The sequence below is a fragment of the Nesoenas mayeri genome, assembly GCF_963082525.1.
Source record: "Nesoenas mayeri genome assembly, chromosome: 8".
Classification (NCBI taxonomy): Eukaryota; Metazoa; Chordata; class Aves; order Columbiformes; family Columbidae; genus Nesoenas; species Nesoenas mayeri.
Window position 1 is genome coordinate 10,412,827 of NC_137554.1, and position 230,043 is coordinate 10,642,869.

General features: G+C 41.2%; 5 protein-coding genes across 12 annotated transcripts; 3 read left to right on the plus strand and 2 right to left on the minus strand.

The window, feature by feature from the left end:
- Positions 1–19,632: 19,632 nt before the first annotated feature.
- PKN2 (protein kinase N2) lies at positions 19,633–74,455 on the plus strand. Of its 3 annotated transcripts, XR_013922456.1 has the most exons (23): positions 19,633–19,989; positions 43,912–44,212; positions 51,534–51,685; positions 57,228–57,345; positions 58,847–58,992; positions 59,085–59,298; positions 61,355–61,540; positions 61,819–61,928; positions 63,702–63,845; positions 63,984–64,059; positions 64,373–64,547; positions 64,821–64,950; positions 65,389–65,525; positions 65,622–65,697; positions 65,785–65,876; positions 66,556–66,732; positions 67,203–67,265; positions 67,368–67,444; positions 68,827–68,969; positions 70,318–70,425; positions 71,946–72,026; positions 72,107–72,850; positions 73,685–74,455. XR_013922456.1 is itself a non-coding variant. In XM_080349278.1 (22 exons), the coding sequence occupies exons 1-22, from the start codon at positions 19,942–19,944 to the stop codon at positions 72,308–72,310; spliced, it is 2,958 nt and encodes a 985-aa protein (XP_080205404.1). In that variant the 5' UTR covers positions 19,633–19,941; the 3' UTR covers positions 72,311–74,455. The 3 variants fall into 3 exon arrangements, 2 of the variants coding, with proteins under 2 accessions (XP_080205404.1, XP_080205405.1); XM_080349278.1 differs by having other exon boundaries at positions 72,107–74,455; XM_080349279.1 differs by lacking the exons at positions 19,633–19,989; positions 43,912–44,212 and adding an exon at positions 45,024–45,183 and having other exon boundaries at positions 72,107–74,455.
- Positions 74,456–77,197: 2,742 nt separating this feature from the next.
- Positions 77,198–98,389, minus strand: GTF2B (general transcription factor IIB). 3 transcript variants are annotated; one of them, XM_080348933.1, is made up of 8 exons: positions 98,350–98,382; positions 96,277–97,601; positions 95,772–95,878; positions 85,274–85,407; positions 80,551–80,697; positions 80,285–80,414; positions 79,396–79,677; positions 77,198–77,859 (listed from the first exon to the last, which is right to left on the minus strand). In XM_080348933.1, the coding sequence occupies exons 3-8, from the start codon at positions 95,800–95,802 to the stop codon at positions 77,726–77,728; spliced, it is 858 nt and encodes a 285-aa protein (XP_080205059.1). In that variant the 5' UTR covers positions 95,803–95,878; positions 96,277–97,601; positions 98,350–98,382; the 3' UTR covers positions 77,198–77,725. The 3 variants fall into 3 exon arrangements, with proteins under 3 accessions (XP_080205059.1, XP_080205057.1, XP_080205058.1); XM_080348931.1 differs by lacking the exon at positions 96,277–97,601 and having other exon boundaries at positions 98,350–98,389; XM_080348932.1 differs by lacking the exon at positions 98,350–98,382 and having other exon boundaries at positions 96,277–97,955.
- A 3,463-nt stretch (positions 98,390–101,852) lies between these two features.
- On the minus strand, positions 101,853–122,687 carry KYAT3 (kynurenine aminotransferase 3; the record flags this gene model as incomplete). Its single annotated transcript, XM_080349201.1, is given in 15 exon segments — positions 101,853–101,938; positions 103,295–103,381; positions 103,808–103,881; positions 104,865–105,051; positions 105,672–105,761; positions 106,622–106,698; positions 111,169–111,289; positions 111,377–111,499; positions 113,010–113,096; positions 114,288–114,437; positions 117,250–117,394; positions 118,643–118,701; positions 122,531–122,632; positions 122,637–122,672; positions 122,676–122,687. Coding segments are annotated over 15 exon segments (1,413 nt in total). The 3' UTR covers positions 101,853–101,875.
- Positions 122,688–137,138: 14,451 nt separating this feature from the next.
- Positions 137,139–160,839, plus strand: LRRC8B (leucine rich repeat containing 8 VRAC subunit B). 4 transcript variants are annotated; one of them, XM_080348860.1, is made up of 5 exons: positions 137,139–137,276; positions 152,448–152,501; positions 153,835–153,934; positions 154,584–156,745; positions 157,802–160,839. In XM_080348860.1, the coding sequence occupies exons 4-5, from the start codon at positions 154,610–154,612 to the stop codon at positions 158,072–158,074; spliced, it is 2,409 nt and encodes an 802-aa protein (XP_080204986.1). In that variant the 5' UTR covers positions 137,139–137,276; positions 152,448–152,501; positions 153,835–153,934; positions 154,584–154,609; the 3' UTR covers positions 158,075–160,839. The 4 variants fall into 4 exon arrangements, with proteins under 4 accessions (XP_080204986.1, XP_080204987.1, XP_080204989.1 ...); XM_080348861.1 differs by having other exon boundaries at positions 152,451–152,501; XM_080348862.1 differs by lacking the exon at positions 137,139–137,276 and adding an exon at positions 137,758–137,921.
- LRRC8C (leucine rich repeat containing 8 VRAC subunit C) lies at positions 137,264–196,683 on the plus strand. Its single transcript, XM_080348867.1, has 3 exons — positions 137,264–137,276; positions 192,064–192,205; positions 194,404–196,683. Exons 2-3 carry the CDS (start codon positions 192,068–192,070, stop codon positions 196,672–196,674), a joined length of 2,409 nt encoding a protein of 802 aa, XP_080204993.1. The 5' UTR covers positions 137,264–137,276; positions 192,064–192,067; the 3' UTR covers positions 196,675–196,683.
- The last annotated feature ends 33,360 nt before the right edge of the window (positions 196,684–230,043 follow it).

Consider the following 230,043-nt stretch of genomic DNA (forward strand, 5'->3'; position numbering starts at 1 on the left):
TAAGAATATGATCTATAGACACTTTGTGCTGGCATTCCACATTTTCATGCACTCTCACATGCAAAGAAAGCACTAAACCAACAAAAACTCATTTAATAATATCAGGAAAGGTAGTCTCTAATCTTCAATACCTTGACTTTTGCAACTATCAGGCTAATCTAAGTGTGATAATGCTACTTCAACCTCAAACACCCTGTTCTATAATGTGTAAGCAGTGATGTCAGCCTTGCAAGGGAAGGGCTGTATGGCCATTTTAGCTAGAAAGCAGGTGGTAGGATCATTGTGTCACTTTTTCAATGCTCATAGAAACTCGCACAGCAGAGCCTGTGCAAAACTCAGTAACAATCACCTGATACATTTAACTTTGTATAGCTTTGGACTTTTTAAAACTTACCACGTATTCCATTCTAACATGAAATTAAAATTAGGCTTATGGATAGAGAATATGGGCAATAGGAACCGTCCACCTGTTGGATACAAAAAAACTTTTGCTGGATGTGTATAGGGGTGGCAGAGACTGAGAAATTCCTGTGGACCAATCTACTCTGAGTAATCTGATCAAGGAAGGGGCAGAATCTATACCATTGTGTATATATAATAACATAAAGTCTTAACTACAGGGAAAGAGGTTTTCCTTCTTTCCCAATATTGAAATGTCCAGTTTGATGAAGATAAAACCAATGCTCCTGGCTTATTCCAAGATCAGTCAGTAGTACTAATAGAAAAGCAGAGTTCTCTTGCTTTGAGAAGTGTCTGTGCAATATGACACCAGAAAAAGCATAGAGCAAAATTATAGTTGCACTTGTAGGATCCCTTAACTTGGCTCTGAAACATGAATGCATTTATATCTTTGTAATCTAGTTTTCGGATGAGTTGTGCAAGATAACTGTACATACAGCCTCATATTTCTGAATGTTGTACCAACCTAATTAAAAGGAACAGAAGACTGAGATTGCTTCCTTAATGCGAGATACTTTTCTAAAAGGATCGGTATATGAACATAAAGGTATCCATATAGATACACAGATATCCAAACGTAAATATCATTAGAGGAACTGCCTGGCTGAGCTGAAACCAACAAACAAGGAACTCTGAACGTGGGATTCCCCATCCGTATACCAGAATCCTCTGGAAACCTTTGTCTTGCATATGTTCAGACAACTATTTCGGCTAGGGGGCGTCCAACTAACAGTCTTTACATGGCTGCACTTGGGACATTAACCTGTTAACAGCAGATGTAAAAGAAGCCTCCTCATGAGAACTACAAGAGAAAAACCCTAATATTCTGTGCTGATTTTAAATTTCTCCATTACTCTGTATTCAAGGGCCTCAAACTTCACTGTGAAGTTGTAGCAACAGAAGTAAATAAGTATTGGTATCTCATACAGAAATGTGCCTGCCATTTGTTCGTGCTACAGCCATGCTACAAGCACTCTAATCCAGGAATACCCCCCAAAGGTCTCCTATCTTGAAGGTGACAGTGATGTGCAATACATCAATACAACAAAGCCATAATCCACAGAACAGATTACAGCAGCAAAAATTTTGCCAATATAACTTAGTGTATACAAAACTTCTACTGGCATAAAACAGAGACCACACCTCACGTTACCCTAGCGTTCCTAATCATTGCAAGTGACAGCAGTAGCATAACTATAACCTTAAATATTTACCAATGCAACTATTTTAATTTGAGATATTACATTGGTGGTATTTACAAGGGCAAAAGCTTAATATCAGTTAAAGCTCGGCTTCCCTAACCACGTCTCGCATGTGTTTCCACGGCACCAGCACCTCCATCTTGCTGCTTAAGTTTTGTTGGTGGAAGGAAGTCAGAGGCAGTTTCACCCTGTGTCCAACCAGCAGGCTCTGCAAGAACAGAATGTTTATTCCTGCCTCTTCAACACAGGAAAGATGGATGCATCAGCGCCTTTTAACTGGCTGAAATAAGGGACCTAGAGTTCATCATATGTATAACCTGGCAAGTATGTTCTAAGCAGGTATAAACTGGAAAACCAACAAACAAGACAAATATAGGTTTATAAGCTTAGGCTAGATAAGGGTAGTTAGGCACTGAGGTAAGGCTACTTAAACACTGAAATTTGCCTGCAGAAACTGTAAATTCTTCAGTACTGATAATTCTCTGTCTGGCATGTCATAAGCTTAGCTGACTCCATGCTGGGGCATGTGGTCTGGTTAAGAGAATGCTATGATACCCCTTTAGTCCATATTGCAGAAGATTTCTTCTGTTGCCACCTCCCCCTCTGCAGATAAAGAACACAGGAAAATACACAATGCAGCAGGTGACTCATTACACTAGCAGACAACCTATATTAAATTTCATTTATGAGAATTTCCATAATTTCATGGGCAGCACTTTAAGAAACAAAATACACTGAACTTTCATTGTGCTGTGGGAAGCAAAGCTGAACCGCACATCAGCAGTTATGGTACTACATATGGAGTTTTGCTTCCTCCTGGGAGTTGTTTTCCTTAGAAACAAAGCTGATTCCTATTTTCCACTTTGCTGATAGCTCTGTTCCTGCATAGTTTGTACTATGGTAGGAACAATTGTGCACCCTTCCCTCTCCCTCCCACCCCTACATACCCACACACTTCCTCTTTTCCAGAACAAAAGCCTTTTCCAATTATTTAAGGAATTTCAAAATTATTTCATAATTTTTATCATTATATAAAAATATGGAATATAATTAGTTGCACAACTTACTTTCAATAGAGAAAGTATAATTGTTACCTGGGAGCTACGTTCCTACCAACTTAGTATTTAATCTTAAAACAGTCATGAGAGAAAAGCTTTTGGAAAAGATGGGCTCCCATACCCAGCAAGGAGTCTGGAATCAAAACTTACTGTAAACGCTGGTTGCCTTCAGATACTCCCTGTCTTATGGAACCAGCATTTGGGTTTTAGTTCACAGTCAGCAAGCAGTAATGATACAAAATCAAGACAGGCCAAGTTGCTACAGTTTAGCTAACAGACTCCTTAAAAATATACTCTATAACCTTTCTAAAAACAAGCTTCCAATAAACACAAGAAGCAGGTTCCAGTCTATGACTAAGAACTCTCTTATCTCTTAACCCTGGTTCACAGGCTAATGAGATTTCTTTGAGAAAACTGTCTTTAATTGTCTCCACTTTATCCTTTCCAGAATTCTGCAAGCTACATGGCTTGTTACATGTTTCTCTTAATACTGACTAGTCCCTGTCATAATCTGTCTTCTTGCTGCCTATGTGGAGGAACTCCTCTCATCAAACTAAATGGCCAAAAGCACAGGGCATTTAAAGAAGGACAAGGAGGTGGCAAAGCTCACTGACTCTACAGGGATTAACTGTTACACTTGAAGGCAAGTATTTCATCTACTCAGGAAGCCTGGAGGATGGACTTCCTGGGAAAAGGTGGTTCAGTGCTGATAGAGGTGTAGTATAAACTGTATAGAAGACTGCTGTTATAATTTTTAATTTAAGAGATACATGGCAAATCTTCCAGACAGTCATCTCTCCCAAAGTCAGTATTTTATTGTTTTTAAAGCTTTGCATTGACACAGCGCCAACCAAAGGCAAACACGACAAAACACAAGCACAGACCCAGCATGCCAATTTGCACAACAAAAACAGAACAGGGAAGAAGTGCTACAATGCCATGTAAAACATTTCCAGGCCAAATTAAAAAAGCAAAAATAAGGCAATTTTAGAGTATTCAGACTTAAGCACTGGAAGAAAAATGGTGCACCACATTACCACATGAAAAATAAAACAAAACCAAACTTAGCTAAACTCCACAGCATTCTGTAAATGAAGATTGAATGAACAATTGCAAGCCTCTGAACACTGAAAATTACTATCTTTTGTCACAGCCCATAAGAAAACAGCACCTGAAACTGGAGGCAGAATTGTTTTGGAACAGAAGTATTACCTTTTTGAAGACTAAGTTTCCAAACAGCATAGTGGAGCTTAATCATTGCTCTGTGTAAGCCTAGTTCAGCCCTCAGTGAATTAAAGAAAAGGATTCTCCTTTTACAATAATGGAGCTGTAGTAGGCGTCACTGGGCCAAGTTTACAGAGAGTACATCCCTGTAAATGTAGTCAAGTTGAAAACAATGTCACAGCGCATACAAGTAATGACAATTTTGTGCAAGTAATGCTCATAGGAAGGAAGGTGTTCAGGATACAGCCCTGTTGATAGCTTTTGTGGCACAAAGTCACCTCGGCAAAAAAAGAGCAAGGCTGCATACTGAAGTTTAAAAAAGAGGAAAATATACTTTGCTATATAACAGACAAAACTAGAGTGTCTTTGGATACTTCCTTATCACACAAACCCCAGAATATCACGGAAAAATTCACACAGTAGTAGCAATCATCCATCCAGCAAGAAAATAAGTGTTATTCATTTCTTAATAATTTGTAATGGTTCTGAAACAATAAAGAAAACACGCAAATTACACTGATACAATAAAGGCTTGATTATGGAACTTTGCCTATTTCACTACAGAAACAAGTGAGCAAATAGAGACCGAATGGAACATAATTTAGCAATCTGATACTGCAAAAGAATATTCACTGGTGTTACTAGTTCAGCTACTTAAAATAAAGAAATTTGGTTAATCGTTATCATTAAAGCAACTTATTTAATGCATTTTCACAAGTTACATCACAATGATGCCAAGACTAGTTTCATTGTGTCTGTGCTCCACTTCCATATTTTCAAGACAGAATTGTTTTGCTCTCAAAAGATGGCAGAATACTTTCTACAAAACATGTTCATTGAATCTTTAACGGGTCAGCATTCCATTTTTCAGAATTAGTATTTTGAAATAATCTTTCCTAAGTACTTTCTAAGTGACCATATTAGCATTTACAAGTATCTTTTAACTTCATTAGAGCAAAGGGAAGTTAAGTACAGACTTAAATTGGGTTTTCTTCCCTGCATCAGGATATTCTGTTGTATTTTAGATCAAGAATAAGACAGAAGAATGATAATAATTATACTTCAGGCAGCTTTCAAAGTGCAAATAAAGATATTCTATACAAAGCATGGCAATGTAACATGCAAATAAACTCAGTTATTTCTTGTTTCCTGCTGTGGCAAGAAAAGATATTAATAACACTGGTTATGAGGGTGAGTGGAGTAAGAAGGTACCTTCTATTCAGCTACATGAAAATTTAATTTAAGAGAAGGTTTCTCTTCCCTGGTTCCTCCTCCTCAGAGCCATGGACATTCCCACAACACTGCGGGTGAGAATCCATATTTAAAATTTGATTCATTAATGCTGCTTGAAACACCATTAACTCATCCTTCCTGCCCTATGAGCTGCGTCAGAAGGGGTCACAGAGTCCTGGTGCTGGCCAGCAGCCAGGGACAGTGTGGCGAGCAGCCAGCCATTCTGCTACGGACTGGAGGGGGTTTCTGAGAGAATTTCGGAGTTCTTCCCTATTCCCACCTCTATTAGAGCCCAAGATCTCCTGCAGAGCTGGCATGTACAGCCTACGGATACAAAAAGCTATGCTCCTCTTCTGATATTTTTATGCTGTTGACTAATGGTTATCTGTTAACTGAATGCTTTCATAAAGTAACCAAATCAGCAGCAAGGTGTTTGTACAGTTTCAAGCAGCTTAAGTGCATGAACTTCTTTTGGCCAAATCTTATCCAGACATGACTTCGTAGAATTGATATTTTAACGTAATTCCTGCTTTCCTTGCAGGCTGAGAAAAACAAATATATGAATTAATGATTCTGTCTTGTCCAAGTTCCCTTTTTAGGAGAAAAATAATCTTCTTTGTTACAGTTTCCTGTGCTTTAGCATTCTTACCAATGAATTACCGGATTTGGTCCTGAAGCATTCTGTAGTAAGATTTGGAAAATTTGTACATGCATTATGAAATGAAACCAAGTTACACAGGGCTTCCAAGAAAATAAATTAATTGGAGCTTGTATGTAAGAGAACTAGGCAGTATGGGTTACGGACAAAAAAAAAAAAAATAATGCATTTTGGCATGGTACAAGAGAAGTAAGCAATATCACCTATACATCATTCTCTCATGCATATTTCTAAAGAGCCATATGTTAAAGCTCCCACCCACAAATGCACAACACACAAAAATGCATAGCTCTTTGGGAAATGGACTTGGTATAATCTGATAGAAAAACTTCACTGCGGCATACTTGAAAAAAAGATTGAAAGTTATTGCCCCACTTTGAACATTTCCTGAAATGGACTGTAATATCAGTACAAAGCTGACAGCATCAATCAGGAATCTTCAGAGATGCTTCATTTGATTTTTGAGAGAGATGAGAAAGCAACAAAGTGACTGGAGCAAGCAATTCCAGATACTTACAGCACATTAATCAATTTGAAATGAACTCTTTTTGTCTGCAGCTGTAATGGTTTGGAAGACATTTCCTAAACAAATAGATAGTATTTTCCTTTCTATTACAACTGATCAAACTCTGAAACTTATATAAGAATTTTTAAAAATCCACCAAACAATAATAGTATGTTTTTTATTAAAGAGCATACTTACAAATGTGAAATCATGGTTACAGAAGTTCAAATAAAGCTTATTTTTTAAATTCTATCTGACCTTGGATTTGACAAAACTGTATATGGGTCAAGATTATGAAAGGGCTTCCATTACTTGAAGTTATCTAAGTATTGTTCAGGAAGAAATACTAGCTGAAGTTTGTATTTACTTCATGCGCAATCACTTTAACCTTGCTATTTTCACAGAAGATGTCTTCTTCACAAGAATACAGAAGCTATTGACTATAAGTCTTGATAAGATAAGCTGTTCATTCCTTGTTTGTCAGAGCGCTCTAAAAAGTCGCATAAAAAAACAATTACTGAACTGAGGCAAATACTAAATGCTGATCCTAGAGTTCTTTCAGGGAGTTCAATAGGACTTCTGCCCAAGTAAAAACAGCAGAATTAGCACCATTGTAAGAAAATCATTATACAGAATTCAATTCACTTGTGAAATTCAATTCATATGAATGCCAAAACTGCAGTTACAATTTATTCTAATCGGCACCATTTCTGAAATCTCAATATTTAAAAAGAAGATGAAATGAGCATGGTAATTCTGCTACCTCCTTTATCCATCTAACCATTCAGTCATCAGTGACACAATGTATGGCTAAAGCAGGAGTGAAAAAAATTGTATTCCCCACCCTGTGGGGGAAGAGAGTGGCCACAACTGCCAACTCAATAGTTCAAATTAACAAAGGACTTAGTGCTTTCCACTATCTCTGGAAATAGTTTTGGAAAGCAGGTTCCAGTAACCTTTCTGCTTTACTGAGTTGATTAAGGAAGTTTGTTACACACTAAATCAACACAAGAAGGATTGAGGGCTCAGATCTCCTTTTAAGAACAGGAAGGTATGAAAAATACAAAGCTGAAGGTATTTTAGACATGTGTGTCTTCACAATAATGGTTAAAAAAACCTAGATGAGGTGGACTACCCCACAGAGATGGGAAGATGGTTCTTTTATTTGGAGAGTTATTAATGTGCTCAGGGCAAAGATTCTAACTGATCCAAAAAGAGTTTGGCATTTTTTTATTTAAATTTGCTGCCTTCAGAGAACTCGCTATAAGGAAAAAAGTCTTATCTTCTTAACCTCTGCTCACAGGCTGAAACAGAAAAGCAGCACTCCAGTTATTTCAGTTGTCTTCTACAAATAAACTTTCTAGAAATACAAACCTGATTCTACATTTATCAGTACTTATGTGACACTAATGAGCTGCTCCTGAACTTCTTGAAGTTGATAAGGAGTCAGGCTATTTTCTAGGGCAAAACTGACTTTCTGTGGGATAGTAATTCTCTAATGCTAAGCATCAAAAGATGTATTGTGATTGAAGTTCTTTTTTACAAAATTCCAATCTTTAGCTTTCAAAATTCTACAGCGTTTAGACATCTGGGAATCTCAGAACAAACAGAAAATTAACTGCAACCCTACCTTAAAGGAAGACTTAATGGATAAAATAACCAAATAATTGGCCAATCACACAAGAATGCCATATGATAGTACCTCATTTAAAGCATATGTACATAGGGACAAGCCTCAAAACCCAATATTAGAATTACTATATATATGCTGTTCAGATAATCTGTGCATATTCAGTCAAATAAACTGGATTTACTCAATCCATACAGGGGATTCTGCACTGTCAAGACTACAGTCACCATTTGCATGCTGCAGTTCAGTCTCCTTTGCCTCCATGCTCTTGTCAAAGGCTTCCAAAAAGCAGAGATTCCCCAATACACTTTCTGAATTAAAAGACACAGAAGTTACAGAAGTATGCAATCTCTACTACATCCCCTTTAATACTTAATTAGCTATCCACTCAAAGAGTGAAACCAAGCAAGATGATATAACTGATTGAACTGATGCACTTGGATTGTTATGTATCACATTGTTCTTCTCCAAGTGACCACAGAGACTTAATACAACAAAGAGAGCTATTCTTCGGTTTCTTTGAATCAAAGTTTCACAGATCTGCTGGTGATTTTCCCAGCTTCCTCTCTCAGCCTTCCCAATGTTCTTTTCAGCAAACTAATTCCCATTTATTTTTCACAAGTCTTCAAGTTTTTACTAAGTCAGAAAAGCAGGCTGTATCTATATTCAGAGACCTCAGAGTTCCTCATATGAGTGGTAGACCCTGCTATCTGAGCATCATGGCCCCAAGCGTTCTTTCACGATTGCCGCACACAGTAAAGTAATTGTTTTGAGGCCATTTCAAAGTCACCTGTTGTATGGAAGAGCTGAGGTCAAAATGCATGCTGCAAAGAAACTTTAGTTAGCAGGTAGGGAAGTTATGCAATTGTGATATTTAATGGGTTCATTTGCCTGGGAAAGGAAGATAGGAACAGTGATCTGCAATTATAAGTGACCAACCTAATTGGGGAGAGGAAGTCTGGAAAAGTGCACTACAAGGCTTATGTTCCATTATTCAACTGAATAACAACAACAACAGCAATAAAATGCAATTCCTCTAGAGTTATAGAGCAGTTTCCTAATATAAAAGGAGTATTCAGACATGGACTGAGAAGAAGTAAGATTTAATCTACCAGGAAATTAAAGGTATATAAATTACCTATGTAGCAGATTAACAAAAACTGAAAAAAATGAATGACAAAAGTAAAAGATGGAGAGTCAGCAAGTTCAGTGCATCTGTTACATTCTCAAGACCAGCCAACTTTTTTTTTTTTTAAACTAATACTTCAAATTTGGTTTTAAACTATTTTAGTTCTTTTCCTTTCATTTGTCTTTCATTTGTAAGTATTTTTGGTTTTCTGTAAGACTTCAGCTGCTGACTGCACAGTTTTGGGCTGCATTCAGAAAAAAAAAAAACAATAGCACGCAACCACCCTGAAACTGATTAATTATTCTATGATCTTGCTTTCTTAAGCGCCTGAGTTCCCTTTAAAGCCAGCTGCACAAGGGATCACAGCAGCAGGCAGAGGGAAATACGCAAACCTTCTGAAGAGTTCCCTTCTTTTTTGTCAGAATGTGTCTTTTCAAAGTGTGCAAAGAAAGAAGACAGAGATGTCTGGATTAAACCTCTCCTTGAACTTTTGAATTTTCTCCCTATTTTCATATGACTGTGAAACACAGGGGTTTTTGCCTTGATTGGCATAGGAATTCCAATTTCTTACTAAGTATATTGACATTAACAAATCATTCCATTAATTAATTATTACTATGAAAAGTACAGCCTCAATGCCAGTTAAGGTTTGAATTAACAATCTGCAACAGAAATTTATCTTATGTCAGAACACAAGATGCATCCCAGTCTGCTGTACTCAGTACATGATACACTCTTTGCCAAAGAATCAGAAACTTCATTTTCATTTTATTAATTAGTTATGCAATCCAGCTTCTCCATTTTCCCTCCCAGCCCGAAGGAGAACTTAAACCAAAGGTATTAAGGCACTAAGACCAAGTTCTTTAAAGCAGTTCAGACATTTGGACACATCAGGTTTGCTTCCATTGAAGTAAACAATAAATATCCTCAGAACAAACTGGGAGGAAAATCAAGGCTTGTACCTTGCCACATGTGGAGGTCTCTTGGCAGAGGACTTCCCATGGTTAAGAAGAATTCAGTCTTAAATTTTTGAAAGGAATAATCATTACTAACTGATAATAATCATTAAAGAAAAATTATCAGTTTTAGCACTTTGCCACTAGATGGAGCAATTTAATATTAAAATTTCCATTTACAGCGAAAATCCTCTTGAAGTTTCAGATCTTTCACTAATACATCTTTCCCACTAACAATTTATTTTTTTCCTTTTTATGCTAAGGACACGTAGAAATACTGTGTCCTTGCAGATTATATAAGTAAGAAGAAAGCTGCATCTTAATAAACATAAATGTTTCTAAAACTTACCTGTACTACAGCAAAGACTGGAAACGGGGTGAAGTAAACTGCAATTCTAAAGCAGTTCAGATAAACTATTAATTTCATTTATCCACCAATCCACACCACATAATCTTCAGAAACATTAAGTATTAAGAAATATTAAGCAGTTTATCAGAACATTATGCTATCTGTTCACCACAGACACCAGAAGAACTTTTTGCCAGCAAAGATTATTCCAAACTAGAAGCCTTAAGCCTACCCTGAACCTTAGCCTAACTATTACATATTTAGAATTCTTCTATATTTTAATATAAAAACTGAGAATTAAGAAGATTTTGTAGTGGCACATGAGAAAAAGTTACTCGACCTCATTAGCCTGAGTCCCAATTTACATCAGCTGGACCTAAGATCCCTGTAGAACTACAGTGTCTTCTGTCAGTGCAAGACCAAAAGTAGAACCTTTGTCTACCTAGATTTCAAATACTAATTTCAAGCAATTTACAGTTTTTCCTATCCAAAATACTTCCTGCTAATATCCATCTGTACTTTGTAAAGGCGAGGTGTATATTTAAAACAAATAAAACAACAGCGTTGTTGCTGAAAGCAGCTCTGAGGCACCAAAGGAAGTAAATCCTCAATGATTACATGGGTCTTACAATCCTTCTTAAATACTGGATTTGCTGGGAAAAGAGGAAGCAATAAACAGAGTTAAGGACAGCCCGCAAATGGCAATCCCCAACTGACCTCAGCTTCACCTTTTTCGTTTGAATGACTTCTGTTGTATTATACTTATGAAATATTTATATTTTTGAAGTTAGACTTGATAATCCAAATGTTACAAAACGCAAGTCATAATATACTGTCTGCTGTATCTGAAGTCTGCACGACTTATAATACAGTATTCAACTTTATAACCCTGCCTATTATTGTACTTTTCTAATGTTAAATCAATTTCTACCTCCATAGCAGGTGTAAATAACAACTGGATTCACTGCTGTGTTTAGGTCCATGGTAAAAATGTCTAGATGTGGCTCTTTCTTCAAATAATTGTTACTATTATCCATCAAGATTAATAAAAGAACAAACACTAGGCTGTTTATGCAACTCTTAAAGGTAATTATGTACTTCTATCCTACAGAATTCAGCCATGGTTCCAAAGATACTGAGGACGTATCAATGATATGTCTCCATCATGATTATTAACACATTCAGCTCAAGTCCAATTAAGCTAAACTCTCCTACCTCAATCAAATAGTCTTTAAGGACACTGCAATTCAAGACTGGTCTCCTAGATGGATCTCAGGATGGACAGGAAGAATATAGGACAGGAGAAGGGTAAACCTTATTATTGTATTTTTAGATTATTACACTTCGTTTTCATGCTCTGCTCCATCACTGCACTACTTCCAGTAACAGAGAGTGGAGTGTGTGGTGTGCATAAGGAACAGACAGAAGAAAACAAGGAACAGGTGAAGAGGGAAAGAATGAGAGCACACTAAATAAGGCAGTCCATTAGTTAGAGACAATTCTACACTTGTGCAAAAGCTGCCTTCATTAAAGCTAACATGTCAACATTGCAGCAAGCAGAGGCAAACGAATGTAAAGCAAATCCAGGTTATCACGTTTCAAATATCAACTCATGGCACTTCAGCCTTCTATTCCATTACCTCCAAGTAGCATTTTCCTCTGGCTGGCTACTGCTTGACCACATAGATACAGAAAACAGATCAAGGCTCAAAACCATTTTTCCCTGTGTTCTTCAGCAGTTTCTAGCTTCGTTTTTCTTACAAAGAAGGAACAAGCCCACTAACTGCAAACTACCTGCTAGGCAGTAAACCAACTTGAAAGTGTTTTACATTTCTGCATTACGTTACGATAATAAATGGTTCAAATCTGAGGCCATACTGACAGTGAAGAATTTCAGCAAATGCATTTCAATATATTTTGAAGCTACCTAACCCAAATTGATACAGCTTAGTCCTTTAGACATCCCAGTGTTTGCTCTAGAACATAAAAACAGGCTGAACCGTAACATTAACTGTTTACAAGAAAATGCATTACACCATTAAAAAAAAAAAATCACTAGCATCTATGTATTTAAGCAAATTAAGATAAGCACAAGAATGTAATTTTTGTTGCCTTTCAGATATCTAATAATTCCACTTTTCAGTGAGAAGAGCCAGGCCACAATTAACTTTTCAACTAGTCTCCGGTATAGAAATCTCATCTAAGCCTTTCTACATTGAGTGTATTCACAGGCAACATGAGAATGCCAGCGGAGTTATTCATACAAGAGAAAATACCTTTCAACATCCTGAAGGTGCATGAAAGTTTCAGTTACAGCTAGTTAAAAAAGCATCCCAAATTGAGTGTGTGTGATTAACTTCCCTGCTCTCCCCTATTACAACCATCCCACCCTGGGAAGCAGGAGAAGAGAAAAAAAGAGAGAGAAATACTATTCTTACTTCCTCACTTATGCTTAAGCAACAGTATGTTAAGTGAAATACACTGTAACAAGCCATCACTGAAACACAGGGTTCAAAAGCAGTGGAACATGAACCAAAGCAGTGTGAAGCTGCACTAAATTACACAAGAGCAAGTTTGTTTGCTGTAGCACGAAAATAGAAGAACTGGGGGTGGTTTAAGACAGAGAGTGAGGAGGAAGAAGACAGAAGGGGAAGTAGGAATGTATGTGGTATCAGCACTAACATTTTTTTAATGTGTCTTTCTCCTGATGTTGTTGGATGCAATCGTCATTTTTTCTGCAAGTTCTTAAGCTCTCTTCTTTCCTGGGGATGTCAGTCCCAGCCACGCTAGGAGAATGCAATTAGAGCCTAGCTATAAACCTGCCCGGTAACTCTCTTGTTTTAAGTGTTCTTAGATGAAGATAGATCTGCCCTTTTAATTCTGAGACATTGCATACTAAGTACAAGTTAATAACTACTTAGGACTTCAGTCCCTGACAGAGTTACACATGCAGGCCACTGTCTGTGAGAGGAGATAACAACATAGACAGAAAAGACAGCACTCAAGTTAATCATGACCAAAAATCATTACCACCTAAGACTGAGTGTCTGATGAACTCTATTTATGGCATAGTTGTTTATAATGTCCACAAACATATTAGAACTAAAGAAAACTTTGATGTATCGACACTATACCAACAGACATGGCACTGCAACTGTACACATTTTCAGGCAACAGACTTAGTTCCTGTTTCTGGCAGTCTTTGCTGTACATTTCAAAACAGTAAATAAAAATTGGTTGAGGACAACCAAAAGTTCATGAGTCACATGCAACTTCCACAACACGGGGTGAGACAAGTCTGTCAGTATCATGATGCAGAAGCAAATGGACACAAATTTCCGCCTTTTGCACACCCTGCTGAGAGCTGCAGCAAATCTGCAGTCTAGTGTTGCTGGCAGCAACAGATTTTCCAAAGGCAGGTCAAATCTGACCTTGGAAGCACCCAACAGAGACAATCCTGCAGCAGCCTCTCAAGCACAGTTCTACTTAGCAAAGATTTCTCTGGGGACATCCGTGTCTGACTCATCCTTTGCAACACATTTCCCTTCCCTCCAAATGTGGACTAAGTCTTCAGCAATGTTGTGACTTTCAAACTCTTTGTTTTACCTTTGCAAAGCCTTTTGTAGAAATTTGATTTTCCTAGAAACACAGAAAGTTGCACACCCTAAAGCTGCATGTGAAAATGCTCCAATTATCTCCAGAACTCTAATTTTCTAATGCAACTTTAGGTCACAGCCACCTACATTTCTTCAGAAAGTCCATCTTCTTCGTAACAGGATAACATATTTTGAATCATTCTTGAATGCGCCCTGCCTTTTTTTTTTTTTTTTTTTGCAATGAACTAAGGTACTTTAGATCAGCCACCATTTGAATCAATGTGCTTGCAATCAACTGAAATAAAGCAGTGAGACCAGGAACTATCCAAAGGTATAGTTACCTTACTTGTACTGATCTCATCTACATTCTTAGAAAATAAGGCCTTAATGTTACCAACACTGCACCAAGCCCTACTCCAGTGGATTCAATGAAACCACAAGAGCCCATCTGTGCAGAGCTCATTGCAGAAACACCACCAAGTATGTTAAGCTTGATCCTATAATCAATTTTAATTAGAATCACTGGGACTTAGTATAGGTGTAAAGATCCATCATGTTGATCCACTTGTAGGATCATAGCCTTAATGTAAAGACATACAGCATTTTGTTATTACTTTAAATAATCCAAGTTGATCTCCTTTAAAGAAATGAGGTCTGATCTTACAGCTGGTTCTGCACAGGTAGGGCGCTTCCTCTCCACAGAGTTCCACTGACATTAACTGCAGATTTTCCCTCATAAGAGAAGGAAGGAAAAGAAGAACAAGAGGCAATAAGAGGAATGAACCTCCTTTCCCTGGAGCACTCTCTTCTCACAGATTGCAAGTCTTCCCAGAGTCCAGAATTAATAAAACAGATAGACAGATAAGGTTTGTTGCACTCCACACCTCATAGCATCTTCCTGCTTGGCTAGGTGATAGTATGCCTACACCTAGCCCTGGGTAATGTAAGCACAGAAGCTAGGAAGTGTGCAGCAATTTCTAGCAGGGTTATGATTACATCACAGTAATGCACTCAAAAGTTGTAAGATTAGCTGTGTAATTAAAAGACTAATAAAGGAACAGTTTAAGAGCATGTAAAATTTGCAAGCACAACCATGGCTAAATAAACTTACATAGTCATTTTAGTCTTTTACTTATGATGAGTCATCATCTTGTCCTCTTCATTGTCAGGGGTACATCAGTAAGAGCCTCAGAGAGCTCTCATGCTCTCTCAGGGGCCTTTTCTCACATGGAATTCACTTTAAGAAATCTGACCAAAACGTGTGTAATGCTAAGAAATACTATGGAAGAAGTGTGAGCTTTCAAGAAAGGAAACAACATTCTCAAGCTAAAAACACTGAAATTATCAACACCTTTGATTTTTTTTTTTTTTTTTGCTCCTGTTTGGCATTTTCTTTAATAAATACCAGCAAGTTGCTGGTTTAAAAAAATGTTATGATATTAATTTATTTTTTTATCTCAAAGTTTAACCTGATATAGACACATTTCTTTCTAAATCTTATAGGACTTATTAGAAGCTCTTTAAAGCAAAGCTTTCTCTTAGTCCCACAATGATTGGAGAAGCAAAACAGGAAGATTAAAATACTATTTTTCATTAACATACTATTTTTTCAACATCTCCAGGCTGAAGTAAACAAACAAAGAAGGCAAACACGTATACATTCTCCCATCTCCTTTTTCCTGTGCCTTATATTTCTGGGATTTCATAAGGTTTTTAGAGAATCCAACCTAGAAGGATAACTATGGGAATATAAGAGTAACACTGCTGCATCAGGAAGTCAAGAAGAATAAATGGTTACGTTATTAAAAATCTGTTGTGGCTTTTTTGTTTGTTTCTTAACTAAACTTGGAACTACATTTATTTTACATAGTTGTTTTTATTTTTAAGTGAAAGAACTTAAAGAAAATGCTATCTTAAAGTTGACTTGAGCTATGAATGTAGACTTAAACTATGAACTTTAGCATTCCCACTTTAGGGGGCAGAGGGGAGAGGTGGGGGCAGAGAAGGATTTCCTTTAACAGGTATCAATATTACTTGCAAAATTAACTATTCTTTATCCCATTCCATCAAAAATGTTACTAATTCCTAGAGGTTGTTATGTACCTAAAAAGGTGGTGGCTGGCCTACTATTGCTCTGTCCCTACTCACCTCCTAACACAGTGCATGTAGAATGGAATCTAATTTCTTCCTTCCCAAGAGTTTCATTTAGCTGTACATACCTGTAGCCAAGCATGTCTCTACATTGTTGTCCCTCTAGAATTTAAACAAGCAAAATTAACCAGAAGCTTACATAAAAACTTGCTTTTTTCCTGGTAGAGTCTTGCTGATAGTAAGTATAATAATACAATTAACACCTGTCTGATGTTCTTCACATGTCCTCAATCCTCATTTCTATATGCACCACCAAGTGAAGGCAAGCTTTTCCTTAGATGATACAGAGGACTAGTCAGACCTATTCTAAAAAATAGCCTAGAATTTGCTTATAGGATCCTGGATATTTTTCTGAAGAGTTCTATACCATGCTCAAGGGTTTCCAAGGTGTTCTTTGCACTACCTGGAACACTGGAAGTCTCAAATATTTACTTTTATAGGTCTTTGGGACAAAGACTTTAATAATACAACCTGAAGAAATAAAATAATTGAAGGCATTAGCCCACAGTACTGACATCCCCTCCATTCAGTTTGCTTTTCTAGCATTTTAATTGAGTGTAGGGAATGAGCTAACAGAGCAATGGCTGAAGAAATAGCATTCAGATGTTTTAAGGCATGGGCTGAACTCAGGATTTCACATAATGCTAAATTCTTGGACTTACGTACTTAACTGCCTTCTATTTTGGGACTCACTTGGAATGTTCTCTCTTGCTCAGTAATTCACTGTCGCAGTACTTAAATACACGGCTACAGCTGTCCAGCACTGCCTTGCATTTTCCAGACTCTGCAGGAAGAATGTTTAAGTATCAGACATTTAGCTAACAAAATGTTTTTTCAAACCAGTTTCTCTTTTCATTCCTGTAGCACTACTTCTATCAAAGAATCTAGAACTTTGTCCTTCCAAGTTGTGTAAATAACATTGGAAATATGAAAAAGCTTATAGGCCCTGTCTTGACAGGGATAACAATATGGTTTAGGCTACACTCAATAGGCAGGCTAGGTTAAGCATTAACTAAAGTCAGCCACCCATTGTAGACAGAATCTCAAAGCTTCACTAATGTTGTTGACATCCACTCATATATCTACAAATTTTCTTTGGGACACAATCTGTGTTTCCTTCTGACTCCATCTTGCAAGACATATGTGCTAGCACATGAACTTCTCCTTTGCAACAGGAACAGGCTGGCAGGTAAGCTGCATTAACGAGCCACATAACATACTGACAAGTATATGAAGTCACTAAAACACAGTATTCCACCCATTTCTGATTATTTCTATATAGCCTTAAACATCTGTTCTCAAAACAAGTTCAAATGAATTTCAAATACAGTTTGGCATCATTATATCATGCTCAAAATGATAAATTTTTGTATAAATGTCTTTCTTCACCCCTTCCACCCCCACATTTTTCCATGGTGTGCCCAAAATTGCACTATGCAATTGTAAAGCAAATTCATGCCTTTTGACATATGACTCCTGAACTAAGACTACTTCATACAAATGACAGCAAAGCTGTGCTAGCACAAATCGTACTGGATAATGTGAAACTTCGGCTTTGGGGAAATATTGAGCCAGAAAGTCTGGTGAAGAGTAACTAGGATTCCCACACACAGCCTTTTTCGCAGTTGAGTGATATGAATGATTCCTGAAATTCTCCTTCTTTATAGCTGTCTAAGGTATGAGTTATATACCTGATGGCTCTTGATCACATAAGGATGTCAACCCGGTGCCCAGACTCAGAAACGTGATCTATATGACCTCTCACGTTAGCATTCTTCAGGTGGTTTAAAATTGCACAGTAGGTAAAAAAAAAAAAAAAAAAATTCGAGAACCCAAAATGCATTTGAGGAATTTACATTCACTACAGAAGGTGTATGCCTCAAAAAATTTTATCCCAGCATTATAAACCGGTTCCCAATACAATTTAACACAATTTACAATTTAGCCTCAGATGCTGTACATCCCTTTGTGATATCCGTTTTCCTCACTAGCTGCTGTTATATACCAACACAGAAGTGACAGGTAAAGATAAAACAGAGGAGAAATTAAGCCATTGGCTTCAACTGGACTGAGTCTATAAGTAGATTTGTGTATTTGCACGATTATGAACTATATCAACGCAGCTACTTAGATGGAAGTCAGTGAAAAACTCTAATTTCTGTAAAGATGTGCATTGCTACCGTAGAACTATCTTGATATTCCTTTTACGTGAAATTAACTGTGTGAATATGTCCATAAACTTCTTTTGTACTGCATAATAGACAGAACTTCGGATTGTTTGGTGCTCAACAGTGGAAGTATGAGAGTACTTAAAGTGTTTCAAATTTTCTAGCAATAGTAGTGGTAATTCAATGTTTACTTTTCCCATTCCCTTTTTTCTTAAAATAACCCTAAACCAAACCAAACAAACAAAACCAAAAAACACCCAACATACCCTCTGAAATTTAATTTTTCATTTTAGAGCAAATAGATAACTACTGGCCAGTAGCCATTCAGATATGTACTAGTGTAAACACAACAAATGCTAAAACTTGCATGAAGACAAATCTATCAAAAATGCCTCAGCTTATAAGAGTTTGATGTGAACTACACAAATAAAAAAAAGTTTTAATTGCTTCTACACAGTGTTTTGGATGAACTCAATTAGCCCAATATAACATCCAACATTAAGGTGGAATGAGAATGTGTGTATAGACTAGCAAACAGAAAGTTTGTGTTTATGTACAGGTGAAAAACAACCAGCGCAGGCAGGAAACTGAGAATAAATGGTTGTGCCACATGCGGCCAAGAGGGAAGGGAAACCGCTTCCTCCCAAACAAACTGACTTTGAAGCCCTCAGCAGCTTATTATTCTGCAGAATAACTGAACAGTGCCAACACCCCCCAAAACTCACCAAGCACCCCACGTACGTATGTTTAGCCCTTTAAACTAATAAGAACGACATTTACAGCCCCCACTCACCACAACCTCCTGGGCCAGTGCTCCAGGTCCCCAGGGTGGCAGGTGGCTTGAGACAAGCGTGACCTCTCCTTCCTGAGCTAGCTGCTTGTGCTAAAAAACGTCCCATAAGGTACTCCCTGCCTGCTAGGCCTGGCGGGGCCGAGCCCCAGCGACCCCCAACACCCGGGATGTGCCACACGTCCCCTCTCCCCGCCACCACAGGGGGAAACGACAGGACTGCCAGCGCCGGAGCTTTACAGAAGGGAGAAGCGCTGCCGCGGGAGGGCAGGCGACGCGGGAGGAGGGCGCTGAGGGGACCGAGGAGCTGCAGGGAATGAGGAGATGAGGACTGAGGAGACTGAGGGGACTGAGGGGACCGAGGCGCGCGCCCTCGCGTCGTCCCGCGCTCCGCGCCTCGCGCCGCCGCCCGCCCTCAGGGAGCCCGCTCTTCCTCCGCAGACACACCGTCACGTGCTTCAGGAGCCGCAAAGCAGCGACGCTTTTGCGACAGGGTGACAGCCAAATGGTGCGACATCCGCGGCGGCCGCAGGAGCAGCAGCCGCGGCGGCCGAGCGCTGCCAGGGCCGAGCGCCGCGCCTCGGCGGGGGAGCGGGAGCGCACCGCGGCCCGGCGGGCACCGCACCGCGCCACAGCGCCCGGCGCGACCCCCATGAGAGGAGGAGGGGGGGCGGCGGCAGCCCCTCCCGCGTCCCCCTGCCTGCCCGAGCACGGAGCGCTCCCCCCGCCCCCGATGCGCCCTTAGTCCCGGCCCCGGACCCGCCTCCCGCGCTCCCCTCCCCGCCGGCGGCGGCGGCAGCAGCGTCCAGGTGCGGACTTCAAACCCCAGCGCAATGGCGTCCAACGCGGCCGAGAGGGAGATCCTCTTCACCGAGCTCCAGGTAAGCGGCGGTGTCCCTCCGGGCGCCGCCCCAGCCCCGCTCCGCTTCCCTCGCGGGGAGGATGGAGGCGCCGCCGCGCCCCGCCGCCCCCTGCCCGCCGCTCGGCGCGGGGCGCCCACCCCACCCCGCGGCCGGGGAGGCGGCGGAAGCCCGTGCCCACCCCAGGCCTCTTCCCGCTGCTCTCCCCCGGGACCGGAGGCGCCGACGCTCGGTCACGGCCCCACCCCGCTGCCGGCCGCGACCCGCTTTTGTCTGCGCCCGGCTCCCTCCTTCCCCGCGCCGAGCGGCCGCGTCCCTCCGGCACGGCCTGCCCCGGGCCGCGCCCCCCGCCCCGGCCAAGGCCCCGCCGGCTGCGGAGCGCCCTCCGCCCCCACCGAGCTGCCCGCTCCCGCCGGCGCGGCGGGGCCGCTGCGCTGCCTGGTCGCTCTCGCCTCCCCCCGCCGCCCCGGGCACGGCGCTCGCCAGGGCCCCGGCCGGAGGGGCTCCGGGAGCCACCCGAGCGCCGGCGTCGGGGTCAGGGAAAGAGCTCTTCCTCTGTAAACTGCACCGCGCAGGAGTCGGAGCCGCTTCCTTTATGTAGGCCTTGAACTCTGAGCCTGTGGAGAGGAGAAAATGGTCCGACCGACGGCATTTGTCACACGGCAAGGGGTCTTGTCACTCCAGAAAATAACCCCAAACCACCCCCCGACACTGGTCCTGAAACTTCAGGGGTTGGCTGTTTCCGGCTCTGTAGTTTTGGTTGCCTGTGCAACTGTTACTTTTCTGCTCGTCAGCTGCGGGGTTCTATGCAATTCGGGAGCTTCGCTTTTGTGGTCTGATCTTTAATGTCAGCTCAACCTGCTAGCTCTTCCGCTTCCTTCTCTGAAAGAAACCTTGCTCTTTTTTTTTTCCCCCTTTTTTTTTGTAATATTCATCATTAAATCTATGCAAGCTTGTATGGTTAACCAAGCAAAGAATGTGTCTCTGAATTTATTAGATGGACAATTAGCCTAAGTAAGAAGTCCATAAATGGAAAGCAGGGAATTTAATGTTCAAATGGAAATTAGAAAAGCATGCTTTAAATAGGAGAAATGTTATTTCCTAAATGCTGTTAAATTTTCCTGTTATTTTAAATGTTAACTATGTGCTCACTTGTTAACAAAGGAAAAGGCGGCACAGGAGAGATGTAGCAGTCTACTTGATATTGTAGCACATGAGATGGCTGAAGGCTAAGAATCCATCTAAAATGCTGAACTTTAATCAGTGGCTCATAAGTGTCTAGGAAGAATCACTATGTTAATACAAACTTGATACGATGATATATAAGCTGGTAAACCTGTTTGAAGTGGTGAGCTGTGTGAATAAGTAACTATGGTAGTGTTACAGGTAAGCTAAATGGGAAGCAGAATTTCTGTAGAAGTACTGAGAGCGGGGTTCAGATTAATTTAAACAGAAATGAGTGGGCTTGTCTGAGGGGGACTTTGTTACTGGGAAAGCTTGGTTGGTTGTTTTTCTTGGAAGATGACACTGACAATGATGCTAATTTTAAAAAGAAAAAAAAAAATCAAAACAAAACAATAAAACCACCAGCCAGGATGGATTAAATCCTTTAGTTGTACTGTCTCTTCCATTATAGGTAGCATTTTCTGTATTGCTAAATACAATTCTTTGGGAAAGACAGAAAGGTTACCAAGTTAACGTGGCCATCCCAGTAGTGTTTAAGCTTTGTGAACTGCTAACTTTTAGGTATTTTTAAGTGCAACATCTATATCAGGAAGAACCACTGTAAAGGTGGTGTTTTGTTTGCAGTGGCATATATTAGCAGTGGAATGTGAAGGCATCGGTGTTATTTTTCTTAGAAATTCTTCAAAACAAAGTACTCTTCATATACCTACACATAAAATCTAGCTTAGTGGTATGTTCCTAAAATAAAGGGAACTAGAGTGAAGTGCGAGATACGCCATTTCACTGGTGTTTCTTTGAAAGGAAACTTCCTCAATCTGAAGAACTGTAACTTAAAAAGTGCTTATATGTAAAATGGGCTTTTATGTGCATATTGCAACCTTGAGCAGAAAGATGAGGAAGTTGTAGAATGCGTGGCTACATAAAGGTTGAAGGGGTCACGTAGTTGGGTTGTTCTGGACCAGGGGTGTCAAACTCATTTTCACTGGGGGCCACGTCAGCCTCACACTTGCCTTCAGAGGACTGAGTGTAATTTTAGGACTGTATAAATGTAGGATTAGTTACTTTTAGGTTTAGGTGTTTTGCTAATACTCATGAAAACCTACTGAAAACAGTCTAAACCCAGTGTTAATCCCAAGACCGATCCTGGCACAGAATCTGAAGTATCAGTCAGTGATCAATATACATTGCTTATTGATCTCATATGTTCTGCAGGCACTTGGTTATGATAGCCCTGTGTACTGCAGCGTGCTGTAAGTAGTTAACTGTTAGGTTTGGATAAAGTTAGTAAAAATGCATCAGTTGTCATGAATCAATTGAACTGTCCCGATATAAAGATTGGCAAACTTTCACAAGTACTGACTAACAAGATATGTAGTGGGTTCTGAGAAAAATATGAAAAATGAAAGGGCAAAAAAATAACTAACTGAAGAAAGTGGCAAAATATAGATGTGGTGTATGCAATTGTTTCAAATTGTGCTGGATTTAGTTAAATAGGCCTTAGATTGCACTTCTCACAGTGACACTTTTGTATTTTAAAAAGTGACTGCCTATCTGATAGAGCAGTTTCTTAAAAACCTCTGCTAGCAAATATCCACTGGATATTTCTGTCTTGCTTTTTCTACAAAACATTTTCTCCATTCTTCTATGTGTTACTTTAGGCATTTTGCGGGCAGTTAATAGGTTGTGGAAAGTATATCTTGCTGCTATATAAGCTTTCACAGAAGCTTGTTCAAGGTGAAAAATGCAACACTCATTTCTCAGTAGTTAGCAAATGCCTAGTACAAAATAAACTGGGCAGCAAACAAATCCTCTTTTTCATTTGTTCTGTTTAGTAGCTTCACCAGCAAAATTACCTGATTACCAAAGACTGAAAGATTACATAAAGCCAGCTTACCTTTTTACCTCCTTTTATCTCCAGTACAGGTCCTTTTGTAGGAGGAGAAAGGTGCTTGGGTGAGAACCAGTATTGGTCATGTCTTCCCTTCCAAATTTCTGCTGTCCTTAGCTGGGCTTGCATCCTTTTAGAACTTTGTCCAGCAGGTAAACTAGCCTCCCCAGTGCTTACTTTCAGGTTAATGGCCCAGCCTTTAACTCTTTGCTTCCTGGTGGAAGTGGCAATTCTGTTTCCTCATAAAATTAAACTTTAACTTACGATGCTGCAGGCAGTTAAATAAGGCATCCATGGAATATTTATTTTTGTTTGTTTGTTTGTTTGTTTTAAAAAGGTATTTTTTTTTAATTAATCATTTTTAGTCATTATTAAAAAAAAAAAGGGGGGGGGGGGGGTGCAGATAGTGTGTATTGTGTATTTCCAAAGATATATGCTCTCTTTGTAGCGATGGTAGATGTCAGCGTAGTAGGTTGATATGGCAGGTAACAGAAATTATTATTTGGAGTATTTAAATTAAGCTAGTGTGTATGCAAAGTAATTGCACTTTTGTGCTTCTAGGTGTTTTCTACCACTTCTTTTCTAGACAGTAAGCTTTAGACTTTTCTCATTAATGTTACAGGGTTTAGTTTAAGAAAATGTTTTGGTTCCTCAAAATTGTGCTTACAAACAATACCTGCTTAATAACAGAAAAAAGAAAAAGAACAGGAAAAAAAATAACACAACACACCGCACCACTACAATACTTGGTTTTACTTGCTTAAATGCAATTCTTTGGTCAAGATAGAGAACTTGGGCTATGCCCTAAAGTAAATAAGCTTGTAACAGACCCTCATTTGCTTCAAATGGAAATATTAATTACTCTACTTGGAATGAGTTTTTCAAACTCAGCCATAATACATATTCCTAAAATTACAAAACATTGGCAAAAATGTCTTTATTTCTGTATTGGTTGGAATAAATTGATTTTTTTTAATAAGTATTTTGTTTTAATGGAAGCCCTGGTAATCTAATTTCCTAAGATGCTATACTCTGAGATCTTGAAGCATAAGTTTCATGACAGAATTGTGTTTAAAGGTTGTTGGTAACATTTTTTTCCTGTTTTTGAAGTAATGATGAACAGTACGAGAACTGAAATATATGTAAATTATGCTTACACGATGGCACATCCTGTATAGGCTTTAGTTAATTTTATTTTTCTGTTTTGCTAGTCTACATGATATAAATTGAATGGTTGAGTCTTAGATTACACAACCATGTTTTGTATAGAAAAGCAGGCACTTGTACCTTGCTGTGTTGGGTTAAACTACTGGACAGGACTCTGAAGACCTATATTTCGTTCCTGGTGCTCTGCTCCACATCAGGCAGATGACTTTGCTTACTCACATCTCAGTTTCCTCATTTTTAGAATAGAGGTAATGGTGCTTGCTTTTATAGAGATAAAAAGTACTGCATATTTATTATTAGCTGTGGTCAAGTGCCTAAGGACACCTTAAAAAGGTACAAGTAACCTAATTAATCTGTTTTGAACAGACGTTGTAATTAGGCTGAACACTCAGCGGTAAGACTGCCTTCAAATACTGCTCAGCTAGGACAGATTAGCCTCAAATAATTTTGAATTATTCTTGTTTCTTCAGAACAAGAAAATGTCACATTCAAGTGAAAATATCCTGAACAAGTCTACTGCAATTTAGACATGAAAATGTGTGTAGAGCTGCTTGGGACTTCTCAGGCCCCTATAAACGCTTCCAGAACTGGTGGATTTAGGGAAGCACTTCAGGTTTTTTCCATTTGTGGATATATATTACTCTTTAAACAGTACTCTGTTCAAAACTTGTATTAGTAAAATATACATCCTGTTCTCAGTGGAACATAAACAATCCTTAAAATACCTTTAGGTAGGTGCATGGGTGGGGGCTTTTGTTTTGTTTTGGTTTGAGTTTCTTCCCATATTCTGAATTGTCAGTCTGCCTCTTAACGTAGGAGCTTGTATATGATGTAGACTTGTATACATTTGACTGAATTTTCTTTATCAGAGCCGATGGCTGGCTTGCTAAAACCCAGATCTGTTATTTTAACTCAAGATAAATTATTAGGGATGGCTAGTAGAAAAGTGTATTTAGTTACAGTACGTGTAGTAGCTCTGCTGGAACAGTTTTATACATTGTGAATGGTCATTCATTACAATGTAACCTAAAATCTATAGTAGAATAACTAGATAAACATGTCCTTTACATTGGGAAACAGTGGTTTAAGGGCTTAATGATGGGATTAAGAATCTCTTCATCAATGTCTCTGTGCTTTGCTGAATTAGAGACTAAGACATTACATGGCCTCTACTTAGGTTCAGAGTTAACAAAGCCTTATGGTGCACTATATACAGCGTGAAGGTCTCAGTCTGCTTTTTGGTTTTCCTTTTTCTAGAATTCACTTGTATAATGGGTACAAAGTGGTTAACGGTAGGCTTTTTGTTTGTTTGTTTGTTTTCTCTTTGTGGGTCCAGTAAGTGAATGGCTTCAGGAACCACTGAGCTGAAGCATCTCTCAGGAGACATTGCTCTGTAGCATGGGCAAGGCATTTGTATGGTACTTTGAAGCTTTACTTTTTAATGCTTGATCTGCAATTCCTGGCACAAGCAAAATAGCTTTTTTGCTACTTTGTGGAGGAGGGAATGTTTTAAAGAAATGAGATTTAAGTTGTAGGGTCCGACCCATGACTTCTGTACTGCATTGAAACTGAAACTAGAAGTGCCACTGGTTAACAAAATGCTTTAGGCCTCTCCTTACAGTAACATTCTATCTGATTAGTTTGTTTATTTGAACTGCAGCAATATAATTATGTCACACTGACACAAGTCCACACCATTTTTGTTACTGCCATTTTACAGTTACTGATTACTTGCTGTTTGATAGCTCACCCGTGAGCTGAACTACTTGCCTGGCACTCTGTGTGTGCATCCTTTGGAGCAAAGTTCTGCTCTGTGGGGTTTCAGTGGTGCTCTGTGGGGTGCTTTCCTGCATCTTCAGGGATTCTGATTGTGTGTCAAGCCAATGCAGTTTTTTGGCATCCATCGTCTTTGCCAATATTGGCAGCTGGTGAGGAGGATATGGCTGAGTTGTGTGGTGAGCAGACACTAACATGAACAGGGCAATAGTGTACAGTTACAGGCTTATGTTCAGCTAAATGGACCGGCTCTGCTGGGAATTCTGCTGCTGTGGGTAATAGAAGAGGCTGAAATGAAGCTATTCGGGCCAATGGATTTAACTTCGCAAATAGAATGAGTTGTGAGAGTTGATGTGATCAGTTACTATGGCTCTGTTGTGGGACCACTGACTGTGGGTAGTGGTGATCTGATTGGTTTTTAAGAGTAGGCCACACCTGTTTTTCTTGATGTTCAGTGTAGATGCAGTTTCCTGTACTGTGCCTCAACACCATGCCCGCCTTGGCTGTAGTTCCTGTTTGCTGCTGCAGCGATGTACAGAGCACTCTGAGCGGGTGCACCGTGATAGCAAAACTGGGCTCTCATCAGTTAGTTTGTTGCTTCTGCAGGACAACCATGGGGAAAAAAAAAAGGAGTATAAGCATAAATGTATTTTGCTAGGACAGCTGTATCTATACTAAAGGCCTTTGTTATTTTATTATAGATATCACGTACCAAATAAGAAATGATTGACTGGAAAGGGTTGGGCTGGGCTGTGAAATATAATAAATGCAGATTTTTCATGGGTTTTTTGGTGCCATAAAGAAAGGTTGATATGTGGCAGGACCCACAGTGGATTTGCTCTGGCCTTTTATGCAAATCAGGAAAACTGGGCTATGTTTGTCAAAACCTCAATGTGGACATGACTAAATTAGTTAGCTTTTTTTTGCCTCCAGTTCCTGTGGATTTCTTTAAGCCTTATTTTCTTCACTGGAGATGCCCTAGTTTTTAAATGACAGAGACTTTCTTACTTGTTCTCTAAATAAGTACAGATCAGAGCGCTTGAATTAAAAGCTTATATTATCTGTTTCACATTTGTGGTATTATGTCCGGTGCTGAACCAAACTCTTTTTTTCTGTTGAAGTTTTTCCAAACACTTGCTATCCTGCAATGTGGTAGCAGGACTTATAGATTTTGAGTTTCCATTAAACACAAGAACATGTTAACCTGAAAATGAAAGTAGCAGAACCAGTGCTAGTTCTGTTAAGGAGAACCAGGGGGACAGCTTTCCACTAAGTTTCCACAGTTGTTATTAGCGTGCCACAAAATACAATAGGTGCCAGATCTATAGCCAGGAGAAGGCATAATTAAGTCTGCAATACCAAGGTGCTAATAGATTGTATCAAAGTTTTGAGATAAATCACAGGAATAATGTGAGGCTCTGTCTGTTAGTGTGATGCAAATATTTGCAAGCAGATCAGGTCATAAAGGTGAACTTCTCATGCGGATTACTACAACAATAGTAGTTTTCTGAATTAGTGTTGGGCCTTAAACCCAGAGAAAATTGCTCAACTCTTGGAATGTAAGGCCCAATATACCTTTTTTGTTAGCTCATGAAAGTCAATACTCAAAGCACTTAAAGATTACTATAGTGTACAGTTTCTTCCATGAAATTTAGAAATCAAATACATGTACAGGAACTTCAGAAGTACAGGTGTAACATCCTCTTGTGTACTTACTTTGTTAGACTATCAAAATAAATAGGTTACTAAAAGGAATAAGAGCTAATAGTAAATGGAGTTGTTACTTACCTGATTTAGAATTAGTCCTTGCAAATAATTGTGATGCATAGCTGCTCTGAAATTATTTTTCTATCTGTGTGTATGTATATAATTTTTTCATATATAAACTTCATGTAACTTTTGAGGACAAATTAAGACTTGATGATTGAAAGAAGCAGAAAAAAGTTTGGTTTTTTTTTTTTTTTTTAGTCCAAAACACATACTGGCTAATTAAACAGGAAATTGTGTTAGTGATCCGGTTTAGTATATCACTGGTGCTATAGTTTGCTTGTGAACTTAGGAACCTTAGCATATTTGCTTTCAAAAACTGTCAAAAGGAGTATTCAGTTTGAGTTCTTGTTGAGATCACTAAGACTCATGGTAGGTCTGTGATGTAAATTTAGGATGGAAAAGTGCTAGTTGGTTCATTGACCACACCATGTACTGGAACTGGAATCTTTGCCCATACAGACTTGAGACTGTTGTTCAAAGAAAGTGTCAGACTTTGTCAGCTGCTACTGCTGCTAAGAATGAGTGTGTGCCATGTTGTGTTGCTTTATATTTACACAGGCAGCTATATACTGAACAGATTTTGTTGTTAGTTTTGTTTTGGTGGGTTTTCCCTCCCTCCAAATTAGTTTTCAGCCAGATCATCTTCACAATCTGGTTCCCTGTGTGACCATATAAAGGTTTGTACTGGCATACATCAGTGAATGGTCTGGGACAGGAACAAATTGTTAGGGAGGATAGCACTGCTGGTTCTTTAGGCTGCCTTTTTTTTTTTTTTGCTTGTAATGCTGGTTTATCCAGTAAAACGTTTATCAGATTACAGGCTGAGATTTACTCTCCTGTATGTGGATTTGAGGTAGGGACTGTGAAGAGAGCCCAATTCTGCTGCAGATGAATATACAGATAACAAGCAGTCCATGCACTGGCTGTGGCAATAGCTTCACCTTCTACAAGCAGAAGATCTCACAATATGCGGCATGTGACAGTAAACACCTGTTTGTCTGAAAAAGCATTGAGAATAGAATTGTTTTGGACATCATGTGTGGATGGAAGATGTAGTTTCATTTAGTTTGATGTTGAAGGTTGAGAACAGTGTTAAGGTTTTGTAGCAGTATGCCAGAAAAATGTGGGAGTATGGCTACAGCTTTATTTGCTGGCTTTGAGAAGTTATTGAGTTTTATACACTCGAGACAAGGAGTAGTTTTGAAAATCGTTGGGTCTTTTTGTTATTTCTCTAACTTAAGTGAAATAAAAAATAAGTATGCAATTGAAACAGATGGGATCGAATTCTGGAGTGAAGACAACTTAGTGTGCAAATAATACTATAAAATTACTGTCCATAAAGATACTGAAGAGTGTGAGGTATTAGTTTGGTAATGAATACATTTGTCCTTTATTGAATAGTTCAATAACTATGAGCTCTTTGAATATTTAGTAGGATAAAACCCCCAAACAATGATAATTTGAACATCTGCAAGGACAGAATAGCTCTTAATGGTCACATGAGCATCAATTAAAGCACGACATAGATAACTTTGAACTACAATGCACAAGACTGATGCTGTGTTTCAGAGGTCTAGCCAAATTTGGGGCAAAAGCCTCCAAAACTAATGTTGAAAATTTAGGAGGAATGCAAATTCACTGTGTGGCCTGTTGCTTTTTGCAAACATAATATGTAAAACCACACAATGCTTTTCTACTTCATGTGTTTATTTATATAGGAAGACTTTGCAAAACAGTTAGGTGGAATGTGTGTGAAGAGGATGTTCACTTTATAGACAGATCTGCATATGACGGGACAAGATTACTTCTTCCCTAATTCTCAAATCATGTAGGCTAAAAGTGTAAGACAAATGATGACAAAGAAGTGTCAGCTTCTAGATTAACCTCTGAAGTTGTAAGGATGTATGCTGCTGACAGCCTGTCCGGAGCACATGGGCAACTGCATGGGTGTAATGGGGTGGGGAGACAGGATACAGTAAATTAGATTCTAGCAAAAGATTAGAGATGACAAGAGTCAGACTGAAGGCAGGGTTTCAAAGACTTGTATTGAAAAGTACCAAAATAAGCATACTACAGATCGACAGAACATTTTAAAAGCAGCAAGTGCTTTTTGTAGAACATGTTCTAAACTTAGTGGCAGCGGTAGAAAAGTAAAAGTACTGTAAATCGTACATGCCTGACTAGTAGTGTAGCATTCTTGAACTGCTGCCCGTTTAGGACTCGGCAATCTCCTTTAATGGAAACATGTTTTCTTCAATATTTGAGTTTGTTTGTTTCTTGTTTATAAGCTCATATGAAACCGATGTTTTACGTTGCAAGTGACTAGATGTTAAAAGTTATCATTTGCAAATTATAATATCTGTATAATTAGAGATCTTCAGGAAGATTATTTAAATTTTGTTCTTGAATCTCAACCCATTATTTCATGATTTTTCTTCAAGTTGCTAGGATTTGTCATTCAGCCTCTTCTCGCCTGAAGAGATGGTAATGTGACATTTTGAAATTTAAAATAGATAGAACTTTAACATTAGAACAAAAGAATTTATTTCAGAGGGGGTTTTAATTGTTGTTCTCTACTTCATACAAGTTAGTATGAGTCAAACTAAGTATTCATCTGTTAGGAGAAAAATGTAATCAGTTTTAACTATCAGTCCTTATCAAGTTGGTTCAAATATGTTTCCACATCACATGAGCCATTTCACAAAGTAATAACTAAATCTGACTTTCTTTCCTTTCATTTTGTATGTGTACTTTTCAAATAAAATGAGTGTCTATGGCAAAGTACATGGCATTCATCAGCAGTTATTTTTTTTGTTTTGGAAGCAAACTATTTCCTGAATTTTGCCTTTTGTTATAACATACTGCAAAATGTGGGAATAATTTATGATCGTTAATTTAAATGCTTTAGAAACTGATGTCCACCTCTCTTAGGATTCTGTATGAGAGAGTGAGTGAATGTATTCTCAATCTTTAATTAAACTGATTCTAACAGGAAAAAAAAAATCCTTAGAAGTTCCTTAAGCACAGGAGGCAAAAGAACATTGGTCTGCTGTTGAGTATTATTCAGTATCATCTTCTGTTTTTCAGGTTAGCAGCCAGCACTAATATTAAAGTGTTCTTTTTGAAGTGTTTCTTTTTGATGGGAGTATCTCAGTGACACAGTCAGGGCAGCAGCTGCCATGCACATGGGAGTTGGTTTCTTTATCTCCAATTTGATTCTTGAACCAGGTAACCTTGGGTATGAAAGAAAGGTGAGGGAGATGCAAGTTCAGCAAGTGGTCTCCCATTTTTGTAACTCTTTCATTTCTATAGTACACAATACTGTTTTATGGACTCAAAAGTAATATTTAATTTCTTTACCATTTGTGTACCTTCCCATCTCTTGCATTTACTTGAATTATTTTATTGTCAATTCAAGATTTATACAGTACTTCAAGTAAACAGATTTTTAAAACTTAACTAATTCTGAATTTATTCATAAACATTTTCTAAACTATGCAGTTGAATTGTTTTCTTCTTGATTTCCATCAAGCACATAATATTTTCTGCAGATTTCCTTCACTAATTTTTGTCTTGCACTTTGCTAGCCATGTATGTTGAAAATGTCAGATGTTTCTAATTACTTTTATGAATTTTTCCACTGCTATAAAATAAGCCATCTACTGTCCTGAAGTATTTAAGTGCTTCTTTATCGCAATGAATATAGTTGAAGCTTAGTACATAGTCGAGTATATGTACTGGGAATTCCTGCAAATCTGAGTTCAGGCAGGAACGAGCATATTGGTGGTACATACTGGGATCAGAGACGCCACTTCCTCAGGCTCAGCGAAAGGAGGAGGGAAGGGCCGGCTGCGGTTCTAGCACCTCCAGAAAACGGGGAGAACCTGCATCTAGGCAAAAGCATTGGCTGTACCCCAGAGTGTTTATAGTAATGCCCGCTCATTGCATCCCAGCTAGGTGAAACAGTGGGACGGGTGTGAAAAATAAACCAGTCATGCTCTGGGAGGTCAGAGAAGGGTACAGTTGAGAGGATGCTAGCCTGAGCTAAATATAGTATCTTATTTTGGAAGATTAAAACTGTACTTTATTTTTGTGTAGTTTAATTTCTTTTTTCATTATAGAAGCTGCTTTTTTATTTTTCTCCTGTGACTCTTAACATCTCTAATTGAATGCCTGAGAGAGCCTCAAAACACAAACCCACCCCCTCACACACCCTCCACCCACAAACCACCCCGTCTCCTTTCAAATACAGCTAGGAAATAGCCACAACCTCCAAAAATTTAAGCTTCTGTCAGAATATGCTGGTCTCTTTGATCAGGTAGAAGTCTTCTTGCTGGTATTTTTCAGTCAAAAGTTAGTTTGTATATTTTTGTCTCCTGAAGATGACATGCTTTAGATTAGATAGCTCATTATAGAGGAACACATAGTAGATACTCTTGGGAATGCAACAGGTTAAACTTCAACCATAAATAGCTTCTGGCTGCAGTAATTTCTTTCTTTAGCTTAAAGGACTTCTTCATGAAGGTTTTGCTGAATGTCATATCTAGAGTAATTTTGTAGCTCTTGGTTATTAATAAAGCAGAATATTCTATTTCTGTTTAAAATACTTTTCATGCTACAGTTTCGATTACTAACTCAAGATTCTTCTCAGGCTGCTAACTAAAATGCTTCTGAGCTGAAATGAGGTAGCACACTTGGCCTTGAAGAAAAATGTCTCGAAAGCTCCGAATATATAAAAATCAGTTACACTGGAATATTGGCAACAAATATTCCTAGAACATTTTTTAAAATTTTGTGTGTGAAAACTTTTGTGTATATATGCTCTGTAAAATAGGGCGAGGCTTTTAATATTAGAACATGGGTCAATTTAGGATAAACAGAGATTAAATATTGTGTTCAGGATTCCATTCATGTGATTGGTGCTGGAAAACAAATAGAATGCATGTGTAGTCTTACCCACTCTGGAAAAGGAAGAGCATTGAAATCACTAGCAGTATAAGAAGCAACATATAATTCACCTAGTTTAGTGCAGATATAAGGTAAGAACTTTTTGCAGTTTTAATGTAAACTTGGCTTTATAGCATATCCTTGAAGATTTATTTTTGGAGGCACATCTATACACGATACATTGAAAAGCCATTGGTTTATGCTGCTTTATTTCTGTTATGTTACAGGTCTCATTGGTGTGTTGGTTATTTGGAAACTGATGTGTCCCATTTTCAGTTTATGTGATATAGAAACTGTGCTGGTAACAACAGCTAGGCAGATGAGAGTCCTACACAAGTATATATGCAAAATGATAAAAAGCTTATTTGGGAGACAGTACTGACACTGAACATAAAGAGTAAAAGTTGTTAGATGAGCATTAAGAAATCCTTCAACTGAAATCTTAGAGTTTTATTCAACACTTCTCACTGTCACCTTCATTTAAATCTCAGAGGTTCATTCCGGGTCGTGAGAAGGTAGATATGGATTACTGTACTGTGGGTCAGTGGAGGATCAGGGCTCTTAAAAACTAAGAAAATGTAGGAAGTTTTTAAAACCAGAACTTTAAGCAGATTTGTATTTTGGAATGTAAATGTATTAAGAATTTTTTTGTAGTCCGCATAGTCAGTAAGTGAAATCACCTGCCTCTTTCTTTGCTGTTGCATATAAAACAGTTAGGTCAGGAAATTTTCTTTTTGCTTATGTTATAGATTAAGACAGGCTTCTGTTTCTTCATGACTTCTGTAATACCTAGTGAGTTCTTAAATAGAAAATGGACATTAAGAGCCAGTGAGAAATTTCCTACCATATTTTAAGGGCCAGAGAAAGGAGGCTTGCAAAAACACTATTCAAATGTGTCACAGCATACACCAGTGCTCTGTAAAAGTCTCAAACAAATGGGGGTGTGAAGTAATGCTTCTATTAATAACTCTGTGTTCATCCATAAACTTTTACTGGAAAGGCATGGAATGAGATGCCTGTGTCTCTTCAAGTGGAATTTTTGGGTGTGGCAACACTTATCCCTGATAGAGAAAAGTGATCTTTTCTACTGACCACCTGGAAAGATGAGGAAAGTATTTCAGGAGGCTCTTCCATCTTCCTACAGCTGGAGATGAAAACAGGAGCAGCCTTTCCAGCTGGTTGGAGTGTAGAGTGTGAACTTAGGTAGCTTTGGATACAATAGCCAAAACTACTGTGAAAGAGGTCTCAATCCTAGAGTAAAAAGACGTAGTTCCTTGGTAAAAAATATGAACATGCATTCATTTCCTGTCCTAGCAGATTCAGCTACCAAGCTGGAGAACCCATAAGCTGTGGTGAAGGCACTGTTGCACGGTCCTAGAAAGCAAAAAAATCTGGTTCCTTCCCCAAGATCTAGTATTTAGCCACTTGGCATGTTGCCTCATAAAACAGATGTTAGTATTATCTCTGATATGTATTGCTGCATTTGTAATGTACAAAATAGTTGGCTGCTAAAGACGATGTCTTAATTAGAGTGGAATGTAGACTCTCAGCTCTTCCATTACTTTTGCAATGGCTAAAAATAACTCCTGTAAAATACAGTAAAGTTAAATGGACTAACAAAGCAGTTGTCTGTGCTGGAAGCTGGAATTCCCAGAAACAAAAGAGATTTTTTTTTTAATCATAATTGTCCATCTCAGAAATAGAGATTCTCGTACATGGATCACTTTGTTGTGCTTTTCAGATTAAATAAATTAGTATATTTTCTTTTAACAGTGCCCTGACACTTGTGTGTGTTATTGAGAAATTCCTGTTTACTAGCTGATAATGTCTTTTACATCATTTCAATGATTTAAGATTTTTTAACTTGCACAGAGAGAAGGAAGTCCCACATAGTACTGACTTGTTTTTGTAGTAAGCATTTTAGCATTCTTCTCCTGTAGTTTAGTTAGAATGTGTAACACTTTAAATTCCACCACTTACAGATGTGGCAATAGCTGATACAGTAATTTGTGGATGAGCAGAATGGTCCAGCTGTTGCATAATCTGAGACAGGTAATAATACCTTTTAATTAGGTAATAGTAGCTATTATCTCATTAGTTTTTATCATAATAGAAGAAAACCACCTCACAAATGGGAGTGGACCTGTTTGTCATTAAGTATTAATAACTGGGGTTTGGATTCCTTGGGATTTTTTTCTGACATTTCTGTGTAGTGATTAAAATTTCTTCATAACCAGAAATTTAACCACACATTTATCTTAATGTTAGTATTACAGCCCTTGAAAATCTGTAGTTGCAATGTTAACTTTATGTTAAGGTAAGTATATTTTTTGGATTCACGCCCAACAAACTGTCACCTTTGTACAGTGTGCGTTGTGTTTGAGGAGGAGTTATTGAAGTCATAAGGCGTGATTGTGACTCATGTCTGTTGCCTGACCTTTTTACCTTTGAAAATCTCTTCTGCCAGATTAAATATTATATCCTGTAGCTTGGACAATACAATAGTATTCCTTTTTCCAGCATCTTGAGCTATATGTGTATTATTTTTCTGAGTGTTAGGCAAAATTAGGGAAATATTTTATATGAAAAAACAGTATGTTTATATTGGGATGACAGAACAAAATCATGCTAACTTGCTGTAGCAGCAGAAATGCTTTATTTTAGGTGTTTGCTTTAACATACACTTCAACAGATACCTGACGTGTTATGTTTGATTTGGGGAAGGGGAAGTGTGTTTATCTCTTGTGCACAGATTACTGGTTTCTACATTACTAGTACTTAGTGGCAAATTCTCCACACACCATTTGCATGACCTTAGCTTTATCTTAAATAGTTATTTTCTTCAGTAAGGTAGGTTGGAATTCAAGCATTTCAGAGCAGTAAAACAACTGCTTGCACCAAACTTGAGCTTAATGTAACTCCAGAGAAATCAATCAAGTCAAACTGAAAGAAATCCAGTGATAAGAATTTCTGTCAAAAACCCCTTGGTTTAGTCTCTGGCAGTAATTAAAAATACATGTATTAATTTCTAAAAGAAATTTATTCCATGCATACCCTTACGTAATATTTGGTGAGAATATTAAAATATACTCTTTATTTTAAAAGCACATTCTATATATAATGAAGAAGTCATTCTAGGCCATTAGAATGAAGTTGTTTATATATTTACATGCTATAGATGTTCCCCTGAAGAAAACAATAACTGTGTTTATTTGACAGTGCTGAAAATAACAATCAACCACCAAAACCTAAATCCCTTTCCATGCCTATTTTTCCTATAAATTTTAAAATTCAAGGTGTTTTTTTTTCCAAAGCAACCTCGAACTGTCAAACACACCAAAACAGTAATTTCTCTGCTATTTACCAATCTTCACGTTTTTATTTGTGTAGTGGAATCTTAAGTATTTTTTCCCCAAAGTATATATCTGAAAAGAAGACTTTTCCAAATCAAATTTTCCAGATCAAACTTGGAAAGGTCAAAACAAGTTTGTGTGTGGAATTCCTGTGTTGGCAGTAGGAGATACAACACGCATACTTGTCTGTTTCTGCTGCCCAGTCCAGTACATTAAATGTACAGCTCCAGATCAGAATCTGTGACTAAAGCACTTCTTTCCTTAAAGTCTATTGTGCTGCTTTGAACTTGCTTCTCTTTCATTTATTGAACTGTCATTTAATCCACTTGGCTTTCCTCATCTTTCAAAAAGAAGTGCATGGATTTTTCACATTATGAATACGTGCTTTGATAATGTTATAGGAATTAGATGAGAAATTATCATTTCAGTGCTTTTACTGCATGCATATAGGTGAGGCTGCATTTTAGGGGTAATTACTTCAGTCTTCTTGGCACAGTTCTATGATACATCATTATTGGAGATACTTACAGCGTTTAGTATGGTATTAACAGTTCGTGAAATCTTTGTATCTTGAAAGAGCTTGTTTATATTTTGGCATTTAATAGACCTTCTGCTACTGTGTGTGGTCTGCTTGAAACCATATTAATTATGTAAAATGCAGTTTTCTTCACAGTAGGTATTCTGCTTCTTTATCTTGTTTTACTAACTCAGTTGCTATACCACCACTGATAATCATTGGTACTTCACATGCACTAAAAAATGAGAAGCTAAATTAAAACTAAGACGGTGAAGTCTCGTAGAGAATGGAGGAGTGGCATTATTAGAGGCATAATTTCATAGCTGATCTTGTTCCTGGACACATGTAAATAAAAGTTGTGACAGCAGGCCCCCTTCATCATAACAGGGATTTGTGCTGTTTCTTTTGCACGTCTGAAAACAGAGTGGGTTTGTTTCCACTCTGCTGGGCTTGGTTGGGATTTTTTGGCTGGGAGTAGGAACTTGAAGTGACATATAAAAGTTCGGAAGCCATTGCAGCATCTGTACTACGCCTGTTGCCAGAATATCCAGTCACGCTTCTTGGATGCTGTAGCCATCTGCTGATCTCGGATTCAAGCGCTTGTTGTTGTGCTGTGCCATGGCCTCCATCCTGTCCTGATCACGAGAAAGGTGATAGTGGGGATTTTATTTTGATGTCTTATTTCTTTGCAAGCCTCCTCATGGCTCCTTCTCCTGGCCTGAAACCATCAGGAGCTGCTACAATTAGCAGCGGCTGAAGGCAGCATTTCTTAAAATGTCGTCCTCCTTTCCATAGCAAGATGTCTCTCTCTCTCATGCCTCTTTTTGTCATGGATGCTGGCACAGCACTGCATGGACACAACTTCCAGGTCTGTGAGCAAGTCTACGCTGCTGTCAGAGCCCCTTTTGGGGGGTGTATGCCTTGCATTAATGAACGCTGGCCTGGTCAGGGGTTGTTTGTGGCTGAAAGCCTAGATGTTGATGAGCAATTCCCAGGGAATTTAATTACCTGTTCAGGTGCAGTGTTCTGGTTGAGGTGGGCCACACAGCTTTTCATACAGATGCTGTAGGACTGAGTGCTGCAGCCCAGCAGCCATCATGGGATTAAAACCACTCCTCCTGCAGCGTTCATCGAGCCAACAGCTCAAACCAGGAGAAGGAGATGCAGAGGAGACCAGCTAATTGAGTACTGTAGGTTGAATATCCCTATTTTAAGGAACACTTTTGATTTTATTTTTTTTTTAATCTATGTAATTTCTTACAGCCAGGCACTCACTGTTTGCATGCAGGAGTTGAACCTCATTCAATCAGTGTCCTACTTGAATTCATCTACCTATAATGCAGTGCACTATGGATATTTGTGCCTTAAACACCCTCTTGTTACAAAGCAGAGAGCTGTGACTTAGATTAAATTTAAATCCTGATTTGCAACATGTTAGCACAGCAAACTAATGCCCAAATCTATTAAGCCTCCAAGGTTTCTTCTTGTTCTTGATGCTGAGTGAGTGCTGAGATCTTGACCACATTCACGTTTGCTTCTGGGCAGGAGGAAACAGTCCATGTAGTTCCAGTAATCCAGACAAGCTGTTACATCTGGATTTATGAATGACTTCAGGGGGGAAGGAAAGTTTGCAATTTATTAACATTATTCTTAAAATCAAAGACTACTGTAGTTTCAGGAATTACTATAGAGAGCTTCAGGGACCGTGGCAGTTAGCTTAGAAAACCAACTTTTTTCCTTCATGTTTTTTTCCTAAAAGATTATTCAGATAATTATACTAGGAGACCAAGTAGTTCCAAATATCTACTTGCAGCTCTTCAAATGAAATAAAAAATTAATAAACATTTCATCTTTCTGAATTATGGTAATTTTTAGAGTCATACATAAGATGAAAATCCTGGTTTTATGTTTGAAATTTGTACACTTACACTAAATAGCCAAGCATTTTTTTACTGTATTTGTCAACCAGGTTTTCTTATTGCTTAATTGTCTATTATTGTGTATTGAAATGGTTACTAAAATTCAGCAGCATATAAAAATGAATGCTAATAGTTTTAGGAAAAATATATGTAGTTTTACTGTGAACTTTCTGGTCTTTTTTTTCTTTTCTGAAGGCAGGTTGAGTATGTGCTGGTAGCAAGGCAATGTCAAGTGTAAATAATACTGTGCATGAGTACTCATCAGCTGTTAAGTATTCTGTAAGTTAAGGCTCCACTTACCTTTCTATAAGAACTCCTACCAGAAGTTAGCAATCTGAGTTGTTGACCTGTTCAATATTTGCTGTGGTGAGTACATGGTGCAACACAGTGCGGTTGTTCTGTGGTCTTAGGAGCTAGGCTTTGGGAGGTATTTGTGCCCAGGATTTTAGCATTATCTTTGTCTTCTAAGAGATGGCACTTTGAGGATCTCATTTTGAATTGGAAGTCATCCAGTTTACATAACTTAAGCAGATTCTCTGATATTGTTCAGCCTCATGGTACTCTTTTCTATTGAGCAGTACGATTTCCACTGTTCAGCAATTTAGATGTTTTATTCTTAGATGGGATTTTGGCTGATAAATGAGTTTGGCCATGCACCTGCTTCACCATTTATTTGGTTCAGAATTGACCTGATGGAAGAAGTGTGGGGCTCCCCTGGGTTTTCATAAAGGATATTACTACCCTCTTTCACCACATCAGCCAGAATAGACTCTCTGTATTATTAAAAGGCCTGCTCAGACCACTACCCATTATTTTCAGCAATTATATTTAAAACATTTCCTAAGAGTACAGAAATTGAAGGCTGGCCTTTTGAATTCATCTGTGTAAATAGTCTTTGAGCCAGCAATCAGTGAGGCTGAGTCATTAGGTCATTGCAGTAGGAAAGCTATATATATGGGCTCCTTTTTCTTTTATTTTTTTTTTTTAAAGCAGTAGTATCTAATTTGTGGTCCTTGATAGTTTGTTGTAGTAACTATAGCTTCAGTTTCATTACATGCTGAAACCTTTTAGAAATCTATGCTCTGGCTCGTAAACATGTATTTTCCCATTGCAGAGCAGCGTGCATCGCTGCCCCTAATTGCTGTCCCGGCAGCAGGTTCCTGCGGGCCGCCCTGCCCTGCGCTGCCGGAGCAGAAGGATGCTCTGCCCAAAGATCAGCTCCTCTCCTTCAATCAGCAGGCCAAACACCGCCAGAATTAAAAAGAAACTGAGAATCAAGAACTGGCTGCCCATTCTTTTATCTTGGTTTTTAAAGCAGTGAGGCCTGTTCTCTGTTTTGCCTGCAGGAGTGGTTTAGTCATTATTTGCTTCAGGTCATTTCTACTCTTAAGATATTTTATGTTAAATGATTCTGGGAGGGAGAGTAAAGGAAATGGCTGTGCAAAATCCATTGATGGTTTCTTGGCATGGAGAACGTGAACAATTTCATCTGTCTTTGCACCCTGCCTGCCTGAGCAATGTAAAGGAAAGGACTTGGCCCCCACCTCTGAATGTTGTTTCTTTTGACATGCTTCATGTCCAGATTGAGGGGACAGAAAAGCTACATCCTAATGGATGGAAGGCTCAACCTGAGAGGGAGTTTCTCCACTTGGGGAAAATAATTCTTGAAAGAATCTTCAGCTCTAACAAGAGACTTGTAATAGATTGTCATCAAATAAAGAATATTCTGTGTCCTAGGTCACTTTCAGTTTAAAAGTAGAGTTTGAGTTTAGCATTTTGGGAGATTCTCTTCTAAAAGAAAAAAAATCCTACCTCACTTCTCTTATTCAACAATTAGATACTCTGTCCAGTTGTGTCCATCTTGGCATTATCTCACTTTGCAAATGGGACGTTGCTGAGGCTGCTCATGTCCCTGGCATGAGGATCTGTCTCAAACCTTGATTGCAACCCCACAGGAAAACGTGTCAGCACGGGAGCAGAGCAGCTTCACTTGCAGAACGTGTTCTTGCTCTGCATTCACAGTGACCGACAGTGTCACTGAGTGCGCGGTGGCCTCTGTGGAAGACTGTTCCACAGTGACCTTTGTGCCAGGTGACACATCTAACTGGGTGACAGGATACTTTTAGTTCAAAAGTATAAGCTCTGGATAACAAGAGAGACTGAAGGAGTGTTATCTGTGACTTTGGGGGGATTTCAAGATTAATGTTTAAATGCCTGGGCAATGTGAGCAGCTCCCAGTGTTACGGCATCCACGCTGTTGAGCTCTGAGCTGTCTCAGAAGCAGATTGGAGACTTTGTGTCCTGAAACCCTTAAGTCCAGGCACAAAGATGCTGCCGAGACTGCTCAAGCTGAGGAGAAATTTCAACTTAATAACTGGAAATTTGGAATGCAAATTACTAATGACCATGGAGATTTAATTTAATTGAAGTCTTGTTAGAGACTGTGTATCTGGAACAAAGGCTTCACAACCTGTTTATGGAAGAACATAACATTCCTTTAACAGGTGGGATGTAGGGCTTGTAGAGGGATAAAATCCTCCCATGTAACAAAATACATTATTGTTCAATAGATAAACAATTAACTGAAGTCTCTTTGGGAAACTCTAGTCAAGAATATTTCTGAATTATTTATATTTTAATTACATTGTTCTGTTTGAGAAGTGTACATTCTTGGCATAATTTTAGCGTACTTCAGGTGCTCCTGGAATACAGAATGGTGGTTTTCTTTTGGTTTGGGGCTTGTTTGGGTGTTTTTTGTTTATTTTTGTTTGTTTTGTTTTCTTCTCTACATTTACCACGTCTTTCTCCTGTGAAGTTTGGAAAGTGTAATATCACGCTTTGAAGTAGGTAGGTGATGAATTTATTGCTAGGAAACTTGCAGAAAAAGTGCAGAGGATTATGGTTTAAAAAGACACTTTTTTATTTACAAATGCTGGTTTGATCTCTATTTTTAAAGGCTAAATAATAGTATACTAATCTTGAAGGTCTTTTCTTACATACTAGATTTCTATGTGTTAGACAAACAAGGAAATCAAAGATCTGAATCTAATTTGGATATGCTTATTGCTTAAACAAATAGTTTGCTATACAATTGCTGTATGGATTTGTTTTCGGTTCCAATTGTTTCTCCAACGAAAACACTCAACATGTGGTGGTTGGTTTCCTTCGTTATGGATATCAACCTTTGTACTAGTTGCTCATCACTATTGATTATTCTTTGGAAAAAAATAAAGTCGATTCCTTTTAAATGCCTATGTATGGAAACAATGTCATGTATTTCCCAGTACTACTATTAATAACCTCTCTACAAATGCGTAATAAATTATTTATTTTAATCTGCAATAACAGAAATATACTTAGAGGAATCACAAGTGCACTTTAAGTATAAAATTGCAGCATTTTTCCCCTTTTGTTTCTTACGCAGTTTGTCATTTCTGAATTGCTTCTTTGTTGTCTTTTTCACCGATAGACGAATTCTGTGGCGAGATGGTGATTCTGACTACTTTTAATAATTAAGAATTTTTGAGTTACTAACTTTTTGTGCTACGAGTAGCAGCTATGGATAGAATAATAAGGGGGTTTAAAGGGGATTTAGGAAACCTGTAAAATTATAGTAGACGACTAGTAGATTTGATCTTGCTTATAGAAGACAGTATCACTGGAATGAAAGCTGGAGAGGGACTTCTTACAAGAGCATGTAGTGATAGGACAAGGGAAAATGGCTTTAAACTGAAAAAGGGGAGATTTAGATTTAAGGAAGAAATTCTTCCCCATGAGGGTGGTGAAGTGCTGCAACAGGCTGCCCAGAGAAGCTGTGGATGCCCCATCCCTGGCAGTGTTGAAGGCCAGGCTGGAAGGGGCTGTGAGCAACCTGGTCTAGTGGAAGGTGTCCCCGCCCATGGCAGGGGGCTGGAACTAGGTGATCTGTAAGGTCCCTTCCAACCCAAACCAGTCTATGATTCTATGATTGTGCACAGATTGAAATAGTTTCACTAGCATTATCTGTTGACAGGTATGACTGAGGCACAACCTTCATGATCCTCATTTCCCCAGAGTCTTTCGAAAGCAAACAAGTCACTGTAGACTATATCTAGAGATCATGCGTTCTGGGATGTTCTTACAGTTTATTAGCCCATTGCTTTGCTTCTTGAACTCCATCCTGAATGCTTCCTTCTGCTGTTTCCTCTGCTGTATTGTTGGTTTTTCCAACAGCAAATAGTGATGACAACTAATTTTACACCCAAAAGTTTACGACTTTTAATCATCCCCTTTTAATCATCAAATAACTTATTGTCCACTCAAGTATTTCAGAAGTCTAAGCAATTTCTTCATTGTGTATTAAAAAAATTTAGTATAATTTTAGTGTTTTGGGTAGTTACCTACAGATCAGGCCACATATTTACTGAATACCTCCTGAATTATGACTGGACCAGATTCCAAGTTCTGGAGAGCCTTACTGTGATCTTCACTCACTTAGCTCTAGCTAAGACTTCTTGGATAGGACCTAGTGTCTGCTCATCATACAGGGTCCATATACATGACACACAGGAAGTGTTATTACGTATGTAGTTAATTGTATTTGTACTTCATTGGTGTAGGTTCTATAACATTCTCTTTGTACTCTTACTTCTTAATAATACGTCAATATATATTAGGCTGAAGAAATGACCATATCTGTACTGGTGGTCTGAAGACTTTTTCATCCCCTGCTCCCTTACTGCGCCAGTTCCTACTCATCACTGCAGTGTTTGTGGGTTGTGTTTTTTGGTTTTGGTGGGGTTTTTTTAATCACTTCAGCCTAGCTTGCTTACGCAAGAAAGTAAGACTTTTGTAATTATTATTATTATTATTGGTTTTTAATGTTAAAGGCTTTACTTGAGGGTTTTTAATAAAAAGACTCTAGCAAATTTATATTCCAGTAACATGCAAACATCACTAAGGGTTTTTTAACTTTGTTAACAGTCTTTAAAAGGTATATATTCTAATGAATGTATAAAAATTCATCATAGTTAATAGTTGCTAGAAGTTAGTCTTATTTCCTGTATCCATTTGGTCTATTAAAACACACAGTTAAATCTAGAAAATTACAAATGTGAGTCATTAGCTCTGAGGCATAGAACTGCCAGGCAAGCAGCCACGACAAATCCAGAAGTATTTAAATCTCTTGCAGTTAAAAATAGGCATAGTAAAGATGTCACTAAATTTAAAATAAATCTGTTGTAAAATGCAACTCCAGTTAACTTGTAATGTCTTGCGAGGTTGTTGCTTTAGGGTAACGTGAGTGTAGACCCATGGTTAGTAAATGGTCTTACAAAGTATTTAACACACAGAGGCCTAAGGCCTAGTCATTTTAAGTTTGCAGCGTGTGTTGTCAAGAAACAGTGTTTCCTGGTAGTTATACTATTTTATTTTTCTTTCTAGGGGGATGCCAAAAGTCTTCTTGCCTCTGAGAATGTGAGCACTGGCCAAAAGTTGGACTTTTCGGATACAATGGTACAGCAGAAGCTGGATGAAATAAAGGACCAAATCAAGCGGGAAATAAGGAAGGAACTTAAAATCAAGGAGGGAGCAGAGAACCTCAGGAAGGTCACAACGGATAAAAAGAACTTGGCATATGTGGACAACATTTTGAAAAAATCGAATAAGAAGTTAGAAGACTTGCATCATAAGTTACAGGAGTTAAATGCACACATTGTTGTAACGGATCCAGAAGATGTTGCAGGTACCATACGTTATTGTGAAATCAGTTTTTCTTCTTAGCTTAGATAAGCTATATCCCATTTCACATGAAAATATTGCTCTGGGAATGAGCAAATCTGGAGCTGGTGAGTTTGTTACTTATGTATGTCTATTTGTTTTGACTCACAAATAAGTGTCCAGTCCCACTGAGTTTTAAATTGTTTTCTGAGGAGTACTATATTTCATGAACTATTTGATAATGCTCTGAAGACCAACTTAATAGGTACCCATTCTTTGCTTTCAGTTATTACTATATTAAAATATTTTCTCAATCACTGTAATATTTTTAATAGCTTTTCATTGTAGAAGAGCGAGTTTCAGTAGCCCTTGCAGTGATTTTTCTCTGAGTTACACTGCAAGTGTTACCATTAATACACCTTTTTATTCTATGGGGGAAAAGAAAATATACGATTTGTACTTTAAAGTTGTTTGTTTGTTTTTTAAACTTAAATCTAACTTGTAAAAACTTTTTCTGTTGCACCATTTATCTGACTAACTTATTGAACATTTCTTACTGTGGCAATGATTTTCTTAAAGTCTTCAGGATTTTCTACAGTGGAGCTGCCACTTTAAAGACAATTTGAAATTGTTTTCACAGAATCACAGAATGGTTGTAATTAATGGTTTTAATTAGTGTTTTCTGTGGCATGGCAGCCAGTCGGTACTAATTTTGAATGTAATTTTTAAAAACACCAGGCTTGGTATTTTAAGCTGGAATGTTGTGAAAGTAAACAGTCCTTTTTCAGCTTTGTGGAATGACTTGGGAGATACTGCCAGCCTGGTGATGTCACATGGCACAGGCTCTTCTTGGCAAAACGTTCCTAAATGTGCACAAGCCATGGAAGGTGTGTGTGAAGTCAACGCCAAGCCTTAAGAAGCTTGGGCAGTAGAATAAAAGACCACATCATCCTTGTGAAGAATGGTTGGTTACAGGGAGAATTTAGGACAATACTGGTAGGTGATGTCAGCGATTCGCACTGTCTGGCCCTGTGACACACTGCAAAAGTGCCCAAGTATCTGTGGGACCTGCACAGTATTCTCTGGCTTCTCCCCACTTTTTGCTTTTGATCTTTAAGTTGTGAGGGGTGGAGGGGGGGGACAGCTGGAACGAGTAAGGAAAAGTAGTTGCTGCAGCATGAAATGAGAATTAATACAATAATGTATGATAGCTGTTGGGTTTTTACTAGGATGAAGCATTCTGTTCCATAACAGTTAAGGTTTATGAAAATCCTCATCAGTGTTGACAGTAGTGTGGCTTTTACAAGAACAGGAAGAGTGGAACAGAAAGAAGATTGTATACAAACTGTGTGTAAATCGAGTGTAAAAATCTGTGTGGACATCAAGTTTATCTAGTAGAAGAATGAGCACAAAATGCTGTTGTTGGAGTGCCCGCCCTTCCAGTGTAGTGTTTAAAAACTCCATCACAATGAATTAAGAAGCAATATTGTCCTTGTGCGTGACTCAGGAAATGCAGTAGACCCTAAGAGAGCATGAACTAGTTCTAAAGACATGGTTTGGGTACAAAGATCTAAATAAAGTTGTTCAGTTCCTTAGTACACTTCCAAAAAGGCCAGCAGTGCCCATTGCTATTGTGAATAACTGTTAGCAGCCAGGCTCATCTCGCCTTGTGTTCAGATACCACAGACTTCATGAAAGGCTCAAGGGATAAAAGATCAAGGCTGATAAACTTCTGTGCTTCTACCTGCTTTTGATGCATGCTAAACTTCTTAGTACTATGTTTTTAACTTTCATTCAATTCAAAGTGTCATTGGTAGATAGCTTCTACAGTTTTACTTAATTATTGAAATACACAAGAATACTGGTTCTGTTGCGATCTTCGTATTCTCTGTATAGTATCACATTAAATATTCCTATATAAGACCTATTTTTATAGAACATATTGCATAGCCTTCTAAAAAAAAAAAGGTCTTTAATTCTTGTAATAGAATCAAAGATCTACATGCACCCACTGTCAAAGATAGAAAAGCTTGAGATTTTTATACTGTTTGCCTTGTAATTTAATCGCCTGTGTCCTTCCTCATTCGTGGTCACTAGTTCATGGGTGGGGAGTGCTATCGGTAAACATTCTGTCTGTCTTGAGACTAAGGGGTACAAGTCATCTGGGTGATATTCTGACTTTTTAAACTGAAGTCTTCTGTTTGTCTTAAGGTATTAGTGAGCTTGGCTTTTACAAAATAAGGTTGGTAATATAAAATTTATGCCAAGTGTGTGGGTATTTGTGTGTGTGTGCATATATAAGTATACACATACCATTCAGCAGATACATATAGCCCTAAAGATCTGGCAGTGGACACATCTGTGGAGAGGTCACAGGTATCTCAATTTGGGAATTCTTGCTTTTGCTTGGGATCGACAGTGAATTTAATAAGCATTTACTGATGAAGATGGGAGCTCTCTGGAAAAGTACATTGTTTCCAGGGATTAGCTTTATTCTAAGTTACAGCTTTTCACTTTAGCTCATGTTTGACCTTTTTCTGGTCAGTTAGTGACAAATGACTTAAAAGACAGAAGGAAATATCTGGGAGGTTTTTAGACTGTGAAGAGTATGAACGCTGAAAATAAGGTGAAGAGAGTTCAAGAGCTGTAAGAGTGAAGGTCTGCTTTCTCTTTATATACTTTAATATTTGGGGGGGAGCCCAATATTTTCCTTGTCTTCTAGAGTATATTGTGTAGGGTTTTGCAGGTTCTAAGTAGCGAAGTCAGGACTGAGATCCGTTGAGAAGTAACACTGAGAGAATCATTGTCTATAAGATGATCATCCCTTTGACATGTCAGGCCTGAACTCTGAAGATTTTTGCACTGTTTCTGTTGATTGGGTGAAAGGTTGTTGTGGTAACTTGGAAAAGTAATTTAATCTTTCCTTGTTCCTCTATCTGAAAAGTGGGTGTGAACATACATTTGTAAAGTGCTCCAAATTTAGAGCTGAAAAGTGCCCTGCAAGCCACTGTGACTGTTGCTTGTGATCCCAACCAGGACCGTACGTTACTTTTTTAACAAACCACAGATTTGTAGTGTTACTTCTTTGTAACCACCACAGTGTAATTGATACATGTGAAAAACATTAAACGTAGTGTTAATTAATCTACTGTAGAAAAACATGTTGTAGTAAAATTCCATTTCAAGCAAATTAAGATATTTTGATTGTAGTTTGCCTAGAGCTGAAATCTTCCCACATCCTAATGCCATAGTAAATGATTTTCACAACTATTCAAAGAATTGGTATTAAACCTTGTATAGTGCAGTTTGCCAAAAAGGTAGGTTACTGAATGTGGGGCTAGGTTTGGCACTGGATGTAGGATTCAGAAACAACTTTTAGCAGAACGGGTTTACTTTACGTTATAGGGTTAGTGGTGAATCTAGATTTGTTTTAGAAGTGAGACTTTGTACCCAGGTCTGCCCTTATCATGTACTGTATTAGTCATACTAGGATGTGGAGGTTTAAAATTTGTAGGTCAGCACTAAGAACTGAAGCAGAATGCAGCAATACAAAATGAGTAGGAAAAGCCTAGTGACCATTGCTGCTGAAAATCAGAGAGATTTGTTTTAATGTGTAACATGGTGAAGATTATTTCAGTCTTAGAACAGAAGAAATTTTGTGTCTTAAAAATGTACTTCTACACAGTAGCACAGATTAAATTTTCTTTTCATGTGTCTAAAAAGTAGCAGTAGAGATTGTGGGTTTTAATATGCCTCAGTGAGGTCTAAGATCGAAATAGCTTACCTACAGCAATTCACTGATTTAATTAGGCATGTATTTGATACGTAGGATATATATAAATTGGGAAATTAATCTGCTTCGTAGAAGTGAAGTAAAGGTGGATAGGGAGGTGAGATGATAGAAGAACCTTTGAGGGAATTGAGAAGATCAAATAAAACCTGGGGAACATAAAATCAGAAAGGCTGAAGTTCGTGCCTCTTCTTCCATTGTCCTATCTAGCTCCTAAGCTATCCACTTTTACATCAAATTTGATTTAGGGGTCACAAAGAAAGTAAAAGATTTTGTTTAAGAATATGACTAGCTCCACAGGAGACTGAGAGACACTTCTGGGTTGGTGGTCTTTTTTGTCCCTGCAAGTGACTGGGTTAAACTGTCAAACACCAAAGTGTCCATATAAGACCAGTTACTGGAAACTGGTAGAAGTAGTGACCAGGTTAGTAGAGGTAGTGACTTTATAGACTCTACCTACAAGGCTCATATTGCAGGTGCTGGGGAAGCAGCCCGGCAGCTCTTCCAGCAGCCTGCGTGTGTGCTAACAAGCCACACACACCTTTCTAGTGTTAACCAAAAATATTCATAGTTGTTCAGTAAAAATAACATGCTGGTTATTTGAAATGAAGTCAAGTTCACTTACAAATACATCTTGTTACTTCACTTGATATTCACTGTCAATAAGAAAATGCCCAAGGGTGCTGATCCATGCCCCAGGAAAGCTCTTGCTGTCCTATGCAAACCTGGACTTGAATGCATCCAATATGGCAAGTCTTGTACTGTCCTTATTGACCAACAGATGTGGCAAATGGGAGAATCTCTTCCCCAATCCCTAATTACCTTGAGTGAAGTATCAGTTTGGTATGAGTACTTAACTCTTGTTTTACTTTAGGCATATACATAAATCCCATTGATTGCAATTATATGGATAAATTTATTACTTATTTATTTGTATTATGACAATGACTAAACGTCTCCAGATGAGTTTTGAGCCCCTCTGTATAGCACTTTACACAAACAGATCAGAGATAACTAGCCCTACCAAAGTGATTACAACCTCAGTAGACATTACAAAGAGAAACAGCTAATACTATGTAGCTCATAGTGCTGCTGTGAAAATTGTCAACGCTTTCCATAATAGGACCAGTTTGGCTGGCTGACTTAAAATTTTAATCTGAATCCTTCTATAAGAAGCTGCCTCAGGCTGCTTACTGAATTGTAATGGGGTCGGGGCGGGGAGGAGGAGTCACTTGGAAGCCAGTTCTGAAAAGCTGTTTGTAAACATTTTTGTTTTCTTTAAAAAATAAAAACTTTGTTAAGAAGCTATATTGTTCCATATTTGGAAGTTTAGTGAGCAGCTATTGTGCCCGAAAGCAAAAAATGATTTCTACCTAGCATTTAGTCCATACTGCAGAAAAGTCTCCTTTGCTGCTGGTTGCTACCAAAGCGGATAGTAGAACCAGTTAAACTAAATAAATGGTGGAGGGGAGTTTAGGTCCACAAGTGCAGACCAGCTCTGGAGATGACCCAGTTAAGTGATGTGGTTACACCTTCACAGTGCAGACACGTAAAGGGAGATAATAACAGCTGCCTGGGCAACCTGAACCGTGGTATCTCTAATTAGTCCTTCATTTGCAACCTGAGTGTTGTTTTAATGCAAAAGGAGACAGCTTGTGTACATCTTTAAAAGCCATGAAAACAGACTTCAGCAGCACCACGGTCTTCCCAGGGATCGTCAGAGGGCTAGGATCCTTAAGGGGTAGAGACCTGCGTCATAAATCTAAAGTTGGTAAATATTCATTTTTTATGATTAATCTACTTTACAAGAAGAATTGACACTGTGACTTTCAAGTTTCACATTTAATCTCATTTTGAATAGATTACTAGGTGAAGATGAGTGGAATGTGAAGACGCAAGTGAGAGGAAAGCATGTTGTTAATCTTTGTTTTATTAATAACAGATTTAAGGTAAAGCTGTTCAAGTGCGATGTTTCACAGAGAAACCAAGCCAGAACATTGAGGAGAGGATGAAAGACAAAACACATGAGGAATGGCATAGATTTTTTTTTTAACATCTGGTATTTTCTCTGCTACCTTTAAGTAGTAAGCATGCAGTAAGAGTCGTAAAGTAGCTTGAAATGAGGAGTGAATTAGCAGCAGAGGTTATTAAAACTTCTCCTTACATGAAATCTGTATGTAGCCTCAGCAAAGATCACTATTTAGGAGGAAATTAGACAGCAAACTTCTAAGTAAAATGTCTTAAATCTCCAAAACTAGTTATCAGAAGCTTCTGTGGAAGAAATATGAAGTGGCAGATAAGACACCTCCTCCCCATGACACCTCGTAATTAATAATTTGTAAGTTACTAGTGCAATGCCTGTGTTTCTAATATGTAAGGATTTCAAGAACTTGATCCATCATCCTACTTTTAATTCAAGGAAAATTACTTAAAATGGAAGAAAAGACTGTACTGTTGGTATCAGGTGAATATGATGTTCTAGGAGACCAACTAATGTCATTTGCGCGTAGAGAAGGTATTCTCTCCGTTCTTAGGGTAAAAGAAATCAGCAACAAAAAAACATTATTACAGTGGACATAATTTATCCTCTTACAAAAACTTTGAAAGAGAAGCCGTTGGGGCTGTTAGGGAACATAATGAGCTGAAAGGGCAGTCGTGTTGGAAATAGTTAAGCACAGGGAAATGGTCCGGTGGCCACTTACTTTTAGTTTGCTTACAGCTCTTGTTGCAGAAGCTGAAATATGAACCAGTGGTTAATAGACTTTTCTGGAGGAAGATAGAAAAGTTAAGGAGTTTGGCTGTATAATTTGATTGATAAAACTAACTTACATTCCATTAAATTCATCCAGCAAGATGGAGATATAAACACACTAATATTGTCAAACGAAAAAGCCTTATCCTTCCCACAGATCACAGTTGTTCAATAACCTGTCTACCTATATATCCAATTATCCCAGGATTCTGTTGAGATTCTACAGTAAAAATCATTCACCTTGATAACTAAGGAAGAGGCTCATTTTATCTACTCTTAATTTTGACACAAGCAGCATTCACACTAGAATTTATGAGGATCTACTTAATATCTCTATTTAGAGCATGCTCATTAGTATTGAACATTCTTGTCCGTGTTAGTTTGTTTTAAAAACACTTAGATTTAAAATCAGGACTGTAAGAAAGCTTAATAGAAACTGCATTCTGAATTGACTCAGGACATCTCAGAAGAAATAAATCTCCTTTGAAACTAAAATAGACCTAGCTGTGAACCTGCCTGTTTTACCACTCCCGCCAGTGATTCATGGGAATTAGGGCATGTGTGGGAGTCACTGGGCTTTCGTGAGGCTTTTCATGTTAAGGCGCATTTGCAGTGCTGTTGCAAAGCAGCTCTGGACAGAAGGGTCAGTCTTAATACTTAAGTATGATGTTCCAGCTTTGTTTAATCTATAACTTAATAGAATAGAAAACTTCAGCGTATTTAGGGGGGAGTAGCTTGTTTTTTGTGGTATCTTGGGTTTTTTTGTTTTCCCTGCACACATTACATCTTAACTTTAATTCACAGATTGTCCTAGGACTCCTGATACTCCAAACAGCGATCCTCGTTTTCCTACTAATAACAGATTGATGGCCTTAAAGAAACAATTGGATATAGAACTGAAGGTAAAACAGGGAGCAGAAAATATGATACAGATGTACTCCAATGGATCTTCAAAGGTAAGGCTCTGGAATGCTTAAAGAACATGAAATTATTGTGGATTTTCTTATTCCTATAGTGTGAAAGTACAAGATATAAACTATGCAATTTCAGTGGTTTTTGTTTGGGGTATATTTTGGTTAAGCAGCCATGTCAAATCTGCAATGAATTTACTGTACCATTTTTTACTGTGGTTTAATACCCACTCAAGTGATTGTTTTATCAATTTGTCCACATGCAGTTCAACCTAAATGACAAATCCGGCTTACTAAATTTAGTACATCTAGTAATCTTTGATCATGTGTGGTTCACTTAGCAGCAAAGCTCAGTATGATACTGACTGATGTCCGATGCTTTTCCTAGCTCCACTTAAAAAAAAAAAATCCGTTAGTTTAAAGTTGTAATGTGCATGATAATTACATAAAAGCTAGCATTGCCAAATATGCGTTTGAAATGGTCATCTAGTTTTAGTTGGCAGTAAAAAGATTTGTACCAAATATTTACTTTAATAAGATGTATATAGTATTCTGATAGAGTTGTTATAATCTGTATTAGTACATATGCACATAAAATACACATAAAAATACTGTTCTTTTTTTAGCAGAAGGGTGGTATTCTAGAGGTAGCAGCTCATAGCATCAAGCTGAAATTAAAAATAAAGCCACGTCTATTTCTAGATCTGATTTTTAAACACTTACTCACTTGCCTTTGCTCTTGGTAGTACCAAGGAGCGAGAGTACGAGTGTTTGCTAACCCCTAAATGCGTTTGACTTACTACACAATCTTAAGTATCTAATAAAATGCATCATACACTAAAAATTCGTTATCTCAACTGAAAGACAAGCTAAACCTTTTAAATGGGGGTGGGAGAAGAGTATAAGGGACCTATAGTTGTCAAATGAGAAAATGGAGAGGGGGGGGTTCCTCTATTTACCTGCCCCTTCATTAGTTACTTATTACCTGTTCTTTCCATGTACTTTTACGAAATCATTAAGTAGATGAATTTTCAAACTAAGGGGAAACACAATCATAGAGCACAGAAATAGTATGTAGCAGCTTGGTTAGATATTCCTGTGTCCAGACAACAGTAAATAAAATTTAAGTCCTTGAAGTTCTTAACTGACTGACCCAACAGCTAGCTAGGTCAGTACACTCACTAAAAAACAGTATTTGCCTTGAACAGTAGACATCTGGGAATTGTGTTGCTACCCCTTATCATGGAATCATAGAACAGTTTGGGTGGGAAGGGACCTTCAAAGCTCATCCAGTCCAAACCCCCTGCAACGAGCAGAGACATCTTCACCCAGATCAGGTTGCTCAGAGCCCCATCCAGCCTGGCCTTGAATGTCTCCAGGGATGGGGCATCCACCACCTCTCTGGACAACCTGGGCCAGTGTTTCACCACCCTCATTGTAGAAAATTCCTTCCTTATGTCTAGTCTGAATCTCCCCTCCTTAATTTAAAACCATTACCCCTGGTTCTATCACATCAAGCCCTGCTAAAAAGTCTGTCCCCATCTTTCTTATAAGAAAAATGTCCTCTTTTAAGTACTGAGAGGCCACAATCAGGTCTCCCCGGAGCCTTCTCTTCTCCAGGCTGAACACCCCAACTCTCTCAGCCTGTCCTCACAGCAGAGCTGTTCCAGCCCTCTGATCATCATGTTGGCCTCCTCTGGCCCCTCTCCAACAGATCCTTGTCTTTCTGTACTGAGGGCTCTGGAGCTGGATGCAGGACTCCAGGTGGGGTCTCCCCAGAGCAGAGGGGCAGAATCACCTCCCTCGACCTGCTGGCCACGTTCAGGGTACGACTGGCCTTCTGGGCTACCAGCGCACGTTGCCAGCTCATGTCCTGTCTTTGATTCACCAGTACCTCCAAGTCCTTCTCAGCAGGGATGCTCTCAATCCCTTCATCCCCTAGTCTGTTTTGATATTGAGGGTTGCCCTGACCCAGGTGCAGGACCTTGCACTTGGCCTTGTTGAACCTCATGAGGGTCACATGAGCTCACTTCTTGAGCTTGTCCAGGTTCCTCTGGATGGCATCCTGTCCCTCAGGCATGTCACCTGCACCAGTCAGCTTGGTGTCGTCTGCAAACATGCTGAGGGTGCACTCCATCCCACTAGGTCATTGATGAAGATATTAAACAGTACTGGTCCCAGTATGGACCCTCGAGGGACAGCACTTGTTACTGGTGTCCATCCAGACATTGTGCCATTGAGCACTACTCTCTGGGTGCGACCTTCCAGCCAGTTCCTCACGCACCAAACAGTCCATACCTCTCTAGTTGATGCTAACCAGAAAGTGTTGGAAAGGAACTCCATGTTTCTGAGTGAATCTCTGCTAGGCACTCTGAGTCAATTCTGCAGAGTATCTGCCTGCTGTATGACTTTCTTGTACCTCACAAAAATGACAGCGAATGCTGATCACTCCCTGAAAAATGAGTTCAGACTGAGGAACTGTAGGTGCCATCAAGCTCATTCTGTCCCAGCAGCAACTTTGTTGATCCAGCTAGTGTTTTGGTAGCCTTGTCTGAAGTGCCCTGTAACCTGCCAGCCTGGGGCAGATGGAAGAAATATCTGGAGTGCACCTTGTGACTAAGGGCCTGGGAATGCTGCCCATGCACCTCAGCCTGGAAACCCTGGAGTCTGCATGCTCTGGGGCCATGTACTTAACATCAGGTACACTTAACAATAATAATCAGCTGCCCCAAATGGATCAAAAGATGTACATATGAATTATGTTCCTAATAAACTCTCAGTAAGTAACTATATAACAGCCTGTAAAAACTTTACTAAACACTCAAGCTTTAATATTAAACATAGTTAGCAGGCTTTGATCAGACTAGGTAGAGAGGTTAAATTCTGGCTTGCATTATGATTGAGGCGTGTAATTAAAATTGATGATTGAATCTTGTATTTGTAATCGGTAAATGCTTAAATAAGCCTACCAGCTTGGCTGTATATAGTAACTGGTCTGGGGAGAGCCAGCTGGAAAACACGAAAAGCATTGCCAGCTGCTTCAACAAACAGGATGGAAATGGTGCGTATTCACTCTCATGTTCTTAATACTCAGTAGGGAGTTGATTTTGCAGGTTTAAACTGTAGGCTTCAGCATGGTGACTACATTTTAAAAAGCAGAGCTTGAAACAACTCAAGTGTCTGGATGAGGTGGGCAAAAGGGGTAGAAAATTGCCAGTTTGAATCCAAACCCAGTAATCCAGTAGTTCTTTACAAAGTAGTCACAGTACTCTCTAAAACATGTTAAACTCTTCCATGAGCTTGATTCAAGTGTACTATATGATCTCATTTCATATTTGTTGTATTATTTTCAGACCTAAATTTAATGAAGGGAGATCATAATTTGTTTCTTACAAATCAAAAAGCAGTTTGTTAATAGTAATAAACCCATCATCATGTGGGAAGGTTTCCCTCTTTGTACTTTCTCTACTTGCTTCAGTAACATTCAGCTCAACCTATTTGGAGTTAAGTGTTTCTGAGATATTGATCGTCTTTCCTTGGACTTGTGTGGATTCTCTGAGATCCCATGACAGCTTCGCAGATCAGTTTTACAGGCACTGTCAGTTCTTCTGTACTCGGGAGGAGCCTTGAAATACTTTGTATTCAGCCTTCAATACTAAAAATGCTGCTGAGTATAACATACCCATTTTGATTCTGAAGATGGGGTTTTCTGTCTCTTGAAAACATAAGGATATCTCTATAATCCTGAATTACTGCTATTTTATACGTTGAAGGGCTGATGTTGCTGCTGAGCAAGTAAATCCATTGCAGTAAGAAGATATGAGGGACAATCAAGCAGCAAGATCAAAGATAAGATAAAGGTGAAGATACAGACAAAGGAACAACGTATTTATACATCAGAACGATGCATGGCTAAGGTTCAGTACAGGATTCTAGAGTTGCTTGTAAACTGCACTTAGATCCTGTGCTCTGCTGTAGATGGTGGTTATTTCGGAAGCTGACATTCATATTTGAGACGGCATTCATTTAGGAAATTCAGTGTACTCATTAAATAGTTGCATAGCTAAAATGGCATCTTAAAATATGAAAACTAGTGGTATCTCCCTGAAATGTTGATTAAAATTAGAACCAAGAGTTCCGAGACTCTGGTACACAGCGTGGGCAGTTTCTCCCCATGTAGTCAAAGCCTTTTCATGTGTATATCTTGGTGTATGTACCCCGCAGAACACAGGACAGCATTAAAATATCTGAGTAATATGTTAGACACAAGCTCATAGTGGAGCTCTACGAGGGTAAATCTCTCTCAGCGTGCTGATTTTTCTCACAGTATACTTCGTGGTGCCAGTATTTCTAGCTCTAGGTATCTGTGCTGCACAGCAGTTCTTTGTCTTGGTTGTGGTAAGGGCAAGAATTTAATTTCTTCAACTTCTTAAATAATCTATAACTTCATTATAAAATTAAAAATATAAGTATAAGCCATGTCCATGGGAAAGTGACTTATTAATGAGGTTATGGAGTGGCTACAAAATGAGTTAACTAAAATAACCTTTGGGCTATAACAAGTGTGATACCAGTCTGTGCTGACTGCTGTTAATTATGTTGATTGATTGGCTCTGGAAGAATAGACTGCCTTGAATTTTCTCATACCCCTTTTCTTTTGTTCTTACTGCAAGTCAGATGACCTTTAAGTTATCTGGTAATTCGTGTTATCTGGTAATTCCAATTAGAGAGAGCCGTGCAGCAGCTCCACATCCAAGAACCATTTGAGAATCCACCTTAAGTCAGATCTCCAGTAGCTGGAGGACAGAGGATGGTGTAGCGGAGACGGGTGGCCGGCTGGCTGCGCTCCTGACAATGACCTGGCATTACAGTTAGTTTGAAAGTTCACCTTCAGGAGTGTTCTCTGCCGAACTGCTTCTCGTGTTACTGCTTTTGAAAACAAAAATTGGTTAGCTTGGTTTAGTTACATGCAAAGAACTGTACTTCAAGTTGCTGATGAAATAGCTGATGAAGCAACCCTCGTATATTATGTATTAATGCAAAAAAATCTTCAGCTTTGTTTTGTTCAGAAAAACATACTTCAGGCTTTTTTATAAAGTGCTATGTGAGCTAACTTTGTACCTCTAATTTCAAGGTTGAAAATCAGCTCAAGTGAATTGGTACAATGTTTTTTATATGGATTTAGTTTAGCAATTTGTCTATTAGAAAAGTTCTCATCATACTTGCAGTAAATTTGAGTCATTCTACGTAGGGCAGAGGGATTTTGCACTTAATGACTTGTCCTTTCTTTAGTACCAGCGTACAAAACATTAATCTACACATGTAACGTTGCTAGATCATGCCTCCTTTATTTAGCTTTAAACAGATACAGTTTCCATGGGAGTAGCTTGTGGCTTTAATCATCCACACTATGTTTCTGTCCTAACCACATTAGGATATCAGTGGAAATTAAGTTAGTAGAATTGGTCTGCTGTAGTAAATGAACTATGTAGATTTAATTCTTGTTCTTAAAGTATGTGGGTTTTGAAGTTTCCAATGTGTTTTGTTCCATAAAGAGTTTACAATTTTAACTTTTTTGTTTGAATAGGATCGAAAACTTCTTGCCACAGCTCAGCAGATGCTCCAGGACAGCAAGACAAAAATTGAAGTTATAAGGATGCAGATTCTTCAGGCAGTCCAGACCAATGAATTGGCTTTTGATAATGGTGATGAAGTAGAAAGGAAATAAGAAGCATTAATGTCAGAATGCCTTGTAGATATGTACCCATATGCACACAGACTTGTCATGAATTTCTTGTAGGGATGTGAGACAAAACTTACATGAACTGAAAATAATCAGAGACTGGCGTAGCATTGCATGTGTTAGGATGCCAAATGCATCTGAGTTGAAGCAAAATACCTTAAGATTAATGAAGAGAAATATACTCTTCATCATTCTTTTCATACCTAATGCAGTCCATTTTTGCATTGTGGTCTTCATTCTCCCTTCATGCATGGTTTCTTTTGTCATGACAATAACTTGTAATTGTCTTTAAAGCATATAATCTTTTCACTATCTGACACAGGTACAAAGCCTACTTGTCAGAGTTAAATAGATTGACCTTATTATTACTAATGGGAGCAAAAATGGAGGTGAATTATTCCTGTCTTTACAGGTATTTGGGCTAGATTGTATAGTAAACAATTATTTTAAAAACAAAACAAAATCAGTGTTTTTAAAATGACCTGACTTGAAAGGTCATCCTGCATTTCAGAAGTAGCTTTAAACTTGCATTTCTTTGAAATCCTTTAAATAATCATTAAAAAATTACCCCTGAGCTATAATAGCATGAACGTACTACAAAATTGTGAGCATATCGGTACATCTCTAATTCTTGAACATTATTCATGCATTTCTGGGTATTGAAGTTGTATGATGGTGCTCATAATCAGAGCCTGGATGTATCCTAGATAATGAAAAATATGTATGTGTGTTTTGTTCCATGTTGTGCGGGGGGTTGGTCTTGTGTTGGTTTCTACACATGACACTTCTGGCATTTTGTAACACCCCATCTTAGCACATGGATTATGTATGTTAGCTGTTCAAAAGAAAAAGAAAAGTGTTCAAGACAGAAAGGGCTTTCAAATGCCTTTTCCTGTTCCTTCTGCTCTTAGAGCTTTAGATGGAAAACAATACATCCAGAAAACTCTCCAGTTCTGTTTAGGAAATCTAAACACTGTAAGAAAAGGACATGAGAATGTTTAACCCAACCATTTGGGGAAGGCAGCGTGTGGGACCTCGCATAGTCTCTCTGCTGGCAGAGGCCATATTCCCTGGGATTATTCGCTGGGATTTTGCGTAAAGCAGGAGAATTATCAGAAACTGATCTGGGATCCCTTAGCTACAGAGCGGTTTGAAAGATAAAACCTCAGAGCATGGTTCAGAAATGAGCCAGTCTCAAAATGTCCTTATTGACAGCCGAGTGATGTTTGGGGGACTGGGTTTTTGTCCTGTAACTCCCCTGAGACATGTTTTTTCTTGCATCCTCTAGCAATTAGAGCTCTTCAAGGAGTAGTACTTGTTCATGGGATTGGGACCCTAGTCAATTATTTCTTCCTTCAAGTGCAGATACTTAAAATTTCACTGTTGCTTTTGTGACATACTTTTTATGATGAAGCTTTTTTTTTGGTCTTCATTGAAGTTTATTTGTTTGTATCTCCTTGCAGCAAAACCTGTGATAAGCCCTCTTGAACTCCGAATGGAAGAATTACGGCATCATTTTAGGATAGAGTATGCTGTAGCAGAAGGTGCAAAAAATGTGATGAAATTACTTGGATCTGGGAAAGTCACCGACAGAAAGGCACTTTCAGAAGTAATTTACGTTATTACGATTTCTGGTACTTTATTTTAAATGTTCTTTCAAGAAAAGAAAGTTAAATACTTCCCTTTTTTTATTTAAAAAAGGCGCAAGCAAGATTTAATGAATCAAGCCAGAAGTTGGACCTCTTGAAGTATTCACTGGAACAGAGATTGAATGAACTTCCTAAAAACCATCCCAAAAGCAGTATTATTATAGAGGAGCTTTCGTTGGTCTCTTCACCCACATTAAGTCCTCGTCAAAGCGTAATATCTACTCAAAACCAGTATAGTACACTGTCCAAACCAGCAGCTTTAACAGGTATGGGTTATAGAGATTTTCCTTTTATTTTATTTTATGTTTTAAAACAATTATTTAATGCCAACTTTATTTCTCTGGCACTATTTCTATGGCACTATTGAAGCCGCTGTTTGTTGGTGTGAATTGTTTTCCTTGCAGTTAAACATGTATATATATATATACAATTTTTTTTAGAGACTTAGCCTACTATGGGAGTACAGTACATCTATATATAAATATAGACTTAGGAATTTCCCATAGTTTGACTTCACCTGGAATTATTGTCCTTCATTGGAAGTGAACTGTTGGAAAAGATGAGCCAGCCATGCTTTAGCAAAGCTCTTAAATACTTTTGACTACTTGAGGATATGTTGCTTTACTAAATTTATTTAATAAGTGGTCCTATAAGCTTTACAGAGTAAGTTTATTATAAAAACAACCTGTAATTCAAATGTTACCTTGGTTATATGTGTATAACTGAAACCAGAATTTAGTTTTGAAGTACTGTGGGGTTATATTTTAGAACAAAAAGAGGAACTCTTCTGCCGTGCTGCAATAATAATAAAATGGAGCGAGTCTACTTGTCTTCCATTTTGGTTCAGTAAGACACGTAGCAAAGGGTAAAAAGCATCAGGACCTCAGCCAAGAGGCCCTGTGAGGTCACACAGTGGTGCGGGGAACTTCTTTTATCATGTGGACTCTCAAATGATCGGTGACCGTGGGCAGGAAGTAACGTGTCTTGCTTTTAAAAACAGCTTTTTTTTGTTTTCCTTTTTAAAAATTATTTTCCTGTAATACATAATCGTGGGTCAGATTCTTTACAGTGACATAATTCCTCTCTAATTGTGATTTTCTGATACGTATGAATAGTTTCTAATAGAAATTGTCAAAACAGAGCTACATGCTTGTGAAGTTCTTAGTAGTTTCACTTTCGTATTAGCTACACAAAGAACGTTTGTACTGAACTGCATTTCGATGAACAGTGTCTTTGTGTTTTGCCTCTAACACTTTGTGAAAAATAGATCAGTGGTACTGTTATACTTTTTAAAATACATCAACAGAACGTCCTGATATGCATCCAGTCCTAATAAAAGATTGTAGCCTTTCTCATTTTTTTTTTTTCCCCAAGCAGAGTTTGGGAATGAGGTATTATTCTACCTTTTAACCTGTTTCAGGATCCAATAGCATCTCTTTGTTTCATGGCATAATACTGACCTGTCACTTAGAGCTGTTAGTTCCCTACAGGATGGGTTTTCTTCTCAGACTGGTTTCTTTTGTCTGCTCTGTGGGCTTATAATGTTGCCAGACCATTTTAAGGCCAAGTCTGACTTCAGTTTCTGTTACAGAAGAGTACTTCTGAGTTTCAGAGTTAAGTACATTTGCTGTCAAAAGACCACTGCATTTAGGGACTGCGTTTCTAGCTGATAGTATGGTTATGAACTGGCTGATTTTGCCACTTCTATTAGTTGGGTTTGTTGGTATCAGCAGTGTCACAGTTTTACAGATGCTATCATGCAGGATGAGGTAAGCCTACCCTGCTTGTAACCATCTGTGGTATTCAGATGTTTCTGTGCTGCTGGAGGAAACTCCTAAATTAGAACAGCAGCCTCCATGCCTCATTTGGTTAAACATGTCGAAGGTTTTGAAGAGTAGCTTCTTGTTTCAGCTTTTGTAAATCTAAATTCAGTCCAGTTGGAACAATGCAATGATTTTAAAGTATGTACTAACTCAAATTAGACTTCAGCATGCAGCAGGCAAATGTGATTTTTGAATGTCTCAAACAAATTTGTAGTCTCAATAGTCAATGTGTTCATTTTAATTACTGAAGCGATCTATCCAATATTAATTGGTTGTAATTTTTATTGTCCTATCTTCAAGACCCATCTTTCTAATAACAAACTTAAGATTTGTCATCTTAAAGTATGCCATTAAATCTGACTCTTGATTTCATGTGATATTTCTGTCATACTCTGTGGGGTTCAGAATATGAGCTATTGCCACAGATCAATCATTGCTCACTCACTTCATTTACTTAAGAACATAAATGTTTGATAGATCATTGTCTGTCTTGTTCCAGGTACCCTGGAAGTCAGGCTAATGGGCTGCCAAGATATTTTGGAAAATGTCCCTGGTCGATCAAAAGCCACATCGATTACTCTACCTGGTTGGAGTCCAAATGAAGCCAGATCATCTTTCATGAGCAGAACCAGCAAAAGTAAAAGTGGGAGTAGTAGAAACCTTCTGAAAACCGATGACTTGTCCAGTTCAGTATACTCTTCTCTTATTTTTATGCATATCTTTTATTTACATGATGTGGTCCGTAATTTAAAACACTAAATCGATTTGAAACTTTAAACTTACCTGTTTCTTCATCTGTCACATAGTTTAAAAAAAAATAAAACCCCCCACAACCACACTATTATGCCCATAAGAACCAATTAAATACGAGATTACATTTTGAAGGGAAGCTTACTGAAGATTTTTTTGTTTGTGGAAAATCCTCTTAAAGATTTAAACTGAGTTTGTGTGCTTTACTTACAGATGAAGTCTGTGCTGTGCTGAAGCTGGATAACACTGTGGTTGGTCAGACCAGCTGGAAACCGATTTCCAATCAGTCATGGGATCAGAAATTTACACTGGAACTAGACAGGGTAAAAATGTGGTGTTACTTTATTAACATCTGTAGTTGATTTTTAATTTCATGTTGCCTTTTTTTTTCCTCTTGTTGTGATTATGTTCAAATTTCATATGTGCAAGTATTCCCATCCTTAACAGAATGAGCTCCCTGGGGTTAAGACATTATGCTGGGCTGGCATTCTAGAAATTTTACATTTTCTGGCCTACAAACTGACATAATGTTTTTATCCAAGATCTAACAGTTAGCATCTTTTTAGCCTGTGATAGATTTTTATGGGGATCATCAACTAATCATTATTTATCAGTAAATTCTAATGTCAGATGGTTTGAATATTTTGGTAAAGCTATGTCATAGAATTTTTACAACTTCTGTACAAGTTTTCTTATGTGAAGCTGATCAGTTCTTTGGTGATAATAAATTAACTAATAGTTCCTTCCTAGAACTTTAAATGTTACTTGGAGGATCCAAGTATCTGAAATGCTGTTTCTTTCCTCACACCTTTGGCAGAGAATTCATGTTATATAGGTTTGATCAAGCATTTTTCTTTTTAGATACCTGATACCCATAGTATTTTAAGATACAAAGATGTTTGGGATTTTTTTTTTTTTCCATCAGTGTTTAAAATAGACTGAAAATTAAACTGTTTTTTAGGACCCTAAATGTCATCTCCAGTATATATTTAAAACAAATGAGGGGAAAAAAGCCACCTTGCTGTGTTAGTCTTCTCCCCTGTCAGCCCACCATGCCAAGCCCCAAAACAGATTCATTCTATCTAGGAAAGCTGCGGGTGGAGAACTTGGGTTCTGGTCAGGAGCAGTGCAGAACAGAACCAGCAGCTGGGAAGTCCTCAAGCCTTAATTATTCTCCGATTAAGTAGTCAAGGTTTAATAGCTGCTCCTATCAGGCTCGTCTGTGGCATGTTCACTATGTAAGAACTCAGTATTGGATGGTTGTTTTGGTGCCAGAGCAGGACTCTGCTTCTGCTGGGCGAGACTGCAAATCCTTCCATATTTGACGTGCACATTCCACGCCCCATCGCGGTTTTAGCTCTTGCTTCTTCCTAACTTTTATTTCTTTTAAAACCTACAGTTATCATACCAAGAAAGTAAATTGATGCATCATGATTGAATTAAACTATGCTAAATGAACTTACAAACATCCAATGCGGCTGTTACTTTAAATTGCAGGATTTTTTCCATGTTTTAACAAGCTTTTGTACCAAGCATCTAAGACACTCTAAGAATATAAATCCCACTGGCAAGATATAGCAGTGGTTCTTGTTAAAGTTTTTGGCCCCTCTTGAAGACCATGTTACAAAAAGTATTTCTAGAGGTGCTGCAACAGGCTTGCATCATTGTGTGCATACAGGTACTGAAACGTCGCTATGCAGCTGTGAAATGCAATTGGTGCTTGTAAATAACTAGTAAAGCTGAGGTTTCTAAACACACGGAAAGATTTGTTATCAGATTTTGAGCTAAAATACCTTGAACTAGCACTGTTGTTAGACTGAATCAAAAAGTCTGGTGACTGTTCACAACTCTCTCCTGCTCTTGGGGGAATTTACACTTATACTTTTATTTGGAGGCAGGAGATCCCACCTGAACTGCAGTGGAACGCTGCGATCATGGCTCGGGGTAGCCGCTTGGCCCTGGCTGCTGCTGCTGCAGCAACAGTTCTGCATCTGCATCTGCATCCTTGAGCTGCTGGATCTCACGATTGTGCAGAGGTGACTCTTGCAGAACAATTACTAACAAGTAATTTCCTGTGTATGTGTTTCCTGCCTTAGTCACGTGAATTAGAAATCTCAGTTTATTGGCGTGACTGGAGATCTCTGTGTGCAGTGAAGTTTCTGAGGCTGGAAGATTTCCTGGACAACCAGCGCCATGGCATGTGTCTCTATCTTGAACCTCAGGGCACACTGTTTGCAGAGGTGAGAATGGTTCTTTGAACCTCCTGAGCATACATCCAAGTATTACATTGCAGAATAGTTTAAGAAGTTTTTCTTAAACTTTTAAGAATGGATTTTATTCTGAAACTTGCATTCTAACACACATTATTTGAACTTCAGGTTACGTTTTTTAATCCAGTTATTGAAAGAAGACCAAAGCTCCAGAGGCAGAAGAAAATTTTTTCAAAACAGCAAGGTAATTGTTTCATATAAACAGGAAAAGCTTAAAAATTGTACAGATCTTTGAGACCTAATGTTTTTCTGAGAATAAAGCTGTTGGTAGTGAAGGATTCGGCATTGCATTTAGAAATGTTTTGGTTTAGAATTCCTTATTATGCGTTAACATTTAATAGCAAATAATTAGGACTTGCTAGAGAATAAGACATATTCCATTTATTCTTCATGAACTATAAACTGATAAATGTGAACTTTCTTTAATTATAGCTTTTGGTAATAAGTAAGGAAATTGCTTGCGCTCTATTTTCTTTCTTTTTTCACAATATCCACAGGCAAAACATTTCTCAGAGCTCCTCAAATGAATATTAATATTGCCACTTGGGGAAGGCTGGTAAGAAGAGCTATTCCTACGGTAAATCACTCTGGCACCTTCAGCCCGCAAGCAGCAGTGCCTGCTGCCGGGCCAGTGGTGGATGCTCACATTCCTGAACTGACCCTGCCAGCCAGGTACACAATAGCTTCATTCTTAAGGTACTTGCAAGACCAAAAGTTACAGCATAATGCTTATGCCCTAATGTATGTTATGTATGTCAAATCTGTTTGTTCTGCAAGGCGGCAGACCTTTCAGTGTTTTAATTTTGGACATCCATTTTACAGGCAGATATACACACACAAGATTTGTTTTAGGAGAAATCTATGTAACATTCAGTTTTAAGTTGGTTTTTGTACTATTAGAACAGTCTCTGCTATACACTGAGGAGTTATTTCTTTTCCTGCCAGTGACTCTCCTGTAGCCAAATTGGACTTTGAACTGGAGCCCGAGCCTCCACCTGCTCCACCCCGAGCATCTTCCCTTGGGGAAATATGTGAATCTTCCTCTGAGATAAAGGCTCCTGATGTGCCATCTCAGGCAAGTAACTTTTGGGCTATACAGTTGAATAAGGTTGCAATATTGGCATCTTTATGATGGATTTCTTCCCTCATATTTCAGCATATGCTCCCTTAACTTACACATACAGAACTGTAATGCTCTGATTACTCTTGATGGCAGTTTCCACAGTTAGTGTGTTTAACAATCCATGGCATTGGTTCCTCCACAGAAAAAAAAGAAGCCCCAAAGCATTAGACTATTCAGGAGAAAATAGTTTTGTTAACAAAGAGCAGGATGACTGCAGCAATAGGTTTCATCAGTCTGCTAAAATCTTGCTTGGCTGTATCATCTTGAAGTACATACCATTTTAGCTTAGATAATTCTTGTCTTGTGGATTTCATATGCTTATAGTAAAATTTCTGCATTCATTTGCCTTTGCAATCAGTTTTACATTTTCAGACTTCTGTTCCTTCACAGGATGAAGTAACAACTTTTGATTTTGAAAATGGCAGAAATAGTATTGTCCCGAAACTCCAGCCTGAAATAATCGGTGAGCCTGATGCTCCCCATTCAGACATCAAATACACCAACACCCGAGAGCCTGAAGATAGAAGGTAAAAATGCAGTGATTTTGCTGTCGATTTGAATAACGTTTCTTAAAGTTAACAAACTAAAAGATATTTGACTGGGTATTTTTTTTATTTACATAGATCACAACAGCGATTTCAGTTCAGTCTCAAGGATTTCAGATGTTGTGCTGTACTGGGCAGAGGACATTTTGGAAAGGTAAATATCAAAAGGCTGTATCAAATGTCAGGGCTATATCCAAAACTGGATATAGCTCTTAAATGAACCACTTCTCTTCTGTTTTAGGTGCTGTTGGCAGAGTATAAAAACACAAATGAGATGTTTGCTATCAAAGCCTTAAAGAAAGGAGATATCGTCGCTCGTGATGAAGTAGACAGGTCAGTTTGTAAAATACAATACATGGATTCCATAAATAAATCATGTTTTCTTCCTGCATGCAACACAATGACCTCCGCTGTGGTCACTTTTTTAATCTTTTTACCCTAAAACTGAGACATTTCATTTGCTTGGATGTGAAGCAGCAGTTACAAAACCATCTAGTTTTAGTGCAAGAAGGTGTTTGTACAGCTGCTTAATAGTAACTATATACTTTGAACTTGCAGGAACAAAGTTAACTGTTATGAATAAGCTACAAGTTAACCAATTGGCTTAAGGAGGAATAATCTGGAATTACTGTAGATGGCTCTCTATAACATTGTTACTGGTTTTCTATATTGTATAGAATTAAAATAAAATGGATTGAAGCTGATGTCACATGATACCGATGTGTACTTAGTGCAAGTCTGACTATTTGGAAGGAAAATTAGCAGGGCACAATATTCATGGACTGCTAGGCTTCCTTTTCCATTTGTGCAAGATAAATGCAACTTGATGGAAACCCTGGCATCAGCTTCATGTGTGTGCAAATATGAAAAGCGCTCTCCTGGAATAAAAAATGTTCTTATCCTGAGGAATAGAGGGAAAAACATAAGGTATAAATTCCCAATAGTGTTTGAGAGTGGAAAAATTGTGGTTTAGAATTGAGCTTTAAATTTTTACTGGTTTTTCTGTTTGCAGCTTGATGTGTGAAAAACGAATATTTGAAACTGTGAATAGTGTCAGACACCCCTTCTTGGTGAACCTTTTTGCTTGTTTCCAAACCAAAGATCACGTTTGCTTTGTAATGGAATATGCTGCTGGTGGGGATCTGATGATGCACATTCATACTGATGTCTTCTCTGAACCAAGAGCAGTGTGAGTATCCGGCCCTTGTTGTGCCATTAAGTGAAGGGCATTTTGTTCAGTGCATCAGAACGAAGATCTTTATCACCACATGCCTCTGCATTATGTCATTTCAGTAAATACTGTTTAAGTTTTTAAAAGGGTCAGAGATTCTAACTGGTTTTGTTAGAAGAAGACGTATGCAGGTTTAATGTGCCTGAATCCACATTGAATTATATATAAATATTTGATTTTTCGATTACTTTTTTTTAAAAAAGATTATATTAAAAAGCTAAATGAAAAGTTAGAATAGTGGACAAGGCTGAACAAGGAAAGAATAAGCCATCTGGCTTTCAAACTATGACCTTGTATAAAACTAATCGGTACCTGAACAAATAACTGGTAATCTTCAGAGGATAGTTAATAAAACAGATTGATAATGATGGATTTCACATTCTGAAAAGCAAGACTAAAATCCATTGAAACTTTAACTTTTTCAACAGATTCTATGCTGCATGTGTGGTTCTTGGACTTCAGTATCTACATGAACACAAGATAGTGTACAGGTAAGCAGTCACCGAGCCATTTCCAGCAGGTGAATTTCAGCTGTTCTGGATAGTACTGAAGAAACATCAGTGATGCAATTTTGTTCTCAAATGTTCATTTAGAGATTTGAAGTTGGATAACTTATTGCTGGACACAGAAGGCTTTGTGAAAATTGCCGACTTTGGTCTTTGCAAAGAAGGTAATGGCCCATGCATTTTCTTTTTAGAGGAATTTCATAGTCTGTCTTACTCTTGACTGTTTCTTGAGACTTTTGGACTGCCAAATGTGTATAGTGTATACTTACCTGGTGTCATTTGAAGGAAAAAATACATCTCTGTGCAAATGTGGAGATAGGAGAAAGTTCCTTAGTAGGGAGATATCAGGAGCATCTGAGCATAGCCCTGTTGTTTTTTTCAGTTGTGAGCATCACCTGTTGTATTTCTTACCTGGTTATATCTCTGCTCATCGGTAAGACATACTGCTGCATTTTACAAGGTAGCAGAAAAAGCATTAGGTGTTTTTCCTCCATTCTAAACATGTTGACAGTGTACGATGAAACCAAGTACCATTATCATCCATACCTCACTCTTACTTTTTTTCTAAATTCATTATCTACTTTTTAAAATCTGAAATAGCCACAACTCTAGGTATATGGAAATCACATGCAAAGTGCTGAAACAGAGAAATTTACCCCAAAAGGGAAGCTTAGATGCTGGGAAGTTACTTTCAAGCATCCCACTACAGGCAACTACTCTTCAAATAAGACATAAAATAGAGGTAGCAGCTGGAATTGTGGTGTCTTTCTCAAACCCCATTGCAGGGGAGGATCGGGAAAGGTCTGTTTCCTTCTCCAGTTTGTATAGCCTGTCCTCCCTGTCTCTTCCTTTTAGCCCAAGAGGGAATTCAGTGAATTCGGTAGGTGTTCAAACATTACTGTTGTCTTTAGTATCCATGGGCAAGTCCTGTGACTTTGACTACAAACACATTCCATAGATGCCAAAAGAAAATGAGGACAAGGAAAGCCCTTTGACTTACTGACTACTACAATAGATGATTTTCTTGAGCTTTTTGCAGCACCTCCACTGGTAGCATCACATCTGTCCTTGCCATGCTGATGTCCCAAACCGTGCCCCTCTTGCAAATAAATAGCCAGGGCTTATTTTGCTCAAAGTTGTTTGATTACACTCCATGTTCTACTTTACTATACATAGTTTTGCCACTACAGAAGCAGCCATAGCAGACATGTTTGACTAAACCAGTGTACCACATTTTCTTCTACTAGCCATTAGAAATACAGCATAGGATTGTATCTTTCCAATCACAGATAACTGGGTGACAGAGGTGTCACTGGAAGCTTCATTTGGCTCATTGCATATAGTTAGGGATAGAAAAACTTACTCCAAAGCCCACGTGGAACAAGAGTGTGGAGGGAAGAATGGGGGAATGTTTTACCTCATGACCTGAGGCTCTGGAACCACAGCATTGGCTGAAGTTGCTCTAGGGGGAGGTTTTACCTGCTGGAGGAATAGTTTGTAGAGGGCAGAATATACTGCTTGCTTTTCATTCACTGTAACTTTTCAGGAATGGGATTTGGAGACAGAACAAGCACGTTCTGCGGCACACCGGAATTTCTGGCTCCAGAGGTGCTGACAGAAACTTCCTACACAAGGGCTGTAGACTGGTGGGGTCTTGGTGTACTTATCTACGAGATGCTAGTGGGGGAGGTAAGTTCTAGGAGGATACAATTGAGTCAGCAAACTAATATATGTTTAAAAGGTGACAAAATTCAAGGTACCAGCCTGTCAACACTTAACATGCCCTGCCTGTCACGGCTGTACCAATGCTTGTATATACAGTATGTGCAGGCATACCCTGTTTTACAGTGAGCATCTCAATGTGTTTCAGCAAGAAAAGGAACTATTAAATACCAAGCAGCTGCCTACCTGATACTAGCGGCTGTAAAGCTGTGGAAGTTGAGGAGTCACATCAGGAGCTTGAATTATCAGCAGCTGTGGAAGTGAATGAGGTGTAGCTGGTCCAAGACTTAACCTCTACATTTTTGTTTTGTTTGGTTTTTAATTACATCGTTATGCCTTAAATCAAATTACAGTAATAGCACATTAATGTCAGTGTCTCTAAGCAAGAACATAGCACATCTGGTTTTGGAGAGCTCTGTTTCCAGCCAACATCTGTTAGTGTCAAATTTGGATGTGTACAGCTATAGCACTCTGCTGCCTTCACATGCTGGTGGAGAGAAGATAAAGTCCTTAACTCCTGTGGCTTGAATGGAAGTGAACTTTAATGCATACAACAGAATAGTAGTGAAGGATTATGCCAAACGCAATGCTGTCTGCCATGTGAATTACACACACCCTGAAACAAAATGCCCCAGTTCCTTGTAAATGAGCTGGTATAAATAAGTTACTATTGAATAGTTATTTACCATTCTGTATATTCCTTTACCTTCCAGTCCATTTTGTTACGGTACCTCCCAGGTAGCCCGACGATGGCTTACATGCTAAAAACCAGAAAAATTGTACATTTGCTCATCATTTTGTTCTTTTTCAAAAAACAAAGATGATCATTCAACTTTCTTTCACTTCCTTTCAGGTAAAAAAGACAGACAAAAAGCTTGTAGGGCGTCACCTGCGTCTGTCAGGCCACTTCAAAACAGTTTGAAAACCCTTAAGCTGTAACATGCTAAAGATATTACAAAAACAATTCAGTCTTGGCTGTGTTGCTTGTGAATGGCAGCGGTCCCAAAGAAAAGCTGACACGTACTTTCCACATTCCCAGTGTATCTTGTGTCAGAGTTCAAAGATGATCCCAGTTTTAGACGTTTCTGCTCTAAAAGCACGTTTTTAAAGCATAGTCCTTCAGTAAGAATTAAGGGATAATACCAACAGGCCTCACTTTTCTCCGTTCCTTATGGAAACCTACAGTATCTGTTTGTGGGAAAAGGAAGACATCATTTCAGACTGTCTGATTCTAAACTGTTAGCTGAATGTATGCCGTTTGCAACTGTGATTTTTAAGCCTGTTTAATAGCATTGTTTTATTACTTTCTTTATAGTCTCCCTTCCCTGGAGATGATGAAGAAGAGGTGTTTGACAGTATTGTAAATGATGAAGTAAGATATCCACGATTTCTGTCTACAGAAGCCATCTCTATAATGAGACGGGTAAGAACATAATAATAATAATAATGTTACAGTATTCCCCTCTTACTGTTTCGTCTCCAGCGTTAAGGAAATTAATTACTTTTGTGAGGAACAAAATACTTTCAGAACCCATGCTTTGTATTATTTTTCTACAACTACATTTCAGACTGGCTCCTTTTATGCTGTGCCATGCTGCCCGTCCCCTTAAATGAAAACTCTAAGTGCCATTCCACTTCATTCAGGAGCAAGTTTTCTTCTTAAAACATAAACCACTATTTTCTGCCTTAACTAAGTTTCCTGGTCGTATCTAAGTAGAGGAGGTCAGCGTTTTCTTCCTAGCAGAACACTGCTGCATTGACCTACTTGGTAGATTAATGTTGTCACATGAGTATTTTAATTCAAAGACTTCTAAATCTTTCTGGTTTCATTCCAGCTGGGGCCAGGAACGTGGTACACATGGCATCTGCAGTCCCATTCTTGGCAAAGAACAACTGATTTTGTTTATGATTGTTATTAGTGCTATTCCTTAGCATAATAGCTCTACTTACCTAAAGAAGCAGCTTGAACCTGAGTTAGAAGCTTATCCCAGTTTCTAGAAAGGCATCCGTGGGAGGTGATTCAAAGCCTTTGGCAGCAGCCTCTTCGCTTAAATGCCTGACACCCAATTCAGCAACGTGCTGTAGCATGGAAGTTAAAGCATGTCACAGTAACTGCTGAGACATAAGTACTTACATAATAGAATACTCTCTAGCTTAAAATCATTGCTTACTCCCAGGGAGTGTTTGTCTAGAGAAAGAAGGAAGAATACAGTTTCAAGGCAATACCTGGGGAGGGTATTTTTACTGTGAAAATTATCCTGCTGCTATCCCTGGGGGCCAGGGGGCAAGTACACTGCACCCAGAATACGGGTACCGTGAGTTTTGTGCTTGCAGTTCACTAGTTGTAGCTCTGTGTGCGCTGTTCCCATCTGACAAATGCTTAGGTAATATAGTGGACGTTATTTGTTGATGGCTGCACCGTGAGTGTTCAGCACCCCTGATGCCGAGTGCTCTGCCCACAAGTGGGAGCATCCAGCTGCTGGTGTCAGCTACCAACTCTTTTATTCGGCTGCGTGTGGAAAGCAGCATTCAGCCCTCTCTTGGTAAATCGACTGCTGTGAAAGAGCTGGGCCGAGCAAGGAATACCGGCTTGTACAAATTCTGTATCCTCACCAGCAAAAAACACTTTTCAGTATCTCTGTGGGGAACATGAGCCACACAAATCACCTCAGGTACCAAGACTTGGTACCACAGATGTGCAGCGAGACAGGCAAACCTGCTCCTGGTGGAACTGTGCCAACCGGTTCGCACATCTCTACAAGTTCCGGACAGCTGGAGGTGTGGCTTTCCCTTGCTTTGAGGACCAAGACTTTTCTGTCAGTCAGGCAGTATGAATTCATCCACCTGGTCTTGGCGTTGGTTCTTACACAACAGCACTCGTCCTGCCCTAGTTTCTCCCTCTACCTCTGAATTTCTGCACTGAAATCTTGCATGTTTTGTCAGCTGCTACGAAGAAATCCTGAGCGGCGTCTTGGAGCTGGAGAGAAAGATGCAGAAGATGTGAAAAAGCATCACTTCTTCAGGGTGAGTACAAACTAGTATTATTTCTAAGGAGACTAAGAAGTAGAGACAGGAAACTAAACACGAGTCGGTTTATTTTACAGCTAATAGATTGGAATGCTTTACTGGCCAAGAAAGTGAAGCCTCCTTTTGTACCCACCATTAGAGGACGAGAAGATGTTAGTAATTTCGATGATGAATTTACCTCTGAAGCACCTATCCTCACTCCACCTCGGGAACCAAGGATACTTTCAGAAGAAGAGCAGGAAATGTTCAGAGATTTTGATTACATTGCTGATTGGTGTTAACTTCTAGACACTGTGAAACCCCAGCTGACTGGCTCACAAAATGCCTCTCTCAGAAGAATACCGACCCTTCAAATGCTCTCTGTGCCACCTGTAGCTTCTGGTTTTTTTTAAATCACATGAAGATCCTTTTAAGTACTGTTTTAACACTCTTGTGAAGAGTGGCCTCTTTGTATATTGTTTTTTATCTGAGCACTGGAAAGCAGGTCTATGGAGTTCTTAAGCCGGGTTGGTGAATCCAGGCTGTATTAAGCTTCCCACACACGGGCGCATGTGGATCTGTACTGTTTCTCTCACGCTTCTACAGCAGATAACATCACTTTTGAAAGTATCTGCTTTAAGTGGGAAAAGCAGCCTTTGAGCTGGGTAATCACTTATCTCTGCTCAGCCACGGCGGAACGGGAGTTTGGGATACTGATGGCACTCAGGCAGAGCACGGTTCTAGCTGCAGAAGGCAAACGATTGCAGTTTAATATTATCTTGTGCAGTCTACAAAACTACACATTTCTATGTACACCTTCATCTTGTCTTCTTAAAATAACGGTATTAAGAACAGATATGCCTTGTTTTGTAAATTTTCTACGGTATTTATTAGGAAAAACGTTAAACGCCTTGCCTTTGAGATAACAACTGTGTAAGTGCTTCCATTACAAACAAAAATCCAGAAACATCCGGAAAGTTTACCAAAGCCACTTGCCAAACAGTTTTGCCTTCAAGCTTTTTAAGCACGGCTTAAAACCTGGGTTGATACAAAGAATGTGACAAGGGTGTTGCTCAGTCTAAGCACAAGGAGCAAAGCGTATGCATTTCCCCAGCCCAGCCACTTCTGTACTCAAACTCACGCCTTTCCCACTCACCGAGTGGACAGATAAGTCACCCCAGTCCCTATCTAACCACCTAGGTCAGCCTGTATCTGCTGTACAATATCATATCACTTTTAGAAAAACGTGAGGATTTTCAATGTTATACATGCTGTGAACATGTATATTTGGAAGTTGTAATGTATTCTTATGTCCAGGCAAGTAATTTAATTCTACCACTTCATTAATTTTGCACAGTGGCCAAGCAAATGAGATAGAACTCTGAATGAAAAAATATTGGTGTAGACATATAGGCCACTGAACTCCAGAACTTCGATTGGCAGTTAGCGAGGGTAAAAGCAATACGTTGTAACAGAATGTATAAATACTTTTTGATAAAAACTGTGTGTATTTTAAAAACCCCTTAACACTAAAAGCTGTACCTCAAAAGCTGAAAAATCATGTAGACCAAACACTGTGCATACTTGTAAAGCAGGACCTGGTTTGGGCACCTGGTGTTCTGTGGGCAAACATGAATTCTTGGAAAACTAATTTCCCACGTGGTCCTTTGCTGTAGCACCACACGGAGCTGATCGCCGGTGTAACCTCACGGGTCCATCCTGGCCAGGAGTTCGCTGTTCACGGGCTGAGACGGTGAGAATCAGCACCCCAATGAATTCAAACCTGGTAGTTTTACTCATTGGAAGGAGAAACGCAAACCCCTTGAGTGTGCAACACTGAGGTGGTTGTTTCCAATCATGATGCTGGGCAGACCTGCAGGGGCAGGCAGAGGAGAGAAGAACAACAGTCCATAGGTCTAAATCAGGCATCCCCCCCCTGGAACGCAGAGGCAGCTTTACCAGCTCTACAAATCACGTTTGGCAGAGTGAGTCAATATTCAGCATCGCTTGTCTCCAGATTCTAATTAATTAAGACACAAATGATGTTCCTGTATCCAGCTGAAACCAATACTTTTGAGGTACAGTCAGCTCACCCTTTTCGGTTCCCAAATATATATATGAGCATCTGACAGGGTGCTTAATACGTATGAAAGTATCCTCAAAAATACCTTTTTGTAACTACATCTTGTACAGAAATCTTTTTTTAATCTAAGTAAATCACTAAAAAAAAATTAAAAAAATTAGAGGGCAGGGTATGTTCACCCAGTTAAGCTGAAAGAAAGCACTAATTTTATCTCTGTAGTTTTTTAAATATTTTTAGGCAGATTAAGATTTTAAACCCTAGATTGTAAATATATTTTGCTATACTTTATCTGTATGTGGCTGCTCAAGCACTTTGTAAGGAATTTAGGATATTTTAGAATGGTACACTATGCATTAAAATGAAATGTGCCTTTAACAAATGTCATTCTAAGTGTTTGCAGTCATTAATATCACAAATTAAAGTTTTAAATAGAGTAATTTGTAAATCGTGTCCCAAACATGATTTTTGTTGCTTCTTGAAGTGACTTGTCATGTTTTCTCCACAGGTAACTTCAGAAAAGAACTCGCGATCAGGAGGGGATTTACAGACACCCAGTCTCTTGGTAGTTCACTGTACTTCCACTCCTGTTTTAAGCAATCAAACTAACTCAGTAACTCAGAGCGTACCTTTTCCAAGCTGAAGGGCAGCAGCCTCCTCTAGGCTGAGCAGGAGCCCACGGCTGTTGAGCTCTGGCCAGCCTGGGTCAGCGTTCTCCCTCCACAGGCTCCTCCAGGGCAGGGGAGACAACACTCCCTCCCCTCCCGGGTATTGCTTCATTATAGGCTCTTTCCTCCCCCTGTTAAACAAAAACCTATACCCAACCCAAAATGAGCTGCTTCCTCAAGCAGAGAATGAAGCTTTCTTTTCTGAATGCATTTAGAAATCTTTTACCAACCACCCAAAATTTCACATGAGAGCATTGCCTGGAGGCACAACTTCAATACTCAACTAAGCAATCACTCCAGAAAGGGCTGGCTCCAGCTGAAGACCGAGTTTTAAATATCTAGTCTAAATTGCAGCTGAATTACCATGGGAAGTGCCTGAAGATAGCAGCGCAGCGCTTTGCTGTGCGTGGGGAACGCATCCTGCAGCGCTGGCGGCTGCTCCCAGGCTGCTGCGGCTCCCAGCAGCGACACACTCGCGCTGGCACAGAACCCAGAACCTGCACACACCTCAACTGCAGCCGCTCTCCTTGCTTGCAATTGAGGCTCCACTTGTCCTTTGCTACCGCTTGGCTTTGGGAACACAATGAGAAAGTAAGTGGCCAAAGCAGGCTGGAAGCTGGTCCCCAGCTCACCGGGGGGATTCTCACCAGTCAGTATCCAGCTGACACCGGCAGGTGACACTTGTGGAGGACAGAGGCAGTGACAACAGCTGCAGGAGGGCAGCAGAGCTGCAACAACCACCTCTCCAGCCCCCCACACCCACCCCTGCACCCTGAGAACTGCTGGTGCACCACGCACACAGCTCCAACACACACAAACGCTCCAGCCACGGACAAAGCGAGCTTGTCTGACTCAAGCTGCTGTCAGAGAAGCCAAGTTCCTTACCTCCATCAAAGCAGCTTACTAAAAGGGTCCTAACTGCCTGAAAATTAATTCAGAGTTATACTTTTTTTCCTGAAATGCTTCACGTTAACCATAGTCTACAGGGAGGAGCAGTAACTGGCTTTCAGAACACATGGCCCCTTGGAGCATCTTCCTCATTCCGCCTCTTTGGGCTGCACAGTTACTGCCATCTCCACAGCAAGGGAGGCACAGGAGCCGCTCGCAGAACAGCAGGAGCAGGCAGGGACAAGCCGAGAGAACATGTCCCTGCCTCCCTCTGCCCCCCACCAGAGATGTGAACACATGTATTTCAATTTCAGTCTAGACAGCTCTTGCCATGTATAACAATTTCAACTGCAAACACTCACCACTCACGTATCAAGTGCTTGTGCATAACACCTGAAAGCATTTAAAGAGCATTATTGTAAAATTAAGTTTCAGCCATTTTTAACTTGCATGTAGTAGATTTAACACACTCATCTATGCCAGAAAGTGCACTCACGGTAAAAGAACTTTGACCTTTGCATTTCCAAACTGTAACAGTACATGAAAGGTCAGGCCCTGCCTATTCAAAGCATCACACCTTCTCCCAGGAGACAGACAAAACAGCTCAGAGCAAGACAGGGAAAGCCCATGTAATAGAAAATGTTCCAACAAAGTTTAAGGAAATGCATTAGACATTAGAATACAATCCCTCCAAACTACCGAGACCTTTAACATCTGCAGCAGAATTTTTCATGACTGCAACCGACAGCTTCAGTGGTGCAGCGGAACTGTACAGCCTTTGTTATTTGTGTACAAAACAAAGTTGAGCTGCCACATTTCAATCGTCTCAATGGGCAGAAGATTAAAACCAGCAAGAAAACAGTGAGGGCTACTGACAAGCGGTGCTGTTAGCACTGGCCACACAGCCCTCCCACTGGATGGCCCCGGGCCAGAGGTGCAGCACACTGACCCCTCAGCTGTTCACGTCAGCAATTCAAATACATTTGCACCTGTGATACAACATGAACTCAGGAAACAGAAAACTCCCACTTCAGTACATTTGTTGCTTTGCACACAAAGGGACAGTTGCCTCCCATCAGGAGGCAACTAGTTCTCAAAGCTGTTGGTTTGGGGAGGGCTGAGTAACTTCTGTCCTTCACTCCTCAGCACCTGGTACATAACTTCAAACAAGCAAGTGCTCACTGAGAGCAGAGCAGTGCCAAAAGCTTCACCGCAGGCCAGCCTGACAGCTGGGCAGGCAGGTCAGAACACTTAAACTTGTACTAGAAATATGTTTTACCTTCCTTTGTGCAGTACAAAGCATCACAAAGTTGTCAGGAGTAAGTCCGAGTCTCTATGTTTTGCTCTGGCTGCTTTGTCATTATGTCGAATGCATAGAAGTGAGAGACATCAGTGAACATCAGGGAGACTGTGCCAAGGATGTGACTCATCCTTTCACAACAGATTTGGAAATCTTCAGCAGCAGTTGTGCAAATACTCTGACTGCTCCTCAGCACCTGCTTGCATTCTGGGTTAAGTCATCCATACTCTGCTGCACAGTTAACTACAAATCCTAAAGGCACACTAGAGATTAAAGTGTCAAGAACGCAAGCAGTGGGGCAGCCTTGTGACCACATCCCTAAGGATGAAGCTAATTCTGCCGCTCTGTGGACTGCAATCCAGTTCTCAGCATGCAAAACAGCGTGTGCACGTCAAGCTGCAGTCATACTCATAATCTGGTGTGTGTTTTTGGAAAACAATTTATTTGGGAATTACATAATATTTTTGATTTTCCAAAATACATCTTACTAGATCCTACAAAAGAAATCTAAATAAGTACAACAATATGAAATTAAGTTTGTTGCAACAGTCATTAAATATTTACTTCCACTAATATATACATACAAAATGCCACACAATGAGCTTGTTTACCCTTGGAATGTGTGCTGCGTTCCAGCAGTTACGCTCCATCTCCTCCAGTTCCACAACATGAAGACTCAATATTAACACTTTGTACATCCTTTATTATAGGCAAAAAGCAAAAGTTTGTTGGTGGTGGTTTTCTTTTTTTTAATAGAAATTAAAAGTAACCCTCTGCAGTTTCACAGCTGTGGTAGTTTGTCTACTGGGGTATCAAACTTGAAGTCTGCTGGGAAGAGATCTGGAGCTCGAGGATAGATCAGCCTGTACGATTGTCTAATCGTAACATCAGCCACACCAGCAATATCACCAATTTCTAAGACAAAAAGTAGACAAGTGATTAGTTTCTACTAAGAAAAAAAAGCAGCAAGCATTATTTACCAATAAGTGCTATATACTTCGCTTAATTCATAACTCTCACAAAAGCCTGGAAAAAATGGTTTTAACCACTGTGACTAATATTTTGCATGTAAGTCAGTCTTTCTTTTCACATGCCACAATTCAACTTATGCTACCAATGATGGAGTAACATCAGTTTCAAATTGACAGAGGGCCAAGAGTGCAAAAGTCATTAAAAACATCTCCTGCAAAGCCTGCATGTGCCCAGCAACATCCTAATAAATCACTATCATCAGGATCTCCTACTTGTGCCTTCATAAAATACAAGCAAAACCATCAGAAAACTTAAGCATAGGCAAAAAGGAATACCTTCAGCTAAACATGAAATACATTTACCCTAAAATACACAGAGCAATAGGTCAGAGGCACAGAGCAAGCGACTGTTTGAAAGAAAAGAAAAACACTTGTTTGAGATGCACAAGACAAAACTATTAGAGATGTAACCAAGTTTGGAATCTAAGCCTTGAACTGCCCGAAGGCCTCCAGCATTGTCTGAGGACACCGAAGGAGCGTGGAGTCGTGTCCGTACCCATGGGAGGCAGCTGTGTTTTGTGTTAACGATCACTCTTAGGAGCCACAGAGCTCGGGGGGGCACAGACGCAGGCACCGCATGGGCGGCCTGGGCTCCAGCTCACTCACGTGCCCAGGCAACTGCCAGCGTGACAGAAGCTCCAGGGGTGCAATAAGCAGTGACTAATGCAGAACAAAGCATCAGAACCTGACAGATAAGGCCATTCTTTACCTAAAAGCAGATCTCCACTAAGAAATGGCCAGGTTTTTTACACTTCTGATCTGAACTGGACTAAACACCTCCACAGAACTCCCACATCCAGCTACAGGCACTTGGATCCATTTGTTGCAGCCAGTTCTAACCGTGGCAGCCTTAAGCCCCCTTCCCTTCCCAGGCCCCACACAGCTCTGAACTCTGCACGGGTACCTGAGGGCTCCCCTGCCAGAGAGTGATGAGCTACCCCAGCCCTGCTCTCCACCGCTCTCCATCTCTGTAACAGCCTCACAAGAAGTGAAGGAACACAGACCAATTTCGGTGATTCCCTGGCTGCCAGAATGATCAGAGACTCCCTGTAATCTCAAATCATGATGCTATTTGTGGCTGCCCCTAATCTGGAGTATTTCAGAGCAGCAGAATGTACATGAGCAAATATTATCATGGGTCAAAAACTGAAATTATGCTCATTTGAATGGACTGGTGTATTGCATTTAAGAATCCAACTCCTAGTGCCAGAACACAGTGAACTCAGCTTACACTGAGCACAGCCCACTACTCAATTTCTATTCTGGAGAGTGGGAAATGCTGGTTTGGTCCTTGGTGTATGCAAGTAGAATGGTGGCTTATCACCACCTGCACAGACCTCATCCAAGTTTTACACTAACACTGAATTCTCTTTCAAGCAGCAAGACATGGGGAGGGGGAAATAAAATAAGGAAGTATTACCTTTTTGTGTCCTTTTGTCTGCAGAAGCTTGTGATGCCATATAAATAGCTGCAGCTGCTACAGAGATAGGGCTTCTGCCAGGAACCAAATCTAATTCCACAGCTTTACGGGCAATATGTGTTGCTGCCATTTGTACTTGTTTGGGAAGACCCAGATTGGAACAGAATCTTGACATGAAGTCTCCAGTTGTAATCAGATCAACGCTGGTTTCAAGAGCTTTCAAAATAAGTTTAAAACACCGGCCTATTTCTTTCTTTGAAATCCTGGACACTGCACATATTTCTAAACAGAGAGTAAAAATTAAACTTCAGGCTTGACAGAATTTGGTCCCTCAAAACAATAAAATTTGATTCTCAACATATTAAGACCCACACAGAAGGCCAATGTCAGGAAGGCCACCATCATTATATAAGCTTTGCACATTTGTGAAACATCCAAATCACTTCAGTCAGTGCACGTTTTTCATAAGGAGCTAATGAATACAGCTTGCTTAGTAAGGGAAATTTCATACTCAATGCCAAACAAGTTATATCCCTGCACATATTTATTTTGCACACATTTATTGCAGAACTATTTGTTCAAATTCAGTTACAACAGTCCACACCATCCTCCGATCCACGCAATACCTTTCACCAACACTCAGAATGACTTTCAAATGCTAATTGTTTTTTAATGCATTGTGACCAAAAATCCCATGCCCGAGAGCCTACTCACTTCACAAATATAACCAATTTCCAGAATCCCCCCTACTCTCCCCCAAAGTTGAGCTCTAGCTCAGAACAACCAATTCAGCAAAGTCCAGGAATGAGAAAACCAACCTCTTCCTACAATAACAGTAACTAGGCCTTTACTTCATAGCAAAATTGAATCTGTATCACTGAAAACTTACCTTTAAATGTTCTTGGAACACCCTCTTGCCTACAGGCGATGTAGAGACAAGCAGAAGCAATAGCATCATTACTCCTTCCCTTCAGGCTCTTCTGCTCATACACTTGCTTGAATAAATTATTTGTTCGATCCTTCAAAGCAAGAAGACTAAATTTAATTAACTCTAGGCCATTTAATTAGCAGCAATATCAAAAATTCATGTGCTCATTATATTATGCTAACTAAGTCAATGTCAGAACAATTTAAGGAAGGCAGACAGGAACTTACAACTATATTTCTAGGGAGGTTGATTCTGTCTGCCATGTTCGTAATTTCTTTAAAAGCATTCATCATTGCACGATCAGAGCTGCTCATAGTTCTACGATTCTGGTACTTGGAATTCCCAAATTCATCAAAACTTGCTGCACCTGTGCCCTGGAAAGAGAAAATTGTATTGTCAATAAAACACAAGCAACTTCCCCCTCATTTAAAGCGCAAACGTCTCCCAGCTCCATACATCTTAACTCAAGGCACTCAGTTCAAAGCATTGTGCGAACAGGCGTCACTGAAGTAAATCATACGATCGAGTACTGTTCCAAACATCAGGTTCTACACTTTGCACAAGTCTCAAATCATTAATTGATTTCCAAGAACCACAGATTACGTAGGAATTTTTCTTTCCTAACATAACAATAATTTAAAGAATGAGTAACACGTAGCCAATGTGCGCATCTCAACGCTCCTGTCACCAATGCTGAGGTCCAAGATCAGATTTTATGCAACCCATATGTCACTTCAGCTGCATCTGCACTGTGGCAGACTGGCAAGTCACAAGGACAACATTTTATGGCCAACTAGAGACTAGTTATTACAGTAACTCAAATACAAAAATGAAGGCATGGGGAAAGAGAACATCCAAACCAATGACCTATTCAAAACCAATTTGATATTGTGTCTGCTAGCAGCTGCAAGCCTTAGTTGTTGCAAAATGTCAAAATCTGTACATTCTGCCTTTACAGGAAAACCAGGGACCTCTTAAAAGAAAAGCCTGGGGTCTTCAGAGAAGTAAGAGCGACCAACTTAACCTGGCAACCTCAAAACAATCTTCCAACATGCATTTTTTTGTACTTACAATGGGTCATACAAGTTGCCTATTTTTGGTAAATGCAAAATAAATTCTGCCCAACTAAGAGGGTCTAAAGTGTTTGAGGTCTTCAATTAGCCATCAGCTTGAAACATGTCTTTAGCAAATAATGCCATGGCAGATTAATGATAGCTCAGGATGACAACATGGCCTGTAAGTTCAGAAGAGCAATGTCTGTAATATACATTGTCTACTTTTGTGTTTGCTGTCACAGCACGTGGGGCCATGAGTTCTCTCAAATGGGAAATGCTTCTTCACAACAATTCCACACCACGGGTAGGGCCCGGGATTCCCTGAATCAGAAAGCATTTATTCCTTGGTGGCACCTTCAAACAAGGTAGCTGGGAAGGGGCATCCAGCCTTCATCACGGACAGAGGTGGCCATTTGAACACACTGAAACAGTGGCCGCTGCAGACACAGCCTACTGCACTGTCCTGTTTGCCAAAACCAGCGAGCACAAAGCAGATCTTGAACTGTGACTGACTGCTAACCAGGCTATTCACAGCCAGCACCTGCACACAGAGGCACAGGACAAGGACCAGGACACAGCAAACGAAGGGCACACACCCAGATATCGCCTTATTTCCCTGGGCTGCCCAGATGGGGTCAGAGATCACTTCTTTCCTGATCCAATTCTATAATCTCTCTGTGGTGCACTTCTGCATTTAATACATGTCCTTTGACTGTCACTAACAACCTCTGGACCATTCACTTACACTGTGCCACTTCCCTGCACTCAGGACTCCAGTTGCATCCCATTTCTGATGAGCTCAGTGAACACCTCTGCTGTTGAGACTCATATCTGCACTGCACACACACTTTAATACTGCTGTGGAGATCCAGGACTCCGGCACAGAACCCTCCCTCACAAGTTTCCCAAAGCCCTTGAACAGGCCCTCTATGGCAGATGCTACGTTCCAAGACTGTTCTTGGCTTCTTTCTACTCCTTCAAACATCCTTTTAGATGAAAGAACCGCCCAGAAACGATGCTGGCACCAACACAACAAAGGGCTGCTCCAAAGGCAATCCTGCTTGTCATCAGATCAACTGCAGCACACAGCCTCTACTTCGAGAGAGATACAGTTCTGTGCCAATATCCTAAAGATCAGCCTAAAGAATGCCAACCACTTCCACCACAGCCAACTATGCTATTCATCCTCATCTTCACAGACAAATTAATCTTTCTTCCAATACAGGCTGTTGCTACCTCAAACAGATGGGTCCCTTAAGTACTAAAACCAATTAGAAATTAATCCCTTTGAATGGGCAAAGCAGCCCCTGCTTTGCTGCTCCAGATACAGACCACATACCCCCAGCAGAAAGGAATCCCCAAGCAGCACCTCCTGGTTTTAAAGAGGAAAGGGTGACAAACCATCTTGTGAAGCGCATCTGCCCCCTCCTTTACTAATTATCAATGTCCTCTTTCTCTTTCTGATTTTCCACAAGACAGGTTGTGTTTTGGGGTGTTTTGGGTGGTGGGGGTGTTTTGCAGGGGTTGTTTTTTGTTGTTTTAAAGATTCTTTATCTGCAGCTCTACCTCAAGCAGAAAGGAATACATACCTCTGTTCCCTGTCCCATGCAAAATGCTAAAGCAACCTCTGGCACACAAATCTGGGGTGCACTCCAGGCCACCCTAGGAACTGTTCTTAACTGAGAAAATACAACTTCATTCTGCTTCATTCCCTGGAATTCGCAAAGGCTTTTCTGTACTCTGTCAGACACTACTTATCTTCCTCATGACTACATCAGTTTCACCCTTGTTCAACCACCGTGCATATCTAGGTCAAGCCTCATCCCAGCCTACTGCTGGCAGGGGCTTCAGAAGACTGCTTGATATATGTACTGCTTCCTTGGGTTAGTTATTTTTGCTGCAAAATTCATGCCCTTTCTGCACTGATAGGAAATTTCTTCAGCATCTTCAGATATAAGCCATTCTCTTCCTTCTAAACGACTGAGGAAAAATGCAGTTCCGGCTACAGAGTTGACATCAATGAGCTGACATCCCAGAGCCCTTGCTCACTGGCAAGACAAACACAGGAACTCTTGTCCAGAACACATCCTGGTTCGTCAAAGAGATTCCCGATTTCCTGTAGAAAATAACGCGTCTCTTCTGTGATTCTCCCCATAAAAATAAAATACCCGCACTAGGACAGGCTGCCCTCCCTACATTCTCCTATATTATCCTGGCAGTTCCAGTATTTGGACAGTTTTACTCACAGTTCTTATAGGTTAAATCACACCACTCTGACAGTCATGCCTATTCTGGGATGTTCTGGTTAACAGTGAAACTGTTTCATTAGTTGAACATCCACCTCTAAAAATTTTTAGTTTTCACTGAAAACCAAACTTTTTCACAGATATTTCTTTACGTCTTTAATTCTCCCACTGAGGCTGCTATCCTTATTCTAAAGGAGGATCTGAACCTCCAGAGAAAATAGGGTTAACAGCACAAGTCACTGTTCACTTGGATGCAAGTTCTTTAGCTGAAATATCTTTTGTCATCTCCAACACAAAAGTTCTAAAAGAACTCTGAAGGTTGTTCCACCTACTGAATGAAACTGAGTTGCCAGAAACAAACCCTGTATTTACACAGTCCCAAAATGAGCCAACGGTGTGAACCTGGAGTTCATTTCTTCATCTGTGTATAAAGGTGTATTTCGGATCTTTCTCATAGCTGACCAAATCAAGGACAGAAATACAAGCCCTGAGAACTATAATCTTTCTGGACCTATAAGATGACATTAAAACTCCAGGGGCTTCTGCAACACTGCTTCACAGAGCTACTTAGCAATGCCAGCTTTTTTAATGGAGCAGCACAGAATTTGTTTGCATCACCATAAGACATCCTAAAATCTGGTGGTTAGTAATGCCTGGAGTTGTCCAAAACACAAGCATCTACTTGGACAATCCTTTGAGCAAGAAAGCTTCTTTTTCACAAACAGAGCTTCAAGATTAGCTGTCCACAGCCGTATTTATTAGTTGTCTTCAACTCTGAAGAATTCTTGGTTGAAAGGTATAGTACACACTCCCCTTACATATCCACATATATTTAGGTATGTCTACTTCTTCCTCGCAACATCACTGGAACGAAAACTGAGAAATCCTGGCGTGCATGTCCCGCAACACACAAAGCAGCAACACATTCTTAATAGTTATTTCTCAGCAACTGGACCACTCTTAATGAAACATTCAAGAAATCCACAAGTACAATACAAAGTACGACAACAAAAACTTACCTGTGTCACAGTTTCATTGAAGGGAATGCATTTGTGCAATTAATCTTGCTTGCTCTCTTATGGCAAAGAGCAGGATACAGCTGTACGACTAAATTTCAGCTCCAATATACACTGAATACTTTCTTCTGGAGCAGTCACACCATGAAGGAATTCTACATTTAGTGCTTTATCATTAACTATAAGAATGTGTAAAATATGCATGTGGATTTCTGGGTCTCCGATATGAATCTGATACAGATTTTATTACAAAAAACAACAAGTTTGTGTTGGGCAGTACTAGCTATTAAGACCTCAAAACTAAGTGTCTATTATTTCAGAATCACCTCAAAAACAAGTGCTAAGTCAGTGTTTCTTTAAAGATTGCAACATCAGCTTTTCTATTTGTTGCTGCATACCAACAAGTGACAAGTAATGCCACAGCACCACACTTTCCTTTTGCTCAAGAGGTCAGCCCTTTCCTGTTACCCCCAGGAAAGAGCCACATTTTACACACCATTGAAATGTAAGAGTTCAATTTAGACAGAATCTCTTTGCAAATACATTCTCTGAAGAGTTTCCCTGTGGACGTACAAACATGTACTTGACATAAAAATGCTCAGACTTAGCAAAATTAAATATTTTAAGTGTTACCTTGCCAATCATTGTACTCAAGTCGCCATCGCTCAACAAAGGATTCTGGGTATCCCCGACTCGAGATGGATCTTTTGTTGCCTTGTCATTGCTGAAAGTTCTCCACTCTGACCCTACATCTATGACCCGGTCACCTGAGTTCACAAAAAGCAACAGTCTGAATTAATGTAATGCTTCATTAACTATTTTAAAATGTTATGTTACACACGAGCTCTCTGTTGTAAGAAGGCAGTCTGTTGGCATTCTCAAACAGATGGTAACTTGCACAACAATGTACCAAAATGTTTAGAATCTACAAGTTCAGTTGAAGGCAATGGAAAAAAACTGCACAGAACAGAACTACAATCGCACAGAAAACATAAATAGCTATAGAGATATGCATCCAGAACACGACAACTTGAAGACCATCATGGGATCTTCAACACACAAAAGGAATCAAGACCTTGATTTCAAGCTGGAGATCATAGTTGCCTATGGATGTTCTCAGAGCTTAAACAAGTAAGTTACTGTAACTTAAGTTCTCTCACACTTGCCACGTGTTCAAAGTGCACACGTGAATAACGCAGAATCACCACGTAGAATCTCATTAACCTGTAGTCTCTTCTGTGCATGAGCTCCAGGTCTCTGGTGCTCTGAAATATGTCAGTATTCGGCAAGGAATAAGCTTGAAATTGAAAGCTGTGAATGAACCAGAAGAAATCACCACAACCAAAAAAAAACCAAAAAAAAGGTTAGAAATTTTGTGACCAGGATTTGCCAGCCATGCTCACAGCTACGCTCCACCTTTATTTACCGCTGTAATGAAAACCATGTGGGGAAAAAAGAAAAACACCCAAAACTATAAGGTTAAGAATATAGCAGAGTAAAAGAAGGCACAGATCTGTTCTTTCTGCTATAAAGCTCTCCCCTAGCTTGCAAGCTTAAATTAGCAGACAGCGTGCTACTCTAGCTCCTGGACTCTCTCTAAATATTTGATTCAGCAATGCTCCTTCTATGGCTTAGCAGCAACTTTGCTTTTAGACAACTACCCAATACTGTTTACAGCATCTAAAAAAAGCAAAATGTACTTAAAATTCTGGCATGGTATAAATAGAACACTGAGTACAGGGCAATGATGTAATATTTTTTCCACACAAGTGGGAATGACCTAAATGACTCGCGCTCAGGGATCTGCCTCTTGTGAGTTACGAACCATTCCTGCTCTAACAAAAAAGTGTTCTATCACTGCCTGCTTTGGCAAACTGGTTACAGAGGACTGACACTACTATTTCAAGTAAGAAAAGTTTAAGTTGAACAAATCACTGAATATAAAGCATTTGTGAAATTAGGATGCGGTTTGCAAAAACCTTTACTTTGCCAAGAAATCTGCTATTGCTGAATAAAAGTTTTTCTGTATACTTTCAGTATTTTATTTAAAATATAGAGGGGTCTTAGGACATGCATTCCACCTTTTAAAAGGCTTCTATAAAAGTGTGTCACAAGCTAGAAATATTGATAAAAATGGAACAAATAGGCCAAAAGGTTTCCATAGATGAAAAATATACCCAGCTACAAGCAGCTAAGTATCCCATTCTACAAAAAAAGAAAGGGGAAAAAAAAGTGTGGCATTCATTATTTGTGATTCTATTATTTGTGACTTCTACCTCTTCAAAACATAAAAACCATTTTGGAACCTTGATGTCAGTACAGATGCAATTAAGTGATTCAAACAAAGCTTTCAAATACTGAAGTCAGCCTTACAAAAAGCATAAAGAATCAGCCTTGAAGACCAGTCCTGAGTTAACTTTTCAAGACCTGAACTGAATTTGCTGGGTCATACACTACTGACTGGCTTTCCTAAAGTATCTGGAAAATGGGTCTGCAGTTAAACATTAAGAGGAAAAAAAGCTCCCAATAAGTACTTTACAAAATTATCTCTGCTTTCTCACATCATTATGATGTTGGGCTTGGCAACAGCATCAACCTATGATAAGTATGGGAGTGGCTGTATATTCCCTTCACTACTTCCTTTTGATGCGGTCCTTTTGAACAAAAATAAGCTTCCCTAGATATGGTTATATTAGACACTCCTTTATTTAATTTCCATCAAATAGATGAGTTCATCTCCTCAGCTTCCCCCTCTGAAGTACATACAAAAATACAGTTTACAGGACCAAGTTTTTGTGGAACCCAACTCCGGTATGATATCCCGAAGCATCTTTCTGAACATACATGAGTTTTTCTCCATTACCCCATTTAATTTCATTTCATAAACCATTCTTCCAGTATTCAGTTACACTTTAAAATACAGTCTTACAGACTAACACACAGGCTCTAATGGAAATACACGCTGCAAAGTTCACTGACTCAGGTTACCCACCATCTGAAAAGCTCATTTAGTGAAATGCAGAACTGTTACTCAGAAAGGAAAACCTCAGACCAAGGTTACTTTTCTTCACAACTGCCAAATGCCAACAGCATGCACTACAGAAACGCAAGAGTAAACTCACGTCAGCATGAAACATTAAAATATTATTTTGAACAGTTTTTAAAAATTAGCTAAAAACATCTACATATCACAAATCATTTATGTTTACTCCTCCCTCTAAAAATAGAAAGCGATTTCTCAAAGGAAAACATTTTAGCTTGATGAGTCCTAAATTTGCAATTACATGTTTACAGAAAGAATACCAGCTATTTTAATGTTGACCTCCACTTACAGTAACTCATCATACGTATGTATTTTATTCTCTTTTTGCATTTTGTATTATCCGTTACATGAAGACAATATAGCTGCAGATTGAAGATGTTTAATCAAAACAAGAAATAGGATGAAATCCAAGCCTCCAGTAAGCAACGTTATGTTCCGTGTCTAATCTTGAAGAAGTTCTGAGAAGGTCTGTTCTTAAGTATTCTTCAGAGTAGCTCTAACGTTAGTTGTACATTGCATCAAGTTCTACATATTATAACTAATATTTTAATCTTAACACAAATATTTTATTAAAATTTAGTTGCACTTTAAAGTACCAAAATAGCAATTGCTTCCACTCAATGTTTCTTTCTTACAGTTAGTTAGGGAATCTGCTGCCATCTAGTGAGCACATTCATTATGCTTCTAATTAAAAGCATTTTACAATGCTTCACAACTTCTATTTACGAGCAGATGCGTTACATTTTACCAAAGAATAAACTCCCAGGGGACAAAAGACAAAAAAAACCAAAACAACAAACCCCATACCACAAACAAAACCACTCACAGTTTTACAGTCATAGCTGCTTCTACAAAATTTCCAGACTCTTTTAAGATAGCAATATATTTTGCAAAAAGTTATCTTGCTTTCAATGAATTGTAAACACCACAAATGCATCATCACCAACAGCAATAGCAGCCTTTTCACAAGACTCAGCTGCAATAGCAAAATGAACCAGGAGCAGGCTCTGAGATGCTTTTTATTTAAGACAAAACACAGGCACCCCCCCAAAAAAACAAAACAAAACAACACAACACACAAAACTGAAATCCACAGAGTGCTGTGGCTAGTTTCCAAGTTTCCAGACACCACCAGCCTCATATCAGTACCAATAGGCAACTAATGGACTGAAATGGACAGTACAGCACTGCAGGCAAGTGACTGTTAAAAGAACAAAGGCTTAGCTGCTCCTGCGTATCAAAATAATGACTGAGCTTCATTTTGGAGGAAACAAATGAGAGCAGAAACGCTGAAACAATCTGGTGGACAAGTCTGATCAGCTGAAGCCTCTCCAAGACTTGTAGCCTTTAAAAGATAAAGAGCTCAAGTATTCATGAAGGATGCTCCAAAACTACAGATTCTCAATGTTGTGCCTGATCTACTCTGTATCACCAAAAAAATAAGAGGCTTTGGACTCTTCTTCCATCACAGGAGTTCAAATCATTTTTAACCCTTATTTGCCCTAAATCACTTTGCCAATCTGACAAAGAAGTAAAAAAAAAAAACCATTCCTTCAATAGGATGATTCAAAATGTTAATGTTATCCCACTAGATAAACCTAGTACTCCAACTAACAGAAGCATTGTTCATAGTGGCTCTCAAACACCTTTGGTTTCCAGCCTAGAAACCACTAACTAGCAAATGTCCAGGAAATATTAATATCGTGCTATGAGCATGGTTTATTACAAAAGCCTGACAAAAGATGCCAACTTTTGCCATCTAAAGTCTAAGTTTTCACTGTTACAAACATTACTGCTGAAACAGCTAGAACCATCAACTTGCCTTTAAAGCAGAACTGCGTTAGACTTAAAACACAGACTATTTGAAATGCTAACTAAAAAAGGCAGCAAATTGATTTCTTCATATTACAAATTCCCTATGTAAATGAAACATCCATGACTGTTCATGCAAAAGTCATCTATTCAGACTTTAAGTACCAGCATCCTTTACAGTCAGCTCTTCTGTGGATGCAAAGAGTTTTATTTGCAAGGACTAACTTTTGTCAGACACTGGCACTGTTAGTGCTCTGGACACCAAGTGCCGAAGCAGTAACCAGATAAAAGCTGCTAATATACATACATATCTAAAGATTTTTGCCTGCCTACTTAAGCAATACTTTAAATTAAGAATTCACATTTTAGTTTTAAATGTTGACAATACTCACAGAAAGAAGTAACCATGAACATGCACCCAAATATGAAAAGATTTTTCACCATCTGGAGATATAAAGATATCATGATAGACATAATTCCATAACTCTACGGGATTCATGGCAGAAGTACTTAAGTACCTTCTCCACTTAAAGGATACTACTAACATCTGAAAAAAAAAGGTTTCTTCTGTTTTCAGAAAACAAGCATCTATGTAGAGATGCAATCAATCTTATCCCTCATGACAGACATCCTGAGTAACTGACTGGCCAGCAGAAAGGCAACCACGAAACCCCTTCCTACCTATTTGTTATATTGTAGGGGAAAAAAAAAAAATACCTGCCATATAGTAACATCTATCTCTTCTTCATAGACTGTACCTGAATTTAAGATGTGCTTTTAAATCTCAAACTCTTCAGAAGCATTAACCAATCAAATATTCTGCTGGAATTTTATAACAGCTTTAGTGCTGACCACAAGCTACCGAATATTCTTCCCCAAAACTCTTCAGCTGAACACCCAGCTATACACAGAACAGGGGATAAACATCTGAATATGGGTCCTCATCTGACTCAAAGCTTTAACAAATTGATACGCATCTAAGGATTCTCATCAGCTGAAGACAGACTTCTGCATTGTTATTTCAGCAGGCTATCCAATAAAACACCATACAAGAGCACTGTTCTTCTTGAAGGCATACCTGCCTACTGAAGCAACAGAGGTAACCTGTTAGAGCACATCACTTACTAAATGCCGAAAATCAACTCTTCACTGCTCCAATTCCTGCACATTAAAACAACATTTAATGAAACTATAGACAAGTTTAAGGAAAGTCTTAGATCAGACAGGTACTCCTACCTAGCTGAGGTGCTGCACAGCTGTACATACCACCAGACTCATTCGTATCCCCATCTGAAATTCAGCTCGCCACCTTACTACATCAAGAAAATTCAGTGCTTTGTATTCCACTTTGATTCTGCTTTCTTCAGCCCCTTCTGGCATATCACCTGACTTCCACCATTTTTTACTGCCGAAAAGGTACCAAGCAAATATTTAACTGTCAAGAAATAAGATCTACTAGCCTTGTGTTCTTGAACAAAATCTTTCTCCTCCCATCAAGTCTGTCTGAAGAATGAGATATGGTCAATGAACACAGAACAAACTACTTCTCCAAACATGAAGAAGTCTGTTTGTGAGTTCTCAAGCCAGCACACAAACAGTTACCGTACCATATATCCTAGAATGTTTTGAGAAAAGTATGTATAATAAGATAGAAGACTTACAACAGTAGATAAGCTTGGACATAGACTTGTAAAGTCTCAGATGCATGTCAATCCAAATTAATATCAAGATTCAGTCATACTGACATTACAAGATTTAATTGTTATAATACTGCACAGCAAAACAGCACAGTTTCTTTAGAACAAGTGAAAAATGCTGAGGGAAGAAAAGGTAGCATACTGGATTTAACTTAAAATTTCAGTCTTATCGAGACACTATGAACACCACCTATGAGTACAAAACAACTCTGATTAAAAATATTTCTAAAGACTCCCTTTAAGAAGCAGTACTTCCAATATACAGCTCTAAAACACAGAAATTTGACTGTTCATTATCCATGCACCAGCTATTGTACCCTATGACGCAGTTTTACACTTAACAAACTCACTTCTTCCACGAATGTGAGACTTTAGTACTTTGCCACAGCAAGCAGGAAAAACATCAAATAGAAATACACTTAGTATGTTAAAAACTCTCTGCTCTGATTTTAGCAAATTGTAATTAAAAACCAAAAAAATTTAAAAAAAAAAATCAGAAGTCACATCACTACATACTTCACAACAGTAAAATAAATGCACATATTCAGGATTTACCACTCTGCCCCATGTACACCAGCAGTGCTCTGCAGACACAATATTTTTAAGTAAATCAGTAACACTTCTTTGGGTACAGAGTATATTGTGTCTTTTGGGGTTTGTAACTCTTCTAATTGATCCCTTTCAGTTATAAAGATCTCAATAACTTTCAGACCACCTCAAAATATAGTCTGAATGGGCCCTATTCACATCAGCTACACATTACAACCTGTGTAAGGCTTTAAATGCAAATACACAACCTGCCTATATAAGAGCAGGAAATGAAATCACTACTCTCTTAAAGGAAAGACGTATAATGGAATCTGCAACAAATACATAAAAGATTTATCATCATTAAACAAAATTTTGTCTTCACTACCTAAAAACATCCCTACTTCACATGCATCTCCAGAAAACAGGCATCAAGAATTGGATCTGGTTTTCTCCTTCTTAAAAGACCAAAAGCGAAAATATTGAATGTTCACACTCCTGTTTGGTTGTGCACTCTTCATCTAACTGGTTTTCCAAACTAGTTGCTAGATATCCCAGCTAATTAATTTGTCATATGGAGAAAAACTAAATTACTGAAGAAAGGCAAGACAGAATGAGAACAATCAGTACAACAGAAGTAAATGTTAAAAGCTTTTAGTGATAAATCCATTGAAAGGCCTACTTAAAAAAAAACACATGCTCAAAGAAAAAACACTTTTGATCCTACCAGTAATGCTCACTGTAAAGGAGACTAAGATAATTTTAAGCACATTTTAGAAATTCAATTTAGCAAAAGTTTGTATTAATACTCTAACAATTCTGCTCATCAAAAATGCTGACAACTTGAACTGAAGAAATTTCCTATGCTGTTGATTCAGAGGAGATCAGTGAGTAAATTTCTAAAGCAAGAATACCTTGTGACTGGGTAACAGAAGGTACATGAAGCGATATTTCTAATAAACTCCAAGTTCCTAAAAAGGAAACGCACCAAGGAAAACCCTTCCCTCTTCTTCTAAAGCCAGCATTATCTTAAAAGTTATTAAATGATCAAAATGGGATTTTCTAAACTTTGGTTCAACTTCTATGGCAGCCACACAAAGAGCTGAACATGGACTAAACTATTTTGAAGCAATAACTTAGAAGCCTATTACCATATTTCAATAGGAAATGTTGCTGTGGACATTTGAATTTTTAACCAGCAAATTTATTATGGTTCATTTACAAGAATTCATGCAGTTTAAACTAGCCCTTCTTTTAATAAAGGAACAATCCTCTCCCTAGCCTTTTCAACGGTTTCATAATTTTAAAAGAAACTATGATGGTTTGCTCTGTACAAACTTCAGCCACATGGGTCACGTGCACTTGACTTCATCTGGATCCTTGGAAAACTGCTTGTTGTTCAGGTCATCATAAATCACCTCCAGCACAGCTACAGAATTTGTTTGTAAAAGTACATCACGCAGATGCACACATACCAAGAGCCAGGCCACTGAAGAACATCAACCAGCAGGTGGATCAGGCTGCTGAGACACCAGTGGCTCAGGTGGATCCAACCGGCAACATAAAAGTTAATTATAGCTCAGTGGGCCCATGATACCTCAAGGTCATCAAGGAAGGGATGCTACATATAGATGGGCCCATGATTGAGGACTGGACATGATCATGGACACAATTGCGCAGGTTATCCACGAATGCGAAACATGCACTGCAATCAAGCAGTAAAAGCCTCTGTGGTATGGAGGCTGATAGCTGAAGCACAAATACGACGCCTGGCAGGTTGATTGTATCACACTCACACAAACCAAACATGAGCTTACAAAGGCAGAAACATCCATCAGATGGCTGGAAACATATCCTGTGGCCCATACCACCACTCAGAACACTATCCCGGGCCTCAAAAAGCAAGTCCTGTGGCAACATGGCACCCCAGGAGGAACAGAGTCAGGCAATGGGACTCACTTCCAAAACAATCTCATAGACTCCTGGGCCAAGGAGTGTGGTATATCACATCCCCTATCATGCACCAGCCTCCAAGAAAAATCAAACGATGCAATGGACTGTTCAAGACTACACTGAGAGCAATGGGTGGTGGGACCTTCCAACACCAGATACACATTTATCAAAAGCCACGTGGTTAGTTAACAGTAGGGGATCTGCCAATTGAGCTGGCTCTGCCCACTCAAAACTTCCACATGCTGTAGAAGGTGATAAAGTCCTCATAGTGCACACAGAGAATGCTTCCGGGAGGACAGTCTGGGTTAGTCCTGCCTCAGGCAAACCCATCGGCAGCACTGCTTTTCCTCAAGGACCTGGGTGCACTTCATGGGTGATGCAGAAGGACAGGGAAGTCCAATGTGTAACTCAAGGGGATTTGATCCTGGGTGAGAATAGCAAACAAATAAAACTGAATAATGTTAACTGCTATATAACCCTGCCACTGTGTGTCATCACTACTACAGTTGCTATATGCCATATCAGTGGTATTACAGTAAGAATCACCCAGATAATTGAAGAGTGAACTTTGATAAAACCAAGCAAAGCACAGCACTGGCTTCGGCAACTGGCATCCAGCAACTTCCTTGAGATTGACACCTTGAACCCACAGACCGTGGCCACAGGCCATGCCAGATACACCAGCTACAAGCTCCGGACACAAGATGCAACACTCCAACACTGCACACCATCTCACCTGCCCTCAAAGACTTATGACAGATGGGGCCCAAAGCCATGGTCTAAGTGAACTCAGTGGACATTTTAGGATGGCCCATAGACCAAGCGAATGATATATGAAAGAGAGGAAAAGTGGTAGAGATTAGCTGGAATGTTATTGGAGAGCCTGTGATCTGGGCATGACATAGATGGCATAAAATAAGGGGTGGATACTGTTCTGGTTTCAGCTGGGATAGAGTTAATTTTCTTCCTAGCAGCTGGTACAGTGCTGTCTTTCAGATTTGGTATGAGAAGAATGCTGATAATACACTGATGTTTTGGTTGTTTGGAAATAATGTTTATACCAAGTCAAGGACTTTTCAGCTTTATGCTAACAACTGTACTAAAATTTTTAATTCAGTGGAAGACAAGAGCCAAAACAAAATCACAAGAGTCTAGGAGGGAGGGATATAAAGCCATCTGAAACACTGAGCACCACTGAATGAAACACCTGAACACCCACCCTCAAAACAGAGGCTTCTCTTCTGGTCATGGCATGTCTAAAAAAATGTAACAGAAATAAATGAGGTTTAAAGAATGATCATAACATGAGTATTAGAAGTTTCCCACACAAAAGGAATAAAGACAACAGGATGAACAATAAGATGCTCATTCTAAACAATAACCATAAAAGTAGGTATGCAGCATGTTCTATGACAATATGGTTCTCTCTCTCTCTTGTTCAAACAGAAACAATGCCTAGAAGGCCTTTCATTGTAAATATTCCATTATACTTAGAAAGGCAGTTTAGCCAGTGGAAGTTGTTGCCATGCGAACACAGTAAAAAAACCTCAGCAAAATTCCAGGGGAAAAACTGGGTATTTACTTGGGATAGTATTAAAAGCCTTAGGAAAAGTAATTAACAAAAACAGGTGCTGGCAAGGCCAGAAAGATAAATACTTCAGGGCAGAAGATAACCTCTAACTAACAGTAAACAGAGATTCATTTTTATTTTTCTTGTAAGCAAGTTACTTGACAAAGACTTTTTTTGCATTTCTTATAATATTCTGCTTAAGACAACAGTCATTATTAAAGACAGAATACTGAAACAGACAGCACAACAGTCTAATCCAATATTACAATATATTTTAAATGACAACATATTTTAAATTTTCAGTCTGAAGAGAGTTTGATTCTTTTCATAATGCAAGAAGTTACTGAAAGACAGACTATTAAAAACAGTAAGCTTTTAACCAACAGCACAGCATAAAAGAAAATATAAAGGCATCAAGAAAAAGCCTTTTAATACTCAAATAACTATATACCACTTCTATTGGAAAATGAATCTACACGCATAATTTAAGTTACATGGTAATTCTCAAAAATATGAACAGCTACTTACCTACTACTAGCCCACACTCAGAACAAATCATATCACCAGCTCTGTAATCCTCTACTAAAATAGAATCTGGATGATTTGGGCAAGTCACTCTTGGAAGTACATCCAAACTAAGAAAAAAAATTAGAAGCATTAATTACTTTTAATCAAGCAGGCTACATATCCAAAAGTATAAGAGTTACCTACTGAAAAGAACAATTTAATAATACAGAATTTACAGTGACTTGAATATTAAACTAAACACCTGAACTTCATCCTTTTAATTGAATACTGTAACACCACATTTGACAATCAAGACTTTTAGTCATCTTAAATTCCAAATTTTTTGTGATATATCTTGTACCAAAACAACTTCAGATTAAAACTTCAACAATCTAAACAACAGGCTTGATTAAGCGTAGGCTAACTCACAGTCTACCACTAAATTAAGTTCCCCAATTAGTTAGTGGCGACCGCTTTGTTCCAAATGAGTGTTCTCACACATTCTAATCAGATCAATATTACTTACCAGGTCCATAATTCAGGAAGTGGTGCATACACTAGATGTATTTTTAGAAAATAGTCAATTCTACCACTGTTTTATTATTTCCAAGTATTTGAAGAAAAAGTCCCATTTTAAATTAAGCAACTTATTAATTGTGAAATGTTAACAAAAACAATCAGCTCATGAAGAGCATTATGTGACATCTGCTTCTGATAACAGGAATCTGCCTCTTTCACATTCAGGCATCTTCAAGAATCACAGCAGATACAAAAAGGCTCCTCTAAAATATTATAGCACTATTTAACAAAACAGCTTTAGTAACTGACTAGAGTAATAACCAGTTGCTTCTAAAACAAGTGTTTTAAAAGTAAATCACTCAATCAAACTACTAGTGACTGTTCAGTAATTCTGTGAGAATTCATAATTTCAAAATTGGAATAATAAATATTTACAATTAGGGTCTGTATAGTCAACAAAGCCGTTTTGCTGAGCTAAAAAGGAGAGGGTACAGAGGTTGATCACAAAAAATTCATCATGAGTATCTACCAACCTAAATCTCACTGCAACAAAAAATAACTCCTAATCCTTTCAATTGTAGAAAATATCCTATTAAAAGTTAAACTAATCTGAGTTCCGCCCTTTCCCACTAGTCCATTATTTCAGCCTAATCTACACATTTTATCTTAACTTTTACTTTTAAAATATTTCCAATGAGTCAAAAGCACATAAAAATAAGCCTAAACATTTTAATCCAGTAACGAAAGTTCTAAGACTTGAAAATAAATTGGAAATCAACATCACTATTAACATTACAGCCTCCAGAAAGAACATGTACACATAAGATCTTCAGATGTAAATTATCTTCAAAATCCTATATAAAAGCTTTTTAAATCATTTTCCTTCTCACTATTCCCAGACAGTAGTTTCACAAGACAAAACTGTTGACAAAGTATGCGCGGTCATCTGATATTTGGCATCACACAAAAGGCTAATGACACACTAAGCAAAAGAAAAACAGAATAAAATCCAGAAGCCTGAAAGAATACGAACAGTATTCTGTTTCAGACTTTAACTTCAAAAAATATTATGAAAATTGGTCTTCCTATCCCAATTTTAACTCCTTTCTCTCAGCACATATGCTGCACTCCTTGTACCATACAGGTTCAACATACTAAGCGAGCTACACTGAAGGAAAACGCATAGTGCGTGTGTCAAGATGCATCTCAGCAAATACCTCCCGGGTTGCAATAAAACTAGCAGCAAGCACTGCCCAGATCCTAGGACAGGTTTAGCAGGAGTAATAAAGAGTCGCTCCACAGCCTGCTCCATAGGCCTGCCTTCGTTCCTGACTTGAAAGAAAACCTCGATACAGCTCCAGGGAAAGAGACTTATTTCGGAGCCCGAGACCCGTCTGGCCGCTGCCAGTACGGGCTGAGGGTGGGAGCCTCAAGGCTGCTGTCGGGCCCCGATCCGCCGCAGGCTGCCCGGCGCCGGGGGCTCCGACACCCACGGGCCGGGCCGGGCCAGGCCGAGGGCGGCCCCGCTCCGCCAGAGCCGCGGTCAGGGCTGCCGGGGCTGAGCGCGGCCCCGCTGGGAAAAGGGCTCGACCGGCAGCGCCGACAACACCGAGCTCACACGAGCGCGGGGTCCCGAATCCCGTCACCGATCCCCACGAAATCCCCCAGGACCTCCCCTGGAGCCCTCCCGACCAACACCGACTCAAAGCAGCGAGGGGTGGCCAACTCAGCCCCGGCGGCCCCTCAGAACCCGCCCGGCCCACACGGAGAAACCCCGGGAGGCCCGTCCCCGCACGGCCCTCCCTGGCCTCCTGCCACCCCGGGAGCTGCGCGCAGGGCGGCCCTAAGACACGGGAAACCGGAGAGCGGCCAGAGGCGCCGCGAACCGACAGAGCCGCGCCGAGCCGGGGACACCGGGGCCTGGCAAAGCCGGCCATGGCCACCGCTTCCTCCTCAGAGGCAGCAGGGGCGACGCGGCCATTTTCTCTCCTGTGCCACGGACACGGGGAGATGGCGGAGCGCCTCCCGCCTCCTCCCCCGCGGCCCTCCTCTGGCACCCAGGCCGGCCGGCCGCCCGTACCGGCTGGTAGACGCCATCTTGACTCGCTCCTGCCGCACCGCCCTGTAGACTCCAGCGGCGTAGCGACGTTCCCCCTTATATAGCGACAGCGCTGGGCGGGGCCTGCCGAGCGCTCGCTACGGGCCGCGCCAAGGGACACACGGACGCGCAGCACCAGGCGCGTGCGGGCAGGCTCCACCTTTCCCCCAGGGCCTGGGTAAAGGGGGCGGCTTTTACTAAAGATTAATTTCCTATTGAACAATACTGTCTTACGACTCTCTCCCTCTCCATTATGGCTCCAGTCTATATGCTTGTGTCACTGGAAATGCACTTGTTTTTCTGAAAGTAGTAGGGGAAACAAACACAATTTAGTTAGGAAATATTCCTTTTGTTCCTCTTGAAATTGAGATGTCGCAACTAATCTTTAGCCATTGCTTCGAAGTAGACACCAAGACCCCCAGCCTGACTCCAGCAGACACACATGGGCTTCCCACCTTACCCTACACCCTCCTGACACCATCAACTGCTCCCCTTCTGTGTCACACACTCACACCCACCGTGGAAGCAAATGTCAGGCCAAGGAGAAACCCACAAACGCTGCTGCAAAACCAAAGCTCTCCAATGCTGGATTCCTGTCCAGACACTAATTCCCCAAGGGGTTATCCATATGCAAAATTAGTCTGCATATTGAGCAGCAACAACAGGTTTTCAAGCCCAACCTGTAAAACAGTGGAAAAAAACCCTGTTCCTTTGGTATGAGCCTCTCCTTGCTGATAAAGGGATTAATAGGACAGGAGAGTCTAGAGATTTTGGAAAGTGCCATTACTTCAGTGCTTTCAAGTGATCAGAACTGAAGTCTGAACAGCTGTAAATTTGTTGTCTATTCATCAGATACAAAGGACTGTTCACACCACTTAAGACCACGTCTCCACTATATAACAAGAGTATTCAAATTTGCTAGCTCAAAGGAAATTCAGTGGGGTTGAGAAGTTCTCTTAATACTTAACTAATATTGAGTAAAATTCATCATTACACAATTTCTAAACACTTTTCTGTTGACTGAACTGCTGTGTGCTGGTTGAAAATGTGCTAGTTTGAACTTGCCAACACATGCCTTAGATTTAAAAAAAATACATAGACCTTTTGGAATAAAAGGAAGCTGGACGATTAGAAGATACAGATGCTAAGAAATAAATTTAAGGCTTCTCTTCTCCAATTTGCAATGACTTTTTTCACAAATGCTCAATAAAGCCAAAAGATAAAATAAGTAATGAAAAATAAAATTACTGTAACTGTCCATGTGAATACAGCATGTTGTATTAAGTTTCCCCATTAGCTCTGAAAAGTCTATGTAGCAGTGTCTGCAACAGATGTGCCACATCAGCAGTCAGTCCCATCAAGCTTTCCAGGTTTGTCCTGGCTTCTCATATAAGCTGCTCTATGAAAAAGATCATCTGCTGGCAGTCACTGCGAACAGCGGGTCCCTCCTGACCCTATCTCATTAACTAGAATCGAAAGAGTTTAATTTCCACCACAGAAGGTCAATAATTTTCAGAACTGTTGCAAAAAATATGATAGATCATATCTCAACTTTTCTTTATTCCCTGTCTGCATCCATTTTTCAAGCGCTTTGTTCACAAGCAGCAGAAAAAAAATGGTGGATATGGCAGATGGGAACACCACTATTAGCAGTCTCTGTCAACAACAGATTATTTTAATAACTTATGGAAAGTTCATCTTGCTGCCCCCAGCTTTATCTGTTCTTTCCCATCACTGTAGTCACAACAATAATCCTATTGTAAAACTTACTTAATTGGTCGTTCTAGAGTTCCTTCAATTTTCACCCAAAGTATCTCATGCTAGCTTTTGTCAGTAATAAAAATGTGTAATTAAATTGCAATTCTTACATCGCTATTACTACCAGCATCATTTCAGCAATAACGCAATGGGATATTCAGATTCCTTTGCAAACACAACAAATAGTACATTAATGAAAACAAGTCACTGGTTCGTACTTGTATGTCTAAAGGTCCTTTGTAATGGTTTGTTGGTTTAGGCAATGGTCATTTTGTTAAAATAGCAGATGTCAGTCAAATGCCTCAAAGAAGCAAAGAAGGAAACTATAAACAGCCAGAGCAGCTGAATTATGCTTGGTATGTTAATTCATCTCTGTGCTGCATCTTATGTGTTCAGACGTTTGATGAAACAAAAAGATTACCACATTACACCACCTGAACAAAATAAGAAAAAAGAAATTTAAACTACTCAAGTCTAATACAATGGGTCCTATAACATGAGGGTTGTGGTTTAACCCCAGCAACCAACTAAGCACTATACAGCACTAAGTAGCTGCTCGCTCACTCCTCCCAAGCCCTGGTGAAAAGTGAGAAAGAAACTCATGGGATGAGATCAAAACAATTTAATAATTAAAAATAAATCATTATAAAATTATAACGAAAAGAGGAAAAAAAATAAAAGAGGAAAACAAAACCCAAGACAGACAAGTGATACAAGTGAAAACAATTGCTCACCACCAACCAACCAATGCCCAGCCAGTCCCCAAGCAGCTGCCTCCTCATCAACCTCACAAGTTTTATTGCTGAGAATGACATCATATGGTATGGAATATCACTGGGGTCCGCTGTCCCAGCTGCGTGTACACCCCCAGCCTGCTCTCTGGCAGGACAGTCTGAGGGGCAGAAAAGGCCTTGACTGTGTGTAAGCACAGCTCCCTTAGTAGTAACAAAGGCATCCCTGTGTTATCATCACTGTTTCCAGCACAAATGCAAACCACAGCCCCATACTGGCTACTGTGAAGAAAATTAACTCCATCCCAGCCAAAACCAACACACCTGAGTAAGGCTCTACACCTATACACAACACAGAGCTTTCTTTAAACATCAGCCACCTGTGTGTCTCAACTCAAAGTTGATGCTTTAGCAGGTGAGTTATTACCATACTAATGAGATATTTGAAACAGTCAAACATAACAATGGAAAAATTATTTTGCTATAGTTTTCTTACTTCCCTCTTCAGCCTTGCATATGCTTTTTCTTTCCTTTGCCAATGAGAGTAATACAAGAGTGTTACATCAAAGCCTTTTGGAAGCAGTGAGGTGCTTTGTTCTTTTAACAGAGCAATGAAAATATCATAAAGAGAGGTGAATGGAAGAACTCTTAATACCTGTACTGTCATGAGCCCACATAACCCAGTTTCATATATGCTCACATGCTAATAACCCAGCTATCTCAGGAAAATCTTAGAGTGTACAAATTGGGTTTTAAAAAACACTTGAGAATTGTGCTTTGTAGCTGAGAGAAGCATGATATTTGAAACTTTTTTTAAAATGAAAAAAGTTATTTTGAAAAAACCTCTTAGTTGCAATAAACATATTTCAGTTAATCATTGTTTTAACTTAGGAAATAGCAGCATGAAGTTACTTACAATGCCATATTAATTTGGTACTGTTTAAGTAACTCATTCTTACAATTGCAATTAAAAAAACCTATTAGATAATTATACCAGATGGAAGAATTAATGAGAAAAATCAGGCAGTCTGCTTATTCCAGTTCTTCAGGATCACTTCAGCTGCATCTAGTGTGCTGTCTTTCTGCAAAACAAGGAATATCACTATTACTGCAAGTATGGAGGTCCTGAAGAGAGAATAGCAGTCATGATCATATCATCCCAAATAAATATTTGGCAGTTTCACTTGCAGCCTGTAAATATCTGTCAGTCAGTTTTTCATTACCAGTTATACCTACAAATGCAGACTACACAAATAATTCATTGCTGATTCCTTGCAAATATTCATTAGTTATATTTAAAATACAACATTTTCTTAGCATTCATTCTATCAAATGTAATGAAAACAATACTTCTACAAATGCCAGGCATTTATGCAGTGATGTACTTCACAGCTCTGTACAGGAGACATGCTAACATCATTTCCTAACCTTTATGTTTACAGCTGGGAATTTTCAGTCTCCACACAACCAAGTTATGCTGTGAACTACTTAAGCATAATCCCTCCACATAAGGGTAACCTATCCACTGCCCAGTTGCATGGTTGGGCTACAACCTGGTGAGTCAAACAGGTTGTCTTTAACTTGACGTAATTAGTGCTGTTCATCCTGGGTAAGCCACATTTACAACTAGCAAGTTTTATCCTGGTTGTTATTGGCTCATAGTCTTTATACTTCATCACAAGAGCTAAGTACCATGAGAAGAAGCTGCGCTTCAGTACGGGTTCAAGGTAAGGCTCCAGCTGTGTGCTAGAGCAGTTAAGGGCTTGCACATGTTCCATCCTGCTGACTCTTGTTACAGAACAATCAGGAAACCACTCAGGACTGTGAGTTCACCAAAGCTTATGTACCTGTCCCCAAAGTCTTTCAGTCTTTTCAAGAACAGGTTCAGCAGAAAGAAGAACATGTGAAAGGAGGTGCTCACAAAAAACAAGTAAGATAATTTCCCATGTCTTTGTTTTCTTTTGTAATTTGGAGCTTCTGTGAGATCCTATGTATTTTCAGGTAAATGAGCTGAAGTTGAAGGTGACCTCTTCACTGTTTTGTTTTTGGAAGCGGAATGGGCATGAGATACACCACTCTGCTATACAATTATTCTCTGCTCTAGATTATAGAAACCACCTTAATTGACAGCATACCTCTGTCATTCCTGGTCAATAATGTTTCTATAAAATCCACAGAGCAAGCTAAAAAAGGCCTAGCCACCCAAGCTGTTTTCTGCCAGTTGCCCTTCTTTGCCATGCCACCCATATTTATCGTTTAAAGTCCCTGAGCAAAAAGACAGCTGAAGCTACTTTGTGCTGAATTTTACACCAAGCTGACTTTCTGTTCCTAAACCCATCCAGCTCAGGAGATCCTGGGCAAAATGTAAGAGGCTCATGCAGATTTCTGTACTGCATTGATATTTAGGAATCTTGTATCTTCCCAGAACACAAATTTACCTTAATGAAGCAGAAACGTATATATTTTTCAAACTGCCTTTTTGTCTCAGGACCACAGAATGCTGAAAGAGGAATTGCTGACAGCTTCTGAAACATCAAACAGAAATATCATTTTATATAAGAAAAATCTATTTTAAGCATGATGATTTTATTATTCAATTTCTAGAACTTTCTCTCCCAACATGAGGCAAGTACAAGGTTTAGTTTTGTATGCACTAGCTAGTCTTAACTAAATTCAAATTGCTTAAGCAAAACATTTCAAATGTACTTTTTCTACAACTAGCATTTAAGCATGCTGAAATAAAAGTGCTGGGACATAACACAAACCTACAGGGTACATTTTCAGCACTTTTAGCAATATTTTAGCCACATAATTATCAGCAGTTACAATAAACACCAAATAATATTTTGAATGGAATACCTCTACTAGGTTATTAAATAAGTACGACTGCACTGCTCTTGCTTTCAATAGAAAAGCATTTACAAAACTAGAGTATGACTAAGACAGCTTACCTTAGATGTTATCATCCATTTGACAAATTTATAATCATAAGGTTGTTTCTCATCTACATCAGAAAGATCCACATCTAAAAAATTAAATTTAAAACATTTTAACATTTCCTAGACTCCATTGGGAAGGCATTCATTAACAGCACTTTATTTTAGTTAATATTTAAGAATAAAAATGTATGCTATTTTAAAATATAATTTAAAATTATACTATAACAATTAAAGCAGGCAAACAGATTGAACCTTTCCATTCCGACCTGAGCACTTGCTTTTCATTCAAAGCAAATTCTGACATGTAGCTTGCAAGAAAGCCATGCAGTGCTTCAAGAAGTCCTCAAGTCTGAGCTGTTGAGGCATCAGGACTGTGGAGGGTATTGATGGGCGTATTAATTGCATGGATAGCAATAATCACTGCAATTTCCCCTCTCATCTGTGAACCAGAGTATCTAAAACTTTGACACATGGTAGCACTGCGAGGTCCATCCGTGTTTAAACATTTAGTGTGTCTGACAAGTGCCACTAGGACCAACCAGTCTGTGAAAAATGTGGAACTAGAAAATGTTCCCCTGTGGGAACTCTTCCTCAATGTTACCATAACCTGAATTTCCAAAAGGTTTTGTAAATGTTGGTAGCATTTTATAATGTTTAGAATCAGAATGCCTCCAAGAGCCTTCAGGTTATGACTTCAGATTAAGAAAAACAAACAAACATACATACAAATGGGTACCAACTCAGGATATAAAACCAGGTGCTTGGCTCTCAAACTTTTTCATAATCGTAGGACTTTTGAAAATATAAATTTTTATCCATCTCTTTTATCCTCTCTAAAACCTTGCCAAAGCTTTGCAAAACATGGACAATAGTTAGGATCACAAAGGCTTTGCTGAAGCTTATAAAAATCTACCTCCCAGGCTAAGGTCAAACAGAAAACTTCAGTCCTACTTAGTACTTCTGACATTATGCAAATATGAAATGAGAGAATAGTTTAAATGAAAGTTGCATTTCCAGTTTAACTATAATATTTGCTTTCCATACCCTTTTTAATAAACTTTATACTAACTTAATGTAGAAACATCAACAATCATGAAGTATCCTCCATCTGGAATGACAGGCTGTAGTCCAGCTCCCTGCAGTAGCTGAGCCATCCGATCACGCTTGCTCTCCAGCTCTCGAGACAGTGAGTAAAAATAGCAGTCTGGGTCATCCATGCGTTTATAGTCTATCCAAAATGCTTGTGCCAAAGCCTCCTGCAAACATAATCAATGTTGAAAGCACTCATGGACACTCACACACTTCCTACTGAAATCACATGGATTTTTATTCTATTCTGGCCCTCATTAAGCAAATTAGCATACACAAATTACACAAATTATATCCAAGAGCGTAATGTGCTGTTTACTTTGTGCTGTGGCAACACCCAAAGCACCCAAACATTTGCTAAGCACTAACCTCATACAGAAGCCACAGTCCTTGACACAAGGGTTTACAGTCTGAATTGAAGCAAAATTTAAACAATTGATAATATTGTATCATAGAATACTAGAAACTAGTAGACAGAGATAATGCTCAGTAGAACAAGACCTTATTGCAACAACTTTTATTTGTATTTGCTAGGAAACCACTAAGATTGTCATTTTTATGCAAGAAGCAGCAGTTTGTAGGTGAAACAAGAAAGAATCTGCAAGGCTGTGATTTTTTTTTTAATGTCTGGTGAGTTGATCCAATTTGTCTCCTCTTCTTGTACCCCAGAATATATATTTTGACCAAAAAAAACCCAACTTCATTGTTGTGACTATTGTTTTATTACAGTGATGCCTACAGTTTTGCTATGCCAAAAAATAACCTCCTCTGCCCCATCTGTACCTACCTGTAATGGAGTTGGACAAGTATACAGTGTATTTTGGTGAACAACTTGCAAATGCTTAATCAGGTTCTGGGGGCCAATAGACCAACCAAGCTAAGGGAAGAAAGCACACTGGTATTATACTTAGAGCAATAACATTACTGAAAATTAAAGAATATTAGTCAATGTCTCAAGTTTTTCTAATTTAAGAATTGGTGATGAATTTGTTCCAATAAAGAATTCAGAAAAGATCTGGTTTACACAAAGATTGCTGAATGATGCCCTTAAATTCTAGATTTGGAGCAACAGCTATAGTTTCACTTAGCCCTGTCTCAGAGTATTGAGCAAAATTTTAACTCTTCATATAACAAAAGTCAGAAATCAAACTGAGCATTTATTAGGAATGTTATTCCTAATTGTTTTAGAAGCTTTCCATCTCATAAGCTCCTGTGTCAAAGGTGGTTTGAGCATAAAAGAAAAGCTCAGTACTGCATCATGCATGTCATGGTTCAGTTTGAACACAGGTGAGGAAAAAATAATGTAGTTGCCAAATGGTTTCATATTTTTGTTTACTTTCTAATAGGTATTTTAAAGCAAAATATTATCATTAAATATTTTACAGCAATATAAGCTATTCCACAGCATACTATTATTACAATCTGAAAAAAATGTCAAGTTAAAATATAATATACACGTTTTCTCCAAGAATCTTGACTGGTTTTGAAAAAATCATACTGTGTTTATTTTCTTAGTCTTGTTTTCTCAGAAGAGCTTATTAATCAAGAGACAAGAATGAAAACATAGGTGTTTCAGGACAGGTAATTGCTCCAGCTGAATGCTGTCTTCATGTTTTGGAGACATGGAGATTTGCCAGAAGTTTTCAAAAGACAGGTCACAAAAACAGAGACATTTTAGTATTATAAATGCATTCTGTTCTTTATAGAGCTGAACTCTTTTATATTGATTCTTCTTACCTTCCAACCAGTCACACTATATGTTTTTCCAGCACTTCCTATCGTTATCGTTCTTTCCCACATACCTGGCAACGTAGCTGTATATAAAATAAAATTAATTTGGTACATGTGTACTCACATATTCCATGCAGCTAGAAAAACCATACTGCCCATAGCTCAGAGCTATATGTTAATATATCATTGCAACATATTAAGTGATGATAATATTCTAAAAATTATAGCAACTGTAACAAATGAGAAAGGATATATGAGCCAATGCTTTTTGGCATGAAAAGAAGGTAATGATTAATGAAAGGAGAAATAAAAGGCAGAAAATCAGAGGCACAGTTTGTGAAAGCTACATGTTAGTTATCCTCAGCTAAAAATGTAGAATTATTCATATGAAAGATATGATCTAATAAGTGGCTACTAATTCATCTCAGTGCCTGATAATAGCACCACATAAAATAATAACTTGGAAACTGCAAGCCATTTTAATAGAGTTGTCCAGCTGTTCAGTGTCACTGGCTGTCTCAGAAATCAGAAAAGAATTACTAAGACTTCTAACCCAGAACTGAATACCAGAAGAACCAGAAAACCAGCAAAGTGAGTAAATGACTTATGTTTTATTATATCATTTGAGTAGGCCTGGGGCTGACCAACAACAGCAGCTAGCTAAGGATGTCTGCAGGGATTAAGGGGTGTGTGGAGGCCTATCACTGTCTCTGTATTTGCATCTGGTAGGAGACCAAGACCCTTGTTTCTTTTCCAAGGAGATGACAGAGCAAAGATCTCTTCCTATAGGTTTGCATATTTTTTTTTCTGTACACTGCTTCAGAGGAGCTCTGTTTGGACTCTAACTTAATTACTTTTCAATGGAAACAAATAAATCGAGACACACTTAAGTATGAGATACGAAGTTAGACAAGGTCATACCACTACTGCAATTGCAGTGGCCAACAACATCCAGCCCCACCTCATTTGTACACTGGAACCACTCACTACCAATGAATCTGTCAATTGCTAAATCCCCTCTCCAGGGGGTCAGTGAACAAAGACTTCCCAAATAAAACCACTGAATTTCATAAGGAAGTTTTTGCAGCAGTTATCTGCATTAGACATGGTATAAGTCTTTACAGTTATTTGAAACGTACTTTTTAAGCATACTTGACAAGAAGAGAAAACAGCAGGAAAGAAACCCACATTCCTATTAGCCCACCCATATTCATTCAAGTGCTTTGTGACCTTTAAAACAAACAGGCAGTTTGAACAGATGCATCTTGTAGGTCGCTAGGTCAAGATCATACTTCATAAAGGCAACCAAACTAACTCTCAGACTGAAAAAAGAATTGAATTTCAAAGCTAATGCCCTCTAGAGTGAGATGGTTTTGCCACACAGTCATAGGAATTCAACCTTGGAGATGGAATGTAACAGCACTTCAAACAACAGCAGCAGCCAAGTGGCACAAGGAAAGAAGCAGATCCATTGCTTTTACAAGCAGCAAGTTTTAAACAGAGAGGGAAATCCCTCTGTGCCATACGGCAAAATCATTATCTGACACCATAGCCAAGCCTGACTAGAATTTAAAAACTAATAAACTGCAAACTAACACAGGTAAGAAGCCTGTTACCTGGGATGGCACTCAGCTTGTTGAGAGGCTTGTTCAGAATCCTCAGTTACAAGATGCAATCTCTAAGTCTGCCAGTGCAACCCTAATCATTACTTAGAGGAGGTCCACGGTTTTACAGAAGTCACATAATGATGAGAAACATGATTAAGTGCTCTACACTACAGAAAACCGCTTAAGTGACAGCACAAAGACCATATTAATTTTATTATCTGTGGCTAGCAACCTCTGTTAAATTGTATTAAGTAACCACCAGCCCCGGTAGACTGATGCAATATCAGTTTCACATCTCTCACAAGAATAGCGTCCCTGTGTTTGATGGAATATGTAGAGGTCAATATGGAAGTTTTAAAATAGTGAAATAACAGATGCATTTTTTCTTGTATTATCTTTTGTAGACTTAAAAAAAACCCAAACAAACAAATAAATTTAAATAAGAGACAATTTTGTTTCTTTTACTGAAATGACATTGTTTACAGTGTTACTCTGACAGTTTTATGGTCATTTCAACACTAAAGTTAAAGACGAGATTGTGGGATCTGTTGAACAATATGTACCCAAACCTAGCTGACAACTGTCTAGGCTTTAACTTGCATTATCATTACATGGTATTTTTACATTTTACGCTAAACTACAGAATGCTTTTTATGGAACTGGAAATGTTTTGGTTTGAAGCATTAAAATTACAATAGTGATGCTAATGAACAATAAGCATCACTGTGTCTTAAGATTTCACCCCCTGTTCACTAAGGCAAAGTGTAGAAGACATCATGAGTGCTTGGACCTGCTGCCACTACAAAAGCAAATGGATCACCTTACACCACCCGCAGGGATTTTGGTTGAAGACAGCTATTTGCATGAACCACCTGCTAAGCCCATGAAGAAGGCTTTAATTTAACTCATTTTACTTTGCAATTGGGACATGATAAGCCACATATGATCAGTTACTGTGGTAACTTGTTAGAATGCAGTGACTCAAATTACTATCACATTAATATACCCAAAATGTTCCCTTTCTCCCACATCTGAAGGTCTTCAAGAAGGCATCACTATCAAGGCACCACAACAGCCATGGAATTAGGCTGCTTTCAAAACAAATTCATAGTCTACACATGGAAAATACAACCCATGTACTGCAGCTGTATAATCAGCAACTGTGCAGCTGAGCTTATAAGTATTTCAAGATCATTTAGATAAAACTTCCTTTTTATTACCTATAAGATTCAGATTTTACAATTACGTAGCCCCCACTAATGGAAAGTTGCTTTTATTGCCACTCTACACATATGGAATTGAGGCATAGAAGCAAAATTATTCAGCATTCAACCAGTGGTAAGGCCAGGGAAAAAGCTAAGCTTTTTCATACCTAAGTTATGTCTCTTGACTTCATTGTTGAATCTCAACTAGATGTCTCTATTGCAGACAACTGAAATGTGCCTTGACTATGACAATAAGTACATCATGGTAGGGAATAGACTGCCTTAGCTTCTTGAATGTTGGGGTATACTGCTTATTACAGAACTTGGCTAGCAGCTGCTTATATAGAATTAGCTTGGCATGACTAAGTTTGTTAGCATAACTTCTGCAAGCTGTGAACCTTTGAACTTTCTGTTTAATTAGGTAAAAAAAGGCCTCAGTTTTCAAGCAAGAAGGTAAGGGGCGCTGCAACCCTGGAGATAAGTAAAGCAACAGAACAGCATCTAAAGAATTTTTTGGCTATTACCAAGAACTTATTTTCTCCAGCTACAGGTGCAAAGTAGCAACTGAAGGTCAGAACTTTAATTGACAGCCTACCTGACAAAAATGAAGAGATCCAATGAAGAATAGAGGGAGACTCCAGACTCTAATTTTGCAATTGGCCCAGAGTGATGTATGGGGGCTGGGGGCTTGCATTGTGAGGGTATAATTGTCCAAGTATTTTTCTCTCTTCAGGAGGCACCCAGCTTGAGCTGCTCTACACTGTACCTTGCAAATTGTTTTAGAAGAATTTCTGGAATCCATGCCTGAGTCTCTGCTACAAGAAACCCAGGAAAAAGAAACTTCCATAACGATCGTAACAGGTAGTTCATGCAAGATCCTGCCATTAGAAACAAAATGTCTGTCATATAAGAAGGAAGTTTTGGGGCTTGCAGATCCAAACCAAGACCACCACACTAGAAACCTTTACATAAATGCTTAGCTGTAGTATTATAGGACTGGGGAAGGAGTTCAGTAACGTGCACTGGATTCACTTGTTCTGAGACTGTGGGAGTGATTCCACCAAATTCAGTGAAACTCAGATCGAGATGTAAAACAAGCGGTACAGGGACATAACATCATATTTGGTTTTCTGGTTTGCTCTTGTAATGGTGCCTGACCCCTGTAGCAATACTGCATGAAGGTTTTAGCATGTTTTCACACTGCCCGGGCAGCAACTTCATGGTATTCAGTGTCCATTACTTAACACTATCTCTGCACTTTGGAGGGACAGTGTTCATGCACTATCTCTGCACTAATTGTGTTCCTCATTATGCACTCACTTGTTATCTCTACACTGTTTTGAGACGGAAGTTGTAATCTCTGTTCCTTCTATTAGTTTTTCAGCAAAACACAGTATACATCCACAAACAGCAGTTATACTTGTCAAGGCCAAAAAAATAACTGAAGAAGGATGGGATATTCAGATGATCCTAACTGATTTATGAGCATCAGTTCCACTGGTTTCTATGGGTATCTGCTCCAAAGTCACTGAAGAGCTTTTGGAAATTCTACTTCAAAATTATTTTAAAAAATATTATTCAGAAAAGGGAGGGGCTGTCTTCCTTATAGTCTCAACACTGTAAAATAGTCAAATCCTGAAGCCACTAGAACAAAGACTCATTGAAGCAACCATTATCTCCAAAAGGCACATTTACAACATAATTTCACAACCGCTTCTAAGACGCCACATAAAATTAGTACCTATTTTAATGTGTTTATGTCCTTTGTAGACCAGCCATTCATACACCTCATCACTGATGCACAGGGTATCATGCTTAATACAGAGATCAGCTATTACCTGGAGCTCTTCTCTTGTAAACACCTGGGATACAAGTAAGGGACAATGCATTAATCATAGTATTTAAGGCATACTCTGAAATGTACAGTAGTGTTAAAGCAGGAATCTTACCTTGCCTATAGGGTTGTGCGGGGTATTCAGAATAATTGCTTTTGTTTTCGAATTAAATTTATTTGCAAGTTCAGCAGGATCTAAGACCCAATCAGAGCTAGATACAGATTTTCCGCCATTTTTCTAAAACACAAGAACAAACAAAAAAATTTATGCATTACTTGAATACAACATGTTAGAGCCTAAACAGAGATACCCAACTTAAAACTCTCAGACACTTTCATAACCATACTTGACAACTTCTCCTAGGACAGATTGGATAAGGGACTTCTAGGAACAGGCAGGGAGGCTAAGGGCAAGGTAAATTATTATGGCAGTGGCTGTCATTTCCTGGCCACTGTCTGTCTTAAAGCCTCCCCAGAAACTGGTTTCCAGGATCTGGTTACACACATGCTGACTATAAGAGTGTGTAATGCAGGAAGCGCAGTCAGATGACAGGAGAGTTTATGGCCTTCCCAGATACTAGAAGGAGTGTGTGCCTGCTCGGCTGGGAAGATTGATCACCACTGCAGGGATTCAAGGTCTTTTCCTCCTCCTTGTCCACTTGAAAATGGTCAAATAGTTAAAAATGTGCACCGCTGAGGCTCTGGATTTGCTATGATATTACACATGGACAACAGAAGTTTGAGCCAGTTGCTGCAGAGAACAAAGAGCATGGCCACACTAACTTTCTGACATCTGCACGTTACTGGGAGAGGGCCAGACCAAAAACAAGGGCATGAAACAGAAAACACTTGGAGGAACTCTGTCATTCCAAACATTTCTAGAGAGAGGGCATCCAGAGGAACAGTCTCACCTATTCCCACTGCAGTCCTGGAGGTTTTGTCACTGTGTGATGTTCTGATTTCATGGTGTTCATGCAACAGCCCTGCCTCAAGAGCCCCTCAGCCCTCCCCACGCAAGGGTGCCCATCACCCTAGGCAACAGTAACAGGATCAACACTTTGCATCCAGAACAATCCTTGCAAGCTGCCAGCATAACACCAGCAGCATCCATTTGAGAATTAGCCCATACCAAAATTATTCCTTTTTACCAATAAAGGAAACAGTAATTCGAGTACATATAGCAAATATGTCTATGGCATGATTGCTCCTTTTTTAATAAGCAGATTTTGGAACATAAGTTATGTCCTGTCACTGTTGGAGTTGCTGAAGGGATCAGAAAACAAGTCTTCTGAAAACTAGTAAACAGAGAAATTGCACTGATTTGTGATCCTCCTTCCCTTAGTTGCACTGAAAGCATTTTCTGATTACATCCAAAAAAGGAATTTTGAACAGCTTTCAGAATGCACAAATTAAAGTAAATGATAAACATTGTACCACCTTTTCCAACATTAATAAAATATTCTGTCTTCTTTGGATTATTATTGTCTCAAACTTACACTATAGCAATCTATCATTTTTATACAATTAGATATTATTAAAAACTACACAGAAAAGCATCATCTAGATTGGGGTGTCAAACTCATTTTCACCAGGGGGCACATCAGCCTTGCGGTTGCCTTCAAAGGGCTGAATGTAATTTTAGGACTAGAAGTAGTTACATTTATATTGACCTGGAAAGTATTCATCAAACTGTATTGAGTGTAGATAAGAAACTTTATATGATAAATGATTTTTTAAAAGCTACTCACATATCTCAGTGGGATAAAAACAGGCTTTGCACCAGCCATCCTTACCATTGGTTCATAACAGTCATAAAACGGTTCTATTATGATTACCTGAAATTACAATCATCAGTATCAGAAACAGAGAATTTATGTGCACAATGCCATCATAATTCCAGATTTACTTTGGTGGTATGACTTGATCATGTCTCTGGCATGCTATCTTGATCTAATGTTGCAGAACATCACATAACAATGCCCTCAGTCTAGGTATGATAAGCAGTGCTCATTTTTGACAGCACACACAGACTGTTCTTCTATAGTTACACATTACAACTATTAAGATATAATATTAGGGATGTTTGGGTCCTGCACAGAGATTTAAAGGTGCAAGGAAAAGATGCAAAGATGGGAGATGGCAACAGCAAATTGCTGAACCATGGCACAGCTGCCCTAATCTTGTCCATGAAATTCCAGGATTCCCAAGTATCTAGAAAACCCTGAAGAATGGCTTAAGTCTTTAAATTTTAAAAGAAGAAAATCTTCAGGCAGAAAGAGAGGACAAATTCAAGGAAAACTGTGTAGAGGCTAGATAATACGAAAACAAAATAAACCAAAAAATCCAAATGCTAATAGCAGAGAACTGTTACAAACAAACAAACAAACAGAGAACTGCATATTAGAGCAACAGAAAAGCATGGAAAGATACAAATGAGAATACATTATACAAATAAAACCAACAAAACACTGAAAACAAAATGCATGACAACACAAAATGTTCTTGTCCACTACAGATATAAACAAATATTCCCTCAAACAAATTTTAGTATCGTCAAAAGGCAGACATCAGTAGTGAAGGGATGAATCATTACAGCTAGTACGGTAAATTAATATGCTGCTACCACACAATGGCCCAAACCAGAACTTGATAGACAGAGGTTATTCAAACACCAACAATACTTTGTGTTACCCTTAGTCTTCTGTTGCAGACAACAGCCCACAAGTTTTCTCAAGTAAGCAACCAGTGTGTATTGTGTACCCTAACAGTAACAGTGATACCTAAACTGCTACAGGTACTGTAAGTATGAAAGAAAGGAATATGTAAGTTGGTGAATGACAGGAAGACATCTAAAGGATAGTCTAATCACAGCTTCTGAAATCATCACATATGCAACTGTAGCAATTCAAATTAATGGAGGCCAGAAAGAAGCCCCAATGTTGACTTACATTTAAAAGTGGATGAATAAAAACCAGGCAAATTCTCATTTCAGTGAGTTCACGTGACTATTTCAAATAAAAACTTACTTCATCTCCCTCTTCAATTAATGCCTGTATTGTACTAAAGAGAGATCCATAAGCTCCCACGGTCACCAGGATATCTGTGAGAGGATCGATCTTTCTTCCACAAACTCTCTCGTACACTTGAGACAAGGCTTTCACCAGTGACGGATGTCCCTGTTTAAAGCAAACAAATGCAACTGATGGGTGTGTTCTTGACAATGTACAGGGTGTTTCAAAAAGACGGACCCAATTTCAAAGCAACTGCAGAACACAATTGGGTCCATCTTTTCAAAACACCCTACAAAGCCTATATTTAGCGGGTTTTCCATACTCCAGCACCAACTCATCCTCACCTCTTAGTCTCTTTCCCACTTGACCACATTTCCATCTGAAGCTCTTTTTGTTGCCTTCCTTATCTTTCAACTAAAAAATATTTGGTGCAAGGGGACTTTTATTCTTTTATATACTGCTGATAAACAGCACCTGTGATCAGAATAATGATTCATACAGTTATATCCCAAATCTCAGAGCACCATGTGCGTTCCCTATGGGGACATGGCAGTTAACCTACACTTCTCAATATGTGCAAAGAACAAGAAAACAAACAAAAGATCATATACAATACAGAAGTAAGAAGGCACAACTCTGTTTACTGAGAAGGACTGCATGTTTCCTGCTGTGAAAATATTTTTTTTGTTTTGGATACTTGGTAGAAATAGAAAACAGGTCCTTGACAAAATGCAACTATGTAACAGAAACCCTTCTCTGAAGTATTGAACATTGTACCTCTATACACAAGGCATAATATCATGAACTCTCCTGTAAACAAGAACATCACCATAAATTAAGGCTTACAAGTCGTTGCTGATTCAAATGAGAGACATTTCTTGCCAGGAGTGTGTCAGCAACGCAGGAATGCTGCACCACCCAAGTCACATTAGGCTGCTCTACAGGCCAGAGCTCCACAGTCATGAGAGGCCTGAGCGCCACTGGGAGCTGAGACAATATCTCAGTTATCAGATGGACGTGTATCATTCACACTCATCCCTCCCGTATTTGCTACCACAAACACTTCTGTTCAAAAACCCTAGAAATGCAGAAATTTGTAGAGGAAGTACAAAGGCTGAAGATGGAAATATTGGTAAAAATTCCTTTTTAATTACAATCTACAGTATATCTGCAAACATTCGTAATTATCATGGGAATTATCAAAGGATTTGGAAATAACAAAGTGACAAGTAAATACTGAATAATTGCATGCATTGGTAAAATTGTATTTATGCTTGATTTGCAAACTGGTTTAGAGAACCAGTTTGTGAATATTCACTGGAAGGTAGACTACAGCCCGTTCCCTCTGTAACTTTTCCCCCTGTGCCAAGGCTCCTCCAAAACCTTGTCTGCCTGGTGTGCAAAGACTTTTCAGGTACCTTATCGTAGGTGAGAAACATACTAATGTTTGATACAGTTCACTAAATCTCAGCCATCTTTTGTGTGTATCCAACACTAAATAATTGCTTTATACTTGTAAGTTTATATATAGCTTTATATATGTGTACATATATATATATCCTATTTGCAGAGACTCTTTACACAGAGCTAGAGGTGATTAAACAAATAGACCCAAATGGTAATGGGTCTATAAATTATAAGGAGACTCCATTCACTGAGGATTTTTTTTCTTTCCTTTCTGTTCTTGTGAGGCCCCTGAGTGTCCTAATACACCTTAATGGTCCAGATCAGCCTCTCCTGGGGCCTCTGCCAAGAGCTGTGCCACTGTTCCAGGGGCTTCATTTAAAGGCTATGCAGTAGGGTTGCTGGTCTGCAATTCAGTTACAGCCACACCTGTACCTGGCCATAGACCCTGCTGATCCCAGCCCCTATCTGTACATTGATTTTGTGGCTTGACCTTGGACCTGCCTCGTCACCCTAGACATGCCCAGTGACGGATGGGTTATGTCTAAGCATGGTCAGCATTGCTGTGCCTGACCAGTGGACTGACTTCTCAGCTGGCCCGCAGGTCCACCTCACCACCACAAGCTTGCGGGGTGATCTGGGCTGACCACAGCCACCATCTCTGGGCCTGCTCAGGTGCTGTGGGCCTGGGCCCTGGCTGGGGAGACCTGCACCGTGCTCGCAGTGATAGCTTGTCCTTTAGGTGGCTGCTCCCAGGCAGCTCTGATGCATGCAGATTCTCAGAGAACAGACAAAAAGTTATGATGGAATACATATAGATATATATAACAGCCAACACAAATGCTGGCCTATCGACCTATACATTGTTTTTCTAACACTGTTGCATAGCATGGTCATCTAGAAAAATATTAGACAGTCTCCTTAGATTCTTGTAGCAATCCTGACATGTGATTCTCAATTGTGTAATACAGTTTATCTTTACCACAAAATAAAAGAAAGACAAACCAAGCAAGGATGTGGTCAGACTCAAACAGTAAGTCTATTTGAATATCCTGCCTTCGACAACAATAAATGCCACACACACTCAGCTCAAGACAAATTCTACAAGCCAACTTACAGAATGGGTAGTGACCATCTTCCAGGGGAAAATATTAGAGTTTTCATCACTTTCTTATCTCCACTGAAATCTACTAAATGTTACGGGTGAATCTTTTCTTGATCCTAGAGGTATTGTCTCAAGTGGTATCAAGTATTTCTCATTCTACCATTATTGTATCTGATTCATGTTTATACTGGACATAAATGTATAATTTACACTCTTTAAACCATGAATTGACTCTTTGAAGATGTTCTGTCCTACATGTGCTCTACCATTTTGCTCTTGCTGAAGGATTCTGCCTTGAAGAAGCTTACACAGAGGATATTCATTAGTAACAGATAAGGCTACTAGATCAACTTAGTTTGGGACATAACCATACAAGCTACATATAAAATCAATTTAAAGCAAAGTCAATTTTTTTCCCTGTGTCATGCTCTGCACTGAACTTGAGTCCTCAACCTCCCCAGTACTTACAAAGCCTCTTGTGTACTGGTTCAGTCTGTCAACTGCTGCTGCCTTTGCGAGCTCTTCTTTAACGTAGCTGGGAGGGGATATGTCAGGAAGGCCTTGACCAAGATTAACAATTGAGGGATCTGCTGCCACCTTTGTAAATTCAACCCTGAGGGAAGAAAACACCTTAAAATTAACATTAGCAGATAAAATTATGTTTTTCTTCATTATCATTAAAAGCAAAAAAAAAAAAAAAAAAATTCACTTTGCCAAATTCATAGCAGTGGAAACAGGTTTAAGTAGGGAGCTCACATGGAGAGATGAGGGCTGGGACAATGGTCACAGGAGTCGGAGGGAACCCAATAAAAGGTGAACTTTCTGCACCCACGGAACAACTTTTCTGCCAGCAGAACTGTGCTCAGATGTGCACATGCACAAACACACAGTAACTCTGGATATGGGCAGAAACTGAACACTACCCTGTTTGTAAAATGAAGTAGATCTAATTAGAACAGACACATTGAATGATTTAAAGGCTAGATTCTGTCAAGTGAAGGTGCCATTTAAAATACCCAGTCACTTCAGAGTGGTTTTTTTGTTGTGGCTTATGTGTGTGTGTGTGTAATTTTATGCAGACTGTTTCACGCTGTTCATTCATTAGCTGTTCCTACTAGCCTGCCAGATATGAACATCAGGATTTTTGAACATCTTTTTTCCCCCCTTCACAGGTAAGCTTTACATTTTACCCTTTCCTCCTCAGTCAAACGTTAACAAGATTTAGGAAAACAAAATACCAAACAAAACCAAAAATACTGATATAATATCACAGTTCTGTTTAAAATTAATACAAATTGCTAAAAATGAGTTTGAGGCTGGGTGATGAAAACACCTTGTGTGTGTGTGTATATATATATACACACATATATATGCATACAACTAATGTAAGCCTTGAACTGTGTTTTTACCAACTTTGACAATATTGCTTTAAGACCAATTTAACACCTAGAAAAAAGTGTATTAAAATAGTGAGCTAAATTATAAAGACACATATAATGGCTTTGAAAAGAAATCTGACTCACTGGGTAAACACAAATCAAGTGTAAATGAAATACATTACTCAACAAAATTAATATTTAAATTTGAAAGTTAGTTATACTACCATGCCCAAGAGTTATACTTGTCTTATGTGGTTTACTAGATGAAGAGAAGCCCAAGTCTAATATTTAAACCTCAAGAATAAGAATTAATTCACACTTTTAACTGAATTTGGTTCGCTGCTTCTAAGCAGGTAGCAAATATATATCAGCAGAGACAGCAAGTGCTATGTACTGTCCTACTGGCAATAATTATCAATTTGGAAAGAAAATGTCAGCCAAAGACTTTTTCTGGAATTCGCAGATACTTTCCTTCTACTTACCAAATATTGCTATCAAGACCTTCAATTCGTCTTGTGTTTTTGTGTCTGAAGGCCATTGTCTGCGGGATCAAAATAACAGACAGAAGGGTTTTGTTAAGAAAGACAAAGTACTTTATTGTTGGATTCTGCATGACTGTGTTGGCTTGACTGAAAACAAGTTAATTTTCTTCATGTAGTTAGAAACCTTCCTTTTTTGTAGCTAGCATGGTAATTGTTTTAATTTAGTTTGAGAACAAGAAATAACACCCTGGCACGGAGTTAATGTTTTTAACTGCTCTGGCCTGAGCCAAGGACATTCTGAGCTCTGCCCACAGGTGTGAAGCAGTGAGGAAGGGGGGTGCGGATGGGACAGAGCTTGCCTAAACACCCAGACTGATCCATAAGAGTATTCTATCCCATTAGCATCATGCTTCATATTTAAAGAGAGCTGGAATCTTCCAGCTTGGTTTCTCGGAGCCAGGACAGAGACAAGTTCAGGGCAGTTCTGTTCGGGACTTTCTTTCAATCGGCCTTTGCCATCCTGCCGTTTGCAGAGGACTCTTGGACCCTTCTCTCTCTTCTCTCTCCGGGATCAGCTCTTCGGGACCAGGTGCTCCTTCCTGCGACTGGCTGCTTGGTGCACACAGAGTTTGTGAGGAACTGTATTTAGTATCTTTTATATTATTTTTCCATTTTATATATATTAGTAGTAGTTATTAGCGTTATTTTATAATTCTATTAAACTGTGTTTATCTCAGTCCACAAGTTTCTCCCTTCCCTTTCAATTCTCTCCTCTATTTGGAGGTGGGAGGTTATATTGCTAGCTTGGGTCTAACCATGACAATGACAAACCCTCCATCATGCTTTCTCAGATATACCATTCATTAAAGCTTCTATAATAGCTTGAATTCAGACTAATAAGAAAATACCCAAAAATGTCCTAAATTCTCATTCATCATTATCTAAAGACACTGAACTTTCAGCAAGGATGGAGCAGGGGCATAATTTAGCTTAATAGCTTTAAAAGATGACCTAAAAAGAAAAAAAAAAAAAAAAGAAAAGGCTACATTCTTTTTCTTTTCTATGATACAGTTAAACAACTTAAAGACTGTTATTTGTAGCCGGGTTCCTGCTCAATCCAGTTTGGAAAGCGTGCATCTTCAATGTAATTTTATTTGTTAAACTCATGGGTAAGAGGAAAACAACAAAGACATTTCCTATTTTCATTCAGACTTCGAAAACTTTAAAGGATTTACTTACAGCACAGAAAAACCACATTAGAACATGTTTTTGCTGTATATTCAGACCTTCAGTTAAGCTCTTGGAAAACTTCTTTAGAACAGACTTTCAATGAGTACTCTCCATAAAGGCAGAGAAAAACATATTGATGGTTGTGGTACTTTTAAGCTAAAAAGAGATAAGTTAGTGGAAAAAAGAGATTTATTTCTATGGGCAAACAAAAGAAGTGCAAGCCCATTTCTGTCTTTGCAAACCAGCTTGATACTAGAAAGAAATTACATAGGAATTATATAGTCTCTCGGTACTCCAGACACTCCTGTTTCTTTGAGTCAGACTACTGATTTTAGTGACTTTTACCACTGATAACTATTGTTATTGTCTGCAAGATTCAAAACCTATACTCTAGCTACCCTAACTCTGAAAATAAAATGTCTGCATTACCATTACGTCCCAAATTTCAAGTTCGAATCAATGGCAATGACTCACAGTGGAAATATTATGCAGGCACATGTTTGCGCTCAACCTGTTCACCGTACCGAAGCTACCACATACATAACAATTTGTAAAGTGGGAAGCTAGAAAATTAACAGACACATCTGTGTTCATATGTCTTCTCTAGAGATCTCATTCTGACCTCATCTATGAGACACAAATACCAGAGGAATCAAGCACAGGACACATTTTATTTGTCCAAAAGAAGAAAACCATTAAGATAACTAGACAGCTAACGTTGCACCTTCTTGACACAGAACATAGAGGGAGTTCTGACTAGGTAATCTATACTGCATCTATTTAAAAACACACATATGGTTGAGAAGATGAATCCAATTTTACAGTGCATGTCTTGGTAAATATGATTAATGTTTGGCAGTACTGTATAACTGTACAAATAACTGTAATACTGTACAAATAACACAGGTACTACTTAGACTGAGCCTCCTACACACATCTTTTCACATGTTAGACTGTTTCTCAGACTACAAGGAATAAGACCTCTCACCTTGAATCTTTCCAGTGAATAATGAGAATTCTGTATTCTGCTACATGTAAATTTGTTCCATTGACCAGCTCCTCTTGAAATTGTTTCAGTTTTCTAAAAGCTAAAGGTTTATCAACTGCATGACTTTCATAATTAACTCTACAATGTAAATTTTAACTGCATTAAGTAACCTTCCCTAGCTAAAAATGTATTAACCAGTAAAATAAGGATCCACCTTGCAGTTCTCATACTATTTTAAGTTTAAATATTCCATTACTTAAGTTTTCCTATTTATTTTTTCTTGTGCCTTGAAACTAGTTTTATAACAGAACAGCTGGACCTGCATTAGTTTTCAGGTTTTCACAGATTCACCTTACAGTGAGATTCAGGTCCACCTTATTAATTTGAGAAAGCCAACCAATTAACTGACATCTTGAAATGATACTTTAAGCAACACTCTTCTTCCACAAGGTCATGAGAATTCTTAAGACTCTTACATTTTAGCACAGTTAAATCATCACTTGATAATCTTCGAGCCATTTCTAGGTGCAAGGCTAGGATTTCCATGAGTTTAAGATCAGCGTTAAGCAGCATCAAGCTCTAACTCTGACCTCCTGCTTTCCATAACACCTTCTGTCAGGGAAAGCACCTGATAGAAAGTCAGCTGCTACTCATATTTATCTTTCTTCCTAATGCAAAGAAACTTGTGATTAAATTTAATGGTAATATGTTTAATAACAACAGAAGCATGGTGCATAATTAAATTGTAGAATTTATATGTCAAAAGCTACAAATGAAGGCAAGATCTTTCGAAAATTTAAAAACAAAACAACCAAGATTAGATTTCAGCATGTTTAGTGAGAATATCCAACTCCATTATATAGAATATAAATACTGACAGCTTATGAACAACTGGCTGAGGCAAATGATGACCTTCAGAAAGTGGCTTGCACATTCAAACTTCTCATATGGGTAAAATGTAACACAACTATCCAGCATAATGTTTTGAACATCTCTTTTGAAGGATCTGACATATGCCTTGGTTGACCTGAGGTGCTGACTAGATAGACATCTGTCCTGACCTGCAAACACAATTTACATTCCAATGTTCTATAAGAAATGCAAAGTGCAACCTACAACAACCTACCATGTTGCAAAGTTCTGCTTTCTCTCAACAAAACCAGAAGACTTAAAATTACGTTAAACAATCTTATAAGTAGTTAAACTGGGAAACAGAGAGGATTCTATATAAAATTAAGTTTAAGATACTTGTATACCCTGTGTTATTGCAATATCAAGAAGCACCACTACTCTTATTTAATTAAATGAAAACTGAGGTGCAAAGAAATTATTTTTTTTCCAAATGTCTGTGATAAAGCTGTCTCCTGTATCTCAAGCTCTATTGCCCTAACTGCTGGGCAATCCTTCTGGTGCAATATGTGCTAACATGAATTTAAAGACTGGAAAGGATACACAAAGCAATAATCAACAAATATGTGTTACACTAGTGTGGTTAAATATTTGACTGATTCAAATATCTTATAATGTTCTTGATATTAAATGCTTGCATCAATGTAACAAAAATAAGGAAAACACAGCTAATGCATATATACTGGCATCATTGCAAAATTAGTGCATCTCAAAACTATTTTGTGCAGTATTTTAATCTATGAAGCTGAAGGAATACTTACTGCAGAGGCTGAAAGCTTCCTGGATCTGGAAAGCAAATTCGTTCCTAGTTGGGATGGTCTAACACCAAGGCAACAGAAGCTTCGTGAAGCAAAAAGCATGCCTGTACAATAGCGACCTGAAAAAACGTACAGATCCCAGGAATTAGTTTCTACACATCACTAAGCAATTCTAAAATATAAGAACCCGTTCTTTTCTCTTCAGTGATTTTGTTTCATTTTCATTGAAATAAATTCTAGTAAATTATTACCTCATCATGTTTGTATGCATCGAGAAGGAAACTTTTACCTGACAGTGCTGGAAAAGGTTTCTGGATGTCCTCTAAAAGGACGGTTTCCTGTATTTGACAGCACTGATCTTCTTTTCCTTGAATGTCAATTAAGAGTGTATGCAATTCAAGGTTCTAAGTCTGTTAGAATTGTTGCAAACATGTGTTTGTGTAATAAAAATTGCTACTACAATTGCAATTTAGACAGCAAGAGAAAGAGCCCAATTTTTAAAAAGTCACACAGCTCTAAAACTGGTTGCCATTTTCAAATGTTTCAAATCAGATATTCTGCAACTGAGATAATTAAGATCACCAGTCATACTGGAGAGGCAGACCTACACACTTTATAGATATGTAAACTATGCTAAGTTTTGCCACAGTGACTTAGCAAACATCAAGTATCTACTATGGCGGGAAACAGTTAGAAAGGATGTTCTGTGTGGAGTAACAAATCATTCACTGGTAACATGTGCCCTGTTAACCAAGAACTATAAAAAAGAGGAGCTGGAACTTCAGGCAACTATTTCAATAATGTGTTTTTAAAACATTGCCAAAATGCCTGAAATGTGTAAGAGAAAACCATAACCCATAGACCTCTGTGAGGAACACAGTAGCCACAGCAGTATAATTATTAACTTTGTTTTCCATTGTTTACTCATTAAAGAACAAATAATCCCTGCTTCTACCCAGACTTTGCCACCTGAAAAGGGCAAGAAAACCAAGAAGAACAAAAACAACTATACTATTTGTGTTAGAAACAAAGGAATACCATTGCCTGCTTTGCTTACAAAAACTAATTATGTAACATACTATCTTAAAATGTGACTATAACAACAGTACTGTTCTCCCAGGCTCAGACTAGAGATAGGCTTACTCTTGCAGCACACTGCAAACACTTGCAGGGACAAACATGCCTAATTTTGCCTGTTTCATTTTCTATTGTGGAATAGCAAAATTAAATTAAGAAATTTGCAAACCTTACATGCAAAACTAACTTGCAACTTTGTAACAAAAATTATTATCAGCTGTGAATATTTCTCGCATTAGAGCCATGCTGCACAGAAAGATGGTGAGGTATTTGACAAGCCATTATTTGACATGAGGCAATCAGGCAAAACCACAACACAGCATGAGGGGCAGCAGACCTGTAGCCACCATGGCACGGTCAGTCCCTGCAAGTACCTGAAATACCTGAAGTAATAAATTAAATCCACCTTTAACACCACAGAAACGTAGCCATTGTGAAAGCTTTATGAGGAACATAGCAGAAACAACACTGGCATGTAACATTTGTCCCACTATATTTCAACCTTTGTGACACTTTTCCAGCAAATGCTGAACACCATTTGTTCAGATTCACAAGCACTCAGAGTTAAGGCTACTGGGCACTAAATGGAAAAGCCTCATGTAAAATACTTGTTTGACTTTTTCTTTCTAAAAATACCTCTTTCCTGCAACACTGAGTACTTCAATTGAAACTACCCTAGGAAGTAAAGGCAAAGGCCTTCTTAATAGAACCAGATATTCTCCCACAATGATCCCAAAAAATAAAAGCAAGACTTACTTTTTTTTTTTTCCAGACACACACACACATTCCTACTATAATTGTATATGGCATGTTAATACATATCACAGGCTCAAAAGACTTATTCACTGTTACTTTTAGGATGAGTGCACACTTAATTATTATCCCTGTATGTGTTTTGGCAATGACCAAGAACATAGAAGACATTAATGAGATGTTTTATAACGCCCTGAAGTACATTTTTCTCATCAAGATAGAAACCCATGCTGTGCTTTATAACCACTCCAGCACAGATACAACCTCTGAGTTACAGGCTGTTCTGCTCCCGTCACAGCTGCCCAGCCTCCTGGTCACACAGTACCCTGACCCTACTCTGGAGGCATTCAAGACCTGCCTGGCCGCCTTCCTGTGTAACATCATCTAGATGTTCCTGCTCCAGCAGGGTGATTGGACTGGATGATCTTTCGAGGTCCCTTCCAATCCCTAACATTCTGTGATTCTGTGATCCCAGATGCTGCTGTACCACCAGGTCATTTTACTAAAAGTAACATGTTTGTAGTGAATTTATTTTTTCCCTTTGAAACTGAAGGCCAAATGCTGCTGTGCCTTCATTTGCGCTTCAGTTACAGCACCTCTGTGAAAATAATGCCTTTGGGCTTGAATGACTCATGGGGAGACCCCTTAAGCTGCTGCATTTTTGCACATCAGTCATCACATTTAACTGTGCAGCCTTAGTGACAAACATTACTAGAAGCACTGCAAGCACATCAGCCACCACAATAACGTAAATACAATACAATAATGTAAATGAAAGACCTTCTCTTCATATGCGTCTAGAGGATGAAAGCTTTAGAGAAAGAAAAGGTGCCACCTTATTGAGGCATCTCTAAAACTTTTTTTTCCCACCATCTAAAAGTAATAAATGACATGTCAAGCCAAGAGAACTGCTGATAAAGCTGCTGGACTCAGGGAAGCCGGGTATTATTATTAAGGGCACTGAACTTCGAAAACACAGTATGTGAAGGATTTGTGATAGCAGACAACATTTTGTCATTTCTTCTTCTATTGGAACTGAGAAAACTTACCATGGAGGAATACTTTTTACAACACAGGCTGAAGAGAGGGATGAGGTTGTGGGGTGTGTTCCTCACTCCTCCCCTGACCCCCAGCAGCTTTGCAATTCAGCCCCTTTGCACTGACGCGGTATCCACGGGCATTTACAGCCCGAAGCACCCCGCCTGTGCAGCGCCGACTCTGCAAGGCCGGACACCGGCAAGCCTCCCCTCACCGACAGGCCCCGCGTTCAGCAGCGGCCGCGGCCGGCCCCGGGCCGCACCTGCCCCGTACCACCCCGCGTCCCCCGGGCCCTCGGCCACTCGGAGGGACAAACGCGGCCCCCGCCACCTCCAGCTCACGCTGGGGACCAGCGAGGCCCAGCCCGCCCCGCGGCCGCTTCGCCCGCAGGCCCTCGGCCGAACCTCGGCTCCCGCCCCACGCACGCCGCCACTCACCGCCCCGTCAGCGCCTCCGCCGGCCGCCGCGCAAGGAGGCGCGGAACCGCCTGGGCGGAACTCGGAGCGCGCCGGGCCCGCCCTGAGGGGCGGGGAGCGCCCGTCTGCCCGCCGCCCGAGAGCGCCCCCGCGCGGCGCCTCGGGGGAAGGGGCGGGAGAGCCCTGAGGGAAACGGCGGCCCCGCGGGTCCCTCCCTCCTCACCCGCCCGGGGCCGCTCACCCACGGGGCCGTAAGCGGCCGAAGAGAGTGTAAAGCTGCGTAGCCCGAGATAGGTGAAGTCTTCCCCCGCACTCGGAGCGGGAGGGTGGGCGGGAGCGGGCTGGCCAAGGCGGGTGTCCCGAGGGAGCCACCGGCAGGTGCCCCAGAGCCGGCGGGGCCGTCAGGAGCGGGGAGCGGGCGATGGCACCGGCGGGCACGGCCTGGAGAACGTGGCGGGAACGCAGCGCCCTGTCCCGGGCGGCCGGGCCGCGCTCCGAGGGGGCAGGTGGTCCCCAAAGTTGACGCCGGTCGCTGTGCCCGGGCAGGCGGCTGAGGTGGCGCCGCGCCGAGCGCTCACCCGTGGGCCGGGCGCTCACCTGTGGGCCAGGCGGTCACCCGTGGGCCGAGCGGCGCCGAGGCTGCTGCTGAGGAGAGTTCTGCGCGCAGAGTGAGGCTCAGCGACCTGACTGAAGGTTTTACCAAGTGTCTCCCGATCTCTGAGTTGAGTTATGTTTTTTATGTTCCTTTCGTGCTCAAATACTTCTCTGATATGGAGCTACACACATATATATGTAGCATCTCCCAAGCAACATAAAAACTGATGCTCCGTTGGGTTAACTGGTAACTAGTCACCTTCCTTGGGCTGTCTTTCTGGAAGGAATAATGTGTCAAAATCGTTAACAATAATCTCATACCCAAGTTAACCCCTGATGAGGAAAAGAATAGGGGTTTCCAGATTTTTTAAGGTATTCCACAAAGTCACAGGATTTGCATTTCTAAGATTCCCCTTAACAACCAGGACAGAGACTTACTCTATTTGTAAATTAAAAATTTCCCTTTAATCAGCACCTCATCATCACTAAATTTGATTATTCAGTTAGAAATATATTTGAAATGTTTTTTGCAAACTGTTTTTGCTACTTTTATGGATCTTTACAAAACTGATGTGCCTTAATATCAATATCACTGTACAGAACTTTAAGAAAGAGGAAAGTTGCACAACCTCGGTTGATTTTGTATGCTGAGTAACACTGTGATCTTAACATGTGGTATCTCGGACTACTGCAAAGCTGAAACAGCTTCACAAATCAGATATTTACAGGGGCCTGTCATGACATTATATGTCAAATGCATTTCTTGTTCTAAAATATCCAGTAATGCAGATAAGTATTTTAAAAAGAACTGTACAAGCCAATAAGAAAACACCATATGTAGCAAGTCTTCATTGTTTTGGGGTTTTTTTTAATGTCGATGCTAGAAAGAAGTCTGGTGTATCAATAATTATCACAAAGAGATGGATTAGCAGGCAGAATGCAGATATTATCAAATGGGATAGATACAGCTACTACTTGGATATCATTACTGCATGTATTGTGTTATATATATAGCCATTATATATATTCATATAAAATGGAAGAGTGAGAGCTGATTGGAGAGAACCAGTTTCGTAGAACAAACTAGAACACCTCTAATTGGATATAGAAATACACTGACAAAAACAGAACGAAATAACAAAATTAAGAAATGAGTCCCAGCTATTGGTTTTGATCCTAACAAGGATGCGCGAATAACTTAACACTTTATTCCTTTTTTTCCGTCATGCTTTTTGACAATTTTCTTGGTCTGAAGCGTGGTGCTCCTGCTGGCAGAGAGGAGCTCTGCAACGATCCACCGGAGGGCAGCAGATCCCAAACCTTGCCGTGTCACAAGGCGCTTCAAAAGGAGGGAAAAAAGGCAAAAAACCAAACCCAAACCGAACGCCAAAAAACTAGAAAACTTAAGCTTTCCGTTTGCTTTGTCACTTTGATGCCCGTATTTTTCACAGAATATCGTATACAAAGCAGACATCATGGGGAAATCCATGCAATGCTATATTTTCTGGACTTCTGTGTGACACCACTGCTCCAGGTCCGTGATATGAATAGCTGAAAAGATGTTGTTAAGATACTGCTGATTCATCCTCAGCTGATGAAACAAGCACTGTTTGAGTCCTTACCCTGTTAAGTGTTGTTCCGTGTTTACCAGATCAGCTGAGACAGTGAAGAATAAAGGCGATTTTAATGTCTTGTCTACCCCAGCTGGCATTTACAAGCACGAGTCAATAGGATCCTCTGCAGTTTAACTAACATGGCAAAGGGAATATTGTCTGTTCTTTTAGTTACAATTCTATAGCATCTGGTGCAACTGTTTTAATTTTATTTCAGTTGAAGTAATATGAAAAAAAGATTAACATGTCTAACTTACGCTACAAAGTCTGTTGTAGTTATGGACCACTATGAAAATTCTCCCCCAAAACTGACAATTTAGTTTATTTAACTTAATGGCATTTCATACTTTAAGCAGGAAAATCTCAGTTTGTGTATCAGACAGAAGGTCTTGAGGAAGCCTGTCTCAACAGTGTTAGAGAAACTGATGGAGCAGACAAGCCTTGCCACACTTGCAGCAATGTGAAGGGCCAAAACTAAGGTTTCAAAGATTGCTAAGTTAAAAGGATTTTCCAAGTTCTGGGACAGCAGGGAAAACAGGAACACTGACATCTGAGCTTATGATTAAATCATCTTTTGAACTCAGCATTCAACACTATTCATAAAATCAAATCAGTCCTTCATTCCAGGACTCAGCTAAAGTCATAAATTTAGGTATGGTGAAGTATTTGCCTTTTCAGATTCATCTTTCATACTTAGAGCTAATATTTATTTCAATATTTAAAGTAAGTAATTTTCCTAGCACCTGCATTAAGCTTTTTTGTCTTTTTTTAAGCACCCCAAGTATTTCACACTAACTTTCAGTTTAGAAGCATCTCACTCATTTTGTAAGTGCATAGTAATGCATCCTGATTTTTTGATACAAGTCTTGCATGGCTGATCTAACTGCTCAACACATTCTCATTCACTAGAAGTAGTAATTAGTACACTTTTTTGGTAATTTGTTTTAATGTCATCCAGCAACATCTTATTTGTAAAATAGCAATGGCAGTCAGGAATCTCTACACTTCAAAACAGATTAGCGAATGCCAGTTCAACTGAAGAGGAGAAAATTACTTGGCAGAACTTGGATGCACAAACCGCATAGCAAATCAGCTGAGTTCAGCTCTGTTTTGTCTGTTGGAGTTTTCTACCCTAGCTGCAGAAGATAAGACCCTAATGAACCTGTATCTTGGTCAAATCAAAGTAGACATGAAAAACATAAAATTTAAATCAGCTTTCCCTTGGGATATAGCCAGTACTTTCCAAAGTGGTATTATGCAAGGCATAAAAATAAAATCTTACTCGTGGCAATTCAAAAAGGCACATGTGTGTTGTAATTTCTTTTTTACTTTAATTTAGGGCCCCGAGGATTTTTGTCAAGAGGGAAAAACGTGGAATTAATGATGGGACATAAAAGTCTTTGACACAGTCTTGTTTACTAACAAGAAATGGATGAAAGCCTGTTTTTTCTGATCCCCAAAGCAACTGGGCAGCAGATGAGAGAATTTCTTTTCTCACAGTTCATCTTCTTAGTACCTTACCTTCTTCTGTTCTTTTTCTTCTTCAGAACTGCACAGCTCTGCTGTGCTAACAGTCCTGCTTTTCCAGCAGAAGCACAAGGCAGACAGGCTGATGCCTGCAGCAGCTCCATGTCCAGTCCCGTACACACGCCTGTGCCGTAGGTCAGGCAGGACACCCACACACCTCTGAGCTGTGGGTAATTCGGAGTCTCTTGGCTAGGAAGTAGAGCCCTTACCCCCAGCCTGTTACCATGCTGATGCCTCTCAGTCTGCCTTGTGGCTGTAAGACCTGTTCAAGGAAAATAGTATGAGTCATGTCTTTTGCAAATATTTATTAAAGAGATGTTCTGAGAAAATAGTGTGCTATCGTAAATACAATGTACAACAGTATAGATGAAGAAATATGAACTAAATATCTTGCAGGCCTACTTTATTCCTAAAGGCCGAGTCCAGCCAGCTTCTAAGTTGGGGCAGAGGATGTGGCTATTTGGCTGCTCCCACACTGAGTGACTAATGCTGGGTTGCATCAGGGGAGTCTAGGAAGCTGGAAATACTTCAGTGAGAATTCCCTATATTACTCACAGTATGTAGTATTAAACAAATGCATTTCAGTCATATGGGGTGAGCTGTATGACTCATGTCTAACTACATTTTTTTATGATTAATATTATTTATTTTGATTCACCTTCAAAAATAATGACTTTTCTTTGCCTCATAGGCTGCACTGTAATGATTTACTTATCAGATAGTAGCTACTGTATATGCTTGGCACTATTTTAAAAAAGGCATCATAGCCAATTAGTTTGATCCTGGAGTTCAGATTATACTGGCTTTATTGCCTCTGAAGATCTAATCTTAGCAGGTGCTGAGAACACTCCAATTTTGAATGACCTCATATACTTTGTAAATCTCAAAGAAAATTGCATGCAACTGCAGAGTGAAGCAGGTGGTGATAACTTTAGCATTTCTTAGCAGTACCCATAAACAAATTAATAATAATTTATTTGGATATCGTTCATACTGCAAAGGCCAATTATAAATTATGTCTCTGTATCTTTGACTTCTTTATAAACCAATATATTTTTATGCTGTGAAGGTTTGTGGACAAAATTGGCTTTTTTTACCTGTGGGATCAAGCCATTAATAACGAAAATGGGTGTGACAATGGAAGTATTTTCTGACAGATTCCAGAGGTGCCTTCTTTGTATTTAAATTTGGGTAGAGATACTTTGGTATAACAGACCTTTTTGTCTTATTTTTCCCATATTCTGTAGTAAACATAAGGCAAATTTCTACTTGGGATGTAGCAGCAGCAAGTTTCATTATGGATTCCTCAAGATACCGGGAAGAGATACAGTGACATTTTTGCTGGCGGGAGCTACAAATAGTACAGAACTGGTGTTTTCACCCTCTGGAGCAATATTGGGAATAAATTTTTCAGATAAATCACTGGCCAACCTCAAACTATACACTAGGAAAGACGACTGAAGAGAATTATAAAAAAAGGTCCAGAATGAAAGTGTTCTGAAAGACAAATACATTGCCTTTGGTCTTTTGATCTAACAACTTCCCTGAGGATCTGAGTCTGCAAGGTGCAGAGCAGTTCCTGCTTTATTGTAGGGGCAAATGAAATGGGAAAAAGCTTATACTGCTTGATCCCAAATTTGGTCTTTCAAAATGATGCAAATTAAAGAAACCCTGTAGCTGAAAGTGTTTAAATCAATCAGGTTAATTTTGGTAGCACAAAACTGAGGAGCGACATCACATATAAACCAGACTGCGGTTCTGAGGGAGCAGCAACTTCTGGTGAAAAAATAGCTGGGGACTATAATCAGCAACAGGAGGTTATTTGAAGGGGATGACCCCCTTGAGCTGTCTCAGTTGAAACCAGGGCTCCACATTCGCCGCCTAACAAATAAAGCAACAGTCAGTGATTATATAAAACAGTACAATGGGTAGTTTCCTACTGGAGGACTTCTGATTTCTAGTGTGTTAACCTCCACAGCAGGCATAAAGTTGTCTCCAGACAAGTGCTGAATTGACTAGAAATGCAAGACTTTACAAGAGTGCTGAGCAAACAGAAGCTGGCATTAATGAAATATTTAATGGGTGCAAAATTCTTTCACCTCTGTGCAAAGTGAGTGAAATGTAAAAAATAAGAGAGCATAAGTGAAAGAAAGACCCAGGACACTTGTGAGAAGCCAGGATCTGCATAATAACACATTGAAGAGTGTTTCTTGTGTTTTCACCAGAAGATTATGTCATACAGAGTTTACAATACTGAATTCTTAATTGCGTTTTTATGACTTGTAATTGCAATACTAGAACTGTGCTGTGCAGTCAGAGCACTTGTAAACAGCAGAACTGAATCGTATTGGGATCCCAAAGCACTACTTTTTTTGCTTGTAGTGTTCTAGCAGATATACATAAACTATTACTAATGCAGTATTAAGTGTCATGTATGAGCTGTTAATGCCTGTAGGGCTACTAGAGCAAACAAATGTTTATTTTGTCTTGAAAGCTCTTAGGAAACAAATACTCATCTTTAGTTGCTCTGTCTACTTGGAGTCCACCTTAGAAGTTTTCTTGGAAAGTCTGAAAGACTTCACACAATTGGTCAGTATGAATAAGATGCAAGGATCACCAGGAGGCAAGAATGCAACACCATCTAAAAGAAGCAGAGAGTAATCCTTATTTTTCAGCATTTAAAAACCTGATAATGACTGGAAAACATCCTGCTTAGAAAAGCATTATTTATTTCACCTTATGCTGGGTGGGTTTTTTTGTTGTTGTTTGTTTTTGTTTTTTCCTATTGCTGTTACACATGATATCTCCTTGATCCTGACATTCTGGTTTCTTCTATATTCGAGCCTTTCATTTCTTCTCCAAACTCTTTGAAAATATTTTTTACATGAGAAATATTTCTTCTATATGATATTTTCTAACTAGATCTTCAGTGTGCTTAGCACAGGCTTTGTTCTGAACGCAAATCAGGAATCACCTACTGTGTATTCACTTGTTTCCTGTCTTCTAATGAAGGTTTATTCAAGTTAGCCTCAGTATAGCTTTCAGCACTGCTACCTGTTCCAACTTTTAACACTGAGTACCGCTTTGATCCAATCTTTTGACAGGTTTTCTGTGGAATGTCTCTATCTCTCTTCTCAAAGTCAATTTCTCTGACTGGGAATATAGGTTTTGGATTGTATCTGTATTTTCTACTCCCCTTCCCCCATCTTTAGCTTACTCGTCATTTTCCTGTGTTTTGAAGTCCACCAAAAGCCGTCATTCAGCAGGGTATGTGAACAGAATCTTTGTCCGGCAAAGTGCTTAATTGTGTTTTTCAGTTGTGTTTGTACAAGTGAGTTAGGAGCACACATAGTACTGCACTGAAACCAGTCCCTGTCTTTGTGGAGAGCAAGAATTAAGCACAATCCTAGTCATTTGTCTCTGCAGTTCTCTTTCACCTTCCTCTTAACACTAACACTCCTTCGGTTGTGGACAGTATTCCAGCAACAGTGTGACTTGAATGCAAGACAGCTGTATCTGAATATGGTAGTTTCCATCAGCCCTCCCTGTAAAATGTCATACTCTGGCTATTGCTGGCATTTTGGAACAGGTGGCCAGATAGGAAGTGTAGCACTCAATTAAAATTCACTGGAGCACTGTTCTTGGTTTCCATTAGTCACAAAAAGTGCAGCCAATGTTTCTTCTTTATTGCTGTGGTGCTCTATATACACACTCTACAAAGAAATGCCTGTTGGTCTGGGTAAACGGTGTTTTTAAATATTGACTTAATTTTGTCTGGCATGAGCTCCAGTAGACACTTAATAGTTGTCAGTTAAAATCGTCATAGGCTGTGTAGAGGAGATCTTTGGAGACAACAGATCTCTGTATATCTTTGTCTGTAAAGTGAGGTTCATGCTAGCAACCCCATATGCCATACATTTCTGATTTTTTTAGGCTTCCTGAACTGTAGTCGGCCAAAAAGCTGATATTAACGTGCTGCTGTCACTTTATCTGCGCTCACTTCCCCACAGGTAGACACAGAGAATAGGTAGCAGCACAGAACAGAGAAAGAAAAAGACCTGTGTTCTGCAGGATGGCCTGTGAATGATGGTGTTCTTGGGATACCTGATGGTCATGACGCTTTTTCACTTAAGTACATCAGGCATGGATGTGTCTCCTTCTCCGAACTGCTGTAGTGCAGCTCAAGAGCTAATGTGTCAGGGGCTTGGAGTGAATATGAAATATCAGACCCTAAGACTCACAATTTTAGCAATATTGTCAACTTTGACATACTCCTGTCTTGAGCAGAAGCTAAATTGATATTCATGTCCAGCTGATGCTGGATTAAACTTTCATGATTATTGTATTAATTGGATAAGTTAAAAAGACCTCTGCTCATTTCTTGCTGTCCAAAGCTGTGTGGAAGGAGCAGGGTCTGGCCTGAGCTGGGGCGGAGGGCGGGCAGGTCCCTTCAGTGCAGGCAGTGCTGTGCCTGCCCACGGCTCCCGCAGCGGGGAGCGTTGGGCTTACACACCCTCGGCAGCAGGGAGAGCCTCAACTGCAACCACATCATTGCACCAGGAAATCCATGATCCAGAGCATATGTAACAGGTAATTTATAAATTCGCAAAAGGGGACAAAGAAGCTTTAGCAAATGACAGAAAAAGCAAGTGTGGTAATAATCAGGTTGTGCCAGGGTCTGAAATTAAATTATATGGAGAACTATGAAGCTTACATGTTGGGTTTTTGTAATTCTCTTTGGAAGAATAAATGGTAGTATGGCATTTTAGAGGCTAAAGGGTTGTGATCTGCTGGTTCGTGCTTCAGCTAGCTGTAAAGCTGTAGCTATTCATATCAAAAGATGGGATCTTGAGAAACAGACGGTCAGAAATGCACTTGGTGATCACAAGGGAGGTTGTCATAGGGTGCTTTGTTCAAAGGACTGGCTCAGCTTCAGATAACTGCTGCCAAAGTGATTGCCAATCAAGATGCTGTTGCTCTTGCAACTCCAAGCACGACTGCAGGGTTAAAAGTCAAGTATTATATCAACTTTCTGATATTAAAAGGATATTCATTATTCATAAATATTCCTCCGCTATGTAGTTTTTACTTTCTTACTGTATCAGTTTTCCCAAAATCACACACATAAAAGGATGGAAGTAGATACTCAGGACACTCGTTAGTCACACTGAGCATAACATTTGAAGCTGTTACTTCTCTGGAGATTCAAAGGTGGTTTCGTAACATCTAAATATCAAGTTAAAAAAGATCAGGGTATGGCATGATGTGTGAAACGAAACTCAGCTTTCCCTGGTTTGTCAAGCTGTTGTTTTGCAGTATCTTATAAGTGACTATGACAAACAATTAGAAAGGGTTTTAGAGCTTGAAAAACATTTTCCAGATAATGTTGCTTGAAGAAGACTGGAAGAAATTAATCCTAAAATAATTGCACTAAGATAACTCCAAAGATGAACTTGATCTGCTAAGTATAGTCAGGAGCTGCAGAGCTAAAAACGGCGTTGTTTTTGAGTAGGCGGTTAACAAAATATTCCCTTCGCTCAGATGTAATCGCTTGGAGATTTGTGGGGTGAGCCTGATGAGTTGCGTGCTCCCGTTGTGCTTCCCCAGGAACTGTTCAGTAGCAGAGCAAATAAGAACCAAACATAGAAAGTTGAGTTGCAATCTTTTGCTCAAGCAATTATGAACCTTATGACCATTAACTTCAGTGTTCCTTCTTAATTCAATGCTCTTCTGTTTATTTTTAGCACAAGTAGTTCTTGATTTTGCAGTTTAGAGCAAATAGATCTTGGTTTTATAATTTAATTAAGCATTAATTTGTCTTCCTAGACTATTACTGAAAAAAAGAAAAATGTGGCAGATCCTGGAGATGGACTTTTTATTTTTGAGTTAGTAGAAAGCAAGCTTTTAGAATAAAGTGTACTTTTACTTCTTTGACTCACAGAAAGGAGAAATGGTTCCCATAAGGTAAAATTGATGAAACCATTCCTTGGGGAAACCCTGACAAAGCAGGAGAATTGTCATGATGATGGAGATTGGGGTACAGTCAACTAAGGAGATGGCAGATCATGAACCAAAAGGGAATTGCTGTCCTGGGGAGGTTGCTGGCGCACTGCCTGCTATTTGTGCCGCCTCGCATGTGGCTCCTGATGCAGTGACTGCAGACATGGCCACGCTGGTGTCATCTTTGTGATGGCCCTTGCACCTTCCCTGAGCCTGGATACTGTCAGAGTACATCACCCTCAGTAAAAACTATCAGCCGAACCAAATATGAAACACATTCTCTGCTGCCTGCCTGCCTGCTAACATGACTGCAAACTAGTGAAACAAACATGCCTTTTTTTTTTTTACAACATACATGTTTGCGTTAGTATTTCTGTGTGTTTGGATTAAAAAGAAAGTTTCACTTCTATTTGTAATTAGTTTCACTTTTGGCTCAACTGCAATGTTTGCATTTCAAAACTGTATTGCAAGAAAGTATGTAATATTTAATGTCTAAGTTGAAACTAATAATAATGCATACTGAATATGATTTGCAAATTGTTATTTTTGCAAAGTTTAGTGTCTATGCTGTTTAAATGAAGAGAGTTTCGGTACAGCTTTGAAGAAAAGGATTTTTGTGTTTTATGAAGAAAAAGCAATATTTTTAAAATATTCCCTTTTTCCACGAAACTGATGACTAGACAAATAACAAACATTACAAGAGCAGAGTGAGTGTAAGGAGGATAATTGTATTGTAAATAGAATTTTGAATACATTTTTGCAATGGAGTTGTTAAGAATGAAAATATGGCGGGATAATTATGTGAGTAGATTGAGCTGGTTTTTATGACTCTGAGGGGGCAGACACAGCCCCTTTGTCCCAGTTATTGGCAGAAGTCTAGGTAAGAATCCAGATTTTCTTTCAGATTGCAGCAGAATCAGCCCCTTCAGACACAAGGAGGGGGGAGAGAGAGGAAGTGAAGCAGGAGAGTCAGATGGATCTATGATTGACTTTAAAAACATTCTGTATATTTGTGAACTTTTTATACTGTTATCAGGTTTTCATTGGAACTGAGGAGCCGCGGAAGGCTCTTTGCCATGCGGTAATACGGACTTTCGTCTGTCCCTTGCAAAAAGGGGGATCGCGTTGGATGTACCTGGCTGCCAGTGTCACCACCTTCGGTGTTTACTTTTTTACGGCCGGCAGTAATTGCGTTCTCATTTCTTCCACCTCGTGCTTTCGAGGGGCCTGAGTTGTTTAAATGCCGGCACCCAGGGAGCGGCTGCTGCCTGCGGGCCACACGGCCACTGCCCCGGCAGCGGGGGGCTCTCAGCCTGACGGGGCTCCCAGCCTGACGGGGCTCCCCCCGCGGACACGGCCGCCGTGCCGGGAGCGACCCCCGGCGCGGGAGGGGCCGTCAGGTGCCGCCGCAGGTGAGCGCCGCGGGGCGGGGCGGGGCGGGGCGGGGCGGGGCGGGGCGGGGCCGGGCGCTTTTGTCCGCCGCAGCCCCCTCCTCCGCCCCGCGGCCTGTCAGCGGTTCCGCCGGCCGCGCCCCATTGGCTGGCGCCGCCGGTAACGTGACAGTGGGGGCGGGGCCGGATCCGAGAAGTGCCGGTTGGAGCCGGTGCCTCGCGCAGCGCTGCCGGCTCCCTCGCGGACAGAGCGCGCGGGCGAAACGCCGTTGGGCGGCGGCGCGTGCGCGCGGGCGGTACCGGTCGCGCGGAGCCGGGCGGGAGGAGGCGGCGCGGCCAGGTAAGCCGGGGTGTCCGCCGCTGACAGGTGTCCGCGCCGCCGGCGTGGGAGGGACGGAGAAGGAGGGGGAGCGGGCGGGGGTAGGACGGAGCGCGGTTTTCCCGAGGGCGGCGCGTCGCTGGCCCTCACCGCCACCGGGAGGCCACCCCCGGTTCTCCCGCCTCTCTGAGGGGCCGCGTGCCTTCTCCCCCTCCGGGAGGGCAGCGGGCTGCCGGCCCGCGGGGCGCCCTGCGCTGCTCGCCCGCCTGCGGGGCGGCCACCCCTTCTGTCGGTGGGGCCGCTCACCTGCCCGCCGGCCGGGGCGAGCGGAGGGATCGGTCGCGGGCGCCGGAGCGAGTCTGTGCCTGCCCCGGGGCCTGGCGGGCGCCCCGCGCCCCTGCGGGTGTGGCTCGGAAGAAAACCGTTTTCTGATTTGCGTAAGCGATATTTACGCGTGTCCTCAAGTGACCCGGGGCGCTGCAGGTCGCCCGGGGCTCCTTCCTCCTCCGGGCTTGGCGCGGCCGGGCGCAGCTGCCACCCTCGGCCCCAGGTGTGGCGGCGGCACCCGCCTGCGGGCGAATGGCAGGTGGGTGTCAAGTCCCACCTTCTCCGGCAGGGAGGGGAGACTTCAACTCCGCGTTGAGGCCTGGCAGTACCGTGTATGAAGTGAGATGTGCCCTCCTTTTTTCCTTTCTTCTGTCTTTCCCTTGTATCTCTCATCCCCACCAAGACAGTGTTCCTGTAGCAAGGGGTTTCTTGCAGGATAGCTTTTACTTGGATCCCAGCTGAGTTGTTGTAGTGACGAAAGGCTTACTTCGTGAGGGTTCTGTGGTGGAAATGAGGTAGCTTCCTGGCTTCAATTAAGAATGTGGTGAATACTGCAATTAACCAGTTCTGTAGGAGAGCAATTAAAGCAGACTTCTTAAAGCTTAGTCTTATATGAGGATTGTCATTAATTACATGGGTCAGGTAAACTGTGTTTGAATTGGCACCTAGAGTGGCCATGTAAAACAATACCACAGAAGTAGTGCTAGAATAAGCTAGGACCTATGTGGTCACTTGCACTTTCAAGTTTTTAAGCTACATGTTTTGCTGACTCCCAGCTTTCCTTGTCTGTTTGCTGAAGTGATAAGGTAAGGCATCAATTATTTCCTGGTGTCTCGGAATTCTTAAGTACCTTCCTAGTGGAGAGGTCAACAACTCAAGGCTTACTGATCTATCTTGTTTGAGTTCTTCAACTTTCAAGTGAGAGGAGGGAGGAAAAGCCCACAAGGCTTAAGTGTTGAAATATTATAGTATATCACTCATATAATTTATTATATATTGTGTAAGTATATTGTGTGTGTTTTCTTTACTCTGTGTAACCCAGCTGACTGTGTGGGGGATAAAAGAGTTATGCTAAGTAGTGCTTTTCTTCAGTATCTGGTGCTGAGAAGGGCAAAGGAAGTGAAATGACAGCAGGAAGGACAATGATGGTAGTAGAGAACCAAGAGTTAGGATAGGGTGCAAGTTTTAAGTGTTTTCTCCAATGTTTAAAATGTTATATTGTAGCTAGAAAACCAAAATATGTATCATAGAGTTTTACATTAGCATAATTTTTACCTTCTACTGAATTTTACATTAGCATAATGTAACTGAGTTTCAATTTCAATAGGTTTCATGTAACTTTTAAAAATTTACAGCATTAACAACGCTTGTTCCCTAGCACTCTTGAGAGAAGAGAGTTGCTGGTCTGACTCTTATTTTTTTCCTTTTTCAGGAAAATAGAGTTCTCATGGGGAGAAAAAGAAAACTGCCTTTTGTTTCTTGCAAGATACTAATACAGCTGCTTTTTGAAGTTGATGAAAGCGTGTTGAAAAAATTTTAGAGAGGGACTAACAATGCTAAAGAAACATCCATCAGTGTTTCAGGGTTGCAAAATGAACTTTGTAGAGCAGTAAGCCACTGCAAAAGCAGTATTTTAATAAGGGATTTCTGGAGGGGAGGTGGAGAGGAAAATCTTGTGTTCCTTTAGCAGCTACTGTCCCTGCTCTGCCTGACATGTGACAGGTTGTGAAAGAGACTGTGGCATTAGTAAAATTACTTTAGCTTACAATACCTACTGCTAAAGCTATAAAGCTTTACTCAGCTAGGATTAGAAATTGATATTTTATGTGGCTAAGGGGATAAGGTGTGGTTTATACTGGTCTCTGCCTATCTAAATGTTTCACGCTGCTGTCTGTATTCTGTGCGCTAAGCTGTGGAATGTGTTTATCACTTCTGGAGGCATCCTTATAGCAGCTGCTCAGCTCTTGTCTTGCAAATAATGTTACTCTGCCAGCTGTTCTTGCAGTGACTTTTTTTAAAGTTAAGTTAGAAGTCTGCCGTGGTCATGATGATATTGGATTCAGATACCATGGGTGGCCATGTAGAAGTACAAGGAATGTGAAGTGGAATTAATAATCTTATATTTAATTATGCTGCTGTTTTAATGTTTAAGTGGTATAGGTTATATTAGTTTAGCAGCACATAATAAATTTGCTAGTAATTAACTAATAAATATGATTTATTCTTCTTAGCTGGTGACAAGCTACAGTATGCCTTGTCTAATACATGTTTTTATCGTGTACCGAGCAAGTTCAGAGGCACACATCACAAACTTGTAGCTAGTGAATGTAGCAGAGAGGCTGTGGCCTGTGTTTTATTAATGCTACCACTACCATGTGGGCAGTCAACCTCATTAATGTCAGAAAGCTTGTGGTTTTAAGTTATTAATAACTAAACTGCTTATTTGTATGAACTATCTGGTGTACACATACTGGTTCTGGTAAAACTCTAATTGTAAACTGGTCTTCAGTTTATTGTAATTATGCTTGGGTTTGGTGATTCTTTTTCCCGAGAGTTGTGTGCTATGAACTGGTTCTGGATTTAATTTCTAGCTAGTTGAAATCAAGTTGTAATTCAATATTGAACTAAAGTTTCATAATACTTATGAATAGTTTCCCTAATTATTTGATTTTAAACTTACTGATATGGAAAGGCTATACCTTCTGGTGTTGTAGTACATTAGAAAGAAGGCAGATGATGCAGCTCTCAAGAAAGCTATTGTTAATGCACTTTAGGGTACAGTGCAGGCACACCCCACTGCGATGTACACCAGAGAGGGTTCTAGAGTCTTTCAACAATCAGAAAGGAATTGTGGAGAAAACTTGTAATGGAGTAGCTTCAATTTAATTCTCATTAGTGCCATTCTGTTTCAGAAGAGTGTCTTCACACATCCTGAATTAAATTATGAGAGTGCATTTCCATCAAAAGTGCTCAACTTCTCAGTATGTTCTGATACTGTAAACCGGAACACAATTTCTTATACTGAAATTGAGAATCTAGTTGATTTTGAGAAACTGAAGGGAATAAACATGGCAGTAAGGGATCCAGTGATACCAACAAAGGATATGGTAGTCATATGATCTGCTAATTGTTAGCAAGCTTAAGATGATGTTATAAACACTGTTTGGAAGATACTAATTTAAGTTGTGGCTTTAGTTTAATATGGGAACAAAGTTTCAGTTTTGTTGCACAGCAGCTACAAAAGTATGGTCACATGGTTTGCTGAGGCTCAATTAAAGTGACATTGACTTCAAAGCTCCCACTTAAAACCCCAGGAAATGTAACCCCAGATTTCTCAGATGTTGTTGCCTCAGTTTTCTGGGGAAAATATTGATACTCTATGAGTAGTTCAGGTTGTTAAATATTTATTCAGATATTTTCTGGTAGCTAAGTTCATCTGCATGCAGATGTAAAGGTCTACTAAGATGGAATTTACAAACTGCAGGTTCAGACTCTAATGCTAAAATATTTACACTTTAAGCTAATTTTTGCATCTGAATGAAAGCAAAATCTTGATGTGCATTTGTTGTGTAATCCAAAACATTTTTTATTAAACATTAGTTTTGTTTAAATACTAACTTTGCAATGACACTCACTCAAAGTCAGGAGAACACCAAAACATTGCTTAATTGAAGTGAGACGGGATATGTCAATACTGAAGTGCTTTACTGAACTGGACTTGTTAAAAGTAGTGTCTGCTTTGATTCAAACCATTATTCAGTTCCTTACAAATATGGGCTGGAGGTTTTTTACTTCAAAGTTCCTAATTGATTTGAGAGATGATAAAACCTCAATTCTTGTTTTTGAAGTTATTAAACTTGGCTTCATACCAAAAAGTGTTTCTTGTAGTACTGCTATCTGAAAAAAAAACTTGCCAGTTGTTAGGTCTCCTCAGACGGTCTACTCAAAAAGGAAACTTTGCATGGTAGAGGACTGTTGCACAGCATACTTAGGCTTGAATGGAAGCGTGAAGTGTGAACATAGGTGTTAAGCTAACTTTGTGTTTGTTCAGGAGACAAAGCTGCGTTACTGAAGGTTTACTGTAGCATTCAAGTCTGATCACTTGTGCATGGTTCTGAAACTTAGTGTTGTTCTTGCAGATGCTTCTGATAAGCATAACACTGCTTCGAGCTCTCGCGATCACCTGCCTGTGTGCATTTCTTGGAAACTGTAGAGTTGTGATTAGGCATTAATACGTAATTTGTACATACATTCTTACACAGTATGTGCAATGTGAAACTTGTCCTTCAGTGCTTTCATTTTATGAAAAGAAAAGATGTAGCTGGGTGCTTTGTTCAATTAATACATAGATAATGAAGAGTGACATGAACAGGAAGATGCTTGAGAGTTTGAGGTGGTTGTACAGACAGCATGGTCTCTGATGGAGAATTAGTAAAACCTATTCCATTTCCATTTCTGGTGAGTTTGTATTTGACTACAGAGTTTCAAAAGTTTGTGGGTTTTTTGTTTGTGTGGTTTGGGTTTGGTTTTTTTTTTGCGGGAGGGTGGGCTGTGTTTGGGGGGGGGGGTTGTTTTGTGTTTGCTTTGTTGTTGTTATTGCTTTTTTTTTTTACTTTGGGGTGGGGAGATTCTTTGAAAAGATAACAAGATGGGTTTCAGGAGAGTTTTCGAAAAAGAGTGCCTGAGTTTGAAGTGGATGTAAACTGGAAACTTATCTATTCTTATTTTATTTTGGATGTTTGGACCAAACATCTAGAATCAAGTATTTCAACTTGTCAGGCTGGCTTTTAAGACAAACCATCTTTCCCTCTCAACAAGATGAGAAGCTGTTGCTTCTGAGAAGAGATATGAGCCAGTGCTGAATATCTGATTCAGCTTTCCGATGCCAGAACTAAGAGTGAAATCAGATGTGTTTCTGTATTGCTACCCTGATAATTATATTTTCCTAGATGAAGTTAAATTATTCTCTGTGGCCTCTGGAAGTAATAATATTCACTTCTGGAAAGTTCTTCATGAAACTTATGCAGCATCAGGAAAACTTAAAACCAAAACACTCAGTTCTGGCTGTTCTTAAATCTTTTAGCTATATTTGTGTGTGGTAATAATTACGTTGCAGAGGCAGAATGTATTTGGTATATATTTTTGATTTGTGACCTCACTTGATGTTTCTGTTCTCAACATCTGTTATCCTGATAGGACACTGTTTGGTCTTGGCCATCTGTAAATATTGAAAAAACATCAGATTCCTTTTTAGGTCCAATGTTGTAATTTTAACTTATTATACTAGATAACTATTCTTATTTTAGAAACATCAAAACAATTATAGCTAGAACAAGGAGTACAAATACAAACTCATATTTCTGAGACTAGGCAAAAGTGATAACTGACTGACCACTCTTAGGAAAAGTAATAGCTCTTGTGCTCTTGGAACCTAACAGAACCTGTACTACAATCCAGAATAGCCTCTCTGATTACCTAGTAAGAAGTTAAGTGTTATGACTGTGTGACATTTCTTCTTTAAATACTTTATGAAGAATAGAAGAATCACTACTATGATTTTACAGTTGAAGAATCTGAGGTAGAGAGAAATAAAGTGACTTCCACAGAGCTATTGAGCTAGTCGGAGGTAAACATCCCTATTAACTTTGTTGGGTGTGGTTACTATATTGAAAAGCAGAGTTTGAGCTAGGAAAATAATGTAGAATGAAGGTTCTGAGTATCTAAAACCATTAGATTTCAGTACTCTGCTCTGTGCAAAGCTAGCAAGACTTCCTATGGTATGAGTAATGTTGGCTTCTCCATCTTCATTTAAATGTAGTGCTGCTTAATTCTTTATAGGACCTTTATCTAGAAGTATCAAATTAAATAAGTACATGCTTTAGTTAACACATCAGTACATATGGTATTACATTACTATATAATTAATTATGTTGGCAGCCTAGTTATAGCAGCATGATATCCCGTGGACTACAAAACTGACCCAAATGCTTACCTGTGTTCTGCTGTGACAGTAGCACACCTGGTGGTACTTGAGAAGTTAATTCAGAGCTAGTTCAGATGTGTGGACACTCTCCAAGGCCCCTCCTTGTGAGAATATTTTCTTATTTCAGACTTGTTTCCAGTGAGGTTACAGGAGTTGTCTTGGTTATTTCAGGGGTCTCTGGCCGCTTATGACTTCATTGGAAAGTACACTGAAAATGAGGAGCATGTATGAGCAATTCCCTGCCTTTTCCGAAGAAAGGATGGTCTTTTGTTAAATCATAACTGTTTCACACTGGGTGTCTTGTACTTTTACTGCTGTTGGAGAGTGAAGATGATAAACTATACTATAATTAAAGAATCTGCCAGCAGAGAAACCCTGTAGTATTTGTGTTGTGAATATTCTCCAGTGTTATTTTCCTCTGCCTTGCTTCCTGATGTCCTGAGCATAGTGGCACAATGAATGAACATCATGAGTATCTGTCTGGCTTCTGGAAACTAAGGGGATAAAAATTAATTTTCTATTGTAGTACTTATCTTGGTATGCAGAATTAAATAGATAGCATTGAAGCTTCCTTTAGAATGCTGGAGGGATACTACTGATACCATTGTCTTATGGTTATGTATTCAAATTTCTCAGTATGAGAAAGACCCAAGAATGTGGTTACAAGAATAAAAAGGCATGAGTGAGCTTGAAAATCCAATTTCATGCAGTTGGAAGGTGTCTGACTGTGTTAGCTATGTTAGTACTGGGATGAAGGATGTGATCTGCTTCAGTAGATCACAGGTTTCTGGGAGAGCTGTAAAACCTTCAGCATGCTACACATACTGGTTCCAGTCTAGACTTCTTGAGGTTGCTTTTGGTGTAATCTTCCTTGCTGAGGAAGGAATATATGAAGAACCAAGGAGACTTTTCATACTTAATGCTTCAAACTTGCTCTAAGATTTCTTTGGAACTTGCAAGTAAATACAGTTTGTAGCATTGGTGTATGATTTCTGTCTTCGGCATTGCTATACTGATTTAAAAAACTAGTTGAGAGGTCAGGAAACAACAAAGGAGATCTGTTCTCTTATGTACTATTTAAGAGTGTAGTCTATGCCACTTCCCTGATACATTCAGCCCAAAAGTGCTACAGAAGATTTGACAGTATGGCATGTCTGCAGTCACCCCTGGATAGGGTTGTCTCCTCCCTTGGTGGTTTGAATGAGCATTAGCGAAGCAGAGATGGACTACGTGCTTCTGTCCTGGGAAGGCAGATGCATTTTGTGTGCTCTTCTTTCCTCTCCCTCCACCTCCAGCATATTCTCATTCCTCTTTTTCTTGTGCTAGAATGTCTACTTCCTTTAGTCTCCTTTCTTAAGGGTCACCATTCCTCTGACCATTGTGAGCCTTGCAGTTCAGATTCTGGTTTTGTTGGCGTCTTCTAAATTGGATGATAATGCTCTTTAGGCATCCAGATTAAGTTTGTGCAGGAATGGCACACCTGCCTGCTACAAGTATTCTCTTAGGAGAATAGTGGAGGACAGCTTTTGCTGATGTTAGGACTACATTGTTGGTGACACATAGCTCCTGCAAAGGATAGTTCAGGCAGGTTTGCTCCTCTTCTTTTGGTTGCTTCCAACAAATAATTCAAAAGTTCAACACTTCAACATTTTTTTTCCACATGTTCCTATTTCTGCAGTCTCTGTAAGTGTTAAATCTTTATCTAGTCTACCTTTTCTTTGTTCAGCACAACCTGTGACCTGTATTTTCTATAAATTGCATGTATTGTGAAATTTCCAGCTTTGTCTTAGCTGATATAGTATGGAGTCACTCTAGAATTTATTTTCTGTAACCTAGATTTGATGTCTTACACTTAGCTTGTTTAGAAAACAGTTTATCAAAGAAATGCACCTACTTGATCTGGCAAGCTCTGTTTCATTCTTTCTTCTATAACTTAAGTGCCATATTTTTTGAAATTATGACTGGACTTATTTGTTTAAATAAACATATCATTGTATGTTGTCTGTGATAGCCTGAGCCCCTCTGGGGCTATTGGAGTACATTGTTGTGAGTAATGTAGTCTAGTATTGGAGTTGTCTCTCAATCCTATTTAATAAAAAAAGGTAGGTTTGTCTACAGTGAGATAAGCAATACATGCTTTGAAAGTGCTTGGTTCTTCAAATTTATTTATTAAAAAAAGTCTCTTGTACTGCTTGGGTGCTTATTCTGCTTGTGTACCTGTGTCTTTTTGAGACTTAACATTAACTGACATTCTATTGCGTTAAATTGTGTACTTCATTATGAGCTGTCTGATGCCAAGCTTAAAAATACATTTCTTTGGGCTCTAAGAAGTGCATAGATACTTTAGTAGTAGTAGGAATGCATGCCTCTCTCCTACATTTTATTCAATACTGAAGTTCTTGTTTACTTGAAACTGTTACGAGGAGAAAAAAAAAATGACACAAGATAGTGCTTCACTTTAAATACTAACATTTTTGTGTTGAAAATGCATTAGATTTTATCAGACTGTATGGTGCCACATAACAGATATGTGACTTGCTTGTTGTTTCTTTTTATTTGGTGGGGAGGAGAGGACTGTATTAATGAGAATTTCAGAAGTGACCTTCTGGAAGACAGTCTATATGGTTTGTGTATTGCACCAAGAACTGCTGGTCTATGATGATCTCAGTAAGAGAGATGCTCAGACTCTGTACAGTATCATTTAAAATGCTTGTTATTGGATTTGACACTATAAAGAAAGAGAATAGTATAGAAAATCTTAAATCCCTTTAGAAGCTGGGAACATGAGTTGTGCAGCATCAAATGAGCTTTCAGTCCTTGTGCAGTGCACTGTACAGACCTTGCCTGTAGAAAGGGTTACCGCATTTTGATGCAACTCCGTGCCTAATTTCTACTGTCAATCAGGAAGTATGTTCACAGGAGAACTTCTTGCTGTACTTCTTGATAAAAGCAAGGACAGGCAGGTGGTGTAATTGCTTGTACCAACTGGGAGCTGCCTGCAGACTCCTGTTATGAGCTGGCTGAATTTATCTGTTGGCCAAGAGATCTGCACAGCACAGGCCTGGGCCTGTTAACTAGCCAGAGAGGATCGTTAACACCTCAATGTACCACAGTCTTCAGTCAGAACTCCTCCAGTTTGTTATGCTCTTTTTAAAAGCATTATCGAACTCTTTCCAGTTATTTTTATTTGTTATTGGGTTTTGCTGTGCTGCTTTAAGAATTGCCAAGCAGATTCATGATAGCAGAGCTATTTTTTTTTTAGTGGGTAATATCAATGTGGACTTTTGGGACCTTTTTCTGTAAGAATTTCCTTTCTAAACAGGAATATGTGAAATGTACAACTGTTTGAAGAAATGCAAATGAAACAAATTTAAAAAAACCCTAAAGAGTACTAGAGTTTCTGATGAGAATATAAATTAAATAAGTTAAATTATTAGTTTAATATTAGAGTGAAACAAAATGTCTCCAAACAAACTTATTATTGGACCAATACAAAGCACACTCTTCTAAATAGGTGTTTGTTTCAATATTCATTTTAATCAATATTTTAATGCTAATGCATCTATTAAGTTAATATATGTATATGTATATTTATGGTTAAATTTGATTAAAGGGGTGAGAACACAAGTTGAAAATAAATCCATGCTCTGGTAAAGCTACTACAGCTTGGCTGCTGGTTTGCTCTAATGTGTCCTCAAGGAAAAAGGAGAGTGAAGCACTGTAACACTTGTCTGTGTAGTTAAAGTCCTTCCTCTGTCATACTTCTGTGTTCACCTGATAGAATTCTTTTTTTTTAAAGTGCATCTCTGAGTTTGGAAATAGTACCAGAGCACTAAAGCTGGACTAGAAATGTTCAGATTTGATTCATCTGGATTCTGCTTGGTTTAATAGGGATTTTAGAAAGCACTATGACTATGAATAAAGTGATATTTACCCGGAATGTAGACAATTTGCATTCAAAGAGATCAGTCACGTTGATGCAATTATGTGCAAAACAAAGCTGGTCTTCCTTTCATTTTACTTCAGTTTCTTTACCATTAGATTGCTTGCCTGTCTAGCTCTGAAACACACTTGTTTAGAAACCTAGGTTTGTACCTACTTATCAGATTTTTCTTCATTTTTATTTGCAGTGATTTTTGCATAAACTGCTTGTCTCATCTACTGTCTGTTTAGTCTTAAACTTGGGTTTAGACTATTTGTCTTGCTAGTACAGCATTTCTAGGAGCACAGGTTGTGACTTTCTGTTTTTACTAGAGCACAATTCTTAGCACCTTGAATTTAAGGAGAAAGTACTTTTACCAGTAGAAGTATGTATGTCTGAAAATGAATTAGTATTTAAAATTGCTTTCCAGGCTAGAGTGGTATGAAATAAAGCACATTTAACATACCTTTAAAATACATACATCGGATTACAACTTCATTGCAGAGTTTAACCCTCAAAATGGTTGACTTGTTTTTTTTTCCTCCCATCTGCTGTTGATAATTAGGCTCAAGTAACTTCATGCACTTGGGCAGACTTCACTGATGTGATTCCTTATCACATGGCCTACAGGCAAGTGATTTTAACTACTTGTGCAACCAGCATGTTTGAAAATGATCCATCTCTCTAGTGAGTGTTTGACATATTTTACTACAAAATATTAATTCTTTACTGGCCTTCCCTAAATAGAAGGAAGACTTAATACTTGCATATTGATGGCATTTAATGGGAAGCTAACTTAGTATGGCTCAAGGAAGACAATGGTACAATGGTATTTTCTGGAGTGCTGCAGGCATAGGTTGGAAATGCATAATGTAGGGTATCTAATCCTTCACAGTCACACTTCATGAATAAGTCTTGTGCTTGTAAAGTAAATAAAATTGGAGTAAAGCTTATTTTCTATTTGGATTAGACTGCATATAAAGTATTTCTCTTGTATTAAGTGTACCAGAGAAAGGAAGTACTAGAATAAAGACAGGTATTCTGAGTTTAGGTGAAGCTGCTTTTAAGATATTTTTTCACCTACTCTAAGGCCTTTTGTGTTGAACGTAGGAATCAAGCTTTTGGGTAGTTGAGGAAACTATTTAAAATACACTTGCTGTGTTGTACTCTCTTTTTCTCAGCTTGATGAAGGTATGATAGTGGTAGAGCTAGGTAGCGGTTACTTAATTTTGCAAGACTTTTTCAGTTTATGTGCTGTGTAGTTAACTCTGAGGCAGTAGCAGAGAACAGCAACCCTTGTAAAGCAAAAATGGAGATGTAGTCTAGTTCACTAAATTTTAAACTAAAAACAAATTTTCCCCCTGACATTATTGGCCTACATAATCTTACGTAAGCAATCTTCTCCAGAGAGCAAGGGCTGCTGCTTAAACAGCGTAAGGCTTTGCTATTACTGCTCCACATCTTATGTTCAGCAGTACTGTCTTGAGAGCTGGAGTGTTTAAGGAAGGCAAGGCCTCTAGTTAATCCAGATACAGATGGCTGAGATTGTCTGTAGTTGTAATTATGGTCTTTGTTTGGAAGGACTTTGTCTTGGATTGTTTGCAAGGTTGTCTTGCAAAAACTTGTAACTTGCAAAACTTGTAACAACTTCAGTGTAGTCTTGAACATCCTGTCCTTGAGGAATATGATGGTTATTGTAGAGTGTGGGAATGTCTTCAAGCTTATTTTAAATACAAAAGGATAATCACTTTTACATGTTTAATTATCACCTGTGACCTTCTTCAGAAGGAAGTGGAAAGAAGCTTTCAATAATCTTGCTTGCATGTTGTTCTGCATTCAGTGGAATACAAACCCAAAAATACAATCCCAATTGAAAAGATCCTACAACTGAATCTGCATGTGCACACAAGTTTGTCAAAGTACAGATTCTGGAATACGATATGTCAAACGTAGAACTTGAATTGAGCAGCCTATTACTTGTCAATAGGAGGCTTAAAAAACAGACAGGGAGTCATCTGAATGCATCTGCTCAGTATGTATGGCTGTGTCATACTTTATGAAGTCTGACATGCCTCAGCACTCTTGCAGTACTTGGTTTTTTGTTGTTTAGGAAATGGTAGTATGCCAATAGGAGTTTTAGCCAGGAAAGATGTGGTTTGGGTGACGAGTGTGTGTGTGGGAGTTAAGTTTACTTTTTTTTTTCCCCTTTGGGAATATTCATGAGGGTTTATTTACAAATGAAGGTTTGGGTTGTGCATGTGAGACCATAAGCCAGTATTAGGAATCCCATAGACCAGGGGTGTCAAACTCATTTTCACCAGGGGCCACATCAGCCTCGTGGTTGCCTTCAAAGTTCCAAATGTCATTTTAGGACTGTATCAATGTAACTACTCCTACATGAGTTTGACAGTCCTGCATAGAAGATCAAAACTGCCTGTTAAGCCAAATTGATTGCATGTTTAGTTTATTACTGAATTTAATTTTGCATCCAAAACTTTGGAAATAAGTGATACATTGAAGCTATTCTGAAGCTAAGTTGGTACTGTATTTCAGGAGTCACTTTTGATAGAAAATTGATACAACAGACACATTTGCTTAGTATGTCAGCATCTCCTTATCTTGGTTGAGAAGCACATGCTGTTGGAATAACAACATGAGTCTGAAGAGATTGTCTGAAAACTTGAGGGCTGTGTTTCTCAGAGGGGAAGTGGAAAAAGGCAAAATAGGGGGCCACTGGGGGTCTAGGTGTGCTTTAGTTGTATCAATCTGTTTCGATTAACTGTGTCAGAAACAGCAGTTGAATACTTTAACAATCAACAAAACCAGTGTAGTCTTCAAAGTAAAACAAAGCCCCCCGTCATGTGCTGGCTTTTCGTACCCCATTATCCTTTGGGGAGGACAAGCAAGGCACTTTTTTTGCTGCAGAGCCATCCCTAACTAAATGTGCCTAAACTTATGTAAGCAGTGACCAAATGACACAATAATGCGGTGTTAAGTAACCTTTTGGCAGCAGGGAAGCAGGGGGTGGGTGTCTGATTATAGATAATAATTTTCAAAATGAGGACCTTTTATTCAAACTCTGGATATGTTTCTATTGATCAGATTTAGAAGTCTTGAAGTAACTTAAAATTGCCTCGATATTAGTGATCTTTATTACTTTATTTTTCTGGCCTGTGTCTCAGTACTGGTCTGTGGTAGCTCTCCTGAAGTCATCACTTAGCCTGGGGCGAAACTTCTGTCTCTCATCTTCTAAGATAGATCGCCAATTGAATTAGGCTGCTTTGAAAAGCTTTTATGGCTTTGTGGGTTGAAAGCTGCTGGAGATGAGATTTATCAAACCTATTACAGTTTAGCATTATTCCATTTGATTAGTCACTCTTGGCATACAGATAGGGTTTGAAAGAAAACTGTCTTTAGCAGAATTATCATTAATAATTCACATGTTTATATTACGCTTGTATATCTGTGTACTCTGATAGGAAGCTTTATTTTGTATACATAAGATTGTAGTGAATACACATGCTTCATTGGAGGGTTTCAAAAAGTAATCATTAACAAGAACAGAGTTCAAGTATTTAAATACTTAATACTGTGACACTTTCTGCTAGAAAATGTTCTAAAACTGCAGCAAGAATGTAGTTGTTGGTTTTGTTGGTTTTTTTTTTTCTGGGTTATGTGATAGGAAATAACTTTCCAGTTCAAGGAAGGGAGGTGACAAAGAGAATTTTATGGAGACTTTGCAAAATTACATGTGTCTGTTTCTCCTTGAGGTCTTAATCTATATAAAAACAAACTACTTTCTGTTTAGGCATTATGGCCTTGCTTGAAGGTGTGTTGAGTTATGCATATTCTCAAGTATACCAATATGTTTTTAATGTAATTGGCTTAAGTTCCATTTTCTGTAACTTTCAGGGAAAAAACCTTATCAAACAGTGTTAAACTGTTTTAATACACTCTTAATTCCATCTCTTATACTCAACAAGAGCCTTGCTTATTCCCCAAAATAGGTCTGCTACCAGGAGAGTCATATTCTTTGTATAAAAGTGCAAAGCACATATGCATTATTAAATTGTTACTTGTAACTTTCTCTAATAAACATTTAGTTATATAAAACATTCTTAAAATGTTAGTATCTGCCCAAGTCCCTGATTTTGTCAGGGAAAGAATTGTTCTCATCCTCATGATAACTAGACGTTTCACATTAACTCTCAGCTGATTTAATGATCTCTGACTTTTCAAATGTTTTTCCTTGTTAAAAAATACGTTGTTTATACCTTTTGCTCTTACTTTGTTGGATCACTCAACAAATTTCTCTCTTAGCTTGTTCTTTAAAACATCAATGAGGGTCCAAAGTTCTTTTATTTCTGTTACAAAGTTCAAGCGAGAAGAATTGTCTGATTTTAAAACTAGGTTGGGTTTTTCTGCCTACATTCAAATCAAGCATGTTTGGCTTGAGTTGAGACATGATCCAGATATTCTTAGCAGAATGACAGCCTTAGTTTGGATGTGTTTAGTACCTTCTTGTGCTTTTGTACCTACAAATTTATATTCAAAGCCACAAGATTCATACAAAAAGAACTAATTTTAAAGATATTTACAGATGTGGTTTTTGCAAGTTGAGCTGGAGTGATTGAAGAAATTGCTATTTCTTAGCTATGGTTAGAGCATCTCAGCTGCAGAACTAGTAACTTTACATAAATGCAGAAACTGTTAAGCTTAAATGTTTTTTAGTGTTCAGCAGTGGGACAATGACAAGGGCTGTTGCTTTATCTCTTCTTTAGAAAAAGCAACTTACAGATGGCGACCAAGTAAATATTTGATGGGGATGGCATCTTAAATTATTCTAAATCTTTTGCTCATTAAATGTTGGATCTTTAAAACGCTGAACTGTTGTTCTAATATTCACAGTTATTGGAGTCCAAATATTTAATGATTTGATGACAATTTATTTTCTCTCCAGTAGTGTATTGTAACCATCCTGTCCTGTTCAGCTGCCTTCCCTTGAGTGGGCCTGGTAAGTTTCTACATTTTATTGCAAGTAGCCTTGTCAATGCAAGACAGGTTAACTTATTTTCAGCCATTTTTCTCCCTTCAAATGTGAATGTGGAGTAAGAATAAGGCTCTGCCTTAGTTCAGCTGTTGTTTGCCTTTTATAACAGCCTGTCAGCTCTGTTTGGAATGGAAGTGTCCAGTAAGAATATATTATGAATATGAGCCAGCACTGTGCCCAGGTGGCTAAGAATGCCAGCAGCATCCTGCCTTGGATCAGAAACAGTGTGGCCAGCATGACCAGGGCAGTGATCATCCCCCTGTACTTGATACTGGTGAGGCTGCACCTCATACTGCCTTCAGTTTTGGGCCCCTCACTTACAAGAAAGACATTGAGGTGCTGGAGCAAGTTCAGAGAAGGGCAACAAAGCTGTTGAAAGGTCTGGAGCACAAATCTGGGGAGTGGCTGAGGGACCTGGGGAAGTTCAGCCTAAAAAAAAAGGAGGTTGAGGGGAGACCTTGTGCTCTCTATGACTACTCGAAAGGAGGTTGTAGTGATATATGTGTTGGTCTCCTCTCCCAAGTAACAGGACAAGAGGAGATGGCCTCAAGTTGCACTTGGGGAGGTTTGGATTGGATATTAGGAAAAATTTCTGCACTGAAAGGGTTATCCAGCACTGGGACAGGCTGCCCAGGGAGGTGGTTGAGTTATGAATCCTGGAGGTGTTTGTGCTGCTTAGGAACATAGTTTAGAGGTAGACTTGGTGGTGCTAGGTTAACATTGGACTCAGTTATCTTAAAGCTCTTTTCCAACCTAAATTATTCTATGATTAAGAAAGATACAGAACATGGCTTTGTATCTGCACTGCTTAACAGACTTCATTAGTAAGTTTTCTCCAAAGCTGGTAGTGTCTGTGGCATTGCCATTGACACTGCGTAGTTCATTCTTTTGTTTCAGGATGTAAAATTTTGACTGTTGTTTGAGAAACTTGTCTTTCTGCCAAGCCTTGGTATAGCAAAATTGACTGAATTCTACTTCTTGAAGTCTTGCATGTTGTGTATTTTATTTTCACATAGTTTTTTGACAAAAAAAAAATCTTCCCAGTTGAAATAGGGCTAGCTGTAGGTGGTTTCCTTTTTTGTGTGTGTGTTTATTTGACTGTGCAAAACTGACTATACATTCTACATGATCATGGCCAAGTATGTTCTGTTCCATTTCATGTAGCTGTAGCAATGCAGAGCTTAATGGATCCTGATGTCTGCAATAAGGCAGCACTTCTAATGACAGCTGAAATGTTTGCTCTTTATTTAGGTGAAGCTGTTAAAAGTAAAGTATATTCAATGTTTTCTCCATCCAGAATGAAGACAAATGTAAAGATGGCATGTCCAAGGAATTTTAAAAGATGTAGACCTCCTGACTGAGCGGTGCTGTGTATTTTATTCTCTTTAATTAGTAAAGTAAGTATGAATTGAACCTCTGGTGCTGGGAGTTAGGTGTGCCATTTTTAATGTGTGACAATATTGGTCAATAACAAGTTGTGTTAGCTTCATTTTCATTCTGTCAGTATGCTTATTCTCTTGATGGGGAATTAGATACAAGAATATGTAATAAAACTGCTCTTTTGAGAATTTGTGTGTGTTCTTGGGCAGAATGAGTTAATCTAGTAGAAAATTCTGAATTGCAAGAGCCATCATGTTAATATATCAGTGACTTCTGGAATGCTTCATAAATGAGAAATCACTTTTGCTGTGTAAGTTTAGGACGATAAAGGACTGCTAGTAAAATACCAAACACTACTTATACCTGCTTGTTGCTTCTACTTAAACAAATGTTTGGTCAAAACATACTTTCTCCTAATCTCTGATGCTAGTTTTAATCATAATTTACATTTTTGCATTCCAAGTAACTTATCTTAAAATAAATAATATCACGGCTAGGGTTAGGTGCCAGGAGTCCCTGGATCCATTTCCTATGCTCTGGATGCTAGGCCAAATGGTACACATATTTAAAACAGTGAAAACGGTAGTAAGCTTCAAGTGTTTAATGGTGAGAAATTGCTTTTAACAATTCTCTAAGGATGTATTTTCTTTTTTTTTCCTCTACCAGCTGCTGTACTCTCACAGGTGAAAGTCATGATCACGCTAACAGAACTCAAATACTTAGCAGATGCTCAGTCATCCTACCACATACTAAAACCATGGTGGGACGTCTTCTGGTATTACCTCACCATGATAATGCTGCTAGTTGCTGTGCTCGCTGGGGCTCTCCAGCTTACTCAAACCAGAGTACTGTGTTGTCTTCCTTGCAAGCTAGAATTTGACAATCATTGTGCCGTGCCTTGGGATTTAGTTAAAACCCACCTTAACATGTCAGCTAGCTCTATAACACAGTTTATCGGCCCGCTTAAAATCCAGAATGATCTCCATCGGCAACAGTATTCCTATATTGATGCAGTATGTTATGAGAGACAACTTCACTGGTTTGCCAAATTTTTTCCATACCTAGTGCTTCTGCATACCTTTATTTTTGCCGCTTGCAGTAATTTCTGGCTTTACTATCCTAGTACAAGTTCCAGGCTTGAGCACTTTGTAGCCATTCTTCAGAAGTGTTTTGATTCTCCATGGACAACGCGTGCCCTTTCGGAAACAGTTGCCGAGCAGTCTGTGAGAAAGCTGCCAATAGCCAAATCCAAAGCAGCGATTTCATCCCCTGGGAGTTCAGTAGATATAGGGGCCAGCAGACAGTCCCTGCCATATTCACAACCTGGCTTGGAAACAACTGGAAGAGAAAATTCCTCAAGTGTTCTTGACAAAAAAGAAGGGGAGCAAGCTAAAGCTATATTTGAAAAAGTGAAGAAATTCAGAGTACATGTCGAAGAGAAGGATGTCATATATACAGTGTATATGAAACAGATTATAGCAAAAGTCATTGTCTTTGTAATAATAATAATTTATGTCCCCTACTATTTATCATTTATTACACTTGAAATTGATTGCGTTGTTAATGTTCAGGCCTTTACAGGCTACAAAAGGTACCAGTGTGTCTATTCGCTAGCAGAAATTTTTAAAGTTTTGGCTTCGTTTTATGTGGTTTTAGTTATCTTCTATGGCTTAACTTGTACTTATAGTTTGTGGTGGATGTTAAGAAGTTCACTTAAGCAATATTCTTTTGAGAAGCTGAGAGAGAAAAGTAATTACAGCGATATACCTGATGTAAAGAATGATTTTGCATTTATTCTCCACTTAGCAGATCAGTATGATCCTCTTTATTCCCAACGATTCTCAATATTCCTGTCTGATTTGAGTGAAAACAAACTGAAACAGATAAATCTTAACAATGAATGGTCAGTGGAAAAACTGAAAAATAAGCTAGTAAGAAATTCCCAAGACAAGATGGAACTTCACCTTTTCATGTTAAATGGTCTTCCAGACAGTGTCTTTGAACTGACAGAAATAGAAGTCCTAAGCCTGGAACTCATTCCTGAAGCCAAACTTCCTTCAGCTGTGAGCCAGCTAGTCAATCTCAAAGAACTCAATGTTTATCATTCATCACTAACTATGGATTACCCAGCAGTCAGCTTTTTAGAAGAAAACCTGAAAACATTGCGCCTGAAATCTAGTGAGATGGGAAGAATTCCATTTTGGGTCTTTCATCTAAAAAACCTACAAGAACTGTGTTTAACAGGCTATTTCATGCTAGATCATCACAACTCCATATACAATGAAAGCTTTCAGGGGCTAAAAAATCTGAGATCAATTCACTTAAAAAGCAACCTTTCCCGGATACCTCAAGTTGTTACAGATCTTCTGCCTTCTTTACAACACTTGTCTATCAACAATGAGGGAAATAAACTGATAGTGCTAAATAACCTGAAGAAGCTGGTACACCTGAGAACCTTGGAATTAATTTGCTGTGATTTAGAGCGCATTCCCCATTCCATTTTTACCCTAAATAATTTGCATGAAATTGACTTAAAAGAAAATAATCTTAGAACAGTGGAAGAAATAATTAGTTTTCAACATCTTAAGAACCTTTCTTGCCTGAAGTTGTGGCACAACAGTATTTCATATATCCCAGCACAGATTGGTGCATTATTAAACTTGGAACAATTGTATCTAAATTATAATAATATTAAAAGTGTTCCATTGCAGCTATTTCTTTGTAGAAAATTACACTATTTGGATCTTAGCTATAATAAGCTAACCTCCATCCCTGAAGAAATCGCTTATCTGACTAATCTGCAGTACTTGGCTTTGACAAAAAACCATGTAAGTAGAACTTTTAATTACTACTTCCAAAACAAACAAAAAAACCCCATCAAATACTGACTTAGCCTACCATTTCTTCTGGAATAGCCTCTGGTTCAAAATGCTTTTGTGGTGGTCATGATTAAAGTAAACCCAGTAAAGCTAAAAAAAAGGGTTGTGCTTGTTTGATGACACCAAAGTTTTAGTAATTAAAGCTTGTGTAATACTGACTAGATACTATCCTGGTCTGTAGCAGCTTAAGGGCTCTGAACCAGAGACAGTTTAGGGTAAGGATGGCTGCAGAAATGTATCTTCCCTGAAGCTGTCTATTCTATGTAGTATATAATGGAAGTGAACAGTGTTCAGTTTCTACCTTAAAATGTCAAACTGAAAGCTGTAGTGAATCAACAGCTAGTTGATGAGCAGCTCAGCTGTCTGATTGGGAAGAGGGAAATAATTATAGCTGATAACATCATCAGCTGTGCTTAACTGTCTGGCTCATTAGTGTAGGATCCAGGCTTGTGACTTATGATTTCTTTTGAGGTTTATATTTGTTTCCACTAGTGAGGTTGGGTTTGGATCTTATATGTTAGTAGAGTGGACCAGGAGTAGTAAGTTACTACTGTACTGCTCAGATAGCTGCTTGTACAGGTTTTGCCATACAGCACCTCTTAATGTCTCTCCACAGAATCTGTGTTCTTCATTAAGTGATTCTTAGGGGACAGCAGCCCATTTATCTCCTCTGCCACTTGCACGTGCCCACATTTGCATGCATTTCTGTGGATGTGTGCATGTATATGCTGCTTTCCACCATGCTTGTGTCTCAGCTTTGCCAGTAGCTAAGCATCTTCACAACAAAAGTGGTATATAAACCACTGTAGTGTTCACAAGCACTTTCTTGCACAATGATAGAAGCATTACAATTTTCCCTTTCTTTATCCTTCCATAAACTAAAAGGGTTTTGTTTTTTGTTTGTTTTTTTACACTAAAATAAAACTAAGTAATGTCAAAACATGCAGCTGCATGTAGGCTAACAACTTCTAATGTGCATTATTTTTATTCTTTCCTTTTTTTCAGATTGAAATGCTGCCTGATGGATTATTTCAATGCAAAAAGCTGCAATTTCTTCTTCTGGGAAATAACAGTCTGATTAATTTGTCCCCTTGTGTGGGTCAGCTACTGAATCTTGTTCAATTAGAGCTGGTTGGAAACTACTTTGAATCACTTCCTGCTGAACTAGAAGAATGTCAGTTCTTAAAGCGGCATACTCTAATTGTAGAAGAAAGATTGTTAAAAACACTTCCACCTCGTGTAAGAGAGCGTTTGCAGACATGCTCAGATAAGTGCTAAGTTTAAAATGAAACTGCATCATTGCATTCTGTAAGCCTTTTGCTTAATATCTCTCTAAAGATCTGTATAGGTGGGGAGTGAAGGAGAGATAAGTTTACAAATCAGTCTTAAACTTAAATGCATTGAACTGAGTTGATTGTATTGGAAAAGAAAAAATATTTAGATTTAAACAAAAAAAATGCAGCCTTTAGCAAGTAATATGTTTGGAAAATCGGAAATATTAACTGTTGGTTGGGTTCTACTGGTTGAAGTAATTCAGTTAAATGTTTGATAGCATTGAAATGGAATAGTTAATTGCCTGGCTGTAGTAAGAATGTATATACTTTTTTCCTATGGGAATTTTTTCCTGTTGATAGTGATAATTTAAACAGTTTCATCTCCTGCCATATGAGGTCTAAGAACTGTGGAATTAGTTTCTAAATATGAACTCTTCACTAACTTAGAATATGTTAAATTAAGATTATAATCTATTTGAGCAGTTCAATTGCATGGGATATACTGAAAGTAATTTTCAACATACCTTAATTTTTAAAGCTTTGAGAAGTACTGAGCATTAATTCTATGATTGTTGAAGATGCTTTTTGAATTTTGCTATTAAAAACAGTTGGACAAAAATATCTGAAACCAGTTTCAGTATTTTGTCTTAAAAATAGTAAATATAAAATGAATTATTGCCTAGAAACTGCAAGGAATCAGAAGAATTTGGAGTAACTGTGTGCATGTACTGGACAACAAATCTTACAGAACCGATCTTCATAGATGATGGCAAGCAGAACAAGATATAGTTGCAAAGTTGTTTACTGTATGTTGTGAGCATCCTGGATGTTAGTGTAGTATATGTAGCTGTTTAACATTTTTATAACTTCTCTTTACTGACTCAGTGCTGCTTCTCCCTACCCAGTTACTGTATTTTGGTGGCTGGGGAGAGAAAGAAGGAGGTTTGTGTTTAGATAGGGACAGAAAGACACAGTAGAAACAAACCAAATAATCACTGAGCTTATAAGCACTTGGGGAGGAGAAGCAGGAAGCGTTATTATAAGCTTTGCCTCTTCTAGGGATGTAATTTCATAAATTATAGTAGTGGAATGAGCTCTTATGCCATCCTTAATATTTGAAAAGCTGGATGGAAATAAAATGGTTCCTGACTTCATTCTTCTTCTGTGTGCTGTTTCATTGTATTTGAGGTCTTAACTCTTATATTCTTAGTGAACGTGATAAACATTAAAATTATGCCCCTGGGAGGATACATTCTTTCCAAAAACATATTTGAAAGATTTTTGTGTTATACTAAAGTTCTAAAAACCAGTCTCAATTATGGGTTAAACAGATGTGGTTAACTGCACTCTTAATGACTTTGTGTTCAAGTCTAACTATAGGTTCCAGGTTGTAATAACAAATCATCACAGATAAACAAGATTTAGTACTGGACTACTTTTAGTCATCTCTTACTCTCATTTCAGTGCCACTTTTGTGGAGAGCAAGGTTTATTTTGAATGAAAATGCCAAAACTAAGTCTGACTGACATAAAAGTAGGAGATGTCTCTGCAGCAGCAGGGCAAGAGGTACATGTTTATTCACTCTACTGATGGCATTCCAAAGACCTTTGTAGTTAGAGCACTTTTCTTCTCAGGGAACCAAAATGTGGTATAACTATTACATTTTATGTAGTTCTAGAAATGTTTAGTGTAAACTGATTAGTTGTTTATGTGCAGACCAGTACTGCTGGAACAGTCTTTCCCAGTAGTCTTTCCCTATGTAGCTCTTCCAAATTCTATTTCCAACTAATTTTGAGTTGTGTAATAGTTTCATAGGAACTGACATGGCTCACAGACAGGTAGTTGTGGTAGACGTGATTAAACCAGAGTATATTGATTTGTACCCCTGTGGCCAGAATTTTGTTAATAATTGCAGTAGGTCTGTGACAGGACTTTGTAACTTGATATTGAACACTTCATGCTGGAATTGGGCATGCAAGACTTGCGGTCTAGTAATTTTTAAAAGATTAAACCAGCATTTTCTTTAAAGCTTTTTACTAAATTAGAAAGTTGTGTTGAAAAACTTAAAGCAGCAAGTAACTGGCTTGGCTGATAACTTCAACTTTTTAGCAGTGCATCTATCCTTTCCCATAATCCACAAAACTGATAGAGGAGAATAATCTTCAGTGTGCTTTTTATGCTAGTTCTGTCAAGAGTGAAATAACTTGGAGAAAGGTAACTAATGTCTAAAATGTGTAACCTCAAAGAATCTGAAGAAGCACTAAGAAATGCATAATAAAATAATACTGTTTTATAGGTTATATGGGTTACATTTTTTTGCAGACTTTATTTTTTCACTCTGCACCCCCTCAAGAGGGTTGCATTTTTTTCACTGCATGTTTGAGTCTTTATAAAATACCCAGACAAAAGCTGGAAAGTTTAAAGGCTAGAGTCTCTAGCCTTGGTTTCAAACCACAGTGTGCCTTTATTATCCATTTGGTACCATGAAACACAACCCTAGGGCTTAGAATTGAGGAAAGAGTCAGATATAATGGCTGAAGTGAATTCAAGAAATTCAGAATTACCTTAATATTCAATATTTCTTCAAAATGAGGGGTGGGGTTTTTTTTAGGGAATCAATATATGAATCCACTGTCATAAACTTTTTACAATAAGTATTGTTGACACCTAGTTTTTGTATTAAACATTGACTTTCGATCAAAAAAAAGGCTTTTTCAACTTGTTTCAGTGTTGTATTGTGTTTCAGAACTTTGTATTGTGACTGTCCGTATCGTGAACATTTTTTTGAAAAATTAAATCTTTTGCATTACAATTCTATGAACTGTTCTTTATTTTCCATATGAGATGCTGCATTTAATGCAAGGCTTTGAAGTCTGCTTCCAGCTATCTTGTACCTATGTGCTCGCAGGTATACCTTCCAAAGGGAAATGTGAAGATGAACAGCAGTGGGAAATGAACACTATGCTCCATATCAAAGCAGTTATGTTCTGGGCTAGGAGAGAGGCTCCTGTATTGATTAGAACTAAGGTTCCATCTTAATTGTTGCCACAAAACTGTTTCCAAGTTGCCCACTTTAATTTTGGTGGGCTGGGTAAATATCAAATGCAGCCTGGAATTGAACTGCAAGAAGTAAAAAGGCAATGATTCTCTTCCCAGCTCAGCACATACAGCTGCCATGTGGCTAAACTGCCAAAAATAATGCTACTTGCAGTAAATCATGTTTCAAGTATTGCACATTTTGTCAGCTCAAAGATCTTGTTTCTCTGAGAGATGATACCTGATGGCTTTTTTTTGTGGGTACCTGGGTTTGGCTCCATAATTTGAAGATATGGGGGATAGAGTGAACCAAGCATGCAAGTAATGTTATGTGTTCAAGTGCTAGCTGCTTATCTTTCGAAACAAGAACATTCCTAACAGGTTTTACAGAACTCTGTCCCTTTCTTCTTGGAGGTGAGATAAAACGAAATAACTATTAAAAAATTACTTGCAGTTTACCTGTTTTGAGGTGGTATTGTTAGTAAAATAAGGTAGATGATTCTTCTGAAAGCTGTTGTTCCATGCTCCTACAGATCTATGTATTTTGTTTTCATGGCAACTTATTGTAGTTCTAATGATATTTTTTAAACCAGTAGATTTCTATCATGCTAACAAACTTCCCTGGTATGTAGACTTTCCATCTCCAAGAATGTGACCTGAAGTTCATTCTGTAATCACTTCTAATAAATGAGTCCTTCCCTCTTTCCACCCCAATAAATGCCAGGATTAGAGAGCAATATAGGAGCAACTGGAGAATTCTGCTAGCAAATACATGGCTGCAAATCCTGAAAGCAGGAGGCAATGCATGTCGTCCTATTGGATTGTTTATATCCAGGATTTTACAGAACTTTGGGTATTTCTAGAGATCAGGAATTGATCAAGCTCATGTGCTTTATTTGGCCTTGTTGGGTGGGTGAGTCCCTCAAATGATCTAGCATGGTGATGCATTTCCCAGAGAGAATGCAGAGACTGCAGTTTACTTGCTGTCATGATGGAGCTGATGGCTAAAGTAGGATGTGGCAACAGAGGAGGAATTGTACTTAATTTGACAGGAAGAAGCAAGCAGTGCTACTACAGTTCTACATGCTTGTAGGATACAGCTATGTCTTGGCAACTCCTGTGTCTGGAGAAATCACAATTCTGGCCTTAAAACTTTACCCCAGTGCTCTGTTGCCAGGATATGGAGGCGATGGAGGGGGCAGCAGCAACCTGCTCCAAGGCTGGACTGGTGTCTGAAAGGGTTTAGGCATTAACTCGGTCTAGTGTGTTCAGTAAATGAACCATTACATCTTTGTCCTGCTGCTTCCTTATGTTTCTCTGTTTATGTGAATCTGTTCTTTGTCCAGCTTCTAATAACTTAATCCATTTTATGTTGTACAAGTGTGTTCTCTGCTTGGCAGAAGCTGGCTAAAAGACTTTCAGGTGCTATGGATATACAAGCCATATGCATTTACCACTTGAAGAGGTGGAGAAAAGAGGATGAAAATTGGTCTAACTGCAGAGAGAGGGCAAAGGAATAACTGCTCAGAGTAACAGGGGAGATATCTAAGAGATCATTATTACTACTTAGCCCAGCAAGGCTATTGGGAAGTATTACTTGCTAGTAGGCAGTTATGACAGTGTGGTACTTAACACAGTGACGTATTAGTCTATAGTGCTTGTGTGCATGCTGCTAAACAGGAGAATTTATTACTTGCTGTTGCTTTCCTCCTCTTATAAAAATGCTATTTATAAAATTACTGCTACTATCTATAAAAACTTATAAAACTCAGAATAAAACTTTTCTTTCACCTCTCTCATACTTGCATATCTATGTATTGCAGAACCAATATTCCCGTGAAAAGATGGTGCAAAGCAACTAACATGATTAGTATTTGAAAAGTGTACAAGGATAAAAACTGTAATGGGAGATATGTAGAAATACCAGTCAGTGCAATCTGTCTGGCAATGCAACTTGAAGAATCTTTTAAACCAGGGTTAAGGCTTAGTATATGGATAGTAAAGGAAAAAGGAGGAACACAGCTCACTAATCTTTGCTGACAACATAGCTAACCTGCAAGTAAATAGTGAATTGACTGATCATTTTAATTCAGCATTGCTCGGTTGCAAAGCTGTGTGAAATTGTGCATGAAACAGTTTGGTGGTTTTCTTGAGTTGCTTGTTACAGCTAAAGGTGTTTAAACCCTTTGCACCAGCATCGGGGAGGTCCCAATCCTCTGGTTCCTGCATGTTGGCCCTGTGGTCTGACTACACCATTGTTTTGGCTTTTGCTGGACCTTATGCTGAGCTGATTCAATATAAAAGCCTGGCAAAACACTACTTGTTGTACTAGTTTTCTGCTCGTTTAGCAAGCTGAATTAGCTTGACTAATGGGTACCAAAGTCAGCAGGAGAATGGGACAAAGATCAGTACTTCTGTTTATGATGATTACTTAGGGTGTGGCTTCACATTTGCTGCCTCTTTTTATAGTATATCATTACAACTAAATGGGCTATAATATGTATATAGCTACATATATTCACATACACAGGTATTGAATCTAGATCTAGTATTAAAAAAGTCTGGGACCCAGTAATATACTAAATATTCTTATCTAAAATAAAGTATTAGTGAATGGACTGTCCAAGAGTAAAAAGATTAAAAGAACTCTTCAAGAGTTCATAAATAGCATGTCTTGAATTAATGTCACTGGATAAACAGATCTGCTCAGTTACCTCAGCTGCAATGGTTGCCTGAAAACTTCAGAGTAGGGAGGGAAACTAATCAGACATTCCAGATGTGTAACCTGTGATAACTGGTGACTGTCTATTAGTGTGCACATTAATCCCTAACACTGTCAGTTTTCCTCAGGTTGCCTATTTTATCTAGATTAGTGTCCTGATTATGGAGCAGTGATAGTGTTTTCTGTGCTCCTTTGAGAGTTCTCTGCTGCCTAGGGATGATCCAGGTGCTCCAGCAGCAGCTGCTGATCTTGTATTTTAGTCTGGTTTATTAAGGTAACCCAAAGTTGGCATTGCTTTTTGTGAGGCAGACGAAAGTGGAGTGGCTATGCCAAAGCAACAGAACTGCTCTTGTAGTGGAGATGGAAAACTGAAGAGGGGAAAGAAGCCAGGGCAGGAGCTGGGTCAGCTGTTGTAGAGCAAGCCATTGTCGCTCCTGAATCAGTGCCTTCCTCTGGCTGATGGGAGACACTGCTCATTTTTCTTCAAAGCAGTCTGTCTCATTGTAGAAAACTCATGAAGTAACTTGAGGACTGTGCAGGGACTGGTTCTGTAAGGTGCTGAGTGTTGGAGCAGCTGCTTAGTGAATGTGCTTGACTCCCTCCCAAAGGCAGTGGGAGTTCAGGGTGTTCATACCATTCCAAATAACCCTTTTTATTCTTAAAGACATCTTGATAAAAGGAGTCTGTTAAATAATGATTTGTTTTCTTTCTGTTCTGTGGATATAAATCATAACATATGCATGAAAAGGAAATGGATAACACTTTTGTTTTAAAAAATAGCTAGAAACAAGCAACAATGTCAAAGGCAAGGACATATGAATCTTATTTGATTTAAATCTGTTTTAATGCCAAGTGTGTGTGGTTTTGCTAGCTTGAGAAATAAATCCACAGAATAGTCTCAACTGATAACATATTTCCTGCATTGATTCAGAGAAAATTCTGATAAACTTTAGGTACAAAGCTTTAAATTTACTGAGTCTTGCTTTTAGCTATAGCTGCTCATTTTTCTGGATTTAACAATGCTAGCGGCTTATAAAGAGGGATTGGTTTTCATTGCTGTGGATTTACACATCCATCAAGTATATAAACAAAGCCTCATATTCCATAGCAAAGGAATCTGAAATGGTACATAAAGTTTCTAGTTACAGTAGGCTGCAATACATAGTTACATTATTTATTATATTAAAATGGAGGCTTTTAATAAGTGAAGCTCACAAATTAAGATTAACAGTCGATAGAATAGTACTTCTGATAATCTAATTAAAAGATCTGCATGTTTTACACTGCCCTGCACTTAGTTCTTAATATATCGAAGATGTTTGTGCTGGAGATGTGCAACCCTTGGTGAGATGCTGAAGCAGTGGGAAGATGGGAAAGTGGAACATGCACACAAGCTGCATGTTCTTGAGTCAGCAGTGAAGTAGCAAATAGTGCATGACAAGCAGTCTTTTAAGACTTCAGGCTTAATCAGTTCAGATCTCAGTCATTTGCTTCCCTGGCAGTACGGCTACAGGACCTTGCAAACTCAAGCAAACAGAACGGGAGCAGAGGACAAGCTGAGGTTTGGGGATTTTTCTTCCCTGAAAAAAAGCTGCTGTTTTTTAAAGGAAGATAGCAAAGCCATGCTTTGGTAGTCTGGTATGGTTAATAAGTCTTTGAGCTGCTTTAAGTTGCAGTATCTTTCAGGAAGGCCTGTGTGCCAGTTGAATTCAACTCTGCCTTTTCTTAAAAATGGCCTACCATTAAGTGAGTTTTATTCATAGTAATGATTGCACAGAGCAAAGGGGTCCCCTACAGCTTCTAGGTGACAGTGAAAGTTATCTCCCTTGTGTCGAGGTAAACATTCCTTTGGTTTCTGTACTGAGGGCAGGGAAATGCTAAATCACTCCGAGTGTTTCCTCCCCTTGAGAGTCCAGCTGTCCATAAAATTACAGCCTGGTATGCAGGAGAATTCATGCTTGTGCTGGCATGAGGGAAAGAGCTGGGAGGGGCACGATAGGGCTGATCATTTTGGTGGCTGTGCCAGTTTTGATCGTTCGTAGACAGAAATGTGACCTAAATAGTGGCCATATCCAAGTGTAGAACGTGGAGTAAGAAACACATAGACTAAGGGGGAAACTCAGTAATTCTCTAGGGGCTTTCCCTGCTACGTGTTGAAAGAACTGAGCTGGCAGAGTACTGGAAAAAATACTATTTGGAGGGGAAAGCTGTGGTTGTTGATCTGAGTGCCTCCCAGTATCAGCATTTGTTTGCCTCCTTAGCATTAATTTAGCTAAAAACTGTATTTTTGCCATCTTCATATAATTAAGCCTGTGGCGGCTTTGACAGTTTTGTAAGCCCTTGGGTCAGTGGGGCAGGAGTAGCATTTATCTTAATTCTTTCTTAGCCAAAATAATGGCTAAAAAGCCTTAGAGCTTTTTCAGTGTAAGCTGTACTTATGGATATTGAATCAGTTTGCTGGTGAAACATGGGAAATGCATCCTGTGCAGCTAGGGACCTGACACATTTGGATATGCCAAGGAACGTCTTCGCCTTTCTCTCTCAAAATGATACATGTCCTGAGAACATCTCCAGCTGAGAGGAAGCGTATATGCTGAGGAATGCGAACAAAAGGATTGCAGTCATTTAAAAACAGTTGCACAAACATATGAGCTATGTATATATGATTATTAAAGATACAAAAATTAAGCTACTAGGTAAGCGTTCAGAAATAATCAGCTATACCCAGGAAACTGAACGCAGCATTTGTAGGGAATATTTACCTTGTGCTCTTGCTTCTTAGTATTTTTTTTTATTTTAAAAATCTATTTAAATGCCAGTTTATTTCTGGTTTTAAATGTCACAAGACCCTTGTGTAAGGCATTTCTACTGTAAAATTTCTTGCCTAGCTATGTTTTATGTAGCTTTAGGCATATTTTGCTCTTCATCCCCCCCTGTTGGTGCTATTGCATGACAGAATAAATGGGCACTGTAATGTGATTTCAAGAATGGACTTTCTTTGAAAAGACAGTTGAAAAAATATTTTAATGAATTAAATACAAATCACAATTGAAGCTCTCTGAGGTTTGACTGTGAACACACCCTAGAATTCCAGTCACTGCAGTATGGAGCAAAGCTATGGAAACCAGGAATGGAACTCTATGGAGGACAGTAGTACCTGTTCATCCTGCCAGTTAGCCACTACATGCAAAGCGAATGCACTACCCAAATGGCAGAAAAACCCAAATTAATTTCTTAATTTATGTATTTGAGTGGCAAAATGTACATTTATATTTTTCAGTTTACTTTTTTGCAGCCAGGCTGTCTTTGCCTGATTTTGATGCTAAGCAGTCCAAGCTGCAAAGTGAGCAGTGATAGTAGGACGGATGTTAAGCTCTATTTAAAAAGACATATTAAATAGAAAAAATCCTCGAAAAATGGAGATCCTTCCCTGTTGAGAAACAGCTACCACTGCTTAGTTCTGGAGGGACTAGAAATCAGGTTAATTTTTTTCCCCACTTCAAATCCATGTCAGAACATTTACCTGGGGGCAGGCTCTGCTCACCTCATTTCCCTTTTGTTGGTATCTCTCTCTGCATGGGGCAGTATAGTCATGACATCACTTGGGCTGCGTCACTAGTTTGGAACATAATTTCCTTCTCAGTCCTTGAGTCATTTTTGTGCTTTAACCTTTTCCTGAATATCTGTTATTTTCTTCGTGTTACCTTGAGTGGCTCTGCTGAGAAGAGGTTTTTTTGATGGTGTTTTTTTTGTTTTTTTGTTTTTCATTTCTTTTGAATAAGTGGGAAAATAAACACTTGTTATTTTGCATCTGTGGATAAGATCTGAGTAACTTAAGACATCATGTATGGTCTTCCATTTATATTCTATGAATGTGCAACGTAGCATACTCTACATGATTTTAAAACATAATTGAATAAATAGTTTCATTATGTAGAATGGATGATATGTAGAAATCAAATCTATAACTCACTGATGGCCAATATTTGAATATCTAACAATATTTTCCATTACTAATAATCTGGCAAAATGTTGCATCTGGTGAGTTATGTCAGCTAAGAAATAGAGAGTGGGTTGGGGTGATCCTCTGCTGTTTTCATTATTTAAAATGAATCACAATTGTTTCCTCTTGTTTCATTTCTGTGTTCTGAGAAATCGATTTAGTTCAGTGCTTCCAGCTCAGGTCCTTTCCTAGCTTACTCCTTCGCCCTCTGGTTTCCTGCTGGCATTATGCCATGATCTCTGCCTTCGTGGTGATGTCTGTCCTGTCCTTTCACTCAGTCTGGGTTCATTTTGTCTCTTGAGGTTGCAGCCACTGTACAGCTCAAGGCATCCATGCACAATTGTCCTCTATTCAAATCTGTATGTGTAGTTTAGGCTATACAGCAGCCTCTCTGGGGTCTTTGTTCCAGCTGCAGGTTTCTGTTCCATGAAAGAGATGTGTAGTTACTCGCCTCCATGAGCAGCATGACTGTTGTCACGTGCCAGCTTCAGTGAAACTTTTGGCTAGCTGTTCCCAGAAACATTTCACTCTGATCATGCCCCAGACTAGTCACTAGAGGTCAACATCATCTTCTCCTACACCACTAACTACCACATAATTAACAGTCTCTTGCTCATAGCAGTTCATTTCTCTAAACACTTCAGCTGTTCACGATGGGATGTTACTGACCCTGCCACTGTCCAAGGTTAGGAGGATGGAAGATGTATAATGAGGAGTTAGTAGTTTCTCACAGTGGACTTTTTAAAGGTATCTGGAACAAGAAAATAATAAATCTGAAGGCCTTTGGCTTCCTTTGCCTGAGGTCTATCTGAAGTCTCTGACACACTGTTCCACAGTTGAATGGAAGTTAAGAAAAGTGAAAACAGGGAGGAAGAGCCTAATGCTGCATCATTTCATAAGCAGCTGAAGGAATGAAGCCTGGCCTACAGATCAGTGTCCCTGAAGATTTCCTCATAGTTGGAGTATTTAAAAGTGACCTCCCTCTTACAGATATTCTTGTGTTTAACTTAATCTTTCAGGATTTCTCTTGGCTGGAATACTAGCAGGATTGTGTTCCCCTTGGTAGCCAGATGCCTGTTTTCATGCAATTTGAAGGAAATTGGTTTATCTGAGACTTCTTTTGTTAAATTTGTTTGAAATTATCCTTCAGTATTTATTAGAGGGGTGACACAGACTGCATATTTACTTTAATGTTTATTCCTTACCTAATTTCCTGTGGGAATAGGATGTAAGTAGTCTTCATCCTAGGAAATCTGCAGAAACCATATTTGTTATTATGAATGTTGTATTCTCTGGGCTAAATCATCCACTCTACATTTAATGAACTTTGAAAGAGGTGAAGAAAGCAATGTTTTTAGGTGGAGAGCATGGATCAGATTTTCAAGTGTGCATCTATATATACCAAATCTCTTTTCAGCTTATAACTTCTTATATCTGCTAGGTCTAAGAGGAACACTGAAGATTGGGGGAGAGGAAGGAAAGATGTACCTATCCAAAGACACAGAATAAGATTGCCTGAGTGATCCTGGGTGTAATTATCAAGGCTTTAACTAGTCAGGATTTTCATTGTTGCTTCTGCTGGAAAGTTGCTTCTGTCTGTTTTTTTTTCATTAAAACATACTGTTCATGCCAGATTTGTAGACTTGAGACAGTAACATGTTTTAATTTGTTAGACTGAAAGAAAAAAAAATAAAGAAACAACACACGGAGTAATGGTACTTTACAACTTCCTCCCCTCCTCTAGTTGTTGTCTTCTCACTTGCTGTCCAGAGACTTGCCAGGAGAGGGGATGCAGGCTGCCCTCTGTTCTGGCTGGGCTGCTGTGCTTTGCTGTTTCCTTTCTAGCTACTGCAGCTCTCCCAGCTCACCTGGACTAGCTCAGGATCTCTGCATACTGGTGCCTTGCGTGGAGAGTCATACCAGGAGACAAAAGGTCACCTCTCTCAGATGCTGCAGAGGTAATAGCAAAATACAGAATCATTTCGGTTGGAAAAGACCTTTAAGACTGAGTCCAACTATTATAGGTGCAGGGTGAAAAAGTTCTGTTCCCATTTTTTGTGCAGAGCTGGTTTATCACCTTTGGCGGGCTGACACCACTGTGTGTTTGCCCAGTGTAAGTCTGGAGGAGGGCTGTCTATCTGGCTTACAGCTGAAATTCCATGAACAGTGTGAACTGGCACAAACCAATGGTACTGCTGAGGGAGATGGCCCTGCTGCCCTCTCCTCCCTCCTTCCCCCGCTCTGTGTGCAAACATCTCTGCAGACAATGTCGGCATGGGTAAGCTGAGCAGCCCTGGGGCAGAGACCCAAGCATGAGCATGCTCCCTATTCATACTGCAAATTGTGGTGCAGGCTGTGGCCCAGCTGCGGGCCAGCCCAGCAGCGCTCTGGGTGGCACAGGCCAGCCGCTGTTCCCGGCTGGCAGTTTGAATGTAGCCCTTTTGGTTGCTATAAGGGACTTTAGCTTTATGGACACAGGCTGTTCTTTGCAATAAGTAGGTGTGAAAAGTAACTGCAGCATCCTGTCGTTGTTTTTTAAACCTTGATAAGCTGACTGTGTCTAGTGCCATATCCTTGGACTCATATAATAGGAGTTTTCATATTCCTGCCTTTCTGTGTTGGACCAAGGAGTAAATGAGTAATAGAAATCTGAAAACCAGTTTCATGTAATGCTGCACCTAATGTTTGTGTTCCATCCAAGCATCTTTGCATATGGTGGGAGGACAACCTGAAGCTGGAAGTATGCAAATGCCGAACAGTAACCACGATGTCACCTGGGTTTGACAGCTGATGTCTTACTAGAAGTTGCAGTCTTTACTCACCAATAGCCAGTGTCAGGACCTGAGCTGTGCTTGATAAAGCTGAGAAGCAAACACCTCCAGAGTTGAAACCATACTAGATGTTGCACCTCTAAGAGTCAACTTATTTAAAAGTGAGACTTCCTACAGCGTGTTGGAGCAGAGGTTCTCTGAAGGAAAAGAGCAGAAGGCTCTACTGGGAGGATTGCTTTCATTATATCTAGAGGCCAAGCTTTTGCACGTGCTGCATGGTGCTTTGAAAGCACTGTGCTTAACCACTGCTTCAGAGTAAGTTCTAGTCAGCGGAACTTATTTCTTAATGAACCTGAATGGACAGGCTTCCTATTGCTTTTGAACTTTTGTGGTTTTTGCACTGCTCTCCTTTCCCCTCAGAACTGCAGAGTTCACCTGTTTCTATAATTATTGCCTTTTACCTAGTCATGCCTTTATTATTGCTAGATGGAAGCATGGTCATAGAGCTCTTAAGATCTCCATTAGCATTGCATCCAAGCTAAAAGTGGATTTGGTTTAATAAGATAAAATCATGGAGAGATTACATTTTTGCTGAGATAATTTTGTACTGCTTTGTTTCAGGGTTTGCCCTTGACATACAGGCTTCCTGTTAGCTTAGCAAAGGTCTTCTAACATGGCTGTTTTCTTCATTCTTCTTTTCACAAACTAAAATAGCCTGGTGGTGCAGAGACTGTCAGCGTTACCTTTGTTCTCTCTTTTTATACTTGTATTTTACACAATCTCCGGGAAGCAGTCCTATTCCTGGAAATTCATCGCATTCCATGCAATTGTGTGGCCTCACTGATGCTGTTCTTCAGCGGCTTCAAGTGATTCAGTGGAACTTCCATTTGGTTTTGGGATTCCTGAAAGGTTTGTCATATACAATGCTCCAAAAATGCAATACAACAGATGAAGTCAGGCATAGAAAAATACACAGTTCAGACTCCGAAATCATTATTAGCTAGTCTAAAGGGGAAGTTGTCTGCTGCATAATCTGAGTTTTAAAGGTCTCAAGTGTAAATATATTTTCCCTCTTGCTGAACCAAAAAGTTGTTGTACCATACAACCACCAGCTAGGCCAAAACAGTTTCCATGCGTGTTACATGCCCTTATGTTTGTGCTATAGTAAACAATCTTACCTCTCAGTTGCATGCAGGCTTGTTTTAGTATGTAAGCGTATGTGTATGCATATGTAAAAACATATAGCCTTAATTCTAAATACTTTAGTGTGACAGCTGTTCATATAGACAGAAACTTCTGGCAGTGCAGCCTGGACTGCTTGGACAGCTCTGTAAATCACATCCACCAGAAACACCTACAGCTGTGGGAAGGGATGAAGGAAGCCCTCAAACTATGATCTTTCAACTATGCGAATGTCTCACAGCCACAGCTTGGAGGATACAAAAGCACTTCTAGAAGTAACAACGAAGAGGCTTTTAAATGTGGAATCACTGCTGTAGCTGAATTGGTTGTAGTCCCAATGGAAAGCCAACCTTTGACAACCTAGGAAAGGGGAAAGTAAAAACAAAGCAGGTGCATACTGTGTGTGTGTGATGCCTGAATAGTTGGACTGACAACTAGTGTAGGCCACAGATCGCTGTTATTTATGCCTTCTTACCACAACAGACTGTTCCAAACAGTCTTCCTGACCACAGCTCCTGGGAGGTTACCTGCTTCCAAGCCTGTGTCCACCATGGCCTTTGTACCAAAGGAGTCCTGGAGCACTGAAGCACATTGTCTTTTGGGTTGTTCCCTACTGAAGTAGTGTGTAATAGCCAGAGTTGAAACTGTAAACTTGTAAGCTGTCCCTAAGTTTTTTTGGTGGTGGGGTTTTTCTTGGTGATTGGTGGTGTGGCTTTAGTGTGTGTTGGGTTGTTGTTGTTGGTTAGCTGGTTTTTGTGTACGTTTTTTTTCCAGTAGTTGTATTCAAGTTGATTCCTGGTGAAGTGCAAGGTTCAAATATATGATTGAAAAACAACAGAGGAAAAAAAAAAACAACCTTTTAACTACATGCGTTGAAATGGGAGCAAGTCTGAACATATCAGGCTTAATTGCGGCGAGGTCAGATGCATTCCACGTAGGCAACTGTCAGCTGACAAGTAAGTGTGAAGCACAGCGCGGGGTGTGTGCCCACTTCCGTGGTGAGAAGTGGTGTTGGCACGGACCCGTGTCACGTAAGAGCAGCAAAACGTGTCTCCGTTCACCCTCCGCGTGGGCCTAGTCTAATGCCGCAGGAAAACATTGAGAGCTGCCTTCTGCCATTATGCTAGTGATTTAAAGAATCATACTGGTGCCAGACTAGATGATGATGGGGAGTTGCTTATTCTGTCATGCCTGCATGGACGGCAGCAGTACATAAGGCCCATGAGCTGTGCTTCCACGCTTGGCATGAAAGCTTACAGCAGAACATAGTACTTCTGCCTATGGCTCAGTGATGCTTAGCGCTATAAATCCAAAACAATGATTACTTTCAGCTGACCGCACTCTTCTGTGTTAGGAATCCCATGACTTAAAGCTACTGAGCTCACACAGAAGCCACTAAACAGCACTTCACATTTTGCTCCTCATCAGTTATGTCTGTATCAGATAATCCCTTTTTCAGGTAAATTATTGGCCAGCTCATGCCCAGTCCCCTGAGGCGTCCTCTCTCCTGACAGGCACTGTATTTCAGAAAATCATTTAGACGTGTGGGGTTTTTCAGTGTTGATCTATTCCAGCAATTAACAGAAAACATTGTTTATTTCAAGTTTAGGCAGCCAAGACTGCTGCTTTATCTTAGTGCTTTCTAACTTTCAGAATCTATTCTAATCCTGACCCTTTCCCAGCTAATAAGCATGCCATATGTCTGATTACCCAGGTTCCCACGCAAAATAGGAAATTTGAAATTCCAGATGATTAACAAACATTTCTTTTTGTTTATTTTGAGATTACTGTTTTAAAATACCTTAAAAACTTAGAGACCTGTTTTTTCAAACATTTACTTTACCATTTAGATAGGTAAAAGGATATTTTAATTAAGAATGTGCTATTTGTGTTTATAAATTATGATCTATTGACACAGATTTGCTAGCAGCAGAAGTTCTGCAAGTAAGTGTTTAAAGACAGTGGACAAAAAGGTGGGTAGTTTAACGGCAGAATTTCATGGCTGCTGGGCTCCATCCCTCCAGCCTCATGTGAGCTCCCCCCACTCACTGCATCACGTCACAGCTAAAATTAGCTAAGATGCTGCTCCCATGAAGCGCATGGCTCAGTGGCTCGGAGCTGCAATAGCTGTAGCCAGCATAGCGCTGGAGGTCCCCAGTTAGAAAGATGTGTTCAGATGGATCACTGAAGAAAACCTAATGATGATCACAAGTGTAACAAAGGTGAAGCATCATTCAGATCCAGGAGCTCTGGTTCAGCCAAAGGTCAGAAAACTGGAGTTATCCCTGTTTCTTTTGGCATGTCTTTAGCTCTCTGTTTTCTCAACAGTAGGAGGTACATGGGGACCACTGTCAATAGCTTTTCTACAAAGAACTAGTTGGGCCAAATGCTTCCCTGATGTAATTGCACTGCTTTAATTGTAATCATACCAGTGATGAATGTGGCTCCTCTTTACTTAGGAACAACAAAAGAGCTCATGAGATTAAACACCCTTTCAGGGTTTTCCTTCTGATGCTGTAAAGGTATAGTATGTAGAAAATGCTGCAGGCTTAAGAAATTACAGCATATTCTTCACCTTGCTCTGAAGCTGTGCTTCTCCTCCCCAGACTCAGCCCATAGCATCCATGCATTTTATTTTAAAGCCTATTTCCAGTATGCTGCTACTATTTAAACATCTGGTGCATTTAAATTCAAATTTCAAAAACGTCAATCTGGAGGGAGAAGAGTTAAAATGTAAAACTAGAGAAAGGCAAACTAGGGGAAAAGAAACTTTGACAGAAACTTCAAGCAGCTAAGAAGCACTACAGCTGTCAAATTTTGGATTCAAGTTGAATCACAGAAGCAGTTTTTCACTACTTTGTCTGAAAGCAATTTAGCTTTTCTGTGTTAGCAGATTATGCTGTTTTCAACAGTTGTTGGAGAGATGACTGATGAAAAGCATTTGCATTGTGGGTAGAGACAAAGCTCTTGCACTCACACTGTGCTCTAGCCCCAGCCTCTCCCAAAGCTGACAGGGGACGTGTTCTGTCAAGCTCTGCACAGCACCACCCCCTCAGCCCCAGCTTCAGGGCTGCTCTTGGGACCCCAGACCTTTGGGTATGGGATGGCTTTCAGTTTTTTCAGGGTTTATCCTCAAATTAACAAGGGATTGGAGAGAGAAAAAAAACAAACAAACCAACAAAACAAAAACAAACCAACCAACTGAGCAGGAATCAGCAGAAGGTGGGAGCTGTATCCTGGCAGATGCTATGTTGGTGCTGAGCCAAGACTTCACAACTGGGCATCCTGAGCCTGGATTGCACTCGGGAATCAGCTCACGGGTCCATGACTGGGGATAACTGCCATGTTAGCACTGCCGGTGTAATCTGTCCCTGTGTCCAGCTGATTCTGGAGGCTGCTCTGTGATAGTTTCAACTCAGGTGCAAACCAGCACTGCATTTGGTTCTTAAATACTGCGAGGTAGCACTTAGTAGCAGCAGTAACGCTGCTGGAGTTTGTAAATTCTGAATGACAGAATAGAACAATCAACAGCGAAGGCAAATGCACCAGGTTTGCAGCAATGGCACTTCTTGTACAAACTGCCCCACATTCCTTTGGAGTCAACGAAAACCAAAAAGACAACCTGAAACCAAAGGATGTCAAAAACCTGCAGTCAAACAGATGGCTGAATCTTGGTTCTGTTGCCTATCATTTTGGTGGAAACAATACCTTCAGTAAAACAAATACCCCAAAATTACTTCAGGCTCCAACTGCCTAGGTGGTCTTAATAATAATGCAGGAATTCACAAAAAAATTACACAGTTTTCTGCAGGCAGCAAAATCCTTCCAGTATTGGTGACCTTGCCTGTAATTATTCTTTGCAGGGGAAGCTTAGTTCAGTCCTCTAAGTCCTGCAGCAACTCTGAACAAAAATAGCCCAAAAGTCCACAACAGGAAACGTTAACAATGGCAGGATTACTGGCCGCCATGTCACCGTAAAATAAATGAGCAACTGAGAAGGAGTTCAGGGAAAAGCAGCACCATGATTAGGTAATGGGAGGGACTGACTTATGAGAAAAGATTAAATGAGCTAAGTGATGACGAAAGGGTGAGTGGAACAACTGTCTGCAAACATCTGAAAGAAGAAACCGTCCAGGACAGGGAGGGATTCTGTAAGCTGCTGCCAGGAGTGAAGAGTAATGGAAAGAAACCAATAAAAAGAAAACGAACACAGTGGTTGCCATAACCATTCCTTTAGCTCAAAAAAGAAACCTGGCGCTTTCATCCATATGGAAACCTTGCTCATTCGTCCCGTTTTATTCCTCAGCCATACCCCCAAAGCATGGGGCTAATGCTTACAATTACGTAATGGTGCAGTATTGCTGACATCTTTTAGGCTGGCGGCTCTGAAGGACGGGGAAGGAGCTATGCCAAAAACCTCTTCCAGCTCCTGCCAGATTAAGACCCTTGTTTCTTGAGGTGCCTCAGAAAGCCTCAAGGCTTTAGCTGAGGAAAGCAGCTCTGCACGGCAAAGCACTTAAGCAAACACTTTAGTCAAACGATGAGCTGGACTCCCACAGCTATAAATCACACCAGCAATTCCCAAACGAAAGACCTGTGTCTGCCCTCGGCAGTCCCTGAGGCAGATGGGTCAGAGAGTACGTGAAGGCAGAATTACCCACAGCAGACCTTTGGTCCGCATCCCAACACAGTTAATTTTTTTTTGCGGCAAAACAGCTGTGGTGCCTCATGTTGTATTTGTTTCCATTAACTCCCCCCTAGTGAGCTTATATATTTGTATTTCTTTATGTTTACATATTTGTAAGGCCCCTAGGGGGATATACATGCTATCCTAAGGTTAGGGGCAAGTCATTAGAGGGCAAGTACCTCCCTCTGATGCAGAATTTATCCTGTCTCTTCGTTCTGCCAGAGATGTAAATCTTTCTTGGAAATGCTGAACAAAAGTCCCTTCAAATATGTGGTTTCTTCAGCAGCAGTTTTCAGTCTGCGCTTTTTGAAGCGCTGGGCCAGAAGTTTGTGTTTCCAATTGTCACTCTTTGGGACACTTTTCTATTGTTAATGGAATCCCAGGCGCTTTATAGCCTGGTCTCTTTATAGTCTTTCCACAGCTCTGTGCGTTGAGGTCAAGGTCTTTCCGTAACAATTTCTGCTGCCATCCTCCAGACACGGACCGGAGCCGCCCGCGGCGTGGGGACGGCCCCCCGTGGTGCCCTCCACCCGGCATCGCTGCCCGCGGCACCGACTGCACGTTGTGGAGACACAAGCCCCAAACCAGCCTGTTTATGCGGCGTTTGTTCAGCCAGCCCCCGACTCGCAGCTCCGTCCGGGCGCGGCCGAGGATGCCGCGGGCCCTCCCGGAGGCCTCGGCTGCCGGTTACCGTTAGCGGCCCCCTGCTGCCCGGCCTCCGGGGGAGCGGGAGCGGGCGGAGCGCGGCTGTCCCGCCTGTCGCGGCTGGGCCTGCGGGGCGGGCCCGCCGGGAGCGCCGCCGCCAGCGGGGGCTGCCCTGCCCGGCCCGACCGGCGCCCCCCGGCCGCCGCCGCGTGCGTCAGACCGGAGACGTGGCCCCGCGGCTGCAGGGGGCGGGGCGGCGGCGGGCGGAGCGCAGCTGTCGGGCGGGCGGCCTCCCCTCCCCGCCCCGCCCGGCCCGGCCCTGCCCGCTGCGCTCAGCCCCGCACCGCGGCATGATCGCGCTGCCGCCCCGCCGCCCGTGACCCCGCGTCCCCCGCCCGGCCCCGCACCAGGTAGGCACTGCCGCGCCCCGCCCGCCGCTCCCCGGGGCGGCCGCTGCCCGCGCTGGGGCATCGCTGCGGGGAGGGGACTCGGGGGGCTGCGCGGACTCAGCCGCCGCGAGGAGGAGCGGCCCGGTGGGGGCAGCGCTCTGCTTACCGGCGGCATCTGCCGTGCCGCCCCCCGCCCTGGGCAGCGCCGGGGGAGCCAAACTTTATCTGGGATCGCCGCCGTTTCCTCCCCCGCGGACGGGCGCCGGGAAGCGGCCGCGGCAGCCCCCTCCGCCCCATCCCTCCCATCCCCGGCCAGGCGGCGCACCCCGCTGCCGGGCCGCGGCGCTCGGGCGGCCCCGGGAGTGCCCGGCGGGGGAGCGGCCCGGAGGCAAGCGGGGCTTCCCGGGGGCAGGGTCTGCGCGGCGGGGGGAGGCGAAACTGTCGCCGTGGAGACGGGCGGCTCGGGGAAAGCCCTTGAAGGTATTTTCCCGAAGAAGAACCCCAAGACGACCCGCATTACGGGGAGGCTGCGAGCAGAACGGGGAGGTGGCGGTTCGGCCGCGCTCCCGCTGCGCCGGCCGGCGGGCAGAAGGACCGCGGTGCCTCCGCGGGGGCTGCGCAGCGGCTCCGTGCCCCGGGGGGTCCCTGCCGCCGGGTCGGGAGGGAGCGCAGCCCCTGGCGGCACTGCCAGCCCCCGCGTCAGTGGCTTTGTTTTCGAGGAGATTTAGAAAAGGAATATGCGATCTTGATTTGAAGTCGGTTTAAAACCAACTCTGCCTTGTCGCAGTGTGATGGGTGGTTTTGTTCATTATTCGCGAAATGCAGTTTGTCCAGTTCACTGGAAAGAGTTGACCAAGCAAAATGAGAGGCTTATGAAAGACTGCCGAATGCCTCCTACTATAATTTCATTAGGATGAAAACGTTTAAAAGTGAATAGTTTTTTTTTGCACAGATAAGTATGTGAGTTTTGGCTTACCTTTTTTTTTCTTGAATAAGTACTTTCTGTGAGAAAAGACTCGGTATTATGGGCAGCACTGTTTGTAGACACACATGTACATGTTTGCTGCCAAAGAACACCGTAGGCTTGAATGATGCTCTAAAAAGACTGGACAGGTAGAAAGGTGCTTTGCAAGATGGTGGAGAAAAAGATGGCAATATTGGAAATAATTTTTTCAATAAAAATCTCCTTTCCCAATTCAACCAAATATGCATGTTTCCCCTCCCCCCCGTGTATCCGACCTGCTTTTGCTTTTCTTTTTGGGAAGATCACAGCAGTCAGGAGGGCAGCACTCACTCCCCTGGGCTCACTCTTCTCTGGGAAATGCCTATTTGTGACTGTGGTGTAGATCAGCATCCAGCACTGGGCTGAGCCCCGTTCTGAGTTGATCCCTAATTTCGACCTGGCCTTGGATTCCTGCTGTCTCGCAAGTGCCCGTGCCCAGGGGCTGCCAGCGAGGCACAGCAGCCCGGTGCTGAGCACCTGTGGTTTCTGAATCATTTCCTTTTCCAGTCGTATTCTGAGTTTGCTAAATGTGTGGCAGCCGTGATGCTATTTTCTTCCAGTCTGAATAATAACGGGCACTGCTGAAGGTTTTACTGTAATATGACTTTCTGTGGGGTTTTTGTTACTATTTACTCTTGTAAACAGTTTTAGAAAGAAAGATAATGATGGAAAGCCTACTAATCTAGTTACTTTTTGTGCCCAGTATTGGAAAAGGCCAGTGCTGGTTGTCAGTGAAGCACAAAATCAGAGACAGCTGAATTCTTCACAGAAGCTCCTTGCCCCCGTGCTATCTTGCAGTCAGCTTCTGTACTGGTTTAAGGTGATTTTCTGAGGCAGCCGCATCCCACTTTGATATCTGTTTTTTGAGGCCCATGATAAGGGTCTCTGACCGGGAGGGGGGCGGCATCTGGATTGGGCGATAGAGAGGGTTAAACAATATTCAGGTGATTTTAGTGCCAGAGTAACAACACAGTAAACCCAAAATAATGCATTGGGTCAGAGAGTGCAGGGAGGAGCAGTTCCCCTGATTGTCTGTTGACCTCAGTTGCAACTGGTTGAAGTGGCCCCTATTCAGCATCAGAAGGCACTTCCCAGCACAAGCCTTTTTGAATGCTGCAGGAAGGAAAAAAAAACCCTAAATATCAATTACCATCCAAACAATTCACAATAATAGGAGCTAGAGTTTAATTTTACAGGGTTTTTTTTCCTCTTTGAGGAAAACTTAGTGAAAAGATATTGCCCTTATTATTATAGAGTTGTGAAGGGCAGGGCCTTTGTATTAAAGAAAACCCTGAAAATGAAACAACTTATCTCAGGGGAAAAAAAAAAAAGACCCCAAAATACTTCCCTTAAGACATTACTTAGTAAAGCAAATTAACCATTCTCCTTCCAGAACGATTTGTCAGAAGAATGTTAACAAGTGTTGGATTTCACACACTCAACATAATGGAAACTTTACTCGCTTCTTCATCCTTTAGCTGTCTGCCCAGGGATTCTGTGTGATGAAACTCTGCAAATTCAAGCTATAGTGCAATAGCTTTTGTTGGGGTTCATGTTTCTAAGATCTCTTTCCCACTAAGAAGACACTATATTAGGTTTGATTCACCTTCTTGGGCATGTGTGAATATGCCATTTGCTCCAGTGCTTTCACTCATAACACAGGACAGGCATCGCTGTCTTCCCATCCCAGGTAGTGCCTTAGAGCTCTCTTCAAGCCTGGCAGACCCTGGATCAGCTTTCCTGCACTGTATTCATCCTACATTTTAGTGCCTGACAAAAGCAGCTAATCATACACAGCATAAACTTTACAACTGTATCATCTAGAAAGTCGTAAGCTTGGAACAGGATGATTTTCTTGGCATTTTTTTCCAGTATGGATGTTGTGTCCACTCTGTTTCCATCTCATGAAGGACGGATTTACAATCTAGTGTTTGATAGGTCAGGTTTTTTAAAGGTAGAATAGTGCTGTGCATGTGCTTTGCAGGTTTTCCATTTGTTTGGGAGAATCTTGCATTCAGATAGAGTGCTTGTGTTTTATTGGTTTTTGAAGTAGAACAAGGGCCTCCCCTGAGGCACAGAAAGGCACTGTTCTCCATGGAAAGCTGCTAATGCTGCTGTCACAGTGAGTGTACAAAGTGCCGCTGAATTTGAACCAGCATATGTGAAAATATTTGGTCCTGTATAATAGCATTAAAAATCCATTTTTCTCTCTGCCAAAGTAAAATTTAACTTTTCCATTGACTTTCAGGTGACCAGCATCCAGCCTTTTATACCAATTTCAAATCCTGGGCTAAACGGTGATCTGCTGAAAACGGAGATGCTGGCTCATGTCTCCCTTCAGCGGCAATAGCACATAGAGATTTTTGTACTGATGAGGATCCAAAATTCAAGAAGCCAGCAATAAGGCTGCTGAAGCACTGAGAACATTTCCAGTTTATTTATTCATCACAGAAAGAGAGGTGGCAGCTTGGATGAATTGCTTGCTCTGGAGAATGTGGTGAAGCAGAGCACGGGTCAAGCCCTGCCCTGGGCATGCAGCGATGTGACATCCCGATACACGTGTGATTTACCACAGAATGCAACAGCTCAGAAGCGCAGGTTGCTGTCAGAAAGCAGGTTTGGTGTTGTGGGCAAGCACCCTTAGAGATATCGTTTTCCAGTTGATGTGAATGCTTGATGAGCTGTTGCAGGGGTAGATAGTTTTCATGCAAGCTTATAGAGCAGGATGGGTGTTCGCAGACAGTATTGCTGGAAAGGCCCTTTGGTAACTGCAATGAGATTAAAAAGAGTATTTGCTCTTTGCTATCATTTACCCATGACAAAATAATTTCAAAGACCTGCACACCTGCTACAGTATGGTCAGAACAGCCCTCCCCACCCTCCATCACCTGCTTGGATCTCACAAAGTTTAGGCTTGGTGGGCACAGCCTTTCTTTCTGTTTTTTGATGCAGCAACAGACTTTTTGGAGGAACAAGTTTAGAGCTGATCCCTTTTCAGTGAGCCACGGCTGGACACCATACCGAAGGATTCCAATAGAGAGTTTAGGCAGATAGCTCTGGTTTTCCACATCTCTGAAGTTTATGATCTTTAAAAGTCATCTTATGAAAATAGAGATTCTGGTTCTGTAGCTGTTCATGTTTATCTTCAAGTATGTGTAAATCACTTCCATTTTATGTACTTGAATTTACTTATGTTAGTCTTTATTATTCTTTCAGGAGTATGGATGGGACCATGAACTTTATCGTTCTCATTAGGGGGTTTTGTCACAAAGGATGTTTTGCGGGGAGGAAAATACGTGAGCTGCATTTCAGTCTGAGAATACCTGTATGTTTATCCAGGCACTTGGGGATCCATGTTTTATGAGACTATCACAAAGTTTAGAAAGCTCTCTTGTGCAGCCCGCAAGCACGAGCAGAAAAGATCCTTTATATGAAAAAGTCTCACAACTCATGAAAACAGGCATTTCTTTAACGTTTTTTGGCTCAATCACTGCATAAAAAGTTTTTAACTAACTTTTCAGATGGCTGAGCTGCTTAAGGCTCAGAATGGACTCTTTGTGCTTCCTGTCCCAATTAGGAATTAATTTTTAATTATAGCAGCTGAACATTTTTTGTCATGAGCGCTTGTATTAGCCCAAGGCCCCTGCCTGTTCCTTTCACAATGAATGGCACTGGTTTGTGTGATATTGTCTGTCCTCTGACATTCTGGGGCATTGTCTCTGTCTCCATTATCTATGGATATGTTGAGTAAGTGATTGTGGAAAACCTTCTGAAACTTTCATTAAAACTTGATGCGAGTTTACTTTTCTCAATCACTTAGACATACTTCAGGAGTACTAAAATACCACTTACTGCATAGTTTCTTGCTCAGTGCTTTAGTGTGCTGTTAAAGGTTTTCAGTCGCATTAAATCATTTTGCAGCTCTGGAAAGAGGACCGGCAGCTTGAGTGATAGCCCTGATAAAGTAAGAATGTTACTCCCAGAGCTGAAAAATGGTGAGTCTTGCCTTTGAAGTCGTCTTTGACATGGAAATGTGTAGAGTGTACTTTTCTTTAGATTTGGACAAATAGCTCAGGAAAGCCAAATCTCCACACAGGCTTATGTGCTTGGTACAGAGACAACTCCTATTGATTTCACTGAGACTTTATCTGGAAGAATCTGGCCCTGAACATTTTTTTCCCTGCAGTCCAACCAAGCTGAAGTCAAAGAGCTGCTGACAATAGGAAGTCTTTTTTGGTGTGTAATACATGAAAAAGTACTATGACTCAATTAAAACAAACAACAAAGTTATTGTCTGGGATCTGTCGCCAAAGCGGCACTCATTGTACGCGTAGGTGGAAATTGCAACGTATGTTTTGAATTGCAGTTTATTAAAGTTGCTTCCTCTTTATGTCTCCTCTTAGTTCTGGATTCAGGTGTTGAGCTGCCACTGCTGCAGCAGGTGGCACCGGCAGCAGAGCAGGGGATTCACCGCTCAATCTGCCACGCTCGCTCCTGGGTGCTGGGCAGAGAGACAGTGGGAGCCTAAGTGTATGCTGGGTGCGTGCAGCGTGGGCTTCGCTAACTCAGAGGGAAAAGAATGGAAAAGGTCTCGGTGTTCAGCAAGTTTCTGGAAGCTATGCCCTTCTCAGTTTTCTCAAGCAATTAAATCCCCAATGGTTTCTTGGAGTCTTGCCCACAGTTGTGGACTTGCAGAGCTGGGGCACTGGGGAAGCTCGGTTGCGGCAGCTGGTGTAACGGAGGGCGGCTTTCCCTCCGGTGCCCGTGCTGGAGCTCAGGTGGCACAGCCTGGCCTTCCCCGGTCAGCCCATCTGGAAGCGAAACCCTATTTCTACTCTGCAGGGCTGCGATGCAGGGGATGGCCCGGTCATGGCCAGCCTGCTTTCATCTGCATCAGTGAAACTGATGAAAACTGCGTGGGTTGCGCAGGTTTTGTAGGGCTACCAAACTAGGCTTGCTGGAATAATGTCTTCTATGGGCTGATTGTATTTTATCTGCTCCCTAGATTGCAAACTAGTGCCATGACACATAATTTTGGTAATGGTGATGTGAAATCAAAATAACTCCAGTGGCTTTGCAGGGAGGTTTTGGCATGCTATGAGTTTAGACTCAACCGTTGCAGAAAACGGGACAAATTAGTATGTTGTGATTTTGTAGTACTTTTTGTTCATATTTCACACTAAAGGTAGTGAAGAAAGTAGATGCGTTTCTGTTTTGCAGCTGTAGAAGCAGCAGTGTGGTGCAGCCATGTGTCTGCCCGGAGCGGGAGCACAGGGAGCCCACGGCCGGGACCCCACGGGCACTCCTGACTCACGCTCTGCTCTTCCCTTGGGCCACGTTTCCTCACCAGCCTCAGCCCCAAGAAGATGCATTTCAAGTAGTTTGTTTGAAAATACAGTAAACACGAGGACTTTTAAAAATATTTGTTTGGATGCAAATGGTTTGTTTTTAATAGCTTTCCAGTTTCTAACAGCGGGATGTTTAAGCAACAATATCATTTGTTTGTATTTCTTATTTCAGAATGGTGATATTTCTTCCTATAAAATCTGTGTTAAGAGCAAGAGAACAAAGTAACCAGTCATGTTTGAAAAAGTGGCCACACATGATACTTTTTTGCCATATTCCCAAATAACCAGCATTCGAAGTAGTTTTTGCAACCAAAAACTTTTGGCATTTTTGTTTTGTTTTTAACTTTATATTACAGGAAACATCAGTGACTGTAAAGCCTAGCAGGGAAACTGGTCTCCTGAAATGCCCCAAATACAGGGAGAAGTTAGTAGCAGAGTTATTATCGTGTGTTGCATGGGAACTGACCAAGCATCTGCACTTACCAAAGTACTCCACATTTTGGTCAATGCAAACATACAGCAAGATAATTACTGAAACAGAATGTCAGGATAGTTCAGACATTATTCATGGCATGTACAATGTGTGTGAGAATACACAGATAAGGTTGGAACATCAACCTCTTGGGAATTAGAAGTTACTAATTCCAGCTCTTATCATTTTATTTCCCCCTTAGTCTAATCTCAGTTTTCCAGACTTGGTGCCTTGTGCCTGTGTCCGCTTTTAGTCCTCTCCTGGTGAGGTGATGAAGTGAAGCAGGTTTATTATCTGTGCTCTGTAGTGCCAGCACAGGCAGTGCCAGGAGCTGTGAGGGGATCCTGGACACATGCTGAAGATGAAGTGTTTGACTGCTGAGATCAAAGGACACATGCAAAACCACCGTTCCCAGAGGTTTATAAACCAGCCAGCTCTGGGCAGCTGCTCACGCTGCAGTAGGAAGTGTGTCCCTGGTACACAGGGCGAATTTTGGGGCATGGGGTTCTGGAAAGTTTAAAATAAAAAGACCACAAGTTTTGTAGTGCTCGCAGTCCAATGTTGTTCCCTGAAGCTTGTTTCTAGAAATGATTTGAACAGTTGCTGGCTATATCCTCATTTAAACTTTGTTTTAAAACAGGCAGTTTTTTCCTTATGGTCATGCCAGGGCCCCCAACCTCAAATGCAAATTTGGCAAAGCTATAATCAACAGAAGCCATTATAGATGATGTTAGTACCGAGCCATTTTAGTGCCAGGCTCTGCCTGCTGTCCCTGGCTAGCAGAGACTGCGGCCCCAAGCCTTGGGGCTCTGCATAGGCCAGTATTTAAGAGTATTTAAGAATACATCACTGTGAACCTGGCTGAGAAACTCCCTTAACTGTCTCAGTGTGTAGGTTCCATTCAGGCAAAGTAAGGATGCAAAATTCTGCATTTCAGTGCAGCCTCAGACCCTGTGCTGAGCAGCACTTTAGCTTAACTTCAGCTCCTGGCCCAAGGTGGCCAAGGCCAGACAGCACAGAACCACTTGGAAAGCAACTTTATGGTGTTTATGCAGAGTAGCAAATGTTTACAGCCCAGAGCAGCAGGTTGAGGAGTTCAGAGTGTGCAGTGCCATGTCCTGCATAACACAAAACCCACCGGAGTGCAGCCCCTGCACCCAGAGCCTGCAGCACTTGGGCTCTGCAGGGTCCCAGCTCACAAGCTCCTTGTGTGTTAAATATGTGCTGTGCTCTGTGCCTTTAATGAAGATGAATATGCAATAAATCATGTATGGGAACCAACCCAGAGACCTACTTGCAGCACTATTCCCAAAAGGCATTTCATAATTTATCCTAACACATACCGTATGCTTAAAACAGCCAGTAGGGCAGGCTTTGCATAACCCAGCACTTTCTCCTTTCAGTACATCTCTGATGTGAAAGACCAAGCAGTCCCAGTCTGAGTTGTCTCTTGAGGACAGCCTTGACCCTTCCCAGTGTACTCAGCTGGGCTGCGGTCTTGGCCCCGTGGCCACCGGGCCCCTCACGCCACGGGGAAAGCTCCTTCCCTACGGAGGGGTGAGGGCCATCTCCATAGCATCTGGGACCTGCCTGGGGTTGGTGCCATGCTCAGGAGGTGGTGGTGCTGATCCCGCATCTGAGGAAAGTTGATGCGATGTCAAGGAAATGTGGTTAAATATCAGCTGGCTAATCGTTTAAACATCTTTTCTAGTCACCTTAAGAAATCGCACCAACTTTTTATCCTTCCCAGTTGTAAACATGTTGTGTTTCTCCTCCTGCCAAGTTCCTCCTTTTTCTCTCTGATGCATTATTCATACCTTGCCCCTACTGAACCAATAAACTCTGGATGGTAGTTGCCTATCCAGCACCCAGGGGCCCTAGTTCTGGTCTGTGGTTGTGGTTGTTGCCCTAAAACTACTGGATGACACCGATTGTTTCAACGCATGGCAACATGATTGAGTAACTGCTGCTGGAAGAACAAAATAGCAAAGGGCTTGACTTCTGGTGAACAACACCTGTAGCTTGGCAAATGTAGCTCTTGCAAGTCGTGGTCTCCCGCATACAGCACACGAAGCAGTTGTGACAGTGCTTGTCTGTCACGTGAGGGTCAGCAAAGTGTGGGGACGGGCCTTTGGGCTTTGCTGGGCAAAGAGGCAGTAGCTGGGACAGAAGCTGGCTGCTGCCGAGGGCTGATATCGAGCGTTGCCTGGGGAAGGGCACAGACCAGTCGGCAGCTTTCCTGGCAGCATGGGACAGGCAGGCTGGCCCGTCTCACCATGGCGGGGAGCGGTGGCAGGAGCTGCTGGCATCTGCCTGGGTGAGGAATGGGTGCTAGCGGACCTGCCGCAGGTTAGGTAAAGCAGGGACACCCTATTATTTCTTTCAGTTTCACTCTCTGTGCTTCTCTTAATCGCAGTGTCTCCACAAGCTGTGCCTTGACAGCTGAAGTGGGGCGGAGTGGGAGCGGTGCTCTTCAGCGCCGTATGGACCCTCTGCTTCTGCTGTGGGCTGGTGTCAACCCACACAGTTACACTCCATGAGATGAATGAAGTTACTCCGTGAGAATCTGCTTAAAAATACCAGCCGTCACCTAGCAATAGCTGGAGTGTGGGGCTGGGAAGCTGCTAGAAGCCGAAACTGATTTTGTTTGGGATTGCACCAGAGGGGCACTTCTCTGCGTATTAATATGGGGGTTTTTTTGTACAGCATCTTGCAAGATGCAAAATGCAAGATGAATAGAGCTTGATGAGAGGGTGTATCACACACATCTTGGACAGGTCAAATGCGTAAACTTCTATGTGGCCAAGCGTTTGCCCATCTGGCTGGGATCCTTTGAGTGCTGCTGCAAGGCAGGTGACAGAAGCTTAGTGGACATGAAGCTATGGGGAGCAGCTCACAGCACCTACTTGCAAAGTGTTAAGCTGGAGCTGGGGCTTGTCCCCAGGGCTTTGCTGGCTGTATGGTGACAGCTGGCATGGCCGTGCGGTCCCGGCAGCAAGCGGTGCCAGCCTGGGTATGCGATGCCGGGGCTGGGGAGGGCTGGTACGTTGGGCTGCTGTCGCTGGTGGAGGTGGGGAGGCTACAACTACTGCTGGAAACTGCTCGTCAGCATCTCTGCCCATTCACACAGAGGCCTTGCTGACGCAGCGCTGGGGCAGAGGTTCGGCCGCTGCCCAGAGCCCCAGCTGTGCCCCGCGGGCACCAGCACTGCAAAGGTGGTCTCTGCCCAGAACCCCTCGGCTGATCTCCGAGCATCCTCCGGGCTGCCAGTGGGCAGGGAGTTAATGAAATAATTTCCTTTATATTCGGCTGTGCACGTCACATGAACTGCCCGATTTCTAAAACCTACTTGTTCTTCTCTTTAGCTGCACTGGCAAGAGCCGTCATCGCTTCCAAACTGTCCCCACCACTTTCCTTTATTCCCTCTGATGAAGCCAAATTGCTAAGAAGCCGGTTTGCTCCACAGTGCGGCCATTTCACCATCATCCTTTGATTCAGTCTCTTGATTTATTAATTCTAATTTGCTTCCAGTTCTCTCTGACTTGGGTCTATTTATTCTCCTTAGCTCTTTTAGGTCACATTAAATCATCATATCTCTCTCCTAGTTGCCCATGTATTAGCTCATTCCTGCAGTTAGTTTTTCTGCTGGACACACCTTCCTTGTACCTGGATTTCTCCTTATTATCATATATTAGTTTTCCCTTATCAAGTTTTCTCTGTTTCCTGTTTTTTGTGGGCTTGGTTTGTTAGTTTTTGTTTGTTTGTTTTATTTAATTGGCCAACCTTCAGCTCTTTTCAGCAGCAGTGCTTAACAGCCAGCACAACTCTTTTTAATCCAAGTCCTTTTTAGCTGAATACCAGATGATTTATCTCATGTACAGTTTTCTTTTCTCTGGAGACTGAGGATTATTAGAAATACAAGAGAGAAGAAAGAGAATGAGTTCTGATTTTAGTTGGAAAAATTATCTAATATCTAGAATTCAGTATTTCTTAAATTAAGTTAGAATAGTGTTTAACATAAGTTAGATTCAACATTTCAGCTACGATGTATTGTTCCATTAAATAGCATTTTGAATGTGCCATTAGTAATGCTGTCTTAGTTTTCAACAGCTGGAATGTCCAACTCCTTTTTTTCCATCTCCATGTTATAAGAAGATACAAGAATCTAGAGTGGATGGTGTGCTGTCCCAGGGGCTGCTGTGATTTGGGCTGCAGTGTGACTTTTTAACATCCCTGTTTTGATTTGTTTAAATTAATGATTGGCTGAATGACTTCATTTTGGTTCGTGTGTGGTCATAAATGTGTCTGGCAGTGCTGTGGCTTTGGGTGCAGCAGTGGGGAAGAGTTGGGCTCCAGCCATGGCCAAGAGGGACTTTTCAGGATTGCTCTGAGCCACAAGGGCCTGCTGTGTCTTTTCTGAGGTCTCAAAGCCGCTGCTAAGAAATATCCTTTCGCTCACTGGACAGGCCAGAACGGAAAAGAAGAAAGAGGCAAGAGGGAGAGAAATACAAAGCAATTTAATGTCGTTCTTTTCTGTGTGCAGATACCAGCAGCACTGGTCCACCTGGGCTTCTCTACATTTCTTTCTGGCATTTTCTCTTTCTTGCTGGTGCAGCAAAGGGAGAAGTTTCTCAAGAGGATGCTGGAAAACCATTATCCCACTTCATGTCCAATCTCCACTTAAAGCTTTTTGTGAATGTCTTTTTTCCTGAAGTTAAAACACGTTGTCTGTCATTGGACATTGTTGGTTTGTTTACCATTACTATGCACAGTAACATTGCCATCATTCGGTAACATTTGTTTTCTTTTTTTTAGCAATAAACGTAAGTGACAGCCAGATTTTGATGTCTGGTGTTGGACTGCAAGCCTTGCGCTTTCACAGATGGGTTTTCTAGCATGACTTGGAGAGGCTCTCTGTATGTAGGTCTCCCTCTGCTTGGCCAATTGACCAGGGTGGCAGGATGCGCACTCTGCTAATGAGGAGTCAGACTAAGCGAACAGCAGCCTCTGAAGGGAACAGGGGATCAGAGCAGCCTGTATTTGTGGTGCCAGAAACTGCCTGCCATCATCTAAATTCCCCACATGTCACTTAGAAGAAATAAAGCAAATATATAATACAAAAAAGACTCCTAAAAATACAGAGTTAAACCTATCAACTGCAACAACCAAATTAATTTTTGGTCTTGAAAGCTGCCCCCGCACAGTAATTTACAAGATAGTTTCCAGTCCCGTCTGCTGTTGGGCACTGCCCCTGTTTCTGTACTGCGAACTTCCATAACGCCGTGGCTCAGATCCACAGAGCTGCTCAGACATCTAACCAGGGAGCACCTGGGTCACTGCGTGTTTTGGTGTGTGTGAGCCCTCGTGTTTTCTCAAGAGTTTCCACTGCAAGAAACATGCTTCTGTCTTGCCTGACACTCAATTTGTCTATACTTTTGGAAAAACCTTACAAATAGGACCTCTAGAGGCTGTGACATCAGAATACGAAAAAGCACTTATAAGCCCTTATTTAAGGGTGGGGCAGCGGAAAGGAAATGTTGTGATTTTAAAGCAATCTGTCAATATGTATACTTGGGTGTACTGATGTCATTCCAGTCAGGTAAGCAGCCTCAAAACCTGAGCTGGCAGCGGTATATGTGTTACAAGGCTTTGAGCAGGACTGTTGCGTGGCAACTGATTAGCTAACATTTGTATTAGTGTATTTCTTTAAGCATTTTCTATATTTTTCAATGCTTCAGAGAAAAATTATTTTTTAAAGCTTAGCATCAGCTATTGCCAGTCACCTACATTTCATGTGGAAATGAAAAAGAGGAGGCAATGCCTTACTGATGGCAGTGGAACACATGCAGGTGTGGGAGAGAGATCAGCGCATGTTGTTCTTCAGCTCAGACGCCGCTGGTTGCTGCCAGCGCAGGGTCTTCTCTCCCCACGTTCAACTGAAGGAATGCTGGGCATGAGCTTAAAGCTGCATGGGACACCTCTAATTTACGAGATACGTTTTTTCCACCAATATTTCTAAAATAAAAGGGAAAAGCAACAAAGGTTTGTTCCAGCAGCTACCTGAGCTGTTCTCTGCTGTACAGGTCTATCTTCCCTGGTATGTCTGCTGAGCATTTGCAAGACAGGCACACAAAAATCAGAATTGCGGCTCCTGGTTGTGTGCAATTTGGTAATGAATGCTGCATTCCTTCAGCACCACTGCAGCAATTCAGGCCTGTTGGCATGGACACTGTCGAGCTCTGAGCTGGCTGTGTGAAGTCAGGCTTGCGTTGCCATCGTTTTCACTGATGGTCTATTAATTTGCCAGTGCTGCAGAGGACAGCCTGCCGTCCTCTTGGGGATCACCAGCTATGTGAGAGGTTTGTGCCATTTCATCTGGCATTGCAGCGTGCATCCTGGGGACAGCTTTTAGAAGGACAAGAGGCTGAGAGGAGCTTCTGCTGCCTGGCCAAGTAGTGCTTAAAGCAACACCAGGGGCTTGCAAGAAGAAAGGGAGCGGGGGACAGGGGTTAAGAAGTTTTAATGCTACCCACTCAGAAAGCTCAGATTCATTTACAGGCATCACCTTGTGCCTTTGGGGTCTGTGTTTCCTCCTGAGGATCAGCTGGGCAAGCAGAGGCACAGCTGTCCCTGAGAAGGTGTCAAACTGAGCATCTTTCCATGCGAGTATGGCCAGAGCAGTGGGAGTCAGCAGTAAATTCTCAGCATGGCTGTATGCTTGCCATGAATTGCAGCTGCTGGAGCCTGAATCCTCTCTGCCGAATCCTCGGCTCTGAATGAACTGAATCCCGTAAGTCCCAGGGCAGCGTATCAGCATGGGTGTGCTTATCCCTAAGCCTGCACACAGCTGGATGGCACCAAACCCACACTAATGGGTCCCAGTGCGCAGCTGGATCAGGATTATGGACTCTTCCAATATTACTGTGATATGAAGTGATTGTGGTGAGCATTTATGATGTTAAGGACAAATTGCGTAAGTTGCCTTTGGGAGTATTTTTGTTATGTTTCAATGCAAATTGATCTTTACATTGTAACTTACTGGGGAGTTTCAGTACTGGTTTGATCTCAGGGATTCAATTACACAATATGCTATAAGCTTTGAAATGAGTTGCTTTGCCTGTACATGCTCATGTGTTAGCTGATTTTTCAGAGGAGGTGGTGATGTAAGCCTCGACATCTGGGGTGAAGATAAAGCCCTTGATCTGCTTGTAGTTTTGGTTGGCGAAAGCACTTTAGCAACTTGCACTCAAAACACAGTAGAGTTAAAACTGCAGTGAGTATGCACATAAATATTCTAAAGCATCCCTGAAGCCTTTATGAATAAAATGGAAGTGAATGAAACACGATAGCTAAACAGGCCTGTGAAATTTGAGTGCAGGACAAGCGTTTCAGACAGACCTTTGAGATCAAGGCTAATGTGTATAAAGCTGAACGTCTCTGTCTACAGAACAGGCTGGTTTCAGGGGTTCAGAAGGCCACATTGACCCATCAGATATGGCTGGAGTCAATGCAGAGGGAGATTTGCCTGCCTGCATGTTCAGGACCCTGGCTGTGCAGAGCATCCCTCCTCTGCGGCGGGGTGTCCGACACAGCGTGTGGGTGGCAGCTGGGAACTTTCATCCTGGGAGTTTCATTTCCAGAGCAGGTTTTTTTCAAGCCTCACAGAAGGACTTGCTCGCCCAGACTGAGGGGTACGGGCTGCAGGAGGCTGAGCACTGCCCTTGCTCTTTTGCAGGACAATGATTCCCGTGACCGAGTTTCGCCAGTTCTCGGAGCAGCAGCCGGCGTTCAGGGTGTTGAAGCCCTGGTGGGATGTGTTCACAGACTATCTCTCCGTCGCCATGCTGATGATCGGTGTGTTTGGGTGCACGTTACAGGTAAATCAAATGGGAGGGGAGCGAGCGGGTGCTCTCGGGCATGCTGAAAGAAAACCACGAACGAGGAAGGTCCTTAGGAGGATTGTGTCACGTCTTGTTTTATCTCTCGGTTTCATCATGAACAAAGCAAAAATTTGCTGGTCCCAGGATTATATCTGTTTAGGTAGCAACATCAAATAACATGGACCAGACTTAGCAGCTGTAAATTAGCAGAGTTGCGCTAGAGTCAGTGGAGCGGTGCCAGCTAAGATAAGACCTGTTGGTTTGACTTGTGCCTGGATGCCTGTTTTCACCACAATTTGGCATAACAAAACAGATGATCCCTGTAAGTTCTTATTTGTTGTCATTTTTCTGTTTAAAAGTTTGAAAAATGTGATTTTGTAAATTCTGTTTTTCTTGATTTGGCAAATGTTAATATTCTTTCTGTTGTTATGCTTCAAAGATATTTGAAATGAATGATTATTTTATTAACACCACTCACAACTAATATTATGCCTCTTCCATTCCAAAGCATGTCTGAGGATGCTTCCATGTAAACAATTGACGTTACTGTCAATCACTGTTAGTTACATTTTGCTAAAGAGCCAAGACCTGAAAAGAAATGGAAAGTACTGTTTGGGAAGGACTTCACAAAAATAGAAAGTCATAGTACTAGTTCAAACATGGATCTCACATTTCTTGGCATGACTTAGAAGTGGAGCTAAAGGGACACATTGGTAGAGCTCTTATTTCAGGGCAATTTGCTCACTTACATGGCCCAAGATTTGCACATACTATGTTCCAAATTTCACATTAAATCAACTGTAGTTTTGCCTCTATTCTCCAAGTGTTTTCAGTTGAAAAGATATTATGTCCATGTTTTAAAAAATGTCTTTATATATGGCTGAATTTTGCATTAGTAGCTAAGTGTTTGCTTAAGCCAACAAAGTAGAACATGGGTTATTTTTGAGTTTACGTGCTTGATTGGATAAAGCACTCTTGAAAATAGTGTTTGGAAACATGGCAAATAGCAGGCAATTTTTTAAATTCCCGCTTATTACCAGAGGCACAAATCCAGGGTGTAAGTAAGCGTGTATATCGGAACAGCATTTACAGACAAAGATTAACTGCAGGAGTTTTTGATGTGTTAACAGTTATGACACTGATATTTTTCAAAACACATGTTTTCTCATCTCAGCATCTCCCTGCACCAGGGTGGATCATTGAGGAAGATCTGATTTTGGTAGTTCTCATTGCATACCCTATATTTAGTGCTTTGAACAACCATGATGTCAAAGAATACGTCTATAGTACACACATATTCTTAGTTTGGGCTAATCCCAGTTTGTCATTCAGGACAAATAACAGATCTCCTCAGTTTATCACAATGGATTAGCATTTTAAATTCAGACCTGTAGGGAGCCTTGCACTGAACACAAACTGTTATCCCAAGTTAAACCAAAGGTGGTTGGTCCCTAAAGGCTCTCTGACCTCAGTTTGTCAACATGGCCGGCCAGCCCAAATTAAGAAAGTTGCTTTGTTTTGCATTGTAGACAGACACAAGGACAGAAGGACAGAGCTACATTTTTTCTCCCAAGTGCATGGTGTGAGGACTCTATGTATTTGTATGAGAAACCGAATAAAAATTATATCCATGCACACACGCACACAAATGCCATCAATTATCCATTATCTCCATCTGTCTTTATTAAGACTGAGGATTAATAATGTCCCAGCATAGATATGCCAATGTTAGCCCTTTGTCAGCCATTTTTGGTGTGATAAGACATCACAGTGCGAATGTACAGCCACATGAATGCAGTTACGCTGCTTTCAAGCCTATGCTATCTCCGAACATCACGTAGCCAGGGTGAATACACCTGGCAAGAACAGTCTGACTCTGGGGAGAGCAATGCAGGAGGTCCCTGGCCTTTTCTGGAAGCATTACCCACACTTTTCCTTTTTGTGGATTATCTCAATGCCCCGTTATTCAAATTCTGGAAAGCTAGCCATAGATGAAGAGAGGTGACCTAGTTCTTGCCATGGAGAACAAGCATCTTGTTAGGAACAATAATAATAATAATGATAGCCTGTGGGACCAAGAACCAGGCCGTGGGGAGGAATGCCTGGCAGCTGGAGGAACTCCAAGGACAGCTACCATTGGTACTGCCACCATTGTTTGTACCTCGGTTTAAAAGATATCTTTTTGTGTATTTCAGGTCATGCAAGACAAGATAATATGCCTTCCAAAGCGCGTACAGCCTTGCCAGAACCAATCTAACAGCTCCAATGTGTTTAACACAATCCCAGATACAACCCCCCTTCCTCCACTCAAGCCATCCACCCCTCCAGCTACAGTTGAGATGAAAGGGCTGAAGACTGATTTGGACCTTCAGCAATACAGCTTTATAAATCAGGTGTGCTACGAACGTGCCCTGCACTGGTATGCCAAGTACTTCCCTTACCTCGTCCTTATACACACGCTGGTCTTCATGCTGTGTAGTAACTTCTGGTTCAAATTCCCTGGATCGAGCTCCAAAATTGAACACTTCATTTCAATACTCGGGAAATGTTTCGATTCTCCTTGGACAACAAGAGCCTTATCGGAAGTGTCAGGGGAAGACTCTGAAGAGAAAGACAACAGGAAGAACAACATAAACAAGTCTAATACTATCCAGCCAAACGCTGAGGGCACTTTGGTCAAGACACAGTCTTTAAAATCAATCCCTGAGAAGTTAGTTGTGGATAAGGGAACACCTGGGGCACTAGATAAGAAAGAAGGTGAGCAGGCCAAAGCACTTTTTGAAAAGGTGAAGAAATTCAGACTGCATGTTGAGGAGGGCGATATACTCTATGTCATGTACGTTCGCCAGACTGTACTTAAGGTAATTAAATTCCTCATTATTATTGCTTACAACACAGCACTTGTGTCAGAAGTCAATTTTACAGTAGTCTGTAATGTTGATATTGAAGACATGACAGGATATAAGAATTTCTGCTGCAATCACACGATGGCACATCTGTTCTCTAAACTTTCCTACTGCTACCTGTGCTTTGTAAGCATCTACGGCCTCACATGCCTTTACACACTGTACTGGTTGTTCTACCGCTCACTGAAAGAATATTCTTTTGAATATGTTCGGCAAGAGACAGGAATAGATGATATCCCAGATGTCAAGAATGACTTTGCTTTTATGCTTCATATGATCGATCAGTATGATCCTCTCTATTCCAAGAGGTTTGCTGTCTTCCTGTCTGAGGTCAGTGAAAACAAGCTGAAACAGCTGAACCTAAACAACGAGTGGACTGCAGATAAACTGCGACAGAGGCTACAGACAAACTCCCACAGCCATTTGGAGCTACAGCTTTTCATGCTCTCTGGACTACCAGACACAGTTTTTGAAATTACTGAGCTGCAGTCGTTAAAACTTGAAATAATTAATAACGTAATGATACCAGCAACCATTGCACAGTTGGACAATCTCCAAGAGCTCTCGTTGCACCAGTGCTCTGTGAAGATCCACAGTGCTGCCTTGGCGTTTCTGAAGGAGAATCTCAAGATCTTGAGCGTGAAGTTTGATGACATGAGAGAGCTTCCACACTGGATGTATGGCCTCAGAAATTTGGAAGAGCTCTATTTAATTGGCTCCCTAAGTCACGATATTTCCAAAAACATTACACTGGAGTCCTTTCGGGAACTTAAAAGCCTTAAAGTTCTTTACATAAAAAGTAATTTGTCCAAAATCCCACAATCTGCCGTCGATGTTTCAAGTCACCTGCAAAAATTGTGCATCTATAATGATGGCACTAAATTAGTGATGCTCAACAACCTGAAGAAGATGGTCAACCTGACACAGTTGGAATTGGTTCACTGTGATTTAGAGCGCATACCTCATGCAGTCTTCAGCCTTCTCAGCCTTCAGGAATTGGATCTAAAGGAAAACAACCTCAAATCCATTGAAGAAATAGTAAGTTTTCAACATCTGCGAAAACTGACAATCCTAAAGCTGTGGTACAACAGCATAACGTACATCCCAGAGCATATAAAGAAGCTCACTAGTCTCGAGCGGCTTTCCTTCAGCCATAACAAAATAGAGGTTCTTCCATCCCACCTATTCCTATGCAACAAAATCAGATATTTGGATTTGTCTTACAATGACATTCGCTTTATCCCACCTGAAATAGGAGTTCTGCAGAGTTTACAGTACTTTTCCATTACTTGCAACAAAGTGGAGAGCGTGCCAGATGAACTCTACTTTTGCAAAAAACTTAAGACTCTGAAAATCGGGAAAAATAACTTGTCAGTCCTTTCACCTAAAATTGGTAATTTGGTATTCCTCTCGCACTTGGATATTAAAGGCAATCACTTTGAAATCCTCCCACCTGAGCTCGGTGAATGCCGAGCTCTGAAGCGGACTGGTTTCACTGTAGAGGACACCTTGTTTGAAACTTTGCCTTCTGACGTCAGGGAACAGATGAAAGCTGAATAACTAACGTCTTCTCACTCAGTTTTACAGAAATAACGCTTCTACCAAATATACTGTAGGAAGTGCATACTCCAAATATGCATTTAGTTTGTCATTATTTTTTTTCTTTTTCAAACAAATCCTTTCTGTACAAACAAATTTGGAGTAAGGAGTTCATATATTTTTAAATAAAATTTTCTTGTATTTTTTCACTGTTTTAAGGTATTTTTTAAGTTTGTTTTGCCCTGAGAACAAGGGTGTCTGTAACTTAATTTTTACTGGTAAAAGTAAATGGTTTTATCTGCTGATTTTTTTTTCCTTTGACTAATCCCAAGAGGGGAACTATGTTTAAGCTGTATGCTTTGGGTTACATCATTTGTAATAGATTATTATATCGTCTTCCTGGTTATTGTTAGTTCCTTGGGACGTGGTCTTCAACGGGTGGTGCTGCATGTGTTGAATGCCTTGTTTCCTCTTTTCTTCAGTGGCAGAAGGTGTTCAACATCTAACAAGATCAAATCTGGGTTGACCATCCTTTTTTATTTATGACATGGTGTTCTCAGCTGGTCAGAGCAGGTAGAATAAGTTTTTTGTGTATTTTAATGGGTTTGAGGGAGCATGCAGAACTCCTTCAGAAACTTTTGGCAAGTTTAGTCCAGCTCTCTGTTCGCACATGGCAGGAGGCGCTGGCTGCGCGTCCCTCTCTGGTGCAGGAAGGTCCTGGTTCACAGGTGAGTTGGGACCAAAGTGACTCACGTTGAAGATTTTCCAAGCAGTGCAAAGGGATGGGGCTGCCCATTTCCTGCAAACTTGAATGGAAAGGGTGCAATGAACTCACTGTGGTGGGAACATCGACCCAGCAAAGTGAAACACTACCTGGAAAAATCCCCCACACGTCCTCCACTAACCCCCAGTCCTGCCAGGGAGCAGGTGCCCTCTGCCCCCTCAGGTCAGTCCCCAGCGGGATGCTCAGCACCTCGCAGGAGTGGGATCAGGAAAAGTGCAATCACGTCTAGTTTGTAAAGCTTCTGACAAGGAAATAGCAGCTGAAATGCTCCTTAATTGAGCTTGGCTATCATGTAACAGAGCCCACCACAGGAACATTTGCAGATTTGCAAAAATGAGATTAAATTAATACATTAACTTCTCAAAAGTCTCAGCCTACCAGAGGATGGGGATGAAGGCTATGTTTTCATCCCCCAGCTAGTAATTAAATCGGAAATCATACAGTTGGAAGTCTGCTTTGTAAAGCAATGTAATAATCTGTAATGATTATGCATCAGGTTGGGAACTTTATTCTCTGAAGCCATGTTCAGTTTATTTAATCCAGCCATTTGCTTTCTTTTAGGCAAGTTCGGCAGGTCTATGATAACTCATGTGCTGCTCACAAGCTTATTTAAGCTAATAAAAAATAACTATATGATAGTAGAATATTTTGCTGGGAGATATCTTCATCCTATCCAACAACATGTTTGAATCAGATGCAGGCACTGGATAAATGCTTTGCAAGGATATCTAGGAATAAGTACTTCTTTCTTTAGGAGGCAATGCTGTTTATAAATTGCAGAGGTTGAGCTGCTGATTGTTCAAAGCTATGTAAAATAATTGCCTGATGATTGTCAAGCTGGTTGCTCTTAAATGTTTTCTAACTGCTGTTGTGTGTGTTGAGCTACAGTCAATCTGAGTTCTTGAGCTTGGTACAAAAGCCCACTGGTGTTTTAGAAGTCTGACTTACAAAGGTGGGGAGGCAAACTAAAAGGAGAATTTCCTCCTGAATCCAGAGTGTGCTATGCATTCTGGTATGTGGGCTTGCCGTAGTACCAAGTCAGAGTTATTTTTTGTGCTTGGTTATGTTCTGGAGAAGATCCGTGTGATTAATCAAAAATGGGTCAGGGATGAAGGAATCAAAGCAAGCTTTTTAGAAGGGGTTTGATTTAGTTCTGTTAACGACCTCTAACTGTTGTAGCTTTTGCAAGAGCTACTCCTACTCGTGTATGGAATGCACTTATTGGACAGCTTGGCAGTATATATATTCTAAATGTATTTCACTTTGATGTAATGTGAGGGAGACAAATGTTTCATTGCTCATATTAACCTAATTATGTAAACCAAAGTGCTGTTGTCCCTGATGAATGTAAACTGTTTAAAATGTCCATGTAATCAGTGGAGCTGTATAGTTATTTTACTTAGATTTGAAATACGGGATTACATTTAAAGTTTTTTAAAAAAATCTTTATATTCCTAGATGTAGCATTTTAAATCCCTAATTTATTTTGTGTCTAATGTTTTTTTCATGTGTAGTTTGTGGTCTGTTTTCTGAGCAGAAGTTGTGCACACCTCATACCTGAAGGTTGAAGGCTTGTTCTATGCCATTTTTGTAAATACATCACTTAGGGGATGTGGTTTTTTTATTTGTTATTGATTATACTTATACCAGTGCAACCCCTCATGTGGACACAGTTACATGAGTATAAAGTGCCTTGTGCTGGTATATCTTTATTCACATTCTAGATAGGAATAAACTATACCGGTCTAAGCACTTTCACACTAATAACTGTATCTTCTCCAAGGGTTTGGTCTGCCGAGACAGCTTAGTCAATCTAACAGCTCACTGCCACCAAAAAGGGGCAGTTCCCTCCCCCTCCTCTGCGCACATTCCTGCAACAGGTTCCAGCTGCTTCTCCTGTACCTTTACTGGTCTGGTGCTGGTCTGATCCCTCCATAGGACAAATCAGCTTTCCCACCCAGCAGAAAAGTAAGCTGGTTAAAAAAAACCCCCAACAAATAAAAGGCTGGTTTTCTGCTGGACCAGCTCTCCAAAGGATCAGATGGACACCAGGGTGGGACAGGACTCCGCAGCCAGGGTCTGGGCAAGGAGAAGGTGGGACAGGTCACTCTGGAGGTGCTGAGCTGCTGGGTCAGATCATCATCTTGCTGAGCCGCGTGCTTGGAGAGCCGTGCTGGTTTATCTGCAGCAGGGTTAGGCGGCATGGCTTTGTGAGCAGAAAACCCTCAGGCTCACAGTGAATGATAAAATATCACTTTACTGTTAATTGCTGAAACTTACTGAAACTCAGGTAGCTGCACTGTTGACTTTTCTAAACTTACTGTCTAGTCTGTGGGGTGTATTTTCCAAAACCATATTTTAGAAATGCGTCAGCTAAGAGAAGATTGTTTCCTAATTCTGTACGACATCCAGGAAAATATGTAAAAGTGCCATATTTACTCAGTGATTCATGTACTGCTCATATGTATATTCACATGCAATGCATACTAGACTTTTCTGTGACCTATAGTATCTGACTTGGAATGGATGGACGTTTTGTGGATAATACTTTAGGCATGGTTTCTATGAGTTTGTATAACTACTTACATTAATCAGGTGCCTAACGAGTAAGATAATTCCAGAATATAAGCAAGGCATTTTACATTATATAATACAAATCTTCCTTGGTAACAGAAGCAGAGATGACAAAGAGTATATGAGAAATAAGAAGACAACTCTAACAGTATGTTAAGTCTGAAAAGCAAATCTACTTTGTGATCAAAATCTGGAGATCTGCATCTCCTCCTGTGTCAAAATTAGGATGGATATTTGTGTTGACCTCCTGCATCAAGCCAGCCCAACAACTCTTGCAAATTCTGATTGGAAAGCACCCGATCCAAGTCTTATATCACATTTCTGGCACTACCAGTAATTTGTCTGCTTAAGTGGTGATCACTCCTGTAAGAATGCCAAGGAAAAACTTTGAGATTTGACCAAATGGACAAACTTCTTAATTCTGTAGCAAGAATCTTAATATGATAATAGACCTGCATAGTGTTACGTTGCAATATAGTACACCCAGAAAAAACAGAAATAAAATGCTGTTTTGTAATAATGAACATTGTCAGACTGCAATGTGATTATTTACTTGGGAAACGTTTTGTTTCTGGGTTACCTAAGATCAGACATAACCATCTTTTGGGTGTGATCCCTTGGGAGGGAAGTCAGGAAAATACGCTTGGAAAAAACATTGCTAGACTTGACGGGATTTATAGCCAGAAGGTCTCGCTTCCTGTGCGCTCCTTCCATCCCCTCGCTCCGGCAGCCAGCTCAATGGCTGGTGAAGATGACATCCCCGTGGGAGCAGCTCCCGCACCCTGGTCCTGGTGCTCTGTTGGGGTGCGGGATGGCAGGAGGTCCCCCCGCCACCTGCCTGTGCCGCTGAGGGACATTATGCTGCCAGCCCTGCCGTCTGACGTAACCCCCTGTAAATCTCCTGACCAAAGGCTCATGCTGCCTGTGTTTGGCATGGTACATTATCCTTGTTTCCCTGGATCTTTAAGTTGGAAGGATTTATATCAAGACAAGGCTGTGCAGCTGAAATGGAACATGAAATGCTCTCCTCTGGTCCTTGAGGTCCCAGGGGACGAGGTGAGTGACAAGCACAGCACCCCAAGTCAGCTTTCCCTCTGGATGAGCCCCAGCAGGGAGCTGGCACGGAGGACGTGCTGTCCCTGGGGCACGGTAGGTCTCATGGAAGAGCAGGAGGAGGCCTTACTGACAGCACCTGCTCTTCACCTCCGGGCTGCTCCCTGTGAAGGTGCAGAAGGCTGGGAGAGCTGCTCTGCTCCTCGCAGCCCTGCTCCTTCCCACTGGCCCCACAGGAGATACCATCTCGGGGCCGCACCCGGTGCGATGGGGATGATGGCACAGGTGAAACTGCCGCAGGGATCCCTAGGGTGATGACATCACATTGCTGGAGCAGATGTTGCCTTGTTTATTAAGTGTTCTGGTGGCAGGAGAAGTTCACAGTCTGAGTTAGCTGAGCCCCAACAAACCTCTTCTTTCGATTTCCTGAATACAGGTGCTGTGGAGCAGGAGTTAGCCAGAAAAGATATTGTGCCCTGAGAAACCCCCACTGTGCAGCCTGAGGGGCTCACAGGGTCACAGCCCCACCAGCAGCTACATCATCTCCTCACCAGCAAGCAGCAACACTAGGGCCAGCTTGTCCTTCACTTCATGCCAAGTGGCTACTGGGAACTCCCAAAACCTGTGGTCGTTTGTTTATATGTCCTTATATATTGTATTCGGTAGCATGGGCCATGGCAAAAAATACGCATGTCTCTCCTCTTTTCTTTGCAGCATGCATGAAGCCCTGAAGATTCAGATGAAGAAGAGGTTTCCATTTCTCCTTTCTATTTCAATTTTGATTGCCTCAGAGGTACCCTCGTGCCAAGAGTGCAGGTCTTCCCCACTGCCACCTCTGTCCCCGTGAGCAGCATGTGTGGGAGCAACAGCCCAGAGGCGAAGGCCAGGACTGCCATGGGAGCATGGAGGCTGGAGCGGGTCTGCCAGGAGGGCAAGGATGAGCCCCTCGGCCTCCTCCCCCCTGGGGCAGCGCCATGGCAGGGCCAGGCAGGCGATGTCCTGCTGGTGGGACGGCTTGGCACAGCAGGTCTCTGCGGGTCCACCTCCACTCGTGAGCACCCCAGGCTCAGCTCATGGTTTCCCATCGCATGTCCTGCCCTTAGTCATGCTCTTGTCTGTAGCTGTGGGTGCAGAAAACAAATCCGGGCTGGACCTGTTCTGTCCCCACTGGGATCAGAGAGGGCTGGTGCGGTGCAGGGGCTGTGACATTTGGCAGAGGTGCAATGCACGGCAATGGCCCCAGAGCTTGCACATAAGGAAGCCCAAACCAGCATGAGGACCTTGATCCAGCTCTCTGGCTCCAGGTGCATGTTTGATGGAGCTTGTACTGGTAGAGAGGTTACACTTTTGATTGCTGTCTCAGTACTAAGTAGGTTGTGTTGTGACTGGGCTGTGTTTGACAGCTTTGGCTCTGCCAAGCAAACTGTGAGGCTGCTTACGGTGGTTGGCAGGACCATGCTGGGTCCTCACACATGGGCTGTCTGCAAGTAGACAGATCTGAAATAGAGTTGGTTTCCAGACTGGGTCTTCTTCCACCTCTACTGGACCAGGGAGGACCTAAGTGTCCCCAGAGGTTGTGCTTCCAATGAGAAAACAAATGCAATAACCTCAAGGAGTGCAACCGTCATGGCCAGACAGGTTTGCTGGCTCTTGGCGAGGGCCAAATTCCCAGGAACTACCTTGGGCAGCACCAGCAAGATGTGCAATCCCAAGGTGTGGAGTAAAACACCTACATTGCAGACAAGCTTGAACCATTCTTCTCTCAAGTATGATTTTATCAGCCCATCCTCTCCTCCACTGCCAAGGCTTTTGAAGCTGCAGCTAAACTGGGAGTCTGAGTAGCATATCCAGCAGCATCCTTGATGTGGCATGGTGGCAGTGATTTGGGCGTTGGGAAGGGTAATGGCAAGATGGTGCTTCCTTCAAAACCATTCAGATATCAACAGGCCAAACAGGCTGTGAGTGTCTGTGTCCCTTTACAGTGTCACACTGGGTAGGCGGGATGGAATGGAATGGATACCACAAAGGCTGACCCTTAGCTACTCCGGACAACTGGAAGGTCCCTCAGGAGCAAGACAGAGGTGGCAAGGGAATTTAGGACTGCCAGACACACTGAGAGACCCCGAGCACACAGAGATTGCAGCAAGTGCATATGTTGCTGCCAGCCTTGTGTGATACTGCAGAACATGTGCTGACTTGATTTGTTGTGCTTTTACATTGCTGGAGTAAGAAGGCTGCTAATCCATCTGTCGGAGGTATTTTGTCACATGAATTTTATGGACTGTGGTAAATAAGTGTTGATGTTTTGCTGAATTAAAATTGAATTTAAGTGTAACCCTTGTCTCTTGCCAGTTGAGGTCATGTGGCACTCTGAGACTGGTTTGTGGAGACTGCCTGCAGTTCTGTTTATTTAGTAAAATATTTTGGCAAAGCTGTGACATCCTGTTTCCCTGCTCTGAGCAGATAGATGTAGTTAAAAAAGCACAGAACTTCAGTACAGTCACAATTTAGCCTTAGGAACAAGTTGCTGGTGGCAGCTAGAAGCTACATGAGATTTTTACGAGTCCAAAACAAGTTGCAAACAGAGCCACAGAACAAAGTAATCCCTTTGGCAAAGAGTAACTCTAGGAAGCCAAAGTGCCAGGCACAAACGCAAGCAGGACCAGTGCTGGTGAGATCTGCAACCCCATCTACCCCAGTTGATCCCTCTCCCAGTGCACACAATGCTGCGGTGCAGAGGTGGAGGGTGAGCGGGGTGGGTGCAGGACAGCTGGAAGGAGCAGAGCTGCACCTCTCTCCTGCCTTTTGAAGGGGATGCCACCCATGAGGCAGTTTCTCTGCATACTTGGCCACAGTGTCTCAGTGCTGGGTGGGCTGAGCGGGAGACTACCAGGCTCAAAGGGACAGAATTTATTATTTTATTTAAATATAAGGAATCCATGGCTGCATCCTCTCTACAAGGTCTCAGTGTGCAACCTGTGGCATTTTGGGAACACTGGCCCTTCTCATTGCCACCACCAGTGTCAGTCCCCATACATGGGCTCTGAACGGGGTAAGACATGGCAAATAAATACTACTCCAGCTGTGCTCTCAGCTGGTGGCTACAAAGCTCCTTGAAACCACAGCCTAACCTCTGGGGGATTTCCCCCAAGCCCTGTTGTTTTAATGAGCTGAAAAGCTTCTATGAAGCCAAGGACCCAGGTATTTGTTTAAAACCAGGCAGCTTATCAAGGGCATGAATTAGTTGAATAGAAAAGTAACTTTCTGATCTGGTGGAAATAGCTTTGCACAGTGGAAATAGCTTTTCTGGTGGAAATAGCTGGCACTTGCCCAGTGGAAGACCAACCAAGTGATCCTGCCAGTTCAGGACTGGATCAGTAGAGCGGGTGGTGCCGGCTCCTCCTGTCCAAGCAGCCCTTCCCGGGAGCTCGGCGTGGACACCCTGATAAGCTGCTGGAGGAACCACTGAGCACACGCTTTGCCTTTGCCAGCAGTTATTTCTGCAGAAGTTGTGAAAGCAGAGAGGAACTGCTTCCAAACTGCTGAGTGTGCCTGATGTCATAAACCAGCCACATAAGTGGCTTGTCCTGGCCGGCACCAGCATCCGGGCACCTTCAGCATCAATGGTCCAGCTCTGCCACAGGAGCCATGTCATTCACAACTTCTCCAGAGCTGTGGGACCCCTTTCTTAGCACCATAACCCACACTCTCCCACGAGCATCCAAACACTTGTGGGTGTTTTCTTCGGGGAAGCAAGGCTGGCACTTGGTGAATGGGCATCAACAGGAGCTCAAGCTTGCACCTACTCATCATCTCCCAAAGCAAAAGATCTTTCATGAGAAGAAATCTGTGAAAACGTCCTGAAACGAAAATTCAGGGCTCACCAAGTCTCCGAGAGGTGCAAATACAAGCTTGCAGGCCTGGAAAAAAGTGAGATGATGAGGCAGGGGGTTTCTGCATCCCAAGGGGTGTGATGATCAATGCCCATTGCAGCAAGGGTGCTGCTGGCCCCCATGCTGCAAGGACACCTGAGCCCTCGGGGGTTGTGTGGCTTGTTTGTGAACAGGGCAGCAGCAGCGCAAACTTCTTGTGGGAGTAAAGGTTTTCAGTTATAGAAGAGAGGGCTGTGGCCTGGGGAGTGATGGACCAGTGAAAAGGTGTTTTGTTGGGACTTGGATTTCTCCTGGGATCGTGCTGACGCCAGCAGGGCTGGAGCTCTCCCTTGGCAGGGAGCGGGGAAATGGAGGAAGCAGATGTGTTGCCATGGCAATGCAGGGAGCAGCCACCATCGGCACAGGCCTCCTTTCCTTCCTCTTTTCAGCCCGTACTGAGGGCCCACAGCAGGGACTGGCTGTCTTGGGTGCCCCATGGCCACCCGCAGCCTGGTGGCACCGCTCACCCCAAGCGAGGCAGTGGGACAGGGGGACTGCAGCTCCCACAGCTAGACTGTGGCACAGGGCTCTTGCTGCCACTCCCCAGCACCAGGTTTGCCACTAGGACACTTGGGGCTTTCATTTAAAAAAAAAAAAGCCTGTGTTTACTTAAGCTGCTTTTTTTTCCAAGCTCCACAGCTCTGATTCCAAATAGGTAGGCTTCAAGAGTCCTCATTCATAAGGGTACAGGAAGCCAAGTCATGCTCTCTGAGAGAAGTTACACCTAAATATGAAAAACGTGGCTGCCCAAAACTTGCAGATTTCAGACCTAATGATTTCTGTGTCCCAGGTCTTGCAAAATATTTATTGATTCTTTTTCAGGAAACAAAACAAAAATAGAACAAACAATCAGATAAACAAAACAAACATAAACTAAACCAACCAAACAAAAAATTTCCCACAAAGCTAAAAAAAACAGGTTCCTTTATTGGGCTAGCAGATGACCAAAGTGGCAGATTTCTCAAAGCGGGTCTTCCCCTTGTGCCCCCAGCCCCCCAAGGCAGGAGCACAGGGCACTGAGAGTCTCTGTGCATCATCCCACCAGAAAGGGCAACGAACCCCAAAACACGAGGCGCAAGGGCTGTGTGGCAGAGGGCAGGTGAGGCCAGCTGAGGTGCTCCAAGTGTCACTGGTGGCTCTCTGCTCCACTGCTGCAGGTGTGCTCACTCCTGCCAGGAACCGGTCCTGTCTGTCTTGGTCTTCAGCACAGGATATTTTAAACAGGGATTAGAGGATGAGGAATAATTGCTGACTGAAATTATCAGCAGGCTCCAGAGGTAGGATGTTCAGTGGTACAATTGGTCATGGATGGCTACGTCCTCCTCAGGAAAGACAGGTCAGCCAGGCGAGGTGGCGGAGTTGCTCTTTACGTGAGAGAGCAACTACAATGTATTGAGTACTGTCCAGGGGCGGATGAGGAGCAAGTTGAGAGTCTGTGGGTGAGAATTAAGGGGCAGGCTGGCAGGGGTGATACTGTTGTGGGTGTCTGTTACAAGCCACCAGATCACGATGTGGGGAGCTGGGTCTCTTTAGCTTGGAGGAGACTGAGGGGTGACCTCATTAATGTTTACAGATATATAAAGAGTGAGTGTCACGAGGATGGAGCCAGGCTCTTCTCAGTGACAGCCAATGATAGGACAAGGCGTAATGGGTATAAACTAGAACACAGGAGGTTCCACTTCAATTTGAGAAGGAACTTCTTCACAGTAAGGGTGACAGACACTGGAACAGGCTGCCCAGGGAGGTTGTGGAGTCTCCTTCTCTGCAGACATTCAAACCTGCCTGAACACCTTCCTGTGTAACCTCATCTGGGTGTTCCTGCTCCATGAGGGGATTGGACTGGATGAGCTTTCGAGGTCCCTTCCAGTCCCTGACATTCTGTGATTCTGTGAATTAGGTCCTGCTGCCTCGAACTCCTCGGGCGGCACAGGCTGCTTCCTCCTCCTTCAGCTCCTTTCTCGATCCTTTGGCTGGAGGCGGAAGGTGAACAGTAACTACAACGTGATGCTTTATCTCAGGCAGCCAAAAGGAGAAGAGCCCTGCCCAAATGATTTACAGTCGGATACCACTGCTCCTGGGTGTTTAAGGGTGCTTGATCCCAGCAGCTGGGTGGTATGCTCTGTATAGCACAGGCCAGCTGAAACACTTTAGCCAGGATTTCGGTAGGGGCTGAGACACTGTCCAAACAAAAGTGAGCAATGTCCCCCCAAGTCAATCATTAATAATATGTGTGTGGATGTTTTCCCTTGACAACAGCATAATTGAGTCTCAGCCTTATCTAAATCTCAACCAATTTTCCAAGACAGTTTTAAAAAGTGACTGGAAACTGCATTGAAATCCATCCATTTAAGCTGGAATTTCATCCAGTACTTGTTTAGAAGAAGTTATGCCCAACAGATCTGCTTAATGTATGAGTGTGTTTTCCTTACACATTGCCTGCCTTGACATTATTCTATCAGAGATTGCTCAGCTGTTGGGGATCTGTGATAATGATGATTTAGAGACAAGGCCAGCAAGGAATTCAGACAGAGTACAAACAAATGGCCCAAAGCTGCCTCCACCTCAAGCATATTTCCATTTTTCACATCCTTCTTCTCTACAGCGTAGAAGGCTCAGAGCACTCCATAAGTACATGTTTACAGCTGCTTCAGGCCTCCAAGGGTATCGCACATTAAACCGTCTCTCATTATATAGGAAACATTTCCAGTTTTAGGAGCCCTTAAATTGAATTCCATTAATGTTGTGCTTCTGCTAGTCCTGAAGCTCTTTCATCGGGTTTTGATCCCATCTTTATGTGTGCCTTGGATGCTTTGGTTGCTTTCCAAGATAGCGAGACTGATTCTCTGTTTTTTAATAACACGGTGTCCCCGAGCACTTTGTTTTCAGGTCTTTAATGTCTTATTTGCCACGGGTGCACAGATAATGCAGTGGATGCCAGATTTATTACGCCTTATGGAGCATTCTGTGGATTTTTTTCCCTATTGCAGTCCACATGAATAAGTTTGTTTATTCTGCAAATCTTCAAAGCATTTGAATTTAAACATTTTGCTTTGCCTTTTATGGCTGTAGAAAAGAGAGGTGAGACCTCAGGGTGTGGGACTCTTCCACTGTGTCACTGATGGGCAGCAGATATTACAGATGCTGGGGGAAACCGAGGACACACCAGGCAACATCTGACACGGGTAAAGGGCTGAGATGAGGAGCAGTCTGAGTAGTGCTGCTGTCAGAGACAGGAGGAGCTGAGACACCTCAGCCCTTGGACAGCCCTGGCTTGTGTGGCAGGGAATGGGTGATGGTCCCTCTCTGGATTATAACCCTTTCTCAGGTGAAAAAGATAGAATTCAGTAAATATGCTGCTGGGGGTGGGCTTAGAGAAGCCTTTCTCCTTCCCTTGCTAATTAGCTCCCTGGGCACACACTGAGCATGATGCTGGCCGTTGGCCCAGAAAGGGGGTTGTGTCTGGTCACCCGTGCCAGGAGGGTTCCCTGGAACAGTCCCAGCTACACGTGCAAGTTAGAGCCTGGTACCCAGCATCTCACTCACTGCCCTGCAAACAGCTGCCCTGTGATTCTGCCATGTCTATCCACACAATTGACATGGAGGATAATTTAAAGGAGTTTGTCAAGCTGACAAGAGGTGATGTAAAATACTCTTAGGTTGTCAGGTGAAATTCACTGATGAAATAACCTTTTACAGCTCTGCATCTCAGCAGACTTCCTTGAAAATCTCTTTCACAACTCCATGTGCAGTAATGGAGGGGTGTACGCAGCCAGCAGTGTTGGTAAGGAGATCTTTCCACTTTCCTTGTGTAACAGATCCAGAGGACAGTTGCATATACACCAGATAGTAATTAAGCTGATATGCCATGGTAGGAAATGTAGTTCCAGCCCTGGGCAGGGGCTGGGTTCACCTGCCAAGTCCCTCCAGGAGGGTGTCCAGCTGAGCAAAGTTCCTGAGCAGCTGGGCTGCAAAAGGGGCTGGCAGAGGCTGAGTGAAGCCAATGACAGGTGACACAGCACCACAGGAGCCCTTGGCAGTGTAGCTGCTCCCTGCATCAGCAACACACACTTCAATTTGCCCACTCTCAGGATCACCTGCTCTTCCCTCAGCTTCTGTTGAAACCCTGGCTGTGCCCATGCCACAAGCTCATTGTACCCTGCCCCACTGAGCTGCGAGATTGTGCTTGGGTCCATGGGGTGGGAGGGCAGCAGCTGAGAGGGTCACAGAAACCAGAGCAGGGCATTGAATGGGGTCCATGGTGGCAGGGCTGCGTGGTTTCCTGGGGGCAGAGAGCCCAGGGTCCCACCCCTTGGGGTGTCCCTGTCTGCTGTAGGGAGCATAGCAACCCCAGCCCTGGGTATGTGCCACGGCTACAGGGACCCAGCTCCAAATGACAGTGCTGGAAGCCTGGGGGGAAGAGGAAGGACGTCTTCCTGCTATTCACAGTTTCTGTTCTTTCTTCATAATTAAATTCTGGTAGGTATCTAGGGGAAGCTCTCATCCTTGATATCATTCCTCTTAAATCCTTCTCTTTTTCCCCTCCATTTGCTGTGAAAGTTGTTTGGTTTTTTTATTCTCTTGCCTGTTTCCCAAAGCTTCCTTTGCTTATTCCCCTATCATTGAAGAGGAAAAAAAAAATTTAAAAAAGTCCCTAAACCAAAAACAACAACAGCAAATTAAATAAATAACCCAGACTTACAGGAAAAGCTTGGTTATTTTTGAACTTCCTCTCCTAACTGTATTTCTGGCTCCTGCAATGCCCAGTGTCTTCTGCCACCCACCTCTGGGCTCGGGCACATTCACAGGCAAAGCTGGAGGGATGCAGAGCGCGGACATTCCTGGGGCTCTCCCAGGACACACTGGTCTTGTTACCTCCTCAGCTGGCCAAGGTTCTTCCCCCAGGGAGTGGGGAAAGGGAGATTTTTGCTGCTGTTAAAAAGCAATGGAAGTACCTTAGCTAGCCAGGAATTTCTCCTACAAGCAAGGTACATAAGCAGTAGCTCAAATGCTCACCAGATCAGAGTACCCAAAAAGCTATGCCATAAAAGCCACCCTGTATCACATCAACGTAACAGGTGTGCATAAAAATAAGCAACTATCAAGTCAGATGAGGAAATACTGTATTTCTCTGAGTGTTTCTCAGTGCTGCCTACATGGTTCTTTTTCTTGTTTCTGGCTTCTTTTTCTTGCAAAACCAGTTTTTTTAGGCAGGGTTTCATGGCTCATTCAGTGAATGCTTTGCTCCGATTTGTTTTCTGTAGCTCTTTCATATTTGGATCCTCTGTTAATAAACAGTCACTTCCTTTTACCTCCCCGTGGGACTATGAAAGAGCCTGTAGGCAAAGGGGATTGAAAGCATCATCTTTCCTCTGCCGCTGAGCTGGAAAGAAAAGCCTCCTGCAAAACCCGTGGGACACAGTGCTTATAGGAAACTTGGTTCAGATGGGGCTGGGGATAGCACAGGAATGAAATGATGCACAGAGGGGCCAGGGACACAGGTGTCAGCCATAGGAGGGGCTGGCCAGGGGAACAGCTTCTCCTCCAAAAGATGCTGGATACATCCCATGTAACTCTCCCACTTCGTGCACAGAGAGGAAGAAATCTCTATCAGCTGCCAGAAGTGACTCACGTAGAAGGAAAAAGGTGGACCTAAAAAGCAAACTACAGATCAGGACTAAAGTGTTGTACCTTCCTCCTCCTTTACTACGCAGAAAGAACATCAGAATTGAAAGCCAGCTTATTTTTTGGGAAACAAATGTCAAATAACTGGAGAGCTTCAATGCCTGATCTTTTTATAATAAAACCAATGGGATGTTTAATTTGCCTATTTTCCTAACACATAATAAAATATCTGGCAAACATGAGTGAGAAAACCACTTATGTTAAAAAATTCTGTTTTCACTTCCTCAACAGGCCTTTAACTGTAAGCTTTGCTCACCTGGGGAAACCATCCATACAGACTGGAAATTTGGAGAGTTGAAAAATAAACACACAGACAAAAACTCCATGGACAAATCTTCCGTGTCTTATTTCTTGTCATTAAAAAGCAACACCCCCAGTTATTCCAAGGTAATGTCACATCACTTTATTAAAGATTCAGAGAAAGAAAAGGAGAGGTCTTTAAAAACTGCAAATCCTGTTCTTCTTCAGTCAGCTGAGCTGGTGCCAGCAGAACCATTCACTGGGGGGGTTTCTACAAGGAAGCCCTGAGATTAGCTGAAACTCTGCTTGGGGAAGGAGACATCTTCAGTTAACATTGACATTCACAGAAGCCTATGAACCATTTCCCAGTGTTTTTGAACAAGGCTGGGAAGAGGAGGATGCAGAGAATGGTGCGAGGAGGGGGACGGGATGGGGGGCGGTGTACATTCCTGTTGACGTTTAATCTCCAAGGCCTTCTGTTGTATTTTTAAAATGCAGCTGAGGTTTCTGAGAAGTCCAGCGGGCTGGTGGCCTGGCAGTGCAAGACCCAAATGACAGGGTCCCCCTTTTGCAGGCAGTAGGTGAGCAGTGGGACAGTTGCCACTGCTCACTTGTCCCCCTCAGGGTCCCCCCAGGCACGGGGGGAGCTGTGCCCACCCGAGTGCTTGCTGCAGAGCACAGCTCAGGGAAAATGGGACCCGGGAGAACAAGACTTGCATTTATTTATTTACATATATACATATTTGAAATGCATACATGGCTTTGAGCCTTAGAATCAAGAAGGAGGATGAGAAGGATTTGAAGAGCTGTTTTTCTACCAGGTATGCGTGTTGTGTACACCTTTTCTTTCCTACTTACTATAAAAAAAGGCTTATAAATAATGAGGAACTTTGCACCAAAGGTGCCTGAGGCCATGGTGTTGCTTACTGTGCACTGGAGCAAGCTGTAGGACCAGCTGTGTTGGTGTGGGTTAATCAGACAGCCACAGTGGCAGGTGTAGGGCATTGGCCCAGGGTGAGTACTGGCCTCAAATGGCTTCACTGCAGTTGGGTCCCATTTGTATGGACCACACTGTGCTGTGCAGGGAAGAGAGCTTGGGACCCTTTGTGCCTGGTGAGTGTCCTTGTGGAAGAGGTAGCTGTGCTCTCAGGATGAGTTCTGGGTCTCCATCCTGCTCTGGAGCAGGGCACCCCTGCTGCTAGCCACCCTCTTCCCCATGCATGGAGCTCATACCCATTCACAGGCTCCTTCCCACCGCCCTACATTGCTTCCCGCAGCTCCTGGGTCCCTGCCACTGGCTGCCCAGGATGTAAGGGCTTTGGCTTTCATTTGTTTTCCTGCAGGAAGCCAGAGCAGAGAATGGAGGATACAGTTATAAACTTGTGGTGTTGTTGATGGGGAGAGTTAATGTCTCCTGGCCACTGAGTGCTTTGTGTGTGTGTGCACTGCAGTGCTGATAGGCACTAATTAATGGAGGTGCCTATAACTGAGAATGAGCTGTCTCAAACATAGGCAGAGTCTCCTGCTAGGGAGGTGAAGGGAGAGACTGGTGTGTATAGGGGGAGTTGGTTGGGTTTTGTTGTTGTTGTTGTTTTTTAATGTGCTGTGCTCCCTTAGGATGGTCTTTTCTGCTGGTCTTCCTTCAACCCTTGGTTCCCACACTATTCAAAATTTTTCTAATGCAAATGAGCTCCTCCTCAATGTCTTCCTTCAATTGCACAATGCTGGGGAAGCTCAGAGACATGTTGATGCCCTGAGGGAAGGGAATTTTTAAAATCCCTATGTAAGTAGCTGGCAAGGGGTTTGTCTATGTCCTGATTTCTCTCATTTACCTGACATTTACCCACACTCTCTATTGGTGTTGCAGCAGCTGAAAGAGGCATCTGGTCTGTGTCAGCTTTTATCTGCCTTTTTTCCTTCCTACTGTGCCTCATTAGGTATGCTCGCTAATTCAATTCAGATTTGAAAGGAAATATATGGGAAATTAACTGGCAAGGCATCAGCAGCTGCAGGAACTCCATGGGAGAAGAAATCCATGAACTAGTGGACTTAGTGGCAATGTAAAACCTAGACATGACTGCAAATTACTTCAGCACATGTGAGTCTGAAAACAGAGAAAGGGTCCAAGAAACTGGAAAGAAATCGAGAGAAAAATGTATGACTGTCAAGTATCGTTTTGCTTGCTTCTCTCAAGGCTGCAGGTGGGCTCAGAGCAGAGTGGGGCATCTTGCAGAACAAATACCAGCAGGAAGACATAGCGGTTGCAATACTTAGTAATGTGATGGCAAAGCATGTCAGACTCACACTGGCACAGGAGCTGCCACCAGGACCCTGGACATGGTGCCAGCAATGTCCTCAATCCCTGGGAGTGCCCAGGGTTGTGTCCTGGGTGCTTGCACTCCCCAGGACCACCTGCCTGTGCCATGAAGCAGAGATAGAGCCGCGAGGAGCTCACCATGGACATCCTCCACTTAGCTCCTGTGGGACTGTTGAGTCCGAGTAATTACACACTCTAGGCAACCTTACTACAGATATAGACAGCCCCAAAAGTGCACTCTGCCTAATTGCAGATTTGGGTGGTTGATGTCAGGGTTAAAACCACAGCCACTTCCCCTGGAAGATCTGTGAGGTGGCTGTGATGCCTCCCACACTCTGCAAGAGTCCAGCCCTGCCCTGTGGTACATGTATTATAGCTGAGTGTTCCCCCTGCCTTTCTTCTTTTGCCATTTTGTGGGGGTTTTTTGGTTGGTTTGGTTTGGTGTTTGGTTTTGTTTTGTTTTGTGACAAGTGACGTAAATATTCCATAGCACTATGGAGCTACATCTGTTTTTTAAGACCAGACATCTCCTACCTAGCTGCTGAGAGTAGTTTCCTCAGAGAGCTATGCTTGCACAGACCTCTTGCTGGTAGCTGATGCTGCCAGCTGAGACTCCCAGGCTGCCCTCGAACCAGGGGACAAAGTGGGGACATCCCATGGAGGGGTGCCAGGGAGGGGATGCCAGGCACAGCACGAGTGCCAACAGCCAGCACATGGGAAGCTTGTGGCTTTATATCAAGCTGCTTGATGTTACAGCTTCTGTGCTGCAGCTCTGCACAAAATGGGGAGAGTGCTTCAGGCAGGAGAGATGCTGCTGTCTTCCACTGAGGTCTGTGTTTGGCCAAAATGGAAAAACCAGGTACCTGCAGGCTGTTGGGATATGGCTACACTGCCCAGAAACACCATACAAAGTACTGTCAGTGTGAGGTAAAGAGACTCTTTAAATAATCTGTCTGAAAGGTAGCCCTAGATGAGCAATTCTTACAGTAACCCTGCACTGTAATACCATTACAGATTGTTCTTTTTTTCGTGCTGCTTATAAAAGCAACAGCAAAATTTTTCTTGGTGTGTTGTGTTTGTATTTTTTAACTACAAGAAAAAAAATATATGGACTACTGCTCTGCAGGCACTGTGGAGACAAGTGGATGACTTTGGTCACGAAATGAAATCTCTTCTGTTTTCTTTCTGATCCCTTTTCCCGAGGCACTCGCCCAGTTCAGCCAGCGAGGCTCAGCGGGATGAGCTCCAGTACTATGTGTCAGACGTGCCAGGAGGTGAGGCTTTGAGGGCTCAGCATGGGGAAACTTCTTTCCTGAGTAACTCTTCTGGACTGACGAACTGAAACAGGAGTCCTGGCACAGAAACTGCCATGGCATGAGGATTACATCTTCTGGAAACCAGCTGGCCTCCAGAGCCGAGTGTAAAGCCACCAGCCCCCATGGTACCTGCGTGGTGTACGTGTGGTCAAGGACAGCCCTGCAGTTCCCGCCTCTCCCTGCGATTCCTGGTGAGTGCCTTGGGACCACGGGAAGCATGGAGGCAGCCAGGGCTCAGCCAGGGGATGTTTTATTGACATGAGTGTCCATGGCAATCCCAAACTACACCAGCTGCTCTCATTCTGGGAACCATCATCTAGGGAGCTGCAGAGATTTTTAGACTTCCGTTGCCATTCTCACCCTTCCCCTTACCACATGTGCTGGATTTGCTCATGGAACAGCGAAGGCTGCCCAGGAACCCCCTGGCCACAGCCCTGCAGTGGCTTGGAGCCACAGCACCACGGTGGCTTAGGGCTGTGTAGGGACAATGTGCAACTCCAGAGCAATAGGTTGCCCCTGGGTTCTGGGAAGGAGCTTAAGGGACTTGGGCAATCATTGGGGAAGCAAAGATCGCCAGGAGTGGCCTGTCTCAAGGGGCTGGACTCCTGAAATAGGTTTTGTGACAGGAGCCAGATCAAGTTACTTCAGTGAGTCGCTCCATTTACAGGTTTGTTTTGCTTTGTGAATGTCAAAGGTGGGTTTGTGTTGATTTTTGGTTTGTTTGTTTGTTTTTCTTTTGCTTTGTTGCTGTTGGACATTGCCTCTGAGAATTACTTTGTTCCAACCTGTTGAGATGCCCAGCTGTAAGGAGAGCAAGCACAGAAAATTCTTTATAATGAAATTTTCCAGGATACCAAAAGATAAATCTACTTTTGCTTGCAGAATATGAGCAAGCAGAAACATACTTGTATGTAAGAGCAAAGGAGAAGCTAATAGGAATTGTCCATAAATGCCAGGGAATAAGGTCTAGTGGGGAGTGTTGTGTTTTGTTGGTTTTTTGTTTGTTTTTTCAGGTGTGCTGCTGCAAATCCTTAGTAGACAAAGCATAGGAGAAAGGGGTTGCTAGGACTTGCCAGCGCTGTGCAGTTATCTACATCTGTAAAAAAAAAAAGTCAAATGCCTTTAATGTGATTAAAGAACACAGGTCAGACCTGTTTTATAGTGACTTTGGACTATCAAGAGAGACAGACAGGCTGAGTTGGATTCTAGGCATCAGTAAGGGGATACAGGTAACACAGCAGGAGCAGAACAGAGATGCCTACAAGTTTTTAAAGAATAGGAAAAAAAAAAAAAAAAAAGAATTTAAAACAGACTCCTTGGAATGTAGCTTGAAAAACAGGCAAGTAGAAAAAATGAAACAGAAATGCTAATATTTTCAGGTTTCCAGTTCTTTAAAAATGATGATGGTTCGGATGTGTGATGAGCAGCTACTTCCTCTGAAAAGCAGGTAAAACATTAAATCAAAGAAAAAGGAGAATGTATGTACATATGTATGCACTTTGAAAGCCTCCTGCTGAATTATAAATACATTTGAATCATAAAATATAGAGCCTGTCAGTGGTTTCTATCGAAGATTGAACATGCAATTTTGCTTGTTCACAGCACAGCCTGTATGTGCTATCACATTAAAACCAGAGAGACGCAAGGAAGACACAGAAATATCCTGTAGGTAAAAAAACTCCACAAACCTGACTGACAGACTGAGTAATTATTAATGGGAATCTTAGCACAGATAGGTGTGTGGAGCCAGACTCCTGTAGGTCCTTCCTTCCCCTGGAAATGTGTGGAGATTAAAAATGTGAAGGCTCCTGTATAATGGCCATCAGCTGCCAGATGCAGCACAGCTGCTGTGATGGGACACCACTGTGGCATTGGCAGAAGCAGCAGCTCACAAGGCTCTCCTATGGGCACCACCAAGAGGAGGACCACTGGAAATACTTGAAGCTGTCGTGGGGTGGGGGCAGCTTGACCCTGAGGAATAACATGTTGTGGATCAGCAAAGCATCCAAAAGCTGTGGGCTTGGGAGCAGGCAGCCCTTCCAGTGCTTCCTCCATGTCATGTGTGGGGATGGGCTGTCACAGCTGTGAGGGGTCCTGTGTGGAACCAGAGAGGTCTGTGGGGCTGGAAGATGTGGGCTTGGCGAGCAGGCATGGAGCCCCAGGCACGCGGGCAGGCAGAGCTGAGGGTGCCGTGGTGCTGGCAGCACTGGTGGCAGGAGCAGGCTCTGTCCTTCCTGGGCAGCTGGTCCTCACTGCAGGTCAGTGAACCTGGACTAGGAGGGGACAAACTTGGACACAGACCCACTTGCAGCAGGAGCAGGCCAGGCTTGGGCCATCCCCCAAAATGGAGCTGCTGGGCCACGGGTGGAGGTGCAGGTCCTGGGGAAGGTGACAGGGCAGTGAGGCCTCTGGGTGCACCCACAAGCATCAGAAGGGAGGTTGTAAAGTCTCAGCTCATCGTATGCAATGTGTGCAAACTAATATATTGGATAGCTTTTCCCACCTGTGCACAGAGCTTGTTGGTGGCTGTTGTTACTTGAGGGATCCAGGAAAGGTGTCGAGGCTGCTGAAGACCTCCTGACATGGTGGAGGATGCAGGATGGGGGGTGGTCTCACCAGTCTCCAAAGCCTATCCTCATGGTTACAATGATAGCCCACCTGCAGGCTGATGTCCTGGCCCAGCCCCATCCCAAGGAGGTGTCTGATGCTCAGTGCCTTCTGGTCTGCCCTTCTGCCTGGCTGGGCTGGTGGGATGGGTCCTGCTTGCTGGATCCTGCCTTGTCACCCCAGAGAGCCCCCATGGCTCCCAGTTAGCCCGTGGCCCCTGTTGACCTGGAGGGCCAGGGAACCATGGGCAAGAGCATCTCATGAACTGCAGTCAGCAGAGAAAAATTTTTGGCGCGTATTGTACAACCAAACCTCACGTCATGACTGTTGTCTGTGATTCGGGGAGGAAAACTGTGATGGGAGCTGGAGTCAGGGTGTACAGAACAGGAGAGAGGTACCACATCTGCAGGCACAGCCCAAGGAGCACGGAGGTCTGCCCAGGAAGGAAGAAGAGCCACAGCAGCTCAGTGAAGGTGGAGTAGGAAGCAGCTGTGACGGAAAACATGACCTGGATTCTCAGATTGGTGAATTGCAGGAAGACTTGGAGTCTGAGTGAATGTCCAGGGGAGGGAAAAAGAAGTAAAACCACAAATTGGAGCCTGATGAGAAACTGGAAGCCCTCCACCCAGCAGCAAAGCTTTCTGGAAGCAAGAAAGGATGGCACTGTCTGAGGAAACAGCTTTGAAGTCAAGCTGGACAACAGCAGAGGCTTTCCAAAGCACTGGGAAAGGGATCTGGTTAAATCAGCAGGAAGTTTCTCAGCTGAACAATATACAGGAACAGATCCAGGAGGCAAACCTTGACACATGGTCAAGGCAGGTGGAGACAGTTGCACTGCCCTGGCAATGCAAGGGACAAAATGATTGTCCACCAACTCTGTGGACACTTCTCCTACATTACGAAGGCTGTGCAGCCTCAGCAAGTAGGAACTGGGTCATTCAGTAATTATATATCATTATTATATGTAATCATATCATATGGGAATCTCATTGATTTTCATCGCTGCTGAAAAGGAAGTAGTGTGACATGAAGCCATTAATACTGGGATTTCTAGCAGAAACATGCAAATCTGAATAGAGCTCTACAAAGGAAAACCTTCCTGTTCTGGAGGACGTGTATGTTCATGATGCCTGGAAAGCTGTTGAGACAACATGTCTGAATGTTCATGATGCCTGCAAAGGTGTTGACACAAGATGTCTGAATGTTCATGATGCCTGCAAAGGTGTTGACACAAGATGTCTGAATGACTAGAAGGTCCACAGGAGATGCTCATGCTGTAGCACACCTTCAGAGCTCTACAGTTTACTGGTGCAAACCCACTCATGGATGCACTTGTGTCAGCTAGAGACATTTCTATTTAGCTTGTTTTCATGGATGTAAAGAGCAAGCTAAACCCAGTTAATACTGTCTGGATTCAAGATGTATCAGGTACAGTCAGCTGGTTTACAGCAGTACCTTGAGGCCAGACTTGTTGCAACTCCTGCTAGCAGGATGCACTGCTCAAAGTAAAGGCCTTTGATGTAGCTGTGCTGCCACCAGCCCTCGGCAGGGTAACCTGCAAGCTGCCTCTTCTGGCACTGCCTGTGTTTTCTGCGTGGAGGTAACTCCTGTTACCTCACCCAGGCCATGCTGTGCTTTTGCAAATGCTGCTCAGCACCTGCTGTGTGTGGTGGGCACCTTCCTGCTCCACCCCCGCTCAGCATGGTCCCTTGCACACTTGTTTAGGCACAGTTAACAAGCTGGCAGGAATTTGGGGGGATGTGGGGTTAGTTTCCCCAGGCTTGGTGCCTGAGCAGCAGGCAGCAGTGCTGCGGGGAGGTGGAAGTGGGGGTATTGGTCCAGTGGAGGCTGTTTGTGCTGTTCCCTTTCCAGAAACCACCTGGAGAGACTGAAGCGGGAGCCTAGTGCAACCACAAGGAAGATGTCCAGAAGTACTGAGTGATCCACCAGCTGGTATCAAGAAACAGATCATAGAATCATTTCAGTTGGAAGAAACCCTTGGGAACATTGAGTCCAACCATAACCTAACTGTAGTAATAAACCACGACCCTAAGACCCTCATATATGTACCTTTCAAACACCTCCAGAGATAGCGACTCCACCACTGCCCTGGGCAGCCTGTTTCAATGCCTTGATAATTGGAACACTTGGACATAGCTGAGCTGGGTGACAGGCACAGAGTAACACACTTGGGGAAACCTGGCCAGCAGGGGAGAGTGCTGTTAATAAACCACCACAATCAAAAGACACAGGCTGGGAGCACTCCATCATGTAATGTTCTTGCTAAGCAGGTGAGTGCTGTCTCAGATCCCTCCCGCAGCACCAGAGGGGTTGATTCTGCTCTGTTCAGTCACAGCAAACCTGCCTTTGATAGCATGGAGTAGCGCCCAGTTTTCACTTGTCACTTTGGAAGGCATCAGTATGGAGAGATCCTAAAGAGAGAAAACAGAGGAGCCCTGAGCTGTAGCTCTCTCAAAGTGAATCCCAGCACTTGCTTGCGCTTTTTTTTCCTCTCCTCCCTGCTGGCCCTCTGAATTAACTGCCTCATTCTCTACTCCCATATCTAGGACTGCAGATCTCCAGTACATCTTTAGATGGTCTCTCTGCTCTCCAGCTGTTGCTTCTGCACAGACTGGCCTCCTGACAGCCCTTTGTAGTCTCAGAAACCTTGGTGTGTCTGAAGTGGTGAGTAGGCAAATTGTGCCCTGCTGATCTACAGCCATCCTGCCAGCCCCTCCTCCATTTCCTCTGGGCCCTTCCTGTCATCTTCTTTGGCTTCCACCCAGGCCTCGGTGGCACACCAACAAGTTGCGAATGCTCTCCAAACTCTCAACCGTTTTTCCTAGAGTTGTGGCTGCTGGCAGCATCCACGTTAAAGCCACGGCTACCTCAGCAGTGAAGCAGGTGGAGAGGGCTGGTGATGCTGGGTCTGCGCACTGCACAGCTTGCTGCGACACTGAGAGAGCATCTCCGTCCTTTCCTCAAAAGGAAAGAGCTGGAAGGAGAATGATCAACTAGAAAAGTGTGTTCACAGAAGGAAGAATTTTGTTTGGTTGTGGATTCAGCTGCCCAGCACAAGCAATATTCATTAGCACTGGCAAGTAAGGGCATGACACAGTGTCTCTTTGCTTCCACTGGTTACCCAGCCCCCCCAGGTGAGTGAGGGCAGGGGTCTAAATGGGATGGGTCCAGGGAAGGATCTCCTATAAGGGAAGGATTTGCATGAGCTAAGAGATTCTTTTAACTTCATTCCTAATTTTAGGATAAATGCATTAACTGTATGCAGGTTTGCTTATTTTTCTGTACCTTCTCCTTTTTCTCCCTGCTAGTCTCTTTAAATATTTAGGTGTGTAATGCTTTCCTGACCACAAAAGTCAATCAGAAAGAAAACAGAAGTTAGAAACCTGATGTCACTCTGAAGTTTGTTCATGGTGCGAGTATAAACCAGACAAAGCTTTAACAACAAAGCACATTTTCTCCCGAGGCTGCCTCTCTTATTGGTAATGGAAACAAGAAAATGCTGCCTTTTCCCAGAGCATTATGGTGAATCCTTGGAGTATTTATAATGGTCCTGGAGTACAGTGCTGGAGTGACCTTTAAATATCCAAAACCTTGCCAGCCGCTGATGGAAGGGGTTCGCTACCCCACTCTGCCTGGGACTGAGCTCCAGGCCCCCTTCAGTGGCCGTTTCCGTGGGGTCCATGCCCACGCGTGCCCGTGGCTGCAGCCGCGGGGGCGACACGGCGCTCCGGCCGCGGTCCGCAGTGGCACCTGCTGTCGGGGCCGGGCAGCGCCGCCACTCGCTGCACTCTCGGCGTTGGCTGGTTGTTTTTTGAACTCTGTTTGCCAGCTGCCAGGGACAGTTTATTTCACTCGACCCAGCAAATGTGGGTAGGATTTAGGCTGGATTGCGAACCAAAATCCTTCGTTTCAGTGCGAGTTTTTGCTGCCTGAGAACCTGACCCATTATTTGAAAGGTCAAATGACTGCAGAAATACCTTCCCACACACACTCAGTGGATGGCTACACAACAACTCATCAGGATGATTTGCGTGGAGCCCTGACCCAGATCAGAGAACAGTTGTAGCTTGAGAAGAGTTTACTTTCAAAGCCTAATCATCTTTAAAATGTATTTACAGTAATAGATAAAGAAAACATTCCTCCTTTTCAATTTGTAGTTATTCCAGTTGTGCTACAAGAATGGCCTCATGAAAAAAGAATGCTGGAATAAAGCAGTCATTTTATAACAATTATTGGAAGATACCAGTCAAAGGCTGCAGTCATCTCTGATTCATTTCAGAATGCTACAGAAAGGCTGTTATCTGGAAGAACAAAGGGAACCAGTAAGTTACAAATAACTGAGATTCCCACCATGCACAGCAGGTCCTGAGCCTGCGTAGGGTCCCAGCTCCCTCTGACAGTGCCCAGCACCAGCTGTTGTACAGCCATGTGGCCACGGCTGAGTTGTTTGATAGTTTTCCTTTTGTGTTCCTTCACAGGGCTCTTAAAACCAGCAGACGCTGTCAAGACTAGAACAAGGCTGCAAATGCTAAGCGTGGCGCACTCGGAAGTAAATGAGCAAAGCAGTAAGACGCTTCTTCTCACATCCTGGGAACAGCCCAGTAGCAGAGGTGATGGGTGAGAGGAGGAGGGCGTGCAGGGCCAGGAGCTGGCTGGGGAGCCTGGGAAGGACCCTTGGCTGGGTGAGCTCACTGCCGCTGGGTGCTGCAGGGTGGCCTCCCTCCTTCCTCAACTCCCGTGAGGGAAGGTGGGATGCTGGATAGGGATATAAGAGAGGGGAAAGAACATGTTAATGGGCACCTTCCAAAGACAGATTTCATTTGCTTTGAAGATGTGTTCTCTCTTTTCTGTTACAGCATATGGAAATTGCCTGCTTTGTGTCCTGAAGCCATGTGGATGTTGGTTTTTCTGATGTAACTAAGGATTCAATTGTGTGTAGCTCCCTGCCATGTGGACTGATAGGGCATCTTCAGTTTGTCACTGTAAACAAGTTTCTTTGATCGCTTTGTGACTAGTGTAATTAGAAACACATTCTAAACACAATGATGGGAAGAAAGGGAGGCCTGCACTTCCCTTCAGAGCTCCCCATGTGATCTATATGGATCATGTACCCATGCATGTACCCAACCATTCTGTGGTTCTTTTGCATACAGCTACCCACTGAGTACAAGTCTCCCTGTTTTCTTGACAGAAAAGGAGCTCTTCTTTCAAAACATAAGGTTTCCAGGTTAGTAATAAAAGTCTTGTTGTGTTTCTTAAAGGCAGATCTTGTGCAAGTTCAGTTCATAAACAACAGTGTCATGGAATGCTTTCAGAGCAACTCAAGGTCTGCTCTGCTTCCACAGAGATTGTGAAATTCTAGCTGTTGACTTATATCTTACTGTTGACAATATCCTGCCTCACTTCCAGTTGTTATTCCAGCAGAAGAGAGGTCTCTTGTGGTCCTGTGTCACATCTGCAGGCCCTTCTGGCTGTTGTCCCATGTCCTTTGTGAAGCTGTGCCAGGCACTGATTTATCAGAGGCACAGTAAAATGCTGCATCTTACCTTTAAATTCCTAAAGACACAAAACAGATTCATAAGCTTTGGTCTGTCCCTGTCAACACACAAACCTGTGTGTCCTGTTGGGAAAGCTCAGTTGTCTCCCTCAGCTGCATTCAAGGTTTTTGAAGTCCTGCAGCAGCATTTTTCAAGCCTGTATACACTTGAATCAGAACAGGAAGAAACCATCTATAGAACTGAAATGAATGGACTAGGGAAAAATATCTTGACAGAGCAAAGTGGAGATCCAACAAATGCGTGCACCTGATCCATTCTGGCTTTTCCATGCACTACTGGCGCTGTGTTGGAGTAGTTGTAAAAAATGTTTGCACCACATTGAGCAAGGACACAGCTGTGGTGTTCAGACCATGTGAGTAAGATGTGGCACCCCAGAGGTCCATGAAACAAACTGAAAACAATAATCCAGCCACGGACTTGCTCCTGAGAACACAAGGAACTTGTCTATGGGTGTGGTGACTTGTAGCTCTTTTCCAAATGAAATGATGCAGCTCTGGGAAAGGAAAAAGTAAGGGTCTCACACAGATGTGAGCTTGGTGATTTGGGGATTTTGCTGTACTTTATGGCTCCACTAATTGAGCTGTGTGGAAAGATGATCTCCCCTCTGCTGCTGCTCCTCCAAGCCCAAAAGGAGGAGGTGAGGGCACAGCCCACCTCCTGTGTGAAGGCAAGTGAAAAGGGGAGAAGAGCATTCTCTCCTGCTTGTGTTTCCCAGGGCCCTGGCACCAGCAGTGTGAAACTCACCTTGTCTTCCCTTCTCCTCAAACCCATCAAACCAGCCAATATTTCTGAGACACATTCTGCTCACTGTGATTTAGGAACTCCAGATGGGAACAGAAACCACAAAACGAGTGCAATGGGGCTGAATTCAACAGATCTTCAGCTCAAGTTCTCAAGTTGGAACTTCACCCCAGATGATTACATGCTTAGGCAGGCACGGCAGAGATCAGCTCTTCCTTCCTGTTCATGCAGTCCTAGGCAAACTGGTTGTACTTTGTTCAGAAGAATAAACAGCAACTAGCATCATAGTGAGCTTGTTTCTGCCATCATCACTGATCTTGAACTGTCAACTGCTTTTGCTGCATCTGATTTGTTAGCAAAGACGCTCAAGCCAAAGGTCCTTTGGGAGATATAAAGACAATAGAAGAAAACATTTGCCTCATGTCTGATGTTACCGCAAAGGGCTGGCCAGTGCACATAAAAATATTTGACTTATTGTATAAAATTTAATGGGAAAATTGCAGGGATAAAACCTGCAATTCTAAGGATCTATCAGCCCCATGGTGCATGGTCCAATTTTGGCTAGAACATGCCTTTCTCAGCAAACTCCCACCCATAAAGCTGAAAGGCTCATTGGCTCAGTTAGGGCAGGATACCAGTCACAGCAGCTCCCTGAGTCAGTCACTGTTTTCTATTCCTCGTCCTAGCATGTCATCCAGATTTCTGAAAAGGGACAGCTGTTCCCATCCAGCTAGACCTGATGAGGAGCACAATTTAAACCCTAGACACTGACTATCCATCCCAGCCCTTTCAGGAGTTCATCCTTTGGTGCATTTTGGCTCTCACCTCTTGCACCAGAAACACCCTCATTTACACACAAGCCGTGACTGTTCTGTGCAGCTGCTGCCGGTTATCGTGTCAGATCCTTTTGTACCAGAAGAGATCCTGTCTATGTATGAAATGAAACCTAATTATAAAAGAAGAGAAAAATGTGAATTCCCTGGGGTGAGGAGGAGGCTGTGGGACTATCTTAAACCCTGGGAGGTTAATTTCTGATTCTACAAACAAGGTCTGAGTGGGAAATGTTGCCTGCTGGAGCCAGCTCCTCACAGTGCAACTAACACTCTGACACTGTGTATGTGAAGGTTGCGTCTCTGGGACATATTGTGATGTACCAGTCTCAGGGCAGGAAGCCTACAAAACATTGCGTGGTCAGCAGGCATAAATTGGAAAAGTCAGGCTGTCTTCAGCAGATTTACTGTAGAGTTTGTAACATTACATTGGTATTTTATATATATATTCAGATTTACTGATTAGTCATCCAAGCAAAAGTGTTTGCAATGGAAGCAACTGCAGATCATCAGGAGGACAATGTATGTGAGTACCCACAGAGCTCACGCCACCGCAGCACGAAGCATAGGGTTACGCAATTTGGAAGTGTGGGCACCTGTCTCTCACCCTGTGTTGCACTAACTTGAATTTGTTTTGCAGAGGAACACGTACAGTAAGGTTCTGCATGGCTGTTTTTGAAGAGAAAAGACAGAAGCATTTGTTGATAGCACAAGAACAGAGGCACAAACATGCTAGAAAGGGTGTGCAAGGAGAGCTGAAAGATGAGTTCAACAACACATATTGACGTGTAAACAAGAAATTCTGCAGTAAGCTCAGGTAAGACAAGCTGTTCTATATAAGAAAAATCTAAATAAAAATGGGAGTTGAGAATAACAGCACAGAAAGAGATAGGGTTTTTTTTTTTTCCCAGAGATTTGGAACTAATGGAGAGAATTTTTATATAGGAAAAAACAGGAATATAGAGCTGTCAGTCTCATCCAGGCCAGCATCACCATAAAACAACATTTAAAGACTAGACAGCTACCAGAAGGTTTCTCTTATACTTTGAATCAGGAAAGAGATGGTCAGAAAGCTAATTTCAAATGTGTTCAGAATGGTGTTCAAATGGTCAGTGAGGATAAAGAGCTGGAAGTCCGGAGTCCAAATACATGGATATCTGCAAAAAGCACCTAACAGAACACTGCAAAAAGGCTTGAAAAAGGCTTGGTAATGTACTGATCTTGGGGTCCTGAGGTGTCACTATGAAATAATGAAGTGCTGTCACACTTTCGCTGACTTAAGAACACACACGCAGATTACTACAGGCTGCATCAACAAGCACGTGTGAACCTGAGACTACAGCAATGCATAACACATGCTAAACTGGCAGCCAAATGTGGGCACAAGAGCTGCAGGAGGCGGGGAAAGACTCTGGGGCATATTAAGCTATGAGACCTTCTTGCTGTAAAAAGATGAGAAAAATTGGGAAGCACAAGACAACTGTTAGCGTTTTGCTGAGTTCTCAGATCTGAGCCTGCTAAATTAATGTTTTAAGTAAAATAACAGGATTTTATAATATGTTTCCAACTAGTCATTTGACAGCTTTCCACAGATGGTCTGAAGTATGTATGAAAATATAATAAAAGTGGAAAATTCGTTGTCTAACTTTACAGCGTCCTTATGTGCTCTCTCACATGCACATGTGCAGACCTTCTGCATGTCTTGCAGCAACAGTCTAGATGTAATGATTTCAGGACCACTGGCAGGATGGGGATGGTGAGAAGAGACTGGAGAAGTGCTAGCTGGAGCCCTTGAGATGGTCTCCAGAAGATGCCCTGGGAGACATATGTGTCCTTCACATGGGAGGAAGGAAGGGCAGGGGTGCCAGAGACTCCCAGGTGAAGAGGGCAGGGCACAGGTGGTAGCAAGAAATGATGAACAGTGTGCCTGAGGTGGGGGTGGAGGGAGGACACTGGGGATCTAGTCCAATGGGCTATGTGGAAGGGGAGAAGGTGGCAGAGAGGAAAAAACACTCAAAAAGTCAGAAGGGAATATGACTTCAGAGGGAATTTGCAGTAAGGGGCACCAAAAGCAGCAAGATAGCCTGGGGGGTGGGGGTGGAGGGGCTGTGAAGGATGATGGAATAAAGGTGTGGACCAGGGCTGCTGGGCTGAGGGTGGAGTTGGCTGTAGCGCTGGATGGAATTTCCCATTCAGAGGACAAGAAAGAAGAAAAGTTAGTGTGGGATTTGGGGACAGTGAGAGATTATAACGTGCTTACCTTGGAGGGCTTGATGAAGAAGCATGGAGGATTTGGCAAGGTGAAGGATGGAATAAGGCTAGAGGTACAAACTATTAGGATGTGGGAAGAGATGCAGTTTTCTGGGATGTTTGAATAGACAAGAGCAGGGAATGAGAAATGCTGTTGACTGTATAAGAGCCACAGAGAGCGCAGGAGAGGGGCAAGCCTGACCCCATCCCTGGAGAAGATGGTAATGCCCTGCATGGGGGTGGAAGGAAGAGAAGGACTGTGTGGAGGAGCAGCGTGAGGTAGCGGGCAGGGGATCTAAGGGGAGAGAAACAGGAGAAGGACTGGGAGAGAGGGTGGAGTGAGAGGTGCTAGGGAAAAGCACAGAAGATGTGAGCAGTAGGGAGGCAAAGAGAAAGGTTACAGCAGTGCAACAAGGCTTTGTGTGGCTGAGGAATGCAACAGAAAAGAGGGTGGGAGTCAGACAGCAGAGCTAGTGTAAAGGTGGAAAGGATGGAGAGATGGGAATGTCCCCCGGTGGGAGGGAGGGGGAGAGAGAAATGAATAGGCAAGTTATAACTAATGCAATAATTAGCTGCTATAGTAGTAATCTGATTATCACCCAAAAAAAGAGGCTGAGGCAGGGAGCTGGTGAGTGTGGGAGAGGCATGATGGGGCTGGCAGAGCAGGCAGAGGAGCAGAGGTGGCTGAGCCTGCCTGGGTGCAGAGGCAGCAGTGGAAGCCGCAGGCAGCAGATGCTGGGGCTGCAGTTCCTATGGCAACATATGCAGGAGCATGCCACAAGTGTGCAAACGTGGTGGCGTTAGCAGGGGACAGCTTGGTGTGTTTCCATGCCACGCTTCTCAGCGTGGGAGCAGAGCCGTGCACTGTCCCTGGGTACCAGGGCTGCAGGGTACTGTTCCTGTGGAAACTGGCACAGGTTACCAGCACTTTGTGAGGCTGAGCCTACTCACTGCTGAGATAAGTATTTCTTGTGCTCTTTCTCCTCAATCCAAGGCATTCCAAACCCCGGCAGAATGAGAGCTACTGAACACCCTGTCAGCAGCGAGATGCATGTGTGCTGCACGGCAAGGAGGCAGCTCTGCAGTGTACGGCCTCTGGAGGGGGTGGTGGGAGGCTGAGCACCTCTCCATCTGGTCCCTCATGCCTGTGCTCCTTAGGGCTGGGGGTTTAAATCTGGAGAGCTCTGGCTAAGCATGGCCTGCTGCAGCTGGCATGTTCCTCCAAGCAACTACAGTGTCTTCCACTGAGGCTGCCATAGCGTGAGGCCAGTCTGCTTACAGCAGATCGAAACAGCACGTGTTTTTCACAGTCTGGGGCCTTATTCTTCGCTCAGTAATTTTCAGCAGAATTTCCCTTTCCTTTCCTATTGTATGCCCTGTAATTAACCAGTGCCTTGTGTGTGTGCAGCTACTCCGCAGTGTTATGCTAATGTCCTGCACTAAACAGCTGGAGACAGAGCACAAAGGCCAATTTTTCTGTCCAATACAGACGTTTCCCAGCACACTGACTCCCACAGAAAGGGCCTCCCTGCTGGGTGCTGAGCAAGGATGCTGCTCCTTTCGCCTTTGAGAGGAGCCCTGGCAGAGAAGAGCTGGCAGGAGGAGGCCAACCCAGCCAGGCCATGGTGTCCAGGCTGCTCCCCAGCACCCCTGAGCAGCCTTGCTACTGCCTGGGCTGCATCAGCCCTTCCCAAAGCCACGTTTGGGGTTCCCAGCCGTATTGTGCAGCTGCATCCAACAGCAGAGGGAGCTCTGGGAGAGGAAGAGGAGCTGAGGAAGCCTGGCTGGAGCAGCCCTGCGGAAGGAGGAAGGCAGGCAGGGGGTTGGAAAAGGTACAGGCAGCTCTGCTGCATCAGGTAGGGAGCTTCTAAATAGCATAAAGGGATCAGCGAAAAAGGGGGCTGAGAGGGGGAGAAGTGGTTGAAAAGCAACCACCATGGAAACGAAATGCCAGAAAAACTTTAGGTATAAAAAGGCATGAAAGAGGCAAGCAAACGTAGTGTCTGAGTGCTCTTTCTCTTGTAAGATTTAAGACTTAGGCTAACGTCAGGATGTCTGGTGCTAAATAGCTCTAAGGGGGAAGAGCGTATCTTAGTTACTTGGGGAGTGTTTTCTGTGTATGTAAATGTTAAAAAGGTCTAGCTGCATTTTTTTTTCTCCTGAGGAGAATGCTCTGTGTTGAGCACTGTTCTCAAGTCAAATTCATTCCAGAAAGTTTCAGTGACATTATGAGAAACTCTAGTGCCATGAATTCATACCAGGATCAGAGCAAAGTGGTAAATATGCTTTTCTGGATGTGTAAATGCATCCATTGAAAGATGATGACCATTTCTGCCACACGAGGGATGACAGCAATACCAACCAGCCACATCAGAGCAACCTACAAATCCAAGAGCATGGATATGACTCTCTAGCCACAGAGATCTGAGGAGGAAAATCAATATCCTTGTCTTTCCACCCCACATTCCATGTGGTCCTGGGTGCAGCACAAGAGTAGGCAAGATTTATTCTATGGTCTCTGGGCAACCCAATGGAAAACTACCTGCTAATTTAAGTTTCTGGTGTCAGAGTATGTAACTAACCCACAAAGCAAAAGGTTATTTTGGGTTAAGGTGTGATCAGACCTTCCTTCTTCTGCTACCTTTTTCTGTATGGTGATAAAATATAAGCTGGCGTTTGGGGCTGGGAGAGGTATATGTTCAGTTGTTTTGTGGTGGCAGTGAACTCACTTCCATGTAATACATAAAAATATTGCCAGTGCTTTCTCCAATTAATTTACACTTACATTACACAGAGAAGAGAGAAAGATTTGGAGATTACAATAACCTGCTTCCCTGTCAGTGTACATATGTGCAATACTCCTCCCTCATATATGTCTTTGCAGTAGGAAATGAAGCAGGTTTTAAATGAATACACTGACTGCCACGGCAGCTGTGGATAAGATTCACGGGAATACTTTTAATACTTCTGGTGTGTCATGTTAAAATGGAGTGGATAGTGTGATGCTAAACTGACAGTGGGTATCTAATTGTAGAAGCTTTAGGAACTGAAATACTTTTGTTTATTGTCATTGTGTTTGAAAAAGTATTGGCAGGAGGATTTCAGAGGTGGAGTTACATCATGTTGTCGCTGTGTTTTCCCTTGGGTAGAGTCTCTAGAAGGGAGCAATTGATTTTGTTTGATCTGTAATATGTACATGTAACTAGCAGAAGCTGCTGCAGTCAAAGTGAAAAGATTAATCTAGCCATTTCAAGCAAAATCAACTTTTTTCTTAGGGCTGTGTTGGCAAGCTTGGGTTCCCCAGGCTCCCAGGCACAAACACAGCAGCCCTGGTGCAGTTGTTGAGGTGGGAAAAGAGCTCCAAGTACCTCTAGGTCTCTGATTAAGGATCTGCCTTTTTAAATAATCCTTCTCTACTCTCCTACAGAGTGACTGGTGTTTTCTTTGCTCCATGGGAAAATAGGAAGACAGAGAGAAGATGCAGC

Bases quoted from the DNA above. Each gene is read 5' to 3' on its own strand.
- PKN2 (XM_080349278.1), top strand. From the start codon at position 19,942: ATGGCGTCCAACGCGGCCGAGAGGGAGATCCTCTTCACCGAGCTCCAG. The intron at 44,213-51,533 runs GTACCATACGTT...TTTAATTCACAG, and splicing joins GGATCCAGAAGATGTTGCAG to ATTGTCCTAGGACTCCTGAT. The intron at 67,445-68,826 runs GTAATGGCCCAT...GTAACTTTTCAG, and splicing joins CTTTGGTCTTTGCAAAGAAG to GAATGGGATTTGGAGACAGA.
- GTF2B (XM_080348931.1), bottom strand. The intron at 79,678-80,284 runs GTAAGTTTTCAG...CTCTCTGTTTAG, and splicing joins TGTTCCAAGAACATTTAAAG to AAATATGTGCAGTGTCCAGG. The intron at 77,860-79,395 runs GTAATACTTCCT...TTTTTGTCTTAG, and splicing joins AGACAAAAGGACACAAAAAG to AAATTGGTGATATTGCTGGT.
- LRRC8B (XM_080348860.1), top strand. From the start codon at position 154,610: ATGATCACGCTAACAGAACTCAAATACTTAGCAGATGCTCAGTCATCC. The intron at 156,746-157,801 runs GTAAGTAGAACT...CCTTTTTTTCAG, and splicing joins TGGCTTTGACAAAAAACCAT to ATTGAAATGCTGCCTGATGG.
- LRRC8C (XM_080348867.1), top strand. From the start codon at position 192,068: ATGATTCCCGTGACCGAGTTTCGCCAGTTCTCGGAGCAGCAGCCGGCG. The intron at 192,206-194,403 runs GTAAATCAAATG...TGTGTATTTCAG, and splicing joins TGTTTGGGTGCACGTTACAG to GTCATGCAAGACAAGATAAT.